The 287,644-nt window shown below is 48.1% G+C and overlaps 2 protein-coding genes across 2 annotated transcripts; one reads left to right on the top strand and one right to left on the bottom strand.

Annotated features, from left to right (window-relative positions):
- Positions 1-39,598: 39,598 nt before the first annotated feature.
- On the top strand, positions 39,599-217,200 carry Med27 (mediator complex subunit 27). Its single transcript, XM_041674846.1, has 8 exons — positions 39,599-39,821; positions 42,249-42,393; positions 101,959-102,089; positions 160,405-160,498; positions 191,043-191,150; positions 200,961-201,002; positions 215,270-215,347; positions 216,796-217,200. The coding sequence occupies exons 1-8, from the start codon at positions 39,619-39,621 to the stop codon at positions 216,928-216,930; spliced, it is 936 nt and encodes a 311-aa protein (XP_041530780.1). The 5' UTR covers positions 39,599-39,618; the 3' UTR covers positions 216,931-217,200.
- An 18,751-nt stretch (positions 217,201-235,951) lies between these two features.
- LOC121462945 (repetitive proline-rich cell wall protein 2-like) lies at positions 235,952-247,122 on the bottom strand. Its single transcript, XM_041674921.1, has 3 exons — positions 246,322-247,122; positions 236,349-236,427; positions 235,952-235,959 (listed from the first exon to the last, which is right to left on the bottom strand). Exons 1-3 carry the CDS (start codon positions 247,120-247,122, stop codon positions 235,952-235,954), a joined length of 888 nt encoding a protein of 295 aa, XP_041530855.1.
- Between the last annotated feature and the right edge of the window lie 40,522 nt (positions 247,123-287,644).

Here is a 287,644-nt window from a genome sequence, read left to right on the forward strand (position 1 = left end):
TGCCCCTAGGTGAGGAGCTACTGACAGTTGATGGCTGAGGAGAGAGGGAGGGTCAGTTCTCCTCAGTGGTGTGACACCTGGTATAACACACACCCTCCAGGAGGATCCTAGCCCAGGAGCAGCTGGCCAGTACTAACTGGATTCTAGGGATTTTCTAAGAGAAGGAGGAAAAGAGCATGAAGTTGGGTGGGTGGGGAGGTGGGGCAGATCTGAGAGCTGGAGGGGAGGACTGGAGATCATCAGACTATAGTGTATGAAATTCTCAAGGAAGAACCAGGCATGGTGGCACACACCATTGACCCCAGGACGTGGGAGGCAGAGGGAGGTGGATCTCTGAGTTCCAGGAGAACTAGGGCTACACAGAGAAATGCTATCTTTTTTTTTAAATATAAACATTGCTTTAAAAATAAAAGCCTTTCATTGGTCAGCCAGAGGTGCATTTTGGAAGGACCAGTGAGATGACCCCATGCACGAAGGTGCTTGCTGTCAAGCCTGACCAGCTGTGTTTGCTCCCTGGGATGGTGGGCAGAGAGAACTGACTCCTACGGTTGTCTTCTGACCACCACATGTGTGGCGTAGTATGCATGCCCATACAATGCATATATGACCTTAAATAAGTAAGAATATGTGATAAAAAATTAATAAAAAGTTACAGCCAAAAAGGAGGGGGAAAGGAGGGATGCCAGAAGAATAGCAAATGCTGCAACTGTCCACACTGGGTAAGAGTGCCTGGAGACAATACAAAGCAAGTTTTGAAACACGCTTATGGGAGCTGGAGAGATGGCTCAGTAGTTAGACCATGTACCACTACAGAAGATCTGAGTTCAGTTCCCAGCACCCACTTGAGACGGCTTACAACCTCCTGTAACTCTAGCTCCAGAAGATGCGACACCCTTTTCTGGCTTCTGAGGGCACCTGCACTCATGCACTGGAGTGTGCGCACGTACACACACACACACACACACACACACACACACACTAAAAATCTTAAAAATGCTTGAAATAGCTTAAAATAGTGTGTATCCTGCCCTTGATTTCATATGCTTTCCACAGAATCTGAATTTTCTCTCTCTCTGGGGGTCCTGGGTCTGTGGCCGGGAATATTCCCTTCGCTTAGCTGGACTATGGGGTTCTTGAGAACATGGGCCTCAGCTGTGGCTTGAGTACAGTTTCCAAGGGTTCGTGTGTGGCAGGACTGAGGTGTGGGACCTCTAAGAGGAGTAGTGGGGTGCAGTGGGAGGTGGCTAAGTCACTGGGAGCATTCCTCTCAGAGGGATTAGGTGAGCTCTCCTCAGACTCCTGCTCACCACAGTGAGCTGAAAGGATGGAGGGGACCTGACTTTTGACTGTTTGCTCACTTCTTGACTTCCTGTCTCACTGAGTAATCCCCCTTAGACACATCGCCACCATGATTCCATCGCCAGGCCTTCCACCAGAGGCCGCATCATGGAGCTGCCAAAGCACGGTCTTAACAGTCTCCAAAGCCGCTAGATAACTATAACCTCTTTTCTTTTTAAAGTTTCCAGCCCAGAGTGTTTTGTTACAACAGAAAATGACCTAGCATAACCATGCTTTTCCATTTTGACATCTCTTCCCAGCAAAGGGGAAGCCTGCATCCATAGATTTTTAGCCCATGCTCTTGGTTGGGCAACCCAGAAATACAGAGATTCTCAAGGAAACTCAGCTGGTGTCCCGGAGACCATGAACTCTCCAGTTTCTATGGGAGGCAAACAAGACACTTAAGTATGTCCCTTCTGAGGAATCCACATATAAAAGAACAATGGTGGATAGTGATAAAATTAAAACATGCTTCATGATGTACTATGCAACTTTCCTTGCAAATCAGTTCACCCCAGGGTGAAAAAGAGCTCCCTTGGCAAATGGAATAAACACACACACACAGACATACACACACGCATATGCATGCACGCACACACAAGGCAGGCGGCAGAGCAATGCCCTGCTGAGGGGTGGGCAGCCAATGTTTGTTCATCTTTCATGTAACATCTTCAATAATGATCAGGAAGATGGAGTCAACAGCACACTAATGAAATTTGCATACGATTCTTAATTGGGAGGTGTTGCTGTCACCAAGAGGCAGAAGAGTGAAGCAGACGCCTCAAAGGGGGCTAAAGACATCCATGGGAAAATAACAAAATAAGATTTGGCTCATGGGGAAGAAGACAAATTCAACTGGGAAGAAAGTCTAAAACAGGCTATCCCCCAGAGATAGAACAATGCAGAAATAATGCTGAAAGCGGCTTGGGCAGAGTGAGCTTAGCCAGAGGTTCCATGGAAAACTGCCAAGCTCCTGCAAGAGGCAAGCGTTCCCATGGTGGGAGCCCACCTCTACCTCTGCCCTGCTGGGCTACCCCTGGGACTCCCTGCTAGGTTACCTAGGTCTTTAGAGCCTTGGACCCCTTGCCTGGAAAAAAATGGAAAAATAATGCCTGCGAATATCTTTTCAGAGTCATTCTGACCTCTTGGAGTCTGAAAGCCCAGTTCCAGGAATCTTCATCCCCAGGCAGGGCAGCAAGGCTAAGACAGGACGGCCCCTGGAGAGCTCTGGGCTGCAGACCAGTCAGGCTGACTGACAGGCACTCTGTTTTCTGGATCCAGAGAGGGAAACAGCAGGTTTTGGAAATGGAATCTAGAGAGCAGGAAAGTGGGGGGTCTGGCTGCACCCTTTTGTGAAGGTGCTCTGCTCAGCCTTGCTTGGAGATGCCAGAACCATTTTTGTTCTGAATAAAAATCTGGAGCAGATTATTTTTGAGGCTCTTCACCATTGCAGGCATCTGACTGCATAGGTCCCCTGTCCTGGCATTTACACTCTTGGCAACACTTCAGTGGGTCTCCAGGGCCACCTTTCTCCACAGGAATTGAGAAGATAGTGTCACAATTAGATGTTCTCCTGGGAAGACACCCCTTGGATGCTTGTATGTCCAAAAACAGGGACGGGGTTAAAACAGCACCATTAGGTCTTGGATGTAGCTCAGTTAGCAAAGGGTTTGCCTAGACACGTGAGTCCACAGCACCTCATAAACTGAGCACATGCCTGTAATCCCAGCACGCGACAAGAGAACTGACTTCTGAAAATTGTCCTTTGACTTCTGTGTGTGCGCTAACACAATTATGCACACAATAAATAAATAGCAACGTAATTTAAAAAGAACAAGGGAGGAAGAATCCTGCCCTGTTTGGATGCACTTGATGTCAGAATAGTGTTTGCGGGTGGCAAGTCCCAGAGCGATGACCATCTAGGGTTAAGTCTGGAATTCGGTGAGATGTCTGGCTGCCTGGTCAGTGATTCTGGGCCAGCTGGTTAACTCAGAAGTAGCAAGATACTGACATGTGATATGCCAATCACTGATGTAGTTGGGCTGTTTTTGTTTTTGTTTTTGTTTTTGTTTTCTTTCTCTATTGGCTCTTTCCTCTTTTGACTCTTTGGGAGCCTGCCACCCAGCTCCCAAATAAACACACAGAGGCTTATAGCTTGGCTTATTTCTAGCCAGCTTTTCTTAACTTCAATTATCCCGTTCACCTTTTGCCTCTGGGCTTATTATCTTTATCCTATATACCTTTTCTTACTTCTTACTCCGTGGCTTGCTGTGTAGCTGAGTGGCTGGCCCCTGGAGCCCTCCTCTCCTCCTTTTCGTGATCCTAGATCTGCCTTCCCAGATTTCTCCTCATATTTATTCTCTGTGTCTGCCAGCCCCGCCTATCCTTTCTCCTGCCTCACTATTGACAGTTCAGTTCTTTATTAGACCAATCAGGTGTTTTAAACAGGCAAAGTAACACAGCTTCCCAGAGTTAAACAAATGCAACATAAAAGAATGCAACACATCTTTGCATCATTAAACAAATGTTCCACAGCACAAACAAATGTAGCACATCTTAAAATAATATTTCACAACACACTGGAGCTGCCAGTTTTATAAGAGAGCAGGATGTATTCACTGAATGACTGAACCTGAGGGGGACAGGAAACCTGGGCCCACCCCAACATTCCTGAGAGAGGGCTTGGGTACAGTCCTTGCTGAGGTGCTGGGAGCAGAGGCTGGGAACTAACTAAAAGCAGAGAAGGGGTGGTCCTGAGCATTTATGCTGCTTCCCTGTGACTCTGCCAGCATGTTCTGGATAAATCGGGGCAGACTTCTAGTCCGTCTGGGGTGACATTGACACCCCCACTCTTATCCTATGTGCTAGCAGAGAGGCGTGTGCTAGAATATGCAGTCTTCCCTTTGATGAGGCCATTGTCACTGACTCTGTCATTCAAGAACACCCACTGTGTGTCTTCTCCACCAGACGTGGATCCCTGACATCCTTGTCCTGGGATGCCCAGGAGGCTGCTGTGCCCTTCATTCCTGGCACCATGGCTGAGCAATTTGGTTCCAAAGGAACCTTTCACTTAGTTCTCATCTTTAGAGTTTGATGTTCGGGGATCTGTACTCACTTCGTTGGCTCTGGTTGCAAATGGCATCAAGACACAGCGATGGACTTTAAGTTTAGGAGGCGTGGACTGGGAGCCCAGCTCTGCCTATAGCTTGGTGTGTGTCTGTGGAGAAGGCCCTTACTGTCTCTGAGCCTCAGCCACACCCACCTCTAAGGACCACTGCAAGGACACGTGACCTTCACAGTGACAGCGGCACACATTAGAGTGTGTGTGTATATGTGTGTGTGTGTATGTATGTGTGTGTATGTGTGTGTGTATGTGTGTGTATGTGTGTGTGTATGTATGTGTGCGTGTATGTGTGTGTATGTGTGTGTGTCTGTGTGTGTATGTGTGTGTATGTGTGTGTGTGTATGTGTGTGTGTATGTGTGTGTATGTGTGTGCGCTTGTGCATGTGTACATGTGGGTGTTGTTCTTTAGGAGCTGTGCATTTGTTTGTTGTTGTTGTTGTTGAGACAGGGTCTCTCTCTGCCTGGAACCTGCCACACAGTAGGCTGGCTAACAAGCCTGGGGTCTGCCCCTCTCCACTTCCCCAGCACTAGGCCCAGAGGTGTGAGCCTTTCGCTTTGTTCACTTAATTTTTATGTGCATTCCGGATGTTAAACTCGGGCCTGTGAGTATTTTGCCAACCGAGCTGACTTCTCAGTCCTATAGGCATGATCTTATCCACTAAGACCTGAAGACTTATTAGTTAGTTTCATTTTATATTAATTTCTAAAAGCCCAAACTCTTCTGAAGCTTTGAGACCTTGTCTAGATGGCATTCTCTTGGTCTCATGTTTTCTATTGGTTAAATAATAAGAAGGTCAAATAGGGCCTCTCCTCTCTTCAAAAACATGTGTGTCTATGGTGGAGGCAGGACAGGGAGTGAGGCTCTGTCTCCTGATTGTCTGAAGTGTCTAAACAGGCATCGCATAGAAAGGGCAGACAAGCGTTGGAAAGGGTAGTGGCATGGGCAAGGGCAGGGATGACTTAGCCGGGTCTGAGGAGGAGTGACTGATGGGAAGTATGTGCCTAAATACTGAGGAAAGCTGTCTGACAGTGAGAGATGGCTCTCTTATGAATTCTCAGCATCTACAGCCCAGACATCAGAGCTGGGGCTCTGTCTGCCACAGGGCCCAAGGTTCTTAAAACTCTTGATGGCTTCTGCTGGGGGCAGGGTCCTTGGGAGCCCTCTGTCCACCAGTGGATAGCTAGACATGGGTGGATGGAGAACTGAGACCCTAAATTTGTATCAAAATTTGCTTCAGCCACTTTCCTAGGAGTTGTGCTTCCAAGGTGCACCCGGCTGGGCCCAGCCTTGCAGCGAACCCCCTGCCCCCACCCCCGTGTGTGTGTGCATGTGTGCATGCATGTGCATGAATACGAATGCACGTACTGTGCATATGGAAGTCAATTGTGTGGAGTCGATTCTTGCCTTCCACCTTTGCACAGGGTCTGGGGATTGAAACAGATCTCTAGACTTGTGCAGCCCGTGCCGTTACCTATGAGACATCTCACCAGGCTCCACCACCTGTTACATTTTACTCATAGGAACGCGGGGTCTGAAGAGAAGCCCTGTTATCAGGGAAACCCTTGTGTCTGCAGTTGGCTTTGAAGGAAAGTGACGCAGGGCAAACTTGGCAGCAGGGAGTAGCAGAGAGAAGTGATGACTCAGGAAGAGCTGGGTAGTTTGGGGCAAACCCTGGATGCTTCGGGCTCAGTCTCTCTTGTACAATGCAGAGTAATAAACACTGTGCCCCACCCCGACTGCCTTCAGCCCCTTCTCCTCCTCCACTCCTTCTTGCCCCCCACAGTAGGTTTTGGGAAGAAAGAAGCTCAGAGAGTGTCCAGACCACTGCAGCCTCCACCCCTGTGGTTAGGAGGGAGAACAGAGGCTGTGGAGCTTCAGTCGGTAACCCTCTCTCCATGACCTGGAAGCTGTTGATCCATCCGCTTTTCCAAAAGAGAGACGGACATCAACGAAGCCTGAAACCCCAGCTTGGCGATTTTAAAGAAGCCACAGAATGAAACGACTAAGCCGTTTTGGGTCTCCCACCTCAGGGGTTTCCACCATGATGAGACAATAAGCCATGCTGTCAAATGGTGGAGCATTTAATGGGCCCACCTGGCCCTGGCAATAATCACCCAGACTCTCTGGTGGAGTGGAGATCTATAGGCAGGGGTCTCCCCTGCCCCCTCTCATCCCTACCTCTTTGAGGCTCCTGGTAGAAGGAGCCAATGATTTGGGAACGGCTGTGTACGCATGCCCACGATCAATATCACCAAAGGCAAATCTGCTGTGGTTGACTCCAGGCTCTTCTGTCACTAAGTGACGATGAAAAATGACCAGCGCTCGAACACCTTGCGTTTTCATCTTTAAATCTTCCTACAGAAGCGGTGTCAATATCAGAGCACTAAATAATATCTGGATAGCAGGAAGACACAAGAACATTTTTTTTTCTTCCTAGAAGATGGATGTAGCTTTTTGGGAGGCCTTAAATACTGAAGCAAGGAATTAGCTCTCTAAATGCCCCACGATGGCTGGCTGACTGGCTGACTGGCTGGTCCTCCGAGGGCGATTTGAATACCTAGCTCCACTCTTCCATCAGTGTTCTTTAAATAACAGCCCTCGGCTCTGAGGACCAGAGGCCCCTTTCCAAGACCAAATGAATCCATCAATCAAAGCTTCCTGTATCTTCTTTCTCTGACCAAATTATGTGGCTCAAAAGGGGGAAATTGAGGCAGGAGGCGTTTCAAGTCTTATCTAGCCAGTCACATGGGATGTTCTCACCTTGAACAAGAAGACCGGGCCTGTTTCACTGGGGCCCTTGGAGGAACATCCCATAAGAAAGTTGCTTGTCACCCTCATCAGACGCTTGCTGGACCCGAACGAGCATGTGACACAGGCAGACATCTGCCCTGCAGAGAAACGAGCCCTCTTCCAATTCAGTGCAGCCACAGCCACTGCTATGCATCGAGCCGCAGCAGTGCCAGGGTACCACACTAAGAGCTCTGCGTGCGTGCTCACGGGCCTCACTCACGGGCATCCCAGAAGCCGACCACTGGCCCTATTGTACTAAAGAGGGGGCGTTCCATGGACAGAGACAGACAAGGACAATAGGGCTCCACACCCAGATCTACACGGACCTTGAGAAGGCCAAGCTCTTCTTACAGCTCTTAACTAAGTAGAGTGAAGAGACTAAGAGCCTGTGATCTCTGAGGATGCCCCGCCTTTATAATCAGCTCTTCTGTGACCACTCAGTTAGGTGTATAGCCATGCCCACCACCTCCAGCGTTCCCCGGGTAGGGGTGGGGGAAGGTATGGAGGGCAGGTACAGTACAAACACGCCCACCACTTCCCCTCAGCCTCCACCCAATGCACATGCGGGCTTGTAGGCCTGCCATTGAGCAAGGTGTGTTTCCTTTGTGTTTGACAGGTGGAGAAAGAGGTTATAAAAACCTGTCCTTCCCAGTGAGTTATTTAAGAAATAATTAATCAGCACCAGTGTGCCTGGCACCGTGGGGGGTTGATATAAAACATGCAAAGAAGAAGAGAACCAAGTTTCTGCCTTGAAAGGCTTTGCAATTATTTCCGAGAGAGGGGATTGCTGGCCAATGAAAGAGACTACCCAACCAAACCCGAGGGTGGGGGCTGGAGGGCTGCTGGGTAGTAGCCAGAGCAATGGAGATGGAGTTTAAAGAACTCTTGTCTCTGATCAGCTATTAGGGAGTGGGGCAAATGCCCCAACTTTGGATTAGAGGCTCCCTTAAAATGCAGTTCTATCAAGAATTGGCATTTGCTCTAGGGAGACTGGTCAGTGCATCTGCCTGGTAAGTGTGAGGACTGGAGTTCAGATCCCAGGAATGATTTCAGTGCAGGCAGACCTGACCTGTAATTCCAGCATCAGGAAGCAGAGACAGGGGATCCTCAGAGCAAGCTGCCTGGTGAGACTAGATATATCAATGCGCTCTGAGTTTGACTGAGAACCCCTGCCTCGATGAATAAAGTGAAAGAATGATTGAGGATAATTTCTGTCATCAACCTTGGACTTCCTCACGCACACACACACAGGCCCTCCTTACACACTTGAATATTCATACATATGCATGTTTACCACACACATGAGAGTTGAAAAAAAAGTGAGTATAGGTTCCATGAACATAGACATGGTCACTCAGAGAAACAGCCAGTGCCTTGCTGGTCTGGAGCATACTCGATCTAATCAGGGTGATCAGGATCCAGCCTCTGGACTGACTAGGAATGCAGTCACTTGGTATATTGTTCTCTAACTTGTCTGGGGAGGAACTGTTAGCAGAAAAGTACTGGTCAGCAGCAAGTGCAGAGACAGAGCTGGCCAGTGGGAGCTGGTCAGGCTCCACAGGGTCCCACATAAAGGAGAGAGGCTGGTGAGCAGTACTGCCCCAACATCTTTTCTGCAGCACATAACTTCCAAGAGGCATGGAGGGTGTCTAAGAGCCAGCACAGGGAGAAAAGAGCCTCCCTTACCCCATTGACGAACGTGAGACTCCCGAGTCCACCCCGGGCCAGGGAGGTCTGCGGTAAGAAAGGCACTGAGCTTCACTTACCAGACATTTCTGAAGTTAGTTGAGGATGAGGTGTGGTGATGGTTAATGTATCAGTTACCAACAGGACTGGACTAAGGGCTGCCTACAAGATTGGTGAAGGATCAGTTTGGAGTGTGATTGTGTCGGCTCCTCCAGGAACACTTGCGTGTCAGTGGCTAAGTGGAGAAGAAGAAGCACCCTCACTGTTTCTGGGTGTAACTGGTTAGCCAGTTATCTGGGGGTCTGGATAGAACAAAAGGACCCTTTCCTCTCTCACTAGCATGACTGGGGCCCTTCCCTTCTCATCCTGAGCATCAGAACTCAAAACTTTGAGTTTCAAATTCTCAGCCCTTCAGCCTCAGATTGCGCATTACATACAAGCTTACTTCATTTTGGCCTTCCTTAGGACTGGGCCCTGTCTATGACTGGGGTCCTGGAGTCACCAGCTTGCAAATGGCTGCTGTGGGCCTTCTCAGCCTTAATAACCATGTCTGTCGATTGTGATAATCAATTTCCTCTCATCTCTGTTGTTTGTTTGTCTATTTATCATCTACCCATCCATCCATCCATCCATCCACCCATCCTCCCATCCATCCATCCTCCTTCCATCCATCCATTCATCCATCCACCTGCCCATCCACCTGTCCATCCATCCTCCATCCATTCATCCATCCACCCATCCATCCACCTGCCCATCCTCCTGTCCATCCATCCATCCGCCATCCAACCATCCACCCATCCTCCCATCCATCCATCCATCCATCCATCCATCCAACTTCTATTCAGATATCCTTCTGCTTCCCTTTCTCTGGAGAATATTGATACAGGTGAAGAGAGATCTGAATATGAGACACAGTTTAGACAAGAACATCCTAAAGATAAAAGGCCACACCTCATAAAAAATAATGAAACCTCATAAAAAAATAATGAGGGGAGGTTCAGTCAATAAAGTGCTTGCTTGTAAGCATGAGGACCCGTGTTTGAGTCACTGAACCCACATTATAAAGCTAGATGTGGATGCTAGAGAGATGATTCGGCAGTTGAGAGTATTTGCTGTTCTTGTAGAGGACCAGAATTTGCTTCCCTGCAATCACACCAAGTGGAAACTCCAGTTCCCAGGAACCAATACCCTCTTTTGGGTTCTAGCAACACCTGTATCCATGTTCACATAACCCCCATACACATACTTGTACACACAATTAAAAAATAAAATCCATCTTTTTACAAAGCCAGGTGATGGATTGAGAAGTAGAGGCAGGAGGATGCCCGGGGGATTCCCAGTCAGCAGCCTAGCCTTGGTGAGCCCCAGAAGCCAGTGACGGAGACCTCGTCTCAAAGGAAAAAAACACTTGATGTTGTCCTCTGGCTCCCACACGCACATGCACACACATTCACAATGCAACCACATGCTTGCATATACCTGAACATACATGAACACATATACATAAACATGGAAAAAACATACAAAAGAAAAAGATAATAAAAATAGAAAGACATACCTTTGGACAGATGAGATGTCTCCAGTATCAATATAAGGCATATAAACATTTAGGGAGGGTTCAGGTTATAATTCAGGGGTAAACCATTTGTCTAGCAGGCCCAAGATACTGGGTCCCAAGTGCACAATCATTGTGGAAGAACCCTCAGATATAGTAAGATCATTAAAAAAAAAACTAGGTGCTGAAGGCTGGGTGAAGCATGCATTTCTTATTTTTTTTTTTTTTTTGGTTTTTCGAGACAGGGTTTCTCTGTGGTTTTGGAGCCTGTCCTGGAACTAGCTCTTGTAGGCCAGCCTGGTCTCAAACTCACAGAGATCCGCCTGCCTCTGCCTCCCAAGTGCTGGGATTAAAGGCGTGCGCCACCACCGCCCGGCTTGCATTTCTTATTTTTAACAATACAGTTGGAATATCTATATATGAATCTTATATTCATATATATGTATGCATATATTTGCTTTCTAGGCAGATATAACTCTGGACATATGGATATGAAATGAATAATGTTGGTTGATCACTTCAGGGAAAAAATAGAGGTAAAATAGTCTTCTCATTGATTACTTTCAATTTTCTATCATATAAGACATTACCTGCTGGAAAGTAAAAGAAAAATATTCGGAAGGATGGAAAGACAGCTCACAGTTATGAGTGCTTGTTGCTTTTGCCAAGGACTTGAGTTCGGTTCCCAACACTCACCAAGTAGCCAGCAACCTTTTGTAAGTTCATTTTCAAGGGATCCATCACACTCTCCTAGCCTCCATGAGTACTCATACTCAAATACAAATACTCACACACCAACATCTATGTTTAATTAAAAATAGAATCCCGAGAGAAGAATGTGCTATGGTATATCAGTACGTTAGAGGACCCTGAAAAGAAATGATCACTGCTCCTCCCATAACAGCCCAGTCATTTTTCACACCTCTTTGGATAAAGTCTAGACTCCTGATGGTCCTCAACAATCTATACCCTTCTTCTCAAGCTCCGCCGTTCTTTTTAATATTTTATTATTAATGCATGTATGTGTGTTTGATGAGCGCAGGCGCACGTGCCTTGGTGTACACGTGGACCATGTGGAGCTGGCTCTCTCCATCACCCTTCTGTGCGTCTCACAGATCAAACTCAGGTGGCCAGGTGTGTACAGCAAGCACATTTTGTCCACTGAACCACCTTGCTGGCTCACATTTGCTATCTCCACTGTAGTTAACACAGTGGGTTTTTTTTTAAAGCCACGCGTGTGCATGTGTGTGTGTGTGCATGTTTGCGCACACACACATACACATATACATACCGTGGCACATGTGTATAGATCAAAGTTGTCCTCACCTTGTCTGAAACAGGGTCTCTTCTTGTTTGTCTCTGAGTCTGTCAGACTAGCTGGCCCCCGAACTTCTGTGTATTTTATTGTCTTTGTCTCCTATCTTCTCATAGAAGTGCTGAGATTATGCATCTACTCTACAGATTTTATAAGGATTCTAGAACCCCAGAATCCTTCCAGGACACCATCTCCCCAGCCTTCACAGTAGGCTTTTGAAGGTCTTTGAATAAGCCATCATCTTCCTCTAGTTTCAGAGCATGTGTCGAGAGTGCTTCTTCCCTTGAGGTGTTCGTCTCATGTTTTTTTGCAGAGAGCTGGTACTCATTCTTCAGTCCCACCTAAGCCATTCCCTGCACCCCACTGTACTCAGCACCAAATCACTCATTTCACGGGCAGGCGCTCTGGTAGCTGTCCGTGGTGTTGAAGGTCCTGCTGTAAGCCTGGAGTTAGTGCTAAGGCAATGCTAAGGGCATTCAGAGGAAGACAAATGCATGATGCTTATTGATATGCACTTTCATTGTTCTGTGCCATTGGTATTGTATGAACATATTTATATGATCACTGTAGACAAAAAAGATGGAGCACTTAAAAAATGCCTTGTGCATTAAAATTTTTTCAGACCCTTGGGTTGAACATGTTTGGAAAACAGATGCCCAGAAACACAAAAGAAAACGTGTTGTTTAAAACCAGCTGACTCAGATTGAGTGTGGTGTCACATGTCTCTAATCCCTGTACTCAGGAGGCAGAGGCAGGTGGATCTTTGTGAGTTTGAGGCCAGCCTGATCTACAGAGCTAGTTCCTGGACAGGGTTCAGGGTTCTCTAGAGAGACTCTGTCTCAAACAAAGCAAAACAATCAAACAAAAACCTAGTTAACTCCTCTGACCTCAGCCATCTGCATTCATATGTGCATCTCTCTCTCTCTCTCTCTCTCTCTCTCTCTCTCTCTCTCTCTTACACACACACACACACACACACACACACACGTGCATGTGCACAATTAAAAATAATAAAGCAATGCATCTTTCAAAAAAGGTCTCTGGGGCTTCTGTAAGAAGAATGTGTCAGAGACAAAAGCAGGAAGTAAGGAGGCCAGAGAGAATGAGAAAGGACCATGATGTAGATCAGTGAGGTGCCACAGCATGTAGCAAGAGGTGACCAGATTAGAAATATATTTTGTTATTAGAACTCTCGGGCTTGTTGACCAATTGGACAGGATGCCACTTATGCTGAAGTACCTCCAACATGGAAGACAAATTCTACCCTGAACCTTAAAGGTCAAAAGGGCGCCGTTCAGAATGTGGGAGCTGCACTCAGGCTACTTCTCACGGGGTGACTTTAGGGAGCTTATCCTGCTGCAGAGCACCAGGGACACACTCACGGAGCAAGTGCTCAGGAGTGCGAGCCCCTCAGGCAGTGCTGGCAGACTCATCCCTGAGTCCACATGAATGAGCTAAATACTAACAGCCTATCCACACAAGGGTAGAACTGGGGACATTTTCCATTCTTCTCACACACTTCTGTGTTTTATTTTCTATATTTAGTGGGTAAATATGGCTCATAATCAGGAAAAATATTTCTTTAAGATAAAAAAAGAAATCCAATGTGTGGTGTGTCACACTGTGTTTGCTGTTTATGATATTTCTACTATCTATCCAAATCCTAGTTCTTATTAAATACAATTTTCATTTCATTCATTCCTTCATTCATCCAGTCACGTGAGAGGGTGGATGCAGTCTGTTTGTGCCAGGGCATGTGTGCAGAGGTGAGGTCCACCAGCAGGAGTCACCTGCCATCATATGGGCTCAGGTGCTGGAGCCCAGGTCGTCAGGCTGGGGAGCAGTGCCTTTACCCACTGAGCCATCTCATGGATCCTTTGTATTTTCAATCTCACTCTGTAGCCTGGGCTAACCTGGAAATCACAGCAGTCCTCCTGCCTCAGTGTCTGGTGCTGCGATTACAGGAATGAGCTGCCGTGTCTAGCTCTTGGCTCCAAACTACAGCTCTTGGTAATCTTTCATCTCAGATCAATAGCCATTGTCTGGCTGTGGCTTCCCACTCTGTCCTTCCTCAGAGAACTCGTGGATGTGAGCTTCTCTGATTTCTGGGATATATCTGGCAGGCTTCCTCTTTTCAGTCCATGAGAGCCCCCAGGCACAGAGCTGGCCACCGCTGGCTCAGGCGCTCACTGCGTTTTGACGGCCATAAGACTCATTAATCTGATGGTAACACATTGCTGTGATTCTAAGTTTTCTCTATTTACCCCAAATGTTTTGAGGTTTTCCTCCTGACAACTGTGTTCATTGCAAGCATGAGAAAATCAACAAAACAAAAGGAGCCTCACTGTTCTGAATGATGCAGGGAAACCCTTGGTTCCTCGTGGCTGTCCACACAGGGATGCCCACAGAGAGGCCCAGGCAATCAGCGTGCCTGAAGATGAAGCAGAAGTTTTGGGCCATGAGTTCCATGCTGGGCAAGGGCAGGGTGGCCCTGGGACAGGCAGCAAGCTGCAAGATTGACAGTGCCCAAGTTCTGATTCAGAGCCTACCAGTGCATCAGAGAACATTGAATGCAGTGCCCAGAGAATGGGTTCTGACAGTGTGGGGCCTCCAAGGCAGGTGTCTAGGAAGGTCCTGGCCCAAGCTGCCCGGCTGTGCTTGTATCTCTTTATATCTCTAAGGGCCTGAGCGAGACACAAGAGAATAGCCTGTGGTCATGGAGGAGAGAAAATAATGTCTCTTGGAGTTCCCATTGGAATATGAATTTCTAAATGGGAAGAAGGGCTGCCCCCTTGGGGGAGGCATCAGAGTCTCTGGGAGCTTTTCTTACCTCCTTTCTATCCCCACCTCCCACATAGTCTAATTTTAATGCCTTAGGGAAAGTGGGACCCACTGCCTGTGGCAGCTACTATTATTGGCGTGAGAGCTTAGTCATTCATTGAACAGCCACTTACTAAGCTGCAACTGTGTATGGGCAGAGTCACAGCCCTCAGGTGCCTTGGTACTAGACAGAAACATCAAGAGTCCCTGTGGTTCCGACTTTGCTAAGTTTAAACGAGGCAGGCTTGCCGCCATGTTTTCTGACTGAGTACTGTGGTTTGACCACAGCCCTGCCAATGCTCAGGGGCTTCCAGTGTGGTGATATTAAGAGATGGGCCCTTTAAGAGCTGATTGGGCCAGGAATCCTTTGTGAGCATGCTCAGCCTTCTACCTTCCACCAGTGAGGACACGGCATTCCTTCCTTCTGGAGGAAGGTGCCATCTTGGATGCACAAGGTGGCCATCTCAGACAACAAAAAACTGGCGGCATTTCAAAATGCCCATCCCCAAAACCCATTTTGTATTGTTTGTAAGTGACTCAGGCTTGGGTGTTTTGTTACATAGCAGGACAAAAAGATTGAGACACTTGGCAAATGGAGCAATGGTTGGGTTTCAGCTCCCGCTTGTCCCATTGGCCCGCAGCCCTGGAGCAGTGATGGCCCTGCATGACCACCATGGTAGGTCAGCAGAAAATGGCCATTTAAGAGGCTGGGTTGTCAGCTCCACCAAGGCAGAGACAACATCTGTCTTGGTCAGCACCGTATCTGAGCATCTAGCTCGGTTCCTGACTCAGAGTCGTTACTTGATTAAGTAGGTGGTAGACAGATGGATGTATCAAGGAGGGGAGACAGGGTTAATGACTCACCCAGCTGGGGTGTGCAGAGTCAGTGGGCTCAGGAAACATGGTGGGGGATGCTCCTGAGATTGCCCCTCTCTCACCTGATGCCCCTGAAGCACCTAGACAGTGTGAGAAGCACACTGTGAGCAGTCCCCGTGTTCCACTTTCAAAGGGTGAAGGGGTTTTTGTCGGAGGGCTTGCTATATAAGAAATGTCCCTTTTGTTTTGTCTTTTTTGTTTGTTTGTTTGTTTGAGACAGGGTTTCTCTGTGTAGCCCTGCTGTCCTGGAACTTGCTCTGTAGACCAGGCTAGCCTTGAACTCACAGAGATCTGCCTGACTCCTGAGTGCTGGGATTAAAGGCATGCACCACCACTGCCTGTCTAAGAAATAGCCTTCTTGGATGGGTAAGGAACTTATGTTCTGACAACTTGAGTTCAATCCCTGGCAACCGCATGGTGGAGAGAAATAACTCTTGAAAGTTGTCCTCTGACTTCCGCTTGTGTGCTGTGGCACACACAAGCAAAGATAGACATGCACCCATAATTAAGGGAAAGGAGAGAAAGCAAGGGGGGAAGATAACGCATGTGAGAGAGACCCTTCCTTGACATCCGGTTTCTAGTTTTGACAGCATCTCAAGTGTGCTTTTACTCGTGAAGACCCAACATAACTTGACAACAGCACCCTTTGGAAGACGGGTAGAAGAGGGACCACGTCAGATCACACACCAGTCTGTGCAGAAGTGACCATGCTCTTTCTCCAGTACAGCCCAGACTGGCCTCTCATTCTCTGTGTGACTGAGAATGATCTTAGACTTCAGTCTTTCCTGAGTGCTACTGGGATTACAGGCACACACTACCACACCCAGTTTATGCTGTGATGGAACCCAGGGCTTCTTGCTTGCAAGGCAAGTACTCTACCAACTGAACTATGTCCTCGGTCCCACAAGTGACCATGTTATTTTAACCCTTTGCCACCTTTCTTTGTAAAAGTGTTGAGCTCTGGGGTAGCTGAGCTCATGAACCTCTAGTTTCCTGGGAGCCTTACTCAAACCCTTTCTGGTTCTAGGAATCTTGAAGCCCTTTTGGGTAAAATGGTAATGGGGCAGAGGGGTAGCAGGAGCTAACTACCTGGGAGCTTGTGCCTCAAACTTGCTCCCCAAGTCAGCTTTCCATGGGATGCACTCTTCCCTTGAGATCTTTTCAGAATCAGAGTCTGGGGTGGTGAGCCAAAGACCTCAGAGGAGAGAGGGCAGAGTCTCCAGCCGCTGCAGCAAACTGACCTGCATTCATATTTCTGGTGGGCATCACGATGGTGGAGTGTACTTAAGTCCACAGCAGAGGGGCGTCTCCACTCCCCCTCCTTACTCAGGTCTGTCTCAGGGCTTAGTTTCCTGTAATGACCCTCCACCAGGGCCACTGGGCCTGCTGGGAGGACTGTGAGCAGTGACAGGTGCCTGCTGCTTCCTAGGCCCTGTCTGCCACCCCGCTTGCTCTCATGGTGGCAGCCACTGGGGCAGGCGGAGGGCCGTGTGGCCTCTGAGGACCTCTCACAGGTTTGATGTCCTTCACAGAGATCATCGCATTCCTGTGACTTAATGAGGCCGAAGTCAGAGAACTTGCAGAGGCCAGAGGGGTTGTCTCCTCCTCCTCCTCTCTCAAGAGAACACTAACATCCTCCCCTTCCCTCCGCAATGAGAATTTTAAACATTGCTAACAGAACTCAGACATTTGCAGTCCTCCGACGAGTCAAACAGGCCTAGAAAGTCAGACCCTGCTCACCAAGCCCACCCCTTCCTTCAGAGGCTGCCACATGCAATTCTCTGAGCCTCCTCTACCTCCGCTTGTCAGTTCTGTGCATCATCCACATTCTTGTCCTGCTGCGGAAACTTCCTCTGCCTCTCTCAGAGTGCTACCTTGGCCCCTCCTCATCTTCATCTCAACTCCTAGCTGGACCGTGTTTACTGTCCTACAGCTTAGGAAAGTGTCATTCGTGCATGAGTTCATGTGTGTGTGTGCACACGCGCACATGTTCATGTGTATGCAGTTGCATCTGTGTGAGTGCATACGGGGTCAAAGCATAACCTTGGGTTGTGTCCCTCAGGAGCCAACTATTTTTAAAACAAGATTTCTCTTTCATTTATTTATTTGTTTGTTTGTGTGTGGGTGTGTATCAAGAGTGTGCAGGTGCCTGTAGAGGTCAAAAGATCCAGATACCCTACATCTGGAGATATAGGATGTTGTAAGGTGTCTGATGCAGGTGCTTCGATTCGAACTTAGGTCCTCTGGAAGAGCAAAATGTACTCTTAGCCACTGAGTCACCTGTCTATCCCCTCCGTTTTGGCTGACTGGTGAGTAAACTCTAGAAATCCACATCTCCATTTCCCCAGCTCTGGGATTGTAAGAGTGAGCTGCCATGTTTGACTTTTTCTGTGGGTTTTGGGGGTAAAGTTTGTGGCCTCATGAATCATTTTACCAACTGAACTACATGTGATATCCCTGCTCACGGGGCTAGCAGCTGCATTTTGGGGTAAAATTCTTGTGTCAGGTTCTTCTGTTTTCTCTGTGTTTTGTGTCATAACTGAAGTTCTCATTGATATAATAAAACACCCAGGAAACCTGCTGGTTCTGTTCTCTGTGTGCTAGGACCTTGGCCCAGTCAGGCCTGGCTGCTGTGGCTGGCCTGGTACACACCAGTAGGCCAGACAGTGTTTGCTCTTCTGGTTTACAGGATATTTCCTGGATTCTCAGTTTCCTGCTTCTTGGTTTCCTCTCTCATTTTGAGGGAGCACATCCTCCAAGGGTTTCTTGAGAAAGGACGTATGAGAGGCATTACCAACAATGGTTGCAGATGCTTTTCCTGGGAACTATGAAGATTCTCACCATATCTTCCAGTGACTAATAATGGGACTAGAAACTGAAGTCCTGATCCAGGATCGTATGAGTTCTCAGAAAGCTTTTGTGTGTGTATACAAATGTGTGTACTCATGTGCATGCATGTGTAGTGTGGAGGAGACCAGAGGTTGACATTGGGAATCTGCCTTATTGTTCACCTTATTTTTGTTTATTTTGATAGTTTTGCTTTTGACACAGGGTCTCACAATGTTGCCCTTGCTGCCCAGGAACTCACAGGGATCCACCTGCCTCTGCTTCCCGAGTGCTATGATTACAGGCATGTGCCACCACACCCTCCTGCACCTTCTTTGAAACAAGAGTTTCTCATTGACCCTGGAGTGTGCTGATTTAGTTTGGCAAGGTGCCCAGTGACATCCAGAGATCCTCTTGTCTCTACCTCCCAAGTTCTGAGATTACAGACTTTTTTAATGTGGGTATTAGGAATCAAACTCAGGCACTTGTACTTTTGTGGCATGGGTGACCAACTGAGCCATCTTCTCGAGCCTCTCTGGAAGCCTTTGATAGGCATCAACTCTGAGCAGTTCACATGACTTTTGAGCTGTGTGACCAGATTAAAGGCCTTCACAGTACCTGTGTCCTAATCCCTGAAGCCTGTTGAATAGGTTGCTTGTCTGGCCATGGATTATCAGGGGAGATCACATAGAAGGAGCTGAGATGAGAGATTATCATGGGTTATTTCATTTGGCTCAGGAGAATCATTGAGATTCACATACGCACAAGGCAGGGATGTTAAAGTTAGAAAAACGGTGACAATAGGAGCAGAAGCTGGAGAGGTGTACCTTGGAGAAAGGGGCCAAGAGCCAAGAAATGAAGGCGGCCTTTAGAAGCTGGGAAAGGAGACTGGGGATCTGGTTTAGTTGGTCAAGTCCTTACAATCATGAGGACCTGAGTTTGGATTTCCAGCACCTATGTAAAAAGCTAGATATGGCAGTGCATGCCTGCAATCCCAGAATAGAGAGGGTGGAGAAAGAAAGACTTCTGGGACTTGGTGATGAGGCAGTCTAGCCAAATTAGGCAAGATCCAAGTTCAGTGAGAAACCCTGCCTCAGAAAAAAATAAGACGAAGAGCAGCTGATGAAGGCACTTGATGCCAGCCTCTAGCTTCCACACACATGCACACACTCACAAGCACACACCCACAGCTACACCTACACCCACGCCCACCATGCATACATACGCACACAAAATAGAAACTGGAAGAGGCAGGGAAATAGATTCTCTCCTTGAGCCTCCAAAAGGAGCACAGGCCTGCCAACATCTTGCTGAATTTCAGCCCAGTGAGACTCATTTCAGACTCAGTACTCCCAGAAGTTGAAGATAATAAATGTGTGTTATTTAAAGTCACTAAGTTTGCAGCCATTTGTGACAGCAGCCACAGAAAACACAGGCAGGGACCAGCAAGCACCCACTAAGTGGCTGATGCTTAGAGTCTTGGCTGTGGCTGTCCTGAGCCTTCAGATGCTGGGGGTTCTGGTTTACAAACAGTCCCTCCGTATGCCCATTCTCAAGTTCCTGTGCTTGTGCTGTTTCCTCATGCCCCCCATCCACCAGACTGGCGTTATGGGTGTCTGGCATATGGGGCTATAGTCTTGGGTCTGTCCTGAGGGTTTTAACGAAGGTCTGTTGGGTGAATGACTAAAGGAATGGAATGAACTGTCCCAGACAGCCCTGGCAGCAGTCACAGTAGACCACAGGACTCACCAGTCATTTCCCAGAAGTGAGACACAAGCAAGGCCCTGCCAGTTTCCAGGAATGCGGGAGCAAAGCTGTGGTTGGAAGCCAGCATCATCTGACTTGACAGCCCTAAAGTCCATATATTCAGCCCCTCGATGGCCGGGACATGTCCCTCAGAGTCGGTGTGCTGTAACCTCAGTTCCCAGCCCAACAGCGTTGAGAGGCAGGGACTAAGGAGAGGTGTGGTCTCCTGAAGGGTTGATGCTGTTACCGATGGAGTGGATTATGGTAGCAGCTTGGTGCTGGGGAGGTGGCTGGGCCAGTATAGCACTGTTGTGTGAGCATGAAAAACTGAATTCAAGTCCCAGAACTCACATGGAAAGATGGGCATGGCGACATAACCCTGTCATTCCAGCACTAGGAAGGTGGGGTGAGGGACAGGCAGAGGCTGGTTGGTCTCAAGTTCCAAACCAGCCTTGTCTATATAGTGAGTTCCAGGCCAACCAGGGCTACACAGAGAGACTGTCTCAAAAAAAAAAAAAAAAAAAAAAAAAAAGGAGTGGATGAAGAATGACTGAGAAAGACACCTGGCATTGAACTCTGGCCTTGAAACCCCCCCCCCCACACACACACACAGAGGGGCACATATGCACATTCACTGGCAAACCTGTACACACACACACACACACACACACACACACACACACACACAAACATACACACTGCAATTTCTGACTTCCACTATGGAGTGTCATACATGGAGAAAGTCCTTCAGCAGATGCTGGCCCTTTGACATTGGACTTTCTTCCACTCCAGAACTCTGACCAATGAATCTGTCCTTCATAAAGTCCCCATCCTTGGGCATTCTGATACAGAATCATAAAACATTACGACAGCCTCTAAGCCAAAATTGTCCCTCCAAACTGTTTTCCTCTGGCCTCTGCCTACCTCACTGTTCCCACCCTTTGCTGACTTCTGCCCAGAGCCCTGCCACTCTGGAGGCAGGAGCGTCTTAATTAGGCCACCCTGCAGCTGTTAAGGGAGCTGCCTGATCCCGGGTGGAGGCGGAGGCTTCAGTGACGAAACCGTCACTTAGCTATGCAGGGGGCTAGGAGCCATGGGAGCTGCCAAGTCACTCCAGGATTCTCGGGAATGGGCTTCCGTCCAGAATTGAGTGTCATCATCCTTATTATTGTTTTATCTAATCTGTTCTGAAGAACAACCATTTTGAAATTGGGCAAAAATACTGCCTAATATATTTAAACATATATATTTTTATTTTTGTATCATTTTAAAAATAAACGCATGGATGTACATTTTCCAAGTGCCTGCCTGCTGGATTCCTAATGTAATACAACATGACTCAGAGCTAAATTTAAAGAGAGAAGCACATATGTTTAACGCAGGCACCAACTTTCAATCTGGGGAGAAACGGAGTCAAAAGGATTTTTTTTTTAGCGTGCGAGTGGACCCAGTGCAAAGTGAATTATCTCCGAGCCATCTGGGAAGTCTGGTGTTTTTCAATGCCTTCGCGACTCTAATTTTAAGCCGTTATTTGGCCTTTAAATAACAATATCTTTTCTTTCCATTGGCTTTTGCACCAGATTCCGTATTTATTGCGCTATTGACTCCAGAAAGAGACCTATCTTTGGGAGCAAAAAAGAGCAAAGTTATTGAACGCATTACTTTGCAGATTGGCTCTGGGGTGGGGGTAACAGCAGTCTGATATTTTGCAAATGAAGTTTGACATATTCTGGGATGGCATATTGCACTCACCAAAAACAAGCTGGTTGTGCCCAGAGGGGAAAGCTTAATTAAAAGCCCTCAGCAGCTCGAGACTCGAGGAAAAGATTCCCGGTGTACTGTAAGTGACCTTCAGCTTGTTCTGCATCTTCTCGTCAAAATGGTCTGATTCTTACCTAGAATAAAGGTGGCACCAACACAATGGAGACTCTTAGTTCTGCCTAAGACAAGCCTGGGATATCAACTAGATAAACGTTCCCGTGACTCCTTCCTGAATAGTGTCGTCACAGGGGAGCCCACTACACTTCTTACTACAGGAAGTCCTTCACAGTATCAGACTGGAGTCTTGCCCCCAACAGTTTCTCTGCCATGGGTTCTTGTTATGTCCCGAAATAATCCATAAGGTCACTTCTTCCTGACTGAAACAAAGGTGGATTGAAGGTCAGCAGCCTGGCCTTCCTCCTGCCCATAATCTCTCCTCCAAATTGGGTACCCTCAGCTCCACTGAGGGCTTGGGTAGGCACTCTTTAGGAATGGCAATATTAAAAACCAATATGGCAGCAGGAAACCTGCCTGAACCTCTAGAAAGTCAGACTCGGCCAACAATCTGTTGGCTCTGTTTGGTTCCCAACCCTCCTATTCCTTCTTTGTGTGCCCTGTCAGAAGACATGGCTTGGCTAGAAACCAGATTCTAATTAGTGGAGAGGTCCTCAGAGGCAGTGACCCGGGAACCCCACACACTAGCCCATCTGATGAGCCTTAGGCCCTCCCACACAACCAGTTTCTCCTCTTCTACTCAAGGAGAAAAACAAGCTCACCAAACAGCTTGTCTTAGGTCTGATAGCTACTTCATGGATTGCCTAAGCATGTTGTGGGTGCGGAGTCCTGGAATTATTCCATTCCCTGATAGATGATGGTACAGTAGCTTCCATGTGGTCTTGCCCTGCACTCTGACCTCAGCTCCTGTTTTCCTTCTGCCAGCCTTTCTGTGTTCCCAACACCCATTTTCTACACTGTTCCTCAAGGCTTTGTTCTTGCTATCCCCTCTACTTGGAGTGCCCTTCCGACAAGTTCCTCACAGCTTCACACCAGCAACACCCCAAAGATTTTATTGAAACAACCGATGAACATAGCCATTTCGGGCTGACTAGATGGCTCAGAGCGCATCTTGTTGTATGGGCCTGATGACCTGGGTTCGTATTCCAGAACCCATGTAAAGGTGGAAGGAGAGAATTGGCTCCATAAAGCTGTCTTCCAAACTCCACACATATGCCATGGCACACATGCATGCACACACACAAATAACAGTAGTAAACACATAAGAATCTAAATAGCCAACTCCATCTCATTCTGTCCATTATTCTCTTTTATTCTCCCTTTAATCCACCTCACTACATGACATATCATAGAAGCTCCTGTTCTTTCAGATAACCTGTTTTCCCTCAGTAGAATGTGGGCTTTGCAAAGGGATGACTTTACTGAATGATGCGTCTTCTGATATCTTCTGGCCCAGATCACGCCTGACATTATCTGATGAATTAAAGCACATTGCATGGTTGTTCAAGAGCCCATCTACAGAGCCTAAGAGTGTGCTGCAGACGAGGGTGACTGGATTTGTCTAAGTGTGGTCTCTCTCATGTCAACTGACTGTCCCCTTCTTCCTGTCTCCAGGCCCACTAGGCACTCCGATGGCCTTGCTCCTATGGCAGTTTGAATATAAGTTGACTCATGTCCCTGCCTCTTATTAGTAACAGTTCCCAGAGAGCAATCACTTAACCAGATGCCAGCAGGTACCCAGCAAACACAAGGCATGAGAACGGGTGATGTCCCCTCCTCCAGCTGCACCTGAAATGGAGAGGGTTGCAGAGGTTCAGCTTGAGATATCCTTTTTAATGATGGAAACCTGGCTCTTCTGGTGTAATCTGGAGTGCTGGTTAGCACTTGGGTAAGATGTGGGCTGATGAAGAGTGCCGAGGGTTTGATCCTCCTCCACGATGCTAACTGTGGTGTTGGGTGTCATGCAACACTCATGGAGATGTCCGGGTGGGTGTGGTGGTGCCCACTAGGGCATGCTTCATCTGCAGTCCTAGCACTCAGGAGGCAGAAGCAGGAGGGTCTCATATGCAAGGCCAGCTTGGGTGAGACCTTGTCACAGAAAAACACATCCATTTGGGACTTAATAAAGTGCCACGGATCCATTAGTCTTTGTACTGCTGGGATTTCAAGCACTCATAACTATGCCTGGCCTTTTTTTTTTTTTTTAATTTGAGTCCTGGGAATGAAACCCAGGTCGTCACTCTTGCAAGGCAAACACTTTGCTGATTGAGTCACACATCCCATCCAACCCTTTGCCCATTTGAAAAATACTCTTTTATTTTTGTTCATTCTGGTGTGTGGGGGAGTGTGGGTGTATGTGTGTATACATATGAATTCAGGTGTTCTCAGAGACCAGAAGATGTTGGATCCCTAGAGCTGGGGGTAGAGGCTGTTGAGTCACCTGACATGGGTGCTGGGTATTGAATTCCAGTCCTCTGCAAGAGCAGCCAGGCACTCTAAAAACTCTGGGCTATCTCTCCAGCCCTCACCCCGCATCGATTCATAGTTGTTTGTCTAGCTGGTCTTGCATGAGCTGCTGGGGCGTGTATTAGTTACTTTGATATTGCTGTGATGAAACACCATGACTGAAGCAGCTTCTCTTCTCTAAGTTCCAAATGGATGTGTTTTTTTCTGTGACAAGGTCTCACCCAAGCTGGCCTTGAACTCGATATCCTCCTACATCTGCCTCCTGAGTGCTAGGATTGCAGGCTCAAACATGAACCACCACACCCAGCTGGACATCTTCTCCAGGAGTTCTGGATGACACCTGACATGTTAGCACCACAGAGATCATCAAACCCTCTGAGCTACTCGTCATCTTGAACATTCTCCAAGCGCTAGCCAGCACTCTAAGTCACACTAGAAAGGAAAGGTTTTCATCACAAGGCTTTATTTGGGCATTCGCTTCCAGAAGTTGAGAATCCATGATGTGGAATGAAGCATCAGCTGCAGTGGCTGGAAGAGACCACAGCAGGACGCAGGAATGAAACACAGTGGCAAGAGGATTTGAAACCTCAACCCCACCCCCAGTGACATAATTCCTCCAGCAACATTACACCTCCTGAGCCTCTCCAAACAGCACCATCAGCTGGGGCCCAAGTATTCAAGTGCCAGATCCAGTGAGGGACACTCTCATTCAAACCTTATTGCCTTGAGTCGGGGTAAGGCTGGGATTCCCTGGCCTCTGTCCTCAAGCTCCCAGTGGTGAGGTCACAGGCATGTGCCACCACATCCAGCAACAGAGGGTTTAAATGGATAAGTCTCCAAACAGCCAAGAAGCTTCCGGAGATGCTGGGAATCCCCTGTCTTTAGAAAGCAAACCAGTACCCACAGAGGGATTTCATTTCGCAGTCCCTGGGATGGCTAGAAGAGAAAGCATACAGTAAGAAGTGTTGGCAAGCAAGGAGAAAGAATCCTTACCATTGCTGGTGGGCGTGCCAGTCACTGTGGAAACCAGTTTGGCAATTTCTCAGCCATCTCAAGAGTTACCATATGACTCAGCAATTCTACTTTTAGATAAATATCCAGTAAAATGGAAAAAAAAATCCACCCAGGCTTTTGTACACAAACCATCAAAGCAAGGTTATTCGTGATAGTCACCCACCAATTGGAAACGACCTAAATGTCCATTAATTGTTGTATGGAACAGCAAATATGTAATGCGTTTCTTTCTCTTCGATATAAAAGGAGCCAAGTATGGAAGCACACTACTGGTGTCTAAAGCAGCAAAACTGTGTACTAAGTAATGTTGTAAGAAGTGGCCTAGGCTGTCACACATGCATAGCACAATTCAGAGTCACCCAGGGGGACTCCTGCAGGCTTAGTAGATGGCATCCTACTGAAACAAAGCATGTATTAATAAGAACATGTAATAGCCCAGACAACAAATGTCTTCCTGCTTCCCACCCAGCTGAGGGCGGGGAAGAAGGGCCCACTAGGAATAAGTGAACCTTCCCCGCGTGCTGTGGATCGCAGGGCTGGGTGGCACTCAACAGTCTACCTCTTCCCCCGTGAAATGAACAAAGCCATCTCTGTCTGGTGCTGTCGATTTCGACAGCGTCACAGCCCAGGATCCCTTCTACTTTGAGACTCCTTGGTGGTGTCCGTGGGTGGTCCTTGAAACTTCTGTTAGGCCAGGCTAGTGAAAACCTGGCACTTCCCTATTCCACTGGTGCTCAAGGCAGAATTAGTGGACTGTCAAAAAGGGAGAGAAATTTGTTTCCTACGTTGTGTGAGGAGGGGTAATACAAAGGATTAAACCCAGAGCCTTAAGCGTGGACCACAAACCCTCTTCCACGGAACAGCATTCACAGCCCTGGACCACCGTAAGCCTGTGATTCTGTGCATAAGTGCTGCTGTGTGCTCATAACTACCCTTTGATGTCTCAGACCTGAAGCTCTGCCTACACTTAGTTGCCCACCGTTGCTCCCTTATCTAAGCCCTGACAGCCCCGTTGCACTTTCTATCACTAGGAACTGACTTCTAGATACCTCGAGAACTTATGAGAAGCCAGAGTTAGCCAGTATTTCGTGCGACTTCTCCTGTCCCCCAGCCTGTGTGCTATGTGTTCTCAGTGGGGACCTTACTGAGAACCAGCCCCAGGATCCTCTGTTCTCCTTTGTGTTTCTATCAATATGACAGCCACAGGTCCCTTATATGCATGGGATCTGCCTTGGGCCTTTTGTGATTTTCTGCTTCCTCACTCACAGTGTCCTCAGGGTTTTCATTGTGTGCCTGCTCGAGGATGTTCTTCCTTCCTCCTCGCGGTGATCACCCAATGCAGCTTCTCCCCGTTGTAGATGTGTGTGCACAGGCACACATGTGTATGACTGTGGGTGCATGACTGCCATGGAGTGCATGTGCAGATCGAAGACAGTGTACAGGAGTCAGTCTTTGCTTTCTGCTGGGCTGGGCAGCAAGTGCTTTCACCAGTGAGCCACCTTGCCAGCCTGCATAGGTTTTTTTTTTGTTTGTTTGTTTGTTTTGTTTTTGAGACAAGGCCTCACAACCAGGGTTCTTGGCTGGCCTGCAACTTTTGATGTAGACCAGGCTGGCCTTGAACTCACAGAGATCCTTTTGCCTCTGCCTCCCGAGTTCTGGGATTAAAGGTGAGCACCATCATGCCTAGCTCCAAATAGCTTTTTTTGTTTTGTTTTGTTTTTGGAGACAGGGTTTCACTATAGGTTTGGAACCTGTCCCAGAACTAGCTCTTGTAGACCAGGCTGGCCTTGACCTCAGAAATCCGCCTGCCTCTGCCTCCTGAAAGCTGGGATTAAATGCATGCGGCACCACCACCACTTGGCCCCAAATAGCTTTTTAAATGTATATTTTGGGGACCAAACTCAGGTCCTTGCTGCTTACATGGCAAGCACTTTACCAATTGAGAGTCATCTTCCCAGCCAAATGATTATTATTTTTATAGCAGTCATCCTGGTGGACTTAAGGAGTATTGCTCACTGATACACAACAATTAGGAAGTGCCCAGGTTCTATTTGGTGGCTCTGGTTATATTTATTGGTGGTATTTTTAGAAGTCGGAGAAGAAAGAATACTTTGTAGATAGAGGTGGCCATATGACATTATTTTGGCCGATGAGACATGAGTGGAAGTTTGTTAATTTGTGTTCTCCTTATCTTCTTTCTAATGTGTAGTTAGGTGCAGCCACCATGTGACCAAGAGAGTCACAGAATGGGACATGGAAATGAAAGAAATAAGGATGAATGAGGCTCGGGGGGTAAGACTGAGTGGTGAAAATGTGGGGTTCACAACGAGTCATTGCATCAGTCTCTCAAGATGCACCCTGTGGCGGTTTGAACTGAAACGTGCCCCATAGGCTCTGGCACTTGAGTGGTTGGTTGGTCTACCATTGATGCATCATTTAGGGCGGCTTGGGAGATGTGTTTGTACTTCAGGAAGTATGTTACTAGGAGTGGGACTGAGGTTTGACATCCTCCAGCCATTCCTAGTGCAACCTCTGTTTCATGCTGTAGTTTGACAAGTGAGCCCTCAGTTCCAGCCACTGCACCTGTAGCCTGCATCATGGGCTGTAGCCTTCTGGAACCACAAGTACAGATAATCCCTTTCATCTGTGAGTTGCCTTGGTCATGGTGTTTCATCACAACAATTGTAAAGTAACTAATACACACCCTCAGCCACTTAGGAAGAGCAGCAAGCTCTTCTCCTTCAGTCCACTGGAAGCTTTCCTGTTGGCTGCAGCCAAACATTTCTGTACTGGGGTTCGCTTTGTAATGGACAGAGGCAGGGTCTGAGCAGGAAGCCTTTCTTCTCATGTGTCCTTACCGCCCATGTGTCCTTACTCCCCTACTGTTGGAGAATGGTTGGTGAAGCTGGTACCATGAGGCTGTAGCTTACCGGGAAAGTTCCTAACCTACATCCGTCTCGGGCCGCAGATTCATGGCGTCTGCCACACTGCCTTCTTCCCAGCATTCTGTTCCATCTACTCAGCCTATCTAAGTTGCTGTCCTATCAAAAGGCCAAGGCAGTTTATTTGACCAATGAAAGTAACATATAGATAGAAGGCCCTCCTACTCCAATTTATATGTCCTGGTTTGCTTTCTGTTGCTGTGATAAACGTCGTGATCAGAAGCAGCTTGAGAGAGAGGGATGTGATCCATCTTACAGCTGATAGTCCATCACTAAAGGAAGTCGTGGTAGATGCAAGCAGGGACTGGAGCTGAAGTCACAGAGGAACACCACTTACTGGTTGTTCCCTTGGCTTGTGCTCAGTTTACTTTCTTGTACAAACTAGAACCACTTGCCCAGCAGTGGCACTGCCCACAGTGGGATGGACCCTCACACAGTATTCAACACTTAGAACAATTTCCCCACAGGTACGGCTGCAGACACATCTGGTCTGGGCATTCCCTCAATTGAGACTCCTTCTTCCTAGCCAGGATTCTCACTCATTTTCTTTCATTGTCTTACCAGAAGGATGGCGAGAGTCCTGCTGCTAAATAGGGATTTGACCTTCTGAGATAGAGGTCCCATGGCTGGGGCTGGAAAGATGGCTCAGTGCTTAAGAGAATTGGCTACTCTTATAGAGGACTTGGGTTTGATCCCCAGCATCTACACTGTGGCTCACAACTGCCTATAACTCAAGTTCTGAGGGATCTGGTGCCCCCTTTTGGTCTTTATGGGCACTATACAAATGTATTACAGACATAAATCCAGGCAACACGCTCATACACATCAAATAAAAATACATTTTTTTGTTTGTTTTCCAAAAGAGGGTTTCTCTGTGTATCCCTGGCTGTCCTGGAACTTGCTACAATCTGTATACCAGGCTGGCCTTGAACTCAGAGATCTTCCTGCCTCTACCTCCTCCTGAGTAGTGGGATTAAAGGTGTGCACCACCACCACCTGGCTACATAAATTCTTTAAAAGAAAAGATCCTAGGGCTGTCACCACCCTATGTACTTTGGTCTTCCCTGGGAGTCTGGGAACCAGGCATTTGCCTCTGACCCCAGATTCTGCTGAGAGGTCCGGAGTTAGAAGTGTCTGCTGTGGGCAACCCATGGGCCCTCTTGGTTAGAATACATCCTCCACAGAACTCAGTAATAGAATTAGAGGGCAGTACCACCCTCAAACGGGCTGAACAAACAACTTTCATTTCATTCTGCTCTGACCAGACTTAATGTGTTGGTAAAAGGGTCTCTTCCTGAGATACATTGTACTTAATTACAGATGGGTATGGGATAGAATGGGGGCACCTCACAAGCCCAGTGGTTGATTAAGTGAACGTCCAAATGGGTGATCAATAATTTACTAAGATATTTAAAACATTCCCGTGATGGGAAGCACCTAGCTCACCCATGGTCCTCTGTTGGCCACTCAGGAGAGAGAGAGAAAGAGAGAGAGAGAGAGAGAGAGAGAGAGAGAGCGCATCTCATAGATTCTCTGGTGTCTCTGCTTCTAAAGTTTTGCTCCATAGCAAGGAAACATTCAGAAATGCAAATCACAGGATGTCTCTGCTTTAGTCCACATCAGGAAAGTTCCCATGTGATGAAGATTGGGCTCCCAGACTGTCGTATCAGTGGGAGGTAATGGGCCCTTTAATAGGTGGGGTCTCGTGGGAGCAAGTTAGATTATTGAAGATGTGCTCCTGAAGGAAATAACAGACCCAGTCTCTCAGCTTTCTCTTTTTGTCCCCTCTGTTCTGTCATGCTCTCTCCACTTCCGGTGGTTTGATTGAGAGTGGCCCCATAGGCTCAGATACTTGAATTTTGATCCCTAGTTGGTGGAACTGTTTGGGAAGGATTAGGAGGTGTGGCCTTATTGGAGGAGATGTGTCATTGGAAGGTGGGCTTTGAGGTTTCAAAAGCCTACAACATTTCCAGTTAACTCTCTTGCCTGTGGATCGGATGTAAGTGCTTTACTGCTCCAGCACCATGATGGAAACAGACTCTAGCCCTGTGGAACTGTGAGCCCTCAAATGAAACGCTTTCTTTTATAGGTTGCCTTGGTCACTGTGTCACAGCAATGGAAAGGTAACTAATGCACCAGCTTAATTGGGCATTGCCACATGGCCTAGAGCAGCAGAGCCAGGTTAGTATGAACTGAAACTTCTAAAGATGTGAGCCCAAACAAACCTTTCTTTGTAAGTTGATTTCCTCAGGCATTTTGTCATAGCCATGAAAAGAACTAACAGAAATGCAGGCCAAGGCCTTCCGGCGTTCTGCTACAGGCTCTGCATGCTGTTCTGCTTCTCATGGTCCAGGCCTGGCTTGGCTCTTCAAGTCTTCCCTTCCCACTGCTCCCCACATCACCTGCTAAGCCCCTATTCTCCTTATCAGATGGGGATCAGCCTCCCTTAGCTGGGACAGGCTGGCCCTCCTCTATAGACTTTAAAATTTCCTATGCACATTTCTTACTTTGCACTTATACCTCATGATGGCTGTTCTTGGTTGCCAACTTGACTACATCTGGAATTAATTGAAACCCAAATGGCTGGGCACACCTGGGAGGGATTTTTCTTAATTAAACCATTAAACCCACTTCTAATCCATATCTTTGAGGTGGAAAGATCCATCTTAAATCTGGGCCACTCCTATATAAAGGACGTGGAAGAAGGGAGCTTGCTCTCTTTGCCTGCTTGTTCTTGCTCTGGCTGGCAGGTCCATTCATTCACTGGCATCAGAGCCTACTTCTCTGGAATTCTGGTCTATACTAAACACCAGCTGAGACATCCAGCCTCACGGACTGAACAACTCCTGGGTTATTGGACCTTCTGTTGGTAGACAGTCATTGTTGAACTAGCTGGATCACAACCTATAAGCCATTCTAATAAATTCCTTATCTATATAATCTATCAGTTCTGTTCCTCTAGAAACCTGATTAATACACACCTCATGTGTTTCTGGCTCCATGTATGTCTTCTAAGCCACAGGGAACCATGGTTCATTGTAACCTTCATTGAGCCTCTTTCTTGAGTGGCTGTTACTGAACAAATTTGGCAGCACATAGAGGATAAACCTATATTTATTTTTTTATTTTTCCTCTTCTTAAAGATAAAAAGATGAATTTTTCTTTTCTTTTTTTTTTTGTCAGAGTCTCATCATATAGCCCTATCTGGCCTGGAACTTCCTGTGTAAACCAGGCTGATCTTGAACTCATAGAATCCTCTTGTCTCTGCTTTCTGAGTGCTGGGGTTAAAGATTTGTGCTAGAATGCCTGGAATTACAAAAAATATTTTTAATTACACACTTATAATATATGTATATGTAATTATGTGTGTGTGTGTGTGTGTGTGTGTGTGTGTGTGTGTGTGAGTGTGAGTGTGCAGGTATGTGAGGAGGCCAGAAGAGGGCACTGGATTCCCTGAGCTTGAGTTACAGGTGTTTGTGAGTTATAGATGTGGGTGCTGGAAACAAAAATCATGCCTCCTTCAAAGCATATACTTTTAACCACCAAGATGTCTGTTCAGTCCCTTTCTCTCCTTGAATTAATAAATCCCTCCTGTTATCATACTTCAAGAAGTGAGCTCTGGGAAGCATCCACTTCCCTAGTCTATCTCTCTGTGTGCTTGTCTCTCTCTCTGTAAACATACGTGTGGTTGTTCGTGTACTTTTGTGTGCACACATGTGGAAGCCAGAGGCTGACATTGGCTGTCTTCCTTCATTGCTCTCCATCTTAGTTTTTGAGGCAGAGTCTCTCACGGAACCTAGTGCTCGCTGATTGGCTGTGCTGCCTGGCCAGTTATCTACAGGGGACCGGTTTGTCTCTGTCACCTCCTCCACCAGTGTTGTGGATTGTATATATTCACAACTATGCCTTGCTGGGGATCCGAGAGCAGGCACTTTCCTGACTAGGCCAGTACTTACTTCCTTGTCTTCTAGATACAAGCCCACATGTTTGTCAGGTTTGGAAAGAAGACTCAGTGGTTAACAGTGCTTGCCGCTCTTCCAGAGGACCCAAGTTTGCTTCCCAGTACCCATGTCCAGAGACTCACAAGCACTTGTAACTTCAGGTCCACGAGGATCTGATGCCCTCATCAGGCTTCTACCAGCACCCATATATATGTGGTACACGCCCACACGGACACACATACACACTTATAAAAATAATAAAGAGGGGGCTGGAGAGATGGCTCTGTGGTTAAGAGCTCTGACTGCTCTTCCAGAGGACCCAGGTTCAATTCCCTGCATCCACATGACAGTCTGTACCTGTCAGTAACTCCAGTTCCAGGGCTTCAGATGTGCATGCAGGCAAAAACCAATTGACATTAAATAAAAATCAATTACTTAAAGTAATAATAATAATAATAAAAAAAGGAATCTTAGAAAAATGAAAGAACACAAGTGTAGAAAGGTTAGGGGCAGAGACCCTTAGCTAGGCTCGTTTCCAGGGACTTCTCTGACCCTGGGGACATTGGTCATTGTTCTCACTGTCCTGTGGTCCTCAGCATCACATCAGAGTCACGGCGGGCCGAAAACAAGAGAGCGTGTGAGGAGCCTGTACCACCTTCACTTTAGACAGACTGTAATAGGCCTGAGATTAAGTACTTTAAACATGACTGATGTCTGAGGCTTAACCAGGTAAACACAAAGGAATATATAATCTTCCTCAGATATTTTCATGCTGCTTATTGGGTTATCCCAGACCACCGCCCCGCCTCCAGCTGCTGCGAGATGCTGCATACATACTGCATGGCTCATATGAATGTGTACTCTCCCCCCAGGACTCCGTGCTGCCTCTGCTTAGTCCCCAGCTCCAAGCACAGTGTCTTCAGCATCATATTTTACGGTTATGATAGGTGGCTCCGTGTCTGGTGAAGATTTCCGGTGACATTCTGACCAACTGTCCCATGCATAGCTTTGCATCTAGGGTGTCCTAAATAATTATTAATTGATGAAGATGTCTTTTCAGAATGCTTCAGCCGCATGCTCTCAGAATAAGACGGGAGTTGCAAGCGTATTTTAATTAAATACTGACAATGTTAATTCTGATTGCGTGTTCCCATCCTCCCAAGTTCATAGCTTCCAGCTAATGGCTTGCTCATTTCGGAAGATGTTAGCGGTGGGGTGCTGCCTTTTACCCAAACAGAAGATCATAATAATTAAAATCTGATATTGCTCACAATGAACTCCTTTAAAATAATTTATATCCCGCCAGCACACACAGATGCGGGCATGTACATGCCAACATACTCGAGAATTTACGGCCCCTCAGAGAACCCTGTCCATTTCTTTCTGAAATGAAAAGTTTTCTGTTGACGTGATAAAAGACTCCTTACTAGGTTCAGGGGAAATGTGTATTTTCACTGATCAATTTCTCAGTTTCCCAGAAGAGGGGAGCCATGGAGAAATTCAGAAAACTAATGACTGCGGGAGCAAAGTCTATTTGTACTTTATTGCTCCAATCAGGGTGGAAAGCACCGAACCACAGAAGGAGACAAAGGAAGATAGTGGGGGCAGCTGGGAGGGTGGGGAGGGCTGAACACGATGGGGAGACAACACCGAGTACAGGAGAGATGGAGCCATTTGGAAAAGGAGCCAGAACAGCAGACAAGCTACACTCACTGCATTCACTCTTTGCTTCCGGGTACAGCCCTCGAGCCTCCGTGTCCAGGTGGAGGCACAGTGGTGGTCGCAGCTTAAGCAGAGGAACACATTTTGACTTTGTGGGGACCATGAACCCGCTGCGGAGGCCACACCACAGAATCTCACCCGGGTAAATATGGATGAGAGCAGAAAAATCCTGGTGCATTTCCCCTGGGGACAGGAACACAGATGTCTCCTCCTTCTCTTCCTGTCTTTGTTGTTGTTTGTTTGTTTGTCCGTTTTGAGACAGGGTCTCTTTGTGTAGTCTTGTCTGTCCTGGAAGCTCTGTAGACCAGGCTGTCCTTGAACTCACAGACCTGCCTCTGCCTCCTGTCTCTTCCTGTTTTGATCAGTATCTTGCTCAGTAGCCCTGGAACTCGTCTAGTCCGGGTCGGTCTTGAATTCACAACAGTTCTTTTGCCAGAACCTCCCATGTGTTAGAATTATAAACAGAAGCCACCATGCCTGACCACATTTCCTACCCTCCAGGGACCCCTAAAAAGTAAGTTCACAAAGCTAGAATTTAGGATCCCCAGCCTTGCCAAATGAAGACAAGCCCAGGGACTTCGATACATTCCTTTTACGTTTGTAAAATGTAATGTACAAACACCATAAAAAATCCTCTATCCCAAAGTTGATGAAGTCTCTCCCAGTAGAGAACCATGGGACACAGTTAATTGACAATATAGTAGCAACAGGGTCATGTCATTAGGAATCGTGAGAACAGGCAGACCCACTGCTAACCCTTTGTGGTTCTTCCTAAGAATCCCCTGGTGGTGAGTCACAGGCACCTTCTCCTGATAACTATGGTTTTCAGTGTGTTTGTTGTATACCAAGGGTTATTTCAAAACTTCAAAACCTTTTATTTTTTGAGACAAGATTTCACATTCTCCTCCAGGCTGGACTCAAACTTAAGGAGATCCCCTTGCCTCAGTCTCCTAGAGCTGAAAAATTTTACCAGTATAGGTAGTTATTAAAACTCATGGATATTTTATGAAAACTTGTTTTATTACCTGTCTTAAGATTCTCCTTGAACTGTGAGTTCAAGGGCAGCCTGGTCACCCAGGGTCAAAATAGTCTGTGCCTCAAGTAAACCAACAAAAACAAAAACAACAAACTCTTCAAGGTTAGGAAGGAAGTATAACCGAGGGAAATTCTACAGCTTGACATGAAATGGGTTTTATGTATGTGTATGTGGCATATGCATGTGTGTGGTGTATGTAAACACACATGTGTGGGGGTGTGCACCTATGAGTTGCTGATAGGCTGGCAGCCAGCAAGTCCAAGTCATTTTCCTACCTCCAGCCCCACAGTCCTGAGGTTAGAGGCTTGCATGTGTCTGTGCCTGACTTTACGTGGGCACTGAGGATTCAAGTCCGGGTCCTCATGGGTGCACAGAAAGGGCTGTTATCCACTGAGCCATTTTCCCAGCTGATGTCCTCACAAACACCCTCCAGCCTGCAGAAAAGCTGTACTTAGCAGCACTGTGAAGGTGAGGTCGATGCCAGGAAATGACCATTGTAGAAATCCAAGTCAACAGTATGCTCTTCCTTCACGTGGCTCTGTGAATTCATTTAAACAGTGTTTAAGAGTCGTTTGTCTCAAGCAAAGCAACATTGGGAACCAAATTTTCATGCAGAACATATCTTTAAAAAAGTTGTTTATTTTTACTTTATGTGTATAAGTGTTTTATGTATGCATATCCTGTGTGTGCCTGTTGCCCATGGAATTGCCCATGGAAAAGGGTGTTGGATTCTTTTGAAATTAGAGTTATGGGTGGCTGTGGCTGCTGGGAACCAAACCTGGGTCCTCTGTAGGAGCAGCCATCCCTCCAGTTCCTAGAATTTATCTCTAAAACGTTAGAACCAGTGGGTGAAAGTTGAGGAGCTGCAGTGGGATTGCGGAGAAGCTAGGGATTACCAGGCAAGAGGGTTGAAGGAGTGGCACATGACTCTGTTCTGCCAGAGAGCCGGGATAACAGCCCTTGCTGTTTTCCTTCCATCTGGACTGTGCTTTTACTTCTCCTCTTTTCAAGTCATGAAGTCACTGAAAACAACAGATAGTGACATCGTTTCAAACTTACAGTTGCAAAGAAAAAATCTTAGAAAGGATCTTCGTGGGGCACACTGCTGACACTTTGCCACACTTGTTTATCTTGCTCCCCCCAAATAAACATTTTCTTTTCCAGGTAGACACAGCTGTGGTCTTTTAGCACTTCGGTATAGATGCATTCCTTCAGCTGTGTCGATCAAATGCGCAGAGGAAAAGCATTTGGTTGTGAAGTCCTGAACATAATTCACGGCCTGGAACAGCTTCTCCACCTTTAGTTCTTGTTAGCACAATATGATTATTCTTTTAAAAACTCCAACAGGTCAATTATTCTATTGCAAGTCTTTCAATTTCAAGTTGATTTTCAATTTGAATCTTCATTACATTCAGGGTTTGCATTCTGGCGGATAGGAGCAGAGCAGAAGTCACATTGTCTCTTTGCAGTACATGGTATCAGGAAATTTGAAGTTTGTTCTGTCTGTGGTGATGATGATCTCGACCCCCCTGGGTTAGCTGTTGTCTGTGAAGTCTAGTCAACTTTCTCCCCATTTTAAAAATATGTTAATAGTATTAGTACATTATTATTATTATTATTGTGTGTTTGTAAGTGTGTGTGAAGGTCGGAGGACAACTTGTTGGAATTGGTTCTCCTTTTCTACGATGTGTGGCCTGGAGATTGAATTGAGGCTGTCTTTACCTGATGAACCATCTCTTATATTACTAAGTTTAAAAAAATATTCTGAGATATTTTCTTTAAAGCTTTAAGTTTTTATTTATTTATTTCCAAAAAAATTTAGTGTGTATTTTGCCTGCATGTGTACGTGTGCACCACAGTAGTGTGTTGGGTCCCCAAGGAGATCAGAACTCCAGGAACTGAGGTTACAGGTGGTAGTGAGTCACTGAATGGGTGCTAGGAACAAACCCAGGTCCTTTGCAATAGCAACAATTGCCCTTAACTCTGAGCCATCTCTTCAGTCCCTGAGATCTTTTCTCATTTTACAAGTCTGGTTCTGCGTCATTCAGTCCGTTTGCAGTGCTGTCTAACCATTCACACAGCTGTATACCCGTCCCCATCCTCCGCCCACAGAGACTTTTCCAAGTCCATTTTCTTCAGTGTTCCTGAGAGAGCAGGCCAAAGCCTTCCTTCCTGCCGCATTCCTATAACTGTCTTATTCTGTTCCTGGGACTGGAGACAGAATCCAGAGCCTCTGGTGTACCGGACAAGCGCTCTACCTCTGAGTTACATCCGCAGCTGCTACTGGTTCTGTTGTTGCTCCTGGAGATCCCAGAAAGGCTCTTCCCCCTCACGGACACAGAGATATGATGGAGGTCAGCGTTGGATGGAGGTCAGCGTTATGAAGTTCTTCCTACTCATCTTTATTTCAAACTGTGTGTGCTTACTCCTCTCAGACAGAACCTGTCCACAGTAGACAGGGCAGAAAAATGAGGAAGATGCCTTAAACTCCTGTGCCCTATTTGAATAATATTTTGTTTACATCCCAAATTTTCTCTTCTTCCTACAATGTCTATGCTATGTGTCTTTTCTTTAGGCATGTGGACATCACTGGGAACCAGCAGCGGAAAGCTGCAATTCCACTTTTCTTTTTCTTTTCTTTCTTTCTTTTTTTTTTGAGACAGGGTTTCTCTGTAGCTTTGGAGCCAGTCCTGGAACTCATTCTGCAGACCAGGCTGGCCTCGAACTCACAGAGATGCGCCTGCGTCTGCCTCCTAAGCAATTTCACTTTTTCCTCAATGTGATTTTTGACTATGTCAATACTTCATGAAAACAGAATCTTATAATATTTGTCTTCTTGTGACACTTGGGTTTCACGTAGCTTCTTGTTCTGGTTTCATCTATAAAATTATCACTGGAAAAATGTGATATTTTCTGTGTACAGGTATTTTGGTCACATGTGTGTTCATGTGTGCTGTGATCTTGAAGGCCAGAAGAGAGCATTGGATCCCTTGGGACTGGAGTGACAGTGTATCGTGAACTGCCATGTGAGTGCTGGGAATCAAACACACATCCTCTTTAGAAGTGCCAAGTGCTCTTACCCTTGGAACCATCTCTCCAACCCCAAAGCACATGTCTTTTGGGGACAGTGCTCAAGCTGCAGCCTATGGTGACCTTGAAGTCCTAGCCTTCCGTGGCCTCTCAAGGGCTGGGATTACAGGTGCCTTACCAACAGCATGAATGATGAATCTACAGACATTGCTCAGATATCTAATTGTTATGCATCAGAATTGCTCTTCTTCTTTCAGAAAGAAAAAATGTTAAACCTGAGAATCATGAGGAGAAAGACCAAGTCCGCATTTGTCCAACTAGAGCAAGCTGTATTTTGGGGGTGCTCCTGGAGCTGGCCAACTTGCGATCTCACCCTGAGTCAGAATTTGAGGGAACAGCCCCTGTTGGCTTTTTGAGGTCATTTTTTTTATAGGAGAGATAACAAGGGTAAAAGTATTCATCATGTGAATGGGGTCATAAATTTAGTGTAAGTTCAAAAATGTGTTGACATGAGTTCTAAGAAACAAAAACTTATTCTTCATTACAAATAGAAACCTTAACTTGCAAGGACTTAACATGAAACAAACTGGAAATTCTTCTTTCCGTCCTTTTCTTCCTTCCTTCCTTCCTTCCTTCCTCTCCCCTCTCCTTCCCTTCCCCTTCCCTCCCTCCCTCCTTCCCTCCCTCCCTCCCTCCCTCCCTCTCCCTCTCTCCCTCTCTCTCTCTCTCAACAGGATTTAGATCTGGCTGTCCTAGAACTCACTCTGTAGATGAGGCTGCCTTGAACTCACAAAGATCCTCCTGCTTCTGCCTCCCAAGTGCTGGGATTAAAGGCATGTGCCACCACCGCCCAGCTAGGAACTTATTCTTAATTGTTTTAACTGCAAACCGAGCCCTTAACCTATCAGGGACACGTTTCCTGTTTTGGTCTCACAGTATATATACTTTCTATCATACATAATCTCATTTTGCATATCCGCCTATGTTTGTGGACACATGGCTCCTTCCACACTTGACTATTGTGAATGAGGTTGCTATGAATATGGAAGTACAAACATCTCATTTAGATGCCACTTTCAATTTTGGGGGGTTTATGCTGTCTATTATTATTGTTGTTGTTATTATTTATTTATTTAATTTTTTGAGACAGAATTTCTCTGTGTAGTTTTGGAGCCTGTCCTGGAGCTAGCTCTTGTAGACCAGGCTGGTCTCGAACTCACAGAGATCAGCCTGCCTCTGCCTCCCGAGTGCTGGGATTAAAGGCGTGCGCCACCACCGCCCGGCTGGCCTCGAAATTACAGAGATCCACCGGTCTCTGTCTCCCGGCTGGGATTAAAGGTGTGCACCCTCACCGCCCGGCTTCTCTATTTCTTTGTCATTTACCATCCAGCAAAAGGCGAGGACAACCTGACTCCCCACCCGGAGATCACACTTCGTGGCCAATCCTCTCACTTAGTCCGGCGCTATTCTCCAAGGTGTACACTGGCGCTCACAGGCGAGCCAGGCACGTCTCAAACTACACATCCCAGAACCCTCCCAGGACAAACGTCATCAGAAAGTGCCGCGCGCCGCTCAGGCTGCAGGTTCCCGAAAGCCGGCTGTGGCGGCTGCAACATGGCGGACGTGCTGAGCGTTGGGGTGAACCTGGAGGCGTTTTCACAGGCCATCAATGCCATTCAGGCGCTACGCTCCAGCGTGAGTAGGGTGTTCGACTGCCTTAAGGATGGCATGCGCAACAAGGAGACGCTGGAGGGCCGCGAGAAGGCCTTCATCGCGCACTTCCAGGACAACTTGCATTCGGTCAACCGGGACCTCAAGTAGGTACTGGCTGAAGGAATCCGGGTCGAGGACCCTCCTGGCACCTATCCCGCCGGGATCCCACTTCAGTCTTTCCAGACACGGGCTGCTCTTCCTTGTCGTGTTTCCACTGTCTATTTCGCTTGTCCCCAGGTCCCTACCAGCCTCTCAGGGACTCCTTGTCCCTTGTCCCGTTACCTAGTATTCGTTCTGTTGGCCATTTGGTTCTGGTTGTCTTCTGCGGTCCTCGGTCTCCTTTGTGGCGGTCACATTCTGACGAGGAAACGTGCTCTTTGCAGGAACGTCCACTTCACTAATCTTACCAGTTTTCTTACCTGTAGGCCCCTGGGCACCATCACATCTGGCCAGACTACCCGTTAACGCTGTTGCTGGCTCAGTTTAGTACCCGTCGGTCCGACGAGCTCCAATTCCCATCCTCACCGCCGGAATTCATCGGTTCCACCTCACCACACTCTCGAACACTACCCCCTGTTACCTTTTTGCCTCTTTCCATTTCTCCTCAGCACTTCACCTTCATTCCTTTTGTTCAGCTCCTTCTTAACGGAGACCTAATCTCACATCCGTCAACTAGGCAAATTCCTCATGCCTATCCTATTTTTAAGGAGGAAGGATTTATCTAGGTTCACAGTTTCAGAGGACTCAGCCCACTGCAGTGGAAAAGGCATAGGAGCATCTTAGCCCCTAATACTTCTTAATTTGTGGTCTTGGGGATTGATTACATATTTACTTTTGTTCTTATAAGACCCCTTCTTTTACTTCATTAGTGTGTTAAGAATTAACTGATCCGGGTGGTGGTGGCACACGCCTTTAAACTCCCGCACTCAGAGGCAGAGGCAGGCAGATCTCTGTGAGTTTGAGGCCAGCCTGGTCTACCCAAACACTTCCAAGGCAGCCAGGGCTGCACGGAGAAAATGAACTGAGAGGACATTTGTCAGATACCTGGTCCATAGTAGCCCCACCCCCACCCCTGACAGGATCTCTTTGTATATCCTTGGCTATCATATCCTCAAACTGGATCGTAGACCAGAACTCACAGAGATCCACCCGCCTCTGCCCCCTGAGTGCTGGGATTAAAGGTGTGTGCAACCACGCCCAGCTTAGTAGGTATTTCTTGTTTGCCTGAACTTGTATTCTTTTCTTGTCTTAGAAGGTTAGAATTTAAAGACTTCGACCTTCTATTTCTGAAATTGGCCTTAACAGGAGCAGCATTTGGTGAGCTAATCACTTAGAGTCTCTGGACAGATTGGGATTCCTTTCTCCCATCCCATGTTTCTCCACAGTGCCTGGTTCTTACACATGACAGGCAAGTTCTTCACTACTCAGCTAAGCCCCAGGACTCCCCACATCCCCCAGTTTGGTCTGGCAGGATGGAGGAGGAAGTGGTAATCCCTATAACCCATATCCCTTAGATTGCACATGTACACATTGTTGATTGCAGTGTCAGCAACAGGTAATTCCTGCCCTGCTTGAGGGTGACACCCCACCCCCATCACCATCACACACACTTTCATTTCACTTTCCCCCTCTGGCTTTCTAGTGGGGGATTTCTGGTGGGTGGCTTTCTAGTGGCTTTTCACTGTAGAAACATTGGCGATGTTGACAAGAAGATGGTGGCTGATTGGTCTAGATTGGTTGCGGCATGGGAGTGGTTGACAGAGGCTTATTGGCAGTCCTCAGAATCCACTCATGGAGTATGTGGTTTCCCTGTTAGCCCACTTTCCCAGGCCTCTCCCTAGTTCCCCTGCTAGACTGAGTGCGTTTGTTTGACACAGCCCCTCGATGGTGTCTTCCCATTCCCTTTGTTTATTTTATCTCTTCTTTGTTTTGCTAAAGCTTTGCCATCTGTGAAGCTTCCTGCACAAATCTATCCCAATGTGAAATGATAAATAATCATGATTTATTCAGGTACTTGCTGCTCTGCCAAATGGAGTGATCAGCACGTGGGTCTGGAAATCCTGAATGAGAGGTAGTTTTATGTCACAGTGCAAGGTCCCAGACCGTCTGCTCTCCTCTCTAGATGGATCTGAGTTGTTAAACCCTGACTTCTGGGAAACCTTCCGTTTCTCTGTCCCCTTAGATTTGTTTCCTTTTGGAATGGCATGAGACACCTACATTTTGTTTTGTTTTGTTTGTCTCACTGTGTAGCCCTGATTGGTCTGGAACTTGCTATGTAGACCAGGCTGGTCTCAAATTATCATGAATCCATCTGCCTCTGCCTCCCTAGTGCTGGGATTAAAGGGCTGGGCCTCCGTGACTGGTTTCCACTGTATGTTTGAAATGACAGCTCTCAGGCATTCTCTTGTTAGTCCCTAGTCTTTTTCTAAAGCTCTTAAGAGACGTGTGGTGGCACCAGCCTTGAACAGTGTGCTCGACTCTGATGGAGTGAAGTAGACTCAGGTTTATGTTTTGTCTCTTTTTACTTTTAGTGAACTGGAACGTCTGAGCAATCTGGTAGGCAAGCCATCCGAGAACCACCCTCTTCACAACAGCGGCTTGTTAAGTCTGGATCCTGTGCAGGACAAAACTCCACTCTACAGCCAACTTCTGCAAGCCTACAAATGGTCCAACAAGGTAAGGGGGCCGTAGACGGAGCCAAGAGAGCGAAGCCCAGTGTTTCTCCCAGAAATGCCGAGCTTGAAAGCAAGTTCTCTTTGGCATCTCGGAATCTGCATGAGCTATAGAGTTGGAATTTTAGGGTTTTCTATAAGTGCTATTTCATCCCTTTGAAGCCTTTGGAGTTGATAATGATGCTCCTGTAGTTACATTTGGAAAGGGTTCCTAGATCAGAGGTACTTAGCCTGGAGATTGGTGTGGAGAGCAGATTATGGAACCCTGGATGGTCCATGTAGTGTGGTGTGCTATGGTGTATTACAAACAGTGTGTTGTGTTGGTACAGAGGTGTGCTGTGGTGTGTGCCTGAGGAAGGTGCATCTGTCCTAGCTTTCCTCAGTTTATCAGGAGGCCTTGACTGTTAGAAGTTGAAAGACTGGCGATGGGAGGGCTTAGCTGCCCACATTTGTGCAGCCTCGCATTGTCTTTTCTGTCACGGTGGAAGACTGTCCGGCGAGTGCTGTTGGTTAAAGGATGCTCCACTGTCTCCTACACACATCTGAACGTGTGCTACAGTGTGACTGTTGTCATGTGGTTGAGTGGGCAGGCCCATGGTGTGGCTCTCCAGAAAGCCGGAAGAGGAGAACTCAACATTTGTCTAGAATAACAGGAACCACTGGGCTTCCAAACCCTGAGCAGTTTGCTGGCCTGTGAGTTTCTTTTGTGTGTCTGCTGTGTGTGGTGTGTTTTCCTGCTGACAAGAAACTGGCGCATACTTGAGGGACAAGTTTGGCGACCTGTTGATTGTGAATGGTTATACTCCTCCAGGTCCACCCTTCGCCCTTCCTCTCCTGTGCGCTCCCTGTGTCTGGGAGACAGATGAGCCTTGATAGTCTTTCTGCTGTGTCATTTTTTTCCTTAGAATTTCTCTGGTGGGCTTATTTTAGTGTTTTCTTTGGAGTGAGCTGGAGATTCAGGAAGATGATTCTCTCTGGGGACTGAAAGAATTTTGACTCTGAATATATTGATTTGGCTTTTAAGACCTTTCCCCCAAATTCTGTGGTGCCAGGTGTAGAGACCCACCCTGGAGTCGGAGGAAACTTCGGCACATCAAAAATGATCAGTAAAATAAACGGTCAGGGAACTAACTCCGTTTCGAAGCTGAGTCTTGAAGGTTAACGTGTGCATGGCTGTGCCACTTAGGTGCTGCTTAGGGCTTGCTGGCTTTTGTTGCTCTGAGACTCTCCTAGTGGAAGAAGGATTGTCTAACAGCTGCAGAGTTCTGCATCCTTATGCCCAGAGAGCTCCCAGTGACTGCTCGGTCCTGTGCGGTGGGTGCTTTGGAGAGGGTTAACTGGATCAGTGAGCGGGAGTCTCAGCTTGGCTCATTGGGGTGGTTTTCCTTGGTGTTGGAGAGGGCCATTTCCTAAAAGAAGAGTGTGCTAGTCTGTTCTCATTATTGTAAGGAAGTACCTGAGGTGGAGTAACTTTATAGAGGAGAGACAGTTATTTAGGCCTTGGTTTTAGAGATGCCAGGTCAGGTGCTGCCTTGGCTTGATTCTGAAGAGGATTTCATGGCAGAGAGTATCATAACAGTAGGTGAACATGTAGGAAGGACAGAGCTCATTGCCAGACAGGAGGTCAGAGAGGCTGCTGTCCCTGGTTGACCTAGGGATAAGGACCTCTTAATAGGTTCCACCTCTTGGTTTTTCCAGGCAGGGTCTCTTTGTAACTTTGGAGCCTGTTCTGGAACTAGCTCTGTAGACCAGACTGGCTTTGAACTCACAGAGATCCGTCTGCCTCTGAGTGCTGGGATTAAAGGTGTGTGCCACCACTGCCCGGCAGGTTCCAGCTCTTAACAGATCATCACTATGCTGAGGACAATCCCTCTCACCTGTGAAGCTTGGTGGGGAGGTGACAGCCCTCACTTAAACATACCCACCCAGAGCAGAAGGCACCAGGCAGAAACAGTGGCAGTTGCTGGGGCCAGAGCCCCTTGCTTTCTAGTCTGCCCTGTGGAAGCTTTCTGGTTTTCCTGGGGGGTGTGCCTGGTGAGTGGGTGGAAGCCGGTCAGCAGATGCGTGGCTGTACTCGACTCCTAGAAAATCCAGTGTTTGGATGAGGAAGTCCTATTGCTGTGTTACATTGGTGGAGAGCCCGAACAATGAGAACTTTTTAGTGGGATCCTTTGGGCTAGGTGACAGAGATGCCTAGTCTTTCATTGAAGTGATGGCAACTTATGTTTGAACAATGCTACTTTCATAACTTAAGGAATCAGATTGGCTGTGAAAACAAGTCCTGGCCCTTGCCTTTGTCCTAAGGAGGGGAAAAATTTTTATTAAGGAAATGAATATGTGTGTTTGGAATCTTTGCCTCAAGATGCTACAGGTTAAAATCTTATGGAAGCTTGTCATAGATTAAATCCTATAGTCGCTGTTGGAGAGCTTTGAAGGCTTTAGGCGTGGACCTGACGCGCAGTGATGTGGTGATAGGCTTATAAAGCCACAGTGTCCTCACTGGTCCCTGTGTCACCAGCAGAAGAGTTCAACTTCCTGTGTTAGAGCCAGGCAGATTGAAGCCCCGGGAACTGGCCTTGTCATAGCGCCCAGCTGGACTACAGTTTGAGTTTGGTTGTTGTTTGTTTGTTTTCCCCTGAAACTTGATGGTTAAGTTTTCAACTTAGGAAACATTTCTCCCCTTTGGCCACATCTTAGAAATTCATGTGATATTTTATTCATACTTTTTTTTTAAATCCATTTAGTGTGCATGCATTTCCATGGCTTATCAAAAGGCAGGGAGTACATTGTATGTGGGTCTTCAGACTTTCTTCCAGGGAGACATTACTAATCAGCTGTTGCATTCTTTGCTGCTCAAGCTGTTTGTGGATTGGCTCTAAACTGTATGAATGCTCTGTGGCTAGGCTGCAGGAGACTTGACTTCTGTAGCAGGACATGACTCAGGGAAAGATTTAGGATTATGGGAGCCATAAAACCAGAAAGGGATGAAGAAAGCCAGGGTGAGGGTACCTTATGTATAGTTTTCCAAGAAACTAAAGAAATAGCCTTAGGAAAGAAACCAGTATTCTCATTTTCAACTGTTGACATGCAAGAGGCCAATCATTAATTATGTGTTTTTCTTGCTTCTGTAAATGAGAAGAGATTTTAATTGCTAAGCCTTCACCATTCATCATTTTATCCAAGGAATTTAAAGCAGTGTGTGCAGTAATGTGTGAAGGGAGGTGGGTATCTTGCCCATGTCAGCTTTCTGTGCTGTGCTGAGAATGGAAGGGCACGGGAAAAGGCTTGGACACCACCCATTACGTGGTGGGCTTCCTGTGCTGGTGGCCATAGAAAGGTCTCATGCATGTCAATCACTACTCATTTTCTTTGGAGGAATTTTCCTAATTTTTGTAAAGTCAGTTGGAATATTAATTACATGGTAGTTGGCATAATTGTTAGAATAACACATTCAAAGATTAATCTAATTTACGGAAATGGTGTCAAATCGCTGTGAGCAGCACTTTCCCCATGCTGATTCGAGGAAAGAGCTGAGCTTCTGACTCCGATGCACCTATAGGTAATTGTTCAGCAGAAGGGTGACAAGCTCTCTCCACTTGGGCAGAAAATAATTGGCATCAGCACTGTCCCTGCTGTAGTCAGTGTAGACTTTGTCACTTGTCATGCTCAGACATGAGAGACTGAACTTGTCCTGAAGGTCCCTTTCTGAGGATTCCAGCCTCTTGTCACCAGCCTTTTAATTTCAGGCATTGATGATTTTCACTTGTTTGTGGCAGAGGCTGCTTTGTGTAAAACCCTCTGTGGTCCCAGCAGGAGTTTGATCCCAGCAACTCCTGTGCCTGAAGTTAGAAGGTCCACAGATGCTTAAGTCCCTCACATAAAATGATGCCGTATTTGCATTTAACTGTGTACATTGCCTTTTCTTTCTTTTCTTTCTGTGCTTTTGGAGATGGGTTCTTGCTGTGTTGCTGAGGCATCTGCCAAGTGATCCTTCTCCCTCAGCCTCCTGAGTAGCTGGAATGTAAGCATGCACTACCATGCCCACTTTCTCCCTTGTGCGTCACATGGTCACTGGGTGACATGATACCCAGTACCATGCGGTTACTGTGTGGATGGCTGCTGCACGGTCTTTCCCAGACAGTAATGACAAGGAATAGCCTGTAGACGTTAAGTATAAGAGCAGTATTTTCCACTAGGAGTTGGTTGAGCCTGCAGATTCACCAACAAGAACTGGGGGAGGGCTCACAGCATTGGCATAGACGAACCCACCATGATTTTGCTTTTCCTCGGTGATACTGGGATTAGCAAAGACTCCAACTACTTGAGTTGGGAAAGACCAACAGAGCAAGATGCTGTTGCTGCCTCTCTCTCTCCTTCCCTCTTCATTCTACTTTTCTAACATCTTTAATGTTTGTTTGTTTATTTTTGGTTTTCTTGGTGTAATAGTCCTGGCTGTCCTGGAACTCACTTTGAACACTAATCTGGCCTCGAACTCAGAGATCCTCTGCCTTCCCAATGCTGGAATTAAAGGTGTTTTACTGCCACGTCTGATTCAATGCTCTATTTATTTATTTGTTTGTTTGTTTGCTTTTTGTTTTTTGAGACAGGGTTTCTCTGTGTCTCCCTGGCTGTAGAACTCACTCTGTAGACCAAGCTGGCCTCAAACTCAGAGATCCGCCTACCTCTGCCTCCCAAGAGCTGGGATTAAAGGTGTGTGCCACCACCGTGTGGCCTAATGTTTTATTTTTAAAAGAAGGGTTTTAGGCTTGCTGCAGTGGTGCACACCTTTAATCCCAGCATTTGAGGGGCAGATGCAGTTTAGGTCAGGAAAGGCTTTATTCTGCTTAGCTCTCTACTCACCTGTCCCTGAGGAGAGTTGAGGCAGGAACTTGAAGGCAGACCTGCTTACTATTCCACGCAGCAATTTCTCTGACCAAGGAACTCACCTCGTAGCCAACAAAGTACAGCAGGAACCATGGAGGATGTTGGTTCCTGGCTGACTCCCATCCTAGCTTGTACTCAGCTAGCTTCCTTATATAATTCAGGATCACCTAGCTAGGGCTTGTGCTACCACAGTGGATGGGGCCTTCTTATGTGGGGGTCCCTGCAAGCATCAGTGCTAGCAGGGAAATGAACAATGAGAGGCAAGAAGGGAAACTTGGCTCAGCCTGGCTTAGTTGGTACTAGTTCAAACTTCTAGAGAGTCTGACATGGTACAATTTTGGAAAAAAGGCTTCCTGGTATAATATAATCCCTTATGCACGAGGAGGCATAATTACATTGAAATTCAAAGTACATGTGACTATGAAGATGGGTTCTATAGCTTAAGGGCCTAGGATCTGTGTGGCCTCTATAGCATAGAGGTCAGCAGGCTATAAAGGACCTGTGACAGCTCCCCTAAGGATGAGTTCTGTTGACTGATAAAGCTAAAAATAAAGGTCTAAGGAGGGAGGAGCTGGCATAAACATTCTGAGGCTTTGTGTCTGGTCTGGTGCTACAGATAGCAAAGATCATGTGGTCATTAACAATATCCACCCACTCCCAACCTTCTGTGTGGAAAATGGGTATTCATTTTTTCCTTTGGGGAAGACAACCCTATGTGATTAATATTCCTGATTTCCATAGCTATCTGTGGGTGCAAGGACCTTTGTGCTCTCAATACTCCTACAATCAAGACTGTCCCCTTCAGACCTTCCTATAGACCAGTCTGATCTGGACAAGTCCTCAGTTGAGACTCAACACTCCTACATCAGTTAACATTCAAGACTGTCCCCTTCAGACCTTCCCATAGACCAGTCTGATCTGGACAAGTCCTCAGTTGAGACTCCCCTTTCAGATGACTCTAAGCTATGGAAATGGTTGAGTAACTAGGACACTGGTACAAACAGGTCCTTGTGTTTGCCTGACAGACACTTTACTGACTGAGCCATTTTCCTATCACTACCTATCAATAATTTCTGTTCTAGTGTCTTCCTTGCCAATAGACCAGGCCCCGACTATTTTCTGTGCATATCTGACATGTTTAAGGGCACAAGTTCACACAGGTGATGATGGGATAACAGTTACCTAAATATTTGTTATTTTGGTACCTGGTACTATTCTGGGAAAGGTGTTAGGTACCAGTATTACAAGTGCTTTCTCCCTAACCTGGCCTCATGGCACCTACTGTCACATGCCCACCTGCTGGCAGAGTGGAACAACTGGTATTGACTGTCTAGTTAGCCTTGGACCTACACCTCCCTATAGGAGGAGTTTCATGGGAGGCATCACAGACTGCATAGCAACACTACTGAACAGGAAACCGACATCCAAGCACCCTGCTGGCCCTCCACATGTCCTGAGGCTTGGACCTGTGCAGGCCTGGATGCAGGTTTTAGAGTCAGGCTGCCTGGGTTCTGATCCAGCTCTGTGCTCACCCAGTGCCTTGGCTAAGTGGTAAACTTCCTGAGTGGGGGTGTCCTGACTGAAATGAGGCTAGAACTAGGGTTTGTATCATAGTGTTGGTGAAGTAGAGATAATGTCTTTAAAATGCATTGACTGTTGATTCTGGCATGTAGCTCAGTAGTAGATCGTCCAACTGTTTTAGCATATAAGAGGTCCTGGCTTTCATCTTCAGATGGCAAAATAAAAGCCAAAACTGACCTTAGCTAACTCCCACATAGTACGTGTTGAATGAATGGTGACTGTGCACAGCACATGGTCGTGTGCACATGCATGTGCATCTGGCGTGTACAGTTGTGCAGCTGTGTGCTCACATGTGTGAACTCAGGGCCTGAGCACCTTAGTTCACAGTCCTTTACCTCAGAGTGTGAGACTAACCTTCCTGGTTTTCTCCTTAGCTTTCTAAGTTGGGCATGTTTCAGAGAGATGATTAGGAGGTCTAAGTGATAAGGTAGGGCTGATGGTACTGAATACATAAGCAGCAATGAGGAGAGACTCCCAGGATGCTCTGGCCTCCCTGTCCCTGTCATTGTCACCAGATCTCCCACCATTATGTTTGTATTGTCTCCGGAAGGTCATCAAAGTACCTGAGCAAGAGTAGCAACTCATCACACATGAGTGTAAGTTAGTATGAGGGTCAGGTCTTTCCTTGTAAAACCTGGGGTGTAGAGTGAGGCATTGGGAGTTTGGTGAAGGGTTGTTAATTGTGAGGCATACAGGTATGGAGAGCTTCCTTAGAAGAAGCCACAGAGAGGGATGAGAAGGCCACAGGGATTTTCTTTCTGAGCCCAGTCGAGCAGACCCCAGTGTCCAAACCGTAGAAGATTCACCTGGAGGTTCAGAAAGACCTCTTGTCAGTTTAGAATTGTGATTGCTCCCATGGTCCTCTGCTTCAGGGGATGCTGTGTGCCTGCCTACTGCTGTAGGAACAGGTTGAACACAAAGACCAATTTGGAAAGAAGAATTTGGATTATTCCCAGTTAGTCACTGGCATTATGATCAAGTGAGTTTTGTGCCCTTCTGGGCAGCTACTGGTTCAGAGTTGTCACCAGGGTAGGGTAACCCACTGTGGTGACTAGATGGTGAGCAGTCATGTGGCTCCTGTGCCATCTGATGCCGGTGGGCTTCCACAGGCTGACTGAGGGGTTGGGCTGGTTGTGCTTGGAAGGCCCTTTCTGCTCTGACCCTGAAAGGCCCAGTGGCAATATTGATGCCTGCCTGTGTGTAGGGCGGAACGCTTCCTGGGACTGGAGAGGACCTCTCCCCGCTCTTCTCTTCTGAAGCATGGGGAGCTGCCGTCCATGCTCCAAGCAAGTGGCAGAGCAAGGCAGCCTTGAGGGCTCAGTGGAAAATTACCTTGCAAAGCTTCTCCAGAGCCATGGCTCTTGCAGTGCGCCCGTATAAATGCTAATGAGAGTCAGGTGATGCCCCATGACGGAAATGGTTTCTAGCCCAAGGCTTCAGGCCAGTCCACATCTCAATGTTCTTATTAGTTGTGGTTTGTGAAAATGGTCACCTTATTGTTTCTGTGACCCAGAGCTGGTCTATCCGTGGGCAGCTGCAGCTCTGTAACAGACCTGTGGCCTACTTTTCTTTACTCCCGCTCCGCACCTTTGTTTCTGCAGTGCTAGGGATGGAACCCGGGGCCTTATGCACACTCTGCAAGCACTCTGCCCTGAGCTGTACTCCCAGCTTTGCTAGCCTTTGCAGGACAGAAGGAGTGTGCGGTTTATATATAGTCCAGAGCCTTTTGTAGATTGTTCCTTCCCTGCACTGTCCATGTCATTTCTCCTCAGCCTCAGTGCAGTGGGTGGGAGGGAAGCATGTCATTGTGTAGACAGGGAATTGGGGTTGTCTCTTGTTCCCCTGTCTCTTCCTGGTGGGCAGGCTAGAGCAGAGCTGTAAGATAGTGCTTCTTCTCATTGCTCCGCTCTTTCTGGGCCATCTCATTAGTGCCGCAGTTCACGTATCACCCCAACCACCACGCCTACCTCTTCCAGCCTAGACTCCCCTGAGATCGTTCCTGTCTATCACAGTGCCCACAAGAAAGACACTTGTCCTTTGCTACTCTGGGACTCACAGACATGCAGTCCAGATGGAAAGTCTTGCTCCGCTGCCAGCCCTGCTCCTCATGGTGGGACCTAGCATTATGGACAGGCCCTGCATTAGCGTGAGTGCTGGAGCTTTCACAACCACCAGCAGCTCTTGTGGCCGTCTTGTACCATCCCGTCCACCCTCTCCTCAGGCTGCTGCTAAGGGCCGTGCTCAGCTGCTGTCTCTGGCATCTCCTCTCTAGTGAACTTGTGTGCTCCAGATTTCACGGCATGGTATCTGTCACTCTCCAGTGATCCCTAGGGAATGATTCCAGCCCCATTGTTGGTATGAAAGCATTCTAGCAACAGTGCGCACGAAGCTGAGTGTTACCCAGCCTCAGTTTCTGAGAAATGGTCCTGGCAGTCCTGCCTGTGAGAGTCGCTCTGATGGTGACTTGAGTGTGGCACAGGTGAGTTGGCTTCCATCTGTGGTCTCCAGGTGTCTCGCGTTACTTCCCACTTGCCCTCCTCAGTCCTTTCCATCTCCTCTTCCTGCAGAAACAAAAGGAAATTTCACATACACAGAAATAAGAATTACATAACTCTTGTCATAGCTGCAGCTGACAACTTGACATACCCGGAAGGGAAGAGGGAACTTTAACTGAAGAATTGCCTCCACCAGATTGGCCTGTGGGCATGTCTATGGTACATTTTTTTTGGACTAATAATTGATGTAGGAGGGCCTAGCCTACTGTGGGCAGTGTCATTTCTAGGCAGGTGGGCCTGGTCTATATAAGAAAGATAGTTGAAGCTGGGCATGGTGGCTTATGCCTTTAATCCCAACACTTGGAAGGCAGAGACAGATGGAGCTCTGAGTTCTAGGTCACCTTGGTCTGCAAAGTGAGTTCAGCGATGGCCACGTCTGCACGGAGAGTACTGTCTCTTTTAAAAAAACAAACAAACAACAGCAACAACAAAGAAAGGCAATTGAGGGTGCCAGAGGGAGCATGCCAGGAAGCAGCCTTTCTCTGTGGTTTCTGCTTCTGGTTCCTGCCTTGAGTTCCTGTCCCAGCTTCCCTAGATGAGGGACTTAACCTGTAAGTCAAATTAAACTCCCCCTCCTCCCCGTTGCTTTTACTCGGTGTTTTAGCACAGCAGCAGAAAAGCAAACGAGGACGTTTGGTAACCGAGCTTGATGATTCAGAACATTTTACAGTGTTGCTTCATTCATCCTGCCCAGAACGCTTTTCTTTTTGGTGAAGGGGTAGGGCTGGTCAGGTCACACTGTGGGCCTGGGCTGGCCACAGCTTCATAATTCTTCTGCCTTTGTCTTCTGGGTGTTAGCATTACTAGCGTGCACTCGTCCCCTCCCAGCAGGACCGGAGTGCTTTAAAGCAAGACCTAGACACGGTGTCATTTAGTGTGTGCATTCTTCATTGTTCTGCTCTGCCTTCCCTCTCACCGATGCTCTTTTGCGGATTTTATCTTATAGAACGAATTGCAGTCTCCCAAGGGCCTCTGCGCATGTTCTTCCATCTCCCGTCTCGTTTCTTTGTGGAAAAGTCTTGGTCACTTAGGGCTCGTCTTTCTGTTCCTTGTTTTCTGAAAGCCTGCGGTGTATCCAGCTAGGTGTCCCATTGTCACTTTTACCTCGCTATGCCTGCTTAACTGCCTGTCTGCCCTAAGCCTGCTCCTACTTCGGGCAGTTACTGAAGCCTGTAGGGTCTTAGTGTACTGGACACAAGACTGATCTCCAGAGTGGTTCTGATCTTTCTGGTCTTTTATGTTGATTTTCAGTGCCTTATGAGAACTGTGTATGGATGGCATCTCCAACTCAGGGCAGGGCACACAATGGGATTTCAAAGAAGTTATTGCTGTTGACTTGCTTTGTGTCCTCCTCTCTTTTAGATTTTGTCTTTCCCTCGTCTTGGCCTTCTGCAGATTTCCTCATGCTCATTAGAGGACCGTGGGAGGAGGTGTGGATGTGGAAACAAGAGCCTTCTCTCTCCACCTCTCTCATGGCCATCCCTGCTCTTGGGGCTTCTCGGGGCTGAGGTCAGGATTCTGCCAGATTGGGAAGATGAAGTGTGCATCTATTTTGCCTCTTGCCTGCTGCACTGTCCTTTGGCTCGGGACTTGCTCTCGGCCTTTCTCCCGGTGTGGGCGTTCCCTTGCTGCAGTCCCTCATTTGTTTGGGAGATGCAGCTCACTGCAGTTCCTTGGGCTGGGGAGGCTTGTTGCTGGGGTTAGTTCCTCCTGGCAAGGGCCGGCCTGGGCCTCTTCTTGCTGACTTAACAGGGACTGGAGCTCCCCTCTCTTGGCTCTACTAGCAGGTTCTGGCAAACCAGAACTTCTGTTGTCTCCCCCATCCTCAGACTTGGTTGTGTAACCACAGTTGTTCCAGCCCTGTGAGCTGGAGGTGCTTTCTCAAATGGCCAGCATTATTTGTTGCCCTCTGAGGAAGCTGAAGCCATGACTGTGCTCTGCTGTCTGCCAGCCCCTGCCTGGGGTGCCTGGTGGATTCGTGTGTAACCCTCCTCTGTCCTGTAGAGGCAAGCGGAGATAGTCTCATCTGTCACTGTCCTTTGACCTTTATGTGGCTGTACTGATCACACTGTATTAAGGCTTGTCCAGTCGTGCCCCCTTTTTTACAGGATTGGAACTGTGGGTTCCTTTGGATACCTAGTATCTGGTAGACACTTGGTGACCGAGACTCACCCTGCTTTATTTTCAAGAAAACTCAAGGGCTATGCCTCTTCAGCTGAGCAGGAGACCCCAAGGGCTCAGCAATCAGCTAGGCCACCATACCTCTTCCCAGTTAGGATGGTGGGAGCCACGGTCCAGACACATGACATAGTAGAGAGACTCATCAGTGACGGTTGTGATCCTTTAACAGGCAGGCCAAGACCCAGCCCAGGTGTGGGTGTGGTCAGAGAGTCCCTGGCTGTCATGGGCAGAACAGCCCTAGGCCCCTCCTCATTAGAGAGGCAGCTGCTGATACATTAAGTTGGGGGTCTGTGCAAGCAACTGACTTTTGTTCTGGGACTCTACATGAAGGAGAATTGGATTGCCCAATACCTACAGCTAACCTCCCGACATGAGAGGGAGCAGCAGTGACTGACTGCCAGGGAAGTGCCAAAGCCTCTTGTCTTCCTTTTCAACAAGAATCACAGTATTCTGAGCTGACGAGCCGCCAGTTGCTCTTCTCCCATACACACCCACCTGTGTGTTCTAGGTTAGAGAGTGACATTGCGTCATTTGCTGTTCCCAGTCAGTAGGCTTCTCAGACATTGGTCATCTGTCAGTGTTGCCCCCCTCTCCTGCCACCTGGAGTGTTCTGAGCTCAACTCCCCAGTGCCTGTGTATTGTTAGAATCAGTGTGGTGAGAGTGTGCAGGTTTGCCTGTGCTCGAACAGCTGTGTGAGAAAGAGCCCTCACTTGTTGTAAGGTACTAAGTCATAATCGGTTCCTAACTGAGGGCAGAACACTCTTTGCTAGGACATACCCGATCTGTCCGTTGCAGATGAACTGGGCACTACTGTTGAGGCACTTGCTGTGCGGGCATTGTTCTGGACATGGTGAATGAGGGTGATACGTATCCCCACCTGGGGCTGAGCACTCTTAACGAAGAAGAGTGCAGTGCCCCAAACCCCTGGTTTTAATTATGACCCTGGCCTCACTGCTGGTCTCTCTCCACATCTTTTCTTCAGCCAGGAGCTTTAAATGGCTCAGCATACTGTTCCCGATTGTCACAGAGAGACGTAACTCACAGAGGATAGCTGAACATTGTTGGAACACAAAGGCACATTTGTCTTGCTGTCTGGGTATCTTATATTATCTTGTTCGTATAGTTGGCTGCATTTTAATTCTGCCCCTGAATAATATAGACGCAGCTCTCTAGTGCTGTCTTGTACACTGGCTTATTGGTCTTTAGCATATGACTAGTTAGCTCTTAGCCTGTTCCAGCCCAAAACTGCGCTTGTTTTAAGGGGTTCTCATTGATTTCAAGAGAGCACTAAATGTACGTCTTTTGTGTCCAGAGGGAGAAAGTTACATGAACAACTTTAGGATGCTGTTACAGTTGCTTTTCTCACTGTGATGAAACACCTAACAAAGCCAACTCAAGGGTGAGTTTATTTGTCCACACAGTTGGGGTGTAGTCCACCGTGGTGGAGAAGGCTGCAGCAGTGACCAGGTAGCTGCTCACATTGTACCTACAGTCAGGAAGCAGGGAGAGAGGAGTGCGATGCTCCGTACGTCTCCATTCTGTTCAGTCAGGACCCCAGCCTGCAGAGTGTCCCCACAGACACGAGGTGATTCACACCTGGTCAGGTTGACAGATAAACCGTCACACATACTAAGTTTCTTGCACAACCAGCTTTAAACCTGGCCGAGTTAGTCTAACTTCCCCCAAGTTCATGGCATGGGCTGGTGACACCATAGCAAACAGTGCTACATACTTCTCATGTCTGCAGGAGAGGCCCTCCAAGGCCTATTGGAACTGAGTCGTAGAGTTGAATGTCTGTGCTACCCTAACGAAGTGCTTGCCATGCCTGTGACTACCTTTCCTGTACTTGGAGATGTTGCGACCATAGTGTGGAATTCTGGTTCCTTAGTCAATTTATTAATTTATTGGTGGGAGATTCATTCTTTGTAGAAGATCTTAGAAACTTCAGCTTGCCGCCAACCCCCCCCCCCCCCCCCCCCGCCCATTAATCTAAGAGCTTTTGCCTTTTTACCTAAAGCCTTTACAGCTTTGCTTTGGCGTGTCCAGAGCAGCAGCAGCACTGATCTTGTGCTTTGCTCTGTTATTAAGTACAACAGTCACCCCATAACCACGGCAGCCGCTGAGGTGCTCCCGGGCAGGTAGCGCATACAGTGCGGACACTGGGTCAAAGGATGGTTTCCATCCTGAGGGGAGTGGCCAAGGTTTTACCGCAGTTCTCTGTTACGTTTCAGTGGCTGTAACGAAACACTATGATTTGTTGTGTGATGTTTTATACTCTTGCTTTTTGAGGGGCCGACCACCCAGATCCCAAATAAATTACCACAAAGGCTTATTCTTAGTTTTGAATGCCCGGCCTTAGCTTGGCTTTTTTTTTTTTTTTTTTTTTGCAAGCTTTTCTTAAATTATCCTGACTACCTTCTGCCTCTGGACTTTTATCTTTCTCTATTTTTTATATTTCTTTACTTCTTTCTCCGTGGCTTACTATGTAGCTGGGTGACTGGCCCCTGATGTCTTCCTGTCCTTCTTCTGTTGCTCCTCCTCTTCCTCCTTTCTCCTTGTGTGTATAGCCAGCCCGGCCTATCCTTGCTCCTGCCTTGCTATTGGCCGTTCAGCTCTTTATTAGGACCATTAGGTGTTTTAGACAGGCAAAGTAACACAGCTTCACAGAGTTAAACAAATGCAGTGTAAAAAAAAAATCACACACCTGAAAATAATATTCCCAACAATGACCTAGGCAACTTCTGAATGAAAGCATTTAATTGAGCTTATGGTTTTAGAGGGGTAAAGTCAGTGATGGCAGAGTGAAGGCACAGAGGCAGAAATAGTTGAGAGCTCACATCGTGATCTGTACGCAGGAAGTAGAGAGAACACGCTGGGAATGGCGTTAGTCTTTTGAAACCTCAATTCCTGTACCCAGTGACACTGCCTCCAACAAGGCTACACCTCCTAATCCTCCCCAAACAGTTTCACTTACTGGGGACCACACATTCAAACATGAGCTTATGGGGCATTCTCATTTATACCACCACAACCATTTTACTGAGAATAGCATGTAACTTAAAGCTTATAACTTACTTATTTCTAGAATTTTCTATGTAACATTTCCAGACTGCGACTGCTGATTGTGGATAACTGAGACTATGGGGAGCCGAGCTGTAGTTGTGGGGATGATTCTTTTCATCTGAGTCAGTTCAGACCTCCTTCAGATGCTGAGTCCTGAAGATTCATTTTGCTCATGTGTACGTTGGCCTTCCATCCCTACTTCAACACCCCACCTGGGGTCTCCATTACTGATATAGCACCCATCTGGTGCTCCATCCAGTCATCCAGCCGTGGGAGGTTTGCTTGTCTCACCATTTGTTTGTGGTGTGGTGTGTTTGTGTATGTGTGTATGCACACGCACATTCTTGTATCTATACACACATGCCTCTGTGTGGAGGCCAAGGGACAATCTCGGAAGTAGTTTCTCAGGCACTATCCACTTTTTTTAGTCAGGTTTTCCCACAGGTGGGCTGGTAAGCCCCAGGGATCTTCTCCGGAGCTGGGATCACAAGTGCATGCCTCTGTGCCTGGCTTTTAAAATGTGGATTCTAGGGATGAAGCAGGTTCTCATGCTGCTAGGCAAGCACTTTACTGACTGAGCCATCGCCTCTGCCCTTCCTTCCTATTTAAAATCACATTTTATAATTCAGCCTGCTTCCCTGAATTGAATCTATCCATTCAAGCCAGTGTGTCGTTCACAGCTTCTGTGATGTGCTGGGGCCACCTGAGCATCCAGAGAAACTATATTCTCATTCTCCAGTGAAGAGGAAGCAAGTAGGCCAAGGATTTTGTGTGAAGAGGGAGAAGTGCGTTTTCCTGTTTAAACCAGTGGGGTAGTTTCACTGTCTTTACACAGTCTAAAGAGACTTCTTTTCTAGGAAGGAATGCACCTAGCACCGGACAGGCATGTCATAGTCACTCAGTAGGTCTTTCACTGCCCTGAGCTGTCTTCCCTGTGCCATATCCCTTAGGTGACCCCAAGGCTCAGGTGGGTGTCTGTGATCAGTTGCTGTGATGACATGACCAAGGCAGTTTACAGAAAGGAAGGATTTATGTGGGACTTCCAGAGGGTTATGGTCCAGGATGGTGGCTTGAAGTCATGGTGGCAGGCAACTGGAGCAGCAGCTGAGAGCTTGCATCTAGGGTTGCAAACAGGAATCAGAGAGGGCTAATTTGGAATGGCTCAAGTCTTTTGGAACTCTAAAGCCTGCCCCATTGCTTACTTCTAGCAAGGCCACAGCCACTACAGGTGACCAAGTGTTAAAATGCCTGAGACTATGGGGGGCATCTCATTTAAATGACCATAGTGGGATAACAAAATTAAAAACAACAACAACAAAAGCAATCTAAAGAGCCAGCAGTGAGTTGTGGAGACTACCACTCTCTGCCCTTGCTCAAACAGAGCAGCTGGGTTGGCTCTAATCATCTGGGTGCACTCAGACATTGAGACTGTAATGTGTTTTCCCATCTCAGACAGGTAACCACATCATCCTGCTGGCAGTTCACAGGAATCCTTGACCGAAACACTGTACTCAGGGATCTCTGCAGATGAAGCCAGGATGTAGTAATTTCCTAGCTAGATGTCTGGTGTGCCTTTCCTGTTATGTCCTCTCCAAGTCAAGAAGCATCGTTCCCAGTCACTCAGCTGTAGTGGGCATTCCTGCTGTCCGGGTACAGTGTCAAAGCCTTGGGGGGGATGTCGCTGGGGAGCAGAAGCTTCTCTGGTAAATCTCCCCTTCCATTTGGTCTTGGAACAGTGACAACACCTGAAGTTTGGGTGGCTGGCAGGAAGCGTCTGCTGCTGTGAGTGAGCCTTCGCCTCTTGCCGGCAATCTCTACCAGCGTGTCTGCCCCATACAGCCCCAGAGTGCCTTCAGAACACAAGTCTGGTCGTACAGTGGACTCCATCTCTCCCTTTCATGTGACTCATGGTCCCTGTTTTGTGTGTTTGTTTAGAGTCATACACTGGGAAAGTTCTGACCCCAAGCTGGGATGATACCCCTCTGTGAGCTCTGCCATCTGCTGTCCCCATGATAGTGTCATTATGAACTGACTCAGCTGAACTCTAGGTACTGGACCAGGACCGGGGACCATGTCTGCCTGTTCATACTTATATTCCAGTATCCACCAAGGCTCATCAGAAGAAAATAAACCGACAGGAACACCTCGAGCTAGAAAAGTACGTTATCATGCTCACCTTCATGAGAGACAGAGATGGGGAGCAGAGGTGTGCCCCACTTGTTGGTGGTTTGGGTTCTCTGACATGCTGCAGGAGACCTGTCTTTGGTTTATTCATTCTACTCAGGGTCAGGCTTCCTGAAGGATAATGTACATTAAAGTTTTTTTTTTTTTTTAAACCAGTTTGGGGATATAAACAGAAGGCAAACTGTCTTGATTATTTTGAGGCAGAAGGAAAGGGGCTGGATAGGATAAAGTGAAAGTTAGAGAAACACCTCATAGCCCTGTGCAGCTGTGAAGCATGGACCTGGTTACCACCTTTTCAGATTGAGAGGGGTGGTGTTCCAGATGGGGCTACAGCATTGACCCTGGGGCCCTGCTACCTGGGATCACGGTCTTCTTCACTGGGCTGTGACCTTGGATGTGACCCCTGTAGACAGTCTACACTCAGGGTTGTTTTGAGCCCAGAGCTTAGAATAAGTAGCTGATGTGCCAGGACCTGTGAACACATCTTTTTTTTTGTTTTGTTTTTTCTCGAGACAGGGTTTCTCTGTAGCTTTGGTGCCTGTCCTGGAACTAGCTCTTGTAGACCAGGCTGGCCTCGAACTCACAGAGCTTCACCTGCCTCTGCCTCCCGAGTGCTGGGATTAAAGGCATGTGCCACCACCACCGCCTGGCTCCCTGTGAGCACATCTTACAGTGATTAACATGGTATGTTCTATTTATTAGGCTGTTTGAATCATAACAGTATAACTTAAAACTATGGCTGATCAGGCCAGGGACAGCTTAGTCAGTGAAAGGCTTGCTTTACAGGCTTGAGAACCTGAATCTGACTCCCCCAGAACCCTTGTAGAAAAAGCCAAGTGTGGTGATGCATACATGGAATCTCAGTGATAGGGAGGCAAAAATAGGAGGATTCCCCAAGGCTTGCTGGTCTACTTGGTGAGTCCCAGGTTAGTGAGAGAGCCCATCTCAAAAACCAAAGTGAAGGGTACCTGAGGAATGACATCCAGAGTTGTCTTTGTCTTCCATAGGTGTATGTACACACACACACACACACACACACACACACACACACACACACACACACAGTGTGACAAATCAACTTAATTTAACAATTAAATTGTTATTAGCCTACGTATGAACAGAAAAATCTTCCACCCCAAATCTGTAGGTGTAGGCATGGTTCCTGTTCCATCAGTGCATCCCTTCTGGTTCTGACAGGGCTGGCTAAGCAGGGACAACACGAGTGTCCTGCAGTAAGATGACCTAGTCTTTTTGGCCCTGACTTCCTCTCTCTATTAGAAAACCCATTTCCAAAGTTGAAGCTCATCCTGTGTCCTTCAAGGCTTTACCCAGGCTTTGCACCCACCGTTTGCTTTTCTCCTAGATGCACCTTATTGCCACAGGAAGGGTCTGGTGTTGGTCATTAGCTGGTGAAGGTGGCCACAGTATCAACAGCTGTCAGGAGAGGGGACACTTCAGGACACTTTTCTCTGCAAACAGAGAGGGAATGTTTCAAAATACTGAAAATGGACTCTTGAGCAACACATGAATGGCAGAGCTGTGACACTCGGGGCTGGGGGTGGGGCACTGAGTGAAGGTGCTGTAGAAGCCAGAAAGAATGTCCTGAAGGTTCCATAGAAGCATGGCTACTGCTTTGGGGGTGGACCAACACCTGGCAGTGTGCAGTGACTTTCCGCAGGTGTTCTTCTGGCTGGTATCAGAGAAAGCCTTTTTGTTGTTGTTGTTGGTTTTTGAGACAGGGTTTCTCTCTGTAGCTGTGGAGCCTGTCCAGGAACTCACTCTGTCGACCAGGCTGGCCTCGAACTCACAGAGATCCATCTGCCTCTGCCTCCCGAGTGCTGGTATTAAAAGTGTGTGCCACTACTGCCCAGCCAGAGAAAGCCTTTCTGAGCTAACATGTCCAAGGTGGTTCTAGAAGGACCATCTGTGTTTTGTGGTTGCAGGCTGCAGGCACCTGCACTTTATTGCCAATGTGAATGTCCTTGTAATGCCACAAGATCACTTGCAGTCTTGCCTCATGGCAGAGGCCTGACTCCTTGTACCAGGTACACATTTAAAGTAATCAAGACTTGTCAAAAAAAAGTGGAAATCAACATTTTAACTGCTTTTGTTAGTGTTTTTACACCTTGGAAACATGTCCTTTCCATATCCTCAGGCAGCCTGGCAAGGAGATGAAGTTCAACTCGTGACCCTGGGCAGGCTGTGTGGTTTCTCTCGAGTCTCAGTTTCCACATCTTTAAGTAGGGGCATAATGGTTTTTGTGGTGTTGGGGTCTTGTGGTGATTCCAGGAGCTAACACTGGTAAAGAATGTGCATGTTAGCTCTTAGTGTGTGGTGATGAGATGTGTTCCTGAATGTCCATGCAGAGAACGTTGACCTGAGCCACTGTTCTCCTGAGGAGGTAGGGTGTGGGAAGTCATGTCTTCCAGCAGCACCGAAAAGCAGACAGGGTTCTCAGGCTATGTCGGGCAAGGCACATTAATGGCTGCTTTCCCGAGGATTTATTTCCATCCGTCATGTGCAAATGGCTGTGGGTGTGCAGGCTGTAATGGATCTTGTGTTTAAGGCTTCCATTGTCATGGCTCAGCAGAGCCTTCCCTGGACCCGCCCCTCAGATTGCCTCCCAGCTTCCAGAGCTACTGCATCTCTTCAGCCCATCACCTGTCAGCTTTGATTTGGTGACTGAGACACAGCTTGGAGCCATTGGCAGATTGGCCTTAGGAGAAGCTAGGCACTGGAGCTTGCCAGCACAATTTGTACTTTGATTAATTTATTTAATCTATCTTGTATCAACCTGCAAGGATAATTATGCACAAATTACTGTTTAAACTGGAAGCTGGTCTCCCCTCCCGAGACCCATGCTGGTCCACAGCTCTTCACCAAAGTCTTTGCAAGAGTGTTTCTTATTCTCTTGCCCTCCCTGAGATAGCAGGCTCTCCAAAGTGAATACCCGAGTTTGAGTTAAAAGCTCCTGAGAATGGCAAAGCCCTGGTTTGGATTCTGATCCCGCATGTCACATCTCATGGGCAGAGAACTGGTCCTTTTATCTTTGCCTGTGAGTTCAATTCTTTTCTCTCAGCAGTGTGGTTTTGTGGCTGGCTGCTGCTGCTTCATTCTTTGAGTCAAGTGGGATTTTCAGAATGGGGCTAGAGCAGGTTTCTATGTTCTTTGTGAGCATGGGGAGGGGTTGTGAGGGGGGGCACACTCACAAAGTTGGCTCTGTTTTATTGACTGTTCCTGCTGCCGATTGTAAGGCATGCCAATCTTTTGTGCCTCTGTGAAACTACTGGAGAAAGCAATCCACTGTCAGATAATTCTCAGAGCCCACGACGGCGGGAGACATTTCGATGTCAGGTTTTAGGATAAGTGAATTATGACTTAGTGATGGTGGGGTTGGCTGTGGAATCTTAGCTTTGCCTGTAGTTTCACTGAAGCTATGAAGATGTGGGCTTTTTTGCTGTTGTTCTTCAGTGACCTTCGCTTGAACTCCCAGATTACAGACTAAGAGACCAGTGAGCCTTGCTTCTGTGAAGTAGGAAGAGGGAGACCAAGCCCACATTGCCTGAGAAGACGGAGGAGATGGACAGTTCTGTTGCCGTTTCCATGCCTGGCTTTGAAATGGACACATTCAGCTTTTTCCCTTGGCTTAATAGAAGGTTTTTCCTTTTAGCATTTTTGTACAAAATTCCTGATATTAAAAAAGATTGTTGGGACTTGAGAGATGGCTTAGCAATCAAGAACACTGCTTTGATCCGGAAGACCCAGGTTCAGCTTCTAGCACTCCTATCAAGAGTCACACATCCACACGCTCAAGCACACGAAGAAAGCTTGTCGTTGCTGCTGTTTTTCTCCTGAGGGTGCATTCTACTGTGCTCATTACATCCACCTTGAGCACAGTCTTCATTGCTGTCATCAAGTAGGAGTCTCTGAGGAAAGAGATTTGGGAAGTCTGTTGACTTGGGACCACCTGCTGGAAAAGCCCAGGTCCTGGCTTAATTTGCAGGTCACTTGCTGATTTGGTATCTAGGAAACGAAATCCAGCCTTCTTGTTGGTTTATATTTATCCAAGCCTAAATAAGGCTGAATGAGGACCCATCTAAGTTACTCCTGGTTATTTTAGGCAGGAGGAAGCTGGCTACAGGTGTAAGAGAATGCTCGAACACCACACACAATGTGGGTGTGGTCCCTCCTGGAGATGTACCAGCATTTTCACACCTAGCTTGTGGTGACTCAATGTGCAAATTTCAGGGAAGCAATTGCTTACAGTAAGGTGACTTTCCCACTCTAGTATCAAAACCTTTGCTCCCTAGGGACTCATGAATCAAGAATCAAGTCCTTTGAGCATGGCAGTTCCTGTTGGGTTGCCAGATGAGGATGCAGAGAGGAAGGCAAAAAAGCCTTCTTTTCCAAGCAGCACTATGACGGAGGTCTGGACCGTGCACACCTGCCCTCCCCTGTCCCAGACAGGCACCAGCGCTCTACTCCTGCTTGACTGGGCTGGCTGAGGATTATGTCAGGTGTGCAGTCTGAGGCTCACTTTACTTGCATCGAAGTCCTTTTAGTAAAGGGCGCATTTATTGGGCATTTATGGAACTGAAGGGCAGGCCATGTAGGAGTCCTTTTAATGACAACTCCTGAATGAGTCTTGACTCTCCTGGGCCTCATGGTCCCTTTTCCCTGCTTCATTGTGTCTCTGTTGGGTTTTCCAACTATAGTGGTGGAACAAGGTGGCCCTGCACTTCTGAGATCACACCTCCTCAGCTTAGTTGAGCACTGTGGGCCCAGGGAAGGATCTTTGGATTCTAGTTTTAAAGAGAGGATTGGTGGTCATCTGACCCAGTGTTCTCATTTCTTGTTGGAATGGCATATTGACTTGTAACGTAATTATTAGCCAGGTGTCACCTTTTTGTTTGAGAGCTCTAATCTTCCATTTTCCTGTTAGGACAGCACCGCCTGGTGATCTCTGCAGCTATAGAAAGACTTATCTTCACGTCCTACATGAGCACTGTCTGTTAGAGACTGAATAACGAGGTGTGAGAAATGCCGGCACTCATCCTCCCTAATGAGGTTACCTTATCACAGGCATGAAATAAACAGTATGCCCTCGTTATTGTGGTGGGAATGAGAGGAAATGTTGTCAGTTATAGCTGAAGGACAGTGCAGATTGGGAGCACAGTGCAGACATGATGATCAAGCACTCGAACTCAGTTTCTAGGCTCAGACTGGTTTTGCCGTTCCCTTTCTGGGTGTCCTGGTCCATGTGACTTCTTCTCTTTATGCTTCCTTGTCTAAAAAAATGGGCTACCACCTCACTGCTTCACGGAATCGTTGGAGGGCACTTGGAACATAGTAAGGGCTCAGTAAACAGCTGCTATTCTCGGCACCATCATTCAGCATGAGTGGGCTGTGCTGGGGTTTGACTAACAAGAGGTTTTGCATCGCCTGCAGATTTAATGGCTTTGGCTGCTCAGTTGGCTCCAGCAAGGGGATGGTAGTGGGGCGTCTCTTCTGTGCTGATATTAGTCCAAATGGCGTTCCCCTTCCTAATGCTCTGTCTTGGAAGCGGCTTATCAGTGCTTTAGTGAGTCTGAGGCATCTTAATAGCAGATTTTATTTGTGGTTGGCAGTATGAGTTGACCCACATCTAAATCCTTCTTGATCTAATCGTCTCTGCTATCCTGTTTGATCTTGTAAATATTAATTTAGTCTGTTTGTACATGTGGTTTCCAATGGTCCCAAGGTTAATTACTGTATTTTGTTTATAAAGTGCTCACAGGAGGCTGGGCATATTGTGGAGGACTTAGGAAAACTATCAACATTTAGGTCCATAGACTGCAGTAAAACCTGATGAGCATCAAAGTGAGAAGAATCCCCAGTTCTTGTAGCTTGGTGAATGAGTCCTGCTGGAGAGATGGCTCAGCGGTTAAGAGCACTGACTGTTCTTCCAGAGGTCCTGAGTTCAGTTCCCAGCAACCACATGGTGGCTCACAACCATCTGTAATGAGATCTGGCGCCCTCTTCTGGCCTGCTGGCATACAGGGAGGCAGACTGTTGTATACATAATAAATAAAATCATTTAAAAAAAAAGAAAGGAAACAGTGAAGTTATGTATGGGGCAGGGGACTCTCAGCTAAGCCTGCTTCTCCTGGCTGCTCCCTTTTGTGTGTAACCTATAAGGCTACACTGCAGCCTGTTGTCCTCCCCGCTTCCTCATGTTTGGGCTGTGCAGAATAAGTAGGACCTGCCCGAATTGTCCTACTGGGCATGGCTGGACTCTAGTCTCCTGTTATCCTTTTTCTGGACCATAGTTTGCTTGGTTTTACTGTTACCTTTTGTGCAATCAGGCTCTTGATGTAATTAAAACATTACAGGGACCCGCTTTGCCTCCTCCATTGGGATCTTTTTGGCCACAGAAGTGTGGCACATGATGGAGACATTTTTCCACAACAGGGAGATGCTCCTCATGGATATAGTCAGTGACCATTATCCCACACAGTGCCGCTTAGCCACATGCATCCTATGAGCTCTTGAAATGTGGCCATTGCTACCAAGGAGCCAAAATTTCAATTTTAGTTAGATAGCCACCAAATTCGAGAACATAGGTCTGGAGACAGGAAGGACTTCTGGGCCATATAGACAAAACCAACCTCCCTTTTCTCTTAATTACACATATTCACAAAGTCCCCTTTCCTGTCCCCAGGGCTGGGAATCAAGCCCTGGGTTTCCAGCTATGTAGGTGAGCTCCCTGCAGTGAGCTACGTACCCAGCCTCCACAGCTTGGATGGGAGGAGGGCAAGACAGGCCTTTGGAAAGCATTCGTTGTAATGATGAGATGCAGAAGAAAGCAACCCTCCAATGGAGGGGAGCTGCACTCTTTTCTCTCCGGCATGGTTAGGTTTTAGAAAAAAGTATGATGGGCTTCTGTGTTAATCCTTTCAAAAATCCATTTGCTAGCCAGCTGTGCTTCTCTCCTTTCTTTCCCACTCAGGAAAGCTTACCGAGATGCAGACGAGTGGTGGATGTGTTATTAGGGATAACCTTGAATCTGATCTAATTTATTAGTAAATCATTGACAAGCTTGTGTTATCGGGAACATGTTACTTGCGAAGGGCTTCGTAATTGATTACAAAAGCCACCGTGCCTTGACACTTCTGCTGCTAAGATTGATGACAGCATCTGCAGCACCTGTTGTGTGTGCATGGTGTGTGTGTGTGTGAGAGTGTGTGAGTGTGTGTGCATGTGTGCTGAGCCTGGGGTTTCCTGGACAGGTAGTGGCTGATGAAATAGAGCTTAAGGCTATCATGCAGTCGTTTCACTATCCTTTATGCCCAAGTACCAACTAGATGCTCAGATGTTGGCTTGCTAGGAATGAAAACCAAAGGCTTGGCATCCAGACACTCCTCAGCTGGGGGAGACAAAAGTGCAGAAGCCAACATTAAGCAGTGGTAAGCATTCCAAGGACATAAGCCTACAGGCTGAAAGTAGAGACTTGGAAGGGCTCTTTAGACGGGGCTGGGGACAGGCCTGGTGGGGGGCAGAGGGGTCAGTCAGCAACTTTCTGGGGACAGCAAACAGCAAGAAGTTTGGCTTCAGAGTTTTTTGAAGCCTTTTTTACTAGGCTTCTAGCTATTGGTGTCTTTCTGTTAGGAAAGATGCACTGTGTTCCATTTTATTCCTGCTCCTGTTCCCCCAACACTGTCCCTTTCCTGTAGTAGGCCCTGACCTATTTATTACATGGAGTGGCTTTACTCAGCGGACATTTCCGTAGCTCTTGCTACCTGTGACTGGCCTTCTTCTTGCCTGAGTGTCTTCAGTGGTTGCTCCCATTGGCAGCTGCCCCTCTTAGCTGAGCCCTCTGACTGCCCCATCTGTCTGACACTCCACACAGAGGCTTTCTAGTCCAAATGTTCTCATTTCTGTCCAGGGACCATAGTTTGTATTTTCCAAATGTTTCTCTTGCCTCTATAATGCCTCTTTAAAAACACCCTTTCCCGATCATTCCATCCTTGACGGCTCTTATACCTTTGCTTCTTCTTGGACACTTTCTTTTGTCAACTAGTTGTGACGGGAACCCACATTTCCTTACTCAAGTTCAGTGAGTTTGTATTATGTCTCCCACAATGCCCTGGTATTGTTGGGTTGGTGGTAAGTATGACTGGGATAATTACAGTGTGTGAAAACTGCTCTACAGCAATTCTCAACCAGGAGTCGTGACCCCTTGGGGTCACATAGCAGATACCCTGCACCTCAGATGTTTACATTACAGTTCATAATGGTAGCAAGGTTACAGTTGTAAAGCAGCAATGAAATAATCTTATAGTTGGGGTCACCACAACGTGAGGAACTGTATTTAAGGGTTGCAGCGTTAGATAGGGTGAGAATCACTAGATTCTAAAGGCTTGTGCTTTGGCTCAAGGACTCTAAAGCTTACATTAAGAAACAATAATTTTATTTTAAAGTGTAGAAGACCTCTCCCCCCGATTCTTCAGAATAGAGCTCACCTTTTTGTTCTTTCAACCCCTCCAGCTTTCTCTGGCGGGGTTTTCTTTCAGTCTTCAGGTTTTGCTGGGAACAGTGGGGCACCAGGGCCATTTTGCTAATCCCTGGTGGGTCAGAGGCACAGCTGCAGAAGGATGCTTTGCTGGTCCCTTTTTCTCAGCCCTTTCTGGTTGGAAGGCCCTGCCCAGGTCAAAGCATTCCTGGCCCCCTGATGGTGCTCCCTTTCTAGGGAACCCCAGGACTCTGCTCGTTGTTGGGCCTAGACCCTCAGTGGTCTAAGCAGATGGGCTTGGCTATGCAGGTCTTCCCCCTCCTTATCTGTTGTCTCCCCACCCCCACCTATCCCCAGGTGTTGGGGGTTACCTTGTTGCTCTTACTTTACAGTTGGCTCCAAGTACAAGCACATGTGCACAGAATCTCATTTCGGGAATGGCAAGGCTTCTCCTTGATTTTCCCACAGTCTGCAGAGCCTGATTTAGGGCCGCACCAGGATTAAGTGGGATTACCAGCATCTTCCCTCTGTCTCTCTTGTGTATCTTGTATGAATGTGTCCTAATAACTATTGATATCAAGTTCATCCCTCAAGAAGCCGAGTCCGACCTTTAGTGTCCTGCTGAGGCTGCAGTTTGCTGATGTGTTTTTCTTGCAAGTAAAATCAATGGAGATAAATCTCGGTAACTTTTTCCTGCATGGTGAGGTGGTTGGGCCCTCTGTCTACACAGCTGCCATAGTTGTACACTCCTCTGTCTACACAGCACACCTGCATCACACGCAAGGCTGTTGCACCAGCATCAATCAGCTGATCCACTCCTCTTAAAGGTCATGCTTAATCATACTGCAGGCAGTCTGGAGAAGACTCCAGAGCTCCTGGGTTCCGCAGTTGACTTTGTGCTGTCCTCTGCTGATATTTGCCTCTAACAGCACATCTCTAATTCACCAAGCAGGTAGGCTACACTTAAAGGGCAAAAACCCGGTGTGCATTTTTATCCTGAAAATTAGTCACAGCCAGTCAGCTGTGGTGTAGAAGTGGCAGGGTTCACGTCTGGTTTACTAATGTAAATGGGCTGACACCCCAGCAGGCTGCCAAAGCTCTGTTCTCTGCCTGGGACATAGATGCTGGAGGAAGGACGGACAGCGGCCCTGGAAATCATGAAGTAAATGGGCTGACACCCCAGCAAGCTGTCGGCCCTGCTCTCCACGCCTGGGACACAGACGGAGGAAGGACGGACAGTGGCCACCAAGTGGGCCAGCTCCTCCGAGCAGTTGATGAAGCAAGCTGACAGGTGCACGGGGTTCTGCTGCTGCCTTCATGTTAAGCATGGTGCTGGAGAACAGATGGAAGAGACCTCCTTGACAGTTCGGGAGGGCGGGGACCTTTAAGTTATGAGGAGTCAAGAGAACAGTTTAGTTATTAGCTGTGTTCTGGGTGACAGCCTGACATTCCGTAACTGTCTACAGTGACCCAACTGCTTTGGAATGACACTATTGCAAATGTGGCCTATTAACTTCTCCCTAATAAGGAGGAATGGTTTGATCTGAGTAGTTCTGAATAATTTCACATTATTTATTGCCCATCAGCTGCAGGAATGCTTGTTTCTTGTCATGGTGGTTGACTGAAGGACCGGAAACAAGGGCCACCGTGGTTGCTCCATTCACAATGCAAGCCCCCATCCCTGAGGGGTCTCCCCTAATCTTGAGGAAAAAAGTTGGGGTGTAGAATCTATAATATTATCCAATGTTCTGAGAGTGAATGTTGAGGATGTTTGCAACATTTTAGAGGCAAAATTAACATTTTTTTGTGTGTAGTGGATAATTACAGTTTTGTGTGTAGTGGATAATGAGCATGTGCTCATTATCCCAACTGGAAAAGTGTAAAGAAGAAGAAAGGTCATCTCTAATCTCACCACTTAAGTACCGTTCTTGTCTCTGCTTTTTTTCTGGCCTTTTTTTCCTAAGGAAATGTATTTGTGCTTAGCTTTGTTTTGTTCCTTCTTCATACATCATGAAAATGACCTTAGGGGGCCCATTTTTCACTGAACTTTAAGAAGTTTGTATGATATTACATGACAGTCTTGCATAGCATTGGAAAATTAGACATTTTAAAAATGGTCTAATATTCCATTCAGGACATGTACCTTGATTTCCCATGCTATTTTTCTATTGTTGGAAATTTCACTGGCCGCTATTACAAAACGAGTGGGATCAGCACCTGTTTAGGACTGCCTAAGAACCCAGGCCCAGTGATTGCTTGTCAGATCTTGCTTTCTCTCTTCTAAGCTCTTCAACAAGCTTTTCAACAAGAACACAGATTGCTACCTAACTCACCGCAAAGGTGTCAGCTGGATCAAGAGGGGTGTGTGTGTGTGTATGTGTGTTTGGTGTGAGTATGTGTTTGCAAAATGTAATCAGGTCTTTAAGATTTTCAAGTGTTCTGGCCACGCCCTTTTGAGCTGTGTTGACTGACATCTGTTGCCGCCCCCCTCTTTGGTACCCTTCCTCCTGATGCTTGTTCTAATGCCCCGAGACTGCTGCTGCTGCTCTGTACACCCGGTGTTCTCTTGTTATCTCAGCACACACTGAAGTGGTCTGTTCCCCTCATTCCCTATGGGGCTACTGGAGCAAGGAGTAAAGTCTGAAAGGCACGAGGTCTCTGGAGCGAGTACCATTTTCATGAGCACACATTTGTTTTATATGGCAAATTTGCATCTTTAATCCTGATACTGTCTAAAGATTGATTGCTCTGGAATTTCAGTCCAGCCTGGGCCATCTAGGGAGACTGTCTCAAAACTAACCAGCCAGCCAACAACAAAAAGAGAGATGACTCAGTGGTTAAGAGTGTATGCTAGGGTCTGTTCCCAGAACCTGCATAGGGTGGCTCACAGCTGTTGCCTGTCACTCCAGCTCCAGGGGTACAACACCTGCTGCCTCCACATTCACTGCATTCACATGTATCAAAAGCCCCACATATACAAACTAGAAATAAAACAACCAAACGCTCGGAAAGGTGCTTGAAGATGGGTGTTGGAGTTAGCTAAGCATGCTCAGAGTCAGGGCATATGGGACTTTGCCTTTCAGTTTCCACACTTCTGGGGGAGTAAGGAAGCTGTCAGAGGACTGCAGTGTTTGGTGTGACAGAGAGGCGTTTAGATGGCTCAGGAGTGCAGCTGCCATTCTGTAGATCAGCACACCTGTGCTCTCCTTGCCTCAGCATCGCAGATACTAAGACCACAGGGCCACTGAGCACCTGGGGGAGCTTTAAGAGAACCCTGTTTAAAAAGCTACAGTGACTTTTCTGTCTAAATGACGTTTTGTGAGTTTGGGTTCATGGATATTCATGGACTGAACATCACCAGCAGCATCCAGAGCAGTTCTGTTGCCAAAAGCATTTCATCATTTATAATTCCCAAACCTGTGGTGTGTCTGAGAGTGTGCATGAGTGCCTCCTCTGAGCCTCTGCTCCAGCTTCCTCACGGAGCATGGTGCCTTTGAGTTTGCAGATTGCTGATGGTCTGCTTTTATTTCTCGTAGCTCTGCATTATGTGGATATAACAGAGACTGACCGGCATTTAGTTGCGTTTGCCTGTTAAATGGTGCTGTAGACATGCACTGGATTCTGTCACTTTCCTTTCTGTGTCGTATCCAAGGAACCTCCGTGTATTCCTGGTTCACAAAGGGTTTATCTTTTTTCCAGAAGTTTCATAGTATTCATTTAACATTTAGATCTGTGATTCATTTTGAGTTAAATTTTATGTATGGTGTGGGACCATGATGGTAAGACTGTCCAGCTGTCCCTGCATTGTCTGTTGAGATTCCCCTTTCCTCATTGATTTGACTTGCTGCTTTGTTGGAATTAGTTGTGCATGAGTGTGTGCACTTCCAGATTCTCTGCCTCATTCCATCCAGGTCTCTCACTGACCTCATGTTTGCCTCCTGCTGGTCCCACATGTCCTGACTCAGCTATGGGATGCTTAGAAATTGTAAGTTAAGTTCCGTAACAAGGCTTGCTCTTTACAGAAACTCTTTAGTTATTCTGGGTCCTTCTCATTTGATCAGCTCCTTTCATTATTTCATCTGTCCCCCTCCCCCTCTAATTTTAGTTTTTCTGTTTCAGAAACTTCAGAGATGCAAATGCCAGTCCTCAGGTGCTGTCACTGTGCCAGGTGTTTCTTTTCTGTGATTTCCCATTCTTGCCTTGAGGCTTTTTCTTACTTGCTTTCTTGGCTGGGAAACTGTGATGACACAGGAGAGAGGCCTAGGGAACACAGGCAGAGTTTGGGGCGGGGCTGTTCCTCTGCTCACAGCTCCTGATTGGACTAGTAGTTTCCTTATTCAAGATGGAAGACTCCTTCCTAGGCTTCTCAGGGCTCCCTTTGCTGCTGCCAGTGCGCTCTCCACTCTGCTTCCTTCCATCACTCAGGAGCTGGGACTGAGCCTTGAGCAGAGAGAAGAAAAGCTCAGAAGGAGACTACAAGTGTGTGTGTGTGTGTTCTAGAGAAACAAATGTGGGTTTGTGCTAGACATACACTCTTTGATTTTCTAATGCATCCTCATACAGCCCACATGTATGGCTGTAGTCAGTCATGGATCACTGTGGTTCATTTGCTATTGATGAATGGGCTGCCTAGGGAATTTGCTGTTACAGATTTGCTGCAGGGTGTCTCCAGCTTATCTCCTGGCACATGTGGCAGACATATTTGTCATTGCTTTCTTGAAAGCTTAATGTTATTAGGCTTGTGTTTCCTGTGTGTCTTCCTAAGTTTTTCACTACCTTAAATTTTGTGATATTGTCTTTTTTCATAATCATTCACAAGGTTTAAGTTTTTATTGTTGGGGTTTATTGGTCCGTTCTCTGTTTTCTTTCTTTAGAAGTAGATGGAGGCGTTCACAGTTGCCCTCTCGCCACGCCCACTGTGGTTTGATCTCACACTCTGAACTCTCAGATACGGAGAATTGTTTGAGGTGTACCGTGCAAGGGAGCACTCCAGGCTAGATTTTTTCTTGTCTTTACTGCATTTTCATACAGTTAAACAAATTTTAATTTTGTCAGGCTATGGCAAGCTTCTCACGAAATGAAACTGACCTAACAGTGAAAAAAATTTTGGTGGATATGATGGTCAAGTTCACAAGATTTCTCAGCCATAAAATTTGTGGGACGCATGCGCTGAGGGCAGCAGGCTCAGCTCTGTGCTTATGAGAGATCAAGTTAGACTCAGAGAGCAGTACAGTGGGCAGAAAGGCTGCCAGGAGAGCTGGAGAGGAGTGGGCTGTCCCGGCAGTCCTCATAGCACTTCAGCTTCTGTTCTCGGGCCCTGAGGGTAGACTGTTTTTTGGACAGTCCACCCTCTTCCCTTCTTCTGTCCTTGGTAGCTGTTGGTGCCAGGCCGCTGACAAAGTGGTGGGTGGGAGTGGAGGGAGAAGGATGGAGAATAGCTTTAGGTGGAGCACTTGTGACCTGGCCCTAGCACTGGGGGCGCGGGAAGGGGGATTTAGAGTCATCCTTGGCCACGTGGCATGTGTAAGGCCAGCCTGCTCCTCCTGAGACCCTGCTTACGGAGAGGGGCGGGGCAGGGCTTGTGCGAGGGCAGTCTGAAAGCAGTTCTGTGATGCCAGCAGTGTCGTCCTCTGTGAGCAGGAGAAATCAAACCTGAGTCTGGTGCCCTGTGCCAGGTCCTGCCACCTCCAGCCAGAGGAGCAGGGTCTCACTCACTTCTGACGTGCATGTTTCCTCCCTCCTCTCTTCTTGCTTCCTTCTGTTTGCTTAGTTTTTCTTTTGTTTCTTTCAGTTGTTTTATGACACTGTAAAAATAGCTCATTGGTTATGAGGGGTCGTCACAGAAGTCTTGGAGAACATAGCAACTCTAAGGAAGGGGTAATAATGCCTTTGACGCTCCCCAGGTGGACCCGACCTGTGGCCCCAAGGCGCATGATGCCAAAGATAGCCACAGTCTGAGTTTTGAGTCCCTTAGTTATGGAAGGCAGACATCTGTATTCTTTTTAAATTTTATTTTTATTTTGTTTTATGTATATGAGAGTTTGGCCTGCATGCATATCTATGTATCACATGCATGCCTGGTGCCCATGGAGGCCGCAAGAGGGTCTCTCATTCCCTGAAACTGGATTTACAGAAGGTTGTGAGCAGCCAGGGCGCTGGGAATTCAACCCAGATCCTCTGGAAGAGCAGCCAATACTCTTTTTGTTTTTTTTTTTTTTTTTTTTTTTTTTTGGTTTTTTGAGACAGGGTTTCTCTGTGGCTTTGGAGCCTGTCCTGGCACTAGCTCTTGTAGACCAGGCTGGTCTCAAACTCACAGAGATCCGCCTGCCTCTGCCTCCCGAGTGCTGGGATTAAAGGCGTGCGCCACCACTGCCCGGCTAAGCCAATACTCTTAATTCCCAACCATCTCTCAAGTCCCAGTATTTCTCTTGCTGAAGGTGAGGCACCTGAGTCTGGCAATAAGGATAGCTGTGGCACTGGCAACCATGTCTCAGGTGGCTTCCTCCTCCTGTGGGTAGTAGGTGTTTTCCGTGACCCTCAGACCGTGGCTATTCCTGAAGAGGAAGCCCACTTCTTTGGAAGTGTTGCTTTGGGTGTTGAGGTTTCCTTTTGCTTCCCTGACTGCAGAAAGCTTCCCTAGCCCCAGAAGGGTAAAGGCTAGGGTCAACAGAAAGTCTGTTGGGGCCTCCCTGACTTATGAGAACAACGCATGCATGATGAACAGGAGCAGAACCATTCCCTTGTGCTCGACACCATGGTTCCCTGGGAGTCATCTTGTCTCAAGATAGTTGGCCTCTCAGAAGTTCAAATGTTTTCTGTTTTGGAAAGTTTTACACTATAGGTGAGCATTGGGATGCAGGTGGATTCTAAGTGGAGCTCAGTAAAGAAGTAGTGCCTGATGCCAGGGAGCCTACGTAGATCTAGGGTACCAGCCCAGAGGTGCCAAGAGCTCAGCTTGGATTTACTCCCATGAAGATTCAATGAAGGTAGGTTGTAGCTGCTGGCCTGTGGATCCTGGAGGGACAGAGACACTGGGATCTTCAGTCCCAGGACCACTGGTCCATGTAGTGCTTGGTCATCTGAGTGTATCCTGGATCAGTCATTCAAGTTTTATTTGATGTGACCTGAGGTAAGTGACTTTACTTCTCAGTGCCCTGCTCTCCTAACCATCATGCATTTCAGCAAGGCAAAAAGAGACTGTGAGATGTTTCTATGGAGTCCTGATCTCAGAGCCTGGTGCACAGCAAGTGTTAATAATAACTGTCAGTAATAACTGCCATTGTCACTGTTGTCGTCATCCTTCAGCTAGTCTCCTCATTTTGAGAGGGAGAAACTGAGTTCCAGGTCTTGTGTCCATGTGCACCACACAGCAGCCAGGCTGGGCCTTCCCTCCCAGCACTCTTTGCACCTTGCCACCTGCCCATGTCCTCGCAGCTCCAGATCACGTACTTGTCACCTCCTTGGTTCTCTGCAGTGCCGGCAGAGCCTGACAACAGATGGTGCTGTTTTGAATTAAAACAATTTAGCTCAAGCTCCATCAACTGCCAACATCAAACACCCTTAAAAGAAGGAAAGAAACTCATTATCAAGAGTATTTAAGCAAAGTAGGTATTTAATCTATCTTAATCATTTGCATTCTCGAGGAGAAGAAAGTCAGTGGCAGCTGCCACCACAGGCCAGACCTGTGACTGTGCCTGCTTGTAATTGCTTCAGACTTGCCGCGTCTACACCCCATTTCCTTGTTTGCCACATAGCACTAATTTGGACTTGGGTCTTAACTTTTAAAGCTATGCTGAATATTTAATATTTAAACATTTAAAAAACAATCTCTTGTATTTGTACCTAAATCTCTTGATAAAGTTTTGGTAATGCGTGTGGACACAGCATGTGGGGCACACACAGTGATGGGCAGAAAGGGTGTGTTAGGGCAGTTTTTGATATTGCAATGAAATACCCTTAGGGTTAGCTACTTCTCAGCTATCACAGAACCTGGTGTGGTTCCAGATGTTCAAAGTCAAAATTGCTCTAGGAAGTATCCTCTTGGTTATAGCACCTCCTGACGGGCATGTGTGGAGAGAGAGCGAGCACAGGGCAGCTAGGCAGAGAGAGAAACCATGGTGTGACCAGGTTTGTTCTTTTATTCTGACCACCTCTTGAAAACCAACTTGCTCCCGCATGCATTACCACCAGTGCTCCCAGTGCCAGCCCACTGGGCGCTGCCTCTTGCAGGTCCCACCAGTTACCACACCAAGGACCAAGCATGAACCTAGGGGACACGGGCAAACCACATCAGCAATAGCTCAGGTCAATTACTCGGGTCCTAGCTCTTGGCATGACCATCTCTTGTCCTCCTGTGGCTGCCCCATGTTCCTCTTTGGAAATAACCCATCATAATCTTTGAGGACCAAGAGGGCAGCCAGGCAGTGGCCCTTTCTTCATCTTCCCTTGTTGCTTCTTTTAGTCTTGTGGTTGGCATGTAGCTTGGCTCTTGGGAGCCAGACTGTGGATGCTATTCCCTAACTTCAGCTTGACTGAAGCATTCATAGCCTGACAGCAGCTACTCAAGGGACAAGTGAAATGGTTGTACTGCCTCTCTAGAAAGCCTGCCTGCACATGGACAGGAAGCAGGGGAGCACACTGAGTGTTATACTCTGTGTTACTTTGACCTCTTTAGTGTACCTTACTGAGACCTTGGTGCCCCTGATGCAGGTTCTGGCCTGATAGGCTGAAAGGTCTGCCTGGCATCGGCTCCCCGTCTACTCCCAGATGAATGCAAACGTCTCCCTTCATATTTGCTTTCTGCCCCACACTTGGCCTGATGTGTGGATCGAAGTCCTATTTCTAGAACTTTCTCCTGACATTTGTATGGACAGGCTCTCCTCCAGTGCTGGCTTCCAGGGTGGGGCTACAGCCAGTTCCTTCTCCAGCCCACCTCTTGGTCTGGGTGGTTTCATAAGCAGCTGTTCAGGAGGAGCCTGCCACTTGCTCTCCATCTAGTTTGGTGTAAATGGTTCTTCCACAGGGAAAGAAAGAAAAAAGGTGCCGGCATCTGTGTTTTCACCTTTTAATAATTCATTTCCCCACCATGGGGAAGAGACTGAGGCTCGCAGTGTTTTGAGAGGGCAGGGCTTTGTTTGGTGTTCCTTGGCCCTTACTGTGGTAGGGGCACCGAGCACACCAGATGAAGCTCACTTGCTGTCAATCTGCCCGACATTTGAAAAAGCCATGTGTGTGTGAGTGGTCTGAGATTTATCATAGCATACTGTTGGGTGAATGGGACATTGTATGTGTTCTCTATCAAAGTGATCTCCTTTTTATTGACACTCTGCAACCCCCCATGGTCTTACAAAACAAAACACACAAGAAATGGAACCTTGAAATTTTGGAGCAAGAGAGAGGCCATGGAGGGACGGCCCTGGGTAATAGAGGTGAAGAATGTACCTTCTCTAGTGAAAGCCTAGAGAGGCAAGAAACCATGAATGTCCTTTCCTAGGGCTGGCAGGGGGCACGGCAGGGCATGTGCCAGGTAGGAGTCATTGAGCAGGGCCCATCTTCCTCCTGCTCCTAATCCACTCCTTGTTGGGACATGGTGTGTCCATTCTCTGCACACTCACTAGAAGTGACACTACTTTCTTTAAAATTCTTCCTGGGTTCACAGAGTCTTTGCTATCACAGTCCAGAATGATTCAGTGAGTTCTCACTCCAGGACACACCCGGACCTTCTTCCCTCCTCTATCCGTGGTAGAATGTGTGCATGGGACTCCAGCTGCAGCTAGTGGAGACAGTGCTGATAGTTACCAAGTGCCTATTGTGTCCTAGGAGCTGAAGCTGGGTGCTTTACATGATGACGGTGTGGGAGCACATTTCCCCCGTAGAGGCAAGAAAAGTAAAACACATCTCAGCACCCTCCTCACCACTCCATGCTCTTGCCTTCCAACAGAGCCCCTGACACGCTGCTCACCTGGAAGATGGCAGACTGGAGAAGACTGAAGTTAGAACATTCATGCGCTGACCTAATTCTGCTCTTTGCTGCTTTTTGGTGTTGAAGTCTAGAAAGTTCTTTTCCACCTAGAGATGTACTCTACATTCTGATGCAGTTGCTTTAGCAAACTGCATTCCTTGCAATTTAGAAGTCAAATTGAAGGCCAAGGGGCCCAAATAATGCTACTTAATTCCATTCAAAGGCTTTCCTAAACAAGTTGACCTCTGTGTCTTGTCTTAGTCCTGCCACAGACTTACTGCTCTCCCCCTGCTCTAGTGCTTGTTGGCTAGCAGGCAGAGTGTCCTTCAGCACGGACAGTCAATTCCCGCCTCTCATCTACCTCCAACTCTGCAACAACTCCCACCTGACGCCTCAACGATCACCCCCCAGTTCCCTGTGTTCTCTTCTCTGACGTCAGCCTATTCTGATTGGCTCCCATCTCCACTCCCTGACCACCCTGGCCTCTGGGCAGACTGTTCTTTCCACACAGAGCCCGCAGGTCTGTCTCCTTTCTTCTCAGTGAGCACCATGTTTAACATTATAGCCCCCCTCCGCCCTAAAAGCCATAAGGTGCCTCATCTTTCTATGTGACATCTTCTTCTCCCTGAAAAGTGTGGCTTAGGGTCTGTGCTCCTCTCCTAGAGGTGTTCTTTGTGTTGTTGACTGTTGTGTTCTAAGCATTGAGAAAAGTGCCTGGCACATTTAGGGAGTGGCCCGTAAACATTTGTGGGATGGATGGATGGATGGATGGATGAGGTATAGCCTTGAAAAAGCCACTTTTTCTTTGGGTCTTTAAGATTTTTAAAGTGAAATATCAGCTTGTACTAGATGAAATGTCATATCCTCCCAACTGTGACTTCTGTCGATTCTTTGCATCTAGTGGTGTTGATGCGTCACTCAGCACCTTCCCCCACCCCAGGATGTGGGCTTCCTGGGGCAGGCAGGATCTAGCTGGTGTTGAGGAGGCAGGTGTCATGGTGGTGCTGTTTCTGGGAAGGGAACTTGAGCTGTGGCAGCCTGAGCATGCATGGAAGATGCACCCCATTTTTGTCCCACAGCGGAAAGCCCCACATGTTTTGCCCATTTTCATTTGGTGATATTTCCTGGGGACGCTGCCATGCCGTTGTCATTTCCCTGTGCCAGCATGGCAGCTCCACTCTCCTTGATGCCACCAAAGCCCAAGCCCATTGTTGCTGTGGATTTGTTTGCATATTGCACAGCCATCTGCTCCCTTTACCATCCAAGCCTTAGCTTTTGAAATATGAATTGCCAACCGCTCCGAGAATTTCAGTCGCTTTCTGTTTTGTATGCCAGTAACTAGTGTTTCAGCTGTTGGGACCACCGTTGCAGAAGCCGTGTTTACTCTTTCTCTGGGAGGCATTGTGGGCAGTAATTGGGACTGAACAAAATAGCACCCAGGTGTCTTGAGATCTCACACTGCTGTTCCCTTTCATGCCTTCATCCAACAGGGACTCCAGATCAGAGCTGTTTGAGAAGGCCCTAGTGTATATTAATCCTCCTGCTATAAGTTCGTAGATGAAGATTCACGTATTTCAGTGTTTATTCGCTGTGCGACTCCAGTTCCACCCACTCCATGGTAAATGTGGGCTGTGTGCTTCATCCTGTAGCATCTCCTGCCACCCCATCTCTGGCCAGATGCTGACCCTGCCACCCCACCTCCCCCAAGCTCGCTGCCTCCTCTTTGCTCTCTTCCTCTTTCTCTAGCACACAGCTGTCTTTCTTCTTCTTCACACGCCACTCCCTCTGCCTGCCGTGAACTTCTAGCACTGGCCTTCCCTCTGTGGCGTTTGTCACAGAGGTCATCATTTTTGGTTTGGAGCAATCTGTTTAATAAGACTATAGCTCCATGAGGTTCATAGCGCCATTGAACACGGAGTTTCTGGAACAAGAGTAAAAGGGTTTGCACAGACATCTCTGGAAGGCGTCAGCACAATGTGATTTCCATTGTGCACTTGAGGACCTGGAGCAGAGGGGGGTACCTGTCTGAGAGTGCCCAGGTGGAAGGTGGTGGGTAAACTTTCACGGTGCTCTTTCTTTCAAGGCCACGCACCATCCAAAAAGCTGTCTTCCGAGTGTATCCACACTCTCGGGGAGAGTTGACATTCCTATTTATTAAGTGTTAGCCAGAGAATATTTTTGTTTTCTAGCTCTCTTTTCTGATGTTTCCAAAATGTCTATTTTTCTACTTTAAACAATCCCCCACATAAATGCAGTTTAGTCTTTTTCTTTTGAGGAATCTGCAGTTGTCACTTAGAATGTCAGCTCAAGAAGACTGTGCTGGGCATCTGGGAGGGTGGCAGGAATAGCTTCTATTTTGGGGCCCATGTTAGAACTGGCTTTGCTTCCTCAGTGGCTGGTCAAGGGATAGTAACTGGTCTGACTCCCAACTCACTGTATCTTTTGCCTTACCATTGCCCAAGGAGAGGCCAGGGCTTCTGCCATGCCCCTGCTAAGTTGGGCTCCAGTACTGGCCCTGCAGAATGCTGGGAGCTTCAGGTCAGATGGGTGTGGTGAAGTGTTCACCTAGTGAGAATCTGCCATCCTCACAGTTTTCTTAAACTTCTTATTTTGGGTATGTTTCCAGCTTCTAGAAATAGAAGTCCATGTGGAGCTCTGTGGACTCTTCACCTGCCTCCTGTTGCTTGTCTTTGTCATTGTCTGGGCTAGGATTTTTGCTAAGCAATTAGATCATCCAAGCCCATTTCTCTTTGCTGCTAGAGAACAAAGGTGTTCTTATCTCTAGCTACTGTTATCCAGAAGTCTTGGTAAGGCCAGAATCTTAGCCTTTCTTCTGACTCATGGATGTTTGGGCTTTTCTTTTGCTTTGCTGTGCTGATAATCAAATCCAGGGTTTGGGGCATGCAAGACAAGAGAGCCAAGCCACACCCTCAACCCAGCTGGTTCTTTTTCCAACAGCTCCTCAGGGCCCACTTTTGGGCATACCACAGTCAGTTCTCCATGGGAGAGAGTTCAAGCTAACTCCCACCTTTCATGTTTGCTGACTTGCTATACTGAAGACTCTGGGATGGAAGCTGTTGCTCAGACCCTGGCACATTCAGAGGAAGGATTTTCAGCCAAGGGCCACTGCACTTCCTGTATGGTGGCCATTTCCCTCTGGCCTTTCAGATGTTGCCTGTCTGCAGAGGCCCATCTTTTTTTTACCTCACGCTTCTCACAGTTGTCTTCATGGGTCTTAGGTTATCTAAAGGATGAGCATAAACACACATGATCATCCTTCTGTGTATAGCCAAGCCAGGGACCTGCGTACAGTGGGAAGCGTGCAAGGGAGCACTCCTCTCAGGTGATGGGTGTGTAAACTGAACTGGAGAAGGCTGAGCTCCATGCTTGGGATCCATTAGGCCCATTTACCCAAATGAAGAGAATCAGGTCAGGATAATGTGCAGATGCCCCAATGAGAGGGTTCATACTCTGGGGTCTTGGGAGGTTTTGCCATTAAGGTATATTGCAGGTGTGATGGAATGCCCTGTATCTCCTCCCATTCTGTCCTTGTTCCTTGGATTCCTCTGAGGTACCACTGCATCCTTCAGCTTTGTGATCATTGGCAGCTCTGTAGGAACTCCTCCAAATGGCAGTAGTTGTCTTGCTGTCTCCCCCATTGGGGTCCCTGCAATATTTTCTCTGTGTGCCTTGTTACCCACACCACAGTTTACTTTTCCTTTTATTTACTGTTTATCTCTTTCCTGTTCAGTAATGTGCTATCATGAGGTGGGAGTCCTCTTGCCTTTGGAGCTTATTCTTAGCACTGCTCTCAGAGCAGGGCCAGATGTTAAGACGTTAGATCCCTAGTATGGATTTACTAATGATGTTCTAACATTTATATATGAAATTAAGTATGTGCTATGCTTCATCCCTGAGCGAGTGAAAAGGTCTAGTTGGCAGCAATACACATCTGTAACACGGCATTTCAGTGCTTCTCAACCTTCCTAATGCTGCGACCCTTTAATATAGTTTTCATGTTGTGGTGATCCAACCATAAAATTATTCCATTGCTACTTCATAACTGTAATTTTGCTACTGTTATGAATCATAATGTAAATATCTGATATGTAGGATATCTGATATGTGACCCCAAAGGGGTTGTGGCTCATAGGTTGAGAACCACTGGTTTAAGGGTTGTGAGCTTGCTGTCAGTGGTGTGACTTTGGACAGGTGACATCTTATCTTGGCCTCTTCTGTATGGGTGCAATGGGATTGTCAGGATACCTTCTCATGGATTGCATTGTGAAGGCATTATTAATGGCCTAGTGTAGCAGACGCTTGAGTTGTGTTACGATTGTTGTTTCACAAGTTAGATGGACAAGTTAGTCTCTTTTTTCTTGTTCTTTTTATTAGCATTTATTAATTATACAAAGTAATGGGTTTTATTATGACATTTCATGCATGTCTGTAATATACTTCATCTTTAATCACCTCTTACCATATCCTACTTCCCTCCACTGCTCTCCCTTCTCTACCTCCAAGCCCTCCTTTTGCTTTCATGTATTATCTCTATTAGTTTCTTTAATTATTTTTGCTACCTGGTTAGAAAACAAATTAGAGAGCTTATCCCTGGAGAAGGCAGGTTCTCCCTCCCTCAGTAGTCCATTAATTGCCTGTAGCATTTCATCTAGGGGTTGCGCTTCTTAGATTCCTGACCCATGTTGGCGTGCCCACTGGTGTTGTCATTGTGCAGGTCTTGTTTAGGCAACTATATTGTTAAGACTTCATGGGTGATGCTCTATGTCCTTTTCAGAAGACACAATCTCATAGCAAATGTCCTGGTCCTCTGGTTCTTAAAATCTTTCTTCCTCTCTGCCATAGTCTTCCCTGAGTCTTAGGTATATGGGTTGTGCTACAAATGTGTCAGCGGGGTCTGGACAACCACTGGTCAGTTTTCTCTGCATTTTACCAATAGTGGTTTTCTAAAACGGTCTCCATCTGTTGCAGACAAGCTTCTTTGATGAATTATGGGGTCAGCACTTAAAATCAGATCTAGGAAAGTGGCAGTAGTAGGGTCTCCACGAATTCCGTGACCTCACTAGTCACAGGGAATTGGCTAGGGTTACAGTACCAGCCATGAGTTCCTCTTACTGCACAAGTCTTAAGTTCAGTTAGACAGCTGTTGGTTACCCCAGCGTGTCAGTGCCGCTAATTGCACTCTGAGCCAGCTGTCTCGGTACACCATTTCTGGTCATATACTTCTCTCCTGAGATGAGTGTGTAACTGTGTGTGTGTGCATGCACACCACAATGTATTGCACTGGATGAACTGGGCCACCATCACAGATCATTTTAAGAGTTGACATCTCAGCACAGATAGAGCCCACTTCTACCTATGACAGTTTGATGTGTTTGATGTTCTAACAGAGGCCTACCTACCTTGAGTCTTTATCTCATTGGCCTGTGCCTAGCAGGAGAGGAGAGAAGCCAATGCATTGTCATTTAAGTTTCTCCTTAAATCTGCTTTGTGCCAACAGGGGATTGTTTCTAAGTTTAGTCCATGACATTGCTGGGAACACATGAGGTATAGTTAAGTGGCTAAGTAACATGTCTACAAAGCCAAGCTGTCATTCTGAGCTTCAGTTCCCTATCAGATGCTGTTTAGAGTTTTCTTTCTGACTAGCAGTGGGTGGGCCTTGTGACATTCCTGCATACATCTTTAGAGAACATTTTCCAAGTTGCCCCTTGTTCTTGGCAAGGGGTGGCATCAAAGGCAAGGGCGGGGCTTGTGAAGAAAACAGTTCCTGTAAGGTGAAAACCAGTTTGTTTTTCTGCCATCACAGGTAACCTTGGCGACCTTAAATTCCTGTGTCTGATGTGCTTTGATGAATTTGCAATCTTGCTCTGCTCTCAAATACTTAAGCTCTTCTGTGTTTCTCCCCGATTCTAATAAAGGTATTCACCTGTTTCTGCCTCAGGTCTGTTTATATTTATGAGAACTAATGACACATTGTACCTTGGGGAAAGAAAGGGAAACTTCCTCCTGATCTTGAGCTTGGGGCAGGCAGGGCAGTAAGCTGCATCCTCTATTCCCATATATTTAATAAAGGTTACAGCGGTACTCATGATTTCATGTCTATTCGCGTGGGGCTGCGTGCTGGAGCTGTGTGCTGCTTCTGAGATTGGCACTGTTATATTATTAATAGTACTGATCACACATGCCTTGCATTTAATATAGAACATAAGAGGCTCACCTACCATGAATGAAAAGTCTCAAATTGAAAGTGTGGATGCCATAAAAATTTTAAAGGAGGAAATGTGCTGTGGTTTAAGTTCAGAAATAAAAATAGTGCCTTTTTAATCAGCAGCGGTGAATGTCCTTGTGTTCTGGAGTTAGGATGGTTGAGCAAGGAAAGAAAAGTCCTCCTCTCTCTTCCCTGTGTGCCGAGCGGAGCCAGGGGATTACCCAGAACACCATGCACCTGGGTTATATGACAAAAGTGGAGGAAAAACACCACAAAACTGCTAGGGCAAGCAGCTGTCCCCTTGCCCAGACTCCTGCTCCCGCCTGTGAGGGCGATGTGGAGAGCTTGGCACAGTTGGAGATTTGTGTACACAAATCCGTGCGTGGAAATACCACGCTCTGATGGCATTCCGCAGGGGCAACCTTTGATGATGAATTTTCTTGCCCTTTTTAGGGGAGGAGAAGAGGAGGCGGGTGGCACTTCACAAGACTCTAAATTTACTCAACTTTTTTGAGTTTAAATTTCCTTAGGAAAAAAATGTCAAATGATTGTAGACACAAACTGTCTTTGTTGGCATTTGAGTGGTTTTCTGAGCCCGTGGATGTGTGGCGTGCAGTGAAAAGGAGAGCTAGTGTGTCCTTGCTGATGGCCCCAGACCACAGTGCCTTGGGGACCTTCATGATTTATATATCGTATGTGATCTTTCCTTAAACATTGTTAACCTGTGCCCTTTACAGACAATGCTGGGTCAGAAAATATCAGGGGAACTTCGGATTGCTTTCATAATTGTGTAAAGAAATTGTTGTTTTCAAGATCCAGAGCCCATGGCAGGCATGCTTAATAGACGTGCGTTTGGGAGCCTGAGGCTCCCTTTGCCTGGTGGGGAATGAAAAATGTTTGAGTGAGATTTTACTTCTGGCCTCAACCAGTTTTGAGGAAGAAAATATGTTGTTGTTCACTGGCAGGCTGTTGTAGGCGCCTATTTAATTTGTTGGGAAGGCGGATTCTCCAAGCAGGAGGCCTTCGGAAGTGCTTACTCACAGGCTGGCATCTACTGCAGTGGGGTGGAGAAGAGCCCCTTCCTAAGGGCTAGGACCCTATGAGATGGACCATGTGCCAGAGGGGCCAGGGCCTCCTGAGAGCATGCACTGCTTGTGTGGCGAGGAAGACCTGTGTTGCCAGCATGTTGTGTCATAAAATGGCATTAGGCATATTGAGGCACAAAAGCCTGTCCTATGTTCATCTTCTCATTTAGTTGGTAGAAAAAGATCCAAGTGAAAAGAAAGACAGATCTTTGGCAGGGCACATGCGGCATGACTCTTGACTGCTGTGTTTTGAAACAACATTGGTTACTTTGGTTCAGCTCTTTCAGAATGAAGAAAGAAATCTCAGATGTGTAGGCTTGATCAGCAGCTTTCCAGATTTCACCTAAGCTGAATTCTGAGGCCACATTCTTTCTTTTCAAAAAGTTTCAACAAGCATCAGATACGAGCCTATAAAAAGAAGCCTAAAGCTGATGTTTTTCCATGGAGGCATAAGACATCTCATGTGTTTCAAGAATTTTCCATCATTTCTCATCTTTATTTGCAGCTGGGGGAAGGGCCTCGGGCTGGGGCACCCAGAGAGTTCTTCACTTGTGCCCAGTTCCTCAGAGCACCCGGAAGCTCAGTGCTGCACCCACCTGTCCACATCTGATGGAGCATCCAGCTCTCCCTCCTGCTAGAGAAGAAGACTTTCAGTGCCTCATTATCTCACAACCTGAGTGAATTTGCAGACTAATTGATGTGTGGGAGGGAAGGCATCTGCTATTGTAAAAAGCCTTCAACTGAGGCAGTAACGCCTGAGAGAGATCAAATGAAGTGTTACTATAGTAAACTAATCATCGCCAGGTGCTTGGACTCATTTTGTAGTGTGTGTGTGTGGGGGGTGCTTAGGACCCACTTTGCTGCTCTGGGTCCCCTCCTCCCAATATAATTTTTGTTTTCATTGAATACAGTTGTGCAGTTTAAAAGGAAAATAATACTGCAAGACTTCACAGATGCACAGGTCCCTTGTCCAACTCTCCCATGTGACTTTTCAGCAGAAACGCCTTAATTTTTTTTTAAGTTCTTAGCTCTTTCCTTTTGATTCTTGCTTGTGCGTCTCTGAGTAGTTTGCCTAGATATCTCAGATGCTGTGTAGACTCCACTGTGGAAGATGGGGGTTTAACTCCCACACATCAATTCCCCCATGGCTTGGCTTTAATGGATGTCAGTCTACATGTTACATGGAGCCCTGTTGGTGACCGAGCCATGTAGTGTCCTGAGACACTCTGGATTAGCCTCTCCAGATAAGTGTCTGGGAGCAGGGATTTGGGTTTCAGGAGTGATTTAAGCAGTCCACCTCTTCTATCCCTACCCTAAACTCACCTTCCAGACCTTTTCCTCCTCTTAGTGTTTAGAGATCTGTGTGCCATTCAGCTCTCTGGCCTTTAACTCTTCCACCCTCCACCAGCTCACTGTGTGCAGGATTGCAGTGAGCTTCTCTCTGCCAAGTGTTGGCCATGCATCTGCTTCCTGTCTGCTGGACTGTCCCCTGAGGGCTCATGTGTTGAAGGCTTGGTCCCCAGTGCAGCCATGTACAGAGGTGAGTCTTTTAGGAAGCAAACAGATCATGAAGATTTGGACCTCATTGACAGATCAATCTACCGATACATTTATGATTTGATGGGCTATTGAGAGATGACAGAAACAGGATATGGGGCCCAGATGAATGGACTTGGTCCTTGTAGGTATGGTCTTGGAGGCTTGTCTTGTCTCTGGCCCTTTCTACCCCTTCTCTTTATTTCTGACTATTTCATGTATGTACACAATGCATTGTGATCGTATTCACCTTGATTGTCCTCTCACTCCTGCTGATGACCTTCTTCCCCTGCCTCTGTGTGCGTGTGTGCGTGTGTGTGTGCGTGTGTGTGTGTGTGTGTGTGTAGCCACAGCTGCTGTACTGTGTGTTCATGATAGCAATGATAGATAGCAGCAGTGAGTGTGACATGTCTCTCTATCCTCTCTTCTGCAGTGTGTCCTGGGCCATCAAAGGGGGTGAAATAGACATCCCATTCAGGGCCGAACACTCAACTGTCACTTATTCTCAGCACTGACAAATAATATCTCTGCATTAACCATCTCCACTCAAGCAGCTTCTGTGACCAAGGCTGAGAGCAGCGCTAGTCTGAGTGTAACTATCAGAAAGCTTCTTTTTGACTCTTTCTAGCTCTTTGCCTCATGACTACCTTGGCTGCCGTGAGGTGAGCTGCCTCGTTGGCCATTCACCCCACTACCATGTTACTGTGTCTCACCTCACATCATTAGCAATGGAGACAGCCACTGATGGCCCATGAAACCATGATCCCAAATAAACCATTACGTTGATTGTTCCGGATATTTTGTTACAGAGACAGAAGGCTGACTGTCATCCTCCAGCTTTTCTGTCATCTCAGATTCTGTTTTCTTTGTCCTTTTGGATTGACCCTTGTGTTCATTTGTTCACCATCATTTCAGCAACTCAGGGAAGCAGTGCTGTTGAACATGCTGCTATCCACCATGTCCATCCAAGAAGCCCTGACTCCTATTTGAGACACTGTGCTTTGGTCAGTGTGCCTGTGTGTTCCATGAAGGACGGTCTCTGGGCCTTTCACATTGCTGATTTGAATGAAGTAAAATAGTAAATGTATTTGGGCTTCCCAGCTGAGATGATACAGATGGTCCCAGTGTGTTGTTATAGCAGGAGGGAGAGGTGAAGAAGGGTGACCCAGAGGAGGAAGGCCTTCTCTCCTGCCTTTCCCCAAGGGCTAGCTTTATCTCACAGCAGTCCATCTTGCTGCCTTGGCTGTTGGCAGTTCACTCTTCTGGGCTGTAGCAGTTGAGGACAGAAAAGCACATGGTAGGTAATGGAGCCCTCCCTGGAAGCCGAGCTTTACAAAGAAAACAGACTTTTTAGAGCCACTCTCCTGTGTGGGGCTAGAGATAGTGTGACACTTAGCCTGTGCACTTGGGTCTGCTTTTCTGTATGGTGTCCCCCTGACACACACACCCTTGTGCTATTTCCAATAAGACAGAAGATAGGTTCCTTTGCATACCTCTCCCCTGTCTTTGGAAACCAGAACACAAACCATGAATTTGATCTGTCACCTGCCTTTGGGAAATGATGTCCTATCCGTGTGAGATATGGCCATGGCAGCCAACCTTTCTCTGCCCCGTCCTCTCCTTGGTCAGTCAGTTTATTGGTATTGGCCTGTGCATCTCGAGTCCCAGTTTGCACCTTGCTCCTGCTGTATCTCCACCGCTGTGCAAGAGAATGTAAAATGCGGCTCACCAGCCTATCTCAGACCTTATTAAAACATCATTTCCCCTGCCTTGTTCCCAGATTTCTGTGCTTAATCATTGAAAGGCAGCTTACTCAAATATACATTATTCTTGTTTGGAAAACTCTTGTCGACTTGTCTGTCTCCCCACCCCCTCTGCATTTTATAACCCTGCTGTACCAAGGCAGGACTTATTAAATATCATAATTTGCTCGTTGGAGAATTATTTGTAAACTTAATTAACTCTGTCAGTGTTTGAGTTAATTTTCTCCATGAATTTCAGCATCCCTGGTCCTGGTTTTCTGGACTCTGTCCTGTGTCTGTTAAAGACTTTGTAAATAGTTTTGAAATGCCAGTTGGTGATATATGGGCCTCTTTAACATTTCTTTGATTTATGTGCAGTGCTGTAGAAAAAGGCAAAGAAAGCAAATTATATGGGGGAAAATGTTGCCAATCTTCACTTTTTTTTCTACCTTTAGTTTTAAAAAGTACACTTATCAATCACATCTGATGGATTTTCTTTTTTATAAAGATTGAAAATTTAACTATTTGAAGACTCCTGCGATGCATGTCTGTATTTGCTTAGTCATGTGTAGCTGAGCCCTGGGTAGGGAGGCAGGAATCCCAAAGCTGTCTCCATTTGTTCCTCGTGACAGCATGGAGACAGGGGATGCTGACTGCAGGGGTAGATGCCTCTCCATCCTGGAAGCATGTCCCATCAGCTTCTGTACCCCTGGATCCTGTTGTGAGTCGGGGGGAGCTGCAACTCGAGAGAGCTCATTGCGGTTTGCCCAAGGGAAGCTCTGTCGCACAGCAAATTCTTGCTGCATTTGTTCATCTGGACCTGTGCACCCTGGGACATGTGAGCACACACCCTGCTTCACAGGTGGGGGTCAGGGGTCAGTTCTCTCAAGGGTCACATTCTAGTCATCAGGCTTGGCAGCAAGCTCCTTTCCTGGCTCAGCCATCTCTCCAGCTCAGTTGCTTATTTTTGATGATTTCCAGGGAGATACTGAGCTAATCAGTGAATTCATTAATATTTCCTACGATTGTTCCATGATGGCTCTCAGGTTTTAGTGTGCCTGAGAGCCATGTATTGATATTGATGTGAACTCCAGGGCGAGCATCTCATAGAAATTCTCTTCTAGCAAATTTGAGGTGGAGCCCTGGAATCTGCATTGGGGAATCAGCGCCATGTGGGTGGTCTTGATGCTAATGAAGCAGGCTGGCAGGGGTACTATGTGTAGCACACCCACTCCCCACAGCATGGCACAAGGTCCAGCTCCCTCTCCAAAGTATGGGAGTCTAAATGTGTTTGGATCTTAGAATTTGATGTTATAGAAAGGTAGCGTGTTGATATACCACACATTACACTAATTTCTCCAGCAGGATCCAGGATAATACCTTGTAATCAGATATTGTGCTGTAGAAATGCCTGCCTCTTCACAGTAAGTGAGATAGATTAAGATTTAAATAGATTCACAGCAGTTCATGGCAGGCTTTGCTGCTACACGAGCTTCGCGCCTACATTGATGAGGAAGCTTTTGACTTTGAGGACTTTCATGCATTTTCATATTGTGAGAAGGAATCCTGGCTCTGTGCTGGCAGCGTCCTGTCCTGTCCTCTGTTCTGGGTGTGAGACAGCAGAAGGCAGCGAGTGGGTGAAAGGTGTGTGTATACCAGCTCAAGCACTCCCTCAGCAGCAGCAGGGAGAGTTCTGGAAGAATGAATGCAAGTCCAAGGTGGTTGGCTGTTCTAGAGCTGAAAAAGCAGCCAATGGATTGGAACTCTAGGGCCAGCAGGGACAGTTTGCTAGGCTGTGGTGAGCCATGGTTCCATCTTCCAAGAGGCCTGGTTGTTGATGCCTCTTCTGCTGTCTTTCTCTCGCGATAAACACTTAACAAAAGGGCCACCTGAGTGTGGCTGATCCTTGAAACCTGAACTGACCTAACCAACTTACCGAGTAACGGGGCCATTAGATCTGACCCCCACCCATCCCCACCCTTCGTGAGAACCTCACTGACAAATCAACGTGTTTCTCAGCAGTCACAAGTTTATTTCACATCTGCTCCGGCTCTCTCCCACTAGCTGAGCACTTGCTCACTCTTTATAGATTCCTGAGTTCTTGATGGCATGGTGAGTGTAGTGGTTCTAGAAGAGGTGCTCTGAAGCCAGGCTATTCAGATTCCAGCCTTTGCCCTACCGTTTCTGTGCCTCAGTTTCCCCACACCAACATAGAGGTACACCTGCTCTACAAGGTCATTATGCAGATCGTAAGTTAAGCAGATTGTATGAGTCCCTAGCTCACAGCGAGCCCTGGTTATCCTCCAGGTGGGAAATGCCCCTAAAGGTCCATGTATAGGGCCAGGCTATTGCACTAGTCAGTGGATTAATCTTGTGGTAGATTCATAGTGTGACGGCATTTCTGGGGTAGAGTAGGGCAGGGGGAGTGGCCCAGTTAAAGGAGGTCACGGTGGGTATCCCTGAGAAAGATGTATCTTGTCCCCTGCCCTCCACCCCATGACAGTCTTTTCCCCATGCTCCTGCTAGGACAGCGCTCTGCCTCCTTCACTTCAGGCCCACCGTGTGGAGCTGGCTCACCACTCACCATGAGCAGACTCAGTCTTTCCTCCCTGCCCCTGTTTTCTCAGGTATCTTTTCAAGGTGGTACAGTCTGACTAACAAGCCTGTGTACCTGCTAATGTTAGCCTTTTTACCACAGGCTAGCTTCTGTCCTAGACTAGGGAAATCTCTGCTCTTAGGGGCTTACACTAGAGGTCGATCTTGACCTAAAAGCCACATCTAGCCTATTCTCAGCATGTTGTTGTTCGACATCCACACAGGCCCCTGTGCAGAGCCAGCAGGACATGGTTGGAGTTCTCCATGCTGTAATGCATAATAGTTTCTGGAAAGCAAGGTAGGGTGTCTGAACGGGCGTGAGCAAGCCCTGCTCTGCTCAGCTGCCCCTTTAAATGCAGCCCATCCATTTTGGTATTGAGGGTGAAAGGATACTAGTGGTGCAGCCCCAGCTGCCTGTTCTTATCTTCTTAGCCCTGCCTCTGGGTGGGCACAGGTGTAGCCTGCTCTTGATCATCCCTCATGGATACCCCCTGGCGCCAGACTGCTGCTCCTGTGTGGCTCAGTTGCTTGGTTGTTTCCTCACAGCAGCTTGGATTGGATGGTTTGAATATGCTGCAGCACATCTTCAGAGGAGGTGGTCATTCATACAAACTCTTCTCCTTGGGCTCGGCGTGTGGCCCATTGGTATGCCTGCCTAGCATGCATCAAGTCCTCTCTAGTAAGGAGGGAGAGGAGGAGAGATGTGGAGGGGAGGGAGGAATAAGAGAATAGGAAGGGAAGGAAAAGAGAAAACAGGGAGGGAGGGAGAGAGGGAGGGAGAAGAAAAGGCAGATGAGAGAGAAAAGGGCCCTTGCATCAGGGGCTGACCTTGGTCCCAACCTAGCTCTTCTGTGTACTTGGTTTCCCCAAGGCCCAGAACTCATCTGGGTCCTCTAACTTCTTTTGTCTGAAGCAAGCCTTCAGTCATTGGCTCGTTCTGGAAAGTCTTGTTGGTAGCAGCCCAGCGACCTCAGCCGTCAGTAGCAACCTTGGTTAACATATTTCAGGTATATACTCAATGCCAGCCCTGTGCTCGGCCCTCTATATGTGCTTACCACTCACCAACTCTGAGGACCTGAGGATGAGGCCCAGATTTCTTCTAGAGCAGCTGAGCAGTGTTGAGACGAGGCTTTAGGGAATGAACTGATGAACCTGTGGTCACAAGGCACAGGCTGTAGAGGGCCTCTGGCATGTATCAGGACAGATGACTACACACCCACATTCTCAGAATCTAAAAATTGTTCTCTGCCTGGATCCTATTGACTGGTCAATAGGATATTCACTCTGATCTGTTGCTTGTTTTGATCCAAAAACATCCCTACTGCTTGACTATTTTTGCTTCCAAGGGTGAAAAGAAAAAAAAAATGACAGCCCTGTGTTCTGTGTGGGAAGGTTCCAGCACCTCAGCTGACAGCTGTCTGCTCCTGTTCCTTCTGTGTAGACGGCAGCGATCCTGGCCCACCACTCAGCGCTGCAGCACTCACTTGCCAGCCACACACAGGCTCTGGTTCAGCCCTGGGCACCACCAAACCAAACCCAAACCGAAGCCAGCAAGAACCCTCAGCAGTCCCACAAAGAAAGTGGTCCTGTGGGAGGGCTGTGTGGAAGGAGACTCTGGTCTGACCCCACCAGACAGAAGTGCAGAGGACATTTGTGCAGAGAGATTTGTGCCTCCTAGCTTGGTGGCTTAACACATCAAGGCTGAGCTAACATGCCAGGCATTTAGGTTGAGTGCAGATTAAAAAGAACAGTCTGGACAGTCTATTAGAAGGTGATTCCTACCTGATCCTCAGGTTGTCTTTCATTTAGTGTGCTCCAGTGTGTCTGAGGCCCCGCATAGTCATCCTTCTTGTTAGTGAGAGGTTCACTCAAGATGGGCCAGGGGTCGTCTCTGCCCACCAGACTGTCTTCCTCCACAGCGTGAGGAGAATTCTAAGTTGTATTTCCTTCTTAGTACAGCTAGCAGGTGCATCTTCTCCTTTCCCCCATCCTCCCAGTTTGTTGTCCACTGTGGTTAGGGTGACAGTACTTGACTGAAAGTGCTCAGCTCTCAGTGGGATTGGACAGCTCTGGTCTCTTTGCAGAGCTAAGAATGGATATGGAGAGCAGCTCTGGTCTCTCCCTGTTTGCAATGTGCCGGGCTTGAGACTGTCCATATCATACCACTTCATCCTTCGGCTTTCCTGGCCTCCTTCCTCGGCATTGCCACTTTCCACAGAACTTTGAAGTAGGAAACTGTGAAGTCTACCTACCTACATGGGTCACGTGTGGTTCAGTCGACATAAAGACAACTCTTGATCCCTCTAGGTGAACATTGCTGTTTACAGTGGGCTGATAAATACATGTTGAAGGAGAAACTCAGGGTCCTTGACTGTCGGGCTCTGTCTCCTTCTCATTGGGCCACATTGCCAAGCTCTGCCTTTGCTGTTGGACCACTGCCCACTCATAACCCCGGCCACTAGCCATGATTCCTCTACCTTGAAGAGACGGTGCAGCTATCAAAAAGATCAATAAAAAGGTGCTTTTGGAGGTCTTGCAGGCCTCCAAACTAAGGGTCTGTCTAGCTTTCCTTCCACTCTTGCTCTCTGCCTGTTCTGACATAGGTCTTTACAAACCAGTGGTTCTCTGGCTCCTTCTTTTTTCCATCCGTATCCTCCTGCCCCCATGTACTGTGGTTGAATCCAGGGCATCATGCATGGTAAGCACATGCTGTAACATTGTAACACTGAGCTGCACCCCAGCTCATGTGTGTTTTCTCTGCACAGCCCTGCCCCTTCCCCTTCCCCCCACATTCTTCCTCTGGTAAACAAAGGCTGGAGAAGGTAGGTCAAGTCCCTGGCTGGCAGCCATTTGCCTCCCCAATAGAATACTGGTTAATGGGGAAAGTGGGGAGAGCAGGGGAATTGCCAGTCATGGCACTGAATTGGCACTTGCCTCAGAATTCACAACCGGGAAGCTAGGAGAGTTTAATAATTTCCACAGCAAAGTATAAACGCAGCAGCAGCTGGAGAAGACTCATTTTTCTCTCCCAGGGAGCCATCCCTTCTCTGGCTACCTGTGAGAGGAGAAATCTATAATGATCTAATCACACCCTTATTTTCATTAGATTGGTAATCTTTTAGAACTCATGTTTCCTACTTTATAGAACTTGTCAGACAGCCAGTACTGAGGCTTAGTGTCTGGGACTGGGATCCAGAGGTGCCCTGGTTCCCATTTTACTCATTTCTCAGTCGAACTTCCATCTGTCAGTTTGCACTGGAGTACCTGTCAAATAACCCAGCCCCCAACTAACTTTAACTGTAGACTTGAAGAGCAGTGAAATGGTTTCTGAAAGACACTACCGACCCCCTCCTCAAAACCCGCAGCTAGCATGCTCCCGGGGGAACGTCCTGTTTGCTTTAAAAAAAATTCTCCGGATCAGCAGCCAGCCTGCTCCCGTAAGAACATCTCATTTGCCTGAGAGAGCAGGAGATAGAGATAGGAAGACTGCAAGGCAAGATGTCAATAAGATAGGATATCAACAAAGCAGGTTAGCTATAAGATAGGAACAGGATGACTGTTGCCAGGCATCCATGCTGAGAGAGGAAACCATTCATGCCCCTGCCTCATACTGATAACCACGCTTTTGCTTCTGTAAGCTTGCTTTTGCTCTCCCCTATAAGAAGCCCGCCCTCCAGTTGACAGGCGCGCAAGTCCTCCAAAAGACTTGCTGCCCGCAGGTACCTGTGTTTACTCAATAAACCTCTTGCTAATTGCGTCCTGTGGCCTGGTCTCAGAGTGTCCTGGTTCTGGGGTCTTCATCAGAGAGGAAAGGTCCTCTTTGAGGGTCTTTCAGTTCCGTCACAAGTGGACTTAAATTCGCAAGCATGGATTTTTGCAGTAGGAAGCCATACTCAGATTTTTTTTTAATAGGGGGCTATTTGTTGTTATTGTTTTATTTGTGTGTGTGTGTGTGTGCGTGTGCGTGTGCGTGCGTGCGTGTGTGTGTGTGTGTGTGTGTGTGTGAAGGTCAGAGAACAGGTTGCAAGAGTCACTTCTTTTCCTTTTACCATGTGGGTTTCAGGGATCAACTCAGGTCATCAGGTTTGGTGGAAGGTACCTTTACTTGACAAACCATCTTGTCAGCCAGAGAAATCTTTATACTATCATAGCGTTTCAGTGATGAAGGAACCATAGGCATAACTCTAGCCTTGCTTTGTTGACTGTTGATCAGAAACCAGAACTTTGATTTCTGGCAGCATAGAAGTAATTCTAGGTGCTTCATTCTTCCCAACTGCTTAAGGAAAGGGAAGTGTACATTGTGGTTTACTGGGTACAGGAGTGTTGGATATAAACAGGTCGCTCTTCTGGGGTAGTGTAAGCATAGCTGCTGACATAATGGACTTCCTCCTCCGAGAGGCCCCCGGGCACACAGGCCCACCATACTGCTCCTGAGAGGCCCACAGGCACACAGGCCCACCATGCTATTCTTCCGAGAGGATTACAGACACACAGGTCCATCATGCTGCTCTTTGGAGGGTACCATCTCACTTCTGTCCCCTGTGTAATATTCTCGATTTGGCACTGTCAATGTTGCTTTGGTTCTATTTCTGCTTCCTGGTTGCATCTCAAGTGATGCTATGTCATTGTAGTTCAAGCTGCTGTCATAAACTGTAGTGCAATAATGTCCTAGACAACATGTTTCTTATAGTTTTAGAAGCTGCAGGGTCCAAGATCAAAGTCCCCACAGTCAGGTGTTCAGTGAGGACATTCTCTTTTGTGTGCTGCTGGCCTCTTTCGTGATGTATTCTTGTCTAAGCAGTAGTCCTTTCCCAGGGTTTCACTTTGACCTCATCTAATGTCAGTCTTCATCTAAGGTCGTTACTTCCTGGTACTGAAGTAGACTAGAATGACAAAAACATCAGCCCATTCACTCTTTGTGACCCCTGTGTGGCTCCTGGGATGAAAGCCTGGTGTGACACGCAGGGAGACACCTAGTCCTACCTTCCTTGTCCATTTTTATTTAGAAGTCTGCTTATCTTCCCTTTTTTGCCTGACTGCCTCCTGCCTTCCTGTACACATGTTATCCCCGTGATGGCTCTACCTTTAGTTTAGCTGTTTCAGTTTGTTTTGTTCCCGTGAATGCTCAACTACATGAGTGATTTCTCCCCTCGCTGATTGACATTTTGACGTGTGATTGCGTGCATACAGCTGTGGTGTGAATAGGAGCAGGTGGGGAGAATGGCCTATTAATAAAGGTGCGAACTCTAGGAAGCACGAGTAGAGCAGGTCCATGCGTTAATACATCGGGAAGAAACCCACATGGCAGTTAGCACGTCATGTACAATGCCACAGTTGAGCAGGAAGCACAGCCCTGCTTCAGGAGTAATTGGAGGGCCCGAGTCCCAGCTGCCCGCTGGAGAACAAATAGGCAAGTAAATTGGAGGCCTCATTCTTATGGTTTATTGATGCTGTTTTGACCAAGTAAAAAGATTATTTACCTATAAAAGCTCAACTCAATGGCTTAAAAACCATCGGCTGTTTGAAAGGAGTGCCACGAGATAAAAGGGCAGCTGACGCTAATGCCATTGTCTGATATTTAGATTGAAGCCCAAGCAGAACAATTAGATTTATGGTGTTTTTCTGTAGTTGTTTTCTTTGGTGCAGACAATGCCAGGCAAGCTTCCCGCTCTCTGCCTAGAGTTGGGCTCAGAAGGAGCTGAGCTTCACAGAGATGCTGCGCTGTCTCATTAGCAGGAAGCTAAGCTGCTGCAGTAATGAGGGCCAAAGGTCTTTGCTACTCAGCGCTGTGATGAAGTATTCCTGGCTTTCAGTTCCAGTTGAAATTTAATGGTTTGGGGAAATATGACTGTATGAAAATCTCAAATTAGCTCTGTTCACCCATGTTGCAGGCATGTGTCCCAGTGTGTGAAGTGGCATCTGACTCAGGGGGACAGTGCATCTGTGTTCACCCATGTTGCAGGCATGTGTCGCAGTGTGTAAGATGGCATTTGACTCAGGGGGACAGTGGATCTATAAAGTATTTGCTTAGATTTCGGCTCTGGGTTTGGTGTGTTCGTTACTTGGAGAGACTTATTCATTCGTTCGTTCATTTGTTGTTGATGCACCTTTGGGCTAGTGATGTCTGTGAAATACAGCAAGGACTCTTTCTTTCTCCTCAAGTCTCAAGTCTTTAGTAAGAGCAGTGTCTGATTTCCAGGCTAGTGACAGTGCCAGGCCATAGTCATCTCACTAAGTGGCCCATCTGCTTGTCCACTGACAGAAAAGCAAGCAGCCCCTTTGTATAGTGAGTGGTCCTGGACATGGGCAGTATGGGGAAACCAACAACATACATACTACTCCTTCGAGAAACGTTTCCTGGGTGAGAACCATGCTCTTGAACCGAGAAACAAGACTGCCTTTCCTGCGTCCAAATCCCAGGATAATAACAATTGTGTGCTTGGGGAAGGGCCAGAGGGGACTGTGAGGTTCCCTGTCCTTCTGTCTGTCTGCCTGTGCCTTAGGGTCTCTTGTCTAGGCTAGTTACACTGTTAGAGCTTAGTCCTAGCCTAGCCCATTCTGCAGGGTTTGATTACTGACGTGCTTATATGTTTGCTCGTCTTAACATCGTCCAGGTAAATGATTTGTGAAGTGAATAAATCCTCCCAGCAGGCCAAGTGTTAGCCTCTCTGTTTAAAGATTGGGTGAATCCTTGAGAGGGAAATAAAATCAAAGCTTGATTGATTTGGCTTTAAGTTTTCAGATTTTTTTTTTTTGAATGTCATATTCTCTTAATGTAGGCTTCAGGCCATATGGCACGGTAGAAAGATGCTGGACGTGGAGAAATGCTGTGGCCTTGGACCCCAAGGACCTTGACTTAATTAGTGCATTGAACTTGGGCAGACCAAGGTATTTCCTTCTCATTCTTGGTCCACTGCAAAGCATTTTCCTTATTTTGGAGATGGTAGAAGCCATCAGAGCAGCAGGGAAGATTCAAGCATGCAGAGAACTAACCTGAAGGCTCACTGGGTTTTCTTTCTTTTTTTTCTATTTTTTTAAAAGGTGTATTAATTTAGTATGTATACAATGATCTGCCTGCATGTATGCATGCATGACAGAAAAGGGCACCAGATCTCATTACAGATGGTTGTGAGCCACCATGTGGTTGCTTGGAATTGAACTCAGGACCTCTGGAAGAGCAGTCAGTGCTCTTAACCTCTGAGCCTCCTAACCTCTCTAGCCCTCATTGAGTTTTCTAAACACTTGGATATTGGCCAGAAACGTGTCATGAAATCCCGTCTTAATCATTTTTCTTTGTTAAAATACCCTTTCAGTATTGCTACTCTTTGTAATTCAGAACATGCTCAAGCCCACAGAACTTTGACTCCGGTGATCTAGGTCCCTTAAAGAAGGCTCTGTGAGACCTAGACCACCCCAAGGAAGAGGTTGAGTAAAGCTCACGGAGTGCTATACTCCAAGTGTAATAGCCTGGGATTTGACCAGTGCTGCTGCGACTGCTTGCAAGAGGCTGTTGACATTTCCTCATTGAAAGAGGGTGGGAGAGTCACTGGACCCTCACCTGGAATTCTGGCTGCTCCCTCCTGCACATCCCAGCCCACTGTACATAATTCTACCCTAATTGTACATGGCATCATGATCTAGGGAGCTGATGCAGCATGGAAGGTTAACCGAAAGGGGGATTTCACCTATAGTTATAGGCCTGTCATCATCACCTGCTGGGGTGAGAGTCTTCAGAGGTGCAGCTGCTTTGGGGTTGCATATGCTTCTGTAAGAACCCCTCACCTATGCTCTGTACACCCAATAAACTCATGGTTCTCAGGTTGGACTTTGGTGGGGCCATAATTGGGGGTGTGTGTTTCTGTCTCCTCATGGAGAACCTGTTGTATAAATATTAGGGAGGTGGTATTGGTTCACTGCCTTCATGCTGGAGTTGTATCCTCCTGGCTCTTCTGGAGAGGGTGTGGGGTACACAGCCACAGGCTTCCTGGCAGTAAAGCCCAGGAGCATCTCTCCAGAGGATGCTTGTACAGGCCCAGTCTCCTGGACCTCTCCTGAGCTTCTTCCACAGGCAGTGAATCTCAGCATTATTTACAATTAATTACCATCAAGGTTTCCCTCATTCCGATTGGTCTTTCTTCAGATAATGATGAGTTGTTGAAATTTTCCCAGGTATAGAGGTGATTAGCAGATACAATTGATTAGACAGTGCTTTAAGTTGAGACCTGATAGAATGATCCTAGGTCATTCGTAGAAGGTAGAAGGCTGAAATGAACTCATGGTGAAGTCCTAGCTGGAGTATCCTCAACTCCAGATAGCAGACTGAGCTGCCGTGTCTGTGGGGCTTGTAGTTCCATGGTACATGAAGACCCCATGTGTAATATAAGCTCTCTCATCACAGTGGTTGGGTGTGGAAGGGTTGAGGCCAGGCTGTTTCGTTTCTTCCCTCTTTGATGTTCCTCCTTGTTAGTGGAGAGATGACCCTGCATGGAGGCATCACATTAGAACTTTGACAAGTGGCTTCTCTGAGATGGAGCTGTTAACGTGTCTCAGACGTTTGAAAGGGAGTATGCTTATTGAAATATGTTTTATGGAAAACATTACAGAACCTATAACTGAAAATTTATGGCAGCATTTTGTGGCAGAATGTTCCTAATGTTGCATGTGGATTCGCTCTGAACCCCCTTCTGCTTCAGAACCATAGGCTGGGTAGGCATTTTCCAAGAGTCTTTTCAGATCTAAACAGTGTTCCATGGAATAAAGTGTTTGGTGCTTAAATAATGTATAAATTCAGTTGGACAGGAGCTGCCTGTCAGTTTTATTAACTTTGACCTTTTCGCCCATTATAAAGGTGGTTCAGTTAATATTTAATGGCCCCTTATAGATCTTGACAGTTGGAGCCATGTTCCTGGAAACTGGGATCTTATATATGATTAACAAATGTCACTTAATCATTATGAGTCAGCTTGCAAGGGCAGGTTTTGTTTTGGAAGAAGGAAAGTTCTTTCACCTACGTGTGCTGTGGAGCTGCCCTGCATGCTGAGGGCCACCACGATGGAGAGGCTTCACAGGACCACTGCGAGGGGCAGTCAGCATGCAGCTCTGCTGTTTTGGTTTTTGTTTGTTCTAGCAAATGATCCAAACGATGCATGTGGGCAAAATCCCCTTGCCACTCTGCACAGTTAGCAGGGCTCTGCCTTGAAAAGAGTCAGCAGGGCTGGATCGGCTGAGACTGCGTGGACAAAGAAGATGGAGAGCCAGAGGCAGAGGAGAAGGCTCCTTGGGCCAGGAGGGCCCTGCCAAGCTGTCTCTCCCTGCATCCCAGAAAGCCCGTGCTTATTGCTCTCACTGCAGATCTGCTGGGGAAGATCGAAGCCCCAGCAGCTGACGTTTTGAAACATTGTCTTTCAAACTTGTGCTGTCCCGTGCTTCCATTGATTTCCCATTTAAGGAATCTGTAGGAGAAAACCAAATCTGAGCAAAATTCATTGGTCTAAGATGAGTTGTTAGAGCCAAGCCATGTTCCTCTCCACCTTTATCATGAAGGCCATCTGTCTTTGTCCTGTGTGTGTGGCCATAGACTCCCAGGCAGATCCACCAGGTAAATCAAGCGTCTGTGATGAAGCAATATGGATGCTTCAAACATAGCCATTTCCACCTTACTGGGTCACTGAGTAGCTAGCTTCTCTTTTATAGCCTCTTGCAGGAGCAGATCATTTCAATTGTCTTTGTTTTCTCTCTGCGTGCAGCCCAGTGACATTAGGTGAAGCTATTTGTTTTTCAGTGCATTATTGCCCTTTGCATCCTGGTGCAGGCCTTTATATATGGTGGTCACCATTTCATTACCACAATCTGTAATACAGCTGACTCAGCAAAGAAAATCCATGCCTTGGAGAAGCAATCGGGAAGAAATTGATTCAGAATGAGTTACTATTTGTATGTTTAGTTAATTCTAAATATATATTCGAAAGACCTTGCATCATTTGAGAGGAGAGGAAGAACATATCGTTTGTTAGAAATGATCTTGGTCCCGATTCTTAGCTTAGCATTTGCACATCTGAGTGTTTGTGTATGTCTGTTCAGGATTGGGATACCTGTCAAGGCTAATTTTATTGTGAAGAGATTGACGACAGTTCTTAGAATCCACACTATAAACGCAGAAGGAGGTTACTGTCATATGTCAAGAGCTGTGCTTCATTTGGCAGTGTGTGAGACAGGGAAGTTGTTTTCAATCCAAATGTTGGGATGGCCAAAGTTGGGGGTCTGAGTGGGGTACCAAGGAGCTTTCTGCAGTGTTGGGGAGTCTTTGTGTCTTGAGTGGGGTATTGGTCACACAGATCTATGCCTGTGTCTAGAGCAGGGGTTCTCAACCTTTCCTGCAACCCTTTAACACAGTTCCTCATTTTGGTGACCCCCATCATAAAATTATTTTCATTGCTACTTCATAACAGTAATTTTGCCACTGTTATGAATTGCAATATAAACATCTGTATTTTCCAATGGTCTTAAGTGACCCTTGTGAAAGGGCCGTTTGACCCCCAGGTTGAGAACTGCTGGTCTCTTAAAATGTGTGCATTGTTCTTTACACAAACTAAAAGTTAGGAGGTGGTTTCTGTTCTAAGTTGTTTGGGTTAGAACTAGGCAGTACTATTTTTCTTCTCCAGAGAAGACAAAAATACCACAGTGAGTGAAATGATCTCTTAGGTAACCTCAAGCTCAGCAGTTTGTCCAGAAGTAAAGCAAAGGATGCTTGCTGGCCCTGAGCCCACGTCATGTATGCAGCTTCCTCTGCCTCACTGTTCAGTGGCATGTGAGTGGAAATGAAATTACTGTCTCCGCCGTTCCCTCCAGGGCTAGGGCCTGTTTTATAGGTTGTTAGCAGATTGAGTCCTGAGATGACTTTTATCCAGAAACTGATACTGTCGTCACCAACAGGAAAAGTGACTCCAGAGAAAGGTTCCAGCCTGTGTGACCAGCCGGGTTGAGGTCCTGGCTTAACCGCAGTCCTGGATCAGTTTTATAGTTTTCATTACAAGCAAGAGTTCCCTGAACTAACTTTATCGCTGGGAGGATTGTCTACATCTTAGCAACATGACACAGACTTTCAGACTACCCCATGAAACACCTGGGTGACTTCCCACAACCACATCTCCCCGGTGCTGCTGGTATTTAGAAATGCCTGCTGCAGTGTCTCTTGGTTCACAGTGTAACTTCCTTTCTCCATCAGTGCAGTGGTGCTGTGGAGCCCTTTGATATTTTAACCACTTATGTTCGTTTTCATTGGTGCATTATTGCCATGAAGAACAACTTTGCCTCTTTTTGTCTTCATCTAATCCTCCCTTTAGAAATAAAGTCCTTGCAACATAGTGTTAGCAGCAGTAGCTGAAATAGCTTACAATGTGTACTGCGACAGAATGACCTGGGATTGATAGTCTAATGCCTGCTGCCCTGTACTGATGGGCTGTTCTTTCCCTCTTGTCTCTGCAGCTGCAGTACCACGCAGGTCTAGCATCTGGCCTTTTGAATCAACAGTCCTTGAAGCGCTCTGCAAATCAGATGGGTGTGTCTGCCAAGAGGAGACCGAAGGCCCAACCAACCACTCTGGTTCTACCACCTCAGTGAGTGAAGGGTTTGTGGGGAGCTGGATTTACACCTGCATGAACTTTACTTTGTGCTCTTTTGGAGCTGGTAGGAAGGTTTTGTTTTCTTCCACACAGCGTCTTCCTTTTGAAGGACGCTAGCAGGACTAGAAAGCCTAGCTTATCTAAGGAGCAGCTGTAACACAGTTCCTAGTTGTCGTGTCTAGCATGTAACTTTGCAGCTGGAAGTTTTAGATGCCTTATATCTTACTATTTCCTCAGCCCTGTCCTGAAGCTGCCAGAACACTAGTAGAGTTGGCCTGAGCACTCTGGTGAGCACAGGCCCAGAGTACATGCTTAAGCTGGGGTAGCATTTGAGCTGGACTGGCTGCTGCCTTCTCCTAGTAACATGTGTGCTCTTGCTTCCTCACTAGCAGGGATAATAAGCACAGCAGACCACATGGTGCTTTTCTTCTCCTGTGGACATCCCTGTAGCTACCAATTCCAGAACCCTAGGAGAGTCCTCAGGTCCCAGTCTGTACCCACGCTGCTTTTAACCCTATGCTGAGTACTCTTCCCACTTCTTCAAACAGTTCATTTTAGCCTGGTGTGGTGGCCTGTGCCTGTGAGTCCCAGCACATGGGAAGCTGGAGCAGGAGGATCTCTGTTTAAGGCTACCTTGGGCTATATAGTAAGATCCTGCCTCAAAAACAAAACAGAAATCTGTAACAGCAACAACAAAACCCCACAATTTTCCAGCCCGTGAACTTTATTTAAGTAAAATCATACACTGTCATTTGTACTATTTCTGTGTGTGTGCATGCACACATGAACACAAGTATGTACAGAGGGATTGGACCCAGGGCCTTGTGCCTGCCAAGGATGTCCTTTTCCACTGAGCTGTTTCCCTAGACTTGGGGGGGGGGGGGCACGAATGTCTTATTTTCTACTTGGTATAATGTTTGTCATCTCAGTTGGTTCACCAACTTGGCTGGCAAGCTGATGCTGAGAGGCCTTGCTAGTAGGTTCTCTCCCAGTGTGCACACTCCCAGAGACTGTGTGTGTTCAGATGGTTCCCACACCATCATTCTTTACCCTCTCCTTTGCTCCTGTCCTTGGCTGTGAGCTGCATCTTTCCATTGACTACTCAAAGGATCGTTTGCACACAAGATGTGCATATTCACTTTTACTCACAAGCTCACTGGTTTTGTCTGGTTAGCAAATACTTGTGCCTACTATGTGCCAGGCAAGGTTCCAATTCTTGAGGCAGTAAGTATGAGCAAGATGGCCTCCAACACCATGGTTTCCAGTTCGAATTAATGCTAGGAAAAGAATGGATAGGAGTAAAGTGGGGAGGAGAGGCCTGCTTAAATAGAGTGGTCAAACGAGGACTCAGCTGGCCGTGCCCTGCAGCACAGAATGAGGAATGAGAAGGGCTGGGGAAGGTCACTGGGGCTTTTTCCAGCAGCAGGTACATGTCCATGGGTGTCTCCATGTTCAGCGGGCCCTCTCGCAGTCTGCATCTGCCAGACAAGACGAGCACAAGCAAGCAGCACTCTCCCAGTTGTTTTCACGTGCTGCGTGTGTATACGTGTGCTCTGGTCTTTGAAAAGACTGACTTGAGAAGCAGAAAGCTTCTTGTGGAGCGTTACTCTGTTGTTGCGTCGCGTTGACTCGGTGACTCTGCATATCTCAGCACGCAGCTCCCCAAAGTCTGATGGGCCTTGTAATCTGTCATTTTCCCTGCATGGATTGTCTACTGAGGCAAGATGTTTGGCAAGAAATGAAAGACTTTCTAATGGTCCCATAAGACCGAAGCCAAAAAGTGTTTGTTGCTAACTCTCTCCTGACAAAAGTCAGTTCTTGGTCCATCTGTTCACCATTTGTTAATTTGCATTGGCTTGAAACCTGTTTACAGGTGACATGCTATTATGAGGACACTTAGAAGCTATTTTAAGCACCGAGGCAATCAACAGACACTGTTCAGATGCCAAAGGGAAAGAGAGAGAGGAGTATTCACAACTGTCACCGTACATTTATAATAGATCACTCAAAATACTTGGTTTCAAAGTGAGAAGTGGTAACGGCGTCCTAAGAATACAGCAGCGGAATGATTTCCTGTCCGCTGGAGCCATTTCCTGCGAAGATGGACTGCTCTTCTCTCACACCTCTCCTCGCGGGGCTCTCAGCCTCCTGGAACCCCTTCACAGAACTACTGCCTCGTAGGCAGGATCTATATCCAGACTCCACTCAGCTCTTCACTGTGTTTGATGTTGGCTAGGAATAGGACACAGCATAACTGGTGGCCTGCTGGAGTTATTAATTTTTTAAAAAGATTAAAAAAATAAATAAAAGAATAAAAGCTGTAGGTAATAGATGTGTGATAGATGTAAAGAGAAACCCAAGGCAGCAGGTACATCACGCCGTCCCAGGAAGCCCCTTTAAGGTCTGCTGGGTATTGTTCAGACATTTTTCAACACACACACACACACAATTATTTTTTGCATAGAAAACTTTCCATAAGGGTTCAGACTGAGCTCTTGTCCTCTTCCCTGTGCTAGTGTGTTGTGACGGTCGCTGGTGGAGAAGGCGCATGATGTGTTCTCTGAGGTCGTCAGACTGACATCTTAATAGTGTAATGGCTGTGCCTGCCTACAGGGAGGTCCTCATTACAGCATCCTCATTATAAATACATTGTCACCATAAGTTTACTTTGTCCTTAAGAAAATTCCTTAGAAAATTCCCAGCACTCAGGAGGCAGAGGCAGGCAGATCTCTGTGAGTTCAAGGCCAGCCTGGTCTATAGAGTGAGTTCCAGGACAGCCAGAGTCATTACATAGAGAAACCTTGTCTCAAAAAACAAAAACAAAAGAAAGACAGAAAAAGAAAAATTTTTGAGCCCCCTATGAAACACTAAGATTCACCAAGGTTGCTATGTTAATTAACTGCCTGTCTCCCCACCCCCAATATCCTCAACTTATTCTTCACCTAATGCTGTCAGATAAATTCTTCCTGGATAAATTCTTTCTTCTTATTGTTAGCAATAAGTGCTGTTCTCTGTCCTGTCATCCTGGGTCAGGGTTCTGGGTGGCTTGCCTACGCAGATCTGACTCAGTCTTCCAGTATGTTCTACTGAGACACTGGCTAGGGCCATAGTCATTAAGGGCTCAGCTGAGGTCAGGAACTGTTCCACCAAGGCCACTCAGTGACCCCAGCTGTGTCCTCTGACTATGGCCTTGGTTGGTGTCTCATTAGAACATTCCGAGAGAGTTCAGCTTCAGGCAAGCCGGTGTTGGCTGATGACGGGAGGTTGTGTTTCTTTCCCACATCCAGGCCCTGGTATGGCACTGGCTTCTCCAAAAGCAGCTAAGAGGATGAGCCAGGAGGGGGTTGTCCTTTTCCAGCTTAGTCTCAGAGTATCTGTTGTCCACCGTTTTCTGCAGTAGAAATGAGTTGCTGAGTCTAAATGGCATTCAACAGGAGAACACGGGCATCCTTTATAAGAGAAAACGTGGCGAGAACCGTGTGGACAGGATTTAAAAACTTCCAGTTGCCAGTGGAGACACTGTGGGGAAGGATGGCTGAGAGCAGCCCCAGTCAGGTCCGGTTACTCTGGCCCACAAGGTCCACTTTGTGCATTGGGCAGGACTGAGGGTCCTCTTGACTTTGATGAGACTAGAGACAGGTGAACAAATAAGTCACAGGCATTATAAGAGCGTGTGCCAAGTCCTGTAACTGACAAGCTCTGTAGGTCCCAGTCAGGGTACGAGCACAGGCAATTGTCCCCTCCATCACCCTACAAGAGACTCGAGATCAGGCTTGTTGGCTGTTGGGAATTCCATCACAGAAGAAGGGGATGGGGGCTACTGACCCCTCACTTGAGGTTCTGGCGGTTCTCTTCTACATCTCCTGGCCATTTGCATGGAATTCTGCCCTAGCTGCACTTGACCTCGTGGCATGGAGTTGCTAGAGTGAACTGAGTATGGAAGTTAGCTGTGTTATGGAAGTCATCTTCCATCCTGGATGAGACTTTGCTGTGCGTGGCTGCTTTGGGAACACCCATACTCTGAAGCTGGATTAAACTTAGTGGTTTTCCAGGTTGGACTTTTTGTGAAATTGAACTTTGGTTTGTTCTTGTTATTCTGTAAGGAGAGAGTAGGTGTGTGTAGACAGGTCCCCAAGCAAGAGAGTTCCTGTGTCAGGTACTGGAAGGGATCCTCTTATGGATCCCATGAAGTCTCACCAGATTTTCCTCCTGGGAGCTTTGCCAGGCTTCCAAGTTTCTAAGCTAGGATGGATGCTAACAGTGAAGAAAGCCCCAGGGGCTTCCTGGTGTGTCTTCCTCTCACAACCCTGTACTCGCCCTGTGCAGCCACCATAAACAGGAATGTGGGACAGGTGCAGAATGTGCTTCACATGTGGTGGCTTGGACAGTAGTCACCTGGAGACATGGTTGCTCCTGTGTTCCCTAGGATGAGTGAGTGCTGGGATTAAAGACACATCCACACCCCTCAAAAAGCTTGCAAAGAGATAGAAATGTTTCCACCGAATGGAGGGTGCTCACAGTGCGCTGCTGAGCACTCTGCCTCCAGCTCTCTAGAGTGCTTCTCCTCACTGGCATCTCTGGCAGAAAGAGTGCTGTCCATCTTGAAAGAGCCTGTCTCCCTGTTCCTGGGAAATATTACCCATTGGCCCCCTTTGGATTGAAGTTAGCTTCTAGAGTGGCTGTCTCATTTGTTCTGGATATCTATTTAATATGTCAGGAGTATATGTCAGTATAGCTATGCTGTGCTACTCCCAATAGCAGTTTTGGGTGTCCTTCTTTGTTAATAGGGGATGCTAGGTTGGATCCACATTGTCAGGCTGAAGGGTCCACAGCTAATGGCATACCGGCTTTCAGTGGCCAGAGACAAAAAGAGTCCTCTGCTCCAACTCAGGATGCCTCAGCTTCATTTAGATCTGAAGAAAACCTAGTTCCTCTGAAAGGTTCTTTTGAAAACGCTGCCTGGGTCAGAGCATCTTTTCACCACGCTTTCCTCTGTGAAAAGATCTCGCTTGTTGAATCTGAGCTCCATTCCATTAGGGCATTCCTTGGAGAGGAACAAGCCATTCTCCGCTTGTTGCCTGTCCTTCACTGTTTCCCCATCAGCCTTTCTGTTCCAGCCCATACCACAGTGTTTCCTTTTCTTGGCTTGTTCCTGTTAGTAGGTAAAGATGCTTGTTTAAAGCCATCTCCTGGAGGAACTCTGTTTCTGAACACCCCTTCCCACGTCACACAGCTCTGCTTTACAGCCAAGCTCTTGGAGTCTTGTCTCTGCAACCCCCGTGTGGTCTCTGGTGTTCCCTCTGGCTGCTGTCTCTAGAACATCATGCAAATGGATGCAGAATGTGCTGTCTGTTTCCCATTTGCTCAGTGCTTAGCTTTTGTGAGTCACTCACATTGTGTATATCAGTGTTTATCCCATTTGATGCTGGTGTTTTCTTGATGTCCTTTGAACCTCCTGTGGCCCTTCCTCAACATGTTGTGTGTTTTCAGGATTATCTGAGACCCTCAAGGGTGCTGTCTTCACATCCCATGTATTTGAGGAATAGCATTGCCAGTGGCAAACATGTGCTCCGCAGGTGCTGGAAAGATGTGCCATCAACTCAGGGCAGGGAGATAATGGTACTCTCCTTAACCCTTGCTTGAACACAGACTGCCACCTTCTGTAAGCCACTGATGTTGCTCTGGGAGCTGAGTCAAATGAGGCGCATCTTCTGCTCCACTATGTTTCTGGCTCCCTCGCTCACCCACTCGCAGTTCCACGTGCTTGCTTCATTCTCAGAGGCTCACACTATCTTTTGTTTGGTGTGAGACATCAGGAGTCAGGGAGCAAGGTAGAGGCCTTGCGTGTCCTGGGTGAGAAAGATGAGTGAGTGGAGCTTCTGGGGTCACGGATATATCACCAGCAACACAGTGCTTGTGTGGGAGACTGTCCTATGGCTTGCTGTCTGTTGCCACTTTCTCTGACTTGAGGATCTTTTTAAAAGGAGGTTTTGTTTTTCCATCTTTGTCCCCCTCACAGACGTGAAGCTCTACTGGAAAGTCATCTCTGGTGACCAAGAGCTTGCATCCTTGTAGTGGTGGTGGTAGTGGTGTCTTGAACTTTCTTTTTTTTTTTAGACTACTATTTTGTTGAGGTCAGACTGTGGTTATGTGGTGATTAATTTATATTAATTCATCGGCCTTGATGGTGACAGGAACTTGACCCTGCATCTCCTTTCAGCAGAGCCGAGTTCAGCCTGACCTGAGCAAAGCCACTGTCAATAGACTCTAGCTCAGGCCCTCTGTTGGGAGGCTTTTCCCAGTGTGCAGCAGACCCAGCCTGAGCTGGGCTGTGGCAGAGCGAGTGTTTGGCCTGTACTGATGTCCCACAGAGGAGGGAAGTGTGCAAATGAAAGTTTGCCGAGTTTGGGGAAAAGTCTTCAAAACTTAGGTGGAAATTCACTAAGTCTTCTTTCCCCCATTGGCAAGCATTAAGTAACAATATTCATTAAATACCACAGAGAGGCTGTGTAATAAAGAAATAATCCTAGGCCTAGGTGGCTGCAGTTATCCAGAAGAGCTGAAATTGAGAATATAATTAAAGATTAAAACATTGTTTGCATTCTAGAACATGGAGAAATCTTTTTCCTCCATTGCGGGACCATATTAATAAGGAGGAGATCAGTTTCCAATAACTGTTGCCGCTGAGCTCAGTTATTAGCTCAGCCCATCACGCCTGGGCTTCTGACTCGGGACTTCGCCTTTCTCCTCCAAGACTGGATGGGAGCGTCAGTCTCCCTCAGAAAGCATTTACGTGGGCCATGGAGGTGCCCAGAGGGCAGAGAGCTGCTGCATGAGCTCGAGGAGCTGAGTTCAGGCCTCCAGCACCTGTGCAAGCAAACCCTGCTGTAGCTCCATCTGCTTGATGTCCTGAGTGTGAAGAGCGGCGCTGGGATGGCCAGAGTTGCCTTTTACAAGAATCTCAAACCCTGCAGCCACTGCTGCCCTCTCTTGTGGACACAGCAGTTTCCAGTCTATTCCTTTTAGTTTGCATGCAAAAGTGAGAATATTGGTGGGAATTCTGCCGTAGCCAGCTATGTTTATAACTATGGCTAAAGAGCCACCTCAACCCAGGCCCGAAGCAGTCTCCAGAGCTTCTGGAGGAAGTCTAGACATTCAGCTTGCTCACTGGCTTGTAAAAGCCTAACAGCCCAGGCAACATTTCACTCCCTGTTTTTGCTGCTGTTTAAACCTGCTTATTTCCCACTGGTTTTGAAATTGACTTGGAAAGTATTTTGAGGCCAAGGGTGTGGAGTAGACGTCCTTCTGGCTCTATGTCCTCCCTGTTCTTTAGAGTCTCTATTTGAGGAGAGACAAGCCCATGATCATTGTTATTATGCATATGCCCTCATGTTATTGGCAGGTAGAGGTGGAAAGAGTCTGAGTCTGTATCTAAGGGGGAGTAAAAGTGTGATGTAGTTCCTGTGAAAGAGTGCTCCCTCACTCCTCACTCAGCCCAGGCTTCTCCATGGCATATCACCCACACCTAGCTACTCCACTGTATCTCAAACGCTGATATGTGGCTCCCTGGCTGATAAAGCTGAGACCACCCCACCCCCGGGGTGTGTATGTGTGTGTGCACGCGCACGCGCGCGCGCGTTCATGCCTGTGGAGAGCAGAATTCAGTCTCTGGTATTGTTCTTCAGGAGCTGTCCACCTAGTGTCTACCTTGTTTGTTTAAGTCAGGGTCTTTTACCAGGGCCCGAGTGCTCATGACTCTCCTAGGATGCTGGTCAGTTAGCGCTTGGCATCCTCATGTCTCTTTCTCCCCAGTGGTGCAATTTTAAATATGTAGCACCATACCCAGCCTTTTATATAGGTGCTAGGGCTCAAACTCAGGTCCTCATGCTATATGGTAGCTACTTTAACTACTGAGTCATCGTCTAGCTCACCAAGAACACCTACAAAACAGTTTCCATGTGTTCCCAGTACCCAGGACTTGTAGTGTACTGGATGTTTAAGTGACCAGGAACAAGTGCTGTATAGATAAACAGAAGTGGGTTGTGGGGGCAGGTGCAGAGGTGGGCTTGGAACCTTTCGCGAGGACAGGGCCCAAAGGCCAGCCTTAGCACACTATGGAATAGCAGGCCCTTGCGGTGGATGAGCAGGGCGCAGTGTGTGGAAAGTGGTATATTAGGAAGATGAATCAAGTGGCAGGTTGCAGATGAATAAGCTAGTCCTTTGTAGCTGTTTAAAAGATAATTGGTTCATGTTACTTATCTTTTATTCCCTCTCTTTGGGCAGGAGAAAAGTCTCTGGGAGAAATAAACGAGGAATCCCTCATAAATATTAATGCAAAAATCTGTCCATGGAGAATAAATATAGGGACATTTTGTTTTAAATGCTCTATATCGTTGCGATTCATTAGCATATATGTTGTAAAAGCCGCTTCTCTTCCCTTGAGAGAACTGTGTTCTGTTCAAGTAATAGCCACAGACCAAGATCTGTAGCTTGTCGGGACTGTAATACTTGAGACATATGGCAGAACTTTGCTCCCTGTTTCAGCCGGGGGTTCTGATCCCCTATACTCAGAGGTGCTGCCTGTGGCAGGGTGCCTGATATCCCTAGCCCCATTCCCATCCAGCCTCCATCTGGACCTGTGATCCCCACCCCTACCTATTGTTTTCCATGTACCCATGCATCCTTTTCACTCAGAACAGGTTAGGTGTGTGGACCTCCAGGCCAGGAACATCATGGCACAGAAAAGACTTCCTGTAAGCAGGGGGAGAGATGAAGCTTTCCTCTCAAGGCATGCACATCATTAGGTGCTCACAAATCTCGAGCAGAGTGATGGATGGACCACATTTACTTTAAATACACCAGCATCCTGTTGCCAAGTACTGTGGTCAGCATCCTACCGCTGTTGGAGTGGGGTCATGAGACCGTCTTGCTGTGGATGGTGCTGCTGGACCGTCAGGCACACTGTACTCTTGCCTGCATTCATATGTACATCCATGCCCCTTATCTACAGAACATGTTCAGATAATGGAAACCATGAATACTGAATCTCATGCGTACACGTACATTTTCCTTAAGTGCCCGTGTGATGAAGCCTAATTCCCATGTTCCCCACAGCAGGGAGCAGTGCATTTTCTTCCCAGTTTCTCAGACTGAGGTTCTTGATTCACAGATCTTAGGAACCTTAGCATCTTTTTATTTTTGAAAATCAAGTTGGAAACTTTGCCTTTTCACTTACAGGGAGCCCTTTCCAGCTTCTTTGGCAAGTCCAGGCTGCTGGCATGACTTGAATAAAGGTTCTTGGAATGCAAGTTCTGGGATGCTGACTGGTAATCTGATGCTTCAGACTGTGGTTGACTGCTGGTACCTAAAAGAGCAGACAGGAAAGTTGTAGATACTGTATCTGAAAACTTTAGGATAAAACCTTCTGTTCCACAACAACAGCAATAACAAAATAATGTCTGGAGAAGCAGGCCTGTGGCTGCCCCCAGTGCAGTGTTAGGCAAAATCTAGGGGAATGCACAAGCCAAACGGGGGGTGGCAAGGGAGAGCAGAGATCTGGTGACAGCTCTGTCACACCCTGCCCTGTTGACCTCATGGGCACCTGCAGCCTCAGTGACCGGCTCTAGTCCTGGCCCTGCTCTCAGCTGCCATGTCATGTATTTGTATCGGACTACATGTGACAGAGAACTGAGAAACTCAGTGTCCTCTGTAGATACTGAATCACGGCGCTGTCGCATAGACTAGAAAACAGTAATAAAGAACCTAGCCATTAAGCCCCGAGTGGAACGTGGCAGCCTGCAGAATCAGTTTCAAATGATATTTCATTGCGCCCTCTAATGCATTTCTCCTTTACAAGGTGATTTTATCCAGGAAGACAGCTGTCTGCTGTGGCTATTATATCACTGGCCATTACAGGGCAAAAGAAGAAAAGAATGGGTGGTATCCCAAGGCTCATCAGATAGGTGCTGGTGCTTTTTATTTTAATTTCTAAAAACATTTATTTTAAAACATTGCATCAAGTTTGAATCACAGTAAACAAAGCTATGGCTTCATTATATGTTAGATTTTGCTTAGTACGGTCTTCCAAACAGCAGACACGATAAAGTAATTGAAAGTAAAGGGTATTTGTTTAATTCTTCTGCTTAACGAAGAGCTGGAGCCTGGGATTATTAGCTTTTCACACCATAGGGTTCCCAACTAAAGCTGGGTGCAAGTGAGACTCTTTGAAATCCTTCTGTTCTGCCTGAGCTGAAAAGTAATTCCTGTGATCTCCTGGTGTGTTTCTCTCTCTGCCACACTGGTCGTTAGTAAGCCATAGACTTCAGTCACGGAAGTCTCCACGTAGCATAGAGGTGATGAAGAACTAGTGAGCCAGGAACCCAGGTACAGTGACCTCTGTGAGCCTGGGTCCCAGGAAGCTGGAGTCGCTGAAGGTAGAATGGACTTCTGGTACCTTCCAGTCAGCCCAGCACTCACTGCCGGATGGACACACAGCAGTTCTCAGCAGTAAAACCGAGAAGCACTGTTTGCTGCCCCTGTCATACTGATTGCTAGCTTGATTGGGACATAAATCTCTCCAATTGAGTCTAGTGTGGGAAGAATCGGTTATTTTCCTTCAGTCTGGAGGCACGGTGAAGGCAGTGGAGATGTGTTGTTGAATGTAGAAGCATAGGGAGTGGGCACTCAGAGAACTTGGTGAGTGCAGAACAGGCTCCTAAGAGAAGGGGCCCAGCCAGCCAGAAACCCACTGAAGCTGCCCACTGAAACCACATTGGATGCTTGAGAGAGAGACCCAGACATCCCAGTGTTAACAGCTCCCAGGATTCCTGCTGATACCTGAGTTCTCCAGGAAAACCTGCCAGAGCTTGTATTCACTGTGAGGAAAAAGTCTGCAGAGCTCAGTGAGGCCATGGCTGGGGCCAGCTGCGTTCAACTCAGGAGTACATGCAGACATCACCATGTCGTCTACTTCCAGCTCCTTCATTCATTTTAGCTTGTGACTTCAGAAAGGCTGAAGGTTCCACTCTAATTCTTCACTAGTTTATATATTTATAAAATATATAAATTTTATTCATGCAGATAGTCTATATAACTAGGCATGCTATACTGCCCTATGGGTACTTGAGGATTTATGTATTTATAAAAATCACAAGTACACAATTTGGCTTTTTAAAATTTTGTGGGTATATGTATATATTTGTATACATGTGACAATTTAGCTTATTTTAGATCTGATGTGTATTTTATAGCCATTATTTAGTAGCTTTATCGTATGATTAAATTATATGTATTTAAATTGTGAAATATATACAAACATGTGTAAGTATCTCCTTGCAATAACTAAGAAGATTAACATTATTTTCTACCACGAATACTGCCCCATACCTTTTATCATTCTTTGTGTACACTAGTTTGCATTTTCTAAAACTCTATGTAGATGAAGTCATATAGCATGTACCCTCTTTTTTAAAAATCTGTCTTTATTTCTTGGCATTACCATTGAGATTCAGCCTTATTGTTCATGTATAGGATATTTCTTCTTGCTACTGTATAATAGTCTTCTGAATATTCCACAATTTGTCCCTTTATCTATGATGACATTTGGATTGCTTGGGTGCAACATGTCTTTGTGTAGACATGTGCTTCCATTTTTCCTGTGTAATGGCTTTGAATTACAGTATCTTGGTCACATAGTGGATGTACAGTTACCTTTTTAGTAAATTGATACTCAGTAGTTGAGGTTTGAAATGAGACGGTGTGACAGGGAACTGGGGTCCAGAAAAGGTGATATGAAGGATGTAAGAACCTTTGAGGATCTTTGGACCACTTCTACTGTGTCTATACCTAGGGGTTGAGAGAATGGGATGTGTACCCTCTGTATTTTGAGCGTTCCTGATGGACAGCTGCGGTGAACGCTATAACAGAGCTTCCCAGTGACTCCCATTTCCCATCTAGGGTGCTGTGCGTTCTTAATCAGAACGTAAAAGATTCCCCATTCCTCATAAAAGGCAGAGTGCTTCCCTGAATGTTTTCCAGAGTTGTATTGAGAGGACAGGTGCTCCCCACTCTCACCGTGACTCCCACAGGCATGTCCCTGATGACTAGTGATGCTGACTGAACTCCCAGGTGTCTTCCTTGGTGAAGTGCAGGCAAGGGTCAGGCCTTCTATTAGGGTTGGTCGAAAGGCAGCTCAGCCTTTCCTGTGAAGGCTTCACAGAGGCTTTAACACAGGGCTGTTGTAAGCACTATTAATTGCAGTTCTGTGGTTTTCTGCTGAGCACCTACTGTGTGCACATCATCCCTCAACTGCCGTGGGAAGTTCAAAGGAGATAGACAGAAACCAGATGCGCAAGGGTCTAAACATTCACCTGTGGTTTTTGTTCCTTAGCTTCGGGCTCTTGACATCTTTCTGTGTGGGTGTGATACCTATGGTCTGGAGTGACTGATGGTGGTGATAGGCTTCTAGCAAGTTTGGTTTGACATGTTTGTGTCAGTGTGTGTTTGTGTGTGTGTGTGTGTATGTGTGTGTGCTTCTTAATCTTTGAACCATTGATGGCTAAATTCATTCTATTCTTGCTATTCTTTTGGTTTGCTTTAATTTCGTTTATCAAGACCCATCCTGCTCTGTACCCCTTGCTGGTCTAGAACTCACTATATAGATCAAGATGGCCTCAGATTTGTGTTGAGCCTCCTGCCTCTACCTCCTGAGTGCTGGGGTTACGAGGGCTGCTACACCCGGCATAAAGTCACATTATTCTTGCTTGTTTGCACTAAGCTCTACTTTTATGATTCAGGAAATAAAGCCTGATGTCCATGCTGGATGCTGGGTGCTGAGTCAGCTGTAGGGGGCAAGTAAACTTACCTGTAATCCAGAGGAAGGCCAGCTAAACAGTGATTCCTCCTGCTCATCTCATCTCTCTCTTGTTGCTCAGTGACCTCATCCTTAACCTTCTGTAACTAGATTTGGGACTCAGGTCAAATAAAAAACAGCTTGACCTTGAACTATGGAGGATAGGTTGCCATAGTACAGGCTGCCGCCAGATTTCCATTTGTACCCAGTGTGCAGAGAGACTCCAGTGACATGCATGTCCCCAGGTCTTTTTCCCAATGTGCTCGGTGCTCAGGTACACCTCTGAAGGACTCTGACTCTTGGCCCTAGGGACTTTCCCCACTGCAACTTTTCCAGCTCCCCATGTGGTAGGTAGATCTGAAGACTTCTTGTTGTCAGAGACTCGCAGGGCATCACAGTGCTCTATAGAAGGTCATCCTAATTCTCTCCATGCTTACAGTAACATTTTCTTATTAGCAGCAGTACTGTGAGCATGGCTTCTAAACTCAGTGACTCTAGAATGCTCTTCTCCATATGTGGTACGTAGGGAAGGGGGTTAGGCTCGGGCATGCTGGGAAAAAATGTAACAATGAAATTATGTAATATGGCCGGGCGGTGGTGGCGCACGCCTTTAATCCCAGCACTTGGGAGGCAGAGGCAGGTGGATCTCTGTGAGTTCGAGGCCAGCCTGGTCTACAAGAGCTAGTTCCAGGACAGGAACCTAAAAGCTACAGAGAAACCCTGTCTCGAAAAATCAAAAAAAAAAAAAATTATGTAATATGTTAAGTAAATTGAAGCTGCCAATTATATTTCCTCCTTCCACTTCCCTCTTGCTGTCGGTTAAAGTAGTCCTTACCCCCCATAGGCTGTGTACAAACCTGACTTTTCCACATCATATGTGGGCTGGGATGACTTTTTACAAAATAACTGGTTTTTTGGCAGATTTTTATTTTTAACAAAGGAGCACTTAGAATTTAGAGGTCCCCTATGACCAATTAATCCAATGCAGTTTGTTCAGCAGACATGCAGACACTACACAGAACTGTCCTCACCCCAAAGGAATGTCTGTATTATTGAGGAAGCATATTTGGGGCACATGAAACCCAGACTGGAAGAGCCAGGAGGCGTCTCTTCCACCCTAATCCTGTGTCAGGGAACCTCCAGCTGCAGAGAACTTTCCCGAGTCGTCAGAGCAGCACTGCTGACAGTCCGCCACACCTCTTCTCCTGCATAAGACACGAGCACAGGAAGACTGATCCAGGCTAGAACGCACCTACATCTGTCTTTCCTCGGGATTTTGCAGGTCTGTGTTTTGCTGTTCCTGGAGGTAATGCTTGCTAGAGAGCTGTCTGTGAACCTCGCCTCGACCTGGGGCTTCTGATTGACTCTTTGCAGCTGGAAGGGTGTGGTTGCCTCAGTTGCAGAGCTTTAGGCTTCAGTGTTCCTGGTGCCCTGGAGTTTTGCCCAGTGTACACTGCTTTTTGGCAAAGGCAGTACTTTATCAGCTAGGATGAGCAGATACTTCTGTGCTACAAATGAGTCTGGATTTATAACCTTAGAGTTCAAGGAATGAGATGACAGCTCACTGGCCAAAGCCAGTCAGCCATAGAGGGAAAATGAACGTGACCGCCTAGGGTGCCTGAGTCATTCTGGTAGGCGCCGTCACTCTCCTCAGCTGTACGTGTGTTCACACTGGAGCTCACACTTAGTCCACAGTCTCCAGATTCCAGCAGTTCCACTTGCTACCTGTACAAAACATGGCTGCTGCAGTGTGGTGTGTTTATTAAGGTTCAGTGCCTGGGAAAGGAAGGGGAAGAACAGGCTAGCCCAGGGGAGAACAGTTTCCCTACATCCAACAGGGCCTTGGCCTCCTGGGAAAGTCTGGAGCCAGTGCTGTCTGGCACTAGGCAGGGAGTGCCCCTTGGTATCTGGCCTCACTCTGTCAGGAGGCTCCAGCTGCTGGGGTGGGCTCTGAAGGAGCTGATGCCCCCACAGATTGCCACAAGAGTGTCTTAGAAGAGGACTCTGTGGCGGAACCCCACCAACCCTGGTCTTTCTCAGCCTCAATACTGTTACCACATAGCCGTGTTCCAGAATGCTAGTCATTGATCCGTGGCCCACCCCAGAAGTGGCATGCTTGCACACTCTCCCAGCACCAGTAGTGAATGCTGCTGCTTTCACCGATGCACAGTTGCTGAGTGTCAGCTGTCTATCATATGGGTACAGCACATGCCTTAGTCTGCCTGCAGGGTCCTGCTCTCCCCCCATGTGCACTTAGAGAGCTGTTCCTCCCAGTGCTCCTCCTGCAGTTGCTCTTGGATCTGACCTTGGTAGTCACTGGCACCTTTAATATTCATTCTGGGCTCTGTTCACCCTTAGCTGCAGTGCTAGCCCAGGGAGGTACAGAGCTGCTTTCCTGCCATACCTGAGCCCCCAGTACCTAGAATCACAATGAGTGAGTATGCTAGGGACACCATGTGGGTGGCCTAGATGCCACCTGAATTCCTCTTCATTCCACTGCCTGCTGTTAGAGCCAGTATTGAGGCAAGATGGTGACACCCCATGTTCCCATTGAGTCTTAGACTAGGATTGCAGAGTACCCAGGAGACAGCCATGCCATAATACAGTAGAACTTTCCCTGCATCCCCCGGTCAAGGCGTGTGCTCCTGTTAGGGGCAATAGTCCTCTTCACAGAGTCGGAGTCTCCGGAAAGAGATGCTCTAAGTCTCTTATGAGTGTAGAGGACATTTCTCTTGGCTCTCCCTGACTCCCAGGCCTGTGTATTCTTCCCCAGAGGCACAGCATCCTACAAAGCTCCCTGACTCGATGTTAAACTGTGTCTTAGGAGGTGTAACTCATCTTTGCATAGTGATGTCTTGGCATCATAGGTCTCATTCCTGTGAGAGCAAACTGCTAGCCCTCCAGGATAGAAGATGTCAGATCATTAGCTTCACCAAGCAGGCCTCTTCAAGGAGTGACCTGTCTTGACCACTCAGTATGTTGTTCATTGGCATCAGTAACCAGGTCACATCAGATCGTGCTGGTCAGCCTATTTCTGCCACCATGGCCACCCTTGAGTGGATGCACTAGGTAGCAGTGGGCTGGCATTTTGTCTTTCTGGTTGCTCAGCGCCTTTTCCTTGGGGGCTGGGTAGTGATGACATGTGGGCCCTTCCACCTCTTTCATTCCCCATGTTCCCATGCATGTGTATATTTCTGTCCTTGTCCTGACTCCCAATCTATGTGGGCCAGCCACCTCTGCCCATGAAACCATGTGTCATCTAACCTTGGCTATTCCTTCTGCGGAGAGTACAGCTCTGCTGTACCGAAGTCTCACTGAAGTGCCACTCACTGGGCGACTTTCCCCTCTTTGCTGGTTCTGTAAACCAGGTGACACGTGTTTTTGGCTGGTGCTCACTTACCAAGATTACCCTTCTTTAGACCAAACTTGGGCCTTTCTTTCTCTTTCTGTTGGTCATGTGAAATTCCTCTATTCAGCCGTAAGTCTGAACCTTGAGAGAGAACTGGCACAGCCATGATGGGCTTTATGTGTGGCAGAGGGCAAGAGAGCACTCCCAAAGAAGGGAATAAGTGCATTCACTCTGAAATGGCTTTGTCTGCCTCCTCATCAGATGGTACAATGAGGCCCTCTGCCCGTGAGCTTACGATATTCTCCAGTCCTCCTCTAGGAACCCCAACTCCAATGTTGGAGCATGGGGATTTGTTCCCCTCGATCCCTAGGTCTAGGATTTGTGCTCTGTTTGTCTCTTTCTTTCAACATGGTGGACATGGCAGACAGGGTGTGTAATAGAAAGAACCTTGACCATGAAAAGTAGCTTAGGAAACTGCTGTTTATCAGTGGATTTAGGTCAGACCCTAGGAATAGAATAGGGAGAAGTTTTGTTCTTAGGTTAGGATATGTGGTGGATGAAATGAAGGATAGGCCCAAACTGTGCAGCTTCTGGACAGACTGAGTCCGAAGCTGGGGCTCCTGTTTATCTGCACGCCATGTTCCCTGCCTCCTTGAAATACCCTACCGTAGTCTTCTCCTTTACCAGTCAGGGTAACTATGATGGAAGCATCGTGGATACCATGTTCCAAATGACACTCACTACGAGTTAGCTATTCATGTCATGGCAACTATTACATATGGTGGTAGTAGTGTGTCTCAAATAAGTTCTGTGGTTCTAAGTGTCTCAGGATTCCAGCAGGGAGCCCCAAGAAGGGTCCAGGGTACAATCAGGCTGTAGTGGCTTCTTTTGTATTAGTAGTGCATTCCCTTTCCAAAACAGGCACCAAGACACAGTGTGGGTTGAAATGTTCATCAGAATTTCTCAGAACTTCAATCCCGGTGTGCACACGTGTACTTTGCATATTCACAGCGTATAGAAAGATACCTGCTGCTGTGGACAGTAACTTCTAAGACTGTTCTGTCTCCTTAATGCACACTCAAGTCAAGCATGTCTTCTTCCTGCACATGTGTTTACTCAGTGTATGCAGAGGACATGGTTTTCCTCCCAAATAGTGCAATTAAGGGCATTGTCGGACAGCAGTCACTAGATGAACATGTAGAAGCTTTCCTAACAGGCAGCTGGAGTAAAGGCCGTGGTCACTTATAACTAATGACTCACAGCACAGAGACCTCTGCACTCCTTCTTAAACCTTCAAAGGAAAATTAAATCCTACTTTCTATATTTTATTCAAAGTACGTTATTATGTCTTAATTTTTGAAAAGTATTGATTTATATGTTATGTGAAATACCTTGAGATAGCTGTTTCAAGGGCAGATCGTTTACAGAGTCATGTGAAGACTCACCTGTCGTCCTGCAGTTTAACTCGGGTCTTCCCACAGTGTGGGTAGGAAGCCGGGTTTTAAAGGTGTTTCTTGTTTATGACAGTCAGTTGGAAATGAGTCCATTTGGAATCACCGCAGTAGCCAATGCAATTAGCACGCTTCTGCCCAGTCTCTAAGGAGTTCCTGCTGGGTTCAAGGATATGGAAGGAACAGCTCTGCTGTAAAATGTCACTTGTGAATGGCGGCGGCTGAGGGTATGTCTCCCTCAACAGGTGCAGGCTTGGGTCTCTGGTGGCACCTGCATTTTTGGAACACAGCTGTACTTTAACTTAGCAAGCGTCTGTTGTTTTGTATGGCTGCCTCCAAGATATTTGGGTACAAGTAGCAGTTAGAAGAAACTGTCAAAAGTTGTCTTGGAAGGGAAAATAGGCTCCTCTTGCTGTGTTCTGGGTTAGGACTGAAAAGCTAGGTAAGGTTTCTTTGCTCTGCAATTTAGCACACACTCAGGTTTCCCATTGTACCCTACAGCTGTAATGCCAATTACACTGATTAATGAATTGACCACAAGTGTTTATGGATTTCCCACCCTTGTCTGATTAGTGCAGAGTTATGTGCCCTTGACTATGAAGAACTTATAATCCGATTGAAGGACGAGATTGTTTTCAGATGCAGGTAAGAGAATATCAATTCCTGGTGATTTGTATAGACCGTCTGTCATGGGAGTATTGTGAGCTGAGGTCCTGGGAGAGGGTCAGCGGCCAGCTCCACTGCATTGGTGGAAACACTAAACCTGGACAGTACCTGCATTTCCTAAGCAAGGCAGCCTTTCAGACTGCAGTATGTGGAGTTTCGGGTGAAGACGTTGCCCGCGTGTAGGTGATACAGAAATTGATGGCCAAGTACACTATAAGACACAGGATAGATCTGAAAGGACAGGGCAGCAGTTTTGACCTCTGTCTCCCCTTCAGAAAACTTAAGAGGATGGATGCTCAGCAAACTTGGGAGCCTGCTGTTTGCTGTGAAGTGATAGGGACCTAGCAAGGCGACCTCCCTGCTATTATGGAGGTCATATAAGCAACACACATACTCTCAGGAGCCCAGGCCACAACTCTAAGGGAAGATTAAAGAAGAAATCCAGATAAGAGCCTTCCACGACAGAAGCTACAGGAGGGTCCCCATCAGGGCTCACTTGGAGCATTACTGTGTAGCTGGAGATGTTCTGGGGGTCTTTATTGTGGAGTCTATAGGCTCCACACGGGCAGAGAAAACTTGGTTAAGAGCTCTGACCCCTTTCAGACAAGAGTGGAGAGTTGGTCTTCAGAGGAAACAGACTCCTTGTAACAGGGGTATAGGGAGGAAGTATCTGTCAGGGGCAGCTGAGGAAGATCAGAGGTGGGGCTTGTTCCGTGTATGTTGGGAAGATTGCAAGCAGACCAGTGTCTATGAAGCAGGTGGAGGCTGGTGGCTGAATTCGGGATTTCTTGGTGGCAAGCTGAAGTCAGGCAGTGGCACAGTTTCCACACAAGGCTCTGTTCATATAGTTCCTGTTGACAGCTATGAGGACCAACTGTGTCTTGCTGCAATAGGTAACGGGGGCTTGGTAACATGTCTGGGGTTTGCATTGTTCTTTGCTTTAGTTAAAGAGCATTTATGTGGCGGGAAGGAGCAATGAAGCAGGATGTCAAGATGTGCGTGTCAGCAGAGCTGCCTGACAGCCGTCTATTGTGACTCTGCTTCCTCTGGGGTGTCTGGGCATTTCCATAGTGGAGAACTCCAAACAGCAAGTCTCACCAAAATGTGAGCTCACGTAACACCATGGAACCGTACATTTTAAAAAGTGGCCATGGTTCTATGCGGGTACTTTAAAGCATTTTAGAAAGATAGTTAAAAGGGTAAATTCCATGTTGTATATATCTTACCTGTACGGCAATACTATCCAGTTGACCAGCAACAGGGCCTGCTGTCAAGGTCTCTGGACACAGGCAGAGCTAATACACCTCCGAGTACATTCATTCAGTGAGTGAATGGCTTCTTTAGTGTAGAGATGCCATTGATGTGTTTATTTTTTGGTGGAAAAGTAGCTGACAAAGACGGTTTCCCTATACTTATATTATTTTCTAAAATTAAAAGAGATAGTCACAATATTAAAGAATTTTAAAAGAAAAACAAAAAAAGGCTCATAATTGACTTTTTTCTTTCCCTCCTTTTGGAGATAGGATTTCCCTGTGTAGCCCAATCTGACTTTAAACTCACTAAAGAGCTCAGGTTGGCCTTGAACCTTAGCCTCCTATGTATTGAGTTTATGAGTATATGCCACCATGCCCGACATTATTTAACATTCTTAATGTGATTTTATTTTACTTTTTGATTATTGTATTTACAGAAATAACTTTCTTAGCTTATTTTTTTGTTGTTTTGTTTTTTGAGGCAGTCTCACTTGTAGCTGAGGCTGAACTCAAACTCACAACAGTCTCCCTGCCTTACTCCCCTCAGTGCTGACTTACAGGAGTGAGGGACCATGCTTGCTCCTCTTAGCTTATGTTTAAAACTTGCAACCCCCAGATCCTGAGCCCGGCCCAGTCTTCATGGGTATGGCCTCAGTCCTTCTCAGTGTTTGGCATCAGGCACCTCCAGTGTGTTCTCATGTAACTGGGAACCTGAGATCTGGCAGGAGAGCGGTCACCAGGCACGATATAATCCCCAGCATCCCAATTCCCACTGGACTGCTTTTCTGCTGCCTCGGTGGAGTCCAGATTGATGAGGTTTCCTTACACCCAGTCCAGCAGGGAGAGGCCCAATTTCACGCCTAATTCGTCATGACTGCTCATAGCATTTTAATTGTTTGCTGTTGTGTCAAAATATTATCCTCCTGACAGTTGGGACAATATAAATGGAAAGCAGGAGGAAGTAGAAAATTGAGTAAATCTGCAAGAAAATAAGAATGCCTTTGAAATACCTAAAAGACTGACTCCCTAGCATCAGAAAGACACTTGCTCTCTGGCACTCTGGGCATGGTATTTGGGGAGGCTGTGATTTCTCTAGATGGTACCTGCTTAGGATGAAGTTCCTAAACCTAGAGCCACCTCACAGAGAGCTGTGTCCTGCCTGCCCATGCTTCCTCACTGAGCAGATGCCCGCCTGCTCACCCCAGGAATCTTCTGTAGTGGTGTATCCCTGCTACTTTCTGCATATACTCACCCTGTCCTTTAACTTATTGCCCTATTTCAGTAAAGCCTCATTAAAATGTTGGTTTTTGCCCCAGCATCAAGTCCTCACTACTAACATGGAATAATATTTCCCCATGGAACTTTTGAACACACAGACTCCCAGAGGCCTTAGACTCTCCCTCTTGCACATCTAGTTAAACAAGAGAAAGCCCAGACCCATGATCCACCCACATCAGTTAGCCAAGGAGGGCCTGCCAGTCAGGACAGATGATAGAGAGATTATAAAATTGTCACCTGAGTCCTTCCAGTCCATGACACTCATTCAGGCCAACAGCAGTACAGAAAGTGCAACCCAAGAGTTTTAGTCTCAGCTCAATTGTATTATGCATCTTTTTTAAAAAGATGCATGACCTCTGGAAAAGAGTCATGAGTCTTCCTTGAAAAGACTACTAAGTCACAAAGTGCAGTGAGTGGAGGGATTACCTCAGCTGCTCCACAGGAGGACAGGTGTTCAGTGACTGCCTGCAGTGTGGAGGGATCACCTCAGCTGCTCCACAGGAGGACGGGTGTTCAATGACTGCCTGCAGTGTGGAGGGATCACCTCAGCTGCTCCACAGGAGGACAGGTGTTCAGTGACTGCCTGAGGTGAGTGGGTTCCTGCAGGAGGCATTAGGAATATAGCAGTGCTCTAGCTGATGGTTCTGGTGGGGAATGGCAAAGCCATTTGTCTGTTTTAGATACACAACTAAATATACAACCAAGGCCAGATACTGGTCCGAGGTCACATGTTCAAAGGGTGTGAAAATCCTCACTTCATATCGAACCAGAACTTGGGGTTAGTGAGCTTTCTCATGTTATTTAGGAGTAAGCAATTATGTCTAACATCAGATGTACATATAAGGCACCTGAGTCAGATTACCAGCTCCCACGTAAAATGTCAGGTGCAGTGGTGCACACTGGTCAGCCAGCCTAGCTCAGTTGGTGAGCTCCAGGTTCACTGAAAGACCCTGTCTCAAAAGATAAAGTACAAAACTATCAAGGTAGAGGTCTGATATCACCCCTGGTCGCTACACATGGATGCACCCACGTACACATATAAAGAAATCAAGGTTTTAGCACATTGTATAAAACTAGTGGAAAAAAGCTTCAAAGTGTTAAAGAGAAAGATGATACAATATGACCCCCATCCACAAGACAACAAAAGACAGAGAACAAAGGAAGTTCCAGGTGCAGATGTAAGACTGGCTATAGTCTAATGCCAGTCGGCAACAATGGGGAAAATTCCCACAGAAGGAAAAGGAAACAGTTGTCCCCCAGTAAGACACTGCCCTGCATCTCATGCCAAAAATAGGCATAGAGACAGATCCTGTGCTCCTGACACAGAAGACCTGTAAGAGACCCCATTAAGTTCAGGACACACAGTGTTGGTGGTCAACAAAGGTCCAGCAAGAGAGTGGGCCCAGTTACCAGCTATGTGAGGACAGGAAGTGCCAAGAGAGAGACCAAGACTCACTTTGGTGTCCCATGGCAGATCAGGGTGACAGAGACCCCCACCAGCATGTGCATGAGTCAAATAATGTCTCCTTGTCCCCATCCTTAGTGAGCTAACCCCTGCAGAGACGTGATCCCTCTGGGTCAGAAGACGGTCCAGGCCCTCCGCAGCCCTGTTCTCTCCTCTGCTCCTGCTGGCTCTTTAGCCCATGTTCTGTCAGATGACAAAGTTCTGTTTCAAAGAAGGACCTTGTTTGTCTTTTTTACTGCCATAGCCCCCAGGGCCTGGAACATGCCTTCCAAAACACTGTTAGCTTAAGAAATACCTGCAGGGCCCTGCTCTGTGCCAGCTGTTGTGGGAACTCTCGAATGCGATGACAACCCAAGCACGGACCCCTGTTCCAGGCGCCTACCTTCTAGCAGAGGCAGTGCACATCAGTAGGCAGCACGCAGCAGGCTGGAGGAGGGTAGTGCCTAGGGGAGAGTGGAACTGGCAGGAAGGGCCCAGAGATTTGGGCCAGGGACAATGCCTTGAAGTGGTGATGGAGGAGCAGATGGGGTGCTAGCCACACAGCCCTCTGAGAGAAGGTGTTTCAGACAGGCACGCCAAGGACAAGGGGTATTAGTAAGGTAGGATGGGGCCTTGCATACCAAGCTTGGACTTTCTCTTGAGACTGTAGGCCTGACATTGGCCCTGCTCTGACACTGAACACTACTGATCCCAGGCAGCTGCACCAAGGCATGAGGCAAGCAAGAGTCCTTGTTTTATATATTGTTTTTGAGGTGAACAATATGTGCTAATCTCAATTATTAAAAGGTCCATTTGGAACATTTATTAGCACAAATGAATTCAATTATTTCAAATATAGAAGCAAAATATTGTACGGGATGAAAATATATGATATAATTAGACTATTAATGAAGACACTCACATACCTCTGCATGATTGAAAATGAAAACTTAACAGTCTTGAAAAGATGGTGCTAAATATTTACTTATCTGTCTGAGGTTCACATTTTTGGATGCTAAAAATACTCGTTAATGACAGGGGCGGGGGAGGTTTAATGCAAGTAATACACTGTTTCATATTTGTCTCAGACCAAAGTTAAAGCCGCTTCTCTACAGTGTCCCGGGCAGTCTGAAATAGAGACCACTCCTGGGATAAGAGGGGCTCTCCCCAAGCAGCCGGCACACCTGTTCTGAGAGGAGCATGACGGGAAGGTCTGCCTGGAAGGTGGGCCGCCATTATCTAGCTGTAAAATTTCTGGAGCTGCAGTGAGGAGACTGAGTGAGTCGCATCAAAGCACAGTCATGGAGCCGTGAAGGCAGGAAGAAACCAACATGGGCCGTTCTTCCTGGGAAATCTAGCTTGTCCTTTTTCTGCCTCTGTCAAGTGGTGGAGTGTGGAATCAGGGTTGTAAAGTACGAAGCGAGAGAGCAGAGTGACAGGCCTCATTCTGGCTGTAGTCCTGCAGCAAGGTCTCCTGGGAACTTAGCTCAAGTCTCTGGTCATTGTGCCACCCCCATGAGACTGCTTGGTAACAAAGTCATCTGGTGATTAGTGTGTACATTAAGTTGGAGAAGGAGGGCTGGAGAGATGGCTCAGCAAATAAAGTACGTTTTTCTTGCAATTGTGAAAACCTCAGTTCAAATCCCTAGAACCCATGTCAGGCCAAACATGGTAGTGCACATCTGTAACTCCTGTGTTTCCTTGGCAAGATGGGAGAGAGAGACATTCTTAGACGCATGCAAACCAGCCAGCCTTGTAGTGGTGTTTCATTTGAAATTTAATAAATAAAGCCTGCCTGAAGATCAGAGAGTAAAACAGCCGCACTGGTCAGCCTTACAGACAGGCAGTAGTGGCACACGCCTTTAATCCCAGTAGCCATAGAAGCCAGGCGGTAGAGGTGCATGCCTTTAATCCCAGCACTAGAGAGGAATATAAGATGGGAGGAGACAGCTGTCACTCACAGTCTATTCTAAGATTCCTGGAGGCAGGATCGCCATTTCAGACTGAGGTAGAGTTGAGGTAAGAGTCAGTGACTGGGGCTGTTTTGCTTTTTCTGACCTTCAGATTGAACCCCAGTATCTGTCTTTGGGATTTTATTAATTGTGCTATACAGCCTAGCTTATGAAATGCAAAACAAGAAACCCAGTCTCCGGGTAAAAGGCAGGGACTGGACCCTGAGGTCCTCTGACCTTCACTTCATGTGTGCACGGTGACACATGTGGCCTGCACTCATGAGCACACAAATCATTCGCACACATACACAACGTTGAAAGTAGAAAAGCATTGGCTTGGTGCAGTGATTGGCAAGCAAGCCAAGGCTCACTGGCAGTGCTCCTGACATAGTTTTGTGTGCGGTCCCCCTGTTCATTTGTAAATCCAAAGAGACCGCTCAGAGGTTGGTTATGGCACAGAGGTCATGTCATCAGCAAAGCTAACCCTATTTGCTCTCTGGACCTTTAAGAAAAGGACTGTTGGTCCTTGACTTAGAGGATTAGTTCTGGTCATGTGCCCTGGGTTCAAGCCCACGTCCCCTCTCTTCCTGGCTATATAACAGTGTAGCACTGAGATATCCTGAGAGAGCAAGGGATGACTCACTTCCTGTGTCCTTCATGTCAAGCTGTTTGATTTCCTAGTGATTCTCTGTCTGGCCTGGCCCAGCTGGTCAGCTATTCCTCTGGACCCACTTACTTATGTACCTTAGCTCTTTCCCCCTCGTGGCCTCAGGTCCCTTTCTGCTCAGCGTACCCTCACTTCTGCTGTGAGTAGAAGAGCTCACCTCTTTGGTGTGTTCTGGGGTTTTCAGGGGTGCAGAAGCGAAAGCCGCTGAGTCTTGCTGGTGCCATCTCTCTTTATTACCTGGAGCATCACAAGACCATGCCAACCCTGGGGGAAGGAGGTGACAACAGCACACACATCCTCCTGGGAGCCATCAGTTGATGGCTGCCGCACATGGAAGAGTGCACAAAGTATGCAAGATGTGGGGCTTGCTATTTGTGTGGCTACTCTGCATTTGGGAATGGGCCTTTCCGGGTGATTTTCTCTTGATTGGAATCTTCCTTCTGTAACACTTCAAAATAGTGTGGGAAGAAAATGGGGTCACTTGTTAAATTTGGTTGGAAATCTGAGGCCTGGCTTTTCTTAGAAAGTGTGCCAGTCCCTTACCTGGCAGCATGCCCTTCTTTCTGCATCTCTTGCTGTCTTCGGCAGTATCGTGGTGACTTGGGGCCTGCGGAACGTTTCCATTTTTCTTCACGTTGCCTTCCTTCCTCACGCCCTGCTTTGCCCTGTCATTGTGTTAGTGTGGTAAATCATCCTGCTGCTGTTGTGGGTACAAATGAACCTCAGTGTGTAGGAGTGCTTGCGCACGCGCGCACACACACTGTAAATCCTCAGCCCTTTTCACGCTCCTCTTTTGAACTAGCGTTTCCCTCTCCTGGGAATGCAGTAACATCAGTTAGGATTGTTGCTCACAAATGGCTGCGTTTAAAATAAACCCAGAGAAAAGGATCGGATTATCTGTGCATCACGTGCGTTTGACTTGTTCATTATTAGAAATTGTATTGTAGTTTCATTTTGACCCAGGGGCCCAGATTGCAGCTGTCCAAATGGCTGTGCCTGTTTTGAAGGAGAACATCTTTAGCTATCACGCAGGGCAAGCGTCAGAGAATGAGATTTATTGTAATTTAGCCAAGACAATAATGGTTTCCCTTAAAACTTGCAGGAGTGCTGCAATGAGCAAGTGTTTCTACAAGGTGTGAGTTAAGTTTCATGCAGTCACAAATGTGAGTCCCAGCCAGAGCCTTTATATTTTGGGTAACAATTTCGGTGGCATTCTTTGTTGCAATTAGGAGCCCTGCTGCTTGGAGACACCATACCCTCATCCAGATTGAGTTGGGATAAAGAAAGTTATGCTGATTTCTCGTTTTTAAAAAAAATAGTATCTAATCTTTGCTTTCAAAATGTGCAAATTCTGTCAGAAAATGTGGGTGACTAAAGTCCTCCCCCGGGGTTTCATTTTCTGTTGTGCTCCATTGAGCCATCTCTTGCACTAACGAGGACTTAGCACTGGGCTAAGCTGCCAGCCCTGTCAGAGGCGCTCAGCTGCCACAGTGGGCAGCAGCGAAGTGGTTAAAGTGCTTTTTTAAAAATGGGACTGAGCAGGCAAATGTGTTCTAGCCCCTTTTTCAACAAGTAGTTGAGGACGTTTTCCATGAGAACTCAGCTCACGCATGATTGACTGCCTGTGCTTACTTTTAAGAAGTAATTGGGAAGCATTCCTATGCCTGGCGGGTTCCTCCCACCAAGTGAAGTGTCATATGATCTTCTGTGCCCCTTACCTTTTTGCCCTGAGGTCCCATTTGTTTCACAAAAGACAAAGGGCATGCACATGAAAAGGCTCACCGCAGCACCCGCCAAGTCTCCTTTCAGCCTCTCTCAGCAATGGACTCTCTTAATCAGGGAGCCTTCTGCTGATTGTGGGAGTCCACCGTTTGGGGTCAGGATCAGGTGTGCTCTGAATGAGAGGAGCCGTTTCGCCTGCCCCAGCATTTGGCAGCTAATGAACTGGGTGACTGGTTTATTTCCAGAGCAGCACAGTGCTTGGAGCTGGTGCTCTGGCCGACCAGCCCTCATTTTCTCCTCTCTCCCCTCCATCTACCTCCCTTCCTAAAAGCCGTTTGCACAGTGTGAGCTGTGTTCTTGTTAGTGATCTGTTTGTACTTCTGAAAACTCACATACCAGAAGTCATTTAAAGAAACAGTTAATGCTTGAGGCTGTATTTCTTAGTAATTTGTAGTTACATTAGGTTTTTAAATCGAGCCAAGTAATCATTTTGGCAAAGCACGTTCTCTCTTAGAAAGAAAGAGAGCCTATAGATTCCTAAAGGTGGATTCCATCCTTCCATTTGTATCCACACCCATCATGCTATCCATCTCTCATGCTAGGCTCTACACTATTTGTAGGAAAAACCCATTCCAGGAGAGGAATGTTTCAGAATTAGTGGCTTTGCCACTAAACAGATATCTCCATGGGGTGGTGCATTAATCCTCCACTTCAAAGCAGAGGCGTTCATCATTGAAGAGTCCCCTTCATTTCTTCACCCAGCCCGTGCTTCACTGAGCACCTGCTGTGTCTAAGGTACTGTCCAAAGGTGGCAGCAGATACAGTGTTGTCTGTCTTCAATAGAAATACCTAGATTCTCTTAAAGAAGGGCTTTTAATGTTCAGTGGCAGGGTAGTAATGGAGCTTAGTTAAATAAAGTGATGGTGTTTTCATGTATTTTTAATATAGAAAGGAGGATGCAGAGTATGGCTTCAGTTCTCAGATCTTAAGATGAAGTCACAGATTTCACATACCCTGGCTCCTGTGTGTGTTTTAATGTATTGGTTGGTCTGGTGTTGTTTTGTAAAATGAGGCAAAGAGGAGTGTGTCAGATCCTGTAGTTGATCTAGATTGGGTATCCAGTACTTCCAGCCCTGTGTATCTGGAGGGCCAGACAATGCCCATAGAGTGCCTGAGCCCCAATGGTGGCTAAGAAAAACAGGCAAGGATGAAAGTAACCCCCAAACCCTATCCCTATGCTACAAGTTTGTGCCCCAAAGCGTCACCGTGCTGCTGTGCTCCACTGGCCCATGCACATGAGGTTTGCTTGGTGTTTCAGTCCCCTGTGTTACAAGGACTCTGCGTGTGCCATTCTGTAGTAAAGAGAAGGACAAGGGCTGTAGAACTAATCTAGCCACATTATAGATGCCAAGAAAACTCCTGTCTTAAATGCTCTTCATATTCAGAATGTGCATTTCTGAACAGTGGCCACTGAGGTGGCTGTCCACATCTGTGCTTGTCTGAAGAGAAAAGTGTGTCTCATTGTGCTCAGACCAGTACAGAATGACACATAGTCTTGTGTCTAGGTAAAGTCACCTCCTTATTATCCAGGCATAAGGCAATCACCTTACTTACTTTTGTAAAACTTTCTTAAAGGCAAACTTTGAATGTACACAAAAGTAGTCAGATACTGTAATGGACATGTGCACCCCAGCTACCAACTGCCTTTTCTGTGATTTGAAGCAGCTCTAAGACATCATGGTCATTAATCCCTAAGTATTTTACCATGGAGCCCATAGATACAAAGATATGTAAGGTGCAAAGACTTTGTGTGTGCGTGTTTGTTTTTGGAGCCCAGACTGTCCTGAACTCAGTTTGTAGACCTCAAACTTAGAGATCCGCCTGCCTCTAGAGGCTTGCGCCGCCACCACACAGTCCAGGTGCAGACTTTTTTTTTTCTTTTCAAAGACTCTTAAGAAGCATAATCATAATTCAGCCATTCTGCTGAAAATCAAACTATAACAATCTCATAACAGCTGCCTTGTCAGTTTCAAATTTCCAGTTGTCTCCTAGGTGTCATCAGTGTTTTTTTAGTAGTTTGAATTGAATCCAAATATAATCCATATCTCTGATTGGCTGGTAGTCAGTCTTCTGTATTGCTCCTTAATCCCAACCCCCTTCTCTTTCTGTGAAATTTTGTTGTCTAAGAACCAACTTGTTTTCTGTTGTCTGGATTTTGCCTGTCTGTCCCCATGGTGCCATTGGCTGGATCCAGACTTTGCTCCAGAGTCACAGTATTGGGCTTATTTATTTTCTCTGGGTCCTTTCCAGTGGCATTGTGCCCTTTGAAGAAGCACGAGATTGCTGGCTGTTTGACGTCTTGCGGGTGGCAGTAACTGGGGCTGGATGCAGAGGGGTGGCATATTGATACTATGGCCCAGCTCCTGTGAAGAGAGGGTTTTCCTTAGTAGCTGTATGGGCACCCCGTGTTGTCACCCAGACAGAGGACAGCAGAACAGATGCTTGGTGCTGCCCTTTGGGTCCCAGTTTTAAAGCAGAGTTGGGTCTCTAGCACCTCTCAGTAGTGATGAGTGTGCTTTCCCCCCAGTTTGTTATAAAAGTGGTTATTACCTGGGTGGAAACACTGATTTCTGTGGGGAGCTGAGTTCGCTGCTTTTCGAAACCCATGAAGAGATGGACTGGTATACAGCTCTCAGACCAATATCTGCCTTCTGGGACCAGCAGCTAAAGGAGTGACCCACATACTCTAAGAGCTGGTGGGACATGGCTGGGTGCTCAGTCTTTGATTTCAAGAATCTCTGCTTGGCCAAGCATCCAGATTGACTTCCTTGTTCAAAGGAAGAAAGTGAGCCCAGAAAGGTGGTCTGAGGCCACATCGTAGAGGCACATGGCAGCTGACACCTAAATTCCGTGGCTTACAGTACAGTGCCATTGGGAGTAAGACAGTGTGACTTTGCTGCACCTGGAGCTGGAGCTGCCTCTCTATACTTGGCCTGTCTGGCTATCCTGGATATCTCTGAGATATGGTCAGGGACTTGTCCCATGGGGAATGTTCCAGGAGAAGCAACTCTTGAATAAGGTTCCAGAAGCACAGTAGGCATAAGCAGCAGCCAAAGGGTTAATCTTACAGTCTGGAATGTCCAACAGTGAAGGGTTAACCTTGGAGCCTGGGATGACCAGCAGTGAAGGATTAACCTTGGAGCCTAGTTGGCCAACAGCCAAAGGGTTAACCTTGGGGCCTGGATGACCAGCAGTGAAGGGTTAACCTTGGGGCCTGGATGACCAGCAGTGAAGGGTTAACCTTGGGGCCTGGATGACCAGCAGTGAAGGGTTAACCTTGGGGCCTGGCTGAATGACAGGGCCAAAATTAAAAATAAGAAATCTGGTCAAGTTCATCCTTGGAACTGACATCAAAGTGATACAGCTGTGACTAGCTGCCCAATTAGTGCTTCTCCTGTTTAAATGGGCTCTTGTGAGCTGAGTCTCGCAAGGCTGTTGTGTGCTGTCTTGGGAGAGCAGAAAGGAGGAAGGCCCCTTCCTAATTGCAGTGTTCTTAAGGCATAATGATGCGGTTTTGGGGCTTTTCTGGTTAGATAATGGAACTGTAAGTTAGAGATGGAGCCAGTGGGGCTTACTGCTGTGTTTGCTTGTTACTGGTCCGGTGTCTTTTGGTAGCTATTTCCATAATCACTGCAAACAGCTGATATTTACAGATTATTTTTTTTTAAAAGCAAGTGAAACAAATCAGTCAAAAGTTTAGCTTCTCAAGAAAGCACAGAGGTTTCAAAGACATTTCGTTGCTGACTTCCCTGAGTCACCTGGCTTTAATAGCAGGCTTGGCTTTGCCCTGGTAAGGCCTGTGTGTGGTGGAAAGTGAGGTTTGGGAACTAACATTGGTTCTTCACATCTGATTATGGGATTGGTTCTCAGGAACTGGAAGTTAACCTCCACTCAGAACGCGATAACCCAATGTCCTCACGGCCGGGCTTCTTCTCCTTTGTTCTTGGCCTTTGCTCTTGAGAGCACGCCGTACTGTCAGACGATGAGGATGTGGAGTGAGTGACACAGCCTAGTGTTTCGGCGTGTAGAGCTGGTGTGTGCTTAGGTCCCTAGATGGAGTGAGACAAAGCCCAGTTCATCCCAGTTCACCTGGCTTGGGTATCTGCCTCCTCGCCCCCCTATTTATTACTTTTTAATTAGGAGGAGTTGAATGAGTAGAATTCCCTTCTTGTGGTACAGGAACCTTTGAAGGCCAGGGCTGTGTCTTGATTGGCTTTGCTCACCCAGCCCCTCTTCATGTTATTCCACTTCTGCACCCCACTACGTTTTAGCTTAAAGCAGGGAAGCTGAAAGCCAAGGAGCTGACATTTCCTCTGACTTGGTGAGCTTGTTTCTTTAGCATTGGGAAGTTTATCACACCGCTTCTATATAGCACACACCTCCTTTCCATCATTCTTTACCAGGTTTGTGAGAACAGCAGTACCACTCCTGGTTTCTTCCCACTGTTGGATGTAGTGATGGTGGGGTGGGTCAGTAGAAAGAGTGGGACTGGGCAGGTGGCTCAGCTGGAAAGATCTCCAGACAGGCGTGAAAGGATGTGTCTGTAATGTAGAGCTGAGGTTGGGGAAGATGTCCAAGCCAGCTTTACTGAAATGATGAGTCCCAGGCTCAGTATGAGAGAGACACTGTCTCAAAAATTAAGTGGAAAACAATCAACGAAGATACTCCTGGGCCTCTGGCCTCCAAATGCACCCACACCACACACAGACATAAATATGTGCATGCTACCACATGCTCTGGTCACAGAGAGCTTGCTGTCACAAACGAGCCACTCCTGTAGCGGAATACAATAGTAACCTCACTCTCATATGGAAGACGGGGCGGGTGATTTTGGTACGCATCCTACCTAAATAATCTGCAGTACTCTGTGATTCAAATGTGTCCTGCCTGAAGGCTGAATGTCTGTGAGATCCAAATAGCACAGTGGTTCTCGTTCTCAACTTCCTGATGCTGGGACCCTTTCATAAAATTCCTCATGCTGCGTTGACCCTCAACCACAAAATTATTTTCATTGCTACTTCATAGCTAATGTTGCTACTGTTATGAATCATAATGTAAATATCTGATATGCAGGATATCTGATATGTGACCCCTGTGAAAGGATCATTCAACCCCCAAAGGGGTCACAACCTCACAATTTGAGAATCACTGAACTAGAAGATGCCTGTTCTAGAATTAGGGTTTATTTGGGAGGCAAATAGAAGACACTAATCTGCTGCCCATTTTAAGTGACAGAGTACCTGAATAAACTTTCTCTGGCAGTTACCTGCTTGACAGCTTTGTTGTCTGTGTGGGATGTTTCTGAGTCACCTAAATCTGACCATGATGGAAATCTGGTGAAGCTTTTGGAGAACCAAAAGTGCACGGAGCAGCCAAGTTCCCCTCTTAATTTTTGGAAAAGGGGGTTAAATTGAGACATGTTGAACTGTGACATGCCCAAGTAAATGTGTCTACTCTCCACACCACCCTCATTGCAGCCTTGCCTTTGGGAAGCCCAGGTCTCTTCCATCTCTACTGAGCTGCCCAGCCTAATCGCCACCTGCAGCCTGCATGCTGGCCTCCTGGGATCAGCTTCCTCTGCTTCATCCACATCAGTCAGAGCATCAAGTTGTACTCATGTCCAGATGCTTCTCATCACATTCTAGCCACCCAAACCCTCCATCTGGCCCACCCTCCCCCAGTTTGCCCCAGCCACCAGCCTTTGCCTGCTCCTGGAGCTCTCTGCCTGTCCTTCCTTTGGGCCAGATGCTGTGTGGCCTTCTGCATGCCTGCTGTGTCTTCCCATTTCCACATGGCAAGTGCTCCCCCACCTCACTCCTTTTCATCATTTGAGTTTACAAAGACATAGAAGTAGACTAGAACCCACAGGGACAGCGCCCCAGGTCCCAGATTAGCCCTGTTTGGTCATGTTTTTTCCCAGCCTTTTGTTTCTTTCTAGTGTTTGCTCTTTTGTTGATGATGCCGTAGTGTTTTAAAGCAAATCCCTGATGTCTTGTATCACTTCCGAATACTTGCTTCTACTAAACAGAAAAGCTTGCTTTTGTAATCCTATTCCCATTAGCTCGGTTGACAGAAGGAAGGGTAACTCCCCAGCTTGTCTTCTCGGTCCTACTCGCGTTTGATTCTCCTTTGCTTGGGGTCTGTGGTCCAGACAGACTCCATGTGGCTGTTTTGGTGTCTGTGGTTTCTGATTGACTCTTCTGTCCAGTTTCTCTGATCTCCTGGCTCTATTTTTCTTTCTGTTTTCTCTTTTTTCCTAGTTTCCTTTACTGTCCTTGGGTCATAGCTCTCACTGCCTGTGCTCCTGTCCAGCTATCTCACTTCTGAGGACTTCTGTTCTATGCTCTTGGTTTTGTGTTGTTTGGAGGTTTTTTGCTTGTTTTTGGTCTGTCTATTGCCTTGGTTAGTTGTTCCTTAATTTCTTTCAGCCCAGTTTGAAGTTATTGGTTCCAGTTTTTATTGGCCAGTGGACACTGACATAGAGCACTGTCCTGTTTGGGTTTTTTTCTTGTTTTACTTTGTGAAGTAGAATCAGGATTCAGTCTTGTACTTGTGTGGGGACTCCACCGCTAACATGCCCCCTGGGGCAGGCCCTCCCAGACTCTGGAGTGCCCAGGCATTGGTCTGGCTCTCCATGGCTACTGGGCCATCAAAAGTTGTTTGCTGTCCTGACTTGATCTAGATAGCTGACTCTCTGCCCTGCCCCTACCGTGTCTGCAGAGGAGGACTGTACTGCGTTTGCAGCATTGGCTAAAGGGCCTGGGTCTCCATGACCAACTATACGCACACCCCAACAGTACCTCTATTTGGGGCCAGCTTTTCCTACATCCGCCTTTCAGTTCTCCCTCTTAGTTAAGGACTCCCCTGTTTTGAAAGCATCTCCTGGTGGCTTTGGGGCCTGCTGGCTATCTCTGGTCCTGTCCCCTGTTCTATCAGGGACTTGTCTAGCTTTCCTAGAGTGTTCACCACTCTCACTGCTTTACTTGCTTAGTTTGCTTTCCAGGAGAAACTTAGAAAAATTCCAGAATTATGCTCCATTAAATTAAAGGTAGCCTCCCCTACTGTGCCATCACCCCCTTCCAGTTTCTATGTGGTATACATTGCCTTTGCCCCTTTGTCTTCACCTAGGACTTCTCTGGTCATTTGTCAGAACCATCATGTTCCCTCTAGAAATTCCCTCTGGAATATTCCTTGGGCTGAGCACCAGCCTAGTCTGCAGCAGCACTGGGCTCTTCCTTCCTCTCTACTCCAGAAATTGTGAGACTTTCTCCAGAAGCTCCAAAACTTTTTACTACGATTGTAATACCCAGAAAATGAAAGAAAAATCTTTCTCCAAAAGGTACTTAAATTGCAAAATACAAGACAAAACTCCATTTAAGATACTAAATTAATAATGAAATATACGCTGAGGTGAATATCTCCCAGACATAACAGGTCCTGGTTTACCTTCTCCCAGCAAATAGGGCAGATATGTTTCTGCGATAGAGTCTATTGCAAGTGAATATGTGCGCCTGTCCCACATTATGATTAAAGACAGAAGTGAGTAGTATCTGAGATGGTGCGGTCTCTAGATGCATTCCCAAGCATGATGCTCACATTAGTGAGACCTGTGGTGAAACAGAAGGAAGATTGACATGGAGCCAGAAACAAAGCCAGCTCCTCTTCCCTGCCCCGTAGTGACATATGAGCTTGGGCCTATCCCTTAGTGGCACTAGGCTTTGTCCCATCAAGGAGCTTGGGGCCCTTCTTGGCTCCAGGCACTAGGACTCTTGCTGTAGCTGGAGACAAGCTCTAACCCCAAGCACAGGCGACAGAGAGCGAGTCTTTTCTGAGTGGTATCTATGCTGTGAATAGAGCGCCGCGAGCAGCAGCGCACCGAAAGCCTGAACACTTCAGTTTTGTTTTGCAGTTCCCCATTTACAAGTAGCCACTGAATATTTCTCGTTGTTGATTCACAGTGGTGGTGTCATGGGGGATGCGTTTGAGAGAGATTTCTTGGAGCAATACAGTTCTGAAAATAGAGCAGGCATTCCTGGAAATTTTGAATTAACACCCACAGATTGGTATGGCCTGGGGTTTGTGTTTTGAATAAGCTTACAGCGTATTGTTTATTCAGACACTATGGTTCTTACACAGAGTGAAGGCCTGTGAGGAAGAATGAGCTAATGACAATAGCAACCTCAGTGAGCACGTGTTTTGTGCCAGAGCATTTGTGTGTGGTGTTTCGTGACCACGCTGTGCTCATTCTTCTCGTTTACTAGGTAAAAGCTGAGGTGTAAGAAAGTTAAGCAGGGCCAGGCAGCCAGTGCAGAGCAGAGGTGCACGAGCGCTCGCGCAGACGTACTCTGCCACTCAGTCGGCTCTGCGCGCTTGCATCTGTTAAGTCATTCCATCCTTCTAACGCCCCCCACGAAGGCTGCTGCTTTATCCTTACAGCTGAGGAGACTGGGCACAGGGACAGTGTATGGCCCAGCCATCATCACAAGGCTGGTTCAGATCCTCCCGTCAAAGAACGTGAGCTTGAGAAGTGCCTGTAGCCGGTTCCATCTGCTGGACACTGATCTGGTGTCACAGAGTAGCTGGAAAAGCATCCAAAGTGCTCTCAGCCATTTCCACAGATGTTAGGGGAGGAAAGGACCCTAAGGGAAGGACTTTCAAGCTGGTTCCTTAGGGCACATTGAGTTCTTTAGCTATCTGCATGTGACCTGACACTCATACCCCACCCCTGAAATACTGAGTGTTGGGGCCACGTACAGAAACACACTCTCAGTTACAGGTGTCAGAAGCAGATTGCAAAGGGCGTGTCCTGTCTAAGGTGACCATGGTCACCAAGGAGCATTAAAGATTCCCAGCTTCCTGCTGGTCACCTGCTATCCCACTGTGCACGGGAACTCTACATTGGTATATCATATTTAGAGAAATGTGCACTGGATCCCACTGTGCACGGGAACTCTACATTGGTCTATCATATTTAGAGAGGTGTGCACTGAATCCCACTGTGCATGGGAACTATGCATTGGTCTATCATATTTAGAGAAGTGTACACTGGAAAGGCACTAATGCAGAAAGAGAACCCAAGGGACTATAGTGGTATATTCTTAAAGATTTGTTTGTTTTTAGTTGTGTGTGTGTGTGTGTGTGTGTGTGTGTGTGTGTGTGTGAGAGAGAGAGAGGGGGGGGGTGAGTTCAGGCGCCTGTGGAGTCCAAGAGGGTGGGTAGGGTCCTCTGGAGCTGGAGTTACAAGAGGTTATGAGTGTGAGTCCTCTGCAAGAGCGCCATGTGCTCTTGCCCGCTGAGCCATCCTCCAGACCTCTTGGCGGTATGTTGTCGTGAAGCTTTTGAAGTGAAACTGCTAACAGTGCTTTGAGGGCAGTCGTTTCAACGGAGTCCTTTGGTTCTGCTTGTTTGAACCATTTCCTACCTTCAGGTTTGTTTCTAGAGCAAGTGAGACAATGCCTTTGAGCATACCTTAGCCCAAGACTCTGGGTAGTCTGTAGATACCTGGATGAAGGCACCAGGCCACCAGCCATGCCTTAGGAGCCATCAGTGCCAGAGAGAGGCCAGGGCATCAACAGCAGGCCCAGCATGGCTGCCTGCCCTGTGGTTATTGAGCTGATTGCTTAGAAAGTCTTTAGTGGTTTTTCCGCTTGAAAAGAACAAATTTGAAATAAATAAATTGATCCATTAACCTGTTACAGGAAGGTTTCCTCTGAGCTTAGTACCCCAGATCGCCTCAGATGAGATTCACTAAGGCAGACTGTAATAGATTTTCAGGACAATATGTGGGCTATAAAGTGACTATTAACCAACTTGCTCTGTTTATGAGAGAGCCAGGCACTTAGTGCCACTGGCCCTGTGCTGGAAGCACATCCCACTATGGTGTGTTTCTGCATGGTGAAGCCATTGATCAGGACCAGTTAGCAAGTAAGTGTTTCCTGGGCCAGAAGCTTTTGAATAATGTGTTCTTCAGTTAAAAACAGCACTTTAAGCAATTGTTTAAACCTAACCATTTGGGAACAAGGGAGAGAGCTTCATGAATAATTTATTTTCGGAAGAAAATATTGAGGGATCTGAACTTATTCACCTTCCAAACCTTCTGACTAGAGTGGAAATAAATACCACCAAATGCTAGGATGCAGACCAGTGGACATCAGAATGCAGACAAGATATGCATAAACCTATACACCGTGTTCTTTAAACTCTGTGGAGAAAGGTGTAGGCGTGTAAACAAGAGTTTAAAATAAGAGCTGGGTATGGCTGTGCTGGAAGGGGTGCGGGATTTTAGATGTACCGTTGAACATACATTAGCATAGTGCCATGGGAAAGCTGAAGTGTGGTAATACGTCCTTGTGTCTAAAAGGACTTTATCAAAGCAGATCGGTTTGATCCCTTGTGCTTAAACATTATGCTTTCCACTTTTAAATAGACCATCATCTTGTAAAAGTGGTACGTCCTTGCTTCAAGGTTTAAGGAGAGAGTATGGTGGTGTGTAGGGATCTGTCTACATCACAGCATTGAAAGCACCCTGCCCCCTACTCCATGCCATTGAAGACTCATAGTTTGGTATTTGTGGCACTGACATGTGACCATGGTGATCTGCCATGGTGGGTGGAATCTCATTGGCCATACTTGTATTGGAGCAGTTAACACAGGCACGATGATCCTGAGTGATGGGTGCCTGGTGGGCCTCACACCAGCACTGACAGTGGCTGGTGTCTGTTGAGTAGCTATTCTGTCCAGCATTACTGTCAGCACTTAACACCAATCAACCCATTGAATCCTGGCTGTTCCCTGAACTGGGTACAACTATAGCCTTCGTTTATAGATGAGAAACTGAGGCTGGGGTACCTAAGATCTCTGAGCATCCACATGGCAACTTTTTGGCCGTTGTTACCTCAGACCAGAAGTACTCGGCCTGGACAGATAGTCCATACCATACAAGGGTACACTCATTATTCACATCCCTTTTTAAGCCCACACAAAGTAGAACACAGCGATGATCCGAGAAGAATGCTAACAGACCTAGCCTCCATCCCTGATATCAGATTTTCAGTCTGTCAAAGCCCCTCTCACAGAGCCTGTTTTCTCTGGGTTGTCAGGGTAACGTGGTTGGAAACATGTAGCACACATACTCACAACAGTCAGGCATCCATGCTTATATAACAAAAGCAAGATGGGGGGAGGACTATATAAAGCATGGGCTTACATTGATGCTCATAACACTAACACAAAGATTAAATTATTTTCTTGTTAGGAATAAACAGAAGTCTTTGTTTTAAAAAGACTCCCATTCGTGGTTGGAGAGTATATTAAATGTCATCACCAAAAGAGCAAGACCAGGAGTGTGTGAGCCCTCAGTTAATGAGAAGCCACATTCTCTAGCAGGGGTGTGTGGTGATGTTCTGTTTGTGCTCTAACAAATAAAGCTTGCCTGAAGATCAGAGTGTGGAACTAGCCACGGTAGTTAGTCATAGAGGCCAGGCAGTGGTGGCCCTCACCTTTAATCCCAGCACTCGGAGGCAGATGATCTCTGTGAGTTCAAGGCACCCACCCAGTCTAAAAGAAAAACAGAGCCAGGAGGTGATGGCTCACACCTTTAATCCCAGTACTTGGGAGTTCCACACCTTTAATCCCAGCACTAGGAAAATAGAGACAGGAAGGGCTGTGGCTGGACAGAGAGAGGAATATAAAGCAGGAGACGACGGGAGCTCAAGGCATTCAGTCTGAGGACTTGTAGAGACAGGATACCCCATTCTGTCTGAGGATCTCATGGAGGTGAGAACTAGTGACCGGCTGATCTGCTTCTCTGATCTTCAGTCTCACCCCCTAATATCTGACTCTGGCTTTCAATGATTAAGACAATTAGAAATCGCGCTACAGGACTTGGACAGCTGAAGGGAGGCAGCTGGAATGGAGTCCTACCCACCGCTTCCTGGAGTAGATATTTTTACCGTGATGCAGTAATCTTGATGGTTCCCATCTTCTGTTTCTATTTGCTGCTTCTGTAAGCTTTAAACAGTTTCATGTTATGATAGAGGGTCTCCCATTTTGAGGCAGTCACACTTGGAAAATAACCCTTGAAATTATGTGGACTTAATCTCTAGCCATTTTGTTTCAGAAAAACTAACCCCAGGGGGTCTTTGTTCTCTACACTAAAATTTAATCTATTTGGAAAATTCCATTTACTTTCTGTAGAAATGGACCAGCCATGGTTCCTATGAATGATACGGTTGCTGTTACCCCTGAACACTGTAGAAATGAACTTTGAAACAGTTGGGTCGGACCAAACAGGAGTCGTGCATGGCTTGGAAATGGCTGAGTGGACATTACGCCCGGATATTTTACTGGTCATTGTGCCTTGGGTTTCAAAACTATACATTTGGCTTTTTGTAGTTTTATTTGGGAATTTTTTTCTTATAAAACAAAGTAGATGAATCAAGTGTGTTTGCATCGGTGCTAAAACGTCACCCACATCTGCAGCATGAGAAGTGTTAGTTACCTGAGAACCAGGTGAGGTGTAGTAGTATTGATGGCCTTGACTCAGCTCCTCCCTTATATAGAAGGAAAGGACATTGAACACAATTACTGTTTTATTCCAAACATTTGTCAGAAAGAATCCAAAGCAGACATTAACTGAGCATTGGCTAGCCCCCTTACTTTGGTTCATGTTGAGTGTGTCTAAGCACACCCTTTAAACACACTCATTATTTCTCAGAGTATGTGCAAGAAAATAAACTGCCGTTCCTGAGGCCATCCTTAGCATGGTTCAGTGACATCTAAACAGGGTCAGAGTTCACTGCTGAGAAAGCAGAGCGGGTGAGAGCATCCGGCAGCTGTGGGCGGCACCGTGGGACTGCTCCAGGCGCAGAGAGAGGCTCCAGACCTTGCCTCCTGGGAGAAAAGTGCTCTGCGAGCTTCTTATTGGTCACACTGTGAAGGTCGAGAAGAGGGATTTCCTCAGAAAGGCCAGAGTTCTAGCCCCCATGTTGCCTTCAGCATTTTGTTTTTAGATTTATTTATTTATTATATATACAACATTTCTTCCATGTATGCTTGCATGCCAGAAGAGGGCATCAGATCTCATTATAGATGGTTGTGAGCACCATGTGGTTGCTGGGAATTGAACTCAGGACCTCTGGAAGAGCAGTCAGTGCTCTTAACCTCTGAGCCATCTCTCCAGCCCACCTTCAACATTTTGTATCAGGTACTTGTTCTGTGACCAGTGTGACAGATGAAGGGACAGCTCATCGCTGTGGGAAAGGCCTGATGGCAGTCAAGGCAGCTGGTCACATTGTAAATGCTGTCGGGGAACCAGAATTCAGTCCAGAATCCTAGCACCTGGGATGGTGTCACCCACATTCAAGGTGACTCTTCTCTCCTCTCTGGAAATACCCTTTCAGACATGGCCAAAGCTGCATCCACTAAGTGATTCCAAACCCAATCAGGCTGATAATGAAGAACACAGTTTCTCCACGGAGGGAAGGCTTGAAGTGGAAATGCTGCAGCTGCCTTACAGCTCCAGGCCCGTGTCAGTTCTGGGGCCTGTTGTTACAATGGGAAATCTGTCAAACTCCTGGGGCATGTTTCCAAACATGCTTCACTCAAGTCCCGCTACCTTCCTCAAAAAGATGGAATTGCTAGAGGTGGTGGGCCCCATGTTGTCATCTTTCCAGCCTGTGTGGGTCCTAGCAGACTCAACCTGGCCTGCTGTCACTGGTGTTAAGGGGATTGCAGAGTGCAGAGCTCCCCCAGTGCAGTGGCAGCTGGTTAGTGAGGACTCAATTCTGCTGTGTGCCCCGCTGCCTTCATTAGGTAGGCCCTGACACACAGAGGCCAGTGACCAATTGTTATTTACTATATAAATCCGGGGGAAAATCCTTTCCCAGAGCTGTCAGCGGGTCTTAGAACCTTCATGGAAATGATGAAAAGTCCGCCACTCTAATCATAAGCAAACGCTTTACATTGTTTAACGGCAAGAAATCTGCCAGCCGCTTTGAAAACCACAAAGAAAGAACCCTTTGAATTAGGACTGGAAACTACCAGAGCATTCCAAGCCGGACAGGAACGCTGTGTTGTTCAGAGCTGCCGCCCAGGCCGTTCCCCTCCCTCTCCTCTGAAGGTCTCCATTGTGCCAACCTGAGCCTGCCATCCCTGGCCACTCATCTGCCTGGCATATAGTAGGGTTAAGCCTGGCCTGGTGGACAAAGCCTCCCTTGAGCTGATGGGCTAGCAGTGTTGTTTACAGGAGTTTAAGCTCCTTGCTGTGGTAGTCATTTAGATGGAAAGAAACTTTTCCAGGACACATTCGCTGTCCCCTCAGACCCTGCAGGAGTAACTGTGTCTGTTTAGCTGGCTTTGAGTTTGAACCCCCACATCCTCTCCTGGTAACCTTTCCACACTCAGAGCGGTGAAGTTTTGCCCCATGTCTAACCTCAGTGTGTCCTGCTGTCACCTTCACTGTGTCATAGGCCATGACAAGTCATTGAGCTGTCCTCACTCAGCGCCTCCTGTTTGCATGTCTGAGGTGTCTGTGTCCTGTGATCTCCTTGTTGTGAGCTGCCTCTCTTGCCCAGTTGGGAAGGGAAGCTTTGCATACCTTGTTCCCAAGGTGTGGGTGGTTGAGGTCCCCTCTTTCCCCATTTGTCACCCCTCATCATCACTCACATCACTACTGCTGCAGCTTTTATCCTAGGAAACTCTTCCCACACATCCAATTGTCCGTGTTAACACGATTCCGAATAGTCAGCATGAGTGCATTGTCTCATTAACTCACCGAAGTGTGCGTCACTGCTGTCCTCATCAGGCAAGACCCGGGGACCTGAGAGAGAGCCCTGGCCCTGGCCCTGGCCCTGGAGCAGTCTGCTTTGCCTGTTGGAGGCTCCCATGTGACCTGAGGTGCAGACACCTCACTTCATGTGCCTGTGATGGTGTTGGGAGATGGGTATACCTCAGTGGAACAGAGCAGGGCTTCTGGTTATGGGTGTGGACATCTGAGACTTCACAGGCAAACGACCTGCTGCTTATTGTCCTGGCTTCCATTTCTAAAGCTGTTGTCATTTAAGTGAGCAATTGTTTTCTCCCCCCTGCTCTGAGAGACTCCAGTGAAGGACAAGTTGGTGTGGATTTGATTACCTGTGCACTCTGTATGTCCTGCTTGGCCACATTGGGGCAGCTAGTGCAGTTCCAGTGAGTGCTTGTCTGTGAGCTCTGGTGGGCAGATGCCTCCTGTAAATTCCTGGATTAAAAAACTGTTTCCTGGGGTTCTTAGACACTCATCCTCAGCCCACAGATGAAGTTGCTGTTTCCCTCCTGCCACATGTCCCAAAGAAATTTCAAGAGATAGACCTGAGATCAGTGAAGGCAATATGTTTTATAGTAGAGCTAGCCCTGGGATAATCCTGCTGTTAGAAATACTGATAGTCTATACTAAAGTCTATCAGGTCTGATAGATTCCAGTTGCTCCCAAAGATTGGGGAATGCAGTGTTCTTGTTATTTGAATTCTCTAAGTAAATGCATTCAGAGATGGGCGGTCTTCAAAGCTGTGTAATTGCTTCTTGTGCATACAGTAGCCTCTTAGGAAATACATGGTGAATTGTCTAGAGCTAGAATCAACCATAGACACCATCTGGTCCAGACAATAGGAAGCCAGGAGCAAGTGACTTACTTGCCTGATGTGACAGTGGGTGTGGAGAGCCAGGCTGTCTTCCCTCATCTGGGCTTGTCTCAGTGAGCGCACTGCCCTGTATGTTTGGGCTAAGGTGAGCTAGAAGAGAATACAGGGGAAGAAGGTTGGTTCCCGTGGTTAGGTTCCCGTGGTTAGGCACTTAGTCCGTGGGTGTGTGTCAGGATACACATGTGTGTTCAGCATTCTGGGCTGTGGCTGTTATTTCACGTGTTCTTCAGAAGCTCCCTATGGACAAAGATGCTGTTATGCTACTGTTCTCATCCCATGAAGGTTGGAGCCTAGTAGCTGCCTCCCTGCCCCAGTACTAGAGCTGAAGCTTGAGTCCAGCAGCTGCACACCCAGCTTCATGCCCTGTGTGCCACCTTCCTGCTTTTTTAATGGGAAAAGGATTTTTGTGTGCTGTTCTGAGGACATTATCTTGCTTCGGTTATAACGTAAGGAATAAATGTGTCAAAATCGTTACCCTATTCAGATGTGTGTGACACTCTTTGTAGTCTGTGAGCAGATAGACCAAACTGCATTTTGTGGTATGAAGCTGTCCTGCAGAAACTGCGTGGGCAGTGCCTGCATGGGAGTCCACTGGTCTTCCCAAGCTGTGCATGGCTTGGGAAGGCGACACTGGCTGAAGCCTGGCTTGGGTTTTTTTCTATGGGAAGATTTGGGGGGTGATGGTGTTGGTTTGGGGGGCCTTTAGGGAGGTTCTTTTTAAATAGCAAATTCACTTTTAAGCCATTGCCATTGGAAGCTGCAGGAAGAGCCTGTGGGCAAGTGGGAGCCCACCTTTGTCTACGGAGAGCGGTTGGACAGGAGCCTCGAGCAGCTTTGCGCTCCCACTCCACACTGCTTTCTTGTCTTGTTCAGCAGCTCTGCTGCCTGCGTGGACTGCACTTAGGGAACTTTCTGAAAGGCACCCACCCCAGCCATAAGATTATTATTTTTCTTCTCATGTCTGTCACATAGCTTACATCTTCTGAAGGTGTCCCTTTCATCTAAGCTGTCAGCATTATTGACATGAAGTATTTCATAATATTCTAATTCTACTTTTGATGACTCTGAAATCTGAGCAGTGTCCTCGTTTGTTCCTGCTCCTGATGAACCCTTCCTGATGAGTCTTGCTCGTGGTGTCTGTGGGTCATGGCTATTCTGTTTTCACCTGGGTGGGAATGTGCTGATGATGTACATTGCAGTTTTCTTCTGCTTCTCTGCAATTAGTTTATTTCAAATTTTCTGACTCTTAAATGAAAGCTTAGCTAGTTTGGTGCTTATATAAGTACTTGAAAGCTATAAATGTTCCCTAAGCATGACTTTGCCTGCATTCTATGCATTTTTATTTATTTTATTATCATTTAGCTCAAGATCATTTTCTAATTTCTCTTATGATTCCTCTTTGGCTTCTGAGATTTCTATAAGTTGACTGTTTAATTTTCAAATAACCTGGGAAGGAATTGCTGATGAATATTTGCCAGTGGTTTTAATGTTAGTTTTGGTCAAAGAATGGATTCTTGGCTTAAGCCCACTGGCTTCTGGTCTACCTTATACACTGTGGAGACTGTTTATCCTGTAGGTGACTCAGCTTGAGGCTTCACATTCCTGCTGCTCTGCTGCCTGCATCTTTCCTGTTACAGGGCTGTAACCTGGTTTAGGAGCCTTCACTTAGGGGTATCTTGGTTCCTAGATCAGGGCATCTTAAACTGTTCCCACTTTAAACTTTGTGACTTCTTTCCAAACCCAAGGAATTTTTACCTGGCTCTCGGCAGATAGATATATAAAATAGCCATGCCTATCAAACATTTGCTGTGTTTATTTTAAAATAATTCTTTGACGGGCATATAATTTTACTGTTTACCAAAGATGAAAGAAAATTTGCAAGCCAGTTCACTGGCTGTGTGTTTATTTTACGTAAAGAATTCAATCTTGGCCAAGGACGAGACACTGCAGGTGTACAGCATCTTCAGCATTTTTCAGAGTTGATCAATGATTTTGGTTTTTGTCATCAATGCTGAGACTGCCTCTTCTCTTAAATACATAGCACATAATTGCAGAAGTATCTTTAGGGCCATCTCAGAGATTGCTAGGAATCTATCATAATCCTAGACCAAAATTTATTTAATGCTTTTTGTTTTCTTTAAGAACTCAAACCAGCAACTAAGTAGCAATTCTTTTGTTCTGACACACAAAAATCAAAAGGTGCATACTGTACACTGTTTGGATACATGTTGCAGACTGACAGCAGGAAAACACTGTCTGCCCTAATAAAACACTGTTTCTTCTATAGGAGCAGGAAACTTTGTACAGTATAATATGTACAGTATTTGTACAGTTAGCAACTTTGTTTCTATAGGCGCAGGAAACTTTGTACAGTATAATATGTACAGTATGTAGAGTTCACAACTTTGTTTCTATGGGAGCAGGAAACTTTGTACAGTATGTATATACAGTTCACAACTTTGTTTCTATAAGAGCGGGGAAACTTTGTATAGTATAATATGTACAGTATGTAGAGTTCACAACTTTGTTTCTATGGGAGCAGGAAACTTTACAGTGTAATATATACAGTATGTACAGTTCGTAACCTGCAAGGTCTTGACTGAGCTGCAGTGTTTCAGGCAGTTTGTTACTTTTGTGTGGTGCAAGGGCATATACAGAGTGAAGTCATGTTGTATGTTCAGAACCAAGGCTATGTGAAGTCATGTGTTGTTCTGTGGGCAAGTGTGCCAGAAGCACATGAGATTCATGATACATTTGATTGTGAATTCATATTTGGTTGTTGTGTATTCAGAAATTTCTTATGGTTGCTAATGGGTTGCAACCCCACAGTTTAAGAAGTTGGGTTCTGAGGCTGGAGAGATGACTCAGCTCTTAAGAACATCAGAGCTCAGTTCACAACACCCATGTTGGCTGGTTTTCAGCCACCTGTAACTCTAGCTCCAGCGGAATTCAGTGTCTCTGACCTCTGAGGCCGTCTGCACTCATATACATAGTCTCACATACTTACCTATACATATTTAAAAATAAATCTTTGAAAAATATGTTGGGTTCTAAATTACTTCACTCTTCCATTCTTCTTCCTCCTTTTTTTTTTTTTCAATCTTAAGACTTCTCTTGCTTATAAATGACGGCCTTCCCTTTTTGTTTGGAGTGCATTGCTGGATTGCCATAGACAAATAGGTAGACTTAGGGGGCATGAGACATGGTGTTAGGGTCCTGGAGAAGTCCCACAAAAGAACACCATCCATGTCTACAAATCAGTAAGCACGTTTATTATTCCAGCATGCTAGGGTTGCACATCCCACACAAAGGCAAGATGGTGAAGACCCCAAGAGGAGCCTACAGGCTCCTTTTAAGCACAGCCAAGGGGGCAGGGGTCCTAGGGCAATTAGGTCATTTTGAATATGATTGGCTTAAGCAAGTGCCAATCATATCTGTATGTTCTAATTGACCAGGACTAGCCAGGGACTGGTCAGGACTATAGTTTTCTGTTTTGGATGGCAGGCATGGACAAGTGCCAGGCCACTGTTCTTGAGCTGCTATGGAGGCCGACTGGCCTAGTACATACTGACTGTGAGGGCTGACTCAGTGGCCCAGACTTGGTACATCCTATCTACCTTGTCCCTGTTATCTGGGGTGATTACTTTGTGATTAATTGCCCTTTGTTCATGGCTCTTTCAGAAACTGCTATTCAGTCTCAGGAAACTGAAATTGAGGCCTGATCTCTGAGAAAAGACCTAGCAGCGTGTTACTGTGTCTGCTTGGTCCTCTCAGTTATCAGGTGATCAAGTGGTTGACCTTTGTTATCTCTGGTTATCTCTGATGCACAAGAAAAGGATCTGAAAGACTGCCACCGAGTTCTTTGTTTGCTTTGTTTTGAGACAGGGTTTCTCTTTGTAGCTCTGGCTGTCCTAGAACTCACTCTGTAGGCCAGACTGGCCTCACACTCAGGAACTCAGAGATTCATCTGCCTCTGCCTCCCAAGCTCCAGGATTGAAGGCGTGCTACCACTCCTGGCTAAGTGGCTCCTTTTGTTTTGTTTTGTTTTGTTTTATTTGTTTGTTTTTATGTGAAGGGGTTTTTATTGGGGGAAAGGAAATGGGAAACGAGGGGACAGGGGAAGCAGAGAGCTTGTTTTGGTTTTTGAGATAAAATTTCTCTGTATAAAAAACCCTGGCTATCCTGGAACTAACTTTGTGGACCAGGCTGACCTCGAACTCACAGAAATCTGCCCATTTCTGCCTTCTCAGTGCTGAAATTAATGGTATGTGCCACTATGCCCAGCCTGTCACAATTTCATATATTGTAAACCACCATTCTGTCTCAAGTGGAATCCTAGGTTTGGTCTACAGCCATACCACCCTGAGCACACCCAGCCTCGTCTGGTCTTGGAAGCTAGGCAGGGTCTGTCCTGATTAGTACTTAGATGAGAGAACCCTAGGTGTGGCTCCACTAGTCGCAGTGTTCTGGCAGTTTTAGCTACTCAGAATATGGCGGGCTGGCTGTACAGATGCCTGGTGCTGGGGCCACTTTCCTTCCCCTCACTGAACACTTGCATGTTGACGCCACATTCCCAGAAACATGGTTCAGCATGGTCATCTTTGCTGTGATCAGTCACAGCCCTTGCTTCCTGGTCCTGCTGAGCTGAACACCCGGCCTCTCCTGGGAAACCTGTCCATTTCTTCTTCAATATCTCCAAGTGGAGGCATGGAAACCTTTTGTAAGGTCTGGAAGGGAAGAATTACCTAGAATAGAGAAGAAACCACAAGAATTTACAAATAGGCAAACCCTTTTGCAGCCAAAGCTGTTGTTAAATTATCTGCTTTGGCCGGGTTTCTAAGCTTAGCTGCATGTAAGGTTTTTGTCATAACCTTCTGCAGATAGGCCATTGTCTGCATAGCTCTCTTCAAATAAGTTCACTTCTTAAACTAAAAGAAAAATACCATTTGCTAAGCAAAATGGTATTTGTGAAGCCACTGGTGTTATTTGTTGGTTATCTGTTTTTCTATCTATGTAGATGCTGACATGAAAATGTTTATTCATGTGTCACTGCCACTGTGTGGATATGTGTATTGCAGTTTGGAGCTCATGTGAGTTGGACAGTGAGCTTAGAGAGAAGCTGTTTAGCGCTTGGCAGTGATCTGCGGATGTTCTCATCTGAAGCTGGGAAGTCCCAGAACCCATAGGAAGAAAGGGTGGAGTCGAGGATAAGACTCAGTAGTGGGGCATGTGCTCAGCCTATACAAGGCCCTAGGTTCCATTCCCAGCGTCACCAAGGGAGTGAGGGGAGAATAAAGGTGAAGAATCAGACCTGGTACCTGTTTCTCACCTGCTGGCTCTGTTTCTGAACGAAGCCACATCCACAGCTAAAGAGTCTAGGGAATTCTGCTAATAGAATGCTACTTAATTAAGGAACAGAATATGAAGAGTTTCATTTCAATATTAGTCAAGAACACGCACGTTGCTGTTACTTTCAGTTAACTTCAATATCCGGGTCGCTGCATATCGTGCTCTTGCATGGAGAATCTGTGTTGCTTTGGTGGTGTGATTGACTTAGGAAGAACTTTGCGCTGTTCTGGAAGGGGACTTGAGGGAGAAAGTCTCTGACTGATGAAGAAGTTGTTAGCAGCTTGGGGTGGTGGTTGACCTCCAGGGCCTTAAGACAGTTCCTTGTGCGGCTGTCAGTGCTGTCCTTCCTCCAGTGTGAGAGGTCGGCCTGGGTGCTGGGACAGACAGACAGAATGGACAGTCAGAACACTGAGTGACGAAGGTCCAGTGCAACAGGTTGCTAGTGACATCACAAGTACGTAGTACTACTCCTGACTGCCTTTCCCACCCCCTGTCTTAGCAGAGTTTACCAGGACCAAAGGCAAGTCAGAGAGAAAATGGTTTATTTCAAATTACAACTCTCACACTCCATCACTGGAAAAAGTCAGGGCAGGTACTCAAGGCAGGAACTGAAGCACTGAGCCCCCATATGCCAGCCATTAATAGGGAAATACCCTACAGATTTGCCTATAGGCCAGTCTGATGGAGGCATTTTCTCAGTTGAGTTTCCCTGTTCCTAGATGACTCTAGCTTGTGTCAAGTTGACCAAGAACAAACCATAGTAACAACCAGAATGCTTCTCTTTGACCAAACCCGAGCAGAGGAGAGAGAGAAGCCTGGGTGTGGTTCACTTGGCGTAGCCTCAGGGTCCAGCCTCCAGAGGAAACCCCCACCCAGGGCTTTGCTTGGAAGCTGAGGAGGATTGGAGGGTGGGGGTTGTCAAGGACGTGAACAAGAAACTGCTGCTGCCACCTTTTAGCTGTGGAGACAAAACCACCCTCGCTGTGCTGCCCTGTGAATGAGAAAAAGAAATAAAAAGGAAAGGAAAGGTTATGGCTGCTCCTAGGTACGGTGGGGAGGAAAGTTTATTGTAGGTATGCGAGAGAACATAGTCAGAAATAGGGTCATCTGGGACGGTCCAGAGTGGACATGACCAGGCTGAGCTGGGCCATGTGGGAGAGGGGACCAGGAGCAGCAGCCAGAAGGTCAAAGGTACAAAAGAGGCAGGTAACCAAAATGTCAGGATGGTATAGGGGCAGAACCTTGGGGAGAGGGCAGCCCAGCCTCTGGGCTAAAGAGTTCAGGGTAGAGGGTAAGATATGCCAGCCATACTTGCTAACAGGTGGGACTGAGGGCTGCTGAGAGAACCTGGTGGCTAGGTGCACTTGGATATGTTAAATAGACACCTTTGCCATTCTTCTGGCTGGGGTTTGAAATTTAACACCTTTCCTCTAGTGGCTGGGGTTGAACAAACACTCAGCCCGGCAGGCAGGCCTGCAGCCTTTTAGCCAGACCTCAGTGCTCCCCAGCCAGCACTTGCTGTTAACCATAAGGCCAGAAGTCTAGTTGATGTTCTGTGTGGGCCAGCTTCAGCACAGTGCAGTACAGACGGAGTCAAATGAAGACGCCCAGCACAAATCTGGCCCGGAACCTGGCCTGCTTCCTCTAGCCCACCTTGTACTAACTCGTAGCTCGGGATCTTGCCTAAGCAAGCAGTCTGCCTGCCTGCATTCTCTCCTAAGCACCATGCTAGGAAAAGAATTCTCTCTAGCAGGAATGGAGCGAGATGCTAGAAAGAACGAAGGCCTGGAAGACTTCCCTGCTCTTGGGCTTTCTCAGGTGGGGTTTTCAGGCTGCAGTGGACTCGTGAGGCTTTGCGGTCCACTGTACTCACTCGTGTTGGGGAGGAAGGCAGTATTTTTTGTGTCGAGGGAGCAGCTGGCCCTAACTGTGTACCCCGAGCTGAAAGCTTCGTGATACATTCTTCCCGCAGTCCTCGCAGCAGGCCGAAGTCGATGGTGTTGTTGTGAGATACAGAGCCAGGGCTAGAGAGGACTGAGATGAGGGCAGGGGAAGGCTGGACACTCGGGTCTCTTTGCTTTCCAAAGCTGTTGTTGTCAGGTGTCAGAGTCTGACGAGAGACTGCTGTAGCAGCAGGCTCAGCGTGGACTTGCCATTCCTGATGTTCTGTACCAGTGGCCCAGGCAGCATCAAGCAGAAAGTTTTCCAGATGTGTGGATCAGGTCGTGATACATGATGTGAAGGCTGAGCGATTTTCCTGTGGGAGTGTCAAAGAAAATTTCACTCAGCAAAGACTTGTGGGGGTTTGGCTTAGGAGGAACAGTAGGGAATTTGCCAAGTTCTGCCCTCCCACCTTTACCCCACTTCTGTGCCTCCTAACCCATTTACCCCATGTCGATGCTGTCAGAAGGGACAGCCTCACTTGGCCACACTTGCTGTTGGGTGACGCTTTCCGGTTTAGAGCTTTGACTTGTAGAAGAAACAGTTGCAAGAGAAGGTTTGATTCACTCTTGTGATCTTTTTTGCTTTGATCCAGTCTGATTAAATCTCTCCAGTTTAAATAAAACCAAATGTTTATTGAGCATGTTTTGCGTGGCTACATCCCAGGGGCTAGAGAGGGAGGCTCAGACTCTCTAGAGTTGTCTGTTGAGTGGAAATGTAACAGGACAGCCGTCATACAAAAGCGCCCTTGTCCCTGGATTGTTTTGTGGTTTTCTAAGAGTGTGCTGACCCACCGGGACAACCAGTACACATTTGCTTGAGGTTTTGTTGTGAACAGGACCTACTGTGCACACAGGTGGTGATCTCCAGGAGCACCACCCTCTCCATTCTCGGGGCAGTAAAATACTGCACGAGCATGCAATCTTACTCTGCGTGCAGGCAGCCAGCTGACCTGCCACAGCTAGTCACCATGCTCGCAGCACTGCCCAAAAGAGCCAGAGACGAGCAGGCTAATGTGCACGTGTGGCCAGTTTTAGCTGTGACAGGTGACGTGAAGGACACTCCTAGAATTGGGAAGGTGTTCGCAGTCTGCCAGGAACTGCCTTCTGCTGCCTCATGGCCATCCAGCACCCTGAGCCCTCTGAGATGAGTGAAGTGACCTCATTACTATTAGCTGCTATTAATTAGTGTTCGGGGAAGTGGAGCCTGCGTGCTTTTGTAGTGTGGGTGGGCATTCCCCTTCCTCTCCGAAGCAGTGGGTTTACAGGGAAGGTAGTGAAGTCACTGTTAAGCTGTCTTCTGCCGTGTCCACTCTCAAGTCCCTGCGCTCGCTCTGCACTGGGTGGCCATTTACTGAAGGAACAGAAAGGGTGGAATTCACATTTTGTTACTGTGCATATGAAAACTTCCTCACTGGGTTTACAAACACGAGGTCCTCACACACCTGAGGGACAGACTTTAGTGTGTAAGACATCTCTGCTCATGGGCTCTGGGTGCCTTAACTTCATCCTGGCCTTGGGCAAGCCACTAAACCTGGTTTTCTCGCTTGTAAAACAAGAGTTTTGCCCTTGCCTTCTTATTCCCAGAGTTGGGAAAGGGTGAATGGAAGGCCAGAGAGCGCTTTGAGGGCAGAATCAGGCTGTTCTGGGGTCACGCTCCGTCACTGAGGAAGGTCAGAGCAGGAACTGAAGCAGAGGCCAAAGAAGAGCACTGCATACTGTGCCCAGTCCTCGTTGCTTGCCCAGCCTGCTCTCTTCTACAGCTTAGCACCACCTGCCTAGGAGTAGCACCACCCACAGTGCCTGGGCCTCCTGCACCAGTCATTAGGTAAGAAAATGCCCTGCGGATTTACCTGTAGGCCAATCTTAAGTAGGCATTGCTCAGTGAGGTTGCTCTTGCCAGGTGACTCTAGCTTGTGTCAAGTGGACATAATGCTAGCCAATATAGTCTGCTAAAGGTCTCCTTTCCTGATGGTGTTTGCCTGGTTTAGTTCATAAGATGCCCAGGAACCTGCAAGGCTACTGGACAGACAGCAGCCAGGCTTGGCTGGCTTCAGTGTGTGCTGGGCCTTTGGACTGGTCAACTTCTGGAGATGGGCTAGTGAGTTCCTTGCTTGCCTGGGTGCTCCCCTTCACGGAACATGTGCACATACTCATGAGCTACAAAATAGAGAGCAGGGTGACCCTCCCTGGCCACTGTCATTCCTAGGAAGTCACTGCCCCCAGACCTACCAACACTCCCATGTCAGTGTGGAAGTTCACAAGGAAACTTTAAGCTTGTGGGCATCTTTCCTTGGAAGGGTCAACTAGTAGCTATCCACTATCCGTAATGGGATGGGAAGGGCGTGTTCAGAGATGGAGACACCTGAGCAGGCACTCCTGTTTCTGTCTTCAGCACACCAATTTCTGCTTTCCAGCACACTCTTTAGAAATTACTTTTCATTTCGTGAGAGAACAACCAGACCTCCTGCAAGCCGCAGTGCCAACATTTTACAAACGTGAGTGTGAGCAAGATTGACCTCACCTCCAGTCCCCTCCTCCGGCATCAGTGGCTGCGTTGTCCAGCCAGCCTCACTCCCATGGAGGCATCAGACAAGCCCCTGTTTGTTCCTCCCCTGTCAGAAGCAGAAGCCACACAGGCTTATGGGCATGGACGGGTGTGGAGGACAGTCTTAGCATTCACTTCCAGATCTTGCAAATGTGTCGGTGGTCACTCTGGCTTTATCCTCTCTGGAAAAGTAGTTTATTATTAATACATGCATCCATAATTCTGAGGGCGTGTATGGGTGGAGAAAATGAACAGCGTGGATCTTACACACTGTGTGGGGTAAATGCTATTTAAATCTGGATGGGGCAGCTGAGCATCACACTAACAGGAGATCACTGGCTAGGGGCCAGGTTTGTTGTGTTTATGGGCTGGGGTTTTTGTTGGTTTTTTTCCCCCTTTTGGGGAGAGGTCAGACTTAGAGGGCTAAGCCATCTGTCCAGTTTAATATGTTAAGTCTTTAATAACAAATCATTTGCAATGCCTTACCATGTAGAGTAGAAAATGAATATTTTGCAGAAGTGTTATCTTTAGAAACGTCTTCTCCATTCCCTGTTGTTATCATTTTGGTGTTGTTGCCTCGATCTGATAATGCCCATCTTTGTACTACTGTTTTGCAGAATTAATTAGTTCATTAAAAGTGGCATTTTAAAATCGGCGTGTTGGTACAGCGTGCTTCTTTAAAAGGCTCTTGCTTCTAAGAGGCGTTAAGCTTCTGCAAGAACAGATGCAGGGGTTCTACGGGCAGACATTAAGCCTAAAGACTTGAAAGGGTCTCTGCTGCTTTCTTTGAGGTATGTTTTACAATGAGCTCTGTCTGCCATTGTGCATGACTTTCTATGGCTAATGTAGTGACCTCTGCCACGCCTTACCTCTTCATCTGCTCCAGAGAACTGTACATCTCATTGCATAATGACCCAGCCTGGGTCCATGGACAATCTCTAATGTACTGTCTGCCCATTCAACGAGTGTTTAAGGAGCACAGGCAATGTGGCTCGGTGCTGGACAGTGAGTGCATGAAGAGAGCGGCCACGTGACCCTAAAGAATCCACAGGGAGTAGGGCTTTAAAGAAATAGCCCCTCACAAATTGTGTAATTACATGTGGAGAGGTGACGGTGCCGTAAGAGGTAGGGTGTAGTGATTGATGGCTGGAACAAGGGCAGGGCCAGGGAAGGCTTTCCAGAGGAAGTTAGCCTAAGGAAGAGCGTCCAGGGCTTTGTGGTGGGCCCATCTGAGCACAATGTTCTGGTGTGGGAAGATGGTGGATCTCCTTGGCCTCTGAGGACTTGAGACGTAAGTCCCTTCTGAGCTCTGCCTCAGAAAGCAGAGCATACTTCTCCTAGAAGGCATGGGTGGTGTGCCTTTGCCCTGCAGAGCTGGCCACCCATACCTCACCTCTGAGGTCCTGCAGTAGGTTCATGACCTTGTTGCAGACAGAGTTGTTACAAGAGATGGGTGCTGGAAGGAGAGTGGGGGAAGGGATGCTCGCACACTGGTGGAGGGAATGTGAGGGAATGCCAGGACATAGCAGGGAAGTTCCTCAGAAGTAGCATGTGACTTAGCAGCCCCACTCTGGCTGTAAGATCAGAACATTGATGAGGCATCTGCGCGCATGCTCACTGCAGTGTTAGTCATGATAGTCAAGAGCTGGCATCATCAGACGTGTCCGTCAGTGTGTTAGGGGATAAAGAAAACATGGTGTGGGCACAATGGATGCTTCAACAAGAAGGAAACCCTGTCAATCTGGAGGAGCATGGAAGTCGTTGTGTTAAATGAAATAAGCCAGGCATAGACAGATGAAATATTACAAGGTGTCATTCATGTGTCAAACCTGAGTTTGATTCATAGAGGAAGAGAGTAAAATGGTGGTTACCATGGGCTTGAAATGGGGGGTCAGCTAGGGGAGATATTTTCTAAAGGATACAGTCTTAGGAACGAATTCAAAAACTCCATTATAGAGCATAGCAGCTAGAGTTAGTGATAGTTCATCACATTCTTAAATTTTTTCTGACTTCAAAAGTGTGATATGTGAGATAAGGCATGTGTTCAGTAGCTTGATAATAGATTCCATAATATGTGCTTATTTCAGAGCACACACACAAGGTAGATGCATGCAATATTTAATTTGTCAGTTGAAAAGTAAAGAAGCTCGCCTAGCAGTTATGGAAGCTTGGCTCTGCGGCCCACACAGTTGTTAGATGGCATCCACACTGCGGCAGCTGTGCTCCTTTCTGGAGAGGCCGGTAACTGATAGATGCGGGCGGGCAGGCGGGCGGGTACCCTCTCCATGAAAACACCTCTCCTGAGAAACCATTCCCATTCAGAAGGTAGCAAAGAAACCAGAGTCCTTAATTCTGGAAGGGTCTCGACATGGGTACTGCAGTCAGGGTTCACAGACAGACAGGAGGTTGGTTGTATGTAGACTGCCTTGGAGACATCGGTTTCAGTTTGCAGTACCTTCTCCTAGGGCTCTGGGGCCCAAGAAAGACTGAAGTGTGCCCAGAAAGGGACTTGGAGGACCCAACAGTCTTACATATTTACGAAAGGCCTTTAGCTTTTGGAAGAAATATCTGAGTAACATCCTGCCATGCTGATGGGGTGTGGCTGCATGGAGATACTGGCCATCCTACGGAACAAGACCTCTCTCATAGCTCTGTGGACCACTTCTTGGAAAAACTGTCAATGGGTTGCTGGGGGAGAGGACTTCGGGGGGGGGGGTAGTGTCATTCAATTCTCCTGTGAAGAGGACTTCGGGGGCGGGGGGAGCAGTGTCATTCAGTTCTCCTGTGAAGAGGACTTGGGGGGGGGGGGGGGCAGCGTCATTCAGTTCTCCTGTGAAGGCCATTTAAAGAAACAGGAAAACGAGGCTTAGGGCCGGGTCTGAGTATGCATCTAGGGGGTGGGGTAGGAGGATGCTTTCTGCTGCCTGTTGTGGCAGAGACACTAAGCAGTGAGTCTGCAGTCCAGTCCCAGGGTGCCATTGGGGACCTGGAGGGGAGTTCTGTTTGCTCTGCGCAAGTTTATCTCAGGAACCACCGAGTGCAGAGAAACAGGACACACTAGTTGCTTAAAAGTTCACTTTTTGCCTGAAAATACTAAAAATTAAGATTCACACCTTGATCTGAACCTGTGTTTCTAGAATTGTGTGTTTCCAGGCGAGTTCTTACGCCGCTGTGTTAGAGTAAAGGAGAACCCAGCAACTTCTCCATTTTTTAAAGCCTCCTGTAATGTAAATAGGAACAGCAGTCCTTCCAAGTTATTACCCTGTTAACAGGTTGACAGATATGTGCAAATTGTGACTCACTGCTCAATTTGGCTCCAAATTAATGTCTTTCCGCGGGGCCGCGTCTGCTCAAGTGTGGACTCGTCACCACTGTGGTGTGGCTGCTTGTTTGCCTGCACGAGAAAGGTAAAAATTAAAGTAATTTGATTCGGCCACAAAGCAGAGTGTGACATATGGTGGCAGTGTGGGAGGAGAGCAAGCCGTTCCTACCTGTCCTTAGCCCTGCTCTAGAGCAGCGAGCCCACAACGTGCTCTGCGAGCTCCATGCAGGCAAGCAGCGTCAGCTGTCTTGGGAGGCAGCATTCTGGAAGCTGCCAAAGACCACCCCCCACACATACATACCGGCCCCACCCTTAGCAGAAAGCAAACCATTTTTGCCTCCAGACTTTTAATCTGGTGTGGCAAGCCTCCCTGGTTTCTGTCAACTTACTCGTGGCTCATTTGTATCTCTAAGGCTGGGTCTATTTAAAAATGAAGTGTTTTGATTTCTGCATCTAAAATCTAGACACTGTTTTCCTCAGCTAAAGGTGCAGCTGACTTTCTTTGGTCTCTTTTTGGCAAATGCATAATGTCACCTGTAACAAAGGAATCTGCATCTCCTTTATGTTAGGCCTGTGAAGAAAAACAGTCTCCTTAAAATTCATTTCTGCTCAATGGAATTTTCAAATGAGTTGCTGAGTCTTATCTAAGATCGCAGGCGGGCTGGCGGGCGGACAGGCAGGAGGAAACCCCAGAAAACCCACCCTAGGCCTCTTAGCTTTCCTGTGCCAGCTGAGATACCTTTCCTAGGAACTGTCTTTCTTCTACCACTACCTTCCCTTCCAAATAAAGGTCCCCATTGTCAGTAGGGTCCAGAAATGGCCAGGGGTGCTTACTGCTTGCCCATTGCAATTCTGGATGCTTCAAAAGAAATATGGACCAGGTGGTTGGTTTGGAATTCTAGGAAAATGCAAGGTGAGGTTGGCTCCAACTTTGTGTGTGGCCCAGGATCATCACATAGCCCCTGTTCAGGTTTTCCAGCCTGGTAAGGAATCTGATTTCCAGGTGGTCTGTTGACGGTTTCAAGGTGAAAGATAACAAGGCGGAGCAGGTTATGATGTATCTTTGGGCTGAACTTGTGCATATGCATTGAGTTCCCTTCCAGAGCTATGATGGCTATTGATTGAGGACCGCGCAGAAGACCCTGCCTGCCCCTCACATTAGCATATACTTAGCAGTGACCTCCATTCACACAGGACAGAGGCTGTTTGCTTCCGCTGAGTCTGGAGAAATGGGTTGAAACCACACATATAGATTCGAAGTGTTCGAAGATAAGCATTGCCAGCGCCCGAGTTGGCACGGCTTTGTCATGCATCTTCTGCTTATCCAGCAGACACCAGGCAGGGCCACACTGATGCCTTCCTCTCTTCTAGTCACCTCTGCAGGAGCATTCGTGCTTAGATGCCAGGATGTCCTATGAGGCTGTGAGTCAGGGGATCGCAGAAGACCACAGTGTTTCTTAGTCACCCAGGAATGACATTTCCAAAATTGCTACATCTTAATAGGGTGGGGCCTTGCCTTCAAGAAATGCCTGGAGCCAGTTCAGCTTTTAATGGCGAGCCACTCATGATGCTCCTCTTGAGGGGAAGCCGCCCGTGTGGCACCACGGAACCGGTGGGCTCCTTGAGGACTACCAGAAGCCCTGCTGCCACCTCCTGCGGGAGCACCCCAGAAGCACCCCTTCCTCCCTTTGCCTCTGCTCCCCCTGCCCACGGCCCTCGTTAGTAGTTACCAGGCCTTCTGCAGTCCCTCCCATCCTCCTTCCACAAGAAACCTGACATGTTGATCCTGAGAGCTGCTTTCTGACTTCATTAGCAGAATGGTGGTGCTCATGGTCTAACAGATGGCGTCCTGTGCACTGTCTCTCCTGAGCCCCAGGTATCTAGCTGAAATTCTGGATCCTGTGGACAAGGAGCTTACCTCTGCTTTTCCCTGGAAAGTATACCTAGCGTGTCCCTGGTGGAATGGGCATGGAATTTAATTTGCTACATCTAGTGGATGTCAAACCCATCCCAAGACCCCTTAATGGAAAGTTTGGGGTCTTGGCTGGTGAGTTGTGCACATCCTTTGTGTCAGTGTGGCTGGATAGTGAGCTGGCATGGTTTCCTATGTAGGGAGCAGAGCCAACTCTGTGTGTGTGCTGTGGGCCGGCATGTTCCACCGAGCCTCCACTGCAGGGCAGGAGGGCTCTTAGGACCACCCGCCAGCACACTTGTCATCTGTGAGTCCTTAATAAGTACCCGGCACCATGCCAATGCTTAGTGCCAGTGGTCCTGGTGAGTAGTAAACCCTGGGAGATGGAGGCCAGCGGAGAGGTGAAAATGGAACTTCTAGCTCGCCTGATATATTTGACTGTTACAAAGAAAGGTTTTAGAGTCGTGGAATTTAGAAATAAAGTTAGGAATAAAGTGGTAATAGGGACATAGAAAGCTGAGCAAATAAAAGCCAAGCAGAAATCTAAGAAAACTGAAAACACAGCGAGCTGTCAGGTACAACTAAAGAAGACACGGCTGAAACACAGGGCTGTGCTTACACTGGAGGCCTGTAGAGGGGACACACATATCCCTGTGGAGAGTTAAGCTGCTTTCAGGGTACTTCACTTAAAACAGAGCCCCTTTGCAAAGGGTCATGGGAGGAAAAAAGAGGTTTCATAAGGGCCTTATAATCTTGTCTTCTTCAAAAAGCATCACAACTAAAAGTGGGGTACTAGGTGTGAAGGGAAGTCGGTGGACTCCCAGCCTCCAGCAGGACTCCTATTCATACTTATGTACTTCCTCCACACTCAGGTACGTCGATGATGTGATCAGCCGCATTGACAGGATGTTTCCAGAAATGTCCATTCATTTGTCCAGACCCAATGGCACCTCGGCAATGCTTCTGGTAAGATCTGCTTGCCTGTGTGTGGGGATGTGTGGAGGAAAAACCTGTCTAAAGCTCAGCTCCCTGTGGAGGCTGAGGAGATGACTCAGTAAAGTGTATGGTAGCATGCACTGCGAGCCTAGTCCTGGAGGAGAGAAGCAGGAAGGGCCTGCAGCGAGCTAGCACCGTGGCACAGCTGAGTTGGTGAGCGAGCGCTAGGTTCAATGAAGGCCTTGTCTGAAAAAAGTAAGGTGCAGAGTGACACCTGACACCCACCTGGCCTGCACACATGCGCGTGGACACACACACACACACACACACATACACACACACACACACACACACACACACACACACACGATTCTTTGTTACAGAAGCTCTAGGCACTGGAGATGAAATCCCAGGTGAGTAGCAAGGAACGTGCTTCTCTTTCCTGGCATCCTTTAGGGCAGTGGCTCTCGACCTCGCTAATGCTCCAACCCTTTAATGTGATCTTCATGTTGTGGTGACCCCCAACCATAAAATTACTTTCATTGCTATTTGTTATGAATCATAAGGTAAATATCTGTGCTTTCTGATGGCCTCGGGTGACCCCCAAAGAGGTCTCGACCCCCAGGTTCAAAGCCACTGCTTTAGGATAAACACTCTACACTCTGAAGCCTTGCTTTTGAGCAAATTGCAGCCCCGGTGAAAGTTACCAAGAGCAGGAAGGCACCATAAGCTATTTGGCCTGAAGTCGGGTCATGTAAAAACCTCCCCAGCAGTGTTGGGGTAAATTTTCTATTTTCCCTAAAAGATTAGACTGAGTTGTTCTCAGCTATTCTATCCTGTTAAAGAGAATGAACATGTTGCCTCAGGACTTCATGGGCTATGAAAGTCTTTTACCATCCTCACAGTTTAGGAAAAAGCATCTGAACCTTTGTCACCAATGATTTTTGAGTCTGTTGTTCCTTTTGGGTTTGCACTCAGAATTCTGAGCTTACAGTCCACTAACATTTGTATTTTCATAAACTGACCAAAGACAGTGTGCTTTGGAAGCTAGGGATGTGCTGTGGTATCCATGAGAGGGGTTTGATGTCTGTGTATGATGGGTACCTCCTAGCACACATTTTTATGGCAGCATGTTTTACAAAGAATGGCCTCTGCCAGGCGGTAGTGCACATGCCTTTAATCCCAGCACTCAGGAGGCAAAGGCAGGCAGATCTCTGTGAGTTTGAATCTAGCCTGGTCTACAGAGTGAGTTCCCGGACAGCCAGTGCTGTTACACAGAGACCCTGTTTTAAAAAACAAACAAAAAAACAAAACAAAACAAAACAAAGGATGGGCTTTGGTGGGTTCTGGGGAGGCAAGGCTCTGCATGTAGTCTTGCTGCCTTGAGTCCCATGTGAACCCCTCTCCCACCCCCCATGGCATCTTCCCAGGTACAGATCACCAGTCACCCAGGTGAGCCATTCTTCACTCAGCCCCTTCATCTCAGAAAAGCTGGTTGTATGTACATGTATATTTTTGCCCAGTGAATGGAAAGGATGTAAGCTTTCCAAGTTTGCAATATTTCACTTGTAAATGTAATATGTATTGTAATACATAATTTCTGAAGTCCACTTGAACAGTTTTCTCCTTAATTGCTGAGATATGCTGGGATTATTTCCAGCTTTGTATTTTATATAACACACACGCACACACGCACATGTCTTAAGTCCTAGTTCCACCAGTTCCATTGACGTTAGAGGTCTCCAGTTTCTGCCGTGTGAGTGGAGAGCAGGTTCTTGGCTGGCTTGTGCATCTGCATAGGAAACAGAGTCACTGACCCAGTCAGTCCATTGACAAAAGGCATGATTGGGTGAACCTATTTTGGTGTTCTTACTCTCTCGGCAATCACTTCCAGGCAGTCCGTAATTTGGGATCTCACAGCTTTAGTTGATAGCCTCTCCACTATGTAGAAAGCGTGGGGGAAAGAGGGCAGATTGACACTTTCTGAGGCTTCTGTCTTAGGCAGCTAGGGTTTATTTGGCTCATCCAAAGCCAAAGTGGCTTTTCATTGTTGGTCTGGAAGCACCAGGGCTTCAGGCCCCTCAGAAAAAGGAGCCACATTCAACCTGGGAAACACACTGGGACCTTCCCTACGTGCATAGTAACACTTCTGGGTAGCGCATGTGTGCAAGGTGTGATGATGAGGCTGGGAACAAGTGGGTACCTAGTAAACACTGAATGCCAGAAGGCTAGAAAAGCCTGGTTGACCTCAGTGGTGCGCCTTCGTTCACAGGCTACCTGCTCCTTGCAGGGGATTGAACTGGCTTAATCCTGATCAGCCAGCCAGTTGCTAGTGAAGTCTCCCCAGTGTCTTTGTGAGCCTTGGTCATCACCTGTGGCCTGTACATTCCAAAGCACAGCTAATGGGCCACCTAATTCTCAGCTCGCTGGGAGTTGTCCTGCTGCCGTGTGAGTTAGTGGCTCGTGGTATAATGAGGGCTGTTTCTGTTCTCTGAAGGGATGAGCTCAGACATCCAAAAATAAATCTAGCTGTGTTGATATTTAGTTTCAGCTAATCTACCGCCTAACATCCCATTATTAATTTTCCTCCAACAGTCAAAATATTGTAAGAGCTTAACTGAGTCAGACTGGAGCAAGCTGCTGGCTTCTCACATCACTTAAAACATTATCATCTCCAGCGTTTGACTGATCAACTAGGTATAAAACATAAGAAAATGGAGCTTGCACTGGAGTGTTTGAAATATACCCTAGTAGTTTATAATCTTTATTTAGATGTTAATTTGATTTACAAAACCTTAGGTTTGTGTCCACATCTCTCCAAAACTACTCACTAGCCCTCCTGCCTCAATGATGTTGCCTTCCTTAAACCACAGGGCACGTTATCCCATCTCACTCTGCCCTGGTTGGTAGAGTCCTTGGGAAGCTCACTAGCAACTGAACGGCCGCTCTGCTAACACTTGGATTTCTTCACTGAGTTCAATAGATTTTGTACCTGAGTGGTCCTCAGAGTCACTGGGTGATTTCCCACGATGCATTATTCCTTGCAGGCTGCTCAGAAATCCTGAGTTGGTTGCTCTAGGCAGAACCCTAAATCTCCATTCCATATACCCTAAGAGCAGCTGAAGCTGTGGAGTACATTTTGAGAAATACATTAAACTCCTGAAGAGATGACAACCCGCCCACATCACCTTGAGAACCACTGCCCTGCACCCAGCAGTTCTGCCCCTACAAATGGATCCAAGAGAAACTTTTCCAGGGTAGCTTGTAAAAGAAAAACAACCATCAGAGCCCTGGAAGCCCGGCCCTTTGGCCCTTAGCGCGTCCCTGCCCTGGCATCAGATTGATACATGAGCTGTGCTGCAGAAGCAATTCCTACCGTTCAGAGGAGGACAGACCTGAGAGTTGGAGACCCCACACTTCCAGGGCTACCATTGCAGTGTAGAAAGTAGGAGCAGGGACCAGCTGCTGCTGCCTTACCTCTGTTGGAATGACAAGGTTAAGGGGCAGAATTGGACTAGGAACATGGGAAAGAGTGGTGCCAGGGGGAGTGGACAATGTGCTGGGAACTAAGACAAAACCCACCCAAGTGTAGTGAAGCAAGGTCCAAGGGAGGAACTCAGGTAAAGAGATTCATCAGGGGATGACTGGAGTACAGGAGGCCAGGAAGAGATGGATGACGGGAACCACCCAAGTCCAGAGGCCAGGCTTATTAGCCTCTCAGGCTGGGATAGGGCTCAGAAGGTTGTGAAGTTTTTGTAATTTGTTTTTATCCCAGTCTTTAATTGATGACATGTGCTATTGCTGATCTAGGTATGACCCTTTCATATCTGTTTAATAATATCGAGGTGCTTAGTGCTTGCTGTTCTTCAAAAGGATGAGAGGTCTGTGCCTAGCACTCACATTGGGGAGCTCACAACCACTTGTAGCTTCAGCTCCGGGGCCTCCAGTGCCATCTTCTGGTCTCCTCTGGTACCTGCACTCATGTGCACAGATTCAGACACACATACACATAGATAAATTTTTTTAATGTTTTAAAATCTTTAGTAATATAAACCCTGCCACCGCTGATGTATAATCTGTCTGCAGCATGTGTCAGTTCTCCCTCCCTTGGTCATCACTCCTCAAGGGGCTTTATTTGTATTACTAAGTATAATTTTTCATTTTCCCATTTTTAATTCAGTGTACTTGGAAGCTATTATATATTGTCTTTAAGGACTAATTTTTCTTTTTTCTTTTTCTTTTTTTGGTGGGGGGTTGAAACAAGGTTTCTCTGTAGCTTTGGTGCCTGCCTGTCCTGGAACTAGCTCTTGTAGACCAGGCTGGCCTCTGACTCACAGAGATCCGCCTGCCTCTGCCTCCTGAGTGGTGGGATTAAAGGTGTGTGCCGCCACCGCCCGGCTAAGAACTAATTTTTCACTCAACCTTTTTTGTTTAGTACATTTTATTCAAGTTGTTGACTTATTCATTTTTCTGATAGGAAATATTCTGTTATTTTTCTATTAGTGGTCATTTGATTTGTTTCTGGGTTTTTTATAAACAATTCTGCTCAGAGCATTCTTGGCCCTTGTTTTTGGGTCCTTATGGCCTAAAGGGTTACCTTGTTATCCTCCCACCTGGTATCTGCTCGACTTCTCACCATGAACTGGCTTGCTTTAGGAAAGTATTTGTTTTTTGTTTTAAATGATTTTTAAATTATAACATAACTACATCATTTCTGTTTTCCCCTCTTCCCTCCAAACTCTCCAATATATGACCAATTCCCTGTTCTCTTTCAATTCATGACCTCTTTAATTATTGTGAGGTATGTGTATCTGTGTGTTTATTCCTAAGTATGTAAAGAAGCCTGCTCAGACTGTATAATGTTACTTGTATGTATATTAGGTCAGTGGTTCTTGACTGATTATTGCCTCGCAAGGAGTGTGTGACAGTGACTGGCAATATTTTTAAGATGATTTTATGCTGGCATTTGAGTGGGTAGAAGCCAGAGATTCTGCTATGTGTGTTCTCCTGCAGTGAGCAGGCACAGCCCACCAAACTACAAGGTGGAGGTTGGGAAACCTGGCTCAGGCACACAGGTGTTCACCCTTCCATATGGCCGATGTGTTTTCCAGACAGTTACATTAATCCGTACCCACCAGCAGCTCTGAATATCCTATTTTCCCAGAACGCTAAAGGCTGAGGCCTTAGTTTTTACTGTCCATCAGACACTCTTGAAGGCCACCCTGCCGTATTTTTGTGCTGCACCAACTGTGGTTGCTGGAGCCATGAAAACCTGAGTTCTAGCACATTTGTTACCGCATTGAATATGATGGGAGTTCTTTGTTAATGCTTTAGTCACTAAGATCCCAGTTACAAGCCTTGTACAAAGAACTGGTCTTTGTGTTTCTCCTCTCTTGTGTGTCTGTATTTTCAGTGTGTGGGAAGTATGCATGTGTGCACCTGTAGAAACCAGAGGTGACATTGAGTGTCTTCCCTAATTACATCTCTACTTTAGTTGAGGCAGGATCTTACTATGCATCCCTGGCTGGCCTCCAGCTCACAGAGATCTGCCTGCCTCTGCCTTCTGGGAGCTGGAATTAAAGGTGCACAGTGCCACGCTCAGGTTCTGCCTTATTTTTAAAACAGGTTCTCTGAGTGAGTCTGGAGCCAGACTTCCTGGCCAGCAAGCCCTTGGAATCCAACTGTTCCCACCTCCCAGTGCTGGCAGTGGAGATGCATACTGCCTCACCTAGATACAGGTGTTGGGATCCAAACCCAGGTCTCTGTGGTTGCGCAGCAAACACTTTACACAACATGCCATCTCCCCAGTTGTTTTTCTCCACTTTTACAGAAACACAGCTTCAACTCGGGCCCTAAAGATGTTTGCTTCTAAAACTCCATTCTTTCAGGCAGACATTCCCAAATTGTGATCTGAGGGCAAGAAGCTGCAGAGCTCTCCCCTGGGACCATGAGGTCAAACTGCTTCTAAGGAAGATGGAGGTCTTCCTCTCCTTCCTGCTCCTCACTGATTGACATGTCCACAGTGGAGTTCTTCAGGCTCCTAATGCTGGAGGACATTGGCATGGCAAGCTCTCGGGGCCATGTGTTTTTGTCCTTCAGACTGGCCTCGGTTCGTTCTCTATTGCAGTAGGGACTGATAGCTCCGTCCCATAGGTGCAACAGTTCCTGGAGATCCTCAGCCATTTTCAGTAGAAAGAGGTCTCCGGGCCGAAATGATGAGAACTACTGCTTTGAGAAGAAAGGCTGAGTGCTGTGGTGTGTCACTACTAAGGAGACTGCCACCGGAGCATCACTGAGGGCCAGGAGTTTGAGATCAGACTGCAGAAGATGGGAAGACCACAAAGATCTGAAAAGGAGGAGGGGGAAGAACCTTCTTCAACAGCAAGAGTATCAAATAATAGATCAGACCAATCTCATGACTAGAAATTTATCAGTGACTGAAGCCCTGGATGTGAAATAAAACCACAAGAACTTGGGACATTCTGCCAGTTAATTCTGTAGCCAGGAGATGGACAGAGAAGGGCAGATGCCTGGGGGACTGGCCAGCACTGGCAAAGGACAGAAATATCATGATAGGTAAAGTTTGCTTAAATATCCCTCATCAACCACCAAAAAGGAAAGAAAGATGGGTAGCTGAAGAACTTTTGTTCATTTTGATATTTTTTTCTTAAACAATCTTTCTTTACTCATAAAAGTATTACAGGTGACTGTGCACACCCAAGTCTCTTCAAATGTCTGCCACAAAGTATAGAAACCATGAACACAGAAGCCACAAAGCTTACCACAAATATATCCAGAATGCCCATACTCAGCTGCTTTTTATCAGTTGGCAAATAGGAAAAGCAAACGATTCCATTGAGCTATTGTCTGTGTGCTCCTGGTCCACCTTTTCAGAGTGGAAACTGGCCTTCGCAATGGAACATACTATACTGCATCTAAGAAAGTTCTAAAGCCGTGTTTACTAGAAGGGAAGAGGCGGCACTGGCAGGGAAGGATGAGAAACTCTTCACAATGAAGAATCATCTAAATTCTGCACTTGTCAACTTTAGAGAATTGTGCACATTGCAATTATGGGCAAATTTTATCCAAATGGTTTTTTGATGACCATTGACTTCTACTTAGCTGGGCTGCCTAACAGTCTAGGGAAGGTTGTGCTATGTTTTCAGGTGTATCAGGCACAAGTTGGAGCAGCAGGTTGTGGACAAATGGGTGGGTGCACATGATAAAGCCTAATGGTGTTGTGGAATCTAGGTCACAGGTATAGGGGAGTTTATTCTATAATTCTTTCCATGTTTTTGATGTTTGAAAATTTCATACTAAAATACTGCTGAGATAAACCTCCCCTAGCCTCTAAGGAAACAGATACCACAGAGCAGAAGACTAGAACACTGCCCTCAAAACTGGCTTTAGTATCCTCAACTAGCATTCAGTAAGATGAACAAAGAAACCCTTCAAGCATAAACTTAAAAGAACTGAACACTGGCTATACTCAGGGAAATAAGAACGTTATCACAGAAATGTTGTCTGAACTTAGAGGTACAAATAAAATTATATTCAAGTAAAATCTAATAACAAGCCCCAGGGAAAGGCAGACAGCCGAGAGAATAAAGAGAAGGTGACCAAAGGAGAGCTGGAAAAATGACTAGGATGGAGCAGGGGCTGAGGCCATGTACGAATCATCACACATGCATTTGTCAGAGTTCTGGGGAGACCATCATGGGATAGAAACAGTGTGAAGCTAAGAAAATCCAGAAAGTAAAGCCTAGGTCTGAATCTAAGCACTAATAGGGGCCACGGGGAACTTGTCTTAGTTAACTAGGAACTACCAAGTCAGTCTAGTCCAGGAGTCATGCTGCAAAGATAAATATCTCAGGACTTCCGAGCAAGAACAGCCCCAAACCGTCAGACTGCATTACACTGCTGGAAACAGCAAAGGGCTCAAAAGGCCGCACAGCAGTTAGGGCGCTTTCTGCTCCTGCAGGGTCTGACATCTCTGATCTCTGCAGCACCTGCACATGCACATACACACACCCTCTCGCGTGCAGGCTCACACATAACATGTGCACTCATGTAGATACACATGTACATAATTCAAAATAATAAAAATGAATCTTAAAAAGAAAACCAACAAGGGCTGGCCCATCAATTAAGAATGCTTGCTGCTCTTGTAGAAGACTTAAGTTCAGTTCCCAGAACCCATGTCGAAGAGCTTACAACTGCACATAAATCCAGCTTCAATTCCAGCACCACCTTCTGGCCTCCTCTGTATTCGTGTGGTGCACATAAATGAGTGCAGGTAAATAAAGAAGAGTCAAGGACGTGTGTGTTCTTTCAAGCATCGAGGCCAGAGAGAGCATTTGACCGCTTCAGGATTCTGCACCCGTGAGCCTGTCTGGAGTGTCTGTTGGACACTCCCCAGCCAAGAGAAGGTAGACGGATTAGCCCAGGGCATGCTGAGTAAGGCACAAGCAAAGTGGTCATAAGGGCAAAGAGAGAGCCTAGAAGCACTGTGTTCAGTCGCAGTGAGGGGTCCAAAAAGATGCAGATGAAATAAGAGTACTGATTTTTGTGTGTGCAATCAGTGGAATCAAGGATACTGTTAGATACTAAGAAACCAAAGGCAAATTATTGCTTTCCAGTTTAGTGTTTTTATGAGATTCCTGAGTGTACAAAAGAGCGGATTTCTACTTCTTGTGCCTTTTCTTGGGCTCTTTTTCTTCTGTTTGTTTGTTTCCTCCAACTTTGATGTGATGATTTTTTGTTTTATCATATTGTATCTTAATCTCTTAGAAGCCTGTTTGTTTTCTAATGGGAGACACTAAGGGAGTAGATCTGGATAGAAGGGGAGGAGAGGAAGAACTGGGAAGAGTAGAGTAGGGGAAACCATAATCGGGATATATTATGTGAGAAAAAGTCCGTTTTCAATAAAAGGAGGGAAAAGCTAAAGTGATGCTTGAGAAAATGGGGTCTGAAGGCTGTAGCATGTAGAAATACAAAGGTACACATGAGAACTATAGAGTTAATAAGAAAAGGAGATAGCCTAGTGGTAGAGCATTAGCCTAGCATGAATGACGTCCTGGGTTCCACCACCAGCATCAAAGGAAAAGAAAAATAGGCATGTTATATACGTGCCATCCTAGCATTCAGGAGGAGGCGGGGGAATCTGAGCTAGCTATGAGACATTGTCACAAAGCACAGATAAAGAAGGGAAATCAAGAGGGAGTACCCAGAAACACTAAACATGTATTGAGAACACATGTGTCAGTCACATGAATAAATGTACACATGCTAACAGGCTCTTCCAGGGTGCCACTAAAGCTCATGGGGGAAAAGGAGTACGCATAAAAGTATAAGAACAACCAAAAGGGGCGGTGCTGGGAGAGCAAGGCCTGTGTTCCTTAAAGCACACGTAGAAGTCTTAAAACACACTAGGAGTCAAAAATATGGCCCCGGCTTGCAGGTAGACAACCAGAAGACTGAAATAGACCAAGGCTGATGTGGAAACCAAGCAAGTGGTACTGGCGACATCTCTAGTCAGTGGACCACCGTCACAGAAAGGAAAGTAACTTCATATAACCCCCCCCCCAAAAAAAGAAGTCCTAATAAAACCATAACAAAACCATGACAGCTGGCAAGCTGGGGAACATATGTAGCAAGTGTGTCCTAGGAGCAGAGATATGGCTTTAAAATCATTTTGCTAATTTTAAAAACAAAGTGGAAAATATTAAAAATGGATTCTTAAATGAGGAAACCATTAACACACCCTGTATTTAAATAGATTAAAAGATGTCCCCATCCCCAGAGAGGTGCGGATTAAAACTACATTGAGGCCTGTCTCTTTTCTGCTGGGTTAGCAGAACTGAAAAGGCCTCCCCTGTGGTCTATGGAGGCAAGGGAACAGGCCTCTTATCACTGCTGATGGCCACATGGGCCACCTAGAGTAAGGACCTTCACAGTGTCCAGTGTCTGCATTTGCCTTTGCCCATGGATTATATTAGGAGGTGGCCCTGCAGACTCCTTCCAACAATTTGGAAGCTCGTGTGTACAGCTGTTCATCACGGCCTGTTTGGGACTGAGTATCTTAGGATAACCCGCACACTCAGAGGACGACTGAGGAGATCATGAAACAGCCGCACAATAGAGCTTCACTACTTAGGCTTTTGTCTTTGAAAAGATGAGAGAAAGACCTGTGACCCGTGTGAAGCGACTTCCTGGGCAGAGTGTTATTTAAAGAGAAAAGCAAATGCTTTTCTCAATAAGGCTCCTCTTTGTACGGAGAGAGAAGACATCCATTACCTGCCCATTCTCAGGGGCAGACACACATGGAGGGTTAGACACAAAGCAGTCTGTTTAGGAGACAGTTGAGAGGTGTGTTAAGTATGAGGGCTGGAGGTGGGTGCGACAGCTGCGTGATGAGTCTGGCTGAGTGACTCTGGAGCTTCTGGGATTCAGGCCAGACTAGGCTGTTTATCTTTTTTGCTTTTGTGTTTAACTAAAAAGAATGCAAATAGAATTAAAGCTAAGGATATTTCAATCAGATAATGTGTTTACTCCTTAAAGTGCAGGGAAGAAAGTAGAAAAGGAACTCTAGAACCTTTGAACGTGGGGTTTTGACCCAACCTTTTGGTTGAGTGCTATAATTCCTGTGAACTAAATCATGCAGTATAGTCGGTATCCAGCTTCACAGAGGTCAGGATTGGTATGTCTAGAACTCCGAGTAGGTAGGATAGAGCACATATAGAAACAGGAGCCATAGAGCCAAGCTCTGATAGATAGACAGACAGACAGACAGACAGACAGAGAAGCTGCCAATGTGGAAACAAAGCCACAGTAAATACTTGGTGTCTTATGGCAACTGAGAATGTTAGTATAAGCAAAAATGCTGGTGTGTCCGTGCGTGCATGCTTGCAGGTGTGCCCCAACCCTGTCTGCTTAGAAGGTCTAAATTAGAGCCCAAAGACAATGAGCACCTCTCTATTCCCCATCATGGTCTCTGAACGCCAGTCTTGGTAGCAGAAATCCTTTGAGTAAGTAGCTAAGAACAGTACAAGATGAGCCTGGTGCTTCTCGCTGTGCCAGAAAGTAGGGGAAGTGCCCAGAGAGTGATGGGGCGTAGAGTGTCAATGAGCATAGATATGATTTTGAAGAGGCCCTCACTAGCCACACCTGGGACTGCAGGGTACCAAAATAATGACATCACTCATCATAACCCGCAGAGTACAGTCCTCGTCTGTGAGTCTGCCTTATGAAATGGAGAAAGTGTTGAGACGCATCATTGCAACTTCTCTGTGAGGAGAGAGAGCTTTAATCTGGGGGCAATGGGAAGTTGGGCTACCATCTTAGTAAGTCTTCAGACATATGTCATTGCTTGTTCCGCTGCTCTCAGGCAGAGGAACTGAGGACTGAGCAAATGATAAAAAAAAAAAAACAGAACTTGGTGGGGGAGGAGATGGGACCTAAAAAGAGACCATAGTCTCGGAAAGCTTTACGGACGCCTGTAGTTCTGACATCTCTGAGCTAAAATCTGTCCCATGCTTCTGTGGGGCTATGCAGTCATAGCACATTTAGCTGTTTCGAAGGCTGCTGACTGGGTCTGTGGAGTTAACGGAGCTCTGTACAGGTGTTTCATGGGCATTACCCGCTTCTCCTGCTCTGAGATGGCTCTCATTTGAGCTGTGAGCCCCTAAGGGGTGAGGACTGACCTCACTGTGAGACGGCGTCCTGTGGGTCTTTCTGGAGGAGTGGGCAATTCACTCCTAGGGTAAGTTCTGGAGCTGAGTCCTCTCTGGAATCTCTGCTGCCTCCCAGAACAGCTCCCATTCCCTCCCTCTGCTTTCTTTCATCTCTTTGAGCATTCATGCTTCCTTTGGGTGACTTTCAAGGGGCCTACAGATCAGGCATTGTGAGTGCTACACTCAAACATGGCGGCCATGTAGAAGATGCCAAACAAGCTGGCAGTTGGAGAATGGAGGCTGTCACCATTGTCTCATCACGGGTTGGAGGCTCAGAGAACGCACCATGTATCTCAAAGCTCCTGGCTCTGACATTAAGTCAAATTCAGTCAGGGATCAGATAGTTTGGGCTTGGTTTTGTTTCCTAATTTCTTTGAGTACTTTATGCTTTTTCTTGATTCCCCAAAAGCTGCTCTCTCCCCGTATGTCTCTAGCTTCCTTAGTTACAGGACAGCCCTCCACAGACGTGCCATGTACCTGCGTCCTAAAACCCCCTCAAAACACTGACTAAATTGATGACAGCCTGGTTAGGGGGCCCAGGCTGTCTCCTTTGCCACAAAGGCTGACCCCTTTGCCAGCAGTCATCAGCCTCAGCGTCCCCAATGGTGCCCTTTAAACCTCACAGCCGCTCCGCCTATGTGTTTCAGTTGCTGTGACCCAAGGAGCTGGGACTCTGATTCCACCTCCCCAGCGGGTCTGCCTCCCTAGGCTGGCATTTGTAGGGTGAATTTCAGTGTTGGAGAAGGCAATTCCACTACCCAGGGAAGAGTGGTGGGTGTTACTCCCTAGTGTTTGTGTGTATTATGTGAAATTGACGTGTGGTAGAAACAGCTGGCGTTGGCCTTTTTGAAGCAAGGTGAAGCCATGCATTCCCCGTCAGAAAAGTGCCCTCCCGCCCTTAACTGTGTGTTTGTCTCCGGCTGTCTAGTTTGATTTATTCTGTAGTAAATGTTGGGCCGGTTTTTAAGCCAGATAACTTATCTTAAACTCTGCCCCCAATTTGGCCTTATTCTGTTTCAGTGTGTCCCCTTGTCCTGTAACAAATGTTTATTGATCAGTCTCTGAACGATAGCCCAGCCCCTCCTCTCCAGCAGCACACTGCTCCCCACAAGCTGCCTGTCCCGCCTCGGGCATCTCCTCAGCACTCTGCCTGTCTTGACTATGCCTGGTCCGTCCCCAGGCTCTCGCCTCTGCTCTTTCCTTAGCCTCCTGGTCTCCTTTTCTCTAGACACTACTCTCCATCTTCCACTGGAGTCTCTGTCCTCAGGCCCCAGTGGTGTGCAGAAGAAAGCCTCCTCCTTCGAGATGCTGGTGTTGTTCTGACACCTTGGCCTCAGTTTACTCTTTCAAGCTCATCTCCTCTTCTCCCTCCTGCCTGGCCATGCTCAGAGCTCTCTTCTGTTGCTTATTATCATCTTGAAGGAGACAGTTCTTCCTTGTACAAAGCACACCAGTGTCTTGCAGGAGGGGCAGCCTGCTGAATGCCAAGAGTTCCCTGCATTTATTGCAACAAGCAACATTCTTTCTTCCCCGCTGGCTTCTTGGTAACTCCATACCTGCCTGCTTCTGTGATGTGTGCCTGCTGTTTCCTCTGCCTGTGGCCTCCTTCCCCACCTGTGCCCCTGGCAGAGCCACTGTGCATTCCCTAAGATAGGGCTGTGCTCCCTGCCATCTTTCATTTACCTTTGGTTGGGTAGTCCCTCCTCCCTCTGCTCCTCCAGCCCTTCATACACCTGTTCTGATAGAATGTACTGTATATAGAAGAGGCAAGAACTGATCTTGAAGAGTTGTCCTGCTTTAAAGCTCCATTTGACAGTATCTGCAGTCTGAGTACCTCTGTGCACATCCTTTATGATGGCCCTAAAGGGGAAGGGCCGAGATCTGCCTGTGAGCATCTGTTGTGTTCTTTATCTGTACTTAGCCTTCCATAATAGCCCTTGCTACTGAACCCAGGACCTTTACAAAGAAGAGTTCTCATGGGACATCCTTCCACAGCACAAAGAAACAGCCTGGACTATTGTTGTTGGTCTTGTTAGAAAACAGCAGTATTGAGCAGTAGGTAGTCTGGGCCCTCAGAGTTTGTATTTGGCCCAATGGAGCCATGTTGTTCAACACCCACTACAGTCTATAATACGCTGCAAGAATGCCTCATGCTTCCAGAGGCGGAGCTGTGTCGGAAACTGTTAGCATTGGGAGTCCAGGCTGCTTTTTAGATGATCAGGTTGTCTTGACTCAGATTTATACACAGCAGGTGAATCTCATTAGCCCAGATTCACACTGCATAGACCAAGCTTGTAAACAGTCGAGACCTTCCAGGACTGTATTAAATCTTCAGCCCATTTTGAAGTAGTGCATCTTGACAGTTTACTTTATTCCTTAATCCCAATCTACACATGTGGCTTTTCCTCCCATTAATCTCATTGGATCCACAGAATGAGGTAGCATTTGCTTAGTTTCAACCCTAGGGCTGCACATAGTCCAGCTGTTGACAGCTGGATTAAAGGATGAGTATGAATCTGCACCAGGATGGCCTGTGGCCTTGTTAGCTATATCGTGTGGGACTCTAATTAGAATTAGTTATACTAATTGTGCTGTCTGTAGTCAGAACAGCAGTCGTACCCACAGCCTGGATGGTAGGAACTATAGTACACACAGGCTCTGGAGAACCAACCCACCTGGGTTTAGGTACTTGGATGGCCCTCTCTAAAAATGCATGCACCTGGTGTCTACTTGCGACTGTATCCACCTTAGTCTCTGTAAGACAGAGCTGATGACAGTCCTGCCTCTTGGGGTTGGTGTGCACAGAATATGAACCAGCCATGGAAAGCATAGGTGTCAGGAGTCTACTAGGTACCTACTGAAGATCTTGACATCCCATACCTCTCCTTTCTGCACGTATTTACCACATCACTGTGATCCTAAACGCAGTTCAGAGACACTTCCTTTGTAAACAGCGCCCTTGCCAGACACTGCATGGACATGTTTGTCTTCTGACAGTAGCCCAGCGCTAGCTGCCATCTTTTCTTCCCTGGCTTTTGCAGTCTCATGGCTCCTTGATTTTCGCCTCTGCCCTGTTGGTCCTCTGCACTGCAGCTGGAGTGCTGCTTGTGAACTGTTGCTTCTCTGCCCAGAGACACTGCTGACCTCCTACTGGGGGGGTCTCCTTCTCTGCCCAGAGACACTGCTGACCTCCTACTGGAGGGGGGTCTCCTTCTCTGCCCAGAGACACTGCTGACCTCCTACTGGAGGGGGGTCTCCTTCTCTGCCCAGAGACACTGCTGACCTCCTACTATAGGGGGGTCTCCTTCTCTGCCCAGAGACACTGCTGACCTCCTACTATAGGGGGGTCTCCTTCTCTGCCCAGAGACACTGCTGACCTCCTACTATAGGAGGGGGGTCTCCTTCTCTGCCCAGAGACACTGCTGACCTCCTACTATAGGGGGGTCTCCTCTGCCCAGAGACACTACTGACCTCCTACTCTATGAGGAGGAGGGGTCTCCTTCCAAACCCACCTGACTCATCCCTCCCACGTTGCCGGTACCTCAGCATACTGTCAGTATCTGCTCGCTTGAATGCAACCTCTGAGCAGTGGTTCCATCTACCAAACAGTGCCTGTCACTGCAGGGTACCCTCCAAGCGTATCTGAAGTGAAAGAATGTGCTCTTTTTCAGTGGGATCCCACACCAGACCTGAGAACGGTGCACTTCCCAGAAGGGAGAGCACTTGCCTCTGCACCTCCCAAAGCACAGGCCTGGGCCAGTCTGGCTGCCAGCGTGTGCTATCTGCTGTGCTATGTGACTCTCATCTTTGTGATCCTCCTGAGACCAAGATTCAAGAATCTCAGTGTCTTGAAGTGTTGCCATATTGGTTTTGTTCCTTATTGTCTGATTTCTGAATGGTTGGTTTCCATGGAACACATGGTGGTCACAAAAGACCAAGGAGGGCCAGCGTTTTGGTCCTTGCCTTTCTACTCTCATTCTTGAGCACATCTTCCCACAGCATCCCCAGCTGGAAGCCCACCCCAAGAAGAGAATTCTTTTTGACTTTCAGTTGTATTACCAGATCCTAATTGTAGAAGGAATGACATTTCAGGCATCTGTGTAGTGTACATTGATCATGTTCTTTACCCCCTTCCACCTAGGAAAGGATGCTTGCACCCAGTTCTGTCCTGTTCTTGTGTTTGCAAGTTCAGAACTGTGAGTGCTGATGAGAGGCTCTGAGTGCACAAAGGAAGGCAAATGCTACAAGGATAAAGTTCATCCGCTGTCCATTTCAGCAGCAGCTGATGTGGGTGGGCACTATGCCCACAGCTCACCGAACACTACTGGGTTCTTGGTAGTGCCAGGGATGGAACTCGGGGCTAGTGCCACCCCCCTCTCCAGGGAGGACCATCAGATTGCCTTGGGTGCTGCTTGGTTTGTCTTTGGTGTTTTCTTTAGTTTCTGTGGCATAAGAATTGAGCCTGACTTCACACACTCTAGGCCATTACTCCCCACTGGCCAGAGTCCTGTCCGTGGGTACTAGTTAAAAGCATCAGCTTCACTCCATAACTAGTAGGATTAAAGGATCTGGAGCCCTAAGCAAGCCACTGCCCTGTAGTGAGTGCGGGTCCTCAGAGACTGTCTAGCCAGATCATCCAGGAAGAGGTGAGTAGGCAGACCATGGAAGCAGAAACAGGAGGACAAGCAGGCCTCACCGTCCTACCCTGGAAGATTGTGCCCCATCCTGAGTACTCTCTGATAGTTCCTACTGACAAGCCTGCATGCTGTCTGGCTCTTTAACGGCAGCCCCCCAACAGAAGATGTCAGCACAGTTTTATAGATGAGAAACTGCAAGTGAAGAGCTTCCACGACAGATGTACGGTCATGTCCTGTACAGCCAAAACTTGCAGTGAGCTCCTTGAAACGCCAGAGCCCTGGGCTCCTCTGTCACCCTTTGCCATTATCCGTAAAAAGTTACCATGGGTTCAAAGACATACCAAAATCTCCTGAAACGTGGGTGAGTGGCGGAAACATGTTGAAGTGAGTTGAGGTTTTTTTGGTTTTTTTTTTTTTTAAGCTCCTTAAAAGAATGATGGTTTTGATAAAATTTAATTTTGGTAGGAAATGCTTTCTGAAAATACTTTAGACATTCCCAGTTCTATTTTCTCCCTACACACAGGCTTTATCAAATGATTGTTTTGTTGATAAATTTAGTGTTGAATTGGGACTTACATGTAGACTGTACCTACCCTCAAAGGGAAAGGGGATTTTATAGTTTCCATTCATTCTCATTAAAATCAGAACATTTGCATCGTAGCTTTTACATCTAGTTCCAGGAATTTTAAGCAGTCTGATTGTATGGAAGTGGGTCGTATTAATTGCAAATGGGCTCGACATCTGCTTGCTAACATGGAGGACTTTTTTTTTTAGCCCCGTTTTGCTTTTATATACGATCTTCCAGGGTGGTTAGGGGAGAGCTGCTGCTGCTGCTGCGCTAGGAAGCCAGGGTCTCAGAGGCTTGGAATGCACCCATAAAAATGAATTTAAGAGCGAGTCTCTGAAAGTTCTTGAACCGGGAGCGATTAGACATCTGAGAGTTGATGGGTTTTTATCCACAGTCTGTTAGGAAGCTGTCTTCTGTCCTTGGAGCCTCCATTAGTCAGCTGCTCGGAGGCCAAGGTTATGGTCTCTGACTCTGGAGTAAGCGTGAGGCCCAGTTCTACCTGCAGTGCAGGGCATGAGGTGGGCGTGAATGAGGTCTGGTGGGACCCCGTCAACCAGTGACTCTAAACAAGCAAGTTAACTTCTTCCCTGGTGCTAGTGTGATGTATACCACTTCCAGCTCCAGAGCAGACACTTCACCTGGGCCCGTCTCAGTAGAGACTCCTCGTCATGGAGTATGCTCCTGGCATCATGGTTGTGAAGAATGTCCCTGCTTCCTTTAGCATTTGTCTCCTGGATCAGAAAATCACCGAGAACACTTAGCTTAGAACTTACCCTAAACACGCGCTGGTTCTTCTGGACAGCTTTGTTTGGGTGGTATTTGTTTGTTTGTTTTGGTGGGTTTTAGGTTTTTGTTTTTGTTGGTTTGTTTTGTTTTGTTTTTTTAACTGCCAGTTTAAGAGAGAAACGAGGACTAAATCTTTTCGTGCCTCCTCTGTGTGTCAAAGTGAGTGACTAGCCAAGATTAGGGAAGGAGCCGGAAAATATGGAAAGGATGACATGTCTTCTAGAGAGGGCGACGTTTCCCTGTGGTACTTACCTGACTCTGCCACAGTGCCTTGCCTAGGAAGGTACAGTTGGCATTTGCTGTGTGAGTAAATTGTTAGATGCTCAGAGGTCTTTGGATGATTCTAACACTGTGTACCATGGGATTCTAGTTAGCTACTCAGAGTGTGTGGCCTCACACTCCTAGAATCAAGGGTTAAACGTGAGGTTTTTTTTTTTTTTTTCCGTGCATGTCCTTCACTTGTGTGGCTATCTGCTGCCCTGGTTGCAAAGCAAATAGTTCTAGGAGTATTCAGGAGGGAAAGGGGTTTGAACCAGCGGCTCCAAATCCTTACTCTCTGTGGTTTAGAAAGGTGGCAGGTGTTAGGAGTGAGATTAGCTGCCTAGAGCTGAGAAAAGTGAGTTGGTGCAAGAAGGGCAAGCCGGCCTTGAACCTGTGGCCTTGACCTCAGGCGTCTGAAATAGGAGTTCTGGTCGTTGCAGGAGGTCTGTATCTTCCTGCTGAAATCCTCCCCAGTGCACCAGGACTGTATTCCCCAGTTAGTCCCTCTTCCCACAAACTGAAGCTTGTTACCCAAAGGAAGTATCCTGGCTAACCCTTAGTACGGGGAAATCATTTAGAGCACTTAATTTGGGCTGACTCTTTATTGGTGCACTATTGCAATTAAGTTAGATTAATGAAAGGTAAATTCCAGTCTATACATGAAAAAAAAAATCTCTTGTAAAGATCCTAATTAGAGTGTGTGTTTATTTAGCCTCTCGTGCTTTAATTGCATCCGTCTTGCTATTTACAAACAGGCATCATTAAAGAGTAATGAGTGTGTGAAGAGCATTGATACTAGCAGCAGATGGAGGGGGCCATGGAAGTCTGCTGGTGGGTATGATTTTCAAGTGAAGGAGATTGCAGAGTGATGCTGGCCGGGGAGGGGAGGCAGAGCAGACAGGCATTATGCAAGGCAGCAGCTTGTCCTTCGCTGCAGAGGGCTGGCTGCTTTTAATTTGTTGCAGCAGGGTAATCTGTAGAGGGAAACAGACACCTCGCACAGTCGTCTGTGACCTTAGCCATGCCAGGTGGAAGCATCCCGTCCATCATCCCCCCCACCCACCCACCCGACGCGGTAACACACACACACCCTGCCTCCGCCACTGGGCCTGCTCTGTGGGTCATCTGCCCTTCAAGCTGCAGAGGTACCTGGGGGCTGGGAAAGCCATGCAAGGTGTGGGGCTTTCCTCGCATTACACAGCTCGGAGCCCTTTAGCAGCCTTTCAGAAAATCCAGACGTGCAGTAAAGTGAGAGATAAGCTTCTGGTGTTTCCTTGGCACCTCTGATATCACATCTCAGGCTTACATAACTTAGCTGTTCTTGGAGGCAGACGCGGCTCTGTCTCCCTTAGGTGGGTGCTTAGTCACTCGTGTTCTGCCCCCACCTGACGTAAGTATAGAAGCTGAGGCTCCAAATGGAAAAGAGAGAAACAGATGCACGGCAGAGACCAGAGAGGATCCTGGCTCTATCACATCTCTAATTCTTGGTATCCATCTTATTCTGGGGGTGCATGTTGGGACCCGGCTTTAAACCTCAGCACCAGCCAGGTGGTGGTGGCACACGCCTTTAGTCCCAGCAGGGGGGGGCAGAGGCAGGCAGATCTCTGTGAGTTCAAGGCCAGCCTGGTCTACAAGAGCTAGTCCCAGGAGAGACACTGAAGCCACAGAGAAACTTTCTTTCGAAAGAAAAAAAACCTCAGCACCAAAACTAAGTAAATCCTTCCCGTTATTCAGCTCCAGGACTGGGGATGTGGTACTTTCCAGAAGACCTGTGCACTTGTGGGGAGACCTGGGTTTGATGCCTAGCACTCACAAACAAAGAACCAGGTTTAAAATCCAGGTGTAGAAATGGCAATTCAAAAAAAGTCCTGGTTGCATGATATTTATAGGGATAAACAGTAATATAAAGTGCAGTGCCTCGGTTTCCCGTGTTGCCTGTGTCCAGCTTAGGGCACACAGATCTGGAACTGCATTCTATATAAATGCAAACGCTAGTGTCGGACTAGAGTGGAGCTTAGATTTCTCCAGGGAGTCCTCCAGGGTGAGTGAAACACAGCTTTAATTTATTTTAAATCAGGTTATAGGAACTCAGAATTTTTGGTACATTTTATGTTTACCTTCAAACAAACTCAGCTTAATTTTAGGCCACCTTAAACAGAAGTAAAATGTTTTTATTCAAACTACCACATTTATTTAAGGGCACAGGTAGCTGCATTATGCAACCCAGAAGGGTCCAGGTTGGGCTGTGACGTGTCTCTTTTGTAGTTGTTAACTTACAGCTGTTCCTAGTTTCAGCTCACAAAACTGTGGGGCATTTTTTCCATTCATATTAATTGGATTTTAAAGTGACCTTGTCCATGTATTGATTTGAATTAAAATTTTCTACATCAAGGTCAAGTTGGCATACATCTTACAGACAAAATATTAAAACGGCAAGTGCTGCCTAACACAGTATTGACAGAAAAAAATGGAAATTTAACAAAGCCAGGTTTGCCCCGGCAGGCACTGTCATACCATTCTAAGTGGACTGGCAGGTCTATGTGGAGACCACCATCTCCTGGTCCCCACTATCACGGGGACCGCTCCTCCTTTAAGTCAGGAGAGAGCATCCCTGTGACCCAGACTGACTTTAAGGTGAGCCTTCAGCTCCACAAAGGCTACCCAGGGAAAGGGGGGGGGGGGGGTGCTAGGATCCTTTAAGCAATGTGGGATTTTCTCTAGCCCTTTAGCCTGAGTCCATTCTCAGAACTGCCCCTCAGCATGCTTCTCTTTGTCATTTCAAAAGTAACTTGGCCTTTGCACGGGGAAGCCATCCTTCCCTGTCATTGTCATCTCAGTAACTACCCAAGACCATCTGATTGTCTGGGGCTCGACCTGGAGGCTGGAAGAGTCCACATTCCTCTGTTTCCCTCATATTCAGTCCAGCAGCAACGTATGTCAGTTATTTGTTGATGTTGGGGGGTGCATTTGTGCATGTTTGCACACTCACAAACCATGTGGAGGTTCGAGGTTGATGTCAGGTGTCTTCCTTCACTACTTCTTGCCTTATGTCTTAAAACAGGATCTGTTATTTCTCTCCAGGGTGCCGCAGTTTGGCTAGTCTCACTAGACAGCTTGCTCCAAGGATCCCCCCTCTTATGCTGGGATTATAGGTTGGCATTTATGTGGGTGCTGGAGATCCAGACTCCAGTCCCTATTGTTTGTGTAGCAAGCACTGCACCCACCCAGTCATTGCTCCAGCCCTGAATCATGTCAGTGCATGGCATCGCCCCATCCCTGCACTGGTGCTGTCGAAGCTGCCATCTCCCTGTTCTTCTCGTTTGCTTCCATGATCCCTCCATGAAGCAGATGTCGTACACATCAGCCATGCAAGGCATCCCTGGCCTCTCAGAAGTCAACTCCTTTTTAGGCAGGCGGATCTCTGTGAATTTAAGACCAGCCTGGTCTAGAAAGCAAGTTCCAGGACAGCCAGTGCTATTAACACAGAGAAGCCCTGTCTCAGCAGCAAGAAGGAAGGCGGGCAGGCAGGCTTTGCATCAGAGACTCTGTCTGCCCCCCCCCATCTTTGCACCTGCTCCCCTCTTGCTCTACCCTGCCATTGGTTTAAGAAGCTTCAATGAAACTCGGGCCAACACTTTTCCCTGGCCTTCTTGTCTTCTGATTCTGTACAGAGCAGTTTTTTCTCCTCTACCCTCGAAGAATGTCCAAGCACAGGAGTAGGCCTCCCAGGAGCTCACATCCCATCTTGGCACATTGCAGGTGCCTAATAAATATCTGAGTGTACAAGCAAGCTGCTAATATGTCACCATGTCACTCGTGTCATTTTCTACACACCATCCTTTCCTGAACAAGCCCCTTAAGCTGTTTTGTTCACTTCCTTCCTAACTCCAGTGACTCTTCATCCCTTACCTGCCTGTCCCTGCCACTAGACCGGTAGATAGCTCCATGAACTGTCTGTCCATTTACCTTTCTAGGTGCTAATGCCTGGTCTGTACATAATACATATTAACACATAGACAGAGGATGGAACACAAGGGCAAGGTAGTTAGTTCTGGGCTGTGTCGTCTGTCTGCCTGTTTCTCCGGCCTCCTTTCTGCATCCCTTCTCTCCTCATTCAGTCCTTCTCATAGTATTGTCCTGTCTCCCTTCAACTCCTGCCTTCTGCTGCAAAGAGGCAAATTCACAGCCGACCAAGATGTGCTCCAGGAGAACCTTCCCTGCCAGACCTCACCTTGTGTTCCCTTGATCCCAGTGCCACACCCAGTCTGCTGGGTTCTCCACTCAGAGTACCCTGGGGAGGGGCTGATGCCTGGCAGTCATGCTCTGGGCTAGGTTCAGGCATAAGGCATGTGCTAGGGAAGGACTGCTTTCAAGGCTGTCCACAGCGCCCATTGTTTGTAGTATGGTCAGAAATCATTGGCTATGGGCTAGCTTCTTCATCAGCTAGCCCATGTCCATCCTCACTCCTTCTAGTAGGTCTCCATGCATGTCTATATCTAAACATTAACGTTGACTCGATTTGCTTTTGATGATCCCTAGCAGCACAGGGAAGCAAGGTCCGTCCTCTTCCTCCTTTGCATTTCTGTTGTTGAGAGGAAGACAGATAGGATTGTGAGGAATTTTATGTCTGTAATACAAAGTGAAAATGATTCTGTGACTCTGCTATGAACCTTTCTGTGAAACCCATGATAAAATCCCCTGCAGTCAGGGCAGCTGTGGATGTTCTAGAGAGGCAAGAGAGTTAAGGAAAGTTAGAGCATCCGAACTGCTAATGTCGATGGCTCCTTAGCAAATGACTCAGTTTACCTCTCAATGGACTGAGCCACCTGATGAGAAATAAACCATATTAAATGGCGAGTTTAGTAATTATTAAAAATAATGGCAACAGTAATATAGCAGTTGCCACCATGGCATGGCTCTGGGAGACAGTAGCACCAACTGTGGTCCTCACAGAGGCCCCACCTTGAAGAGGAAGCCAGGGCTCGCTGTGTGGCTTCTCCCTGGCCATACCATTCTGATGGTGGCAGAACAGAATCTGAACTGCTACTGTGCCTTTACTCTGTGCAGGAACGACCCTACAAAATGACTAGCTGACTCCTTGCCTTTTGCTTAGCAATCACTTTCCGCCCTTGTTCCCCCCTCCTGTCAACCGGCTAAAGAAGTGGGCCATTTTCCAAGGAGGGTACCTTGCCCAGACACACTGCCAGTGGGGCAGAGCCAGGATTTGCCCAGGAGTCTAAGGGAACACTGCTGTCTGTCTTGTTAGCCGACTCATTTTACCTGCCTGCATTTCCTGGTTCTTGTCAGCAGGAGAATAGAAAGCACCGCCACCCTTGTATCTGTTTGACTTTGTGTCTCAAATCTAATTTCTTGGCAGGAGTCTCCTCCCGGTTTGAGTCTCTCTTCCTTTATTTACCCTCCATCTGTGACATGATGCTCTACCATCAGAGGCATGTCCGAGTCCTTCTCGTGAACACACCCTGAAATGTGGACAGACCTGGCTCTTTTCCTATGCTGGTCCTCCGTGTGCCCTGGTTTCCTAGTCACAGCCCCACGTTCCCTGGAGATGTGCTTGCTCTCCTGTCCTCCCAGATCCCACACTCCCATCTTGCAAAGTACAGCAGACAGTCCATGCTCTTGACCCCATCCTTGCCAGTGCTTGAGCCTCTCAGAGACAGCCTGGCTCAGATGTTTGCGTCTCCAGCCAGCCCCACTGTTTCCTAGAAAGAAGCAGCCGCCAGCACTCTGCGTCCTCACGCCCCTCGCTGCTGCAGCTTCCAGGCTGCTGTTTGGAGGACAGTTCTGCCCAGCATGACTCTAGCAGGGCTGCACATACCCAGCAGCTGTGTGGAATCCAGAAGGCTGGCTTTTCAAATGCACTAAAATTAGACAAAGCGGGTACATTATTAGCGTCTTATCACAAAGCCATAGGTGAGGGAAGCCGGAGTCCTAGGGGGTAGGGTTTAGAGGTACTTAGCACAGTGCCAGAGAAGATTGCTGAGAGGCTGGAGGGTCAGGTGACTCCTGACTCTGTGGTCACTGTTGCTGGCATTTGGATTCATGGGCCAGGCAAGATATGAGGAAACAGCAAGAGGTAGCTCCTGGCCTTGCACAGAAAAACAACGACCTTGGACTCAAGTCTCCAGCTTCCTTCTGTTAAAAATGGAAATAAGATAGCTGCCTGGGCTGCTTCTGGGGTTCTTAGAGGAGTGCATAGCACCATGCAATCATGCCCCATCCCTAGGGAAAGAGAAGGCCCCAAGGAGCTGTGCAAAGCCTGGGTGCCCTGCCTGGTGTTTGTTCCATTCCTCACCTAAGATTCTTCCTAAAAGGAGTGCTCTTGGAGCACCTCTGGGACTACCCCTGAGCACAGCTACCTCCACCCTGAGCCTTTCCCTCTCTGGCCTTCACAGGCATCCACATATAGATGGCATACAAACACACAGGCACATATACCCATAAATAAAAATAAATCCCTAAAGAGATGAACAGTGGTGATCAAGGAGGGGATAGAACCTCTGTAGTCATTCAGTTCTCCGAACCAGTGTCTGGATCCATCTCACGTGAAAAATAAACTCCAGTCGGTATCTTTCGCTTTATTCTAGTCCTCCCAAATTAGTCCGGGGAAGTTCCTTAGGGTCGTAGTGAAGAGAAAAATGACTCCGAAACACCCTAGAGGTGTGTGTGTACCTGCCTTTCTGCCTCTACACCTCAAAGCATTTCTTAGATTGCAGCAGGCCCCTTAAGGCTTCAACCTTGTTTGTGTGAAAAAGCATTCGTGGATGGCTTTAAAGAGTGGTGGCTTTTTTAAAGTTAAGACATCCTCTCCCCAGAGCAGGGCTCAGAAATACAGCCAGCTGTCGGAATAGCAAATCCTGCGATGTCCCCTTCACCGCCGGCAGCGTGTACTGTGCTGGGTCAGGGGCCATCTGGCCTGGGTTCCTTGGCATGTGGTCAGCATGCCTCCCCCAAATCCTGCACATAGATATTACTCATCGCAAACTGCTTTGGCTGTGCACAGACTGCACACATGAGTGGCTGGTCACCTCTGCTGCCAAGAGGTGGTCATCAGGGGATAGCACTCCAGCCACCAAGTCCATTGGGTTTTTGTCAGTGACAGAGCTGAACCAAGTATTTCTTCTCTTCTTGGCTTTCCTCACACGTCCTCTCCTGTCTGTGACGTTCCTGGTCACAGTGAGCTAGGATCCTCTCAGGAGAATGCAGTTTGACTGGTAGCTGCTAGTGACTACCATCCACCCAGAGCACGGCTAACCCTCTGGAGACTGGCAGTGCCAGCAGGGAGGCCCTGCTCAGGAAGCATTGCTTCCTTAACCGTCTTTACAAGTGCGCTACTTAAACTGGACCGACTGCCACAAGTGGTGAGTGAGCTCTCAGGAGCCGTGTTGTTCAGTATAGAAAAGTGTTACCTTGGCAACAGCAAGCATGCTTCATTACCAGATGGCATTAGCTTTTATCTGTGACACCCCATAGCCATTGCCAAGAACCAACCAACCCATAGCCCCTGTCAGTGAACATCTTGCTTCTGACTATGGCAGCCTTGGCAGGGTGTGGAAAGATGTCTACGGCCCATCTGCAGTGTACCGTCAAAAGCCAAGGTCACTACAACCTGGTGCATCCAGATATGCTAGAAACTTGCACTCTCCGCATACGGGAGCATCTGGCTTAGTGGGTGGCACGTTGTAGAATGTGCACCCAGCTCCATACTGATGGCTAGTGTGTCCACTCCACCATGTCACACTCATACTCGATGAGTATTAGAACCTACACTCCCCCCCCCCCTTTTTAATTTTCTCAATCAGCACCTCCCCATTCCGTTCCACTTCTAAACAGATGGGCATGAGAGCCTGACTCGTCCTATGTCACATTTCTTGTGCGTGGCGCCTGTGGAATGGAAGTCCATGCAGAGGGACAGGCCCTTGACCTGTTCTGTACAACAAATGGCCATCGCTGGGGTCAGTGATAGCTGGCTGATCAGCTTGTGTCAGCTTTAGTCTTCCCTGACATGCAGGCCGGCGGGTCCTTTCTGCCTAGAATTCGTTCATGAGACCCATCATTTTATTTGTCCTGGAAGTTTAGCTCCACGGCCCATAGCTTCCCTACAGCCTTGAGTGTGGCAGCAAAAAGGAGGCTAAGCCCCAAGTGGTAGTTTATTGACCTGGGCAGTGGTTCTGGTTCCTTTGCTGCTAGCTGGCCTCAAACCATTGCACCTCGACAAACTCCAGAGGCCGAGGCTTCAGGCTGAGGAGCTATAGCTCCGACTGAGCCCTTCCTCCACGTCCTTTACATCTGGCATCGCCTGCTGGGCTCCTCCCAGCCCTGCAACAGAGGCAGCCTTGTCTCTCGACAGAAGTACTTCATTCAGAGGTGCAAGGAGTCCAAGCCTCCAGCAACAGAATCAAGACCTGACTCGGTTTGAATACAGCATCACCAAGAGCAAGCTGAAATTCAAAAGGCTCTAATCCAGCCGCTACAGCTTAGATGAACTCTAGAGTCCTTCCCTGCCAGGCTTCATAGACTCGTGGAAATGGGAAGACAGTGCAACCAGTGCAAGTGTGCTGAGCACCAGCGGCCCTAACGTATCAGTACAGTGGGCTCTTGCCAAAAGCTCAAACCCCAACCTCATCCCCTGTGGAAGGATAAGACACGTCCATGTGCCCTGGGGAGGCATCTGTGAGTGCAGACCCACCTCAGGACGGGAGCCTAGTGGACAGTAACTTCTCTCACCTCTTCAACCAGCAGAGTTCGCTCTTCAGCAAAGCATAAGCGAGGTCCCAGCTCGGGCTGATGGAGTGAGTGTATCAGCCGTCCTTACGGCCCACAGTTGGTTGGATCGTGACGTGAGCAAGTCCTTATTCTTTTCAAAGTAGCGTTTTGAGGACTCTTGGAAATCTGCTAATGTTGGACAGTTGCTGTTTTCTAGACATGAGGTCTGTCCCAGTTTGGCTTTTTCGTTGCAGAGCCCTTGTCTTTACAGATGCATACTAGAGTATTACAGAGAACTGACCCCATTTCATTACTTGGCTCACAGTAGTATAGGGAGAGGAAGGAGGTAGAGGTGACACTAGGTGGCCAGGAGGTAGTGCTATAGGGGGGTTTGGGTTTCAATTTTGTTTATTTTTAAACAGTCTCACTAGTTAGCCTTGGCTAGCTTGGAAGTCTATAGAGACCAGGATGGCCTCAAACTCAAAGAGAACCTGCTTTAGCCCCAAGTGCTGGGACAAAAACCAAGCACTCTCACACCCTACCTACTAAATGGTTTTGTTTTGTTCTTTTAAACCAAGGTGGGGAGGTGGGGGTGGAGGGATGGCTCAGCAGTTATGCAGTTTTGAAGAAGACCTGAAGTTTGGTTCCCAGCACCCATGTTAGACAGCACAAACTACTGGTAACTCTAGTCCTAGGGCACCTGGCTCCTCTGGCCTCTGAGAGCACCAGCACAAATGTGCACAACCACCCATAAACCCACACACATACACTTTTTTTTGTTTTGTTTTTATTTTTTGTTTTTTCAAGCCAGGGTTTCTCTGTGTAACCATCTCAGCTATCCTGGAACTCTCTTTGTAGATTAGGCTGGCCTCAAACTCACTGAAATCCTCCTTCCTCTGTCTCCCAAGTGCTGGGATTAAAGGCTGTACCACCACCGCCCGGCATACACATATTTCTTTAAATACAAATTAATCTCTGAAGAATAAAAAACAAAACAAAACTTGGAGGTCAGGCATGCAGGTTCACACCTGTCATCCAAGCACTCAGGAGGCAAAGGCAGGAGGATTGCTCCGGGTTTAAGGCCAACCTGTGCTACCAAGTAAAACCTTGTCACAGGCCACAGTCCCCCACCCTAAACACCCTAAATTGTCATTGCTGTATTAGAGCAGCAGTGGGGTCAGACTTGTTTGTTTGTTGTTTCGGCTCAGTAGCTCCCTTTGCTGGCAAGAGCGGCATGAGGAAGAGCAAAGCAGGTGTGTGAGCAGCTCTCTGGTTGGCACAGCTCTCCTGGACAGCAGCTTGGCAGATTGTAGTATTTGCCCTGGTAATTAGAATTCTGTGAATCTATCCTAAAATAGAAAATACCCCTTAGGATGACGAGAGGGCTCAGCAGGTAAAGGTGCTAGCCTCCAAACCTAGCAACCTGAGTTGAGCCCATGGAATTCACAAGCTGGACGGAGACCCTCTGACCCGTACACGCACTGTGCACACATGCACCTACACACATAGACACAATAAGTAATAAAATGTAACTTAGAATAATATTGACCCCCATGCAGTGGCCGTATTGGAAGTTCCTGCTGCCGTCGTTTCCATAAGGGAAACTTGGAACCGCCTTAAGTGTGCGGCAGCAGGAGTGGAGTGGGAAGGGCCCAAGGTAGCCGCTAGCTAGACCAAGCACCTGGCACTGTGTCTGAAGACTGAGGCAATATGGAGGAAGACCCGTGGCATAATTATGTCAGAATTTGGTTTGCAGGTCTATATATTTGTACATGTCAGGAATATGAAAATCACATATTGACTAATAGAAATATTTAAAGAAGTATCTTAAAACCATAAATGGTAACCGTCTTTAGGTGGGAAGCCATCATCTTCCTTCTGAGGCCCTTAGTGTGACTTTCCAGGATCCATCTCCAGAAACCCAAATTCCTGAGACAAGTTGTCAGTTAGTTAAAACTGTCTAGATTCGGTGTTTTTGGAAGTCAGTTCTCAGTTACTGAGGCTTCTAAGCTAGCCTTCTGTGTGTGGGGGACAGGCTCTTGGTCTTCAGGTCTGCCTCCCCTAAGTCGTAGGCTCTGCCCTGCCTTCCTTCCCTTCCAGGAGGCCCCTGCTGATCCTGCCTTCGTAGTCCATCTGCATCCTTGAGTAGTGATTCTTGGGTATCTAAAGAATGTCACCTGTTTAAGAGTGCTCAGTACGATGTCTTTGTTAGCATCCTTAAATGTAAACAAGTGTGTGTGTCTTAGCTCTTACCACGTTTAAGTTAAGCACAGGTAAGGCACACAAAATGGAAGGAGTCTGTAAAGGGAGCTAGGTGTCAGGATGCTCACCATCACCCAGGACTGCTGAAGGAAATGAGGAAGTAGTCATCAGAGACAGGCAGAAAGCTTCAGGGAACAAGGGGACAAGAAAGGTTTGCTTGAAAGTAGTCTCTAGATACTGTCAGCCAGTTGTCCTGGAAGAGCAGGTTTGCTGTGTGCTCTGAGACTCTTAGGCTAGCAGGGTGGCCTTTCAGCAAATCTGAGACCTCTAGTCCCCTCAACACCCAAGACCACCGACCTCCAGTGGGCTCTGGACCAGGCCTGCCTCCCAGGTCTCACCTGGGAACAGAGAGGTCATTGCCTGAGTCCCTAAGGAAAAGCAGCATTGCTTCTGTTACTATGAAGAGCCTGGCGCTTCCCTGGCATTTGGGGAGCCTTTTTAGGTGTTTTCTTGTGTGTAGGGGGAGGGGATAGGATTGAGACAGGGTCTCCCTATGTAGCTCAGGCTGGCCTCGAACTCACAGAGATCCTCCTACCTCTGTCTCCCAAGAGCTGGGATTAAAGGCGTGTTACCATTACATTCAGCTTTTTAGGTCTTTTCGTCTTTTTCTTTAAAGATTTATTTACGTTTGTGTGCATTGGTGTCTCGCCTGCACATATGCTTGTGTGAGGGGAGGGTGCGGGCACCAGATCTCCTGGAGCTGCCAAGTGGGTGCTGGGAATTAAACCCAGGTCAGGTCCTCTGAAGAGCACTGCCTGCTCTTTCAAGGGTGCTGAGTTCAATTCCCAGAGACTACATGGTGGCTCACAACCATCTGTAATGAGTTCTGGTACCTTCTTGAGGAAGAGACCTGGTCAGTCATCCTCATCAGCTTAGACCATGAAACCCAACATGCACAAGTTCACCAGAACCGCCATGTACGGGCTACCATGCATGCTTCAGCACTGCCCGGGCATACGTTTCATTTTTCAAATTTAGGTTCTCTGAAGGAGCAGCCGGTGCTCTCGGCCGCTGAGTCTTCTTCCAGCCTTTTAGATGTTTTCTCAGTCCATGGTGTGCGCTTGGGTTCTGAGAGAGTAAAGCACTCCTGCATGTCAGGACCATGTTGCCCTTCTGGATAGGGAAACACATCCTCTTTCCTTTCCTTCAGGTTGTCTTGGGCGTTGTTTCTCCACTTTTCACTGGCTGTTTCTAGGCAGCTTCACCAAGGGTGCTGGGTGCCTGCTTCTGCTTCCTACACCGTATTCCGTGGGTTCCACGTGTATAAACTTGGCCATGACACAGTTCGTCAAACCAAGATCAGAGGTCCCTGGCCTTGGAAAGTGGAGCATTAGGTGCTCGACTGGGCAGATGGTGGGAGACAGGAAGGCAAAGCTGTGGTGCTGATGGAGCGAGCTAGGCTATCATTACCACATCAGAAGGGTTTGCTATGGCTGCGTCTGTCGTGTACATTAACGATGAGCACTGAGCCTTCCCTCTCTGTCCTGCTGCCTCGCTCTGAATTAGGACAGATAAATGGTTTCTGCCTCCACCCTCCAGCCCAACTCTGTGTGGTTTGCATGTTGAATGTGAGCCTTCACATGCATGTACTCATGTTTTGACAGGTGACCTTGGGAAAGGTTTTGAAGGTGATTGTTGTCATGAGGAGCCTGTTCATCGACCGCACGATTGTGAAGGGCTATAATGAGAGCGTCTACACAGAGGATGGGAAGGTGAGCATCCTGGAGTCTGGGCAGGGCTTCTTCTCTTCCAGAATGGAGCCCCAGGTAAGTGATAGTAAAAACCAGCAAATCCACAAAACGCTCCACGAACAGACTCTTCAGTCAGCATGAGGACGAGCCTGTGACAGAAACTGCTTCATGCTTTGCACTTGCTGTTTCAAGCCTCTGCTGCTCTCTCCAAACCCAGTGCCCTCACTTGAATTTCTAATTGATCACCTTAGACCCCAGTTGCCTCATTAGACGTGTCTTCTGAGGAAATAAATTTATTTTTCCCAAATCAGCCAGCACATCAATAGCCCGGGGTTCAGCATTCTGCTTTTCTAGAGCCATGAGAAAGACTCAAGTTAGTTTGACACAACCCAATAACACTCTTTCCTTGACGCTCACTAATGGCCCTAGGGAAGTCCCATCTCAGCTGCACGCTAAATACCTCAGCAGGAAGACCGTTCTTACAGGTGATTTGTCTCACAGAACGCTTACTCTCCGCAGCCAAGCATGCTGAGGGCCGCAGTGTGAAGGCAGGTGCTTCCCCAGGTGAGGGTTTCCTGGAGCGTTCACGCGTTCACTGTGTGGACCTGCAGTTTCTTGAGCGCACTCTCCATCTGGCTCTGTAGAGAGCTGCGGTGACGCTAATGAGAGCTGACAGCCTTCATTTGTGTCTGCTCCCAAGCGTGATGAGCGCCTGCCCCACGGACCCACCCAGGTTCCCGTGGCACTCTCCAGCCTGAGACCCCTCCCTCTCTTGGGACCTTCTCCTTTCCTCATTTTAAATGTTAACATTTAAATGTGTTTGGTAATGGCTGTCGCCACTCAATGGCCACATTGTAATGAGAATAGACGGTTCTTGAAAAGCACCTGGTAGCTGTGGCTTAGCATGTCCTGGTGCTGCGTGTGTGCTGGCACTGCGTGTGTCCTGGCGCTGCGTGTGTCCTGGCGCTGCGTGTGTCCTGGCACTGCGGGTGTTCTGGTGGTGCAGGTGTCCTGGTGCTGCGTGTGTCCTGGTGCTGCGGGTGCCCCAGAGCTGCAGGTTTCCATTTGAGCCAAGTACCCAGTATTCATTCCCACAGTCCACACACAGGCCATGGCTATCAGAGACGTGATTGTGCTTCCCAGTTCTCTGCCTAGGTCTCCTGGTTGATTTCAAATCACTTGAGATTTCCTTTTCCTTTCTGGAAAAATCAAACTGTCCTTGGAGCATGAGTGAGAACTGAGGGTGACCTGCGTGGGATTCAAATTCTGCCTGGGTCAAATGATCTGGGGTTCATGATTGCTGGCTTGCTGCAGAAGCCAGACATGCCTAGGGCACGCCTCCCAGGAAGACTGGCCAATGGTGGGCATGTGGAAGGTCATTTCTCTTGGGTCTTGTCAAGCTTCATTTGGAAGCTGCTGTAGTCACACCTGGTGTGATACTGCTGTTGCTCCCTTACATGTGGATTGGAGATCAAGAACAAAGAACAGCTGTAGCCAGCACTGTAGTGATATTTCATTGTATTTAATAAATAAAGCTTGCCTAAAGATCAGAGAGTAAAACAGCCAGTCACTAGCTCTTATCTCTACCTCATTCTGAAATGGCGATCTTGCCTCCAGGAATCCTTTGAATGAGATTGTGTCTGAGAACTGTCTCCTCCCATCTTCTATTCCCCTCTAGTGCTGGGATTAAAGGCATGCACCACTACTGCCTGGTTTCTGGGCAAACTAGTGTAGCTACTGGGATTAAAGGTGTGTATCAGCACTGCCTGGTCTGTAAGGCTGACCAGTGGGGCTGTTTGATTCTCTGATCTTCAGGCAAGCTTTATTTATTAAAATACAAATGAAATATCACTACATTTCCCCTTTTTGTCTAAAATAAAAAAGACTATAATTAATATAAGAAAAACTATACAATAAATAGAATGACTATATATAATATATACAGGCAATAAATACATCAACAATGTATGGTCCATTTGCATTTGACAAATTTACAGAAAATACTCCGTATCTGTCCTATCTCAGTGAGTCCAAAGTCTTATACCTATTTTACTTCCTATCATGGCTTGTTTTCTGCATCAGGTAAACAAGGAAAACTATAACTATCTAGTCTTCAACTCCCTCAGAGACCCGAAAAGGGAATAATATTAATTGGGTGAGCTGGAAGTACAAGCAAGCGACTTCCACAGAATATGAGAAATGACAGAAATAGCTGGCTGCCTGGACAGTGACCCAAAGTGCCTCTGCAACGTTGGGGCATCTATCTTTGACCTAAGGCTTAGCATAACTGACAGACTTTTCTGTGAAGCAGGATATTCTGAAGGGCTGGCCCTCTTTGTCTTGTCAGTGTTTGGCAGTCACTTTCTTTTGTGTCTTGCTTGTCTAATTAGGACAGCATACTGTCAGCAGTTGAGGCACAAAGGCATTTCCTTGCCCAGTGGTTTACTTTTGCCGCAAAGAAAGTAAAACTCTGTGTGGAGTTTCTTCAATGCCCATCATCTTCTCTGAAGTAGATTGGTGCTGCCAGGAGCAGATATGTCTCATTGTCATAAAAAAAGAGCCTACGTTATTAAAGCATCTTACATACCATTTTCTATAGATCTCTGAAGTGTTTGAAGATGACCTGTCTTTCTAAAATATATCTTTATTTGACCTTGAAAACATGTAATTTGACTTCATTTGATTATAATAGGTGACTAATTACTAATCTGCATCTCCTTATTATTCTAAACAGTTGGTAACTTTCAAGGATTAGAAATTTGCGCTACATTATTAAATGAGCTGTATAGGTACAATATCTTGAAATTGTGCAACACAACACCATGCTTGCAAAGTTACCAAATCAGGATGCAAAGGAGCCACCCTTCAAATTCAGACCAGGTATGGCTATTCTGCCAGCTGTGCTGTTCTGCTGACCAAACCCAAATTGTCCACAGTCACAAACAGGTACACCCGCACTCTGCCCCTGGAGAACACTCAGAAATAGCTAGTACTTTATACTATACTCAAAAGAGGAAATTGAGATGTAGTCTCTACTGTGTCCCTCTTGAAGCCCCTCTGGTGGTTCGCTGCAGCAAGTGCTGCTACACTTTCTTCTTGCCCATCTCTTCCATGACTCCTGCTTCCCCAGGGTTCTATTCTCCTTCTGTCCTTAGCTGTTCTCAGCCATGTTACCCACACAGGGATCTCAGCTCTGGGGCCTCAGCTCTTATCTCCTTAACAAGGCTTCCACAACCCAATCGCCTAAACTTTCCTGCCTGCCATCCCCGTGGGCTGGGCTGTCAGCAGGTGCTGGCTGTCACTTCTCTTAGATCTCACCCAGGCCCGCTGTCTGCCCTCTGCCGACTCACGTCCAGGCTTCAGTCTTCCTTCCCTCCCATGGTCTGTCCTACCCTCGGCCTGCAGGTCAGCCTCCCCATAAATACCCACATGTATATAGGGTTCTCTTGCTTCCCACCATCCCAGTGTTATTGGAACAGCCTCCCCGGAGTAGGAGGTAGGCATTAATACGTGTTAGGTACAGGGCAGCCCTTGCGCCCAAGTTGAAGGAATACTGGGTTACAAATAGGTCCCCCTCTATCTTTATTTTGCAGTTCCAAGGATAGAACTTAGGGCCTCTCAGTTAGGTAAGTGCTCTCTGTGCTCCCTCTACCTCAGAGACATCCCTCCCTCTATCCCAGCCAAGAAGTTAAGTATCTTTAGCTGTTCTTAGAGCTTTTGGTTTATGTGTGTGTCTTATGAATGTGTAAGAGGTGCATGTTTTTCTCACAAGGCCACCAAGCTCTTTTGTGGTCTCAACTTTGTCCTCAGAGCATTTGTCTCAGCAACTTGTACAAAATGCTCTGAGATCTGGCTTACGAAACAGGATCCAGACACCTTTGCAAGGTCTGACCCTACCTGCCCCGCTCTCTGCATGTATCCGGTCCACTCCCCAGCCTTGGTACCCACCGTGGCCCCTAGAATAGCCAAGCTGCTACACACATGTGCCCCCCTACTTCACCTGACATATGTTTATCCCTTAGAATATTGTATGTATTTTCCCAGGGCACGTCTCTCTCCATCCCAGCCTCCCTCCCTCCCTCCTGCTAGTGCCCCCCTCTACTAACACAGTTGACCTAGTGGGTGTAACCCTTGCACTTCTGTGCTCAGCCTGACCTCCTGGCCATACGTTGCCTTAGACACTGTTACAGAGAGAGAAGCTGGAGCCGAGGGTTAGAATTGCTTATGTGGACCAGTCCTGTGCCTGTGTTCTAAGGGTAGACCCTTGTGCCTGGGGCAGCCTCAGAGTGTGGTAGGACAGGAACCTCTTAATCCCTTTTGCACCTATGTACATGGGCCTGTGTAGCAGGTAGGAACCTCAGAATAGACCAAGACTGCCCGGGCCAGGCTGTCCTGCTGTCCCAACACTGCTCCTCACTATGTGAGTCGCCCCAATGTTTGCAGTCTCTTTACACAAGAGAAGACACCAGCCCAGTGTGCACACACTTGTGTCGCACCCCTCAATAAAACGTAAGATTTGGAAAACACATTGAACTTAAGGCCTGGTCTGCATGAACAACAGCGTCCCTGCAGCCTTTCCCTGGGGAAGAAGATGCATCCCTGCATTGGCCGAACTGGGTCCAGGCTCAGGCTTGTTTTACTGTCATCGTCTGGAGCTGAGACTGGGGTGGGTGCACTGGATGGGCTCAGAAGGCCTCTCATGGCCATAACCTCCCGCTGTCTGTGGTTGTCCAGTCCAGTGCCTTTAATGCTATAGCAATGGCAAGGCATTCCTTTCCCACACAGCTTCCAGACCCAGCCAGTTTTCCCACCAACATCCACTCCCTGCTGCCCTGTCTCCTTACCTGTGATGCATGTTTTTGATATCAAGCTCCAGTAGCCTCCTTCCTCTAAGAATAAAACTGCTGTTCAGCCTTACCAACCACTATTCCCTGTAATCAGGGAGGGAGGGCCATGACGCGGCGTGCTGACAGGCAGGGTGGGGAACACCTGGCCATTGTCCTGATTTTATATTAGTCAGACTTAAAGGATGGAAAAAATCGAGGTGTCTCAGTTGAATTTATCTTATTAGGGGATTTAGGTTATGTTAATGCTATAGCTTCATTAATTACCCCATATCAATAAAAAAGGCAGCTTTTAGCCTCGGAGCGTAAGAGAGGAGAAGAAATGGTGGTATCAAAGGGAGCCTTCAAAGACAGCCAGAGCTGTCTCCAGGGTAATTTCTGATCCCGCATTCTTCCCACTTCAAAGTTGGATGTGTGTGTGTGTTTGGGTCGAGGGGGTTGGGGGAAGCTTGAATCTGATTTCTCTAATAAGTGTTGGCATCAGCCCCGTTTGATATTAGATGCAGGGAACATTTTGATTTGTTATAGCCTTTGAAATTGTTCAGACGACCTTCAGAAAAATGGCCTCTTGTTACTTCTGGAGAGAAGGGTGAGCGCTGGGAAAGGGGGATGACTCCAGCTGGGTTCTGTGCAGAGGGCGCCCCAAAGTTGTGCTTTCAGCAATGTTTTAGTAACAAATGCATGTCCTGATTGGAAGTGAAAAGCTGAAGAATAATAGAGCCGTAGCATTGCGTTCCTGGTGAGATTTATTTCCTCCCTTCCTCTGGGAGGGTGGGCAGACTCAAGAAGATGACCACACAGAAGTTTCCATGGCTCTGAAAACTTGGCCAGCTGCAGAGAAATCCTTCTCAGGTGCCCAGTTGCGTCCTTCACCCAGACTGACTTGTCTGTCACCCATTGGCCTTGCAAAACAGACATCCCTTTAAAGGTTTCTTTAAAGGTGGAGGCCCCGCTGCGGCCTAGGAGCTTCATTTGGAAGTGTCCATTTTAGATCATTTAGAATTCTCTGTGTGCACCGCCTTTTGAAATGAAATAAAGAATTGATAAGTTTCTGATAAGCTGCCAGCGCTTTCACATACTGCTAAATGGATGTTAGCGGCGATGACTGGCACCGCAGCGGGCCTGGCATGGATTTGTGAGGCTGAACTCCACAGGAGCACCCCAGAGAGTTAGGCCAGTGACATTGTAGAGGAGCCCCCCAGTAGCATCCCATCTGAAGTCAAGCTGAGAGGTAGTCTCCTCCCAGGGTAAGCCCTGGGCCTCTGGGCATGGGCCTGGCTCTCAAATTTCCCTCTACTTAGCTGCGATGTTCTCTGAGCCTCAGTTTCCTCATCTGTGCTGGAGGAGGTTTCTGTGTGTCAGTACTGGGAATGCACCCCTGCCAACTCTGATGGAGGTAACAGATCAGCAAGGACAGGGCAACCTTGCCTTTAGCATCCGGTCTTGCTCCTAATGGTCTTTTGACATCCTGGTGTCTGTCCTCAGAGCAGACTGAGCACCCACTCATCTGCAGGGTTGCCCTTTACTCCCCTGAAAATAGACCCTGCCCCCACCTGCCCTCTCTGCAGCCCCAGATCCTCGGGTTGCCTTGGTCCTTCAGATCCTTCGAGCATTGTCCAGTGTTCTGGGGAGTTTCACTCTCTTCCTGACACCCTAGTTCAGAATAATGTCTGGTTCACCAAGATGAAGGTTTGCAGCTTCCATAATGTTCCCTTTTTTAATATTGCAACTAGCAAAAAAAAAAAAGTTAACAATGCCTGCCTTTGCAGCAAATAAACGAGAGCTAATAAATATTCACTGGGCTCAGCCTCGGCTTCCTGAAATGAATTTCTGAGCTCTCCCTGGCCCTAAGGAGAGATAGGGCATTGGCTCCAGAAAGCTCATTTAAACAGCTTTCTCTGGCATAAACCTAGCGGAAGATCAAGTATAAGCCACCTGCCGCAGGTTCCCAGCAAAAGGAGAGCCCATTGTCACTGGGTCCCTTTCTCAGCCATGTGCACCAGGTAAATAGGCTGTATTGTCCAAGGCCCTGCTGGCCCAGATGGTAGAGTCATCCCCCGGCATTCTGAATGGCAGATTTAAACCTTTCAGAAAGGAGGCGCAGTGAATGGGCAAGGCGTGTTTGGAGAATCCACAATCAGGCTGCAGAGTCCTTCTTAATTAAGCCCCTCATTTTTTCTCTCAGTGTAGATACTGAAGGTCTTCTAAATAATTGTTTTAAGTAAAGTCTGCAACTTTGAGTGTGTATAACTTCCACCTCTGTGTCTTTGTGACTGATATCCCTGTCTTCGTGTAGTATGTGTGGTGTGAACGGCAGGAAGTGTCAACAGTGAGAACTGCCGGCTGGAAACGGGAGTAGAAAGAAGTTTCTTCCAAGTTCCAACACCGACACTGCTCTTCCTAAAACATTGATTTCAAGTCTCTGGCACTCAAGTCTCTGGTTTCGGTAGAACTAAGAGATGCAAAGTCATTCTCATTTGCCCTGAGTTCCCTGGGCAGTCTTTAAATGCCGCGTTTGTTAAACCCTGGGCTGAACTGCTGCACTCAAGTCGCCTGGCCTCACTCCTCCCACATGGGACTGGCGCCCAGCCCGATGGACAGTGTGGGAATTAACAGTGTGTATTCTTTTACTTTTATTTATTTTGTATTCCACATGTGAGGGCATGTGCAGAGGTCAGAGGACATCTTGAAGGAGTCAGTTCTCTCCTTCCGGGTGCTCAGGATTGGACTCAGGTCAGCAGGCTCCTTTCCCCACGGAGCCCTTCCTCTGGGGGTTCTGACAGAGCTGCTCTCCTCACTGCCCCACACTGTCAGTCTCTAATGCTGGAGAGCTTGCAGATTATTCTTCCCATATGTCGGTTTAAAGGGGACAGAGACTGGAGTTTGATGTTGCCTCTCTGGTGGGGGGTGCACTTTGGCATTGGGGACGTGCTGTTAGGAGGGGGTTATGGGGAACCAGCAGGGATTTGACGTGGGCAGTAGGGTACATACATGCATACGTGACCAAAGACCCACGCTGTCTACCAACTCTCAAGCTGGGCTGCCCCCCTCTGCCCTTTAGCACCTGAGACTAAACAAGAAACCAGTCACAAGTGGAGAGGAGGGAGCTGGGAGAAAGGAAGGTGCGCCTGAGTGCTTCCAAGGGCCCTTCAGAAAGCCAGATTGTGGTGTTTCCTCAAAGCAGAAAGGACTCTGAAGACCCGGGTCAAGTGCCGCACTCACTCCTGTGACTCAGCGGTCTGTCCTTGTGCAGCCACCTCTTGTGCACCCTGGTGCTGCAAACCAGTGCAGACACACACAGGCCTGTACTGCCCTGGCTCAGACTTCTGCCTTGACCACCGGTCAACCCCACAGGCAGGTCCAGGAGACCATTCGCTGGGCATTTTAGTTTGCTCAGCTCCTGACCTCATCATTCTAAAGTCACTTGTCTAGCACCTCTGGGACACAGAGGCCTCCTCACTTGTCATTACCCGTGAGTGGCAGCCTGGCTCCCGCAGTCTGTGTCTGGGGTAATTCTGGGTTTGCCATTTATCATTTGTTCTGAACTCCTGAAACAGTGAGAAGGCGTGGGTTACTGTGCAAGCTGGGGAAACCAAAATGGTTTCCGTGCAAATAAGCCACTGAGGTGCATCCAGGAGACCAGTATGTATGTGGGGGACTGGACTGGTTCCCATGAGCTCTGCCCACATCACTTCTGGGACTGGTGGGATCTCCTTAGATCAGGGCCTCCTAACCCAGCCAGTACCAGAGCCCAACAGTGTAGTAATAAGGGCGGTGGCGGGGCTGCGTCCCCAACACCCCAGCCGCCTGCCCGGCTAGCTTAAAGTAAAAATAAACAAAATAGAGGATAGGTGGGAGGAGTGGGAGGACCTCCCGTAACACAACAGGAATGTGCCACTAAAAAACAAAACAAGGAGAATATGTAAGTTAGAAGACAACTCCCTGACCAGTGGGGGTGTCTGACACTTGTCTGTTCTTGGGACCCTTTTCCTGCAACTGGGTTGCCTTATCCAGCCTTGCTATGAGGGTTTGTGCCTGGTCTTATTGTAGCTTGTTAGGCCATGTTTGGTTGATATCCCTGGGAGGTCTGCCTGCCCTTTTATGAAGAGATACAGAGGAGGAGTGGATCTGGGGGAGAGGGGAGCTGGGGAGTAGGGACCTGGGAGGAGTGGAAGGAGAGGAAACTGCGGTAGGGCTGTAATGTATGAGAGAAGAGTAAATTTAAAAATATAAAAACCCTCCCAAGGCCTGCCAGTGCCAGCAGGTTTGAGCAGCCAGATGATGCCACCTGCCATCCGAGAGAGGCTTCTCGAGTTGACCTTGGCAGGAGATGGCTCTGAACTCCCTCCTATGGAAAGCCAAGCCCGTACTGGAGACGACATGAACGTGTGTGGCAGGTCTGGTGTGATGCCTAGTGTGACCAGCGTCCTCGGCTTCGCTCTGCAGTGGCCACGGATGCCCATGATGTGCCAGGCCCCAACACTCTGCCCACTGAACTCACATTCTGTCTGGGCCAAGTCAGGAGCGAATGTAGACATAACAGTGCTTCAGGCAGTCGTATTAGAAACGCTTTGCCTTTCCAAAGGGCGAGGAAAGCAGCTATCGGGGATAATACTTGATAGGTGGCTGGGGAAAGCCTTCCTAATTATAGTGACATTGAGCTTCGAGGGGAGTCCAAGAGGAGCCATGCAAGCCTGTGGGAAGGACAATCCAGGAGAAGAGCATAGTCACCCTATGCTCAGCACTTCAAGGGAACCCAGAGCCTCAGGAAGAAGCAGGTTCTAAAGTGAGCAGGAAGCTCAGGCCATGGGGCCTGGAGGCTGATGACCCCATATCGTTTTCTTTCATTTAAGTCTCCTGGAGGTGGGTAAAGAAGAAACTTGGGCAGGCCCTCGCAGGCCTCTGCCACTTGGGTCCCACTCAGTCACAGTTTTATTTTCTTGAGTTGACTGAAGCTCTCTTTCTCTCTCTCTCTCTCTCCCAACAGCTTGACATATGGTCCAAATCCAACTATCAAGTATTCCAGAAGGTAAGTTGTCCTCTTTGTCTTACTCAGGAGGCACAGGGAAGCCATGAATGATTTTGGGTATACACTTCCTCAACTCAGAGTCTCTTTTAAAAGTGAGTGGGGACATGAAAGAGTGGGACTGGGCTCAGGCTGGGTAGAGTGCTTGCCTGGAAGGCACAAAGCCCTGGGTGACGTGGTCCCCAGTAACCCCAGTACTTGGGAGGCAAAAGCAGGAGAATCAGAAGTCAAGGTCATCTCTCCTGCCCAGCATACTGCCTGGGTTCCATGAGTGGGGGACCGGACATACAAAACAAAACTTCCTACTGTACGCTCATTTCTGTGACATGGGAGAGTAGTTAGGTTGGGGTATAAATCAGGTTGGTGGTTGCTGTGGGTGAAGCAGGAAGCCAGAGGACATGTGGGAGTGGTGGCCGTGCTTTGTTTCTGAGCTGGTAATGGTGGCTATAGCATCCAAGACCAGAGGGCTGTATGCTCACAGGGGTGACCTGCTGTGTGTGGTGTAGGCGGTATCAAGGCAGAATCTTTCAGGTAGTTCCAAGCTCCACCCGGTCTTGAAATGCAGTTTCGGCACCTGGGGTCTGCCCAAGCGCATGGAGGTGGGCTAAGAGAAGCAGGCAGCATGGAGCCCTGCCTCCTCCACTCTGCCCGCCACCTGCCCTCACCCCTGCTTGTTTGCCTTTGTCCTAAAAAGCATAAAGAACTGTTAAGAAAAAGAAGTAGGACTCGAGAGATGACCCGGCCTTTAGAGTGCTTTCTGCTCCTCAGAGGACTGGAGTTTGATTCCCAGCACCCACATAGCAGCTTGCAACTGTCTGAAACTCCAGTTCCAGGGGATCAGGCTCCCTCTTCTGGCCTCTGAGGAGAGAGAGAGAGCACTGCACACACATGGTACACAGATAGACATGCACGCAGAACACCCATACACATAAAAATAATTAAAGTTTTACAAATTTAAATAAGAAATGGTGTGAGAATTCAACTCCTCGGCTCTGGGAGGGGAAAGCTTCTGGCATGACCCCATGGTGTGGGGGGGTTCACTGCACACCCCTAAAGCACGTGAGCCAGCTTCCCTGCAGGCAGCACTCCTATCTCCTGCTCTGCACTGGCCCCCAGCTCGGCTCTCGTCCAACAGCTGCCTTTTCATTTGTTCCCTTGACAAGGACCGGTTCTCTCCAGCACTGTGCTAGGTCCAGAATACCAGGGAATAACACAAGAAGACAAGCTGTCTGGGGCTGTGCCAGAGGACCAGAGGAGGAACGGCCTTTAGACTGGAGTGGCCAAGAGGAGTTCCTGGGGAATCTTTTAAAAAAAGAGCCTGGTTGGCAAGTGTCTTAGGGATGGGCACAGGATTTGGATACTGTTCTCTGGTAAGAAATACCTCAGGAACCACTCAGAGCTGGGACACATGGCCCATTGGCCCACATTCTTCCCATGAGTAGTTTGTGCCCAAGGTGTGCCAGGAGGCATAGGCCTTTTTTATTTCATAATGTGGAATTTGCATAATATAAAGTTAGCTATTTTAAGTGGACAGCTCCTTGGAGTTTGGTGCCTTCACGTGTTCAGCAGCCTTCTCTGTTTGGTTCATCAACATGTCACCTCTCCGAGGGAAGCCCCTGCCCAGGGTGCAGTCAGCAGAGGGCATGGTGGATCCCTTCTCATCATCCTGACCACACTCCCATTTGCTGTCGTGAGCACAGCCTGAAACTGAACAGCACGTTAGGGTGTCTCATGCACTGTGGCATACAGAGGTCATGACCTTGTCACACCTGAATAAAGTCTGAATAAAGCTGCCCTGACAAGAAGGGTACAGTGGGCAAGCCAGCAGAGCCTAAACCAGAGCCAAGGCTGTTACAGTCAGTATCCAGCAGGAGTCAGAATTCAGGAAGTGGAGGGATGAATGCTGGTGCTTGGCTCTCTTCCTCCCTTTGATTCCGTGCAGGACCCAGTAGATGGAATGTCACTGCCCACATCCTGGGTGGACCCTCCCTTTTTAGCTCAGCCTTTCTGGAAAAACTCAGACACACACATAGGTATGTTTCCATGGTAACTCCAAATCCGATGGGCAGAGATGAACCATCACAGGAACCAGGGCTTTGGAAGATGTCAGCAGTGGTCGAAGGAAGCAGTTGGCATTTGAGGTAGAGTTAGGCGAGCTGACCAAGTGGGTACCCCAATATGGTGACTTAAGTAAGATCAGTAATTAGTACAGTTTGAATGTTAACTGTCTCCCACAGGGTTATGTGTTTGAACTATCAGTCCCCAGCTAGTGGCACTATTTCAGGAAGTGGTGAAACTTGGGAGGTCGGGCCTAAGTGGAGAAAGAAGGCTGCTGGGCGGTGGGGAGGGGGGGGGGGGGCAGACCTTGAGGTTTAGGCTTCCATTCTGTTCTGGGGAGGATGATGGGATGTAGAGTCCCAGCTGGACACTTCTGCAGCCAGGGAGCCCCCTGCTGCCATGCCTTGCCCTCTGTGTGGAACTGTACCCTCAAAGTGAGCCCAAAAAAACCCTTTCTCCACTTGGTTGGGTATTTGGTCACAGTGCTCAGGAAGGGACAACAGGCCACGGCTGTCCCTGCAGAGTCTGTCTAGGCTGCCCTTCAAGTTCTTGTATAGAGCTCAGACTATTTCAAGAACAAGACCATTATTTATCTGAGAGCATCATTGTTCTGGGCCTGCTAGCATTCCTTCACCCCAGCATCCCTAGAAATGTACAGATCTAGCCTCGCTTCCCCGTCCAGAGCCAAATGGAAGGAGCTGTGATCCCACACCCAGTCTTCAGGGCTTAGGACCTGTGCAGGCTCTGTTGGTGACACAGACACCATCTCAGCTATAAACAGTTATTTTCTGTCTGCTCTTGACGGTTTCCCCTCCATGTCCCTTCGAGAAGAAGGAAGAAAGTGCTCACTATCGCGGTCTGGTTTTGCCAGAGGAGTCATCATCATTAAAGCCGACGTTTGTCTTTCCTTTAACCCAGTTCTTTCTTCGTGCCCTCTGTGGCATAGCAATAATTTCTTCTCCGTGCCCCACAGTGGCCCTCAGGACTTCTCAAGCCTTGGAGTGGAGCCTGGCAGCCTGCAGCCCAGAACCTGGCCTTTGATAATGAACCCTCCTTCAAGTAGGGCCCCTAGCCCTGCCTTCTTAAAAACAGTTCTGTCTAAGTGAGTTGTTTTTGAATGCATATGAGAAGCGTATCAGGAGCTCGGGCAGGGTGTGAAATGGGGATTTTCTGAAGCACAGATTTAGACTGTGCTGCCATATTTTCACCCACCCCTCCCTGGAAACAACCTGCCAGTCTTTGTCTGAGCCCACAGGCACACCCAGCCGCAGAGTCTAAAATGAACTTTTAAGGGCAGTTGGAGAGATTTGTGGGCACTTGCCAGTCTCCTCTGTACTCTACATAGCATGTTTGAAGCAGTGAGAACAGACTGATCCCAGGTGGTGGGTTCACCCCAATGGAGCAGGACATCTCAGAGTCTCTGTCCTCTCGCCCTTACTCCTCCAGTGCTGACCCGCCCTGGGGTGGGTGTTGGTGTTCTACAGACAGGTAATGGTGAGGTCTCTCTCCTCTCAGGAGCAAGGAAGAGCCTGCCGGAGGAGACTGTCTGTGCTGTCAGATGAAGGGATATCTGAGAAAATAATGTGCTACAGAACCCAGCTTAATCCTCTCAGTGAAGCCCCAACTAATCATGTCCCATGGAACGGGTGCGGCATGGTGTAGCATCAGGAAGCCTGTGCTCCAAGCTTGTATAAGGTGCTGGTGGTATCAGAAGAAGGTGTATCTGATACTCTGTCCCGCTCCCCTTTTCTTCCCTCTGTCAGGCCCCACAGCGAAGGCAGTTCTGTGTGGCACAGCTTGCGGAGTGATGGTTAGCGTTGAGAATCAGCACCAGAGACCAGGGTTGACTGACAGCCTTCTAAACTCTGCTTTTTAAGATCCACTCTTTCTCACTTCTGTTTTCCTGTCCCCCACTGAAACGTGGGGTGTTATTGATGCTGCCAGTAGTGGGTGCTGGCTGAGAGCATGGAGTTAACTCTTCTGCACCTCACTAGCCTGCTTATGCCTGCCCAGCAGACCAGCCAGCAATGGCAGATTATTGGGGAAAGCCCAGCCCAGTGCAGTAGTGTCCCGTGCATCAGGAGAACAGTTTGCTGTGGCAAGGAGGTTATGTGCCCTGAGCGAGGGGACTTCTCAGGCAGAATCGCCCACTTTCCAGAGAGCTGGAGTTCAGGGCAGACTGCATTAGTAGACCCACTTCTGAGCTGAACCTCCCTGGTCACTGCAAGAAACTTGCAGCCCCCCTCCCCCCATCCCCCCCATGCTCTGGTGGCACCTGAGGACGCCCTTTCTTGGCACTGCTAGGAAGGCAGGAAGTCCCTGCGGTCTTTCCCTCTGGACAGAAGGGGACTGATGGCCTTGTAGAGCCAAAGCAAGCTTACCCATGTCTTTTTGCTTCAGGAAGAAGGGCAGGCCACTGTTACATTGTCTGGAGGCCTATGCCCAAGTCCCTGTGGCTCTGCAGCGCACCAGTCATGAGGAGTAAAGTGCGTGCTGCCTTTTGTCTGTGGACACTGACTGTCGGCAAGCTTTCTTCTATCTTACTCATTAGACTCTACCCAAGTGCAAGGCAGTGACTGCGTGGGGGATAGCTTGCTGTGAGGCTGTGCCTGCCAACAGGTGCCTGTCATTTACTGCACCACCCCAGAGGCACCTTGCACTTCATCCTAAGGCGAAGCGGCTTTTTATAGCCCACGAGTTTCCAGCAGTGTGGATTCAGAGAATGAGACTTAGAAAGAAGGGGACCCTCTGAAAGGCCAGAATCACAGAGCCAGCTAGGCTTCAAGCAAGCTTGTATTTTCCTGGCATTTAAACTCTGCAGGGGCACTCACTGTTTTGATCTTTAACCCCCTCATTTCAAAACAGTGTGCATTTTCCTCCAGCAACTTGGGGGGAATGCGAGCCTGTCTGAGCCACTCGCTGCATTGAGTCCTTGCAGGGACTAGAGAAAGGTGGAGAACACATGAGGCCTCAGACAGACAAGGTGGCGGGGGACAGATAAGGATAGTCTCTGAAGGGCCAGCCCCTGCTCCCCAGGGTCTCCGCCTGGACATGGAGAACAAACCTAAGTGGCCACAGAACACTCTTAGCCATTGCCATTGTTCCAGGGGCAGCAGAAGGGCACAGAACCCATCAAATCCCACCCCACAGTAGACAGGTGGGTTGCCCAATGGGTGCCATTGCCCTTACCCCCTTGTTTGTTTACTCAGCCATCCTTTGATGTGAAAGACAGGGCCTTTTCTGGGGACATTCTATCCAGAAATGCCACTGGGCACCCGTCAGGCACTTTGCAGGAGACTGACAGGAGGCTGTGTCTCCCGAGTGCCTTGCGTGACTTCCCTTAGTGCCCCTCGCACCCAGTCCATGCCAGCTCCAAGTCCTCAGAAGGTAACCATGCCAACATCCAGAGGATGAGAGCCCTCCTTCCCTCAGTGAGGCTGGGCTGAATGTGACCTGAGCACTGGCCCTACTGTGGCATCTCACATCACCCAGGAGGCTCACTACATAGTCTGAGCTACCCCCTGCCAATTTCCACATTTCTCTTCAGAAAAAAAAAAAAATTAACCAAGACTCTTGGTCAGGACACCACATCTGAAGGTGTCGAGAAATAGAGGCTGAAGTGAGACTCACAGGCCACACTCTACCCAGCTCTTGTACCAGAGAGGCTGTCACACTCAGAGGGACCCTCAGCCAGCACAGCGAGGAGCATAGTGTGCATTGTTTTCCTCTGTCCATGTTGTTGCCTCACAAGTGTCCCAAATGGACAGAGCTGAGGACACAGCTTCCCAAGCTCCAGGACAGATGAGCTGCTTCATGCAGGCAGGTAGGCTCTGTCTCCCAGCAGGAACAAGCTGTGTATCTCGGAGTAGGCTGTTGAGTTGGGAAAGAGAGGCAGGTGGTTCCATGGTTATCCAAGACGGTGCTGTGCCCTCAGCCACCAGCCAGTCTAGACCAAGTGGGCTAGCTAAGCAAGAACATCGTCCAGGCCTGGGAGCCAAGGAAAAGAGGAAGAACTGTTTAGGCTGACTGCCACCACCCTCCCTGAAGGGCTAGTCCACACCCACAAGTGTCCGTCCCCAGAACAGGTTTCCTCTTAGAGAAGAGGCAAGTCTCTTTCCTTCAGGCTCCCCTGGCACAGTGTAGTCACAGTTCAGGTGTTCCCATGCATCCAGCTGTGTGCAGCAAATAGACCCAGGACAGCCTGGACAGCCCCCCTGGCCTCTTGGACATACTAAGTGGCTTAAACATACCCCAGGAGTGACTTGTGGTTTTCTGCCATTAGAGAGGTCACAGGACAGCCATTCTTCATCTTGATAGCTCTCTTCTTCCTGAAGGGAAGGGACACAGGACAGGCCGTCAGAGCTGACAGCGGCTTCTGGGAAGACTGGCTCCTCCCACTAGATACCCCCATTCCACAGCTTGAGCTGCTAGCACTGCTGGTCCATACACTTCAAGCCTGGCTGCTTCCCATCATCCTCCCTATGGTGACTGTCCCAGCAAGAGCCATCTGCAGGTGGCCAGATCCTGGCCATGCCTCCCCAGTTTCCTCATCTGTTTTGGAGATTATAATGTGAAGTGAACTGATGTCATAGGCAGGATATGTAAAATAACCTTTGTATACATGTGGTCCCTACTACTCTGCCTTGGAAGTGCTCTTGCCAGTGGCCTTTTCCTCCTAAGGAAGGCCCCCTCCATCCCCTCTGCTCCCTGTTGGCCAGTTTCTCCTGCACAGGACTCCTGGCTCCTCATAGTGGACCCTGTTGTTTAGAGCATGAGCCGTGTAACCTCAGGCCAAGAATTTGTCCTTAGTAAGTTTAACTCCTTCTCTGCAAAAAGGCAGAACAGATCACACCTCCCTTGTGGGGTATGTGTTGTGACGATCCCAGCGATGAGGTGCGTGGCACAAAAGGTTCCTAGAATGTGCTTCTGCTGTTGCTGCTGTCACGGGGGCTCTAGACCACAGAACCTGAGCTATGTGCATGGCCCCATTTTAAGGGAGGTATTTGTATAAACTAAACTGAAGATCCAGCCACATGGCAAGCCCAATCACTCCCACCAAAGCCTCCTCCATCGTCCTGTTTCTGTGACCCAGTCACCTCTTCCTCTGGCCAAAGAGCAAGCAGCTTCAGTGTAAAAATACACATGAGTTACAGCTCCCCGCTGTACCCAGTGGGCAGCTTGATAGGACCTGGGACGGTTTCCTGAGAGGGCACACCACCAGTGACACCACACCTATGTGGCCTGCAGTGGAGGGAGAAATAGGCAGTGTGTCAGCTGCAGAAATAACCAAGTGAGGGCAGAGCAATCCAGGTGCCTCTAGGCCCAGACTTTGCTGCAACCTGTGACAGTCTGGCATCTTACCATCTGGAAAGTGTTAAACCTTTTTCACCTAATGAAGAGCCTCAATTCCTTAATCCTGAAAAATGTCAAGGACCCACCCACCATGTCTTTTCCTTGGCCCTGCTACATAAAAGTGCACAGTGGTCAGGACCCTGGAGAGCTCCCGCTCTCCCAGGCTCCCCTCCCCTCCCCTCCAGCTGCCTTTTCACTTACTCTCTCTTAGTTCAGGTCCTACTATTATGTCAGTGGTGCCCAGTGCAGAGACATGATGCTCTCCGATGTCCAGAGCTGACTCAAGGACCTCATTCCCAGAGAGTGCAGCCTAGAAACAGGGACATCTGTTCTCAGGCATGGGCAGTGTCAGGCTTGATGCCCCCACACGAGGGAGCTTACCCTAAGTGCCAGGACCAGTCAGTACAGGTAGCCACCAGACTGCATGTCAGTACTGGAAGGCCTTAGTGAGAGAGGAGCTTTCCAGACAGGGTCAAACAGCTGTGGTGGGACAGGCAGGCTCACAGGCTGCTGCAGTGTCCACTGTGGGCTGAAAGGAGGTGAGCCTGGGATCAGAACCCTGCATTCTATGTCAGGGTGTTTTAAGTACACAGCCGACCATGGAGGTCATCCACAGCCAGTCTGTGCCTGGGTCCATGGAACTAAGGACTTCTTCCAGGCATTAGTGTATCGTGTCTGAAACTCTAAAGGGGTAGTATAGCCCTGCCCACCCAGATACTCATTTGGAAGCCCCTGTCTGTGCCTGCTGGAAACTGTGTAAAGCACATGGCATCTGCAGACTCGTACTTCTCAAATGCAGGGCTTGATCCCAAGGTGCAGCGGGATCTGAGGGCTGATGGGGCAGCTGGGTCTGTCTCCACCTCCCCTTTCTGCCCCAGACCAGTATGGCCTGGCCCGAGTGACAATGATAAGCTCTGCAGAGCCCATGCAGATGGCCTCCTTCATCACACAAAGCAGAGTATCGATCTCGCCTGAGTAATCCCCCGTCCCTGTGGGCCTCCTTGCTTCCTCTTCACGGCACACAAATCCTGTCTCTGATTAGAGACTAGGGCTGCATAATAAGTGGTAAATCTCCTGCTTCCGCCCCACCGTGTTTTAGAGGCTTCTATCTGCAGCGCTCCCGTAACCCCCAACACCACTTTCAGGACTTCAGAGCATCTGATTTTGAGATAATGGTGGCTCCTCTTTTCATTGAATGGAGACTTTTAAGGCTGCCTTCAGTATTTATCCTAAAGCCGGTGCAGGTTGTTAGCAGGGGCTGCTATCTCTTTAAGCCCTTAACATATCAAGCTCCCATAAATCTGGCTCCAGAGCCCACAAATAATTTGCTCCTGAGCGTTGTTTGGGGCTCCTCTTCACTAGGGTAGGATTGCTCTTGTTAGACTTGCGGAGTGGTCCATGCATGGCGTGAGAACGTCTTCGCCCTCCTAAGGTCAGTTTTATGTCTCTGATTTAGGGGAATGGCACGAGCACATTGGCAGCGCGCACTCAGCTCGCTGCTAACTCGGTGCTGAAACCTGGAGGGACAGGTTAGCAGAACCGGGGCCTTGTGAAGATGCATCACATCAAAGCATCAGGCGGGCACCTGGAGTGACGTAGAAACCTAGCACCTCTTACCATCTGGCATCTGCTGTCTTAAAAAATATATCCATGGTGGCCGACATAGTGGTGCACACCATTAATCCCAGCACTCAGGAGGCAGAGGTAGGCAGATTCCTGTAAGTTTGAGGCTAGCATAGTGTACATAGTAAGTTCCAGGCCAGTCAGGGCTATATAGTAAGACCCTCTCTAAAAGGAAGAGGCTTTGAAGTCACCCCTGGAAAGGCCAGGGGTGGGACTTCTCCCAGTTCTCTTTAGGACAGGGAGTTGTGAGTGCTGGAAACCTGGCTGCAGGACCTGTGGGACCAGGCCATTGGCCCTGACCCCAGCTCCTTTCTTACGAGGTCCAGCGAGGGAGTGATGCAGCCAGGGCTTTCCAGATCCCCCAGCCTCCCGCCAAATCACATCCACAGCGTGCATGTGGAAGCCAGTGCTGCCTGGAGGGAAGCCAGAGTCTAGTCCCCAGCAGCTTCTCTTTTGAGTAAACAGCTTGTGGTTACATGGGTACTTAACTTTCCGTTTATGAACCCTACAGGGGAGTACCTTCAATAGTGGCCCTAGCTCCCTAGCTTGGCAGGGACAGACTTGGGCATTCGGCTCTGTTCAGTAATCCTTGCTTTAGAAAGAGGGTTGGATGGAGGGTTGCTGGAGGCTGAAGCCATCTCACTTTGGGCTGCAGTCCTCAACTCCCCTGCTAGAAGCTGGGGCTGGCAAGCGGTACCTCCCACCTGAGAGGGCTTCTGAGCCCCTGTGGCTAATCCCCAGGTCAGACATGCTAGGGCCTCTTGTTTTAGGAAAAGAAACGAACTGCCCCAAGTTAAAGCTGTGTAGAAATGAGCGAGGTCAGGAGGAAATACACAGCCACGCTGCAGCCGAGGGGACGGGCTAAAAATCATGTGGTCGCTCCTACCCCGGCTGCTGATTGCCCTCATCATCCTCTCGCCCTTCTAGATCCTTCTCTTCCAGGAGAACATGCTGGGTGTTGACAGTCTAAAACCTTCCCCTCTCTCCTCTTTTCTGAATCCTTCCTCCATCACCACTGTGGCCTTGTTTTTTTCCTGATGTTCTGGTCACTGTGACTCCTGGGCTGGGGGCAGGGGTGTGTCCCAGATCCATCACTAGACAGTTGGACAGGTGGCCTCTGCATCACCACCAACAGGACCCCCAGCCATCTCTGCTTTGCACTGCCTTTGAGGTACCAGTACTGTAGCTCTGCTCACCCAGCCCTCCCTTGGCACAGACAGGAGTTGAGTTCAGTTGTCCCTCCAGCCAGGGCAGTGGGAAAGGGGAGCCTCTCACTTGGCAGCAAAATAGACCGAGGCTCTAGCAAGGGCGGAAGGAACCTCCAGGGATTTGGATGCCTTTGTTAGCCCCTTCCTAGGAGTGATGTCCCCTTCCCCCCATGAGAGGAGAGGGCCTGGGATTTGGCACCCCACAGAGCACTTGTCCACCCCAGAAGCCTGCAGTGAGGGCCTACTGGGTATAGGTCAGAGTCTGACTCTCAGTTCAGGTTGGTGTGGTCTGGACAAGCCCTGCGCTGCTATATACACAGTAGCCACCTAACCTGTGCAAGTCCCTTGAGCTCCCAGTAACTTGGTTCTCTGACTTGGAACAGTTGCTCTGTGGCGTTGCTGTGGGGGTTGAGTGAGGTCAGATGCTGTCCTTCTCCTGATCTGAGGGATCCATGCTCAAGGTCATCCCACTCTTAGGAAAGGCAGGACCCACGTATAGAGCAGTGAACCTGCTGCCCAGCAAGGCCCACCACACATGCGCGCTCCGCCACAGCACCTCTTTCTTTCTTTGTGATTGACACAGCTCCAGCCTAGAAGGGAGACTCAGGGCACTCTGCACCGTAGTATGGCAGAGAAACTTGGGGAGACTGCTTTGACTGGCAGTTCCTCTCCAGAGTGTTGACTGGCAGCTGCTTCAAGGTCTCGTGAAAGAGTCCCTCCTCCCTCCCTCTGCTCAGTTCTCCTCCATCTGGGTGCACAAAGACCTTCACAGCCTTGAGCTGAGTGAGGCAGAGGAAACTTCAGTCGGCTCAGCCTGCTACCTTGGCTCTCTAGATGGGGACCCACCCTGAGCCAGGCCAGGCCTCTGTGGTCCCCCACTACAGTGAGGGAAGTGAGGCCTCTCCCCGCCCCCTCCGGGACCCTGTCCTCCACAGGTGGTACCTGCCTAGTCCCTGTCTGTCCAGTAGTTACCTCGCATCCTCTCCCCCTCCCTCCTTTCCTGGTTCGAATCACTTTGATCTTTTGCAAGCTTTGTTTCAGCGCAGCACTCAACCTACAGGCAGCATCCTCCTTGGCCTGCCTCTCAGGAGCATTAGTGCTCTTCCCTAGCCTCCAGCAGGAGGGGGCCGCTTTTATCTCCTGAGGAACATCATTAGTGTACAACACGGTGGGTCTGTCCCTGGGCCTCACAAAATTAGTTAATAGCAATCTTTTGTTGCTCAGGCATGTTTTTTTCACATCTTCAATGCCAAACAAAACACAACTCTTGCTGGAAGTGCAAAACAACAACAAAAAATTCACTGAAGGTGGAACAATGCTCTGAGGGGTAGGAAGAGCAGGCGGTGGAGCTTCCGGTGTCCCGGTGCTGGAGGTTCAGATGCAGGGATCGGAACGGGGCTGGAGAAGAAGTGGGGACAATCAGAAGTCAGCTGCTTTTTCCTTCTATTAAAATGCTGCCGAAATTGGTGCGATATTGAGAACCTAAACGATCGCATCAGTGCCAGAGTAAAAACTGTCACCAGCAAAAAATTGGCAGTTAAAGGGGGAACTTTAAATGGGACCCTTTGAAAAGAAGGCCAGATCTGGCCAGATGGCAGGCCAGGAGCAGGCAGATTAATTAGGTGTCCTGCCTGTGAGTCAGATACCAGATCAGAGAGTGCCTGACTTCCCCTATCTGGAGAAGATTGTTTCTCGCTGACTCGGCCCTGTCCTCTTGGCGATCCTGAGCTATGTGTGCAGGCCTCTCCTGCACCTCACTTGTAAGTCCAGCTCTCATGCCCTCGCCTGGACTCGGGTTTGTCAGGCCAGGAAGCAGGAGCTCAATTAAAGCTGTGGAAGCCACAGGGATGCAGGACTGGGTTCAAGGTGCAGGCAGTTGTGGGACAGTCATGTCTGGTTTGGGTTCAAGACACTGGTGTTTATGAGGACAGTCATGTCTGGTTTGGCTGGCAAATCCCAAAGGCTACGGGAGCCAGGCAGGCACCATGAGTGCAGGTAGTGTGAGACCGGGGCACTCAGGCCAGCCGCATGCCCATCCAGGACACCTTTCTCTGCACCCGCTGATGGCAGCCACCTGGGGGTGGGGTTTGTGCAGGCCCTCTCACGTGGTTACCTGTGCGGATGCCCCCACAGCTTCTGAAGCGTCCAGAATTTCCAGTGGTGGCCATTTGTATTAACCGAGACAAAAGAAACACAAGAACTACACATCCATGCAGTGCGAGGCAGCCTGTCAGGCCAGCTCCAGCCCCATCGGGTGAAGAGAAGGGTCCGACCCCTCCCAAGAGCCTCCTAGGGTCAACGCTGTGGCCAGCACCCATCTGAGGGAGTAGTCATCCCTGGAACTGGAGGACAGCCGGGCTTGGGTGGGCATCTTAAGGAAAGACGGCCCCTTTGTCTCCCAGCAGCCACACGGTCATGTCACAGTTTCTACTACTGCCGGGAAGAAAGCTCTGCTCGTTTTAGAAAGCTGTCTGTCAGGAAGCTTAAAATAAAGCAGGCCTGGCACCGGGGAAAGTCACCCGGGGAAAGAATTCCTCGGGCTTGTGCAACACAGACACCGTGGATGTCTCTGCGGGAGGGATGTCTCTGCGGGAGGGCAGTGACTGTCCGGGAGCTGCATTTCCAGGTTCCCCTCTTTAATTAAAATGTGCATTGGGCACCTGCTGTATGCCTTGTGCTTCTAGGCCTGGGGACACAGCGTGAACCCAGAGCGTGTAGGAAGGCTGCAGGGATAGGGTAGCACAGGGCAGGGAGCACGTTAAGGGTGGGGAGGGGTCCTTTCCTGGAGAACAGCTTGATCAGCCTGTCTCCCCCATGATGCATGATGCCACAACCTCCTCTACCAGGTTAAAATCCATCTGGGCCTAAACTGCCCTCTGAAAGCTGGGGAGCCTGAGCCAGCTTGCCTGGCTGCAGAGTGGCCCACATACCTGTGATACAACTTCAGGTATTCCACTCTGCCCCCTGGGCTAGACCTGTCCTCCCGATTGCCCCAGTTTGCTTCCCTGTTGCCTTCAGCCTGCTGGCCACTGGTGTGCCGTGGTGTCCCGCTGAGGCTGGAACCGACAAGTCTGTGCGTGTTAGGCTCGTGTTGATTCTTGTTCTCAATGATTTTATCTGGCATGTTCTCTTTTATTTTTTAACTATATTTGTAATGACAAGAATTTCCACTACCAGCAAGATGGCTCAGCAGGTAAAGGTACCTGCTGCCAAGCCTGACAACTTGAGTTTGATCTTCAGGACCCACATGGTGGGAGGAAAGAACTGACGCCTGGATGCTGTCCTCTGGCCTCACTCTGTGCACATGATCTCATACACACATGCACCACACAAAATAAATAAGAAAATGTATTTAAATGTAAAAGAGTCTCTAATGAGGGAGGTCAAATAAACCAATAATTTAAGTACAACTCTCAAATTAGTTAACTCCTAATTTGGGGATGTTCAGACCTGCAGGGGGTCCTCAGCCAGCCCCTTTGTTTCAAAGATGAGATACTGATGCCCAAGGTGTATGGCTGGATCAAGGCCAGAAGACAGTGCCTATGTCACGGCCTCCTAAGAACCTCAGGCTATCTGGCCCCAGGCCTTGCTACCACCTTTTCTGAGAAGTTAGGAGCCTGGGGTGTGCCCACAAAGATGCTGAACATGGACCCTTCAAAGAGCTAGATAGAGGCAGACCCACAGGAGAGTTGGCAGGGTGGGAGGGCTGGCGGAGGAGCATGGAAACGGGGTGAGATCATTGCACCCTTGCTGTCTGTCACTTTTGGACTAAGTATCACACCCTGTCCCCCTCCCCACCTACCTTGAGTTCCATCCTCTCCCATGCTCCTTCCTGTCCAGATTTTCAGTTGCCAGAATGTTCCACACTCTACTTGTCTCCAGGCCTCTGTCCTCTTGTCTGCTATGCCTCCTCCCTCTCGCAACTCCACTAACTTTCCTATTTGAGAGGGGTGCAGGCGATCCAAAGCAAGGCTGTTGCTTCTGAAGCTAGCAACTTCTGACTAATGGTTACTGCCCTTTGTTCCCCAGGTGACAGACCACGCTACCACTGCCCTGCTCCACTATCAACTACCCCAGATGCCAGATGTTGTGGTCAGGTCCTTCATGGTAAGTGACTTCGGGGTCAAGCCTTCAGCTAGGGAGAGGTCTGATGAGCCAGCCCCAGGTAATCAGAGCTGAACAAGCAGTGCCCACAGACGTGGCCTTCCGGAAGTTTCCGGCACTGACAAGTAGCTATTCTCTCCCACTCCTAACCCACCACCCTATGGCCGGCTCTAAGTGTGGAGCAGTAGCTGGGCAAACCTGTCTTCCTGCTGTTCTCAGACCTGGAGGTCAGGGTGAGAGTGAGCGCTGAGCAGCAGGCAAGCAGGTCTTCTGCAGCCGGACCTGTCAGGACCATCCCGTAGGACAGCGTCCCTGGGAGCCACTAGCCATTGTCCTTGCCTGCGCAGGGAACTACTTCTGTTCCACTGCTCTGGCTGCAGGGCTTCCTGCCTGCTGGTCTGAGCAGCGGTGGCATGAGGGTGTTGCCTGGCAGCTCACTGTCACCCAAGCTCAGGAGCTCAGCGTCTTAGAGAGAATGGTGCTCGCTTCTCACGAGGCCTATGCCTGGCCGGAGAACCGAGTGCATGGTGTTGGGAGGGTGATGCTGGGTGTTCAGCCACAAAGGCCCAGAGAATCCGTCCCCGTGCTGAGAAGTGAACAAGGGACAGTCTTCAGTGGGCTACAGACTGGCTACCTGACGTGTATGACACCAAGTTTCCCTGTGCTCTTGACTGGCGTGGGGAATTCAGAAATGAACAAGACCATCCTATCACCTTCCCATTTTTATTTCCAAACCGCACACCCCGCCTATGGAAGGGCCAAAGCGGCCCTCGGGAGCTGCCTGTGTCAACACCTTCAGAGAGCAGTGTCCTCCCGCTGACACGGTCAGGACTGACTTATGTGGCTTGCCTGGCTCTCAGGGCTGCTTGCCTGTGGCAGTGGGGCTGCTTGCTGGGCCCTTGTGCCCGTGAGTCTCCTTGAGGTGGAGAATTGAGTTACCTGAGCCTCATCCTTATGCATGATGCCTGGGAGCCCTCGGCTCTCAACCTCAAGGGTGGGTGGCTGTCACTTATTGTGTTACTTGGTGACACTGGGGCTGCCCCAGCTGTGTTAGGCCCCACCGTGACAGAGAGGAACAACCTCTGAAATGAGATTAGCCCAGAGCACATGGCCCTGGCACAGAATCTCGCAGCACCTCCTCAGCTGTGCCCGTGCCTGCTGCTCAGAGCTGCAGAAAGAAGAAATTCGGCAGGGTACCAGATAGCCTTGGGGAACGGTCCAGCTCTGGAAGTAGGGGTTTCTGTGTTAATATCTCCAGAAGAACAGGAGACATCAAAACCAAGTCAACGGGGAGATAGGTTGTGAGTTAGACAGCTTTTTATTGGGACCACAGGTGTCTGCCAGCATCAAAGCCTGCTGAAGCCCATCCTTGGGCTGCTGGGCTTACAGCAAGGGCAGCTGAGGAGAGTAGAGTCCCCAGACATTTTCTCTCCTGTCTGTCTACTTTTCAGACCTGGTTGAGAAGCTACATAAAGCTGTTCCAGGCCCCATGTCAGCGCTGTGGTAAGTTTCTGCAAGATGGCCTTCCCCCAACATGGAGGGACTTTCGAACCCTGGAAGCCTTCCATGACACCTGCCGGCAGTGACCCCAGCCAGCCCAGCTGCTGCCCAGCCCGTGGCTCCAGCACCTTCGCAGACCAGCCTGATCCATTTATCACACAGTTCTCCCTGGGCCTGTCTGCTGGCAGAACTGGCTGTCACTCATCAGCAGGGCGTGTGCTGGCTTCCCTGTGAGTCAGCCCCATGGTCTGTTGTTCCATGAGCTATTACTGGACTGAGCTCTTTATTCTTGGGTTGAGGTTTGTCTGCTTGTTGTTGTAACTTATTTTTGTAAACAGTAAACCTTTTGTACTCTGGCTAAGGCACCGTCTCTTGCTTCTTGTGCGATGTCTGACTTTCTTCCAGATTCAGTTTAGCCTAAGGAGTTTGCGCTTGCGGCAGAGTCCTTGGACTGGGCTGGAGTTCCGAGGGTTGCTTCTGTAGCAACCACAGCCCTCATTAGTCTCTAGCACCACAGGGGGATCAGGAGTTTAATATTGTCTTCTGCTACAAGGGGAGTTATAGGCCAGTCTAGGCCTGTCTCTAAAGGGGGGGAGAAGAAGATAATAAATAAAAATAGAATTCTTTGTAAGTCTGCCTCCACAGCTTCTTCTGAGGCAAGAGCTGCAGGTGGCTCTATTGAGCCAGCACCACAGGTACCTAGAGCAGGCCTTCCCAGGTGGCAGCTAGACGCCCTGCTAGTGCAGTCAGGGTCAGCAGGCTGGTTGGCCCTGTGCAGCCTGGAGTCCTAACAGAGCCACACCCACTTTGTGAAAGGCTAAAGGCCCTCCCTGTGAGGGATTTGCCCAGCCTACAGGAAATCCACTCCCTTCCTTTCTCTCCCTCCCTTTTTCCCTCCCTCCCTCTCCCTCCTTCTGTCTGTCTCTTCTTTCCTCTCTCTCTGGGTCCTTTCCTTTCCAGCCTTCCTTCCCTTCTGTTTTTTGGGGTTGTTTTGTTTTGAGGCAATGATGTCTTGCTAGGAAGCCCAGGCTGGCTTTAAACTTAAGCAGCTTTGCCCAGATGCTAGGTTCACAGGCGTGTACCACCACACCAAACAAAAAACCACTGCTTTCTTTACAGTAGAGTGGTCCACGACCACCCAGTGCCTCCCACCTCTCCATGGGATTGGGATGAACCAAGACAGGATTTTTTTTAGGTGCTTTTGTTTCACGTATGCATGCGTGCGTGCGTGCGTGCGTGCGTGCGTGCATGCGTGCGATTTGCCTGAATGTATATCTATATGCCACATGCACCTTGGGACTGGAATTACAGAGTTGTGAGCTACTGGGAACTGAACTGGCTCTGGAAGGGGCATTCCAGAGTGAGCAGTGATCCACTCTCCAGCCACCCCAGTAACAGTGACATGGGCCTCAGAGGCCCTCTACTCTGGGAAACACTGCTCCCTTTACTGCCCGTTTGAGAGGTATGCTTGTCAATCAGGGTGTGCCAGAGAGCTCATTGGCATTCCATGCCATAGTTCATCAAGATCAAAGATGCCATTTCTTCTACTTTGTCTCCTAAGACCCTTGTTCATTTCTTTAAAGAAAGTGAACAACACTGGGTTAGCACCGAGATTCCCCCACAGTACTGCAAACTTTTCCAAAGACAGTGGCCCCAGCGCTGTGCCGAGGTGTGCGCTGCTCGTGTGACAGTGGCGGTACCCTGGCTATGACCAAGTTGGGGCATGTGCAGAGTGATGAGTGCCTCGTGCCTGCCAGCTGGCAGACAGCACCTCCCGAGATGTGCAAATGCAGAAACGTCCCAGAGGACCGGCGAGATTTCAGTGAGGGCGAGGCGTGTTGTGAGAAGCCGTCCCCATCCGTTCTGTAGCGCCCCAACCCGCTGCAGCCTGTTTGCATCAGTGACTTCACACGCAGACCCCCTGTCCAGCCTCAGGCGAGCTGCTGCTCCCACTCAGAGCAAGCGCGTCCCCTGTCACCCTCAGAAACACCTTCGTCAGGACAGATAGCTGTGTCCTGCTTCCACGGATCATAGTCTGACCAGGTTTGTGGAGATGGAGAAGTGGCCATCAAAGAGAAGCCTTCCACAAACAATAGCACAGGGTGAGCAGATGACGGATAAAGGACAGGTGGCCCTGGACCTGTGCTTCAGCCTTCGCTAGTTGTGTGACAGTGGTTAAGTGGCTTCCTCTGTGCTAGTTAGACATGCAAGGTTGGTAATCCAGTGTGAAAGAAGGAAGCCTTGCCAACCAAACATGTCGTCTGTGAGGCGCCCATGATGGAGACTGGACTGTAGAGTCATACCTGCTATTCTGATGTGCTTCTTTTCTCCTTTCTTTACACTTGCTCATTTAGTGTGTGTGCATGTGTGCATATGTGTGTAGGGTGTACACGTGTGCATAGGATACACGTGCTACTGCACAAATGAGGTTGGAAGCTCGTAGTAATCAATCAGTTCTCTCCTATTGTGTGAGTTCTGGGAAACGAACTCCAGTTGTCTGGCTTGGGAGCAGGTGCCATTACCTACTAAACCATCGTGCATCTGATTTTCTGTATTTTTTTTGACATCCCCTAATTAAGGAAGAAGGAGAGGGGACTACAGAGTTGGACCTGTAAGCTGCTCTCATCTCTGAGAGTGTCTCACCCTTCGTTCCTGGGAAGGCAAGTTTGAGTGGTAACACCTTTGATAAAGTCCAGAATGGAGGAAATCCCGGAATGCTTGGTGCTTGGCGATCAGGGTGTAATGACCTGGCTTGGATGTCAGCTATTGAAATAAAAAGGAGACTTAAACCTGAAGTTGATGTAAAACCTGAAGTTGGCTAGAGGTCAGTTCCCAGAGGGCAGATTGTCATGAAAGTCAGAAGTGGACGACTGCAGTAATGGCAGTCCCCAGGTCCTGGAGCTCAAAGGTGATGGGTGACTGCTACATTGAGTGTCATGTGATTTGGGGCCGTGTGTGGCTCAGTTGGTGGAGTGCCCACACATGCAGTCCCAGCACCACATATACCTGGGTATGCTGATAACACCCCTACAATCCCAGCACTTAGGAGGTAAAGGCAGGAGAATAAGAAGTTGAAGATCATCCTCAGCTACACAGCAAGTTCGAGGTCAGCCTGGGCAACATGAGGCCCTTCACATGATTCATGATTGGGATTCTCTGAGGGTAACCTCTGGCCAGACCTGCAAGCTATATGGTGACCCTCTAGTTCCACATCTCTTTTTTTTTTTTTTTTTTTTTTTTTGAGACAGGGTTTCTCCATAGCTTTTTGGTTCCTGTCCTAGAACTAGCTCTTGTAGACAAGGCTGGCCTCGAACTCACAGAGATCCGCTTGCCTCTGCCTCCCGAGTGCTGGGATTAAAGGCGTGCACCACCACCGCCCGGCTCCACATCTCTTATTGACCAAGTGTTTCATACATGTTGTCAGGCTCCGTCCCAGGCAGGTGTGTGCAGTTCCCACTTTACAGATGAGGAACCTAGTGAAGGGTCTTCCCCACTGACACATGAGGGACCTGAGAGGCTGAATGACGTCTGAGAGCCCGCCCCACCTGCTGGAATTTGCTGCCTCTGGATAGCTAGCCCTTTGCCCCGCATCTTCTGCTGGCCACTTGCTCTGACACCCATTAGCAACTGAAGGAATGGAGCAAGCGAGCCTGTGAAAGGTTGTCCAGATTTTTTTTCCCCTGGGCTAAATCGGGATTTGACCTTTTGGTATTGAGTGAAGTTTTCACACTTAACACCATGGACACCACAAAATGGTGATCTTTCCATGTTAATGTGCAAAAGTCAGCGTTACATTTGGAGTGTCAGAGAGTGGGCCTGATGCTAAATTGAGAGCCTTTTAAGGTCACCCCAGTTGGGTGGAGGAGGGACATCATCAACCAGAAGAATTCTCCCAAGATCTGGACCCCCTACAAACCTGACAGGAGGTGTCGTCCAGGTCCAGCAGAGACAAAAAAGGAAAACTGGCCTTTCTACACTCTGCCTGGCCTCCGTCTCCACAGACACACTGAAGATGATTGGAGCTCACCTGGGCCCACGCTGGGCGGGAAAGACTGCACCCAATCCTGCCCACCTTGGTCAACACTGTTACAGCAGCTAGCAGGGCTCTTCCACCCAAGTCCCCAGGACCAGACGCTAGCTGTCTTCCTTGGTTAGGCTTAGTACCTAGCACAGTGGGCTGCCCCAGGGTCTGCCATTCTAGTCTCCCCAGCCCCTGGTCTAAAGGTAAGAAGAGAACCTCAACCCAATCTTCAATTGCAGTTAGGCATGCTGGCTCACGTCCGTAATCCCAGCCCAAGTGAAGGGGAGGCAGGAATGTTGCCAGAAGTTCAAGGCCAGCCTGGAATCCAGCTTGAGACTCGGGCTCCATAAAACCAAAACACGGTGCAGGAATGGCTCAGTGGGTAAAGTGCTTGCTACGCAAGCGTGAATATCTGAGTTCAATCCCCAGAACCCACATGAAAGCCAGCATAGACACACACACACACACACACACACACACGTCTGTAACCCAAAGCAACATGGCAGCTACTGACTGGCCAGACTGACCAAGGTAGTAAGTATACTTGAGACTCAGTGAAAGATGTTGTCTCAAGAAATGTGAGGTGGAGGACTGGAGATATGGCTCCGCTGGTAAAGACACCTGCCACCAACTCTAATGACCCGAGTTCAATACCCGGGACCCACAGGGTCAGTGGAGAGAATCATTCCTCAAAGCTGTCCTCTGACTTCCACACACGTGTTATGGTATGGCATGACCCACACATGCAAGTGTGCGCACACGCACATGAAATGTCATGTGTACAAACATATACGGAAAGAGAGCAAGAGAAGAGAATAGTGACAGAGGAAGACACCACATGTCAGCCTCTGCTTCCACAGGTGCACGAGCACACGTGAGCATCCATGTACACATACACAAAGAAGTAAATAAAATTATTTTTTTAAAAATTTAAATTGCATTTCCTATGCATGAAAACTACTTGAAAAGCTGAACCTTCAAGTTCACAGACCCGTCAAGTTCCCTCCTTGTAAAACCTTGAGGTGACCAGTAGCCAAGGAGGAACTCCAGCCGGGAGACAAGGTGTGCCACTCAGGGACAGGAGCACCTCAATAGCCACAGGCTTCATCGTACATGGCCTGCTTCTCCTAGGACAGATGGGGGCAGGGAAGGGTGTAAATGGGAGACCAGTGGCTGTTGAGCCAGCCCAGGATGGCAGTGAGAGAGCCCAGTGATGCCTTAGCCTGCACCAAGCACTCAGACTGACTCAGGGCTTTGGCACCCCCATCTCAGTCAGAGGCTCTTTCTCCCTTACAAAAGGAGCCCATCGGCTCCCTTGGAGGGAAGTGGGTAATGCAAATAAACAAAGCAGGGAAAGAATGCGGTCATTTCTGCTAGCTGGGCACCTCCAGAGCGCCAGAGGTGCACTGCTGCCAGCCTCTGGGGACAAGAATGGCTTCTGTGGAAAGCGGGATCACACTGTGTGCTATGAAACTGCTGGTTCCTCCCAACAAAGGTCAGACTGTGGAGTATCAAGATGATGTGCCCTTCTCCCCGAAAAGCCCAGCAGCAGTGGATAGGCAACTCTGGGCAGTTCATCGGGGACCCAGTTCCTTGGTGCACGTGATGGAAACTGAGTCAGGACACTGTCTCAGCTGCAGAAAAGGAGAAACACTTGGAGAGCATGTGCTGATGCCTGGGATAGATTGTTCTGTATGACTTCGTCGGAGTCACAGAGAAGCTGCAAGCACTCAGGCCCACTCTATCCTGGCTGGCAGCTGACCCCTGCTATGTGACTGCGCCCACGAGTAGAAAAGGGGGGCAGTTATTCCTTAGATAAGCCTCCGTTCCAGGCCTCGGCCAGTCAGATGGGAGCTGAGAGGGGAGGGGAGCTCCAGCCTGTATAAGAAGGACAGGAATTTCTTAAGATCTGAGAACTTTAAAAAACTATCTTGCTGAGCAGTGGTGGTGCACACCTTTAATCCCAGCACTTGGGAGACAGAGGCAGGCGAATCTCTGTGGGTTGGAGGCCAGCCTGGGCTACAGAGTGAGCTCCAGGACAGCAGGGCTACATAGAGAAACCTTGTCTCAAAAAAAAACAAAAAAACAAAAAAAACTACTATCTTGTCCCAAATAATCATGTAGTCATTTTTGCCTTTTCTCTATCCTGGGTACCAGTTTCCGCAGAATTGTATATTAAAAACTATTTTTTTTTCACTGTTCTCTGGAGCTTGTTACTATCTTATTTCCAACATTTAACACCATACACCCCGACCCAGCCTAGTACACTGAGGGTCCTCTCATAGTTCCTTAGCAGGAGTTAGTCACACGTTATGACTAGCTGCAAGGGATTCTGAGAGAAGCAGCCTCTGCCATTTAGTAATCATGATTTATGTAATGACTCTCCCATGACATTTTTTAAATACTTTATTTTGAAGTAATTTATAAATCACAAGAAGTTGCAACGAAATACATGGAAAATATGGAGACCCCATATATATAACAATTGAAATATTCAAACCACGAGGCTGACATGGGTGTGCTGACTGCAAAATCACAGTTCTTTCCTCAAAGGGGATAAGGAATAGTTTATTCTGAGCCAAATACAAGTGGTGATGGTTCAGGAACACAGATTTAGGTTACCTTAAATTTCATGTCCCAATGTAGCAACAGTTTGATGGAGTTTTTATTGTAGCAGAACAAAGAAAGTCACAAATCAAGACACTTCCCAAATACCTTGGCAGAAACATTAAGGTGTAGGAAGATAAGACCTACAAGGTTAAGAGATAGTCAACCTGTAGTCTGACTGAGGCCTGGCAACAGGTGCTGTCAGAGGTCCTGATCGTGCCCAGCCAACGAGGGGCAACCACGCAATGTGGCCAGATCAGCCTGGGTGCCGGGAAGAGGATGTATAAGGCTCTCCCCATTGCTGAAAAAATGAGTCTGCTGTTTGCCTTTTACCTGACTCCTAGTGTCTGTGCCGTTGACTCTGCACCTTGCCACCCCCTCTCCCAAGGGAGCCGTTAAGACCCAGCAACATCTGGCGCCCGAACAGGGAGGGACTTCTGGCATGGATTTTGAACTCTCCTGGTTATTTTGTTGTGGCTGTAATTTGGGGGTATTGATTTTTGTCTGGTTTTGCCGTCACTGTGTATGGCAAGGATAGTTACTTTCCCAGCACCGGTTCTGGTGATCTCCCTCCTCTCACTCGCCGTTCTGGATAACACCAGGATAATTATTTCAGCAAGAAGCCCCTCAGTGCTGTGTGTTTTTGGTCCCTTTGGCAGGTAAGCATTAGGACCCCCCCTCCATCTTTTGTGTTGTCTGTCATGTTTGTCTACCCATCCAGCTAGGAGGGCACATTTTGTTCTGTTTCAGTTTGCCTGGTACCTCCACGTAAGGGCTAACCCCCCAGGAGGAAGAACCAAGCTCGACTCCTGAACACCATCCCTCATCCAGACACACTGTGTGGGTATTCGGCCATGGCCTAAAAAGACATGGAAATCCCCCACTAAGCATAAACATAAATAAATGTCCAACACAGTTTCCACCCCTGTTGACTGCTGTCTTCTCTCTGACTGTTGTCTGATCTCTCTACGGCATCCAGTGAGAAGGAAAAAGGAGGCAGACCGTTCAGGCCCCATGAAACCCGCTGAGGTGAGCACACCCACAGTTAAGACCGCACGTGCTGCTCCCCGGCAGCTCCACTCCCGCCATGGGAAGCTCTGCCTCTGCCTCAGTACCCTGGGAGTGAGGTGCCTCTGCCTTGTCTGGAAGGTGGCTAACGAGTCAGGCCCAGATTCACCTCACTTCCAACAGGTCCTCACTCAATGGGAAACGGCAACTACAGACTTAACTGTGATCAGTCCTCATTTTTATGACACCTTCTGAGGTGAAGAATGTTAGTTTAGCATGCCAGGAGCTGGCTAAATACATTAAGGGCCCATGGTCAGCTAAGTTTCAATATTATTCATTACAGCTAACACGTGTAATTTTTCAATTAAATAAGACAAGGGCAGAGGGTATGGCTGTTGACTCTTCGTTTTTTTGGAAAGGTTTGGCATAAAATAAAAAGGCTATTTGATCCCTCCTTGGCACGCACATATGCCTTAATTGGCGAGATGGTATTGTTAATCCTTATTCTCTTTTTTTTAAGATTTATTTATTTATTATGTATACAGTGTTCTGTCTATATGCTTGCTGGCCAGAAGAGGGCACCAGATCTCATTACAGATGGCTGTGAGTTACCATGTGGTTGCTGGGAATTGAACTCAGGACCTCTGGAAGAGCAGCCAATGCTCTTAAACTCTGAGCCATCTCTCTAGCCCTTCTTATTCTCTTTAAGAGAATTCCTTAAATTAATTCCTGCAGCAGATCCAGCAGCAGCGGGCAGCATTCTTCAGGAGCTAATGGTTCCTTACAGTCCTTCACAGGAGCTTGTGCAGGCCTGGTTATCTGACATTCAAAAGGCTACCACCTAGCCACACCCCCACGCAGCTCTCCAGGAATGGCCGCTCTCCAAGTGCCAGTAGTCAGTGATGGGTAAGAGCTTGTTCTGCAGACCAATCGAAGATAGGCACGGTCAGCTGCTGAGCCCTCCTTAGGCAGGGTCAACAAGGCCTGAGCTAAGAACTCTGGCTCACCGGGCGGTGGTGGCGCACGCCTTTAATCCCAGCACTTGGGAGGCAGAGGCAGGCAGATCTCTGTGAGTTCGAGACCAGCCTGGTCTACAAGAGCTAGTTCCAGGACAGGCTCCAAAACCACAGAGAAACCCTGTCTCGAAAAAACAAAAACAACAACAACAAAAAAAAAGAACTCTGGCTCCCGCTGAGTACCCTGTCATAAATAAAAAGGGTAGATATGTAGGCAGCTAAGGCCTGTGAGACTGAGAAATAAGTCAGCCTGAGTCTGCCTGAGGGCCTAGCAACAGATGCTGTCAGAGGTCCTGATCGTGCCCAGCCAGCGAGGAATGACCACACAATGTCACCGGATCAGGACACAGCCTAGGTGCCAGGAAGAGGGTGTATAAAGCTCTCCCCATTGCTGAGTATTTGGGTCTGCTGTTTGCCTTTTTCCTGACGCCCAGTGTCTGTGCTGTTGACTCTGTGCCTTCTCACCCCCTCCCCCAAGGGAGCTGTTAGGACCCAGCAACAATTAGGTAGGCAGATTTCAGCAAAGTGGTGGCGGTGGGGTTGTTTCCTCCGCTACAGGTCTCAGGTGTTGCAACATCTTCACCTCTTTGTTAGCTGGAAACTAGGGACCTTTTTGTACATTCCAAAAGATCTACCTACTGCTCACAAAGATGTTAGGTGGGGTACAGAGGAGAGCAATACAGAGATAGTAAGAGTCCAAAAGATGTCTTGAGATACTGTGGGTCCTGCAGCATTTCAGCCTCTCCATAGTCACTGAAATTCTAATCAGTACAATACAAGCAGGGTATTCAGTTTCCTGGGGTACCACTGTGTGTGTGTGTGTGTGTGTGTGTGTGTGTGTGTGTGTGTGTGTGCGCGCGCGCGCGCGCGCCTGTGTGTGTTTGGCTGCACATGGTTGGGCATGTATACATGTGTGTCCATGTGGAGGCCAAAGGACAATCTGAGATGTCTTTCCTGGGAACTGGTCCCCTTTGGACCACAGTTGCAGCAGCTCATGTGTGCTTGGGTAGCTGAACATGGCAAGATGCTTCCTGAGAACATAGCTTCCCAGTGGCCCTGTGGGGGGTGGGGGAGGGTAGAACTCTCTTCTCAAAGCAAAGTCTTCCATCTCAGTGAAAAATCTTTACAGCTTTATGCCAGCGATGGGCAGGGTCTGGCAGGCCCAGCAATCCCTAAGGTGTCCTCCAGGAGTCTTTCCCACTGTCCCACTATGAAGCACTGTTTCTTTTAACATCCCTAAAAGCATCAGTAACCAGACATCCATTCTTTAGCCCCTGTTCGCACTCACTGGTTTTCTGGGCAAAGCACAAGTTTCCCCAGCCTTCCCCTCCGCTTTGATTCTCGTTCTCACTAGAAACCTAGCTAAACGCAGCGAACAAGAGCTGTGCCACAGCCTGCCACAGCCTGCCGCAGCCTGCCACAGCCTGCCGCAGCCTGCCACAGCCTGCCGCAGCCTGCCACAGCCTGCCGCAGCCTGCCACAGCCTGCCACAGCCTGCCTGCTGGGATGATTCAGATGGCTTCCCATCATCTTTAAACTGAGGCAGCCACAGTCTCCGGGCGTGGGCACAATGCACACCAGTGCGTTGCTAGAACAAATGACGCCGGGCTAATTTCTAGCATATTCCATCCATCTGTGGCCTCACACGTGTGGCCTTCACTGTCCACACTCCTGGCAGTATTTGGGTCTTTCAGGCCCCACTGGAATCTCCCACTGAGCTCTTCTTATAGCACTAAATGGCTGCTCTAGCCACAGCTCCAAACTCTTTGTATTCCTCCTACAAACTAGTTCTGCACGCCTAAGGACCGCATGCCGGGCTTATCACAACGGCTCACTTCTCTGATGCAATCGTCTATATTATTGTCCTGTTGTTCTGACAAAAGACCTTAAAAAGGTGAAGGAAGCCAAGTGTGGTGACTCAGACCTGGAATTTGGAATGCAAGAACAACAGAGTAGAGTTCAGGGCAGGCCTGTGTCATGATTTCTGAGGCTTCTGCCCATCACGGAAGAGAAGTCACACACATCCAGTCTCTGCTGGTAGTGAAGCCACACTGTCCTTTCCCCGTGGTAAGCATGTCCCTGAGAAACATGGCGGGTCATGTGGACCTGCCCAAGTTTCCCCAGTGGCCTTGTGATGCCCACTGCCTCTTCTTGCCCCCTCTAAGAACAGAATCCCGAGAAAGGAACCCCAAAGGCTGATGGGAGTCACACAGAGGACAGGCCCACCTTCCTCAGGTTCCGTGGTCCAGCCTCAGCCATGGGGCACAGCTCTCATCAAAACAGTGTGGTCCAGCCTCAGCCACAGGGCAAAGCTCTCATCAGCACAGTGTTCTAAAGCACCCAACAGCATCGTGACTGCCCCCACCCCCAGGTCCCGCCTGCGCTGCACACAGCCAAGTGCCGTGCCCTCTTTCCTTGATTAGTGGCAGCTCTTTTTTGCCGTAACCTTTTGATATTTGACTCTGTAGCAGCCTTTCGTTTCCAGAGGGTAGCTGGTGAAATTAATGATTGCCGAAAGGCTGTAGTTAATTCTCTCTTTTCCTGTTTCTTTCCATTAGTTTGCAAATCAGCAAAGTTCAAGAAAACTTCCACGTATAAAAGCTCAGGCACCTAACGAGGAGGCCACAGCTGCTCTCAGCCTTAGAAAACTCTGGAGCCACTGTCGGGGCAGCCACAGTCGGGGCGCGGTTGTGCAAGACAAGCCCATTGGCTGAGGAGACGGAGCCAGCCACTGGCCATGGCCTGGCATGACCTGTAAAACCTGAGTTGGGTGTGTGTGCTGCCATCCTCAGCCCCTGTGAGTGGTGTGTGTGTGTGTGTGTGTGTGTGTGTGTGTGACAGCATCCTCAGCCCCTGTGAGTATGGGGGTGACACCATCCTCAGTTCCCTGTGAATGTGGGAGTGACACCATCCTCAGCCCCTGTGAATGTGGGGGTGACACTGTCCCCAGTGACCTCGGAAAGATCCCAAATCTGTCCGCACAGTCCTTGTGGCCCCAGCACGCCTGCTTCCAAGCACTTCAACCTGCTTCAGTCATCAAAGAACAAGGAAGGTAACAACCCCAAGGCTTGGAGGCAGTTCCTCACCCTCTGAGTGTGACCGGCTTGGTGACCTATAAATGAGGACATGCAAGGAAGAAATGACATCACCATAGAGACACCTGGCAAAGGCCTCCTCACCCAGAGGCCCAGGTCATCACAGTGGTGCAGTGAGCCTCACTGCTGGCGGGGAGGTTTCTCGCTTAATAAGTCTCCTTTCCTCAAATCCATAACCACAGGCAAATCTGGATGAAGCGTTTGACTAACACATTGTGAGGTTCCTTCTGCAGAGCTCCTGAGCAGTGTTCTTCAGCAGGTTGGGCAGGAAGGAGACAAGGGTAAGGACGCAGTCAGATGCACCTCTGAGCCCTGTGTGTGGCTGTCAAACAGAAAACAGACATCAGAAGAAAAGATGGCGGAGGAACGGGAGTGCTGGCTCGGTTGATAAAAGGCTGGTCAGCGCGAGTGAGGATGTGAGGTCAGATCCTCTGTGCCCACGTAAAAAAGATGGGTGCAGTCATGTGCACCTATAATCCCACCAATGGGGAGGCAGAGGCAGGAGGATTGGTGGTGTTAGTGAGCTCCAGGTTTAGTGAGAGACTCTGTCTCAAAGAATAAGGGGGAGGGCAGCCAAGGAGGCCGCCTAGCATCTAGCTCTGACTTGCTTGCACATCAGTGGGGGGTGGGGGGAGCTCAAGTAGAATCTGGGGTTGACTTTACAGTCAGTGCTGAGAACATTGCTTCACACAAACACCTAGTACAGAACGGCAAGGGTTTGATTTAGGACCACTGCAGGAATTATTGAAAATCCTGTCCTAATTTAGTGACTTATTGTTTTAGGTTTGCTTTTTATTCTTGATTACGTGCGTGGGTGTACGTCTGTGTGCGGGTTTGTGCCCTAGAAGGCCAGGGACTGAAACCCCAGGAGCTGGAGTTACAGACAGCTGCGAGCTGCCTGACATGAGCCCTGAGAACCGAACCTTTGTCCCCACGGCAACATCTGAGCCTCCTCTCCAAGGCCATCACTTAGTAATTGTTTCCAGTGAAGCCGAGGTCAGCAACTCAGACAGCGATTTTAAAAAGTGCGCACTTCGGAGCAAGACGATTCAGTGTCGTAACCTGGCACCTACGTGCCGAGCTGTGACCTTAGGAAGGTACTACAAGTCTTCAGGTTGTTTTGTAATTAAACTGTTACATTTCTCTAAGAGCAAAAACCTTTGCATGCGAAGAAAACAAAAGAGATTGGCACCTGAGCTGAGGTGACCCAGACAGCAGCCTGGGTGCTGCATGGTGTGATGGGATTGCTCATGTTTCATCCTTGCTCAGAACCAGGGCTGAGGTGACATGACCCTGGGGACGCAGCACGGGCAAATGCTGCTGGCAAAACCTCAGACTCAAGCCAGGCTGGGGTGGCGCACGCCTTTAATTTCAGCGCTCGGGAGGCAGAGGCAGGTGAATCTCTGTGAGCCTGACCTACACAGCTAGTTCTAGGACAGCCAGGACTACACAAAGAAACCATGTCTTAGCAAAACAAAAAACCAAAAAACCCTCAGACTCACAATGTGTCTTTTTTTTAAATTAATTTTTTGGCCTTTTTCTTTCAGAAGTCTTTTACTGTTGCCAAGTTTAACCACAGCTCCGCGCAGTTCCAACCTGAGGTCATGAGCCAAGGGTCTAAGAAGCTGTGATCTAAGCCCCCCTTGCTTTGTGCCTTCTGTCCTTCCAGCCTGGCCAGCCCTAGCATGTCCCCAAGACTGGTTTGTTTGCCTAGAGGCCAGCTGGTCCTTCCTAGGGCCCCAGGCTCCAGGCGAGATGCATACAGACCCAGAGTCCCAGGGATCGGGCAATGGGCACCAAGGGAACCATTGCTAAACTGTGCTCTGTCTGGAGAAACGTGTGTCCTAGTTTTAGACAGAACACCCACCCTCATGACTGACATGTCTAATCTCCTGTGCTCCCTGGCTTCACCTTCCCCTCCCCAGGGTCTCCCACGGCCAGGATCGGGTTTTGAACCAACAGCTTTGGGCTGAAGGTGCTTGAACCTCAGGATAGGATGAGGCAGGCTCAGCTACATTTTTTCCCAGGATCCACACTTTCTTTCTCACGGAACCCCTGGGATAAAGATTTCTATCATCCTGCCCCTTTATAGCAAGAGTGACTGAGGTGTGCCTTGTGAGGTCTCCTCAGTGGGGCAATCACAAGAGGGAGAGCTTTTCTGCCCCCTTCTCTCTTTTCTGCTAGTGCGGATGGACGTGATGACTGGAGCTCTGGCAGCCATCCTGGATCTCGAGGCCCAAGTCCCGTGTTCAGGACAGAACTGAGGTGTCTTTGGTTTTCTTGCCACTCACAGCCAACTTGACCCCGAGGGCACAGGAAGTGTAACGGCGCTAGCTTTAAATCTCCCCACCCTACAAGCTCCCTTTCTGCTTCTCTAGGTCACCTTATGGAGGAACTGAGAGTGCTGGTTAATTTGGGTTTTGGTTTGTCTGCTTGCTCGCTTGGCTTTTTGTTCTTGGGTAAGGGATTTGTGTCCCGGCTCCCCTCAGTCGCTAGCACCTCCATCCTGCCAGCCCGTGTCCAGACCACGTTAGTTTGGTTACTGCTGCTGTTTCTTACAGCTAAAGGTTATTGCATCCATCTTTAGTCAAGAAAGGCGATTCATTAGCATAGTTCTGCCTGCGGAGAGCAAGCGGCTTCGTGATCTGGCGCTAAGTAGCAGTCGGCCCGTGGCTCCCCATCTCCGCTTTGAAGTTCATTGTCTGTGTCGGCGATGGTGCTGGACAGCAGAGGGGTGGCTTTCTCCCTCTCCTCTCAGGCCTCCCTGCCCCTCTGTGCCATTTTTCATCTTGACTCACCATGCCTGTAACTCCTGTCCTGTGACAAGTATCGATCACTGATTAAGCCATCAAGCCATGGGCAACAACTTTAAATGTTTAGCACCAGGCCACGCGTTATCTTCTTCAGCATCTGAGAGTTCTGTCCTGGCACAGAGCAGCCAGCAAAGGCCCTTCCCACATCTCACCCTTGTGTGCAGGGTGTGCCCGGAAAACAGGGGGATGAGAACCTGGGAAGCCAAATCTTGTTCACAAGGCTGCTCCACTTTGTGTAAATAAAACTTTAACATGCATTCGAAGAAATGTTGATGTTGTGTCTGTGTGTATGTGTGTGTCTATGTCTGTGTCTCTGTGTGTACATATGTGTGTCTTTGTGTCTCTCTGTGTGTGACTGTGGCTGGGTGTGCTTTGTGTTTGCATGTGTGTCTATGTGTATATGCATGTGTGTGTTTGTCTGTACATGTGTGTGTGTATGGCTATGTGTGGATGTATGTGTGTGTGGCTGTGTGTAGGTATGAATGTGTGGGTGGATGTGTGTATAAATGTATATGTGTATATGCATATATGTGTATATCTTTGTCTGTGACTGTGTGTGTGGCTGTGTTTGTGCCTGTGTGTATGTGTGTTTATGTGTATAGTGTGTGTATGTGTCTGTCTTTGTGTGTGTGTGTATGTGTCTATCTTTAGTGTGTGTGTGTGTTTGCATGGACTCATCTGAAGGTTACAGTTCAGGAGTTGGGTCTCTCCTTCTACCTTGTTTTGAGGTAGGGTCTCTCTTGTTTCTGTGGCTGTGCTGCATAACCAAGCTGGTTCTGTCTCTACCCACCTCCCCCTCCCCCTCATTGTAGAGGTGCTGGGATTACACACAGAGGTACTGCATCAGGCTTTCTTACCAGCTCTTCTGGGGATTGAACTTGGGTCATCAGGCTTCCTCAGCAAGACTGAGCCATCTCCCCAGTCCCACATTGCTCTTTAAGCAAACCATTAGCGTTTTCATTCTTGGAAGGGCCAGCGTGAACCCAGGCTCAGCCGTCACTTCTCTGTCAGAGTATAACTAGACCCCCACCAAACGGCTTACCCCCTCTTCTTATGCCACTGGAGGTGGGTACATCCTAGCTCAGGGCTCTGTCTTTGCATCTCTCCAGGAAGTCACTACCCTTTGTGGGAGCAGTCACTCAGGCTACCTGGGCTGCCCCCTTTCAAGATGACACACCTGCATAGATACTGGCAGGAAGCCTGGGCTCTTCACCAGAGAGTTGTCCTTGTCCATGCTCCTGAAGTGTCTGTCAGTCTCCACGCTCCTGGTGTGTCTGTCCTCAGAGATCAGTCTCACCTCCCCGCAGAGACAGAGCACAGAGGGGAAGCAGGGGAGGAACTAGTGCTGGCTCTGATCTTGCCCTCCCCCAGTGTCTGCCTCCTCTCTTCGGGAGCTGTGAATCCCTCCTCCTGGCCCCCGGGCAGAGGAGGGCAGAGGCCCAGCACTCACACCAATTAGCAGACATATTTCATGTCCTCCCGGTTGACCTTTTCTCCTCAAATGGTTTCCACTTCTTTCTCCATGCAAAAGGTGCTCACCCCTCCTGCCCAGAGCCCCCGAAAATACACAGTGTGATGGTGTCGGTCGGAGTCCAGGACTCAGGATCCAGCCTGCCAAGAGGGAAGAGGTTCTCAGCAAGGGTTCAGTTCCTTTTCACCTGACAACCAAGTGCTGGACCTTCACAGAACCAGCTCACAGCACAGGTCAGGCATGGGACAAGGACAGCAAGTACCCACTGTTCCCTTGCCTAGCATGGCAGGATGTCTTCCGTGCCTCCCACGTGAGTGAACGGAGGAGAGGACAGGTCAAATGAGACCCAGGGTCAATTCACACTAGTCACCATCCCATCCCTCCAGCGTCACCTCCCAATCTGTCACTCTCATCAGTGTGACTCAGTTTATGCTCTTCTCCATCCTTGACACAGGGCATTTAGTGCAAGCCTTTCCCTTTCCCGTTCTCACTTCCGGCCATCAAATAACAAAGATATTCTGATCTTCCTCCTAACTCCTCCGAGCCTCGACTCATGTGGGTGTGCATACGGGGAGCGTGAGACATCCATCACCCTGCCACACGTGAACTCCGATGGGTGGTGACATCAACGTGAGTACCAGGCAAGAAGCTGGCATTTCAGCTCACAGCGACTGGCTCCAGAAATATCTCCAAAGTGACTTAGACCATCAGGGACCACACGTGCAAGCATGACGTCACCTCCCCTTTAAGCCACAGTCTTCTTGTCTGTCTTGCCTCAGGCTGTGGATGGGTGGGTCCCAGGGGCTGCTAGAGCTAAGCCACGGGAGTAGATTCCTGTCTTGGGCTAGCTTACACTGCTCTGATTTCTCATCCCCTTCCACTCTTCGAATTCATCTTCTGGGCTTCCAGCTTGACCTTTGGGTAGGGTGGGCTGATAAATAATAACGGGGTGGTGATAGACGCAGCCAGGTCATACCAAGTACCTGGGGACTGAAGCCCTGTTGTTGGCTGGGCTCCCCCGAAGCTGGTGTTTTTACCTATAGTAGTACCTCAGGCCACAAGCAGGAGATTTGAGTGGGTAAATGTTTGTTTGGCTCATGGTTCTGGAGGCTGGGACATTGGTATGGAAAGGTGAAGTCATCCTCTAGGAAAAGCCAGTGTTATCCCAAGGGCTCCTGACAACCAGAGGGGCCACACCCAGACTATGCTCAGTAAGGTGGTATCTGGGGAACAGCTCCCCTCAAGGCCTTTCTGTGCAGGTTGGGAAGGGGAGGGTATAAGTAGGATGGGGGCATACTCAGACCACACAGGAGAGTTGCCTAAAAGGGGCAGGGAGACATCAAGGCTGAGCAGAGGGCACAGAGGAAATCTCGGCCAGCACAGTAGTGCTTGGGGCCACAGAAACAGACTTCTCTGTAAACACCAGACCTGGGTCAGAGAAGACTTTGTCAACCCCAGGACTTTTGATTTGATTTGATTTGCACAGACCTGTATCCAAAATGCCAAACCCATGGACAGGGACTGTCAGGGGACCCAGAATGCAGGTCCTCACCCTTGCACATTGACCCCTGTTCATTCGGAAATGGGATGTTCCTGCTAAGGGAGGCAGTAGCTACAGTAAGGAAGCCAGCTTCTGAGGAATGGTTTTAGGGGTGTCCCAGCTTGAGGGATCCAGCTCTTCTTTCCCTCCTAACCTATCTCAGACCCCAGATCTCAGCAGCCCCGCAGGATGTGTACCTGGCTCAGCCAATCGGCTGTTCCCACCGTCAACTTTACTGTGGGATCCTGAGCAAGCTGATGGGTGAGATGGGACATCTGGTGGCTAAAGGCCCTAGCTTCTCAGCGTGACGATCCCGCCAGGAAAGGCGAACAAGCGTGGACCAGAAGGCTGCCAGGGAGGAATGGCAGGTTCAGCAGACAGGTAAGAATTAGCTGCCACGGTAATTGTCACCTCAGTGACGCGGAGCTATGGAATAATTCCCTCCTGATGAAAAGGAGGCCCGGGCACTGTTAACTCAGCCCCTCAAGTGGGTGGAAGCTGGGAGCCGAAGTGTTCTTTAGGGAAATGACAAGGGAGCCCTCAATCTCGGCCCAATCAGCTATTTTCCTGGGATGACGCAGCTACACCTCCTGGTAAGTTCAAGGGAACTGGGTCAGAGTCACCTACAGGGGAGCCACTTCTGAAATGTGGGGGCCATTTGATTTTGGGAAGTCATGGATAATTGGCTGTTGTAAGAGCTGGTTTTGCTCCTGAAGCTGTGGGGACCCTGCATTCCTTTTCAAGTGGTGGAGCTAAGCCTCCATCCCGAAGCCGCTCGGGACAGGGAGAGGCTACACCTCCCTCTTGGGGTATAAAAGGCAGCAGGCAGGACCTGGGCCATAGGGAGATCCCGCTGGGCTAGGACAGGTGTGGGCTCTGTGGGCTCCAGCCCTGGGTCTACCCCACCTCCTCTGCACTTCCCCAGGCCAGCTTGCTCAGAGATGCCATCAGCATCACTGTTTCACTTCCAGGAGCCACTTTCTCGTCCTGGGGGCTCCTCCAGCCGTTTGTGCACCTGGTGGCCAAGCAAATGTCACCCTACTTAATGCCCTAGGCCAGCTCATCGCTGGCGGCCACCTGAAAAGTGATGTGGTCCTCTTAGGTCCTGCTGATCGCTCAGGCTCAGGTGGCATCGAGGCCACTCCCACTTTGGCTCACTGTCATGTAATCCATCCTACAGAGGAGACGACTGCCCTGGGGGACATTAAGAGTCAGGCTGCCCAGATTCCAATACCAACCCGCAAAGCAACATGGGATAGATACCCAGACATTCTGGGAGTGTGGTCAATCCATTTTCTCAGGGTCCTTGACCACGGCTTCCCTGAGGCTCCCCATGCCTGGTTAGAACTGTTCACAGTGAACCACCATTGGCCCACCAAACCTCACAAAATGCTCAACGTGAGACCGTCTTCTCTCCTTTAACTCACAGAGAAGCCAAGGTCTACAGGGGTCCCCAGCTCTACTGTAGAGGACAGGGACCCTGCCTCAGGGTAGCACACATCCTGAAAGGGCCCTTTTTCCCTCATCCCAGTGGGACTAGGACCCTAGGGACAAGCAGTCACAAAGGTCACAAAGAGTGTGAAAGAGTCATGTGTGGCTCTGTAGCCATCAAAGAGGGCGTCTTCAAGTGGTGACATCTAAAATGGGTGTAGAAAGACAGGCAGGACTCCAGCAAGGGGAGCTGGGTGCAGCTGGCTCCTGGGAACCATCAGGGCAAGGGCAGAAGGCCAGTCTGATCTACATGGTGAAAGCCTGCCCAAAACAAAGCAAAAGAAAACACCCAAGGGAGACCCAGGACCCGCCATTACCATGCCCCTGTGGAAGCCCCAAGGCTGGGGAGCTGGAGTAGGGGTAGGAGGTATCACTGGCTCTCTAGGCCTCCAGTGCCTCCAGCTGGAGGAGAGCCCAGCGGCTGAGGTAGAGCTTCCCCTACCCGGGGCCAACAGAAGGCGAAGCAGATCCCCGCCGTCGTCGTCCATGATTTTCTCACGTTCCCAGCAGCTCGGGTGCAGCTGCAGCAGGTGGGCGGGTGCAGAGGGTGGCTTTTCAAGCCATCCCAGGCTTTCTCCCTCTTTTAGAGGAACCTGGAGCACGAGAGATGACAGCCAGATGACGTCCGTCCCTCTCTCAGGCCTGGTGCGGCCTTTCTTCTGGTAAAAGTTTCCAGCTAAAAATATCTACCTTCCCCCCAAGGCTGGCCTCCTCAGTGAAGCTGCTAGCTTCCTCTGTGGGTCCTGCATGGAGACTGCTGGTGGGCTTTCCTGTATCAGGAATCTTCCTAGGCCACTAGCCTGTTGCATGCAACGGTGTGAAGACCAGTAGACAATCAGAGGCTAAGAGGAGTGTTGTAGCAAGGTTGAGCTGGGGGACAGAGGGTGGCCAACAACTCATGACCAGGGAGGAGCCCTGCCTTTCCTTTAGAAGGCAAGACCCAGCTCTGAATAGCCGTGCCCCGGGTGCTGGCAGAATCCTACCCCCACACCCGGCCCCCGAGGATAAGAAGGCCACCAAGACAATGGACAGATAACAAAACCTCTGAGCTGGGGACATGACCAACATGCACTAGCTGAAATATGGATAAAAGCAGGGGCAACCAGGGACCCCAGCTCCTTCTCTCTTCTCTGAGGTAGCCACCTCCTCTCCATCTTCCCCTTCTCTGACTGTTGAGCCTCTCAGAGGCTCAAGGAGGCCACGCCAGCCAGAGGGAGGATGGCCATATTCGTGCAGCAAGCCCTCGCAGCCTGAGACTGGAGTCTGGGGAGGCAGAAGTGGAAGAAGGTTGCATCTGCCAGGTCCTATTGGCTGACGCAGAACCAAGCACACTCAGATTGAAGAAGAGGTGATTTAGACTCCTCTTTTCCTAGGCAGAAGTTAGAACCTATGATCATGGCTATTTCACAGTTGGTACCTGAAGAGGTGGCCTGTGCCTGCTGTCCCATCTCTTGAGAGCTGGAGGAAGGAGGATCACAAGTTCAAGGTCATCTGCAACACAGTGCATTTGAGGCTAACGGGGGGGGGGGGGGGGGATTCCCACAGTGCTGAGCTCCAGCCTCAAAGATGCTCTGCCATGGGGCACATGGTTTACCAAAGTTGCTATGAGAACAGGACAGTTTAGACCTTAAAAAGATTTCTATGGACCAGACTAGAAGTGACCCATTGCTCCCCTGGGCTTTTCACAGACAGACAGACCCAGCATGGGGCTATACCAAGCTGAATGTCTGGAAATATAATGACTGTGTGCTAAACCAAAGGGGAAGAGGGACAAGCATACGCAGCCCACCAGTTCCTCTCTGAAGGTTGAGGCAAGGAGAAGATAGCTCCACCAAGGACATCTTAGCCCCACCTGCAGCCTGTGTGCTTGCTGTGGGACAAAGGTCTTTTATCCTGTCACTTGTATTATTTTTAATAAAATGCTGATTGACAAGTAGCCAGGCAGGAAGAATAGGCGGGACAATGGCAACGAGGCAGGAAGTAGAGGCGGGGCAACAGAATTCTGGGAAGAGGGAAATTCAGCCTGCAGTCATGACCCAGACACAGAGGAAGCAAGATGTGACTGCCTTGCTGAAAAAGGTACCAAGCCACGTGGCTACCACAGATGAGAATATGGACTAATATAAGATATAAGTTATAAGAGTTAATACGAAGCCTGAGATACTAGGCCAATCAGTTTAATCAGTTTATTATTAATGTAGACCTCTGTGTGATTTCTTTGGGACTTAATGACTGTGGGAACCGGGCAGGACAGAAAACTCAGCCAACATGTGCACCTCCCTTGCTCCAGGCACACGAGAGTACACAGGATAACTAACCTAGGAATGCGTAACACCTGAGGGCTCTGCTCCAGTTTCTTTGTCCAGCAAACTTAGGAGTCCAGACGTGGCTCTCACAGCTCTCCACTGGTCACCCTCGTGGGGACAAGGAGTGCCCAGGAACCCAATGCTCAATGGCCACGAAGATGGTGAGGTGGTTTGAATGAAAATGCCCATGGGCTTCTAGCGAGCGGTGGTATTTGAAAGTATTAGAATGTGGCCTTGTAGGTGTGGTCCCGTTGGAGGAAATGTGTCACTGGGGATGGATGGGTTTTGGGATTTCAAGTGTCCAAGGCAAACCCAGTGGCTCTCTCTCTTCCTGCTGCCTGTTAATCCAGATGCAGAACTCTTAGCTCCTTCTCCAGCACCGTGTTTGCCTGTGCGCTGCCATGCTTCCTGCCATGATGAAAATGGACTAAACCTCTAAACTGTAAGCCAGCCCCAATTAAATGTTTTCCTTTGTAGGCATTGCTGTGGTCATGGTCTCTTCATAGCAATAGAATCCCGATTAAGACAGAGGTCTAGTGTGAAGCTTTGCTTTGTTTTGCTTTTATGTGTATGAGTGCTTTTCTTCATGTATGTTTATGCACCATGTACCTGGTGACTGCAGAGGACAGAGCAGGGTGTCAGATGCCCTGAAACTGGAGTTATGGGTGGTCATGAGAAACCATGTGGGTTCTGGGAATCAAACTTGTATCCTCTGGAAGAACAGCCAGTGCTCTTAACCCCTGAGTCATATCTCCAGGCCCCAGCCAGTGCCCTTAATCTCTGCCTATCTCTCCAGCCCCTGGTGTCAAGTCTTGCTGAGAACAGTTGGAGTCTAAACCAAGTATATGGAGATGAGGCACAAAGGGGCATGGCAGGGCTTGCGGCTCTGAGAAGCTACTGGGAGAGAAGCTGGAAGCTGGCAGGATCCTCTGGAGAAGGGACAAAGAAGTGAAAGCAACAGGAGGCTCAGGAGATGCAGCAGGCTGGTAAAGCTGGGATGGCATGTCACAGCCTCTGAGCTAGAGAACCCTGGCCCTGGACTTTCTGCCTGCCAAGGAGACCCAACCCCACCCCTCTATCTCCTGTCACAGACTGACAAGAGAAAGATGTAGACATTTTGTGGTTCTGTGCGGGAGTCCTGGTAAGCAAGCAGATGCCAAAGAAACAGCTGGAGTGGGATGTTTACATGCTGGCCAAGAGACAGGGCAGCAGAGAATAAGAATGTATGGGCCAGGGGGGTGTGACCAGGCCACCAGTTGGGGAACTGACCCAGAAGACAAAGGCTGGTCTGACTGGGTTTGTCTGTGCCTCCGCTCTCAGTCTCCGATGATTTTATTTTGTTTTTATTCTAGACACAGGGTCTTACTTTGCAGACACAACCTCCCTTCCCTGTCACAACTGTCCAGAGCAAACAGGCGCTCCTGCCCTGCTGGTGCCCCAGCAGCATGGTCCAGATCTTCACCAGAGCCTGGTGGACAGGAGCAAGGGCAGCGGGAGTAGGCCTGGTCATGGGGGCACGATCAAGGGCAGCTGTGACGATGCCCTGGGTGGCAGTACTGACCAGTGCCATGGGGAGTGAGCGGTGACAATGGCTTGGCATCCTTACTGATGCAGAACTGCAGTTGGGGACCCTTTCTTCTGTCTTCACAGGCTCCACACCCACAGCCAGGTCCTCTGGCCTCTGGAGATCTCAGAAGCCCCAACACCTGGCTGGCGACTTCATTTTCTGCTTAAGTCGACTGGAAGCAATTTGCTTTGCTTACAAAGAAGAGCCCATCGGTTGCCGGCATCCCTGGTGGTGCTCCCCAGAGGACGCCCAAGCAATAAAATGCGCTGTAAAGTTCTTTTAGTAAGTTCTTTTGAAAAATTATCGCGTAAATAATACATGTTCACTATTTTCAAGTGCAAGAAATAAAGAGAAACACAAAGAAGAAATAAAAATATCTCATAATCACAACACCCAGAGATGAGAGTTTCTGCTTTGCAGCAGACCCTTCCAGCACAGAAGAGGCTGTCATTTATTTATTTATTTATTTATTTATTTATTTGTTTGTTTATTAAGAAGAGTTTGTCTGGGAACTGGCTGAGTTGCAGGTTTGCCTAACATACACAAAGCCTTGGGCTCCATCCCAACACCACATAAACACCTGGGTGTGATGGCACACACGCCTGCAGTCCCCAGCACTTAGGAGGTAGAGGTGGGAGGTTAGAAGTTCAAGGTCACCCTCAGTCACATTGCAAGTTCAAGGCCAGCCTGGGCTATGTAAGATCCTGTTTTTAAAAAAATGGAGGGCCTGAAGAGATGGTTCAGTGGTTAGGATTGTGTACTGCTGCTGCAGAGGATCTGCTTGCTTCTCAGCATTCATACAGGCAGCGGACAACCACCTGTAGCTCCAGATAGAGGAGGACCAAGGCTCTCTGTCTTTGTCAGCCTCTCTCTCTCTCTCCTTCCCTCCCTACCTTCCTTCCTCCCCCCCCCCCAAATAAATAAATAAATCTTAAAAATGCAGGGGCAGTGAGGAAACAAAACTGATTGTTGAGGCTGCAGAGACGGCCCCGCAGTGGAGAGCTCCGGCTGCAGAGGACCCAGGTTAGGTCCCCAGCGTCCTCTCTTGGATTCACAGTCATTTGTAACTCCTGTCTCAAGGGATCTGATGCCTCTTCTGATCTCTGAGGACACCAGGCACACACATAGTGCACATATGTACATGCAGATATCTATACACATTAAATTAAATTTATTTTTTTTAAAGATTTATTTATTTATACAGTATCCTGCCTGTAGGCCAGAAGAGGGCACCAGATCTCATTATAGGTGGTTGTGAGCCACCATGTGGTTGCTGGGAATTGAACTCAGGACCTCTGGAAGAGCAGTCAGTGCTTTTAACCTCCAGCCCTTAAATTTATTTTTTTTAAAAAAAAATATACCACAGGTTTACTTGATATATAAGTTTTTCTATAATTTAATCCCTCAGTGCTTGATTTTATTTTTTCAATCTATTTTTATTTGCTGATCATCATCATCATCATTACTCTGCTTTGGTTTTTAAGACAGTAGCTCATTGCCCTTGAACTCACATGTTTCTGTGGATAACCCTGCACTCCTAATCCTTCTGCCATCGCCTTTAGAAAACTGGGATTGCAGGCCTGTGTCTCCCCCGTCCCCCAGCTTTATTGCTCTATATTTTTTCATTTAACGTTTTGAAGCAAGGTCATACCTCTCACGGGTACTGCAGCACGGGTGTGTGGGTTCACGCGGGTCCATGAAATGAAGACTCTGGAGACACTTTGAGAATGAACTTAGCCTTAACAGCTGCAGGGGTCCCCAGCCTCAGTGGACTGGAACACTTTCCCTTAGACAGGAGCTAATGCTTAATTCAAATTTTTTTAAAGATTTATTTATTTATTATCTATACACTGTTCTGTCTGCATGTAAGCCGGCACACCAGAAGAGAGCATCAGATCTCATTACAGATGGTTGTGAGTCACTATGTGGTTGCTGGGAATTGAACTCAGGACCTTTGAAAGAGCAGGCAGTGCTCTTAACTGCAGAGCCAACTCTCCAACTCGTTAATTTAAGCTTTTTTAAATTTTTCTTTTTTTTTTCCGAGACAGGGTTTCTCTGTAGCTTTTGAGCCTGTCCTGGAACTAGCTCTGTAGACCAGGCTGGCCTGAAACCACAAAGATCCGCCTGCCTCTGCCTCCTGAGTGCTGGGATTAAAGGCGTGCACCACCACCGCCCGGCAAAATTTTATTTCTAAATTACGTGTATGTGAGGCAGGCATGGTGTTGGGCTGTGCATGCGTGAGTGCAGGTTCCTGGAGAGGTCAGAAGAGGCCACTGCACCCCTAGAGCTGGAGCTACAGGAAGTTGAGAGCTGTTCTCAAGACAAGAAGTCTCCCTCTTTCTCCGGTTTTCTAAGAGCTTCCTTCGTGCATAGTGATGGGTAATTCTTCTGCATCTATAGCAATAATCCTGTGACTTCCTCCTCTACTGTGTTGATTGGCTTTTGAATATCAAACCAACCTTGCCTTCCTGAAATGCAGTCCACTCCTACAGGGGAGACCATGGATCACATTTCCCTGAGGACTTTCACAGGGATCCACAATGTTCTTTGCTTCCTTGGCCGTAATGTTCATGCCAGACATTAAGGCCACACCAGCCTCATAAAATGTCTCAGAGACTGTCCCTTCTGCCTACCACTTTAGGATTTGTTAGACTTGAGTGGTTCCCAAAAAGAAATCTGGGCCTGGAATTATCTTTGTCCCATAGTCTGCAGTTTGCGATTTAATTTCTTTGATATACACTGTTTTGGGTGGCAATTTTAGAATTTGTGTTTCTTTGTCTTTTCCAATTAATTTTCAAACAGCTTGGCATAAAGTCCCTGCTCTCCCCTCCCATCTCTTAAAACCTCAGCACTCTGTGGGTAGGCAGGACTCAGGAACTGGAGGTGGGGCCACTTTATAATCTGCATCTGAGCCATGGCAAGGGGCATCATCTGAGTGTGCGCCCGTCTTTGAGTGACATCTGTGTGTATACCCGTCTTTGAGTGACATCTGTGTGCACCTGTCTTTGAGTGGCATCCGAGTGTGTGCCCATCTTCGACACCTCTTGCTCTCTTTGACTCAATCTCATGTCACTCTAAGATGGAACTTTCAAAGGCTGTTTGTGTTGGCACATCACAGGGTGCCCCGGGTCCCTGCCCCAACCCCAGCCAAGGAAAGTCACTGGCAGATTAATTTGAATGAAGATGAATCAATAATTTATGCTGGTGTTTTTCCTTGTGCAGCAAAGTGGCCCGTTTTGATGTGCTCCGACAGGGTCAAGCATACCTTGGTTTAATTAAACCTGATACAGAAAATTAAACAAAGAAGAAAAAAATCCTTCACCAATTGAACCCAAAAGCCTCCATCCAACACTTAATGAAGAGGGATAGGGGATCTGGGAGGGGTGGAGGAGGCTGTAAGAGGAAAGTCCAGCAGCAAATGCTTGTGAGAAATGTAAATATCTTATCAGCCTCTTTTCATTCTGTGGCCTTGAGGAGGCCAGGCTGGCTGAGGTATGAGCTGATGGATGGATATCCTGTCTTCAGGAGGCAGCACCATGTCTAGAAGCCAAGCGTTGAGTAACTCTCCTGGAGAGAGGCAAGGTGCCCAACCCACATGGTCAGAGTGAACACCAGAAGCAGCAGAGACCACTTGTCTCGTCACCTTGAGCAGCACCAAGACCTCAGATGTGAGACCACAATCACAGTAAGCCCTCCTAAGTCCTCCCTCCAGGCTCTCTGCAACGTCAGACTTCTGTCAATCAACCCTCAGCAACCCAACACCCCAGCCCTAGGCCTTCTCTCTGTACCCAAGACCACATAGTCACCAACATATTCATGGTTCCTAAAACATGTGGAACTCCTTCACTGTTGCCGTGGTAACCATATGCTGCAAATCCCAGACTGAATCCCTTTTACTCACTTAGGGAGATGTGGAAACTGAGTCACATAGTGAGACTGAAGCTGTATTCCAAAGCCTGCTGGGTAATAGCCCTGGTCACAGACAGGTCTAGGCTGTCTCTATCCTGTCCTGGACCACCAAGCAATCCCCACCAATCAAAGGTGGCTTATAAGCCATGATTCAGTAAGGCAACACTGCCTAGCAACATCGTAACCACTTTAGTTTCCCTAGGTGCCCTCTGTGATGTTCTTATGAAGGTGGCCCCCCAAGAAGACACTCCGGTATCACTTTTCCAAGCTGCTTCCTGTAGTGAGGAGGCGAGCAGGCCTGCTTTTCGTCCCACCCAGCTCCTGCACAGATAGCTTTACACCCGAAATAGCAACACACAAATTGTATTCTTTTAAACACTGCCTAGCCCATTAGTTCTAGCCTCTTAATGGCTAATTCTCACATCTTGATTAACCCATTTCCAATAATCTGTGTAGCACCACGAGGTGGTGGCTTACCAGGAAAGAGTCTAGCCTATGTCCGTCTTGGGTCGGAGAAGCATGGCAACTTCCTCACTGCCCTCCCACAATTCTGTTCTGCCTTCCCCACCTACCTATGTTCTGACCTATCAGGCCAAGCAGTTTTCCTTATTAATTAACCAATGAAAGCAACAGATAAATAGAAGACCCTCCTACATCAGCTTCCAAGGGCTCAACCTGGGTCCCTCACTCCTCTGCCTCCCTGCCTTCCTATCAAGGACACCACCTGGGGCTCCACCACTGGGGTACAGTGTGGTGTAGGGGTCAGCCTCCTTTCTCCCTGGCTCCTCCTTTCAGGACAGTGCTCTTTAAAGAGCGGAAGAGAGCCCGGCACTACTGTCGCCCAGACCTACCCACCGGTCTTCTCCACCACCTCTCTGATTCTTTTATTATGCTAACATATGCGTAGCATAAAATTTATCATTTCTGGGGTGTGGTTTGGGTGGCGTGGAGTTCAGAGCCACCCCAGGGCAGCAGCCACTGCCATCCATCTCCATGACACTCCATCCTCCCCAGCAGCCCCCATAAGCACCAGCCCCTCCTTCCAGTTGGCTCTGCTCTGCTCTGTGTTTAAACTTGGCTCTCTCAGGTCCCCTGCCTGGATGGACCCGTCCACGTTTGACCTTTACGGACTGCCTGTTTCTCATTTAACAGAATGTCCACAAGGCTCATCCGTGTTGGAGCATATGTCACCAGGTCTTTCCTTCTCCAGAGTGAGTGACATTCTACCATGTAGATACCCACTTTCACCCTGCCATGGATCTGAGGTGTGTGTGGGCCGCTGCCTCCGGGGATGCATTGATCCTGTGATGGTGGTGGGTGCCCAAGTCCCTGCATCCTTCTTCATCCCCTGCTAGCTGCTCATCCTAGGTCTAGCTGCAGGCTGCATTTAATTTGTTCTATGTATCCATCCGTGTACATATACGTGGGGGTGTGTATGCCCTAGCATATGTGTGGAGATCAGAGGACAATGTTTGGGGGTTGTTTCCCTCCTTCTGCCGTGTGGCCCGGGGATCAGGCTCAGGTTGTCGTTGTTGGCAACCCTCCTCACCTGTCAGGCTGCCTCACTGGCGCTTAGCTGGGCCTTTTCGAGAATCCTCTACCCTGTTTCCTACAAGAGCTGCTCCATTCTCACTCCCCGGACAGAGCCCATGAATTTCAGTTTCTCCACACTCCTGTCAACATTTGAAAGTGTTTTCATTACTTTTTCCCTATTGCCGTGATAAAACACACCACAGAAGCAGCGTGAGGGAGGAAGGCTTGTTCCGACACAGTCTGAGCGGAAGTCAGGGTGGCAGGGCCTGGTCGTGTTGTCTCTAAAATCAGAAAACAGACAGTGACTGCTGTGCTCAACTGGCTTTCTTTTGAAAATATCGCTTGTTTGTTGGTTGGTTTCTCAAGACCTGGTGTCTCTGTGTAACGTCCTGGTTGTCCTGGAACTTGCTTTATAAACCAGGCTGGCCTCGAACTCAGACAGATTCACCTGCCTGCCTCTGCCTCCCAGTGCTGGAGTTAAAGGCCTCCATGGCCAGCTTGTTTGTTTGCTTGTTTATTCATTCATTCATTCATTTGTGTGTGTGTGTGTGTGTGTGTGTGTGTGCGCGCGCGTGCGCACACACAGAAAACAACTTGTGGAAGTCTGTTTTTCCCTCCATCATGTTGGTCCTGGGAATTGAACTCAGGTCACCAGGCTCAGCAACAAGCAATTTTACCCACTGAGTCACCCCAAGGGCCTTGACTTCCCCGTTTTAATGCTATCTAGGGCCTTGTCCTGGAAGTCACCACCCACTTTCTCGGTGATTGTTTAATTTACCTAATAAACATATCCCTCCCAGGCGAGCCGGAGGCTAAACAATTCCTCCTAGGCGAGCCCGGAGGCTTGTCTCTGAGGTGAGTCCAGAGCCTGCCAGGTTGACAACCGTATGGTAACAGTTGTTTTTAATGTCACTCCACCCAATGGGTAATTGCTTTCCTTGTGGCCCCACTGTAACATTCTTTTCCATAAGTCTTTTTTACTAGCTAAAAAAAAAAAAAAAAAAAAAAATGATGTTCTGTTAAATTAGTTAAGAATTCTATGCAATATGTTCTGATTTATTGCTTGAGAGACAGTGGCTCCCTATTTCTCCAGTACTGACGAGATGGTGGGCGGGCATCACCACAGCCGGCTCCTCCACAGCCAGCTCCTCCACAGCCGGCTCCTCCACAGCCGGCTCCACCACAGCCGGCTCCTCCACAGCCGGCTCCTCCACAGCCGGCTCCACCACAGCCGGCTCCTCCACAGCCGGCTCCACCACAGCCGGCTCCACCACAGCCGGCTCCACCACAGCCGGCTCCACCACAGCCGGCTCCACAGCCGGCTCCTCCACAGCCGGCTCCACAGCCGGCTCCTCCACAGCCGGCTCCACCACAGCCGGCTCCTCCACAGCCGGCTCCTCCACAGCCGGCTCCTCCACAGCCGGCTCCTCCACAGCCGGCTCCTCCACAGCCAGCTCCTCCACAGCCGGCTCCTCCACAGCCGGCTCCTCCACAGCCGGCTCCACCACAGCCGGCTCCACAGCCGGCTCCTCCACAGCCGGCTCCACAGCCGGCTCCTCCACAGCCGGCTCCACCACAGCCGGCTCCACCACATTCGGCTCCACAGCCGGCTCCTCCACAGCCGGCTCCACCACATTCGGCTCCACCACATTCGGCTCCACAGCCGGCTCTACCACATTCGGCTCCACAGCCGGCTCCACCACATTCGGCTCCACAGCCGGCTCCACCACAGCCGGCTCCTCCACAGCCAGCTCCTCCACAGCCAGCTCCTCCACAGCCGGCTCCTCCACAGCCAGCTCCTCCACAGCCAGCTCCTCCACAGCCAGCTCCTCCACAGCCGGCTCCACCACAGCCGGCTCCTCCACAGCCGGCTCCACCACAGCCTCCACTCTTCCTAACATCAGTCTCAGTGACTTTCTGTTGCTCACAACATGACGATCTTGGCAGATACGGAAATACAGACCCACAGCTCTCAGGACAGCCGACCACTAGCCCTCCTTTTACCCACTTCCTGGGTTGCTCTCTGACTCACCCTGGCTCCGGTTCTTGCCATGGGCCCTCTATTGCTATGTGCCGTCTCCCAGGCCAGCTCCCAAGAACATCTCCCTGGCACCTGTCCCTCAGTCCTCTTGGGGAACCACTCCGTAGACGCTCTGCCCCAGTTCTCTCCCCTCTCCGGGACCACGGTTTTGCTCAGTGCTCTTTTGGCGCAGACTCACTGCAGCCATACGTTTTCACTTTCTCTAACATGGTTAGCGCTGCCTGTCCTGTCCCACGACAACTACCTCCACCTTACCTGAGCTACTTCCTCGCATTGCCTCTCAACCTTCCCAAGGCTGCGAACCTTTAATTCAGATCCTCATGCGGTGGTGACTCCCAGCCATAAACTGTTTTCGTTGCTCCTTCATAACTGTAATTTTGCTACAGTTCTGAGTCATAACATAAATCTCTGTTTTCTGATGGTCTTAGGGGAACCCTGTGAAAGAATCGTTTGAATCTAAGGGGTCGCGACCCACAGGTTAACCTTTCCTCTCTGCATCAGTTTGTTAAATTCTGTTAAAAGGGAAAAACCTACCGATTGCTGATTGCATTGCCCATGCACTGAATTTGAATGGTAATCAGGGAGAGGCAGTGCCTGCCCAGGACGGCAGCCTTCCTGTCCGGGAGCAGGGACACTTCTGCGTTAGTCTTTCATTTCCTTCAATGATACCGAGGGTGCAAGACTCTCACCTAGCTACACAACTTTTAATGACTTTTAACTCTTGCCGCATTGATACCTGTTAGGAATATTCCTAACACGAGCTCTCTGCTGATGCAAAAATTCCTATCAAGCCAAATTACAACAAGCCAAATTAAAAAATATCCAGGTTTCATGGGATTCCTGTGCTCTTGGATGGCCCGGAGGGGAAACCGGGAAGCGCAAACAAACGCAACCACCACTGGGAGTATAGGAAACCACGTGGAAACTTTCCGGGGGGGGGGGGGGGGGGGGAGAGAAGTTAAAATAGACTGAGGGAGTGAGTGGTCAAGATTTTGGCGGGCTGTCTTGACCCTCCTCTGGGGAGGGGTCAAGGCTTGGCGGGCACAGGGACGGGGCACCCAAAGATGGAGGTCAGAGACCGGGACTTGGGACTTACATTCCAGACTGTTTGTATAAGGGGTAACAGGAAGTTGAGGTGATATTTTGACCAACATTTAGGCCAACATTTCTTAGGAGAAAGAGGCGTTGACTCAAGTCTGGCTACTTCCTGTGGGCATGGACAACATGGGGAAGGGGAGAGCTGGGTGTTGCTGGGTTCATGCTCAGCAATAGGTATACTGTCATCCCGGAGACGTCAGGCATCTGTTCCTTGGGGGAGGTGAGAAGGTAGTGTCTAGGAAAAAAATATTGTTATCACCAAAGATGAGTATGCCAGGATGAGGAGCAGGTAGGCCCTTCATTGTAACATCCTGGAAAACCAGAGGGAGAAAGGTCCTGTCTGCTGGACAGACCAAGTGTCTTGAGCAGGTGCCTGCTTGAGCCTGGAGAAATGGTACCAGCATGGGTGTCCCAAGAGTTTGGCAGCCTAGGTGGTGGTGAGAATTACCATGTGAGGTCCTGTCCTTCGAGGTTCGAGAGACCTAGGAGTCAGCTGTTTGAGGAGTACTCTGTTCCCTGGGGAGAGCGGGGCAGGTTTAGGGGCATTAGGATCCACTGGTGCGGGTGGGGCGGGGCAGGGAGACAACTGTCAGCGTGTGAATGGAGAAGGGACCTCAGAAGGGAGAGATAAGCTAGGTACCCTGCCAGTGGAGGAGTTTGGACTGGGAAGTGATGGTTAAGGAGAAAGGGCCTGCCATAAAGCAGCTCAAAAGGGCTCAGACCCATAGGGGAGCACGGGGTGGCCCTGAGGCAAGTAAAGGCAGTGGGGAGAAGGGAGGGCCAAGATAACCTGAGTTCTATGGAGAGCTTGGTAGTTGTTGTTTGATGAGTCCATTGGCCCTCTCCACCTTTCCCGAGGATTGTGGATGGTAGGGGGTATGGAATTTCCAGGAGCATTGAGAGCTTCTGACATGAGCTCCATGACCCTGAGCCACCACATCTGCTGTTTCCCTGGAGGCCGGAAACCCTTCTATCCATTCTGTAAAAGTGTCCACAAGTATTAAGAGATAACAAAATTTTTTATGAGTAGGCATATGAGTGAAACCAACCTGCCAATCCTCACCCGGCTGGTGTCCATGAAGCTGATGGAGACTGACATATGTGGAGAGCCCCTTGTGGGTTGGCCTGGGCACACGTCTGGCAAGAGGAGTGAACCTGTAAAATATGATCTTGGAGATGGATGAGGTCAAAAAAGGGGCTCCAAGAAGTGGAACAAAGCTTTGGAGCCTATGTGTAAGGTCCGGTGGACGTCTGGAATGATCGACAGTGCCTGGTCTGAGGATGAGATGGTTATTTAAATAGAACCATCCATCCTTTGGTTTTTTTGTGGCCCTGAAGCCAGCTAAGGACCCAGTAAAGATGCTGGGCAAGCAGGTATCACTAAGAAAGAATAAGAGAAAAATTGTCCTGCAAGAATGCAGGGCAGTAGCAAAGTTTTAAGTGGGGAGGAACGGGTCCCATCTACCCCCATAACTGAAATTGGTGAGGGGAACATAAGGCCCAAGTGAGATGTTAGAACAGAATAGGTAGCTCCCATGTCCAAAATAAAAGAAATGGACTTACCTGCTATCTGCAGCTTTTCCCTAGGCTCAGATAGGGTTACAGGATAAACCAAGTCTGGGCAATGTCAATCCTCTGCAATACTGAGAAGTTCAAAGTCTAGCACAGTTTTACTTGCTGATGTTGGTGAGGCTGGGCCTCCATGGTGTGGTATAGAGGACAAGCCCGCATGGAGGCATTGTGATTTCCAGTGTCCAGGTTGCTGGCAGATAGAGCATAAACTCGAAGGAGGCATAGTGCAATATTGTGACACATGACCATTTAGGCCACACTTGAAACAGCTTGCCTGTGAGGTTGACTTAGGCTGGGCTCCATCAGGGTAGAGCCTTGTGGTTGGCTTCCCTTGTCCCCCTTCCTGTGACCTTAGGGCAGCTGCTAAGGCCTGGGCCTGTAGGTTAGCTGCTTGTTGTAGCCTTGACTGTTGGGAAGACTCAGCTGTTTTTTCTCGGGCATTAAAAATTTTAAAGGCCGTTTTCACCAATTCCCATATAAGGGTTTGGGGACCCTCCTCATCCTTTCTTAACTTTATTGAGAAGGATTAGTAGAAAAGGAACCTAGCTGCTTTTCTATCTGAGAGAGATCTGGAAGAGAAAAGGGAACATGAACTTCCATAAGGCCATTGACCCCCGACACCTCCGGGAGAGGACAGAAAAGGGTGGAGATATGGTAGGATCTGGTATGGGAGGAGACTAGGCTAGCCCAGTGCGCAGAGGGAGTCCAAGGGTGGGAAGATGAGGTAGGCTGGGGAGGGATAGAGGAAGGTGGGTGAGGTAGAAGTTGACCTTGAACCTCCGGATTGACAAGGGAGGGGATAGACAGGGAAGGACAGGAGTGTGGAGAATCTTGCTCCACAGGAGGGGGTTGGGTAGTGTGGACTTGAGGGAGTGGGGGAGGGGCCAGTGCCTCTGGCTGCATGGTCCAGCTGGAATTGTATGGGTCCCAATTTTCTGATGACCAGGAATTTGGAGGCGTTGTGGCCTTAGCTACCAAGACCAGTGCCACAAGACACTGGCTACTCAGGGAAGGGCAAGAGCACAGAGCCCAAAAACCATGGACATATGTAAGCTCTGCCCATTTGTTCTGACAAAAATTTTGTAGGTCCTGGAGGACAGTAATTAACCATTCGACTGTTTCAGAAAGCCCCAATTTATAAAGATTTTATAAGAGGCATCCCAGGGCAACAGCGGATCTGGCTTTGAACTGTAAGTGCCCATTTTAAAGTCTATGCCCAACCGCACGGCCTAAGTCTATTACAGTGGGTCTGCTAAAATAGCTCTTAGGCCTAACAGGGTCATAGAACTTGAATGCTAGGCGTCCCTAAGCAAACAAAGTCCATCTCAGCCAGGCCCAGTCTTGTCGGTCTAGCCACTGAAGTGGGAACTCTTGGCACAGGCTCGCGGCTTCCACAGAGTTCCATAATCGGGGCTGGAGAGATGGCTCAGCAGTTAAGAGCACTGACTGCTCTTCCAGAGGACCTGGGTTCAATTCCCAGCACCCACATGGCAGCTCACAACTGTCTGAAAATGCAGTTCCACAAGATCTGACACCTTCACACCAATCCTTCACATCAATGCGCATAAAATGAAGTTAAACAAATCATTAAAAAATTATTTAAAAAAAAAAAGTTCCATAATAGACAAAAGTAAGTACGAATGGGTTCCCCAAGCCCTATAGCATAGACCAAAAAAAAAAAAAAAAAAAAGAGACTCACCAAGACAGCAGTCGCTGTAGCCCAGGAGCCAGTTTTAGCGTGGCGTGGAGAGCTCAGATTGTGGACTAGGAGCCTTTTGATGCATGGCCTATGGCCACACGGAAAGGCCACCCTACCAGTGGAACCTCCAAGATGTTAGAAAATGTCCTAACACGAGCTCTCTGCCAACACGAAAATCCCAATCAAGTCAAATCACAATGAGCCAAATTAAAAAAAATATCCAGGTTTAATGGGATTCCTGTGCTCTTGGGTCTTGGCAGGCTATCTTGACCCTCCTCCGGGGAGGGGTCAGGGCTTGGCAGGCACAGGATGGGTCCCCCAAAGATGGAGGCCAGAGACTGGGATTTAGGATTTAGAATACCTACAGTTAATTCACAAGAACAAAACAATGAGGGGTCTCCAGCTCCACCCACTGCTCCAGAAACAGCTGTTTTCCCAGGGCAGGGGAGTGGGACTGTGGAGGTCGAGAGTTATAGGAAGGAAAGGAGGTTCTTGAGCGAGATGGTGGTGACTGGAGTGCACATGTGCTTACTACCAGGGAAATGTTTGCTAAAATATAGCTAAAATGCAGATTTTCACCAACATCATGATGTACACCTATAATCCCAGCCCTTGGGAACCAGAGGCAGGAGAAACAGGAGTTCAGGGCCAGCCTGGGCTATCTCAAAAAAGCAAATAAAGTTTATGTTCTATGTTTTTTATCACAATAGAAAAACCAGCCAGTTTTGGTAGGATGTCTCTGCTCATATTGCCATGGTCCTAGAAAACAGGCCTTGTGGGTTCATCTCTGAATGTGGAGTTGGGAGGGGCAGCCTTTTTATTTGTGTTAGCTGTTTGTTTTTGTGTTATTTATTTATTTTTGTTTGTTTGCTTGCTTGCTTAACACAGGGCCTCACTATGTAGCCTTGGCTGACATGAAACTTAACACTGTAGACCAGGCTGGCCTTAACTCACAGAGACCCACTGACCGCTTCACTGTTTCTACCTCCTGAGCTCTGGGATTAAAGGTGTACACAACCATAAACAGAATTTTGCCTTTCTCTCATTCTCTCTCTCCTTCTCTTCTCTCTTTCTCTCTCTTCTTTTTTTTTAAGGTTTGTTTTCATTTGTGTGGTGGGAGAGGGTATATGCATACAGTCCTCCATGGAAGCCAGCAGAGAGTATCCAATCCCCTGGAGCTGAAGTTAGAGGCAGTTGTGAGCTACCTGACTTGAGAGAACTCCAAACTCCGGTCCTTGCGAGAGCAGCAAGCGCTCTTAACCACTGGGCCTCTCTTTCAGCTTCTCTGTTTTCCACTTTAGGGGGTTAAAACACACGCACATGCGCGCACACACACACACACACACACACACACACACACATGTTTTTTAATGTTGAAGAAACTTAAATACAGAGAAGCATGGAGAACAATACAACATTGATGTATGTATTACTTTTGCAGTTTGAAAAAAAGTCTATACTATGAGGAAAAAAATCAATGTTCTCAACCAAAACAGAAATGGGGAAAAGAAAAAAGGAACAATCTAATTATTTGAAAAACACCTCCGGCTAGGCTCCAGTCCGAAAGTCAGGAGCAGTGTTGGGTTCCCCCACCTGCACTCCACTCCCCCAGCACCTGTCTCTAATCAGGCAGTGACTACCTGGGCCATTTTAGGAAGACTGGATGTATCTGTGATTCTTCTCGGCCCCAAACCTGAGTCCATCAGTGGTAGATGCTTCCCTTTTAAGTCTGTAGGATGTGTACGCTGTCCCGTGCTACAGTGTCAGCTACTTGCGAGGCTGAGGCAAAAGGAACATTTGAGCCCTGGAGTTCAAGGCCAGCCTGGGCAACACAGCAAGACTCCAGAATTAAAAAGAACAAAAGCCGATGGAGGGGGGTGGGGGAGTCAACACCAGAGTGCCGGTGGCAGTTCGCTGTTTGCTGGGTTTGGGAGCCTGACGTCAGAGTACTGAGTCACCACGTTCGAATGGCATCACAACAGCTGGCAAATATGTTCTGGGCTTCTCGGTTTAGTTTGGATCCTGCTCCAAGCTTCAGCAAAAGTATACAGTTGGTTTCAAGGCCCTGCCTAAGGTTACACCCCAAGACAGACAACCCCCAGCCTCAGGGAGCCAAACAGGATGGAGCCACTCAACCCAAGTGACTATCACCTCTGATAGATAAATCAGGGCTCACCTGTGTATGCAATGAAGTCCTTTTCAGAGGGTCTCAGGCTTGTAGTGTGTGTGTGTGTGTGTGTGTGTGTGTGTGTGGTGTGTTTCATGCATGCATGAATACATACATGTACATGTGCCTGGTAGGTGGTGTGAAGAGGCCAGAGATACCTTCCTTAACTGATTCTCTATCTTATTTTAGACTTTATCCATTGGGTGTGGCGGGTGGGTAAACGCCATACAGCATGTGTAGAGGTCAGAGGACAGCTTATGAGAGTTGGCCCTTTTTTTTCACCACATGGCTCCTGGGCATGGGCTTGGGTCATCAGGCATGGCAACAACTGGTCTCACCTGCTGAGCCATCTTGCTAGCCCTTGTTTTTTGAGACAAAGTCTTTCATTAAACCTCACTAGCTGGCCACTGAACCCCTGGATCCAGCTGTCTCCAACACCCCTCCCTTCAGCACTAGAGTTACAGATTTCACCCCTAAGCCTGGCTTATTTGTGGGTGCTGGGAATCCAAACTCGTGTCCTCCTGCTGCCTAGCAAGCACCTGACCTGCTGTGCCATTTCGCCAGCCGATAGCCTTGTTCTTATTGGGGGAGAGTAGGGCCCTGGCTGCAGGACCAGCCACCTGCCCCAGGGATTCCAACTGGCTGTGTGCACTGAGGTAGTCTGAGGCATCCTTTGGTGTTCTCTGGAGGGTGTGCTCTGGCTTAAGGCAAGAGTGGGATGGTGTCTCCCACCATCTGAGAACCCAGACAAGGAATCACCTCTCCTCATGGGCCGCATTCCCCAAGTCCTGGAGCCTCCTTTGCTTCCTCATGCCTTCTTGAAGGCATCTCCCGTGACTGCAGCAGCGGGACAGTGGGCACACGTAGCCGAAGGCCTCATATACCAAGAAGTCCCTCTCTCCAACCCAGTTTCGCCCCTACTGTGGCAAAGATCTGCTCAGAATTCACGGCTACTGGAGGCTCATGAATTATGCACGGTACCAGATCAATTCATCAGCAGCTGTCAGAGAGGAATCAAAGGCACCGTGACGGCGTCAGCTCTTTCCGCCGAGCCTAGAACCTTTGTACGAGTCCTGGAGTCACCAGAGCTCCTCTCTCCACCCCTCCCAGATGTCCATCTTTCTGTGTCTCTGCCAGATGCAGTTTTGATGGACTGGCGGGGGTGGGGGCAACAAAAAGCCCAGCCCATGTTTTCTGAGTGCATTCTGGAATTCTCAGACTGAATAATTAATGCCAGCACTATATTTGGGAGGGAAAGTCACCTTGGGTGCAGGAGTCTCAGCCACCGCATCAAAGCCTCCTTAGGTCAAGCTCTGCCTGGTGGTACATGTTTGTTATTCTAGGTTGTGGGTGGTAGAAGCAATAGGATCAGGAGTCCGGGGTCAGCCTCAACTACATAGAGAGTTCAAGGATAGCCTGGGCTACATGAGACCCCATTCAGGATCAGTAAGAGCCACATAAGGAAAAATAAACTGAGCCACAAAACAGGGAACAAATCCAGACCCAGGCATTCCCTGCTGGGAATGCAGTGTGGGTGGGCAACTCCACTGTCATAGGGGCAGCATTCTCCCAAAGTTTCCTCACAGACGAGCAAAGTCCAGCCTGGAAGGACTGGAGGGTTGTCTGCGAGACAAGGAGGGAAGTGCTTCGTGAAGGTTAGTGAAGGGTCCGCAGTGGGATGCAGATAGCACCGGCCATAGCGGGCGGGGGGGGGGGGGGGATGAGCACACCGGGCTGTGCTGAGGTTTGTCCACCAGAGTGAAAAGCAAGGAGACTGTTCAGTATAAGGAGCTTTGTGTGAAACAAGCCAAAAGACAAATCAGCAAGGGTGGCTGATCAGGGTCAGAGATAGCCAGGCTGGGCAGGCTCTTCCAGAGGCCGCTAAGATTTCAGTGCTCAAGAATCTACTGGTCATCATGGAAGCAAAGGCACAAACCACAGTGTGGCACCGATCCACAGCTGCCAGGATTCCTGATGTGGAAAGGACCCACGGAGGGCAAGGATGTGGGCCAATCACAGCCTGCTCCCTCCACTAACTGGGGTGATGGGGAACAACTCATTAGAAAGTTTCAACAAAGCCTGATTGTAGGGATAGGTCCAGCCCCTTGGGGGGCGTGTTCGCCTCGGGCTAATGTCTGCCTATAAATTTGGCGAGCGTGCTCCCAGCCATTGCTTCTGCTTTCCTGGTCTCCCTAGGGAACGGTGGTTCTGTAAGTCTATTTCTACATTAAAGCTATAGATATATTTTTTTTTACAATCTGTCTGCATTTGTTTACGCCGTTACATTTTGGCGTCCAACGTGGGCTATTTTGCCCCCGACTCAAGCGGGTAGCCCGCTAGCTAACACAGCACCCTCCTGGGTGCTGTTTTTTAGTTTGTGACTCCGGCCCCAGTGCCGAGTCCGAGACATACTCGGCCACACAGGCCCATTCTGCCCGCCTTGGCTAAGTTTGCAGCGGAACCCCACTGCCTGAATTAGCAGAAGCTCAAGTACCTGCAGTTTTGCAACAAAAGCTGCCACAGTGGCAGATTTGGTCTGATACAAAGTGACTTGGCTGGGCAGTGGTGGCGCAAGCCTTTGATACCAGCACTTGGGAGGCAAAGGCAGGCGGATCTCTGTGAGTTCGAGGCCAGCCTGGTCTACAAGAGCTAGTTCTAGGACAGGCTCCAAAAACACAGAGACCACCACTGGCAGGAACCGATCATTGCAGGTAAAAAATTTTTCTTTTATAAATAAAATGTCTGAACACATTAGTATTCAAGAATTTAACAGTTTTTTGAATTGTACCATGTGGGAGATTTTACAAGAGGTGTCTATCACCCCACATCTATGGATCCTTCTGGGATTCGTAGTTTTCATTGTCACTAAATGGTTTGATAATAGAAATATGATAAAGTCTTTACGAGACGAATCCAGGATTCTTAAGGCAGAGATTGAACGCTTAAAAACAATTGAGAATCAGTTTGAAGTTCTCCAGGCTGATGTTAAGGAGAAATTCATTACTATGGAAGAGGGAACAGCTGATCTGGATCGTAAGCTTCAGTCCCTTTCTGTAGGAACTGAAACATTAGTGGCTGATATTAAGGAGAAATTCATTACTATGGAAGAGGGAACAGCTGATTTGAATCGTAAGCTTCAGTCCCTTTCTGTAGGAATTGAAACATTAGTGGCTGATATTAAGGAGAAATTCATTACTATGGAAGAGGAATCGTAAGCTTCAGTCCCTTTCTGTAGGAACTGAAACATTAACTGAGAGAATCAAAACTGCTGAATGTGACAATCGGATTTTGTCTAAAGCTTATGACAGATTGGCGGAAAAAATTGTCAATACAAGAAGGCACGGTTTATGCCATAAAATTTATGTCCAAAGATGAGATGTTATCTCTAATGGACAAACTTCATGCTTTAGAATCCTCAATGAAAGCTTTGGAACATAATTCTGGACAGGAGATTCAGACATTGCAGAAGGCAATGGTGAATAGAATTGAAAAGATTGAGGAATTTCTAAATTCTGATGAAGAAGAGCAAAGGGTAGAAAGGCAAATTTTAACTACATCTACGGGTAAATCTCTCCGGGACAATTTCCACAAAGCTCTACCTACAGCTCTACCTGCCTATCCAGTAATAACAACAGAGAAGGTGATTGGTTCCAGAAACCCTAGGGTCATCAAGGAGGATACATGGGAGCCTGTCCGTATGAATGATCTCAAGGAAATAAAACAGGCTGTCATGACTTTTGGGATGCAAGCCTCTTTTGTTAAAAAGATGCTAAGATCTTGAGCCATGACAAGCAGAGCAACCCCCTCGGACTGGCTCCAGCTGAGCTCTGCGGTACTTGAGAGTGGACCGCAATTGAAATGGAAATGCTTATTCAGGCAAGAGGCTAGACTCTTAGAACAGCAGGAAAAAGCGAAGGGGATTGACATTTCCCTAGATAAAATTCTAGGTGAAGCCGGGCGGTGGTGGCACACGCCTTTAATCCCAGCACTCGGGAGGCAGAGGCAGGTGGATCTCTGTGAGTTCGAGGCCAGCCTGGTCTACAAGAGCTAGTTCCAGGACAGGAACCAAAAGCTACGGAGAAACCCTGTCTCGAAAAATCAAAAAAAAAAAAAAATTCTAGGTGAAGGGCTCTTTTCCGACCCTCAGGAACAAGCTAATTTGGATGAAAACACACTCTCCATGTGTACTACAGCAGCCTTAAGGGCTTGGGACAGGGTACAAGACCCAGGACAGAAAATGGAATCATTTGTCAGAGTTAAACAGGGTCAGAGAGAACCCTTTAGTGACTTTTTACAAAGATTTTTTTTTTACTTCTTTATTAAATCAACCACAATGACATATATTCACACAATGTATAGGATTATTCCATATTAACATTTGTATTAATATAAAAATATAAACATTACAGATGTTTGGTACAGTTGTGTCTAGTCACTGTTCTCAGAATGAGAACCTATTTCATGTGCTTATACATGAGAAGTGGGAATAGATTCTATTTTGTTAAATTAAGTACTACACAAATCTAGAACTAAGGCTGTACAAATAGGGATATCTGACCCAGAAGCAAGACGTATAATGATTGAGTCTTTGGCTTATGAAAATGCAAATGTGGAATGCAAAAGGATTTTGGGGCCTTTAAAGCTCAGATCAGCACCCTTGGAAGAATGGGTCTTGCATACACTCAATGTTGATACATTTGATTATGGCACTGAAGCATGGGTAGAAGAAGCAATTTCCAATGGTAAAAGGAGACACCAGAATACCAAATGTTTCAATTGTGGCAAAATGGGTCATATGAAAAGGAATTGTAGACAACGGATTTTCAGAAATAATAATAATAATAATAATAATAATAATAATAATAATAATGCATCTTTCAGAAATAATAATAATAATAATGCATCTTCTAGAAATAACAGAAATAGGAGGACTCAGCTTTCAGGTTTATGTAGAAGATGTGGAAATGGCAGACATTGGACGAATGAATGCAGGTCTTCAAGAGATAGACAAGGCAACCTGATACAGTCAGGAAACGTGAGAGGGGGGGCCTCACAGGCCCCCATGGCAAACATGGTTCAGTCATTTCCAGTTTCTGCAGAGAATTTGCCTATCAGGACAATTAGGAAGCCCCATGCCTACTGTTACAAGCAATAATGAACAGAAAGATAAGTTATGTGTGTTTTGGCAAACTTCTATAAATGATCAAAGACCTAAACTGAGAGTGTGTGTAAATGGCATTTTTATTACTGGCCTGCTGGACACAGGTGCTGATGTAAGTATTATTACCCCAGAATCTTGGCATCCGTGTTGGCCTCTTCAGAATGTAAATGTTCAGCTCCTGGGAATTAGAACCCTATCTCGAGTAAGGCAGAGCACAAGATTGGTTGGATGTATAGGGCCAGAGGGACAAATAGGAAAATTAAGGCCATATGTAGCCAATATCGCAATGAATTTATGGGGTCGTGACCTATTACAACAATGGAATAACGAAATTAACATTCCTGCTACTTCTAGAGCCTATATTTCTGAGAATAATATTAAAAGATATTACAAATGGAGAAAACCGGCCATTCGGGCTGTACAAGAACAAGCAATTGATGTCCCTTCAGAGATACCAACAGCCTTGCCTCTAAAATGGTTGACTGAGAAACCAATATGGACAAAGCAATGGCCTTTAGCTGAGGAAAAGTTACAGGCTTTAGAACAGCTGGTACAAGAACAATTAGATGCTGGACATATAGAAGAATCTACCAGCCCTTGGAATTCTCCTGTATTTGTGGTTAAGAAAAAATCAGGTAAATGGAGAATGGTGATAGATCTCAGGGCCATCAACAAGGTTATTCAACCTATGGGCCCTCTGCAATCTGGAATTCCTTTGCCCTCTTTATTACCAAAAGGATGGCCTCTCATAGTTATTGATTTAAAGGATTGTTTTTTCACTATACCTTTGCAAAAAGAAGATAGAGAAAAATTTGCCTTCACAGTGCCTACTTATAACAATTCTCAACCTTCGAGGAGGTACCATTGGGCCGTCCTCCCCCAGGGTATGTTAAATAGCCCCTCCCTGTGCCAATATTTTGTGAACCAACCATTGCAAATAATACGCAAGAAATTTCCCAAATCTATAGTATACCATTACATGGACGACATTTTGTTATCCGATTCAAACATGGATACCTTGAACAGACTGTTTGAAGAAATAAAGATACTTTTACCTAAATGGGGATTGCAGATCGCTCCTGAAAAGATTCAGAAGGGAGATTCTGTTAATTATTTAGGTTATAAAATAGGTTTGAAAAAAATTAAGACACAAAAAGCACAAATTAGGAGAGATCGCCTACGGACTCCTAATGACTTTCAAAGACTGTTAGGAGACATTTCCAGTCTACGACCAGCTATTGGAATAACACCTGATCTAATAATTCATTTGAACAAAACCTTGGATGGTGATAAAGATTTAAACAGTCCCAGAGAATTAACAGCTGAAGCAGAAAAGGAACTGACAATGATTGAGGAAAAATTACAACAGGCACATGTGGACAGGGTGAATCCAGAGCTAGATTGTATTCTCGTCATACTACCATCAAAAATTTCTCCTACAGGAATTTTAATGCAGAGAGATGATATTATTTTGGAATGGATCTTTTTACCACATAAACCAAGTAAGAAACTGAAAACTTATGTGGAGAAAGTCTCTGAGTTAATTATAAAAGGCAAGCTGAGACTTCGTCAACTAGCAGGCATAGACCCAGCAGAAATTATAGTGCCTTTCACTGCTGATGAACTAAAGAAATTATGGGAAGATAATGAACCATGGCAAAGAGCTTGTGTTAATTTTTTGGGGGACATTAATAACAACTATCCAAAAAGCAAGAGGCTTAACTTCATAAAGAGAACTTTTTAGATTCTTCCTCGAATCGTCCATGATGCTCCAATAACTGGAGCCCGTACATTCTATACTGATGCCAATAAATCAGGGAAGGCAGGTTACAAATCAGAAGACTTGGGTAAGGTGGAACAAAGTCCGTATAATTCTGTCCAGAAGGCGGAATTATATGCCATTTTTATGGTGCTAAGGGATTTTAAAGAACCTATTAATATAGTTACAGGTTCACAATATGAAGAAAGAGTTATTTTACATATTGAAACTGCTGAATTTGTACCTGATGATACAGAACTAACCTCATTGTTTCTCCAGGTTCAAGATTTGATCAGGAACAGGCTTTGCCCTATGTACATAACACACATCCGATCCCATATGGGTCTGCCAGGTCCTCTAGCACAAGGTAATGCAGAAATAGATCAATTATTGATTGGCAGTGTGCTACAAGCCTCTGAATTTCATAAAAAAAATCATGTTAATAGCAAAGGTTTGAAGAAAGAATTTTCAATTACATGGCAACAAGCTAAGGAGATTGTAAAGAAATGCCCTACTTGCTCTTTCTATAACCAAACGCCACTGCCTGCAGGGGCTAATCCAAAGGGCACCCATAGGAATGAAATCTGGCTGATGGATGTGTTCCACTTTGCAGAATTTGGCAAATTAAAATATGTTCATCACACCATTGACACTTATTCAGGCTTTCAGTGGGCAACTGCTTTAAGTTCAGAAAAAGCTGATTCAGTAATCACTCATTTATTAGAAGTCATGGCTATCATGGGTATACCTACACAAATAAAGACGGATAATGGTCCTGCTTATGTCTCTAGGAAAATGAAACGGTTTTTTGATTATTACAATATCGAGCATGTTACAGGTATACCATACAACCCTACAGGTCAAGCAGTCATTGAAAGATCAAATCGAACTATAAAGGATATGTTGAACAAACAGAAAGGGGTGGAAAACACCCCCAGAGATAGGTTACATAATGCTTTGTTAACCTTGAATTTTCTCAACGCTAATGAGAAGGGAACAACGGCTGCAGAAAGACATTGGATAATGGAAAAGTCTACTGAACTAAATCAACCAGTTTATTTCAAGGATGTGCTGACCTCACAATGGAAGCCAGGAGATGTGCTACGTTGAGGAAGGGGTTTTGCTCTTATCTCCACAGGTGAGGAAAAATTGTGGATACCATCAAAATTATTAAAGGTTTGGTTTGAAGAAGAGAAGCCACTTGGAAAAGATAAATAACAATTCTTTCATAAGGATGGCGAACATACTGATGGTAAGAAATACAGATAGGTTGGAGGCAGGGTTCTTTTCTTATCTCCACAGGAAAATACTCATCTTCAAAAAAATTGAGGGACCCTGAATATTTAATTACTAATGGATGGACACATTTTGTAAGTATTAATTTATATATATATATGTCTTATTAAACATTTCTTTATAAATATATAGAGCTGGTTTTGAAGTTGGACTCTGGCTCAGTCCCTCTCCAATTCCAAGCCTGTTAGTAAGAGAAAAACCCAGAGTTTCTGGAGTTTCTGTCTCATGTCAAGAGCCATGATATGGGACAGAAAGAAATATGAGTTTAGAAAACATCTTTGCTTTTCTTCATATCTATCATACTTTTCATTGAATATATCTATCATGCCTTTCATTGAATATATATGTGTATGTCTATATATGCCTATATGATTAATGTTTAAGTTTTTCACAATGAACAATGAGTTTTTCCTGAAGTGACATTTGAAGTTTCCAGGAAGAAGATGGGGCCCCACAACAACAACTCTACCTGGTTGATATGACGTCATGATACTGATAGCGCTACTACAAGACCTGTTTTGGATACCAGCTGTACAAGACGATCCCAACTTGGTTAGCTGAAATGGTGCACATCTTATACAACATTCTGGCCAGACCTCCACAAAATACTCAGAGACTATTTGCAATTTTAAAAGACATTGATCTTGAAATTTAACCATCATTTTACTTTCACAGGATCCCCCAGAAAGAACATCACCCCCATGACAGCTGGAAGTAATTCTAGAGGACAACGTCCCCTCTCCCAGTAAAATTTACCCCTGGGTTTAGGGACATCATTTAGGGGTTGGGAGGTTGGGGGAGGAATTTTATAAGCTCAGGGATCATTTTGAAAAAAAAAAAGAGGGAATGATGGGATAATAGATTTATAATTGTGAGTTACTGCTTTTAGACAAATATATTGGTATCGAGTCTTGTATATTGATACAAAGTTAAATTATATTGACTGTTGTATGCATGCATGTTTCTATCTCTGTTTAAAATATTTTTTATGTATTGACATATATTGTATTGATAAATATATGTTGTATATATTTACCATATTGCAGTGTACATTTCTACCTCTGATTAAGAAACTTACATAATGTTTGTGTATTGATATATATTTACCATATTGCAATGTATATTTGTACAGTGTTTATATTTGGAGGTCATTATCCTCATTTGTTACACAGTTGTTTATTGTCTTAGTCTTTAAGTTAGATAGATATTGAGATTTATATAGATAAATAGTCATCTAAGTTTGTCATTTATAATTAGACTAATCAGGTTCTTTAGATATATAGAGATTATACTCAGTATAGATAGATAATCTTCGACCTCTTCAAAGAGCTGTAGAAAATGGCCTTTAATCTAACTCAGAGTTTCGTGATAGTGAGACACAATTGCTCCTGGCAACACCGCTCTATTCCCGAGAGAATGTTGAGCACCAAAGACACTCCATCTGGAGCCTTTCTTTTTGGCAGAACTGGCCTTTGGTCAAAGAAATGCCCATACCTCAACCACTGACAGAGATACAGAGCGTGTATCAATGGATAAAACAGGACTGTCATATCCTGCCAAGACAGGGTAAGATAGTTTTGAAAAGTTCCTTGCCTTTAATAATGGTATGTCAGTTATTTTAGGCCTTAGCCAAAATTGGTTGACTCAACATTGCAAACGAGACTTTGGGTGATTGCCCAGGTAGTAAGTTGTCTCTGTCAATTGTTGCACATTTTGGATATATCTCGTTTGTTGAGTAGTGTTTATTCCCTTCTCAGATCTTTGACGGAGTTGAAGATTATATAATAGTAGTTACTCTCTACATTATTTGGACTCCTTGAGATAGAATGTTTAGCAAAGATTTTGTTCTCAATATTGTTTGTTATATTTATTATTTGTTGTTATTGTATATAGTTGTATTTGGTTTGGTTCTGTCTTATTTAGACAAAAAGGGGAGATGTAGGGATAGGTCCCACCCCTTGGGGGGCGTGTTTGCCTCGGGCTAATGTCTGCCTATAAATTTGGCGAGCATGCTCCCAGCCATTGCTTCTGCTTTCCTGGTCTCCGCGGGAACAGTGGTTCTGTAAGTCTATTTCTACATTAAAGCTATATATATATATATATATATATATATATATATATTTACAATCTGTCTGCATTTGTTTACGCCGTTACACCTGATGGACCAGGGCACACACCAGTGTCCCGGAACTATGCTCCGGCTAGTAACACGTGTGTAGGGAAAAGACCTTCCTTTGCCAGCTCCATTCACAGTCACCCAGAAACCCAAGAATAGGACCCAAGAGGAAGCGTGGTCTTCCCTCCCACCGTACCACAACACAGCAGAGAAGACAGATCATCCACCATTGAGATGGATGAGTCACCTAAACATGGACTGGGCGCAGAAACCTTTAGAACTCAAGTCCAAAAGAGCCTACCGGGGGGCTGGAGAGATGGCTCAGAGGTTAAGAGCATTGCCTGCCCTTCCAGAGGTCCTGAGTTCAATTCCCAGCAACCACATGGTGGCTGACAACCACCTGTAATGGGGTCTGGTACCCTCTTCTGGCCTGCGGGTATACACGCAGACAGAATATTGTATACATAATAAATAAATAAATAATAAAAAATAAAGATTTATTTTTAAAATAAAAAAGAGCCTACCGGACCCCGCGTGTGCAGAGCAGCGATGACGTCACCTTTCCTAACCTCCAATTGCCTCCTTGCCTCCCAGAAGCTTCCCTTGAGTTTTCCTGCAGAGGCTGTCACAGTTTGGCCACATTGTGTCTCAATTCTCTTTGTTCCCAACTCTTGCTTCATTGACTGTCATCCACACCGCAAGCAAAACAGTTCCAGTTCCCCAAGGCACCATCATGAAAAATGGCCAGCCCCCACCACATAATGGTTAACCAGCCCCATCCTGAAACCGTTAGGGTGCCAGCTTCCAGCCGCGCTATGAGACTTCCTCAGAGACAGTCTGCCAAAGCCAGAGACTCCTGGGGTCTCCAAACGTCAGGAATAGGGACCGAGACGCCCTAGAATCTAAATGTAGATGTTATCCTATCAGTGAGCTTTAGATAACACTCCACATAAGCGTTTGGGCAGGAGATGGGGCTTGACTCCAGCTTACCATGTCGTCCTTTGTCCTAGCTCTCTCACTCAGGCAACCCCAGGATCTTTCACCTCAGCCCTGAGACCTCTTGTGGAATGTATCGATTCCAGGCGATTGTCTAGACACAAGCCACATCCAGGCATCATGCCATCAACGGTTCCACATACTAACTAGTGTGTCCTGATTTCTAATGATGGTTCTGGAAGCACAGGACGGTGGCTTCAAGGCAAGGAGCACCCAGATTGATTAGTAATGTCTGCTGAGAACAGTGGCAGAGGAACTCTAGCAGGGACCCAGCTCTGACTCAGCCCTCAGTGCTGAGATCTGAAATTGGAGGAAAGGAGGCAAGGAATTGAGAAGACCCTTCACACACACACACACACACACACACACACACACATAAACACACACATATACACACACACTCGCACATACACACACACACATGCAAACACACACACCACAAAGTAGCAATAAAAAACTAAACAACAAAAACCTTTATTATAGAAAAACCTGCAAATTTTTAAAAAATCACACATAAAGACTGTACAACTGAATGACTGCCTGCACAGTGACCATTTGGACGGAAGCTGTGGGGATTCGTGTTGGTTTACACTTCCACTGTCAAATATGTTCTTATGCACTTATCCGCCACCCAAAACGAAAATCCATGAAGAGTTAGATCTAGAAAGACTATCAGCTATCTACCCTCTCCAACCCGTGTCCATCACCTGCTCGACCCTTCCTCATCCCATAATATCAAGCTTCTCTTGTTCTCTTCCTGAATGTTATATGGCACCCACACGTACACACGCTTACATGTGTGCTTCTCTTTCTGAGATTGTGACCTCACTTCACCTTATATATTCTAAGTCCACTCATTAGTCTGCATTTTGTGATTTAGTTTTTCTCGAGAGATGAAGTACCTCTTCTCTCCTCATCTCCCACCATCTGTATTGGCCCCTCTGCCTTCAGTTAGTTTCTTCGACCCCCCTCTCCCGGCACTCTTCCGTGGATACGGCACATGGGGACAGAAACACTCTGTTGATTGTCCTACCCTCCCAGTCCCAACTGCAGGCTTCCTCCTGCTGGGTGCCAGAAGGCTGAAGTCAAGCAGCTATTGCCAATGACCCACGGCCTCAGACTGGGACATAGGAGCTAGGAGGCTGTGGAACCTGGGCTCAGGAGCCCCCAGCTCCTCCTGAGAACCTTTGGAAACTGTCGCTGGGTGACTGCCAGGTGTTCTGTGTGGAGCGGCGTGCTGGCCAGCGTTGCTGCTCCTGCAGACAGGAATGGAGAATTCCAGCTGTCTCACGCTCTGAGCTGCCGGATGTCCAAAGGACTCCCTCCCTGCTGCTCTCTCCACCTTCCTGGTCTGTTCCTGTCACTTGGGCTCACAGTGTTCCCACTGGCCAGGCCCTGGGAAACCTGGGCAAGCTTTGGGGGGTTTGGCATAGGAAGAAAGGAAGGTTCTGGGACTTTGTGACCTTGACCGTGTCTCCTGGCCTGGCTGGATCTACCTCCCTATGGAACCCTTTCAGCTGCAAACCTGGTTAGCCAGAGCAGGAAACCCAGCAAGTCTCAGAGAAACTAGATTAATGGGCATCTGAACATATCTGCCTGTCCCCAGGTCTCTGCTGAGTCCTCCCAGGCATGCTTCTAGGGAGTCAGTTTTCAGACTGTTGAGTTTGTTGAACACACATCAACCCTACTCATAAGAACAAATGCAATGGAGGTTGTGCCCTCAGTGCGTCGAGTCTCTGAGATATGATGGGTTCTACTGGAGGACCCCAGAGGTGAGAATTACCCAATTATTTCCTGCACTTCAGAGACCAGGAAGCTCAGAGAAGTTAAGAGACTCAGCCAATGTCACACAGCCTGGCAGTGGAGTAGCTGGGACTTCCTGTGGCATGTTTTGGGTACCCCAGTGCCTCCAGTTTCTCCCTCTTTCCATCATCCTGTTCTGTGTCTGAAGCACTTTCCTCTCAATCAGAACATCTCTATACCCCAAAGCTCTCCCTGCAGATGCCAGGGCCTGAGGTGACCATCAGTGCCCACTTTCTTTGACAAAGATCACTCTTGACAGAGTGTGTCTGTCCATTTGTCAGAAGGGCCTGGGAACCCACTTCTAAGATGAGGGAACAGCCATGTGTGCTTACAGCGTGGAGGTGATGGGGACAATGCCTTGGGAAAGCAGCACAATGCAGGGACAGAAGAGAGAGTGACAGCATCAAGGCCTGCTGAGTGCCAGACACTGTTAAAAAAGACTTATCATGTAAATTGTGTGTGTTTCTGTGTGTGTATATTTCTGTGTCTAAGTGTGTGCACATGACTGTAGGTGTCAGTGGAAGCCAGAAGAGGGCGCCAGATCACCTGGAGCAGGAATTACAGGTGGTTCTAAGCCCTCTGATGTGCCTGAGCTGGGTCCTCTGCAAGAGCAGTAAATGTCTTAATTAACTGCTGGGCCACCTCAGCCCTGTGTACCAGGTGCATCCTCACTACACCTGCCAGGAGCCACTTTGTACAGCGCACAGATAGGAGCTGCTGTGCACAATGTACAGATAAGGAAAATGAGGTCTGTCAAGGGCCGCTGTGCTCAGTGCACAGATGGGGAAACTCAGTGTCTGGTCTCAAGTCTGATGCTCAGCCCCTGATGATGGTTAGTGTCAGCCAGAGACCTTATCAGTATCTGATGAAGGGGGATGGTCTGGAGGAGCTCTAAGTCCCTGGAGGCACAGGGAAGGTTTCAGGTCCGGAGGAAACTGCAATACTCTTTGGTGTTCCCCAGTCTCGGCTGGCTGAGGACACAGAATGGCCAGAGGGGTCACAGGTAGAGGTCACCCGGCTGGAGCAGAGCCTGCCACCAGCCGAGCCTTGCAAGTCTGTGGCCTGAATGCCTTCCAGGTCCCCACAGGACCTCACCACCCTGCCAGCTCGAGGCAGCTGCTGCGTTGGACAGTTCTAGGGAAGCCGAAGAAAATCCTTCACCCTGCCTCCAGCTGGCCTCTAGCCAGAGCTGAGTGGCATTCAGAACTGGAAAGAGAGAATGGCACTCCCTGAGTACCCTTGCCCATGGGGCGCCTATGCCAGGCAGGGTCCACACCCAGTCTGGGTGCCAGAGTCCTCTTTCTGTCTCTCCTGTCACTCTGTCCAATATACAGCTGACAATACAGGCAGCACACCGTGGTCTTTCTAGCCAGAGCAAGAGGACTGGGAGGCCTCAGAAAGTTAAGCTGAAGGTCAGCGTCTGGAGATGGAAGTAGAGTGTTCTAGAACAGAAGGCACTTCCCGTGCAAAAGCACTGATGGAATACAAAGAGGACTCTGGCACCCAGAGACTGGGTGGGAACCTGAGATGAGGTAGGCAGGCCAGGCTCTTATGCGGCATGGTGAAGACTGCCAGACCCAGGAATCGATGGTGTGCACCAGGGACCCTGAAAGGCCTTCACCAGTAAAGACAATTACCACCTAGCCTGATGACCTGAGTTTAATCCCCAGGACCCACACGATGGACGGAGAGAAGTGATGACCACCGGCTGCCCTTGTCCTCCACACTCACACCCAGGTCTCTCACACACATGTAAGCATGTGCATGCACACACACATACATCGATGATGAAAAAAAGTTTTGAAAGAAGGGGGTAGCAGGATGAGGTTGATTGACATCCCACTAGGGGTTCCCCTGCACTTTGTGGTTCCCAGATGCATGGTCCAGTTTCCACTTCCTTTGTGGACAACTTAGATCTGTGCAGCCCAGGGCCGCCTCTAACTGGCATTCCCAAAGATCTTTTGCTCTTGGCGGGCTGGGCACAGGGCTCTTACACACCTTATAAAGCACTTAGAAGTGACTTCTGCTACAAAGAATGATTCCTCATGCAGACCCAGGTAAATAAAGTGAGGATGAGGCTTTGTCTGAGCCTTCACCCATGTCTGTCAATTTTCTGTGGGTCACGTGCCTGCAGACTTGTTAGTCACTCAGAGACTACCTCCCTAGAACCATAATGACTAACTTCGAGGCCAGCATCACAAAGGTAAGGGTCCCAGGGTCATCTTACTATCAGCTTCCAGTGCCCTGTCCCAGATGCTGTAAAGGTACCTACAAATCCCAGCCATTGTCCTCAGCATGCAGTCGCCTTGGATTCCAGAAACAGCAGAGCCTCACAGGAAGGAGCCCTGCCAGATGATGGTGATGGTCCTCAAGGGCGAGGATGCACCCTGGAACTGAGTGCCCCCCTCCCGAGAACCAGCTTGTCCCCTCAGGCAATAAGGACTTTCCTGGGGCGCCCTGTAGACCCAAGACAGTGATAAGAAAGATCACACCTGGCCGGGACCAATTAAGCAGACACACTTTTTTCAAAAAATTATTATTATTGTTTTATTTTATGTGCACTGCTGTTTTTGCCTGCCTATGTGTCTCTGTAAAGGTGTTGGGACTCCTGGAGTTGCAATTACAGACAATGGTGAGCTGCCATGCAGGTGCTAGGAATTAAATCCAAGACCCCTGGAAGAGCAGCCAGTGCTCTTAACCGCCAAGCCATCTCTCCAGTCCCCGGCACACTTTTTTTTTCCCCCGGCACACTTTTAATAAAAGATTTATTTTTATTATTTTTATTTATGTGTAAGAATATGTATCTAACCAGGCAGTGGTGACCCACGCCTTTAATTCCAGCTCTCAAGAGGCAGACACATCTCGGAGTTCGAGGCCAGCCTGATCTTCAGCGTGAGTTCCAGGACAGTCAGAGCTGTTACACAGAGTCACCCTGTCTTGAAAAGCAAAATCAAAATGAAAGGAAGTGTGTGTCTGAGTGATGCTGTTTGAGTGCAAGAGTCTGTGGCAACCAAAGGAGGACACCACATCCTCTGGGGCTGGAGGTACAGGCAGTTGTGAGCTCCATGTGGGTGCCGGGAACTGAACTTGCATCCTCTACAGAGCGGCATGCACCCTTAGCGGCTGAGTCAGGCACACTTCTGACCTTTCTCCCACTTCTATTTGAACCTAGAGCTCACGTCAGTGCCCTGAAGATGGATCTGGGACCCTTTATCTGCACTCCAGAGTGTGGGCATGTTGGTGAAGCAGCTTCTCTGTTTTCACCACCCCTAGCCTCGTCAGTTGGCATACTGGAGGCCCTAGGGTGCTGGCTGAGCTCAACCTGCTGGAGCCTCTGCAGTCGAGGCTTCTGCTATCAAAACTACTACCCAGTCCTCTCCCCGAGCAGCTCTGCCCCTGTCACCCACATGGACAATTCTCCCAAGCCTTAAAGGTTCGCTAACCCTGCTCAAATCTGCCTTGGGGTGGCTACCCACAGGAACACTGTCACCTGCCACCAGCAGCGCTCAGGTGCCCCAGCCTCTGACCTTTACCTCAGCAGCTTGTTCAGTCTCTGGCAACCTTGGGACATTATCAACTGACTGAGAGACGCAAAGGAGACTGAAAACCCCATGATTGACCAGTCTTGGTGATGAGCTAGGCTCTTCGTACCTGTTCTCCACCCCCCGTTATGTCAGGCATGAGTACAAAGTCCCTACAGGATCCCTACAGGGTCCCTCTGGAGTGCCAAGTACCAAAACTCAAACAGACCCAAGGACAATAAGATCCCCATTTCCTCCACCATGCAGCCCCTGATGATGAGCCCTATTTAACCTATTTAGCCAGGGTCCATCGCTTTGCCATTTGCTGCCTCCTGGCTGGACCCCACTGGGGCTTCCTATCCCCACCACTTGAGATTCTCTCCCAGGCAGGATCGACAAGGGCAGCCAAGAGGCCTCCTTCTACAGAGGCAAAGCACCGTTCTCTAGGACTAGCTGTTCAGTAGATTCATACAAAGCTAGTCAGGTTTTTTTAATTGGCCAGAGGCCTAGAAACCGACTGGCAGGGACGGAACAGACAGATGGGATCCTATATGAAGTGACTGACTCATTCGGTTTAGAAAGAGAAGGAGATCTTATTAGTCAGGAGTGCCTCAAAGGGCTGCGACTTCACAGGAAGCCTCTCGGGTCCAGCCAGCTGGGACTGCCTCACCTCCTTGACTGGCACTGTCTGGCTTTGCCAGAGAATCTACAAGCCGAGGTACTGAGGCTGAATGTCCACAGGCCTGCCTTGTTCTGAGGTTTGCAGGGCACAGGGGATCCTGTTTGCTTACCCACTGATGGGACCAAGCTAGCAGTTTTCCTCCAGGCCATTTTTACAGTCCTACCTGAGCCTGAGCTTGAAGCGGCAAGACCCAGGAGGTTCCAAATGCCCGGGGCTCCAGACCATGGCTTGGGGTGTGGACATCTGGCCAGTGCAATGGGGTCATCAGTTCCGTTGACCAAAGATGGCTTATCAGCTTTTTTCTCTTCCCCATCCATATCTCCCCACCAGAGGGTTGTCTGGGCTTGACTTCATCTACCCCGTTACATTCTAAAAGTTCAGGCCAAAGCCACAGAAAGAGCCAGGGTCCCTAATCAGACAGACTCCTAAATCACCTGGAGTCTAAACTGGATTAACTCAGCTGACATCTGCACAGCCACCCTCATCCCAGGCGCTACACAGTGCCCTGGTGAGGCTGGGATGGGCCAGCAGATGAGGTCCCTGCAACCAGGGGACTGGTGACAGGCCTTTTTACATGTTTGCCAAGAACGTGCCTGTGTACTGGGGAGTTGGCTGAGCGGTCAAGAGCCTGCATACTCATCTTGCAGAAGACCCAGGTTCAGTTGCCAGTGCCTCCCAGCGCCTGTGACTCCAGCTGCAGAGGACCGGATGTGTTTGGCCTTCTAGGGTACATGGAGTCATGTGCACACACACATACACAAAATTTAAAAACAAGTCTTTGAAAGATAACTACAAATAGACCATACACATACACACACACACACCACCACCACCACCACCGCCACCACCACCTGGTGAAGGTTGGTCTGGCCATATACTCAGTCAGCACAGGGGACCCGAGAAAGTCTAAGACCCACCTAGAGGCTCCTACAACACCCTTAGGATTCCACAGCCCTCAACTGCCAGGCTGGACATCTCCCCTGATCCAGGGCTCTGTGGGTGTCTACTTTACCCATCTACTTGTGTTTCTGGATTTTGCTTTGTATGACGACACTGTACCCTTTATGGTCACTAAGAAAACAGAAGGAGGGCTTTTTCTGGTGGGGACAGAAGCCTCAGAATTTATTCCTACAGAGACTGAGGGACCCATATAGCCCACCCCATCTCTGTTCATGAGAGCCAAGCAGGGTCCAGGCATCAAATAAGTCACAAGCCCTGAACTACTTCTGCAGTAGAGTAAAGAGTGAAGAAGTCAGAAGGGGCTTCCAGGCCTGACCCCCCTACCCTGGTCGGGTGGAGGGTCCCCTCTACTCCTTCCCTGGCTGAGCTCCCAGGAAGCATTGCATTCCAGCTCCTCCTCCTCTAGCAAAGGGGAGAGCATGTCTGGCCTCCTGCAGGCTCACTCTCCAGCTCACACCCCTCCCTCACGGGAGGCCCCCTCTGTCCCCAGGATGAGTTCCTGACCTGAGCCAGCATCTTCCCACCAGCAGCGGATCCATTCGGATCCATTTGGGTTAGCGGAGGCGGCAGGCCAGGCAGAGGGTCACTGCTAACTGTATGCTAATGGGAGCGAGGCCAATCAATCCGCCCTTAATCAGCAACCACTGCGCACGGCAGGTGAGTCCAATTCTGGCCTGGGGATGAGCAAAACAGGGGTGCAGAGGGGAGGGGCAGCAGAGGGAAGAAAAGGGAGGGAAGGGAGAAAAAGAGAAGAGGAGGGCCAGAAGGAGGGAAGGGGGGAGGAAGTGGGAGGGAGCACAGGAGCCCCGTGGTCCCCACCTCTATCCCTTAGGCCCAGCCTTGCTCGCCTAGACTGGCTGTGCCCCCAGGGACCACTGGTTGAAAATTGAAAGAACCAAGGGAAAAGAGAAAGGGGGGGGGGGAAGTGTGTGTTGTGTGTGGTGGGGGGGGGGGCGTCATCTTTTTAATCAACTCTCAGAGCTGCAACAGCTAATGAATTCACGGTCTTCAGGAACCCCAGGGCACTCTGTAGAGGAGCCAGACCTCCTCCCCCCCTGTTTGCCCCCTCCCTCACTCTCTGCCCAATTCCTCTACTTCACAGCTCCACAGAGCTCAGGGAGGGGAAAGCAGCCAAGCGGAATGCTCCTGGGTACCTGCAGACTGGAGGTCTATGGGTCTCACCCCTGATTCTCAGCCAAGCACCCACCGCTCCCCAGGGAAAGGCTCACCCAAGTCCATCACCCCTGCAATGCCAGGGCCTTGGACCCCTCTCAGCTCAGAGGATATAGTAAAAGAGGACTAAACAGACCCCCGAAGGTCCTTTCTCTGATGAGCCCAGCCCGGGTTATTTATTTCGCACCTACTGTGTGCAAGCTTTAACTTGAACCGATATGGAGAATGCTCCGATCCAGCCTCTGGGAGCTAGTTACTGTATTACAGATGATACAACAGAGAGTAGGGCAGGGATACAAACTTGCCAGCACCTCAGGGCAGAGGCCTTGTATGACACTATTCTGGGGAAATGAACAAACTTACCGAGGGATCACGGGATCCTACTTGATAAACCAATGAGATTATCGAGGTTACTTATGGAGCAGAAATGACTCAAGGGCAGTTGCATCAGCCTACCCCACCAAGGAAGACAACTCAAGAACTGGGCCCCTGGAGCGCGCTGCAGGACTGGCAGGCAGGACTCAACAGAGCAGAGTCTCTTCTCCTCAATAGGCTTTATTGATTACACAACCTTGAAAGGGGAAGGACATTGGCTTCTGCTATATTTCAGGGATTTCCTGAGACTTACCTGTTGTTTATTGGGGAGTTTCCTTTCTTTACGGAATGCTTCAAGTCAGAGTCAATTGCTACACAGCAGGAAGATGTGAAGCCCCTCAGTGGCTCTGGCTCCAGGGTCCTGGGGAGGCCGGTTTCAACCAGAATTCTGAAGTACCCTGGCTCCCCAGCCCCCATCCTCCCAGTTCTGCTTTGTCTTTTGTCTTTGAAGCTTTGACTTCACATTCTCTCTGGCAGTTTCTTCCCTCCTTTTAAAAAAATGCCAAGCCAGGGCTGGAGAGATGGCTTAGAGGCCAAGAGTGCTGTGTGCTCTTCCTGAGGTCCTAAATTCAGTTCCCAGCAACCACATGGTGACTCACAACCATCTGTACTGAGATCTGGCGCCCTCTGCTGGCCTGCAGGCACACATGCTAGCAGAATAGTGCATGCTTAATAAATAATTTTTTTAAGTGCCAAGCCAATAGGTTTTGACAGTTAAGCTTTATTTATATTTGTCCTGACTGGCTATCTCTGGTCCCCTCGCGTGGTATATGGCATGACACACAGGACCTTCCCAGGCCTTTCTGTGCTTCATTTACTCCTGCCTCATCAGGTGACTCAAGAAAAACCCAGAAATGTTGACTAACTTACCTGAGGTCACCCAGCAAACCAGAGACCATACAAGCACACACACAGCTTTGGCAGACTCTGGTCTAACCTCAGCTAACAGTCCAGATTTCCAGAGAAATCCCACTCAGGGCAACTCAAGTGAAAGAAGGCAAAAGTTGGGAACGGAGACAGCTCTGATCTGCAGGGTAGGAGGTCCTGGTGGAGAACCCAATGGGACCATCAAGGAAGGGCTAGACAGAAATGCCCAAGGTGAGAAAGAGCCATGCTGAGCGCAAAGTAATTGAAGAGTAACTTAAAGCGTGAGCTGAAAGCTCGGCTTCTCTGCTGCACTTCCGGGCTTCAGCAAGCATGTGTTCCACACCCAGGCTGAGGCGAGGAAGTGCTCACTGCTGCTGCAAACACAGCTTCCCAGAAAGTTCCATCAGACCAATGGCTCCCAGAGATTTGAGTCTCCTTGAGGATGGAGCCCTCTTTGTTCTGCTCTGGCAATTGGTCCACTATGGCTGCTAGTTCCACACAGAAGCAAGCCTTCTGGGTCTCCCAGCATCTCAACACCGCTTAGGCCACAACCTCCAAAAAGGCAGAGAAAGATAGTTCATTCCCATCTGCAATGAACAGATTGCTCCCAGGGACAGCCAGGCCACCAAGGTTAGGCTTTGGAGGACTGGAATCCAGGGCTTCTTGGGAACAGACCTGGGGATTTGTGTCCACAGGTGACACTCGAGGGCAGTGGTGTGTCTCAGGGCTGAAGGTCCTGCTGACCTGGATCACATTTCACAGGTAGTAGTAAGTGAAGCTGGGGCGAGACAGCCACCTGACTTATCTAGATGGCGCCAGCTGGTAATCGACATGCCCCAGTAATCGACAAAACCCTGAGCTCAAGTTGCCAAGTCTGATGGGTCCAAGAGCCTGGAGACTGTGACGCCAGCAGGCTGGCACCAGAGCCAGCTGCCCAGGATGTCCCTTTCCCCCTTCCCACCTTGTTTTGCCATCTTCTGGGGGAGAGAAAGGCCTCTCCACTCTATCACTCAGATGGCAATGCAGAGTCACAGGTCTGAGTGACCAGGCAGGTCAGTCTGGCTTCTGCCTGGACCCCAACCTGGGTGAGCAGGCTTCCCAGATGAACACTTTGCTATGTTTCTGCTCTCTCCAGAACTGGACCTCTAGAGTAGATCTGACCTCAAGAGCAGGCAGAGCCCACCCACCAGTGACTCCACACAAGAAGGATGTCTTTCTTGCCTGCATTTTGCTCAGAGTCTGCTTAGAAAGCCAGTACCCCAGGCTCCTTCCAACTCCCATTATCCCCCAGAGCAGCACCAGACAGGGATCCCATAAGCTTTGCCAGCCAGGTAGCGGCAACTACGGATTTCTACCACTGTGGCAAAAAAACAAACCAAAACCAAACCAAAACAACAACAATAAAACCCCAGCAGCTATAAATACAATAAGAGTAACTGACACCACCATGTTCCAATAAAGTATTATTTCCAAAAGCAAGGAGAGAGTGTGGCTGTTAGGTTTTAATTTTCTAACTTCTACTCCAGAGCCACGGCATCTCTCACCAGACCCTTTGCCTCCAGACAAGAGAAAGATCATTGGGAGGACTCCTTCCCTGAGGAGACTAAGCAGCACCTACCACCTCTTCAAAAGGTCCCAGTGACAAACCAAAGTACAAAGCCACTTCACCTTGGGGAGAAGCAAGATTATTGGGTTTATTTGTAGAACATGCGTGAGGGATTAGTGACCAGAGAATGGGGGACCCCAAAGCAGCTGCCTTGGGAAATTTGTGCTCCCGTGATGAGCACTTCTTCACAGCAGAACCGAGAGAGCCCCTCAGTTAACCTTCCCCAGCCTAGATACCTCACGTGACCTCCAAAGCCATGTCCAGTTAGGGAGTGAGTGCATGAAGATGACTGGAAGAATTTGCTGGACCCTCAGGTGAGAGTTGACGACCCTCCCCGCCCCCTTCATCTATGAGGGAATGTCAATAGCCTGCAAGCCTTGACTGAGGATGCAGTCTTGAGCTCAGGAGTAGCTGATCTGATGAAGATGGCAGCCGTTTTGCTTGGTGGACCACACCATACAACAGCGACTGTGCAGGAGTGGGCTGCACCCCTACCTGGAAGTGGCATAAGTGCCTTCTACCACATCTTGTTGGCCAGAACTCAGGCTACCACAAAGGAGGCTAGGAAATATCCATTGTATTCAGGAGAAACGGACTAGAAGAGGCTTCAGGGGTTACCTGCTCCCCTGCCTCACCTCTGGCCCTCAACAGTCAGTCACTCTGATGTGGGGTCTCCCCTCCTCCCTTTTGGGGAGCTTTCTGTAGTCATTTCTCCTCTCTGTGGCAAAACACCTGTCGTCAGCAACTTATGGGGAGAAACTCACATGGGCTCGTGGGGTTTTTGGGGAGATTCACACCCCTCAAAATGATGAAGACACAGTGACAGGAGTGTGGCAGGGGTATCTAATTATGGCCCCCCAGAAAGGAAAAGATATGGGCTAAAACATCAAAGGCCCACCCTGATAACCTCGCCGTTCTACCAGCCAGACCCTACCTCCTCAAGACTCCACCCCCTACAACATATGGAGAAACAAGACCTCAAAACATGAGCCTGTGAGGACATTTCCCATGAAAACTCTGACATTTGGACAGCAAGAATGTTTTCACAGCCAATGCCTGGAGCTGTCGCTAGACTCGATGGTCCTGGACAGTTGAAGGTCACCAAAGTACATAGATTGGCTTTAGCCAGGGCCTCCAGCAGGTAAAACAAGATGACTTCTAGAACCAGGAGCCTCTGTGCCTAGAGAAGCTCACATTAGGGTCACCCCACTCATTTAACATCAAGACCTACCTGGACCCTGTCCTTGTCCAAATCTCCATCCTTTTTGTTTGGTGCCTCTTGATCGGTATTGCTAGAAGCTGGTGCTGCGGGCCTAAGAACCTCAGAGCCTTCTCCTCCCATCCCATAACAGCCTGGGATAGAAAGGCCCAGGAGATAATCAGAGAGCTGGGGCTTCCCATAACCCTGCACCCAGACCCCTTTGCTGTGGAACTTTGCAGTTCCATGCAGTCTTACTTTGGAGTCCTTCAAGAAGCTCCCTGTGGCTGAGGCAATGCCGGCACGAAAGTCATTTGAAGGATTTGGGCCTCTCACTCTTGTGCCTTTGCTGTTGCCCTGAGATCACATCGAACTAGTCTAATGGAGGATGAAAGACGTGTTAAGCAGATTCAGGTCACCTGAGCTACCCCTGCCGACAGCCTTCCGGTCCCCAGGCAAGGGAGTGGGCCCATCAAAGCTGCGAAGCTGCATAAACCCTGACCCTTCCTCTTAGCTGGCTCTAGATGTGTGAGCAATAATGTTTACTGTTGCAGGCCCCCAAGATTTGGGAGAGGTTTGTTATGTAGCACAATTGTAGCAATAAGTAACTATTACACTCTGGTTGTCCGCTTTAAAGATGGAAAAAAAAAAGCTAGGAGATGCTGAGAGCTTTGCTCAAGGTAGTATAGCTGGCAGTTGCTAGCATCTGTATGCTGTAATCAGTGCATAGTCTATCAGATTCCAAGTTCTGCTCCAGCCACGCTTTGGTTTAAAGATCTGACAAATGTTCCGTCCCCTGAACTAGAATGGCATCTATGTGCAGTAATCGCCAGTGTTTGTTGAGTGTGTGGAAGGACCCTGCTTTTGAGTGGCAGCAACTAAGAGGCCCTTCTTGCTCTCAGGAAACCCACAGGCATGAACTTTCCAGCAGGGGTGGGGAGGAAGCCAGTAAACCAGCAATCAAATTTCTCCTCGGCATCAGGAGCCTGGACTCAGGGCCGGCACCAGGGACCGGTTACCTCTCAATCATTCCTTTGTTCTCTAGAAGACCTGGGGGAGACAAGGACAACATCAAAGGAGGTAGAGAATTGTTCTTTAGAAACTACCAGGTCTTCTGATGTGGTGACAGCCCCCGTGGGAAAGATGTGGGGTGGGCTTGGGGAACTGGGGCCATGGTGTCAGACTATGAAGCCTGCAGCTTAGTACAGGCTGAGATAAGGCATGGTTGGCCCCGGAAACTTCCTGGGAGTACATCTCAGGGAATTGCTGTGGTGTGTGTGGCAGGGGTGGGGGGCGGGGGCGGAGCTTTGCTGTGCATCCTGCTTACCCTGTGTCCACCCAACCTGCAGACTCTGTCCAGGGAGCTTATGCTCAGCCCAGTCTGCTCCTGAGCCAGTCAGAGGAAGCAGCGCTTTCTCCCTGGCTGGGGTTTTGCACACAGAGATCCAGGGAAGAATTGATTTCCGCTTATCTTATTTCCCCATCAGGCATCCACGCCTCAGTAGCTTTATGATTACTCCATGTTGCTGCCCCTGTTCCCTGTCAGCACCAATATACTTCTAATTGAAAAGAAATGCAGGCACACAGAAAATGTGTGCGCCCAGCACCATACAAACACATGCATTCACACATACGCATACAGACATGCACAGACACATACATACACTTTTGAACACACACGTAATACCAGCATGCACACACACTCTGATACACACATGCATACGTGCATACATACAGGCACACACAATCATGCGCAGCCTAGCTTGGTCTCTTGGTAATATGTCAGCTGACACCCTCATAATGCCAATCGGCCCCTAAATAAAAGGTATCTAAGACTCACTGTCTCCTGAAAATTCCAGAGCCACAGCTTTGGATGTCCCCTTTGTCTCCGGGGAGTCCACACAGCTTTTAGACTACTCCAGCATCTTTCCATAAGAAAGCATAGAAGCTAGCGCCATCTATTGGTGAGGACCCTGGTCTGGAGCTGAGCTGTGACATTATTTCCTAATTCTCTCCCTTAAAGTCTCTGTTGTATTTGTGGCTTTCTGACCCAGTCATCATCATAATTCATAATGCAGGGCATGCAATGGTGCTCAATAAGTGTCTGCAGGCATTAAAACCATTGCTAAGGAATGAGAATGTGTGTTTAGAGTGGGAAAGTGATGTAGCCCTCTCGGCTCCCTCCTGGTAAAAGTTCATGATCCCCCACTCCTGAACGCCAGTCCCTTGGCAGCGCAGCTTCACCCTAAGCAAGCAGCAGAATGAATTTCAGTTGTGGGTCATTGCCATGACTCAGGTAGACTAACTGGTGACTCAGAGCTGGTCTCTGGGGCCAGACAGACCTTTGGTTGAACCCCGGCTCTCATGCCTCTGTGGCTTAAGCAGGTTACTGGATCCCCCTGAGTCTCTTATTATGACAATGACACAATAAGACCGGCTTTGCAGACTTCCTGAGAGTCTCCGGTGAGATACAGCACAAAAAGTGCCTGCGCAGCAGTGGCCCCTCACTCACGGTGGCTGACGGAGCTGCCACTGATATTCACGCACACAGCAGCCTTGGCTCTGCTGCAAGGACAGGGAAAGCAAGCGCCAGGTCCCCTGAGAGCGTGCAGCTGGTAGGGAGAAAGAGAAAGCTGAGAAAGAATGCCTTGAAAAGCATTGCTTGCTAAACTTAGCTCCGAGGTCAGAAGGAGGTCGGAGGAACGAGAGGCCAGGCTGGGCTGAAGTAGTCAAGAGAGGCTTCCTGGAAGGGTGTAGTGAGGAGGGACTCAAGGGGTCAGGTGATGAGGTGGCAGGGCACAGAAGTACCAGGGCACAAATAAAGTGGCCCACGCGGAGTTTACCAGGAGAGAGAAAGGAGTGTCAGTCTAGATAGAGGATGTGGAGACCCAGGCTTTTTTGACCTTTTCTTTTAGGATACCATCAGAGACACGATGAGAAAGAGAGTGTGTTCCCAGAGGCAATAATAGTTTAGCAATGGCGATAAAGCAAGAACTAAATCCCGTCTCCCCACTCCTGCCCCTGCCCCGCCAAGAGTCAACTAGCCGCTGTGTCTGATCAGCAGCCTCTGGGGGACGAGTGACTCTCACACTGACCCCTGACCTCTGCCGCTTTCTTCTCGGGGTCAGGACTCCCGAGAGAAAATGGATACTCTTCTACAATACCCAAACGTGAGCCACACATCTGAGACCCCCCCCCCCCCAACACACACACACCGGTGATTCAGAACCATGGGCCGTGCGATTCAGAACCGTGGACAGCACCACGGCCCGGCATTCCGGGAAGATGACCAGCCTAAACTACAGGCTCGGCCCCACCGACAGTTTCGGTCCAGCACCACAGACAGCTCCAGAGCCCTGGCCTCTGACTCCAAGGCTTCAAAAGCCAGCGATTTCCTCCACCCCTATAAGACCATCCTCAAACCACCTTCCAGAAACCAATGACCACTCCCGTGGCAACGTGCATTCTAGAGGCCCGCTCGTTCTCCCCATCCCTCCCTGTAAAATCTACTGCAGATGACCTTATTCCACTGGCCTGCAGCTTTCACGGGCGCACAAAAGGCTGCATATCAGAAATCTCATACGGCTCAGACTAATAGGCACTCCTTTGACAGCAATCCTTTCTCCTGCCAGGCGTCTGCTCCCTCTCACAGACTCTAAGCCACCAGCTCTGGCCAGCAGTGACCTTCCCCACCCGCAGCAGGCTGGGGAAACTTCCCTTCCAGGGAAACTGCCTGCTCAGAGGGGGCCCCACCAAGCCAGCCCAGACCTCATGACCTCTGCCACGGCTAATGAATACAAGCCACAAAGAGCAAAATGGCTTTGAAATGATGCAGGGTACAGAGGCTGCTCGGCATGAACACCCAGTTTTCATCAGAACATTCATGGAAGGGAATTAATCAGGAGGCTCGAAGTCTCGTTTGGTGGGGAGGGCCAGGAAAGGTGACGGGGCTTGGGGGTGGGGTGCTTTGCCTCAGTAATCAATGTTGGGAAGAATTCTGTGAATATCAATGATCTAACTGCACACGGAGGCTGGGAAGAGTGAAGCTGAGTGGGGAAAGCAAGGTCTAACAACACAGCAGCCTCTGCGGCTGCAGACAAGAAAAGCTGCTGTGTTCATTCATTCGTTCACTCATTCATTCATCCACCCACCCGTTCATCCATCTGGCCCATCGGTATCTATGGAGACCCTCTCATATGCTGGGTGCAGGCTCTGGGGCAGTAGTGGCTGGGCAAGTCTGAACTGCAAAGGCATTTGGAATCAAGTTTTTTAAACTACTGCTTAGTTCTCCTGTGTCTCCTGACCTTTTTTGCTCATGACCAATATTGTATATTTTGTACATGCACACACACACACACACACACACACACACACACACACACCAGAAGAACAGCTACACAGAGATCAGGGTGGCAGAATACTGTCAAAAGTCAGGGACCGCAGAAGCCTGAGGGTAGCAAGGAGGCATAGAAGGGTCTCTGATTTGATTTTTTATTTCTTCCTTCAGAACTAAGAGAATAACTTGCTATTGTTTGGGACGGAGAGATGGCTCAGCAGTTAAGAGCCTGGGTTTGGTTCCCAGCACTACCATGGCAGCTCATAACTGTATGTGACCTGCAGGTCCAGAGTTTCCAATGCACTCTTCTGGCCTCTTCAGGTACCAGGCACACATGTAGCACACATATGTGCATGCAGGCAAAACACTCATACATCCCCAAAATAAAATCTCTTAAATATTGCTATTGTTTTAAGCCACCCAGTGTGTGTGGTCATTTGTTGCACTAAGCCTAGAAAATGTATTGTCCAAAGCTTTGCTGTGGTGTAAGGAGTTGGGGAGAGCCCCCTGGAGGAAGTGACATTTGATCAAAGACCAGAGAGCATTCTCAGAGAGGGGATACAGGTGCAAAGGCCCTGAAGCAAGGAGAACCCGAAGAAAGGGCCCAGAAGGCTGGCACAGCGGGATGGAATAAGAGGTGCCAGATGGGTCTCAAAAGGTGGGCAGTGGGGGACTGCATGCTCAGAGAATGAGATGTAGCTTCAAGCCTAGAATGCTTAGGCCTCAGCCCCACGGAACCAGAGTCCTACTGGGTCTTTGACCTTCACACACGCCGTGGTATATAAATATTAGCTGACGAGTTCAGGTGTGTGCACCTTTGGCTCCGAGTGTCGTCTGGACTGTGCCCGCTGCCTCCCTGGATAGCTGAATCTCCTTCTTCCCTGTCCCTGCATCTGTCCTAGGTCTGTGTGAGCTGACACCCGCCCCCCTCCAGCCTGAGTTCTTCAGCATTCCTGTCCCCCGAGCGCCACACATTCATAGACAAGCGGCTTTCTCTCCTTTGGTCAACCTCAGGCTGAATTAAAATAGTACTGCCACAGAGCGTATCAGACGCGCCCAAGGAATTCCGAGTCTCCGGTGACTTCATTAACTCCAGCGCCTTCAGTCATTCAGCCCGGTGCTTTCTGTCCTGCCCCCTCCCATGGAGGGGTCTCATTAGCTGGGAAATACGAACCACTTAGTAGTTCCATTAACTCTACACTTGCAGCCCATTTTATCTCCGCGCTTCCTTCTGTGCTGCCCCTGCCTGTGATCGCTGCTTCTCCACTCATTAGCTGAAGGGCCGCTCACCTCGCCTCTTCTCTCAGCCCCTTCCCTTCCTTGTCTCTCCTGCAGCTTCAGAATCAGAGGACACAGGATTCTTGAAACAGGACCACTCCTTCAGTGACTGCACAATGCTGCCTGGCTGGGGGCAGGAATGGGCATGGATCCAGGGTCCCAGCCCTCACTGTCCATGGTACCATGGAGTGTATGTCACGGAAGCTGTTTCCACCAGGGCCACCCTATGGGCTCTCGGTGAGGGTCTCTCTGCAGCCTAATCTGGCCCACAATTTTCATCCCTGCACAAACTTCCAGGGGGCACTGCAGGAGGCTTCTAGAACGCCTGGTCCTTATAGACACCCCCTTAGCCCCAGGGACTTCTGGGTACTAACTATAGAGCAGGTATGTGACTGATGGGGGGGGGGGGTTGCCTGCTCTAAAGACCATCAGCTGTCTCCACTTCCTTCTCCGTTTGAGGCACAACATTCTCCCAAGGGCCTCCCTCTCTCCCGCACCTTTGCCTTATTCTGGGGTCTACTTTCCCAGTCATAAAACCAAGGCAGCAATGTATGCAGGTGGGCTCAGCCTCCGAATGTAGGGAAGGAAGGGCGGTTACAGAGGCAGGAGCAGAGTCCTGCAAAAGACCTGGATTCGCAGAGAGAGACAAAACAGACTCAGTCAAAGCTGGGGGCTGCCAGGGGAGCCTTTTGCCTCCGGATTTGTCTTTGTCCCCACTTCTCACTTGTGAGCTGGTACCAACAGGACTGAATCGAGCCAGCGTTTGTGCCATGCCCCACCCCCTCCCAAGTCCTGTGCTAGGTGTGGTGAACTGTACGTCTCTGGTAGCTGCAGATGAGAGGCAGCATCATGGGGGCAGAGATGGAGCTTCATCTTGTGGTGGTTTGAATAGCAGTGGCCCCGTGGACTAATGTGTTTGAATGCTTGGCCTATAGGGAGTGACACTATTAGGAGGTGTGGTTTTGTTGAAGGAGGTGTGGCCTTGTTGGAGGAAGCGTGTCACTGTGGGGGTTGTCTCTGAGGTCTCATATGCTCAAGCTATGCCCAGTACACAATTGCTTCTGCTACCCGAGGAACAAGATGTAGAACTCGCAGCTCCTTCTCCAGCACCGTGTCTGTTTGCATGCCACCATGAAGAAAATGGACTAAACCTCTGAAACTGTAAGCCAGAACCATTTAAATGTTTTCCTTTATAAAAGTTGCTGTGATCATGGTGTTCTCTTTACAGCAATAGAAACCCTAAGACAATCCCCAAATTCTAAGGGGGTGGGCGCTCCCTGACACCTGTGCTTCAGGTATGAAGAACACAGCCTGCTGCTCCTTTCTCACCCAGGGAGCTCCAGGACCAACACACAGAGCTTGTGTTCATCCCTGGGGCTCAGCAGGCCCACAGCCTCTATGGTGCTCAGCACAAGAGAAGAGCAGCTCTGGGAAGAAAGGTCTACATGGAGGGGAGGAGGGCCCTTACCTCTGCTGCTTTACACACGCAGACTGTGTGACCTGAGACAACCTGCTTCACTTCCCAGGACTGCAACTTTGTCATCTGTAGGATGAGCCAACAGCACTCACCCCAGTGTGTTTGAGACCGAAACCAAGCTCAGGGCAATGCTGGCAAGGGTCTTGGAGCTGGTCTCCAGTACAAGGACAAATAGCAGGAAGTGGGGTCAGAGGAGAAGTCTGAGAGTAGACAGGAAGGAGAAGAAACTGATTCTGACAGAGCTTGGGGGAAAAGCTACCACTAAGACTGTCTTCAGAGTGCCTGGAAATTCCCCATGAGCAAGCGCCAGTAACACAGGCTCAAGTGGTGGCCCTGGAGAGGCTGGTAGAACTGAGGGATCAGCTGGCCGAGCTAATATCCTCATTGTATATTGCACATTGACAAAGGCAGGGGACTGGGGGCTGAGGGTGCAGCTCAATTAATAGAGTGCTTGCCTAGCCCGCAGGAAGCCTTGGGTTTTACCCCAAGCACTGCATAAACCAGGTAGAATGCTGCTTGCATAGGAGGTAAAGGCAGGAGGATCAGAAGTCCAAGGCTGTCCTTGGCTACCTAGTGGGTTGGGGGTGAGTGGTTGGCAGGGCCGAATATCAAAGCTATTGTGGCACACAAGCCAGAGATGGTCCACTCACACAAATGCCCAGGGAAGGATTGTATGACATACACACGTCTCCAGGCTGGCTAGGCACCCAGGACAGCAAAGGATAGTGTAGTTCAGACACCTATAGAAAAAGTTTAGGAGTTCCATGTCCAGGAAGCCTACAGCCCCATCCCTGGAGCTTCCTAGCCAGTGCCCTTATTTCTCAGGGGTTGAGTGTCCAGTGCCTGGGCGCTTCTGTCCTCTCCCTTCAGAGATGTCCAGTGCCTGGGCGCTTCTGTCCTCTCCCTTCAGAGATGTCCAGTGCGTGGGCGCTTCTGTTCTCTCCCTGCAGAGATGTCCAGTGCCTGGGCGCTTCTGTCCTCTCCCTGCAGAGATGGCAACTCTTGTTGCACTTGGACTTAAAGATCTCAGTGGACCAGGGAAGTAATAAGAAGGACTGCCTAGACCATCGTGCTATGAGACCAATTAAGCCTAATGCTAATCACTGACCCTGGAGACAACAAAGCCAGGCTGGCTGAGGCAAAAATGATCACTGAATTCCACTGTCAGGAAGAGAGTTCTACCCCAAGCCTGGCTCACAAGCTTCTGGGGAAATTTTACTGTGCGAGGACTGGGCAGCTGGACCACGAAGAGGACTATCAAGTTGCTACAGGGCAAGCATCCATCCAGCATGCGTCAATCATCCATCTGACACTGGGAGAATAGGGGATTTTCTGTACCTAGTACTGGAGATACAGCAGGAGCATGGACCCCTGCTGCACTGGGTCCTCTTCTAGTGAAGCATCATTAGCAAACAGATTGTAGAGAAAGCTGAAGGAGAATTGGTGCCTGTAGTAGTTTGAATGTAATTGGCCCCCATAATCTTATAGGGAGTGGCACTATTAGGAAGTGTGACTTTGTTGGAGTGCTTATGGCTTTGTTGGAGGAACTGTGTCACTGTGGGTGTGTACTTTGAGGTTTCCTATACTCAGGAAACTGCCCAGTGTCTCAGTTGACTTCCTGTTGTCTGCAAGATGTAGGAATCTCGGCTACTCCACCAGCACCATGTCTGCTTGCACACCAATATGTTCCCCACCTTGGTAATAATGGACTGAACCTCTAGAACTGTAAATGAGCCACCCTAATTAAATGTTTCCTTTACAAGATTTGCTGTGGTCATGGTGTCTCTTCACAGCAATAGAAACCCTAGCTAAGACACTGCCACAAGGTCAGAGACATGGAATATTGCAGTGTTGAAGAAACTAAAGAGAAAGGGCATCTCTAGTTCCACCAAAGACTTGAACAGAGGAGGATGAGTTTTGAGTGAAGTCAGAGATGCCCTGGCTCTGTGCGTATTATCTTGGTGTGGCAATGAGTTTCCATAAAGCAGATGCTAAACACAAAGAAACCATATTTCTCACTCAGGAAGACAAAGGTTCAAATTCAAGTCACTGGCAGGCCAGTTCTCTAGAGGCTGGTATGTATGAACTTTTGTGTGTGTGGTGTGTGGAGGCCATTTGGTTGGAAGTTGACTTCAGCATTGTCTTTGGTCAACTATCTTAATTTTTCATTAAAAATTTTTAGATATATTTTTATTCTATGCATATGAGTGTTTTGCCTGAAAATATGTTATGTGCACCACATCTGTGCAGTACCCAAAGAGACCAGAAGAGGACATCAGAGCCCCTGGATCTGGAGTTACAAATGGTTGTGACTCACCCTGTGGGTGCTGGGAAACAAACCCAGGTCCTCCGGAAGAGCAGCAAGTGCTCGCCATCCCTTCAGCTTATTTTTAAACAGGATCTCCCACTGAACCTAGAACTCACCAGTTAAACTAAGCCATGTGGCCAGTGAGCTCCAGGGATCTCCGCTCCCGCCCCCCAGCCTTGTGGTGATGGGCACACTGCCATGCACGTCTCTTACTTGGGTTCTGAAGATAGGCACTCAGGTCCTCGTGCCAGCACAGCAAGCCCTTTCCTGACTGTGCCACCTCCGCAGTCCCTACTACAACCTCATCCAAATTAAACTCACTACATCCACAAAGATTCCATTCTGCTTTTTTGTTTTGTTTTTTTTGTCTGTTTGTTTGGGGGGGGGTATTTTGATTTGATTTTTTTGAGACAGGGTCTATTCATGCAGCCTTGGCTGCCTAGAACTCCCTCTGTAGACCAGGCTGACCTCGTACTCACAGAGATCCACCTGTCTCTGCTTCTCAAGTGCTGGGTTTAAATGCATGTGCTACCACAATTTGGTTTAAGTTTCTGTTTCTGAATGATCTCATATCCACAGAATGGGAATATGATAGAACCTTGGTGTGTCTACTGGGGGTCAATCATGTCTATACAGTTCAATCAAAAGCATGATGGTTTTCCCATGTGTGGTTTCAGTCTGACCTGAGGCCATCTAAGCATCCTGAATCCCTGCTTATGGGTGCATGAGGATGATGCAAGTGAAAAGGGCTCCAAACCAAGCTCCACTGTGTGGACTCAGTGTTCACAGTTGTTTTACATCACAGAATTCCCTATCTCTGCATCTCCAGAAAGACATAACCAGTGTTTCCTAGATGAAACCCCAGCCTGAGTTTATGCATCAGCCTAGGTCCCAACTGTCATGGTTTGTTATCACCACCATCACCACCATCAAC

The sequence above is a fragment of the Microtus oregoni genome, unplaced genomic scaffold, assembly GCF_018167655.1.
Source record: "Microtus oregoni isolate MIOR12 unplaced genomic scaffold, Mior012 000025F_ref0000491, whole genome shotgun sequence".
NCBI classification, from domain to species: Eukaryota; Metazoa; Chordata; class Mammalia; order Rodentia; family Cricetidae; genus Microtus; species Microtus oregoni.

Excerpts from the sequence above, each read along its gene's own strand:
- Med27 (XM_041674846.1), top strand. The coding sequence starts at position 39,619 with ATGGCGGACGTGCTGAGCGTTGGGGTGAACCTGGAGGCGTTTTCACAG. Across the intron at positions 39,822-42,248 it reads TCGGTCAACCGGGACCTCAA|TGAACTGGAACGTCTGAGCA; the intron begins GTAGGTACTGGC and ends TTTTACTTTTAG. Across the intron at positions 191,151-200,960 it reads TCTACACAGAGGATGGGAAG|CTTGACATATGGTCCAAATC; the intron begins GTGAGCATCCTG and ends CTCTCCCAACAG.
- LOC121462945 (XM_041674921.1), bottom strand. The coding sequence starts at position 247,122 with ATGTTAGGAAGAGTGGAGGCTGTGGTGGAGCCGGCTGTGGAGGAGCCG. Across the intron at positions 236,428-246,321 it reads TGATGCCCGCCCACCATCTC|CTGCACCCGAGCTGCTGGGA; the intron begins GTCAGTACTGGA and ends CACCTGCTGCAG.